At 46.5% G+C, this 243,793-nt stretch overlaps 1 protein-coding gene and 1 long non-coding RNA gene across 2 annotated transcripts; one reads left to right on the top strand and one right to left on the bottom strand.

Annotated features, from left to right (window-relative positions):
• Positions 1-13,923: 13,923 nt before the first annotated feature.
• On the top strand, positions 13,924-133,062 carry LOC142297294 (phospholipid scramblase 2-like). Its single transcript, XM_075341538.1, has 7 exons — positions 13,924-14,044; positions 44,814-44,923; positions 82,756-82,798; positions 88,487-88,704; positions 104,823-104,972; positions 123,061-123,213; positions 132,711-133,062. Exons 1-7 carry the CDS (start codon positions 13,924-13,926, stop codon positions 132,717-132,719), a joined length of 804 nt encoding a protein of 267 aa, XP_075197653.1. The 3' UTR covers positions 132,720-133,062.
• A 6,200-nt stretch (positions 133,063-139,262) lies between these two features.
• LOC142295508 (uncharacterized) lies at positions 139,263-139,642 on the bottom strand. Its single transcript, XR_012751480.1, has 3 exons — positions 139,587-139,642; positions 139,430-139,513; positions 139,263-139,341 (listed from the first exon to the last, which is right to left on the bottom strand). It is a non-coding gene; the product is annotated as an uncharacterized LOC142295508 (long non-coding RNA).
• Positions 139,643-243,793: the final 104,151 nt, after the last annotated feature.

The raw sequence follows: 243,793 nt of genomic DNA, 5'->3' as shown, positions 1-243,793 counted from the left end.
GCAACCGACATAAAGTAAATAACGATTTATTTATTAAGTGATTCAATAAAACAAAAAATAAAATGATGGGCATGACATCAGCAGGGAAGTGAAGACAAAGGACAATTGTTCCACAACAGGTCAGTATAATTGCAAAATCTACAATCAGAATATTATATGAAGCACACATGCACAAAGTGCACAAAGAATAATAAAAAATGGAATCCCTCAATGTGTTCAGCAAGATAAACTAGGGGCCAAAAAGGCCACATGTAAAAGTAAAATTCAAAAGGCAGGGAGTGCGAGCAGAAACCCCCTTAATACAGTAAATAGAAGGCAAATAAGAATTGGTAAGATAGTGAAGACCAGTGTTAGTGATCTAACATATAGAGCACAAAGGAGTATAGGTACGAGCACAAAATGCCTAGAAGAAAAAAAAAAGGCATTTTGTGCTCGTACCTATACTTCTCTATATTTTTGGTTCCAGCCGGGTACAAATAGGCAGCTGGGGGTTGGGGGCAGCCCGTAGCTGCCTGCTGTACCTGGCTAGCATACAAAAACATGGCGAAGCCCACGTCATTTTTTTTAAAAAGTTTTCAGGCAAAAACCTTTATAAAAAAAAAAAAAAAATGCTTCCCTGGATTTCTATTGCCAGTGAAAGTAACACCAAGCAGCGGGGGTTAGCAGCCAGTAGCTGATTGGGTTACCCTTAGCAATAGAAAATGCAGCGGGAGCCCACAAACAATGTGATTTTTTTTTTTTTTATTTCTAATGAATTTTTAAAAAAAAAAATCGACATGGGCTTCGCCCATCGAGCACCAGAGCATTTTACTGCTCAATTCATCCCAAGTAATCAGATGACTCCAGTGTCGGCCGATTACTTGTTCTGTGTCCCCCTGCATCCATTGCAGCGTGTACGGGCTGTGAGGTCAGCGGAGTTCATTCCAGCACTGGGGTTAGCTGATCTGAACTCAGCTGAACTCCAGCCTGCACACGCTGCGATGGATGCAGGGGACATAGAACAAGTAAGGTCTAAGCCACACTGCGAGAAAAACAGTGCGAGTGGAGTGCGACAAAACTTCGCATTCCACTCGGACCAATATTAGCCTGTGTGTCAGCACACATGAGCGATTATTTTCTCAGCCCTAATTGGACTGAGAAAACAATCGCAGCATGCTGCAACTGTAAAGCAAGACTCTCTCTTTTACCCATTCAAGTGTATGTGGTGAGAAAAAAATCGCACTGCATTTGCGGTACATCGGTGGACTACGGAGGAGAGAGGGAGAGAAATCCCTCTCACCCCTCCTCAGTGCTGGCCCACCCCTCGAGTGGCGGACCGCCCCCCGCAGCTGAGGTCTGCTCGCACAGTCGGACCTCAGTCGCAGGGACACACGCATGACACTCAGCTCTGCTGTACTGAGCGTGAGCCGAGTGTAATGCGAGGGGATCGCAGTAATCCCCGTGTGGCCCCAGCCTGATCGGCCGACACTTGAGTCAGCTGATCTGAACTCAGCTGAACACCTGTACACACAGCCCGCACACACATCCCGCACACGGTCACATGTGATCGGCAGCAGGCAGCAGTGACTACTGTTAAGGCTACATTCACATGACCGTTCCGTTTTTGCGGGCAACAAAAAACGGTCCTTTTTTTTCACGGATGCATCCTAGTGGCATCCGCGTGACATCTGCGGACCACAAAAAACGGAAGCAGCAAGAAAGATAAATAGATGAGTAGATATAGAGATGGATAGATCGATATAGAGATAGAGGGATGAATGAATGAATGAATGAATAGAGGGCTGGATAGTAGAGTTGAGCGCGGTTCGTGGTTCGAGGTTCTCCAGTTCACGGCTTGAGTGATTTTGGGGGCTGTTCTAGATCGAACTAGAACTCGAGCTTTTTGATAAAGCTCGATAGTTCTAGATACGTTCGAGAACGGTTCTAGCAGCAAAAAAAACAGCTAATTCCTAGCTGGCTTTCCGCTGTAATAGTGTAAGTCACTCTGTGACTCACACTATTATGACATTTCAGTGTATAGTGTGCGGGAACAGCGCATTCAGATCACTGCTGTATGTATAATGGCGATCGCCATTTTTTTTTTTTTTCCTTGTCTTCCTTCCCTAAGCGCGCGCGTCTTGTAGGGCAAGCCAGCATGTCAGCCAATCCCAGACACACACACAGCTAAGTGGACTTTTAGCCAGAGAAGCAACGGCATGTGTGATAGGATGTCCATGTCCATGCAAAGATATTTGCAGCACGTCTGCCTGCATTGCACCCTCAAACTCATTGTTACTAAGCCATTATACTAGCAAACACTGAGTGAACTTAGTGGCATCCTAAACGTGGCTGTTGGACTTCTGTATTGCCCCAGTAGTGCAAAGATATTTGCAGCACGTCTGCCTGCATTGCACACTCAAACTCATTGTTACTAAGCCATTATACTAGCAAACACTGAGTGAACTTAGTGGCATCCTAAACGTGGCTGTTGTACTGCTGTATTGCCCCAGTAGTGCAAAGATATTTGCAGCACGTCTGCCTACATTGCACACTCAAACTCATTGTTACTAAGCCATTATACTAGCAAACACTGAGTGAACTTAGTGGCATCCTAAACGTGGCTATTGGACTTCTGTATCATCCCACTAGTGCAAAGATATTTGCAGCACGTCTGCCTGCATTGCACACTCAAACTCATTATAACTAAGCCATTATACTAGCAAACACTGAGTGAACTTAGTGGCATCCTAAACGTGGCTATTGGACTTCTGTATCGTCCCACTAGTGCAAAGATATTTGCAGCACGTCTGCCTGCATTGCACACTCAAACTCATTATAACTAAGCTATTATACTAGCAAACACTGAGTGAACTTAGTGGCATCCTAAACGTGGCTGTTGGACTTCTGTATCGTCCCACAAGTGCAAAGATATTTGCAGCACGACTGCCTGCATTGCACACTCAAACTCATTGTTACTAAGCCATTATACTAGCAAACACTGAGTTAACTTAGTGGCATCCTAAACGTGGCTGTTGGACTGCTGTATTGCCCCAGTAGTGCAAAGATATTTGCAGCACGTCTGCCTGCATTGCACACTCAAACTCATTGTTACTAAGCCATTATACTAGCAAACACTGAGTGAACTTAGTGGCATCCTAAACGTGGCTATTGGACTTCTGTATCATCCCACTAGTGCAAAGATATTTGCAGCACCTCTGCCTCCATTGCACACTCAAACTCATTATAACTAAGCCATTATACTAGCAAACACTGAGTGAACTTAGTGGCATCCTAAACGTGGCTGTTGGACTTCTGTATCGTCCCACAAGTGCAAAGATATTTGCAGCACGTCTGCCTGCATTGCACACTCAAACTCATTGTTACTAAGCCATTATACTAGCAATTTATGCTGCCAGTTTAAGGGCCGTAGTTGCATTGTCAGGGATATTTATTCTTTATTATTCTGCTGTTAATAAAGCTAGACCACCGCTGCAATCTACACCACCTCTCAATTTTTACTACCACATTTTAAGTGCACAATCTTGTCGCAATCAACATGAGTGGCAAAATGACAGATGCTGGTGGAAAGGGGAAGAGGCGTGTTGGAAAAGGAGAAAAAGGGTTTGTCCGTGGGGAAGGTGGCAAAGCTCCATCAACATCTGCTGAAGATAGACCATCTACCAGCAAAAGTAAGATGTCTACTACTTACAATGGACAATCCGATGTGCTCCCTTTTTACGGATACGAACAACAGGAACAAAGGTAGATGATGGCCAAAAAAGGAAAATGCTTGAATGGATCTCAAGTGGTCCAACAAGTGCCCTCTCAGCCACCTCAACTACCGCATCCAAAAAACACCAGTCCTCTGAGTTGTCATCCCAATCAAACATGCTTTCTCCCAGCTCTGAAGTCTCCATCAGCCCTGCACAGTATGGTGGAAGTGAGATGGCTGAGTCTGCAGAGCTGTTCAGTCACACTATAGCCTGGGAATCAGAGGTCTGCTCCCAAGCTACAGTGAGTACAGACCAGGAAATGGTCTGCAGTGATGCCCAGAACCTTTGTGACTCTGATTCAGGCCGTGAGGACCAAGTTTCAGAGCATAATGTTGACCCTTTGTCACAAACTGTAACACCTGTGGTTATAGACAATGAGGAACATACTGATGACAATGAGACACAGATACCAGATTGGGATGACAACTTAAATATTCGGTCAGGGCAAGAAGAGGCTCGGTCTGAGGGTGAGGGGAGTGCAATCACAACAATTGATGAGGAAGTTCTAGATCCCACCTACTGTCAACCCACAGTCAGGCACTCGAGGAGGTCAACAGAGGCGGTGGAGGAGGATGCAACCGACGACGAAGTTACCTTGCGCCTTCCTGGACAGAGTCGGAGCACTGGTAGCACGTCTACAACTGCATCCTCAGCCACCACTCTGCCTCTGAGCACTAGTCGGGGGGGCTCAGCAGGTCGCATGCCCTCTAAGCCCTTGCCTAGCCTGGTCCTTTTTTGACATAGCAAAAGATCGCCCAAATTATGTGATCTGTAAAATTTGTCGTGATTCTGGTAGTAGAGGGCAAAACCTCAGCAGTTTGACAACTTCTTCCATGAATCGTCACATGAATAAATATCATATGTCCCAGTGGGAAGCTCACCGTGCTGCAATGCGGCCTAGTGGAGCGAACCATCCACCTCCTGCCCTTTCCAGTGCATCCGCGTGCTCTTCATCTTCTAGGACTGTGGGGACAGCTGTCACACCTGGTTTTCCACGCACAACTTCCACCACTGTAACCGCAACTGGCAGTTTGCTTGGTAGGTCGTCAGTTGGTTTGGAAGGGGAAACAAGTGCATGTGTACAGCTCTCTCAGACATCGATAGTACCAACGTTGGATGAAGGCAACATCATGTCTCTGACTGCACTTTCCTCACAAACCTGCATTTTTCCAGGAACACCCTACTCAACACCGTCTACACACAGCAGCCAGATCTCTGTCCCTCAGATGTGGACAAATAAAAGGCCATTTCCTGCGACCCATGACAAAGCTAAGAGGTTGACTTTATCCCTCTGTAAGCTCTTGGCTACCGAAATGCTGCCTTTCCGCCTGGTGGACACACAGGATTTTAGAGACCTTATGTCTGTCGCTGTGCCCCAGTACTAGATGCCCAGTCGCCACTACTTCTCTAAGAAAGGTGTGCCCGCGCTACACCAGCATGTCGCTGGTCGCATGTCATGTCGCAAACATTACAACATTAAAACATAAGCATTTGCATCAATCTTCTCATAACGGGAGGTACGGTACTTAAACGTTGCAAATGGTAACGGCTTCCGCTCTTCTCCCACCCAAACAACCTGGCCCTGACGCTGCCCCTAAGAAGTGGGCAGCACCCCTTGATCCCAGTCCAGAACCAAGCTGCCCGAGCGGGTACGGTCTCTTTCAGGGGACCTGTGTCCATGGGGAACCCCTGAACCCCCGGAGGATCGCCACCAGTTACGATAGTGGCGGGCCTGGGCCTTCACTTTCCTCCAGGCCCATCCTCCCAAATCAGCCTCTCCGGAGGCAGTAACGGAATAAAGCCAACACATTTTTATTTACATTCCACTAAGTTTGTGGTTGCCCTGCAAGTTCTCGGGCTTGTCCGTAAGAAGTTCCTTACGCAAGGATTGCAGACAGTCCCTACGGGGACAACAGTTGCTGGCAACGGCCGGTTCAATCAACGTGCCAATCTGGTTACTTCTTCAGGTGATTCACTCATCATTCAAAAACTTTTAAACTGGTGGTCCCAACGGGGGCAACTTCTAACAACGGTGTACTGCTGACTTACTCCAAATCCACGGTGTTGGCCTGGGGAGGGGGCTGGGCGGATACTCGGGCCTCTTGACTGCCCCTCAGCTTCGCATCCAGTGCAAACCATCCCCTCTCCCCGCAGTGCCTGGTGTATTAGACCAAGTCTCCCGGCATCAGGTTGCGGCCTGGATGGTCCTCGGGTAGGTGGGCAATGACGTCCCGATGGGCCACGAAGATCTCGGCGTCCAGGCCCGGCTCGTATATGAACCCGTACCCCCGACGGACGTCAAACCTCCTCTCTTGTCCTTCATAGAGCGGGCCCCGTACCCGGAAGGTGGCCTGGCGGAGGCTTTCTTTTTCCTTTATCATACGGGCTACCAGCTCCGCCTTCCTTCGCTCCCTCTCCGCAATCTCCTGGCCCAGCGGGGTCTGTCCTCTGTCCCAGTAAGGGGCTACTGCGGGCCCCAGCACACGGGTCGGGACCCGCGAGACCTCCTTCATGCTGCCCAGGACTGGCATTCTGTGGGGAAGGTCCCGCGGTGTCATGGCCTGGGGTGCTGCCCTGCAGCGGCAACCCGGCGCGGCCTCAGCCGAGGCGTGGGGGAAGGGCTCAGGGGTCGTTTCCCGCTGGACCTCCTGCACGGAGCGGTCTGTCTGCACCAGTTCGGGGGAAGTCTCCACAGGTGCCTCCGGTATCTCTCTTCCAACGGCCTCAGACCTCGGCACCAGTTCGGGGGAAGTCTCCACAGGTGCCTCCGTTATCTCTCTTCCAACGGCCTCAGACTTCGGCACCTTCCACGGGAGCGGCTCCGGGCGGTCACGGGCCCCGGCTGCAGGTCGGTCCACCTGGGCGGATGGGCGGGGTACCGCTACCGGTGGTGGTGGTAGCGGGCCTAGTGGCGGGGCAGCAGCAGCCAACATGGGCAGCGGGGGAGGTAGCAGGGCGAGTGGGTGTAGACCGAGCTCCTCGGCCGCGATGACTGACCAACTAGGGGTATAGGGGCGTGGGTCACTTACCCTCTCTTCCAAGACTCCCTCCACCTCGTGTCTCCGTATGGCCGCCACCACTTCCGCCATGTCGGCCTCCCACTCCTCCAAGAGGAGTTGCATCTTGATCTGCAGCCGCTGTTGGAGCTGGGCGGTCCGGACCTCCACCCACGCCGCGGTTCCAGGTGCGTGGGCTACGGTGCTTCGGGACAGTTGGTACATCGCTGCGGCGGCCTCTTCCAGGAACCACAAGATGGCCGCAGGGTCCTTGCGTCCCTGCTTTTATAGCCGCGAGCTACATGTGGCCAGACGCCATCCGTCCCCCTTAGTCTTTTTCCGGCTCCTCCTCTACAGGGGCGGAGGTTTCGGCTTTTGCGCCTCCACTGCTCGAGGAGACGCTCGAGCGGGGACTTTTCGCGCCCAAAATGGCGGCCTCTCAAAATGTTCGGCCGGACACCTCCGGCGGTCACAAGGCGCACCTCTACCAGACGGCAGAGCGGTAAGATCCTGTTCGTGACACCAAGTTGTCGCGGGCGGAGGAGGGGATGCTGCACTCACCCACTGCTCGGGTCCGGCTGCTGCTTGGTGGTGGCTCGAGCGGTGGGCCGGATCCCGGGGACTCGAGCAGCGTTCCTCGCCCGTGAGTGAAAGGGGGTGGTGTGGTTTAGGGATATTGTCCGTGACGCCACCCACGGTTGTGGTGAGGTTGTGACACCACTGCTGCTCTGGACGGGGATCCCAGGAGCGATGACAGGGAGCAGCTTGGATGTTGTTTCTCCCCTCCGTGGGTAGGGGGGTTGGTTGTCCCGGGGCCCGGTGAGGGAGGGATGGCAGGCGGGTTACGGGGCCTGGTGAGGTGCAGGGTCGCGGGGGCAGCGCTGTGCCGCACGGCACGGTTGTACTCACTCAGCCAATGATCAATGCAAAGTCTCCGGTAAAACAAACGGCTGGATGGACGGGTCCCACAGACGGCTGCGGTAGTTCTCCCGGTAGGTTGGTGGTGACTGCCTTTCCCTGCACCTGTGTTGTGTTTACGGTTCCAATGGCTTCCCACCGGTAACCCGCTCCCCAGCTTGGATGGGTGCTGAGGGAGCCCCTTTTGCCCGCAGGCTCTGGCCCTGGGAACTGTAGCCTTGGCGGCGACTGTGTTTCCCTTTACGGTTTGAGCTGTTGCCTTCAATCGGGTCTTGACTGCTGGGAAACCCCGGAGGTTCCCTTCGCTAACGGATTTGACCAGTTTTACGGCGACTCCTAGCCTGGTCGGGGTCCGTAAGCCCTGCCGAATGGTGCTGGCTTCTCTTCGCTCCCCGATCCGGTACTGGCGGGCCACCGCCTATCCCCGGTCCTTACGGTTCACTTCGATCAGCCTCTCCTGCAGACGGTCACCACCGTCTGCCAACCTTGCTGTATGTGCCCGGGCCACGCACCCGGACACGGTCAGTCTCCTCTACTGCCACTTCATTCCTCACTTCTCCAACTTCAAACTCTATCTCTCTCTCCCTTCCTTTTCCCGCCTCCAGGGCTGTGAACTCCTCGGTGGGCGGAGCCAACCGCCTGGCCCACCCCCTGGTGTGGACATCAGCCCCTGGAGGGAGGCAACAAGGATTTCTAATTGACTTCGGTGTGCCTAGCCGGGGTGTGGGGTGTGTTGTTGTAGTACCTGTGACGTCCTGGCTTGTCCAGGGCGCCACATCCACACTGACATTGGACTTAGCAAGACAATCACAGAAGCCCTTTTGTCTCCACCTTGATAATGTTTCCTGCGCCGTGATTGGCTGCTGGAACATCGGCAAATAAAGTTCAGAAAAAAACAAACAGCAGCTCGCTAAAAGCCTTTTCCCGGGGCAGAATCCCCGACTCCTGCACTCATTTTACACATTCCCACATCAAGTGTTTCAGAGAGTGTGGAACAAAAGGCGTATAGTCTTACCGATATAAAAGGGTTAATGTAGAATTAGGTACACTCACCTATAGGGGTTGTGAAAGGTCATAACTCCTAATATCGTATAGTCGTAGGTGGAGACAGCTGCAGCCCCGAAGAATTCAGGTGAAGTATCGGAAGGAAGAACGGGTATAATGTCGCACTTATCACCCAAACAAGCTTGAAGAGTGTAATCCAAGTCTTTAGTGTATGAGCTATGAACAGGTCAATGCGTTTCAGGCGTTGCAGCCCCCTTCCTCAGGACAATATAGCAGTGACAAAGATAGTATGATGTCAGGAGGGATGAGCTGGTATATAAGCATATGGGTACATACGTCATAGGACCTCCCTCAACTATAAAAGTTGGCAGGATCATTATCAGTCCAAAAAACGGAGATAACAAACAATTCATTTAAATGAAAAATATCAAAAATTTCGCATACAATAGGTTGTATTTAAATGTTAGGAAGGGAGCACCAATAAAATACAATTAAAAATAGGAAAAAAGAAAAAAGGGGAGAAAAGAAAAAAAAGAAAAAGAAGGGGGGGCTAAAACTCATATGGGTAAAAGTACCAGCCCAAATTGGACTTGCCAACTGATTAACCTATGTCTCTATTTAACTTTTCAGAAATAGAGAACTGAAAAAGAAAGAAAAAGCAAAAAGGTGTGAAAATGATTAGTGACGCATGATTAAATAAATGTACAAGTGTAGAATAAAATTAATGAAAATATAGATATACAGTTAATAAAAAATATAGTTTATTAAAAAATAAAAACTACATATTATTATATTAATTTCCGTGTGTTTGTTTCTTTTTTAGTGAAGATAAAAAAGGGTTAAATGAGAAAAAAACACTAATTAATTACTAGTAAAAAAGTGTTAAATGTAGTGAGAGAGGGACTAGATTATTATAAGTAGTGATCACAGAGCGCACAGATAAATGTGTAAAACCACTGCATCGTGTATTATTGGTTGCCGAGAAAGTTTCTCAGCAACACAACACAACACTTCATACACGGTGCAGCGGTTTTAAGCCTGCTTTACACGTTGCAATTTCGCATACGATCTAGTATCCGATTTGCAACGCCCCAATCGTATGTGTGGAGCGTTCAATTTGTTGAACGTGCCGCACAAACGATTAACCCCCGTCACACATACTTGCCTTCATACGACCTCGATGTGGGCGGCGAACGTCCACTTCCTGGAGTGGGAGGGACGTTTGGCGTCACAGCGACGTCACGCGACAGCCTCCCAATAGAAGCGGAGGGACGGAGCTGAGCGGGACGTAAACATCCCGCCCACCTCCTTCCTTCCGCATTGCTGGCCGGGAGCCGCAGGAGGCAGGTAAGATCTGTTCATCGTTCCCGGGGTGTCACACGCTGCGATGTGTGCTACCCCGGGTACGATGAACAATCTGACGTGCAATTCTAGAGAAAGGTACGATGTGTTTGCGATGAACATTTAACCGTTCAATCGCAATCGCACGTACCTGTCACACACTACAATGTACCTTACAATGCCGGATGTGCGTCACTTACGACGTGACCCCGCCGACACATTGTAAGATATATTGCAGCGTGTAAAGTGGGCTTTAGACATATATCTGTGCACTATGATATCACTACTTATATCACTAGAATTTTTCATACTATCATCATTGTTTATGGGAATAAGTTTTTCACACTGCCTCGGCAGGAAGATATAGAAGAGAATGGTAGAGAATTTTTAATTTAAGTCTGCCTGGCTGTGCGATCTCAGCCACATACAGTATGTTTGTCTCTGAAATGCTGCAGTGTTTCAGAGAAAAAAAATATTTTTAATAGTAGCCAAAGACCGAGACTGCACTGTAGACTTGTAGAACAGGTGGTTCCCCAGCGGCTCCTCCCCACCCATTGCCAGTAATTGACAGAACTCTGCCTATATGTGTATATAGGTAGCTATTATAACCCCTTCACGACCATGGACGGATCTTTCCGTCATGGTGCCCTGGGCCTTAACGACCAAGGACGGATCTTTCCGTCATGACGTAATCGCGGACACTGTGGTCCCGGGAATAGCAATCGGTGGAATTTTCCACCGTTTTCTAGAAGGAGGGGACCTCTGCTTGACCTCCCGAGGGGTGATTTCTCCAACCCGGACCTACGGTGCCTGTGATTGGCTGATTTGTGACAATGAGCCAATCAAAGGCATTGTAATGTCTCAGCTAATAAAAATAGATGAAACATTGCAATCCAGCCCTGATCGGTGTTTCTATAACACCGATCATTGGCTGACCTTTAGTTCAACCCCCCCAGCTCTGATTGGAGTGATCGTCCTCGTCATCAAACCCTCCAATAACCGTGAATCGGGGTACCGGTAAACTGCCCGTGACCGCTCACCTCGGGTTCACTTTATCCGTGGATTGAAGCTGCTGGGAGTGATCCTGCTGCCGTGATCCTGCTGCCATGATCCTCGGTGAGTATCGCTGCCCCCAACCCATCCACTGCTGTTCCCCACCCCCGCAACCCCACCCCATCGCCGCTGACCCATCGTCGCTCCGCCACTGACCCATCGCCGCTCCGCTGCTGACCCATCGCCGCCCCACCGCTGACCCATCGCCGCCACACCGCTACCCCCGCACCGCCCCACCGCTACCCATGCACTGCCCCATCGCTACCCTCGCACCGCCCCGCCGCTGCCTCCGCACCATCGCTGCTCCCGCACCGTTGCCACGCGCCGCCCCGCCGCACCATTGCTGCTCCGCCGCTGCCTCCGCACCATCGCCGCTCCGCCGCTGACCCATCGCCGCCCCGCCGTTGCCTCCGCACCATCGCCGCTGACCCATCGCTGCCCCGCACTGTCCCACCGCTGCTCCCGCACCGCTGCCACGCACCGCACCATCGCCGCTCCGCCGCTGCCACCGCACCGCACCGCCGCTTCCCCGCACGCCCCACCGCTGTCTCTGCACCGTACCATCGCTGCCCCGCACGCCCCATCGATGCACCGCACCGCCCCATCGCTGCCCCGCACCACCCCATCGCTGCCTGTAATCGCAGGCCAGTGCCTGCTTCCCCTCCCCCATCCATCTCTGCTGCCGATCCCCCGCCGATCCCCTTGCTCCCTCCACCCCCCCAATCCACCGTTGCCTCCATGTCCTGACTCACCATCAGCTGCTTGGACAATCTGCTCCAATCTCTCCTGCTGCTGAGTATTGATCCTAGCTTCTTCCTTCACCCCCCTTTCCTCCTTCACCCCCATCGAATGTGACATACATAAATGTTTTTTTTTTGTTTTTTATTATTGTAAAGGTCAGCCCAGTGCCAACATGGCAGTCTCACATCACATAACTCATCATGGCCTCCCGCTTCCCGGGCAGGAGCTTGCAGCCGTGTCCAAATACATGCTGCTGCATGATTCTTACCAAGGAGCGGGCAGCTTTGCAAGGTGATGCAATGCGAAACTCTCACACGTGTGACTCTGGGCTTAGTGTCAGTTGCAGGTGCTTGTGTATATTTTATTTTTATTTTTTTTTGCAAAATTCTTAAATTCTCCTTTTTGTTTTTGTTTTTTTAGGTTTTTCCTGTTCAAACACATACCCAAACATTTGAATAAAGTTTTTTTTTGCACACCTACACACACACCACACATACGATGTCCTGGTCTTCCCAATCTCGGAGGATGTATTCAGCCGAGGAGGCATATGCCATTGTTGCCTCCGAGACTGATAGCGAAGGAGATGACCCCACATTCCTTTGTTCCTCCCAGTCCTCTTCCTCTTCCAGTGCCGAGGAACCAGACACAAGACGTCGTAGACTGAATCGTCCAGCGCCCAGTGGAGAAGACCCGGCGCCCAGTGGAGAAGACCCGGCGCCCAGTGGAGAAGACCCGGCGCTCAGTGGAGAAGACCCGGCGCCCAGTGGAGAAGACCCGGCGCAGAGTGTGAGTGACGCCCAGCCCAGCACTAGTGCTAGTGACCCCAAACCTAGCACTAGTGACCAGGAGTGGACCCCAGCCCCCGAAAATTTTGCACCACGGATTCCTGATTTTACTCCCCACTCAGGAATCCAGTTTGATACTAACAACCTTAGAGAAATAGAATTTTTCAAAGTCTATTTCTCTGAAGTTTGTTAGTCTCATGGTGGTGCAAACAAATCTTTATGCCCAACAATTTTTGGCCAAAAACCCTCGCTCATCATTTTCTAGCTGGACCCCAACAGATTCAGTAGAAATGATGAAGTACTGGGGTCTGACTCTTCACATGGGGTTAGTGAAGAAGCCAGAACTTCGCCAATATTGGAGTGTTGATGTTTTATACAACACTCCAGTATTTGGTATGATTATGCCCCGCAGACGGTTTGAGGCTATCCACAGATTTTTGCATTTTAGGGACAATTTGGAGTGTCCTCCCCAAAATGACCCGAATTGTGACAGACTGTTCAAAATTCGTCCGGTCATCGAACACTTTACCAAAAAGTTTGCTGAAGTGTACGTTCCCCAGAGGGAAATTTGTGGGGATGAGTCCCTCATCCAATTCAAGGGGAGACTGAAGTTCCGCCAGTACTTGCCCAGTAAAAGGGCAAGGTATGGCATTAAACTCTACAAGCTGTGCGAGAGTACCTCAGGGTACACTCACAGCTTTAGTGTTTACGAAGGGAAGAACATGCAGATCCAACCCCCAGAATGCCCACCTACTCTGGGGGTGAGTGGAAAAATTGTGTGGAGTTTGATCCACCCACTGCTTGATAAAGGTTATCATCTGTATGTTGATAACTTTTATTCAAGCATCCCACTTTTCCAATCCCTCTCTTCCAGAGGTACCGCAGCTTGTGGTACGATCTGGAAGAACCAGAAGGGTCTCCCTGTGACGCTAATTGGGCAGCTGCTCCAAAAAGGTGAGAGCAGAGCCCAATGTAGCGACAACATGGTTGTAGTTAAGTTCAAGGACAAAAGGGATGTCCTTTTCTTGACCACAATACATGGTCCCGGCACCTCTGCAACCAATGTTCGAGGTACGTCAGCACAGGTTCGCAAACTGGACTGTGGCTTGGCGTACAACAAACATATGGGAGGAGTTGATCTTTCTGATCAAGTCCTCCATCCCTATAATGTCATGCGGAAGGTTAAGGTGTGGCATAAAAAACTGGCCGTGCACATCGTGCAGATGGCACTATACAATGCTTTCATGCTCTCACGACGTGCAGGCCAGACCAACACCTTCCTTCAGTTCCAGGAGGTAGTAATCAAGACCATGATTTTTGGAAGAGGAGAAGATGAAGAAGAAGCAGCAGCAGTTCCTACTACCTCTGGAACTCAAGGTTCCCGTGTGGTACCAGGGCAACATTTTCCTGGTGAGGTACCACAAACCACAGCACGAGGAAGAGCGCAGAAAAGGTTCCGGGTGTGCTATAAAAATGGGCTGAGGCGGGAAAGCAAGCATCAATGCGATACTTGTCCCGATAAACCCGGACTTTGTATGAGTGACTGCTTCAAAGTCTATCATTCGTCCGGCTACTAAATTGATATAGCCCACCTAAAATTCCTGAGGCACACGACAAAGACGGTGACCTGATGCACTACACGACAAAGACGGTGACGTGACGTGCACTACATGACAAAGACAGTGACCTGACGCACTACACGACAAAGACGGTGACCTGACGCACTACACGACAAAGATGGTGACGTGACGCACACTACACGACAAAGACAGTGACCTGATGCACTACACGACAAAGACGGTGACCTGACGCACTACACGACAAAGATGGTGACGTCACGCACACTACACGACAAAGACAGTGACTTGACAAACCCTACACAACACAAATATAAAATTGACATACCATGTCCCTGATAGAATACATCGCTCATTCTCTTTGGAGCCCTGCTGTGAGCCTATACAGTGGTTTTTCACCATATGTGAAGTATCGGCTTACTCAGGACAAATTTCCCAACAAATTTTGGGGTCCATTTTATCCTGTTCCCCCTGTAAAAATTAAAAAAAATTGAGCCCAAAATAACATTTTTGTGGAAAAAAAAGTACTTTTTTGTACTTTCGGCTCAATGTATGAAGCACAGGGTTATAAGGGTTATAAGTGCTCACGACCCATCTATATTTATGCCTTGGGGGGTCTAGTTTCCAAAATGGGGTCACATGTGGGGATTTTCTACTGTTTCGGCACATCAGGGGCTCTCCAAACACAACATGGTGCGTCTAACAATTTCATCTAATTTTCCGTTCAAAAAGTCAAATGACGCACCTTCCCTTCGGAGCCCTGCCATATGCCCAAAGAGTGGTTTTCCGCTACATATGATGTATTGGCTTACTCAGGACAAAATTCCCAACACATTTTGGGGTCCATTTTATCCTGTTCCCCCTGTAAAAATTAAACAATTGAGCCCAAAATAAAATTTTTGTGGAAAAAAAGTACTTTTTTGTTTTTTTCGGCTCAATGTATGAAGCACATAAGGGTTGTAAGTGCTCACTACCCATCTATATTTATGCCTTGGGGGGTCTAGGTTCCAAAATGGGGTCACATGTGGGGATTTTCCACTGTTTCAGCACATCAGGGGCTCTCCAAACACAACTTAGTGCGTCTAACAATTTCATCTAAGTTTTTGTTCAAAAAGTCAAATGACGCACCTTCCCTTCGGAGCCCTGCCATGCGCCCAAAGAGTGGTTTTCTGCCACATATGAGGTATCTGTGTGCTCGGAAGAAATTGCACAACAAATGTCATGGTCCATTTCATACTGCTCCCATTGTGAAAATGCAATATTTGAGTCTAAATTTTCATTTTTTCCTTTCACATTGCTTTAGTTCCTGTGAAGCACCTGAAGGGTTAATAACCTTATTGAATGTGGTTTTGAGTAGCCTGAGGGGTGCCGTTTTTGGAATGGTGTCACTTTTGGGTGTTTTCTTTCATGTAGGCCCCTCAAAATCAAATCAAATGTGATGTGATCCCTAAAAAAAGTGGCTTTGTAAATTTTGTTGTAAAAATGAGAAATTGCTCATAAATTTTGAACCCCTATAACTTCATTATGAAATTTTTTTTTTCCCAAAATTGTTCTGATGTAAAGTAGACATGTGGGAAATATTATTTATTAATTATTTTGTGTCATATGTCTCGTTGGTTTTAGAGCATAAAAATTAAAAGTTTGAAAATTACAAAATTTTCAAAATTTTTGCGAAATTTCCGTTTTTTTCACAAAGAAACGCAAAAAATAACGGCCTAAATTTACCACTAACATGAAGCCCAATATGTCACGAGAAAACAGAGTTATAACCTCATAAAGTGACACTGGTCAAAATTGCAAAAAATGGCCTGGTCTTTAGGGTCAATATAGGCTTGGGGCTGAAGGGGATAAATATGTTTTTTCTGAAACACTGCAGTGTGTCAGAGTCAAAGATTCTTGGCTGAGATGAAACATCCTACCCATGTATTCGGCAGCATGTATCAGTGGTCAAGCTTACTATAAAGTACATTAGGAAAGTGATTAAATTATTTAAATAGACATTTAGTTTGAAATTTAAATTTGCTTTTGGACCACCCCTTTAACCTCTGTATACTGTTATCACTAGACAGTTTAACACTCCCATCCCATCATACCACAGCCACTAAGAATGTACAACATTGAATTTAACCCCATTACAGTATAACACCCACTAGCACCCCAAAAGTGCAACACACAGCATAGTGTAGTATTTCTCCAGGCTATAACAGTGCACAGTCTAATTCCCCTCCCCCACAACATGCACAGTGTAAGGGTATGGTTCCATTTGCATATGACTCGCATCGGTATCACCCGGAACAGCCACAAACTCTTCTGGCAGGAGCGGGTCGGCTGCAGGTATTTCTATGCAGCTGCACGCTGGTGTCCGTATAGCCCTAGGCCATGCCAGGTGATACCGATACGAGACTCGTGCGAGTCATACGCAAGTGGAACTCCGGCCTAAAGTTAAGTGTAGTAGACCCCCCAGCACTTCATAATGTTTCTTAGTATTTCATTATGATATGTAGCTCATCACAGTATACAGTAATGCATGCCACACAATAATGCTGACACCTCACAGTAGTAATCCTTTCTCCCTCACTGTACACAATATTAGATGCTATTTGCATCTTACCCTCATCCCTGACCAGTAGCTCCTGTGCAACAGAAGGGTAGCCCAGCACAGGATGATCAGCAGGGAGGCACAGCCAGCACTGGTCATATAGCACTGAACAGGTCCTGGATAAAAAACCCTAGGAACCAGGTGAACCAGGTGAGTTGCATGATGGGAGGCGGCCAAGCACAACCTGCTGCACGGGCACATCCAGTGCATTATCATGCGGTCAAACCGCTGTACAGTAGTTAAAGGGAACCTGTCAGGTGCAATATGAACCCCAAACAGTTCTAGGTGCATATTGTTAATCCTTGCCTAACTATCACACTAAGAGGAAAAGACATGGATCGCACATCCCAAAATTTTTGCCTAGTGGCTCTAGATCAATGTATGATTTAGGGATGTACGATCCATGTCTTTTATTTTTATTGTGTCATTTTACATACTATACCCCTCTGTTTTTTGCTTGGATAAGAACTCCTCCTATTCAGCTCAGGTGATTTAAATCAGCAGGAGACTGCAAGAGGGGTCAGCCTTTTTCTGCTACCAGTTCACACATGGGAACCTGTGGAAGGTGAGTGCGCAGCTTCTTTCACATAGTGCTGATGCTGTGTGGTGGCCGCTGCTGAGGTGGTGGTTTTGCATTGGTGGGGCGGTGTGGCCTGGAGTCACGGGGCTCTGTCTTGCAGCATGGGTGTTGTGAGGCACCACGTCACCTGCCCTGCTGGTGCATTGTCACTGTTGCAGCAGTTGGCGCACGTTGCCGCACTTTAAGGCTTAGAATAAGGACCCACTCAGCGGTTCGCCGTGACGTGTCAGTGGACTTCATACAGTCTGATCAGAATGTACAACTAAGAACCTCCTTCTAGTATTTAATTTTTGCCTAGCAGCTCTAGATCATTGTATGATTTTGGGATGTGCGATCCATGTCTTTTCTTCCTAGTGTGCCTGGCTAACTATTGTGGCACCCCTGAGGCTTTCGTCGCCACAGAGGTACTGCACCTCAGCCAGAGGTGTGGTATCCCATCCTGAGTTAGAAGGGAGTCATCTACCGGTTCACAGACAAAACTTGCACACACCAATTGGTAGGTCATACACCGGGTTAGGGAATAAGGCAGGACACCATTCATGCTGATAGTGGCGGCCAGTCTACCTGGTCATGGGGCCGTAAGTCCCATTCCTTGGTCCAAGGTGGGGGGTGGGGCCTAGCCAGGGGGAGTGTGGGAGGGGTCAGAGAGGTGGTGAGAGGAAGTAAGTTCAAGTTGGAGGTCAGTCAGGGAGAGTGAAGAAAGGAAGAGGTTCCTGGTGGAGATCCTGGGGTCTTGCTAGGCCCAGGTGACACCGATAGAAGAGATTCCAAGGTGCCACGGAAGTACGAACGTCCCGTGGCCCTCTTCCACTAGAATATCGTGTGGAGGGATCCGGCTGCAGCTCAGGGACGGCCCCTAGGCTGAGAGAAGAAAGACAATACTCTTGGCAAAGCCGACGGCTTGGGAGTAGAGTTGAGCGCGGTTCGTGGTTCGTGGTTCTCCAGTTCTAGGCTCGAGAGATTTTGGGGCATGTTCTAGATCGAACTAGAACTCGAGCTTTTTGCAAAAGCTCGATAGTTCTAGAAACGTTCGAGAACGGTTCTAGCAGCCAAAAAACAGCTAAATCTTAGCTTGGTTTCTGCTGTAATAGTGTAAGTCACTCTGTGAATCAAACTATTATCACATTTCAGTGTATAGTGTGCGTGAACAGCGCCTTCAGATCACTGCTGTTTCTATAATGGCGATCGCCATTTTTTTTTTTTCCTTCCCTAAGCGCGCGCGTCTTGTGGGGCTGCCCAGCATGTCAGCCAATCACAGACACACACACACCTAAGTGGACTTTGAGGCAGAGAAGCAACGGCATGTGTGATAGGATCTGCATGTCACATGTCCCTGCATTATAAAACCGGACATTTTCTTCACGATCGCCATTATCTGCCTTCTGCGTCTTTGGTGTCAGACATCACTGTCGCAGTTCCGTCCTTTGTCCTATCGCCGATACAGCTGTATGCGCTGCATACACAGCGTTAGACAGCTTAGGGAGAGCACATTCTAGCAGTCCTTTTAAGGGCTCGTACCGGCAGGGTCAGAGAGCCATAGGTGACAGGTCCTGCAAACAGCAACAGCGTCTGTGTAGCCCAGGTCAGGGATTTCCTCCCTGCATTTCACCATTAGGAGGGAATAGAAAGGCAGGCTTCCATTCCTCTACCCAGAGCACCACAATCCTGCCACTGTACCCTCTTGTCCTCTGCACACTCCAACTCATTCTAACTAAGCCATTATACTAGCAAACACTCAGTGTACCTAGTGGCATCCTATCTGTGGCTATTGGACTTTGCTATAGTCCCACTAGTGCAAAGACATTTGCAGAGCACATCTGCCTGCATTGCACACTCCAAGTTTTTTAAACTAAGCAATTTTACTAGCAAACACTCAGTGTACCTAGTGGCATCCTATACGTGGCTATTGGACTTTGCTATAGTCCCACTAGTGCAAAGACATTAGCAGAGCACATCTGCCTGCATTGCACACTCCAAGTTTTTTAAACTCAGCCATTATACTAGCAAACACTCTGTACCTAGTGGCATCCTATACGTGGCTATTGGACTTTGCTATAGTCCCACTAGGGCCAAGACATTTGCAGAGCGCATCTGCCTGCGTTGCACACTCCAACAAATTATAACGAAGCCATTATACTAGCAAACACTCAGTGTACCTAGTGGCATCCTATACGTGGCTATTGAACTTTGCTATAGTCCCACTAGTGCCAAGACATTTGCAGAGCACATCTGCCTGCATTGCACACTCCAAGTTTTTTAAACTAAGCAATTTTACTAGCAAACACTCAGTGTACCTAGTGGCATCCTATACGTGGCTATTGGACTTTGCTATAGTCCCACTAGTGCAAAGACATTAGCAGAGCACATCTGCCTGCATTGCACACTCCAAGTTTTTTAAACTCAGCCATTATACTAGCAAACACACAGTGTACCTAGTGGCATCCTATACGTGGCTATTGGACTTTGCTATAGTCCCACTAGTGCCAAGACATTTGCAGAGCGCATCTGCCTGCGTTGCACACTCCAACTAATTATAACGAAGCCATTATACTAGCAAACACTCAGTGTACCTAGTGGCATCCTATACGTGGCTATTGGACTTTGCTATAGTCCCACTAGTGCCAAGACATTTGCAGAGCGCATCTGCCTGCGTTGCACACTCCAACTAATTATAACGAAGCCATTATACTAGCACACACTCAGTGTACCTAGTGGCATCCTATACGTGGCTATTGGACTTTGCTATAGTCCCACTAGGGCCAAGACATTTGCAGAGCACATCTGCCTGCATTGCACACTCCAAGTTTTTTAAACTAAGCAATTTTACTAGCAAACACTCAGTGTACCTAGTGGCATCCTATACGTGGCTATTGGACTTTGCTATAGTCCCACTAGTGCAAAGACATTAGCAGAGCACATCTGCCTGCATTGCACACTCCAAGTTTTTTAAACTCAGCCATTATACTAGCAAACACACAGTGTACCTAGTGGCATCCTATACGTGGCTATTGGACTTTGCTATAGTCCCACTAGTGCCAAGACATTTGCAGAGCGCATCTGCCTGCGTTGCACACTCCAACTAATTATAACGAAGCCATTATACTAGCAAACACTCAGTGTACCTAGTGGCATCCTATACGTGGCTATTAGACTTTGCTATAGTCCCACTAGTGCCAAGACATTTGCAGAGCGCATCTGCCTGCGTTGCACACTCCAACTAATTATAACGAAGCCATTATACTAGCACACACTCAGTGTACCTAGTGGCATCCTATACGTGGCTATTGGACTTTGCTATAGTCCCACTAGTGCAAAGACATTAGCAGAGCACATCTGCCTGCATTGCACACTCCAAGTTTTTTAAACTCAGCCATTATACTAGCAAACACACAGTGTACCTAGTGGCATCCTATACGTGGCTATTGGACTTTGCTATAGTCCCACTAGTGCCAAGACATTTGCAGAGCGCATCTGCCTGCGTTGCACACTCCAACTAATTATAACGAAGCCATTATACTAGCAAACACTCAGTGTACCTAGTGGCATCCTATACGTGGCTATTGGACTTTGCTATAGTCCCACTAGTGCCAAGACATTTGCAGAGCGCATCTGCCTGCGTTGCACACTCCAACTAATTATAACGAAGCCATTATACTAGCACACACTCAGTGTACCTAGTGGCATCCTATACGTGGCTATTGGACTTTGCTATAGTCCCACTAGTGCCAAGACATTTGCAGAGCGCATCTGCCTGCGTTGCACACTACAACAAATTATAACGAAGCCATTATACTAGCAAACACTCAGTGTACCTAGTGGCATCCTATACGTGGCTATTGGACTTTGCTATAGTCCCACTAGTGCCAAGACATTTGCAGAGCGCATCTGCCTGCGTTGCACACTCCAACTAATTATAACGAAGCCATTATACTAGCACACACTCAGTGTACCTAGTGGCATCCTATACGTGGCTATTGGACTTTGCTATAGTCCCACTAGGGCCAAGACATTTGCAGAGCACATCTGCCTGCATTGCACACTCCAAGTTTTTTAAACTAAGCAATTTTACTAGCAAACACTCAGTGTACCTAGTGGCATCCTATACGTGGCTATTGGACTTTGCTATAGTCCCACTAGTGCAAAGACATTAGCAGAGCACATCTGCCTGCATTGCACACTCCAAGTTTTTTAAACTCAGCCATTATACTAGCAAACACTCAGTGTACCTAGTGGCATCCTATACGTGGCTATTGGACTTTGCTATAGTCCCACTAGTGCCAAGACATTTGCAGAGCGCATCTGCCTGCGTTGCACACTCCAACAAATTATAACGAAGCCATTATACTAGCAAACACTCAGTGTACCTAGTGGCATCCTATACGTGGCTATTGGACTTTGCTATAGTCCCACTAGTGCCAAGACATTTGCAGAGCGCATCTGCCTGCGTTGCACACTCCAACTAATTATAACGAAGCCATTATACTAGCACACACTCAGTGTACCTAGTGGCATCCTATACGTGGCTATTGGACTTTGCTATAGTCCCACTAGTGCCAAGACATTTGCAGAGCGCATCTGCCTGCGTTGCACACTACAACAAATTATAACGAAGCCATTATACTAGCAAACACTCAGTGTACCTAGTGGCATCCTATACGTGGCTATTGGACTTTGCTATAGTCCCACTAGGGCCAAGACATTTGCAGAGCACATCTGCCTGCATTGCACACTCCAAGTTTTTTAAACTAAGCAATTTTACTAGCAAACACTCAGTGTACCTAGTGGCATCCTATACGTGGCTATTGGACTTTGCTATAGTCCCACTAGTGCAAAGACATTAGCAGAGCACATCTGCCTGCATTGCACACTCCAAGTTTTTTAAACTCAGCCATTATACTAGCAAACACACAGTGTACCTAGTGGCATCCTATACGTGGCTATTGGACTTTGCTATAGTCCCACTAGTGCCAAGACATTTGCAGAGCGCATCTGCCTGCGTTGCACACTCCAACTAATTATAACGAAGCCATTATACTAGCAAACACTCAGTGTACCTAGTGGCATCCTATACGTGGCTATTGGACTTTGCTATAGTCCCACTAGTGCCAAGACATTTGCAGAGCACATCTGCCTGCATTGCACACTCCAAGTTTTTTAAACTAAGCAATTTTACTAGCAAACACTCAGTGTACCTAGTGGCATCCTATACGTGGCTATTGGACTTTGCTATAGTCCCACTAGTGCAAAGACATTAGCAGAGCACATCTGCCTGCATTGCACACTCCAAGTTTTTTAAACTCAGCCATTATACTAGCAAACACACAGTGTACCTAGTGGCATCCTATACGTGGCTATTGGACTTTGCTATAGTCCCACTAGTGCCAAGACATTTGCAGAGCGCATCTGCCTGCGTTGCACACTCCAACTAATTATAACGAAGCCATTATACTAGCAAACACTCAGTGTACCTAGTGGCATCCTATACGTGGCTATTGGACTTTGCTATAGTCCCACTAGTGCCAAGACATTTGCAGAGCGCATCTGCCTGCGTTGCACACTACAACAAATGATAACGAAGCCATTATACTAGCAAACACTCAGTGTACCTAGTGGCATCCTATACGTGGCTATTGGACTTTGCTATAGTCCCACTAGTGCCAAGACATTTGCAGAGCGCATCTGCCTGCGTTGCACACTCCAACTAATTATAACAAAGCCATTATACTAGCACACACTCAGTGTACCTAGTGGCATCCTATACGTGGCTATTGGACTTTGCTATAGTCCCACTAGGGCCAAGACATTTGCAGAGCACATCTGCCTGCATTGCACACTCCAAGTTTTTTAAACTAAGCAATTTTACTAGCAAACACTCAGTGTACCTAGTGGCATCCTATACGTGGCTATTGGACTTTGCTATAGTCCCACTAGTGCAAAGACATTAGCAGAGCACATCTGCCTGCATTGCACACTCCAAGTTTTTTAAACTCAGCCATTATACTAGCAAACACACAGTGTACCTAGTGGCATCCTATACGTGGCTATTGGACTTTGCTATAGTCCCACTAGTGCCAAGACATTTGCAGAGCGCATCTGCCTGCGTTGCACACTCCAACTAATTATAACGAAGCCATTATACTAGCAAACACTCAGTGTACCTAGTGGCATCCTATACGTGGCTATTAGACTTTGCTATAGTCCCACTAGTGCCAAGACATTTGCAGAGCGCATCTGCCTGCGTTGCACACTCCAACTAATTATAACGAAGCCATTATACTAGCACACACTCAGTGTACCTAGTGGCATCCTATACGTGGCTATTGGACTTTGCTATAGTCCCACTAGTGCAAAGACATTAGCAGAGCACATCTGCCTGCATTGCACACTCCAAGTTTTTAAAACTCAGCCATTATACTAGCAAACACACAGTGTACCTAGTGGCATCCTATACGTGGCTATTGGACTTTGCTATAGTCCCACTAGTGCCAAGACATTTGCAGAGCGCATCTGCCTGCGTTGCACACTCCAACTAATTATAACGAAGCCATTATACTAGCAAACACTCAGTGTACCTAGTGGCATCCTATACGTGGCTATTGGACTTTGCTATAGTCCCATTAGTGCCAAGACATTTGCAGAGCGCATCTGCCTGCGTTGCACACTCCAACTAATTATAACGAAGCCATTATACTAGCACACACTCAGTGTACCTAGTGGCATCCTATACGTGGCTATTGGACTTTGCTATAGTCCCACTAGTGCCAAGACATTTGCAGAGCGCATCTGCCTGCGTTGCACACTACAACAAATTATAACGAAGCCATTATACTAGCACACACTCAGTGTACCTAGTGGCATCCTATACGTGGCTATTGGACTTTGCTATAGTCCCACTAGGGCCAAGACATTTGCAGAGCACATCTGCCTGCATTGCACACTCCAAGTTTTTTAAACTAAGCAATTTTACTAGCAAACACTCAGTGTACCTAGTGGCATCCTATACGTGGCTATTGGACTTTGCTATAGTCCCACTAGTGCAAAGACATTAGCAGAGCACATCTGCCTGCATTGCACACTCCAAGTTTTTTAAACTCAGCCATTATACTAGCAAACACTCAGTGTACCTAGTGGCATCCTATACGTGGCTATTGGACTTTGCTATAGTCCCACTAGTGCCAAGACATTTGCAGAGCGCATCTGCCTGCGTTGCACACTCCAACAAATTATAACGAAGCCATTATACTAGCAAACACTCAGTGTACCTAGTGGCATCCTATACGTGGCTATTGGACTTTGCTATAGTCCCACTAGTGCCAAGACATTTGCAGAGCGCATCTGCCTGCGTTGCACACTCCAACTAATTATAACGAAGCCATTATACTAGCACACACTCAGTGTACCTAGTGGCATCCTATACGTGGCTATTGCACTTTGCTATAGTCCCACTAGTGCCAAGACATTTGCAGAGCGCATCTGCCTGCGTTGCACACTACAACAAATTATAACGAAGCCATTATACTAGCAAACACTCAGTGTACCTAGTGGCATCCTATACGTGGCTATTGGACTTTGCTATAGTCCCACTAGGGCCAAGACATTTGCAGAGCACATCTGCCTGCATTGCACACTCCAAGTTTTTTAAACTAAGCAATTTTACTAGCAAACACTCAGTGTACCTAGTGGCATCCTATACGTGGCTATTGGACTTTGCTATAGTCCCACTAGTGCAAAGACATTAGCAGAGCACATCTGCCTGCATTGCACACTCCAAGTTTTTTAAACTCAGCCATTATACTAGCAAACACACAGTGTACCTAGTGGCATCCTATACGTGGCTATTGGACTTTGCTATAGTCCCACTAGTGCCAAGACATTTGCAGAGCGCATCTGCCTGCGTTGCACACTCCAACTAATTATAACGAAGCCATTATACTAGCAAACACTCAGTGTACCTAGTGGCATCCTATACGTGGCTATTGGACTTTGCTATAGTCCCACTAGTGCCAAGACATTTGCAGAGCGCATCTGCCTGCGTTGCACACTCCAACTAATTATAACGAAGCCATTATACTAGCACACACTCAGTGTACCTAGTGGCATCCTATACGTGGCTATTGGACTTTGCTATAGTCCCACTAGTGCCAAGACATTTGCAGAGCGCATCTGCCTGCGTTGCACACTACAACAAATTATAACGAAGCCATTATACTAGCAAACACTCAGTGTACCTAGTGGCATCCTATACGTGGCTATTGGACTTTGCTATAGTCCCACTAGTGCCAAGACATTTGCAGAGCGCATCTGCCTGCGTTGCACACTCCAACTAATTATAACGAAGCCATTATACTAGCAAACACTCAGTGTACCTAGTGGCATCCTATACGTGGCTATTGGACTTTGCTATAGTCCCACTAGTGCCAAGACATTTGCAGAGCGCATCTGCCTGCGTTGCACACTCCAACTAATTATAACGAAGCCATTATACTAGCACACACTCAGTGTACCTAGTGGCATCCTATACGTGGCAATTGGACTTTGCTATAGTCCCACTAGTGCCAAGACATTTGCAGAGCGCATCTGCCTGCGTTGCACACTACAACAAATTATAACGAAGCCATTATACTAGCAAACACTCAGTGTACCTAGTGGCATCCTATACGTGGCTATTGGACTTTGCTATAGTCCCACTAGGGCCAAGACATTTGCAGAGCACATCTGCCTGCATTGCACACTCCAAGTTTTTTAAACTAAGCAATTTTACTAGCAAACACTCAGTGTACCTAGTGGCATCCTATACGTGGCTATTGGACTTTGCTATAGTCCCACTAGTGCAAAGACATTAGCAGAGCACATCTGCCTGCATTGCACACTCCAAGTTTTTTAAACTCAGCCATTATACTAGCAAACACACAGTGTACCTAGTGGCATCCTATACGTGGCTATTGGACTTTGCTATAGTCCCACTAGTGCCAAGACATTTGCAGAGCGCATCTGCCTGCGTTGCACACTCCAACTAATTATAACGAAGCCATTATACTAGCAAACACTCAGTGTACCTAGTGGCATCCTATACGTGGCTATTGGACTTTGCTATAGTCCCACTAGTGCCAAGACATTTGCAGAGCACATCTGCCTGCATTGCACACTCCAAGTTTTTTAAACTAAGCAATTTTACTAGCAAACACTCAGTGTACCTAGTGGCATCCTATACGTGGCTATTGGACTTTGCTATAGTCCCACTAGTGCAAAGACATTAGCAGAGCACATCTGCCTGCATTGCACACTCCAAGTTTTTTAAACTCAGCCATTATACTAGCAAACACACAGTGTACCTAGTGGCATCCTATACGTGGCTATTGGACTTTGCTATAGTCCCACTAGTGCCAAGACATTTGCAGAGCGCATCTGCCTGCGTTGCACACTCCAACTAATTATAACGAAGCCATTATACTAGCAAACACTCAGTGTACCTAGTGGCATCCTATACGTGGCTATTGGACTTTGCTATAGTCCCACTAGTGCCAAGACATTTGCAGAGCGCATCTGCCTGCGTTGCACACTACAACAAATGATAACGAAGCCATTATACTAGCAAACACTCAGTGTACCTAGTGGCATCCTATACGTGGCTATTGGACTTTGCTATAGTCCCACTAGTGCCAAGACATTTGCAGAGCGCATCTGCCTGCGTTGCACACTCCAACTAATTATAACAAAGCCATTATACTAGCACACACTCAGTGTACCTAGTGGCATCCTATACGTGGCTATTGGACTTTGCTATAGTCCCACTAGGGCCAAGACATTTGCAGAGCACATCTGCCTGCATTGCACACTCCAAGTTTTTTAAACTAAGCAATTTTACTAGCAAACACTCAGTGTACCTAGTGGCATCCTATACGTGGCTATTGGACTTTGCTATAGTCCCACTAGTGCAAAGACATTAGCAGAGCACATCTGCCTGCATTGCACACTCCAAGTTTTTTAAACTCAGCCATTATACTAGCAAACACACAGTGTACCTAGTGGCATCCTATACGTGGCTATTGGACTTTGCTATAGTCCCACTAGTGCCAAGACATTTGCAGAGCGCATCTGCCTGCGTTGCACACTCCAACTAATTATAACGAAGCCATTATACTAGCAAACACTCAGTGTACCTAGTGGCATCCTATACGTGGCTATTAGACTTTGCTATAGTCCCACTAGTGCCAAGACATTTGCAGAGCGCATCTGCCTGCGTTGCACACTCCAACTAATTATAACGAAGCCATTATACTAGCACACACTCAGTGTACCTAGTGGCATCCTATACGTGGCTATTGGACTTTGCTATAGTCCCACTAGTGCAAAGACATTAGCAGAGCACATCTGCCTGCATTGCACACTCCAAGTTTTTAAAACTCAGCCATTATACTAGCAAACACACAGTGTACCTAGTGGCATCCTATACGTGGCTATTGGACTTTGCTATAGTCCCACTAGTGCCAAGACATTTGCAGAGCGCATCTGCCTGCGTTGCACACTCCAACTAATTATAACGAAGCCATTATACTAGCAAACACTCAGTGTACCTAGTGGCATCCTATACGTGGCTATTGGACTTTGCTATAGTCCCATTAGTGCCAAGACATTTGCAGAGCGCATCTGCCTGCGTTGCACACTCCAACTAATTATAACGAAGCCATTATACTAGCACACACTCAGTGTACCTAGTGGCATCCTATACGTGGCTATTGGACTTTGCTATAGTCCCACTAGTGCCAAGACATTTGCAGAGCGCATCTGCCTGCGTTGCACACTACAACAAATTATAACAAAGCCATTATACTAGCACACACTCAGTGTACCTAGTGGCATCCTATACGTGGCTATTGGACTTTGCTATAGTCCCACTAGGGCCAAGACATTTGCAGAGCACATCTGCCTGCATTGCACACTCCAAGTTTTTTAAACTAAGCAATTTTACTAGCAAACACTCAGTGTACCTAGTGGCATCCTATACGTGGCTATTGGACTTTGCTATAGTCCCACTAGTGCAAAGACATTAGCAGAGCACATCTGCCTGCATTGCACACTCCAAGTTTTTTAAACTCAGCCATTATACTAGCAAACACTCAGTGTACCTAGTGGCATCCTATACGTGGCTATTGGACTTTGCTATAGTCCCACTAGTGCCAAGACATTTGCAGAGCGCATCTGCCTGCGTTGCACACTCCAACAAATTATAACGAAGCCATTATACTAGCAAACACTCAGTGTACCTAGTGGCATCCTATACGTGGCTATTGGACTTTGCTATAGTCCCACTAGTGCCAAGACATTTGCAGAGCGCATCTGCCTGCGTTGCACACTCCAACTAATTATAACGAAGCCATTATACTAGCACACACTCAGTGTACCTAGTGGCATCCTATACGTGGCTATTGCACTTTGCTATAGTCCCACTAGTGCCAAGACATTTGCAGAGCGCATCTGCCTGCGTTGCACACTACAACAAATTATAACGAAGCCATTATACTAGCAAACACTCAGTGTACCTAGTGGCATCCTATACGTGGCTATTGGACTTTGCTATAGTCCCACTAGGGCCAAGACATTTGCAGAGCACATCTGCCTGCATTGCACACTCCAAGTTTTTTAAACTAAGCAATTTTACTAGCAAACACTCAGTGTACCTAGTGGCATCCTATACGTGGCTATTGGACTTTGCTATAGTCCCACTAGTGCAAAGACATTAGCAGAGCACATCTGCCTGCATTGCACACTCCAAGTTTTTTAAACTCAGCCATTATACTAGCAAACACACAGTGTACCTAGTGGCATCCTATACGTGGCTATTGGACTTTGCTATAGTCCCACTAGTGCCAAGACATTTGCAGAGCGCATCTGCCTGCGTTGCACACTCCAACTAATTATAACGAAGCCATTATACTAGCAAACACTCAGTGTACCTAGTGGCATCCTATACGTGGCTATTGGACTTTGCTATAGTCCCACTAGTGCCAAGACATTTGCAGAGCGCATCTGCCTGCGTTGCACACTCCAACTAATTATAACGAAGCCATTATACTAGCACACACTCAGTGTACCTAGTGGCATCCTATACGTGGCTATTGGACTTTGCTATAGTCCCACTAGTGCCAAGACATTTGCAGAGCGCATCTGCCTGCGTTGCACACTACAACAAATTATAACGAAGCCATTATACTAGCAAACACTCAGTGTACCTAGTGGCATCCTATACGTGGCTATTGGACTTTGCTATAGTCCCACTAGTGCCAAGACATTTGCAGAGCGCATCTGCCTGCGTTGCACACTCCAACTAATTATAACGAAGCCATTATACTAGCAAACACTCAGTGTACCTAGTGGCATCCTATACGTGGCTATTGGACTTTGCTATAGTCCCACTAGTGCCAAGACATTTGCAGAGCGCATCTGCCTGCGTTGCACACTCCAACTAATTATAACGAAGCCATTATACTAGCACACACTCAGTGTACCTAGTGGCATCCTATACGTGGCAATTGGACTTTGCTATAGTCCCACTAGTGCCAAGACATTTGCAGAGCGCATCTGCCTGCGTTGCACACTACAACAAATTATAACGAAGCCATTATACTAGCAAACACTCAGTGTACCTAGTGGCATCCTATACGTGGCTATTGGACTTTGCTATAGTCCCACTAGTGCCAAGACATTTGCAGAGCGCATCTGCCTGCGTTGCACACTCCAACTAATTATAACGAAGCCATTATACTAGCACACACTCAGTGTACCTAGTGGCATCCTATACGTGGCTATTGGACTTTGCTATAGTCCCACTAGGGCCAAGACATTTGCAGAGCACATCTGCCTGCATTGCACACTCCAAGTTTTTTAAACTAAGCAATTTTACTAGCAAACACTCAGTGTACCTAGTGGCATCCTATACGTGGCTATTGGACTTTGCTATAGTCCCACTAGTGCAAAGACATTAGCAGAGCACATCTGCCTGCATTGCACACTCCAAGTTTTTTAAACTCAGCCATTATACTAGCAAACACTCAGTGTACCTAGTGGCATCCTATACGTGGCTATTGGACTTTGCTATAGTCCCACTAGTGCAAAGACATTAGCAGAGCACATCTGCCTGCATTGCACACTCCAAGTTTTTTAAACTCAGCCATTATACTAGCAAACACTCAGTGTACCTAGTGGCATCCTATACGTGGCTATTGGACTTTGCTATAGTCCCACTAGTGCGAAGACATTTGCAGAGCGCATCTGCCTGCGTTGCACACTCCAACTAATTATAACGAAGCCATTATACTAGCAAACACTCAGTGTACCTAGTGGCATCCTATACGTGGCTATTGGACTTTGCTATAGTCCCACTAGTGCCAAGACATTTGCAGAGCGCATCTGCCTGCGTTGCACACTCCAACTAATTATAACGAAGCCATTATACTAGCACACACTCAGTGTACCTAGTGGCATCCTATACGTGGCTATTGGACTTTGCTATAGTCCCTCTAGTGCCAAGACATTTGCAGAGCGCATCTGCCTGCGTTGCACACTCCAACTAATTATAACGAAGCCATTATACTAGCAAACACTCAGTGTACCTAGTGGCATCCTATACGTGGCTATTGGACTTTGCTATAGTCCCACTAGCGCCAAGACATTTGCAGAGTGCATCTGCCTGCGTTGCACACTCCAACTAATTATAACGAAGCCATTATACTAGCAAACACTCAGTGTACCTAGTGGCATCCTATACGTGGCTATTGGACTTTGCTATAGTCCCACTAGTGCCAAGACATTTGCAGAGCACATCTGCCTGCGTTGCACACTCCAACTAATTATAACGAAGCCATTATACTAGCAAACACTCAGTGTACCTAGTGGCATCCTATACGTGGCTATTGGACTTTGCTATAGTCCCACTAGTGCCAAGACATTTGCAGCACGTCTGCCTGCGTTGCACACTCCAACGAATTATAACTAAGTTACATTGTCAGGGATATTTATTCTTTATTATTCTGCTGTTAATAAAGCTAGACCACCACTGCAATCTTCACCACCTCTCAATTTTTACTACCACATTTTCAGTCCACAATCTTGTCGCAATCAACATGAGTGGCAAAATGACAGATGCTGGTGGAAAGGGGAAGAGGCGTGGTGGAAAAGGCAAAAAATGTTTTGTCAGTGGGGAAGGTGGCAAAGCTCCATTATCATCTGCTGAAGATAGACCATCTACTAGCAAAAGTAAGATGTCTACTACTTATTGTGGACAATCCGATGTGCTCCCTTTTTTACGGACACGAACAAGAGGAACAAAGGTAGATGATGGGCAAAAAAGGAAAATGCTTGAATGGATCTCAAGTGGTCCAACAAGTGCCCTCTCAGCCACTTCAAGTACCGCATCCAAAAAACACCATTCCTCTGAGTTGTCATCCCAATCACACTTGATTTCTCCCAGCTCTGAAGTCTCCATCAGCCCTGCACAGTATGGTGGAACTGAGATGGCTGAGTCTGCAGAGCTGTTCAGTCACACTATAGCCTGGGAATCAGAGGTCTGCTCCCAAGCTACAGTGAGTACAGAACAGGAAATGGTCTGCAGTGATGCCCAGAACCTTTGTGACTCAGATTCAGGCCGTGAGGACCAAGTTTCTGAGCATAATGTTGACCCTTTGTCACAAACTGTAACACCTGTGGTTATAGACAATGAGGAACATACTGATGAAGATGAGACGCAGATACCCGATTGGGATGACAACTTAAATATTCGGTCAGGGCAAGAAGAGGCTCGGTCTGAGGGGGAGGGGAGTGCAAACACAACAATTGATGATGACGTTCTAGATCCCACCTACTGTCAACCCCCAGTCAGGCACTCGAGGAGGTCAACAGAGGCGGTGGAGGAGGATGCAACCGACGACGAAGTTACCTTGCGCCTTCCTGGACAGAGTCGGAGCACTGGTAGCACGTCTACAACTGCATCCTCAGCCACCACTCTGCCTATGAGCATTATTCGGGGTGGATCAACAGGTCGCATGGCCTCTAAGCCTTGCCTAGCCTGGGCCTTTTTTCACATCGAAAAAGATCGCCCAACTCATGTGATATGTAACATTTGTCATGATTCTGTTAGTAGAGGTCAAAACCTCAGCAGTTTGACAACTTCTTCCATGAATCGTCACATGAATAAATATCATAAGTCCCGGTGGGAAGCTCACCGTGCTGCAATGCCGGCTAGCGGAGCGAACCATCCACCGCCCGCCCCTTCCAGTGCATCCGCGCGCTCTTCATCTTCTAGGACTGTGGGGACAGCTGTCACACCTGTTTTTCCACGCAAAACTTCCACCACTGTAACCGCAACAGGCAGTTTGCTTGTAAGGTCGTCAGTTGGTTTGGAAGGGGAAACAAGTGAGTGTGTACAGCTCTCTCAGACATCGATAGCACCAACGTTGGATGAAGGCAACATCATGTCTCCGCCTGCACTTTCCTCACAAACCTGCATTTTTCCAGGGACACCCTACTCAACACCGTCTACACACAGCAGCCAGATCTCTGTCCCTCAGATGTGGTCAAATAAAAGGCCACTTCCTCCGACCCATGACAAAGCTAAGAGGTTGACTCTATCCCTCTGTAAGCTGTTGGCTACCGAAATGCTGCCTTTCCGCCTAGTGGACACACAGGATTTTAGAGACCTTATGTCTGTCGCTGTGCCCCAGTACCAGATGCCTAGTCGCCACTACTTCTCTAAGAAAGGTGTGCCCGCGCTACACCAGCATGTCGCACACAACATCACCGCTTCCTTGAGAAACTCTGTGTGTGAACGGGTGCATTTCACCACCGATACTTGGACCAGTAAGCATGGACAGGGACGTTACATGTCGCTGACTGGGCACTGGGTAACTATGGTGATAGATGGTGAAGGGTCTGCTGCACAAGTCTTGCCGTCCCCACGACTTGTGTGTCAATCCTCTGTCTGTCCAAGTTCCGCCACAGCTTCTGCATCCTCCACCTCATCTGGGTCCTCCACCTCCGCCCCAAGCCTGCCTGGTCAGGCCACCAGCGTTCTCACTGCGCAGAAGGAATCACGCACGCCTCATTACTATGCTGGCAGCCGAGCGCAACGGCATCAGGCGGTCTTTAGCTTGACATGTCTTGGTAATAAGAGTCACACAGCTGAGGAGTTGTGGTCAGCTCTGCGGTCCGAGTTTAATAAATGGTTGTCTCCACTCAACCTGCAGCCTGGTAAGGCCGTGTGCGACAATGCTGCAAACCTGGGTGCGGCCCTTCGCCTGGGCAAGGTGACACACGTACCTTGTATGGCTCACGTGTTGAACCTTGTCGTGCAGCAATTTTTAACACACTATCCCGGCCTAGATGGCCTTCTGAACAGGGCACGAAAACTGTCTGCTCACTTCCGGCGTTCAAGCGCCGCAGCTGAGCGACTTGCATCGCTCCAGAAGTCTTTCGGCCTGCCGGTTCATCGCCTGAAATGCGATGTGGCGACACGCTGGAATTCAACTCTACACATGTTACAGCGACTGTGGCAGCACCGCAGAGCCCTGGTGCAATACGTCATGACGTATAGCCTGGGCCAACGAGATGCAGAGGTGGGGCAGATCACCCTGATGGAGTGGTCTCAGATCAAGGACCTATGCACCCTTCTGCACAGTTTCGACATGGCGACGAATATGTTTAGCTCTGACAATGCCATTATCAGCATGACGATTCCAGTCATTTACATGCTGGAGCACACGCTAAACACTATTCGGAGTCAGGGGGTGGGACAACATGAAGGGGAGGAACTACAGGAGGATTCATATGTGCAAGGGACAACAACATCACCAAGATCCAGACGTTCATCATCACCAACGCAGCAGGCATGGGACCATGGGGAACAGGGATCGACAAGGGCGCATAGTAGCAGGCGAAATGTTGAGCAAGGTGCAGGAGAACATGAAGAAATGGAGGACGAACTGTCCATGGACATGGAAGACTCAGCGGATGAGGGAGACCTTGGTCAAATTTCAGTTGAAAGAGGTTGGGGGGAGATGTCAGAGGAAGAAAGAACGGTTAGCACCTCTATGCCACAAACACAGCGTGGACTTGGTCCGCATGGCTGCGCAAGACACATGAGTGCCTTCTTGTTGCACTACCTCCAACATGACAGTCGTATTGTCAAAATTAGAAGTGATGATGACTACTGGATTGCCACACTATTAGATCCCCGGTACAAGTCCAAATTTTGTGACATAATTCCAGCCATAGAAAGGGACGCACGTATGCAGGAGTATCAGCAGAAGCTGTTACTCGATCTTAGCTCGGCTTTTCCACTAAACAACCGTGCAGGTGCAGGGAGGGAATCTCCCAGTTGTAACTTGACAAACATGGGACGGTCTCGTCATCTTCACCAGTCTACCCGTACCAGTAGGACCGTATCTGGTGCCGGTAACAGCAATTTTATGGAATCTTTTCATAATTTTTTTAGACCCTCTTTTGCAAGGCCACCAGAGACAACAAGTCTGACACATACTCAACGGCTGGAGAGGATGATACAGGAGTATCTCCAAATGAACATCGATGCCATGACTGTGCAACTGGAGCCTTGCTCCTTTTGGGCTTCAAACATAGAAAAATGGCCAGAGCTCTCCAGTTACGCCTTGGAGATTTTGTCGTGTCCAGCTGCCAGCGTTGTCTCTGAACGTGTATTCAGTGCTGCTGGGTGTGTGCTGACAGATAAGCGCACGCGTCTGTCCAGTGACAATGTGGACAGACTGACGTTCATCAAAATGAACAAGTCATGGATCCAGAAGGAATTTACTACCCCTGTGTCATCCTGGGGAGAGTAAATGCTTGTGGATTTGGAATGTGCTTGATGCAAATCAAAACATCCTGTTTGCAACTAGGGCCCAAGTGCTGCCACTGATGGGGTGGGTGTCTGTGTGGCCCAATTTTTGGAAAAAAGGGAGACTCCGCTTGGAGTAACCCTTGCTTGCTGTGTTTTTAAAATAAGCCAAGATGAACAGAGCTGGGATCAGGAAAGACTTTGCTACCTACCCCGGTGTCATCCTGGGGACGGATAAGAATGGCGTATTTTTGAATGTGCTTGATGCAAATCTAGCTGTGAAGTGTACAACTGGGGCACAACTGCTGCCACTGAAGGGGTGGGTGTGTGTGGGCCCAATTTTTGGAAAAAAGGGAGACTCCGCTTGGAGTAACCCTTGCTTGCTGTGTTTTTAAAAGAAGCCAAGATGAACAGAGCTGGGATCAGGAAAGACTTTGCTACCTACCCCGGTGTCATCCTGGGGACGGATAAGAATGGCGTATTTTTGAATGTGCTTGATGCAAATCAAAACATCCTGTTTGCAACTAGGGCCCAAGTGCTGCCACTGATGGGGTGGGTGTCTGTGTGGCCCAATTTTTGGAAAAAAAGGGAGACTCCGCTTGGAGTAACCCTTGCTTACATTGTTTTTAAAAGAAGCCAAGATGAACAAGTCATGGATCAGCAAAGACTTTATCTACGTACCCCGGTGTCATCCTGGGGACGGATAAGAATGGCGTATTTTTGAATGTGCTTGATGCAAATCTAGCTGTGAAGTGTACAACTGGGGCACAACTGCTGCCACTGAAGGGGTGGGTGTGTGTGGGCCCAATTTTTGGAAAAAAGGGAGACTCCGCTTGGAGTAACCCTTGCTTGCTGTGTTTTTAAAAGAAGCCAAGATGAACAGAGCTGGGATCAGGAAAGACTTTGCTACCTACCCCGGTGTCATCCTGGGGACGGATAAGAATGGCGTATTTTTGAATGTGCTTGATGCAAATGTAGCTGTGAAGTGTACAACTGGGGCACAAGTGCTGCCACTGAAGGGGTGGGTGTGTGTGTGGCCCAATTTTTGGAAAAAAGGGAGACTCCGCTTGGAGTCACCTTGCGGTGTTTTACATGATTTTAGAAGGGCGTGCCATGCCTATATCTGTGTGTCCTCCTCTTTTTCCTTGTCCAGCTGTTTTGTTTTCGCATGAGTATATGTCCTTGTCACTTTCCAATGTGTTTGAGTTGTTTGTCACCTTTAGGACACCTTTGAGGGTGTTTTCTAGGTGTTTTTCTGTGTTTGTGATTGCCTGCCATTGTTTCCTATGCAGTTCGAGTTCGGTTCGTCGAACGTTCGACGAACCGAACTCGAACGGGAGGTCCGTTCGGCGAACCAACCTCGAGCCGAACCGCGACCGGTTCGCTCATCTCTACTTGGGAGATTGCTGCAGGCGCCCAAGGCCACAACCTGCCACAGACCACCTGCAAAGGGGAGCAAGATATGACTTAGGTCAGCCACCTTTTGGACAGGCCCTGTGATGGAGGCGCAAGACAGCCTAGAGCAGTTTGGCGCTAACGAGACAGCCAGAAAAGACACATTGAGGGGTGCACCGGTACTGACCCTTGAACTATTCGGGATCGGCGGAGGCCCATGACAGTGGATCCTGGCATACCGCGGGTAACCGGTCAGCTGCAGTGTTGAAGCTAACAGTGAGTAAACATCTTGACTGCAAGCCCTGTGTTGTCTGCTTTGTTTCGCTTCTCATCCACAAACATCATAGACTCTACCAAAGGTTGCCCCGGGGTACCTGCTCCACCTGTGGGGAGCAAGAACCACCTCAGCTGCCACAACATCAGCCCCGGAGGTCCCTTCCAGCAGCTGCGGCTTCATAGCTGCACAATTCCACAGGTTGCGTCACGAATTTCAATAAACTACAACTCCCAAGATCACCTCCCTAATCAGCCACATTTAATTGACTCCGCCAGGGTCACGGAGCCGGGTCCCGCCACCGTCGACTACCCAGGACAAGTCCGGCCGACAACGAGTAATCTAAGGCCCCTGCGTGGGCGAGTCACTATCCCTGTATACACTAGCATAGATAAAGGGATCTTTAGAAAAAGTATTTCTTAAGATCTTTTATCGTATGCTAATGAGCACAGGGACTAGTCCAAAGGGCGTTGCTTCCCTTGCTAGTCGGCTCCATTAGCATGTTAGCATGCAACTTTGGGCGTACTATCATGCTAATGAATGCGCAGGGTCACAGGATGATCTCACTCACCTCTCCACTTTCATCGCTTTTCGATGCTGGATTTCAGCTCAGTGCGCATGACCCTGGAGTTACGGTCATTTGCACTATGAAGCTGGGTGTATGCGTCTTGGCTTCAAATTGAAGTAATACGCATGGACGAAGGTCTGGGATAATGTGCACTAAGCTGAAATCCAGCGTCGAGCAGCGATGGAAGCTGAGAGGTGAATGAGATCATCCCGTAACGCTGCGTATTCATTAGCATGTTAGCATGCCCACAGGGGCGTGCTAAGATGCTAATGGAGCTGACTAGCAAGGGAAGCAACGCCCTTGGGACTAGTCTCCGGGCTCATTAGCATACCATAAAAGATATTTAGAATTACTTTTTCTAAAGATATCTTTATCTACGCTACCAGATGTAGGGACGGTTAGGCAGGGATTAGCAATATGCACTCAGAACTGCTCATGGTTCTGGGTGCATATCGTACCTGACAGGTTCCCTTTAAAGGTAGAGTGACATCTGGGAGTGGCTAAAGCAGTAGAAGGCTGGGTGGCCTTAAACAGCTGCTGGGGTATCAGACCAGGGGGCATATGCCTCTTAGGCCCTCAGCCCAGGCTGCCCTTGCAAGGAAAGATGAATGAAAAACCCTCTTCAACCAATCTTTGAGACTGGCCATGAAAAAATAGACTTGCTTGTAACTTCTTCACACATTCTGTATTTTTCTATAGAATGAAGACAATACAATAAATTGCTACATGTTGTTAATTATTTTTGGATGATCTCTTAGGGTAAGAGTATATCGTAATAAAAATATGTACTTTACATATTTATTTAACACTGCACCCTTAGATAAATGCCCTTAGGTGTGTAGTTTCCAAAAGGGGTTGTCCCTACCATCTAACAGCGGCTGGCTGTAAGTCGTTTATATAGCGGAATACCACTGCTCTGCAATACTGTTTAGTGGCCGTTCCTATTTACTGCAGGTTAGCTCTTATCAGTACTGGGTGTTTGACCTCCATGGATCTGGTATTGATAACCTATCATAAAAATAAGTAATCATTTTCATAGTATTGGAAAATCTGTTTAAATACAGTGGACATTCCCTTTAATTGTTTTGCGAGCTCTTCCCAGAAACACAGCTATTCTGACTTAACATAAATGTTGACATTAAGTATCCTAGTCTACGACCACAAGTAACAATGGAGATAAACAGTAACAATCTGCCTCCTTATAGACTTCCTTCATTCTTCTGGGTAACAAGTTATTTACCTGAATAAATAAATCTTTATTTGCAGCTGCCAATGATTTATTTCCTTGTTGTATATAATCGGGTACTGTCCCTCCTATGTGTTTATTGAGTTCTTTCAGTTGCAGTTACAACCCTATGGTGATGTTTGTTCTCTGAGCCACTTGCTAAGGTAAGTTACACTATGGAGATGTATGAATTTCTGCATCAGGTACTTTTTATTTAGTGTTATATTTATGTAATAATGTTTTGTCTTTTTCATACATTCATATAGTAACCATTTGCTCATAGAGGAAAGTCTAGAATGCATTTGACTGTACTGTTCCGTTTTTTAAGTGGGATTAAGTCTAGGACGAGTTTTCATAAATTACAATCAAATAAGAACATTTTTTATCCATATTTTGACTTAGCCTTAAAGGGGTTTTACCACCTCACAAAATGATTGTGTATCATTAGGATATGGCATCATTTTATTGGGGATCAGACATTTGAAATTGTCACTGACTCTGGAAATAAAGGGGGGTAGCATTTGTCTTAGGCTGGTTAGCTGTCTGATTTTATTCACAAGACCTGTGGGATTCCCAGAGGTCGGGTCCTCTGATCGTAAAGTGATAGTTTGTCATCATATTATACTTTAAGTAATAAAAGAATGATTTAAATCTTGCTAAAAGCATCAATGCTACAATTTGCTTTTTACCTATTCTTTATGTTATTATCCAAGTTATTATTTTCCAGAATCAACTGAGAACAACATGAAAAAGCAAGGTAATACATATTATGTAATGTATTATATAACCATACAAATGATTGAAAACTGACAACAGCTGGAAAAAAAATTCACAGCAAAGAAGCAAATTCCAATTCTTACACAATTGCATCGGATCCCAAACTTTGAAAATATCAGTTGGAAAACATCTCCTAAGTTAAAAACTTCCCTTATATTTCAAATAGAGAAAGATCAGAGATCTTAGAAGATGGAATTAGGTTTAAATAGTTAATGGAGGCATTTACTTAGTCCAATCTAGGTATTATATTCCAGGAGCATAGGAAAAGAAGCAGAAGTTTCTTACTTCTAAATGTTGGAACTTCCATCTTTTCTTAACAATATTAGGATTCAGTTCATTAAGATCTAGCCTCAGTGCTCACGTACACCCATCATGTCATTTGTACTTCTCACCATATGTTGTAAAAACTCTTTTAATCACAAACTTAAAACAATCACTTATCCACAGGATCAGGGGACGTTCAATAGCTGGGACCCCCACCAATTATGAGATTGGAGCTCTAAAATAACTCATTGAATGTGCACCACTGCTAGATTCATTTTTTTATATGACTGCTGAGAACAATGTTTGGCTATCTCCAGCATGAATACTGTGTAGTTGAACTCTATTGTGCCACAAGTTATCACTTCTACTTAGGATTGGTAAAAAAAAACTTTTGTTGGGAAAAACTGTTTAATAAACATGGTATGTACTAGTAATGGGTAAACTCTTCATGTTTGGATTATGCTTATCGAATACCGAGTACTATTCAAGTATTCGTCACGACTAGATAAATACTCAGGTTCCCCATTGCCTTGCATTAAGTTTTTTATTCATGTTGAATACTTTGGGATTACAAATAATCCGAATATGAATAGTTACTGTTAACGCATCACTAGTATTTACTTTTTGGTCATAGTGGTAATCTCCAGATAAAGGCCATTTTAAATGTGTGCAGGAGTCTAATTGGAAGTACGGCTGCAGGGAGAAAACTAAGTTCTATTCACTCTGCAGCTGATTGCTTCCAGTGATGGAGGCACTGAACAGTAAGTGCTCACTACACGCTAATAGTGCCCTAATTCCACCCATCACTGTTTGACCGACATCCTGCACTCTGCACATGCTGCAGAGAAGGATGTCAGTCAAGGTGCAGGGGGATTGATAATAGTGTACTAACTATTGTATTCTGAACACTGACTGATCACAGCCTAGTGCTGTAACAATGACTGGAAATAAGTAACTATTGGGAGAACATTTTTTTTCCCCTGCAGCCGTACTCCCCGTTAAACAATTAGACTTTTTAAATGGCATTTACCTGCAGATTACAATTATGGCTGAAGATAAAACCAATTGTTAGTTTTGATTTTGCTGATGGGTTCCCTTTAAACAAAATATACTATAAATAGGTTGTCTGTTATTGTCAGAATTATTCATACCCAAAAGTAATTCTCTTACTATTAACCATTTTACTCTTCTCCTAAATTATATAGATCTGTACGAGATTAAAATGAACCTGTCACCTGCTTCATGCTGACCAAACCGGGGGGCAGCATGAATCAGATCAGATTCCTGGCTGCATGATTGCAGCCTGGTATATTTTATCTAAATTCTCTAGCATTTCAGACAATATATAGTTACTGAGCCACCCCAGGGCTATGGGGTACTCGGTCCCAGGCGGTGTATTACTGGTATGTGTCACTAGGTGGCCGTTGCCCGGTTCCATGACCCTGGGGTTCGCTTGAAAAGGGTTATATACAGGGTAATATTTAATAAAGTTTTTATTGTGATGCCATATATACAGGTAGAGGTTACAGGGTACTTGATAATGCACAAAGCGCTGGACAAAGTTAGAACAGCAGCTCAAGAGCTGAGAGAGGGTGAGGGAGGGGAGCAGCTAACTGCTGAATAGAAATCAATGAGGAAAGAAGTGCTTTATGGTAGGAGTTAAACCCTCTCTTGAAATGTAGGAACTGCCCAGGGTTGGCCAGGGTCTGAGCAGGTTCTATTGGTCAAGCTCCATGGAAACACTGTACACTATGAACGTTAAAACCTAACATTGCAGAGAAGAATAGAAGATGGAAAAAGCAAGTCAATTGTAAACTTGCTTATTTTCATGCTGTCTACAGTGCCTACAAGTAGTATTCAACCCCCTGCAGATTTAGCAGGTTTACACATTCGGAATTAACTTGGCATTGTGACATTTGGACTGTAGATCAGCCTGGAAGTGTGAAATGCACTGCAGCAAAAAAGAATGTTATTTCTTTTTTTGTTTTTTTTAAAATTGTGAAATGTTTATTCAGAGGGTCATTTATTATTCAACCCCTCAAACCATAAGAATTCTGTTTGGTTTTCCTAAAGTATTAAGAAGTATTTCAGGCACAAAGAACAATGAACTTCACATGTTTGGATTAATTATCTCTTTTTCCAGCATTTTCTTACTAATTAAGACCCTCCCCAAACTTGTGAACAGCACTCATACTTGGTCAACATGGGAAAGACATAGGAGCATTCCAAAGCCATCAGAGACAAGATCGTTGAGGGTCACAAGGCTGGCAAGGGGTACAAAACCCATCCCAAGGAGTTGGGCCTACCTGTCTCCACTGTTGGGAGCATCATCCGAAAGTGGAAGGCTTATGGAACTACTGTTAGCCTTCCACGGCCTGGACAGCCTTTGAAAGTTTCCACCCGTGCCGAGGCCAGGCTTGTCCAAAGAGTCAAGGCTAACCCAAGGACAACAAGGAAGGAGCTCCGGGAAGATCTCATGGCAGTGGGGACATTGGTTTCAGTCAATACCATAAGTAACTTACTCCACCGCAATGGTCTCCGTTCCAGGCGAGCCCGTAAGGTACCTTTACTTTCAAAGCGTCATGTCAAGGCTCGTCTACAGTTTGCTCATGATCACTTGGAGGACTCTGAGACAGACTGGTTCAAGGTTCTCTGGTCTGATGAGACCAAGATCGAGATCTTTGGTGCCAACCACACACGTGACGTTTGGAGACTGGATGGCACTGCATACGACCCCAAGAATACTATCCCTACAGTCAAGCATGGTGGTGGCAGCATCATGCTGTGGGGCTGTTTCTCAGCCAAGGGGCCTGGCCATCTGGTCCGCATCCATGGGAAGATGGATAGCACGGCCTACCTGGAGATTTTGGCCAAGAACCTCTGCTCCTCCATCAAGGATCTTAAGATGGGTCATCATTTCATCTTCCAACAAGACAACAACCCAAAGCATACAGCCAAGATAACCAAGGCCTGGTTCAAGAGGGAAAAAATCAAGGTGTTGCAGTGGCCTAGTCAGTCTCCTGACCTTAACCCAATTGAAAACTTGTGGAAGGAGCTCAAGATTAAAGTCCACATGAGACACCCAAAGAACCTAGATAACTTGAAGAAGATCTGCATGGAGGAGTGGGCCAAGATAACTCCAGAGACCTGTGCCAGCCTGATCAGGTCTTATAAAAGACGATTATTAGCTGTAATTGCAAACAAGGGTTATTCCACAAAATATTAAACCTAGGGGTTGAATAATAATTGACCCACACTTTTATGTTGAAAATTTATTAAAATTTAACTGAGCAACATAACTTGTTGGTTTGTAAGATTTATGCATCTGTTAATAAATCCTGCTCTTGTTTGAAGTTTGCAGGCTCTAACTTATTTGCATCTTATCAAACCTGCTAAATCTGCAGGGGGTTGAATACTACTTGTAGGCACTGTAATTAACCAACTTGAGAATAACCCTTATAGGGAACCTGCCACCAGATTTTTCCCTATTAAACTAAAAGAATTACCTTCTGCAGCTCCTCGGCTGCATTGTATGAAGGTGCACCTTATTCCCTGACTCCCCTTCCAGACCCCAAAAATAACTTTATAAAACATGACCCCCACATATGGTAATTACCTGTGTTGGCCAGATGGGCAGGCTCATTTTCTGCTCCTGTCCCCCCTCCTGCCGCTGATCGCCGTCCTCCTTTCTTGATTGACGTGATGACGCCTCTATCATCATCCTCATTGCATTTTCAAATCTCGCACCGGTGCAGTTATATCGGCTCGCGCAGGCGCAGTTCGCTCTACCATATCGCGGGCAGAGCAGAAAACATAGCTGTCCTCGCTCACGCCAGTGAGCTAAATGCGCCGGCACGAGAATCTCGCGCCTGAGCATTTAGCTCACCGGCGCGAGCGAGGGCAGCTATGTTTTCTGCTCTGCCCGCGATATAGTAGAGCAAACTGCGCCTGCGCAAGCCGACATAACTGCACAGCACGAGATTTGAAAATGCAACGAGGATGATGACAGAGGCGTCAACACATCAATCAAGAAAAGGAGGACAGCGATCAGCGGCAGGAGGGGGGACTGGAGCAGAAAATGAGCCTGCCCATCTGGCCAACACAGGTAATTAGCATACGTGGGGGTCATGTTTTATAAAGTTATTTTTTGGGGTCTGGAAGGGGAGTCAGGCAACAAGGTGCACCTTCATACAATGCAGCCCAGGAGCTGCAGAAGGTGACACTTTTAGTTTAATAGGGAAAAATCTAGAGACAGGTTCCCTTTAAAGTCTTGTTATTATAAAACTTGACTAGCTCTTTGAATTCCTTCTGACAAGAAGACATCTGTACATTGCGTTACTAATTATTCTTTTTTTATTATTATCATTATTATTCTAATAATTTATATAGGACAAACTGACCAATTTTATGTTTTATCATGATTATATTATCATTATAATACGTTTGTCAATCACTAGGTGTGGTTTTCTGTGATGCTATATTCAGATGTATAGATCCTAGATAAAACACTAAGATTAGGATTGGCCAAAGGGATTAATCTCCCTTTTCTTCATACTTATCATCTGCAAGGAGATGTGGACTTTACCAATCAGATTCTTCATGAAGATGTGGATGATACAGATTCCCAGGCTGTGACTTCGGCATATTCATCAATTGAAGGCAATAGTGTTAGAGGAGCAGCAGCATAATCAAGAACTTGTCCCTAAATAGTAACTTTGGAAGCAGATCAGGAAACTTAATGGGGCGATAATGAGGACTGGAAGCATAGTCAGGAAACAGAAATGGGTTAGAAACCTGGGGAAAAAAACAGGTGTCAAACAAATATCTGAAGGATGAGGCAGTAGCAAAATGCAAGAATAAGGCTGAAGTCAGTGTCAACAGAAGTTCAAGCTCGATTACAAATACCATTCAGATACAGAACCCTAAAAAATATCAGCTGATGATGTGATGTAGATGGAGTCCATGTTAAATAGCAAGCCAAGGTGATGGCAGCAATTTGTGTAAAAATAAAATATGGACATTGGATCTCTGATCCGCAGCAGGCAGCAGAAGTTATATGTATCTCATATTAGGTCTGTATTAGATAAATACCGATCATTTTCTTTTCATCAAAATTAACAGAACAGCAAAATGAGCCGGTGCAGAGTCAGCCACAGTTTACTGCAGCTGTTTCCCCATGGACACCTGCACCAATGCCAAGTTCCTCACAAGGATTGGAGTACCTCAGTCAGGTAATTATGTCTTACACCATTGTCAAGTTTCCTGATTTAAAAATGGAAGAAGATGGGGGCTTGGACATGCTACTCATTGCTCACATAATCTATTACTGTAGTCTAATATTTCACAGTATGGATAGAAGCGTACCACAAAGGTCCCGGTCCTCACACTAACTCAGTTCCCCATATTCTGTGCTTCCTGGTACAATTCTCAACACACTGGAAACGACTCCAGTTACCCTTTTATCTTTTAAATTAATTTTAAAGGCATTATTGATTTTGCCATAACAGTTTTATAAAGCTAGAACTAATCTGCAGAATTATAATCATGACTATTTTTGTATATGGCACTAATAATTTAAAAGGCAGGTAGTTGCTAACTACCTACCTGTCTGCAATCTCTGCCAGTGATTCCTCTACTTTATTTTACTGCTGATCAACAAAGCAGCACATTCTCTTCTAGTGTGCTTTGTTGTTGGGGTGTCAATGCAGACATCATGCTAACTGACAGACTGCTCCTCACAGTTAGATACCGCAGAGTTGGCTGCCAAACAACATGACATCAGCAGAGATGAATTATCATCACCAAAGCAGAAGACAAGATGCTGCTCTATCGCTGTACAATCAACGAGAGCAGGGAAATGCCCATCAAGAGAGGTCTGTGACTGCCCTGAGCCTACAGAACTCATAATTGAGCAGAGCAGGCAGGTAGTTAACAACTGTCTGTCTGTTAGTTCTTAGCCCCATATCTAAAAATAATAAAAGTCCCAGATAAACCCTTTAAATTTCCACATGGACCACTATATAACTGTCGCGGGTGGCGGGGCGCCGCGCTCGCTAACGCTCGGGTCCGGCGCTGCTGCTGCTGCTCGGTGGCTCGAGCGGTGGGCCGGATCCGGGGACTCGAGCGGCGCTCCTCGCCCGTGAGTGAAAGGGGTAGTTTGGTTTGGGGATTTGGTCCGTGACGCCACCCACGGGTTGTGGTGAGGTTGGGCACCACCGCTGCTGGTGACGGGGATCCCAGGAGCGATGGTAGGGAGCAGCTGGGATGTTGTTTTCCCCCTCCGTGGGTAGGGGTTGGTGGTCCCGGGGCCCGGTGAGGTGACGTGCAGGCAGGGTTGGCAAGGTGCAGGGTCGCCTGGACTGCGCAGCGTGGTGCCGGATAGCACGGTTGTACTCACTGAGCCACAAATGTACGCAAGTCTCTGGTAAACCAAACGGCTAGCTGGACGGGTCCCGCAGCCGGCTGCTGTGGCTTCTCCCAGACAGTTGGTGGTTGCTGCCTTTCCCTGCACCTTTGTGTATGTTCGGCTCCGATGGTTTCCCACCGGTAACCCGCTCCCCAGCGTATATATGTGCCAGAGGAGCCCTTTTGCCCGCAGTCTCTGGCCCTTGGAACTCTAGCTGTGGCGGTAGCTGTATTTCCTTCTACTGGTCGGACGGTTGCCTTCTATCGGGACTTGGCTGCTAGGAAACCCCTGGAGTTCCGGTCACTGATGGATTTGACCTTCAACGGCGGCTCCAAGCCTGGTCGGGGTCCGCAGGCCCTGCCTGTGTGTGCTGGCTTCACTTCGCTCCCCGGTTCGGTACCGGCGGGCCACCGCCCGACCCCGGGCCTCCGGTTCCGCGTTGATTCGCCTCTCCTGCAGAGGGCCACCACCGTCTGCCAACCTTACTCTTAGTGCCCGGACCACACACCCGGACATGGTCAGTTTACTCCTCCACTACTACTTCACTCCTCACACTTGCACTTCCCTAACTGATCTGCTCTGACTTCCTTTTCCTGCCTCCAGGACTGTGAACTCCTCAGTGGGTGAAGCCAACCGCCTGGCTCCACCCCACCTGGTGTGGACATCAGCCCCATGGAGGGAGGCAACAAGGATTTTGTCTCTGGCTGATTTGCCTGTCTCGGGGTGGGGGTGTGTGTTGTAGTACCTGTGACGACCTGGCTAGTCCAGGGCGCCACATAACAGTACATCCATCAATTATAGAAACATTTGCTGTTGTTTGTATCCACAGTTGGGTATGTTAACAGTTAGGAACAACCCATCATATTTTATTTAGACAACTTAAAATTCAGATACTTATGAAGGTGGCATCAAGGCATACGCATTTCGGTCATAGTACTGTTGTAAGTCATGGCATAAGTTGTAAACAGGTACAGAAAGTAATAAAAAAGAATACAATCATTGAACTCCACCCAAAAGGTGGGAAGGGAGAAGGAGGAGAATAAAATCGATGATTGAAAACAATTGCATATAACCTAAAAAGGTTTTGGCTTTGTATTTTATTTTATTCTGAGGCAATAATTAATCATTATGCTTTATTTGTTAATTTCTTCATGTTTTCATGTCTTTAGATTAATCAGTGTGAACTTCTGACTTGTGATTATTATAAAAATCAAGCCTTTTGCTTTCATTCATCAATTTCATTTTCCACTTGCATTATAGTATATACAGTAAATATGGTACTCTCAATAAATTAACTACCTAATTATCTAATAAGTCTTTGTATTATTAAATCTGTTGAGTACAGTTAGGTCCAGAAATATTTGGACAGTGACACAATTTTCGCGAGTTGGGCTCTGCATGCCACCACATTGGATTTGAAATGAAACCTCTACAACAGAATTCAAGTGCAGATTGTAACGTTTAATTTGAAGGTTTGACCAAAAATATCTGATAGAAATTGTAGGAATTGTACACATTTCTTTACAAACACTCCACATTTTAGGAGGTCAAAAGTAATTGGACAAATAAACCAAACCCAAAAAAAATATTTTTATTTTCAATATTTTGTTGTGAATCCTTTGGAGGCAATCACTGCCTTAAGTCTGGAACCCATGGACATCACCAAACGCTGGGTTTCCTCCTTCTTAATGCTTTGCCAGTCCTTTACAGCCGCAGCCTTCAGGTCTTGCTTGTTTGTGGGTCTTTCCGTCTTAAGTCTGGATTTGAGCAAGTGAAATGCATGCTCAATTGGGTTAAGATCTGGTGATTGACTTGGCCATTGCAGAATGTTCCACTTTTTTGCACTCATGAACTCCTGGGTAGCTTTGGCTGTATGCTTGGGGTCATTGTCCATCTGTACTATGAAGCGCCGTCCCATCAACTTTGTGGCATTTGGCTGAATCTGGGCTGAAAGTATATCCCGGTACACTTCAGAATTCATCCGGCTACTCTTGTCTGCTGTTATGTCATCAATAAACACAAGTGACCCAGTGCCATTGAAAGCCATGCATGCCCATGCCATCACGTTGCCTCCACCATGTTTTACAGAGGATGTGGTGTGCCTTGGATCATGTGCCGTTCCCTTTCTTCTCCAAACTTTTTTCTTCCCATCATTCTGGTACAGGTTGATCTTGGTCTCATCTGTCCATAGAATACTTTTCCAGAACTAAGTTGGCTTCATGAGGTGTTTTTCAGCAAATTTAACTCTGGCCTGTCTATTTTTGGAATTGATGAATGGTTTGCATCTAGATGTGAACCCTTTGTATTTACTTTCATGGAGTCTTCTCTTTACTGTTGACTTAGAGACAGATACACCTACTTCACTGAGAGTGTTCTGGACTTCAGTTGATGTTGTGAACGGGTTCTTCTTCACCAAAGAAAGTATGCGGCGATCATCCACCACTGTTGTCATCCGTGGACGCCCAGGCCTTTTTGAGTTCCCAAGCTCACCAGTCAATTCCTTTTTTCTCAGAATGTACCCAACTGTTGATTTTGCTACTCCAAGCATGTCTGCTATCTCTCTGATGGATTTTTTCTTTTTTTTCAGCCTCAGGATGTTCTGCTTCACCTCAATTGAGAGTTCCTTAGACCGCATGTTGTCTGGTCACAGCAACAGCTTCTAAATGCAAAACCACACACCTGTAATCAACCCCAGACCTTTTAACTACTTCATTGATTACAGGTTAACGAGGGAGACGCCTTCAGAGTTAATTGCAGCCCTTAGAGTCCCTTGTCCAATTACTTTTGGTCCCTTGAAAAAGAGGAGGCTATGCATTACAGAGCTATGATTCCTAAACCCTTTCTCCGATTTAGATGTGAAAACTCTCATATTGAAGCTGGGAGTGTGCACTTTCAGCCCATATTATATATATAAAATTGTATTTCTGAACATGTTTTTGTAAACAGCTAAAATAACAAAACTTGTGTCACTGTCCAAATATTTCTGGACCTAACTGTATATGCTCGAAAACAGCCAAAACAGACTGCAATATGTGACATCTATTAACCTATATTTTATTTAGGAAACTTAAAATCCAGTCACACATGAAGGTGGCATCAAGACATAAACCAATGTGTTTGGCACATAACACTTTTCTTACTCATGGTATATGTTGTAAACATGCAAAGAAAGTGAATAAATAGGAAATACAATTACTGAATCCTAAGGATGAGCGAACCTTTGGAGGTTCGGTTCCCTGACCGCAATTGAACCGAACCTTCACTGGTCCAAACCTGGCCCGAGGAGGTTCGGAATCACTGATTGGCAGTTTGAGTCTCCACCAACATGCAGCCAACCATAAGCAGATCACTTCCAGGGGCGGGTAGGAGGGTATTTTAAAAAAACATTTTGTTACACTCTATATCCACTCACGCTAATGTTACACCCAGAGTGAGCTGTTCAAACACTGCAAGTGGCTGTACAGGGCTGAGCATTGAGAATTCCTGAGCACAGCGTTGCTCGTGTAAGTTAAGTTCATGCCTAAAGTATTCGAACCCTGAACCCAAGCCCTGTTTTTTCAAGCTGGTGTTCGGTTCGAAAACTGAACCTCAAGTTCGCTCATCTCTACTGAATCTTACCGAAAAATGGGAAGAAAAAAGTATTGGCATACTCACACATTACACTACAGGAGTGTTTATGATACCCCATTCTAAATCCAATCAGTTGGTCATCAAATTTGCAGCTAAAACAGTATCAGACTTTCTGGGAAGCCTTTCTACAAGAGTGTCTGTGGGAATGGTTGCCATTCATCCCAAAGAGCAGTTGTGTGGCCAGATAATGATGTTGCACAATAAATCCACAACCTTGGAAGCATGTGATTGTCCAAAATATCTTGATATGCTGAATTATTAAAATTTCCCTTCAGTAGAACTAAGGGGCCAAGCCAACCCATGTAAAACAATTCCATAGCATTATCCTCCACCTTTCTTTGAAGTTGGCAGCAAATGTTTTCCTGGCATTTGCCAAACTCAGACTCATCCATTAAACTGCCAGATAGAGAAGCGTGATTTCTTGCTGTACAGATAATATTTTCCTGTTTCTGAGTCATATAGCAAAGTTCTTTACATCACTGGATTCAAAGCTTGGCATTTTGCTTGCTTATGTAAGGTTTCTTACTAACCACGGAAAAAAATCTATTGAGTTTATATGTAAATGAGATACAGGGGAGGTAGGGAATTGGTGTTGATTGGAAGGGATGATTTAGAGGACATAACATTTGGAAATGTAGATGTGTGTCAATTCAATTTTTCTTCCATAAAAAGTTTTTAAAATCAAACCAAACACAAACCCTTCACCCCTGTCCACTAAACTCTGTTGTGCTCCACATCAGGCTTTGCAGATGGCCTGACATGATCACATGTGAGCATCCGCTTGGACCTATATGAGACTCACTAAGAAACACCCCTGTGTATTGGTATTAAGATGTCTGTGCTTTTAAGAATCTGGCTTGCTCCATACACCAATCTCCTGTCTGCTTACCTGTGGTCCCCTGGACATCTTCCACCTGTCTACCGGTGGTTTCAAGTTCGCCTGCCAGAGGTTTCCTTCAAATCCCACCTGTCTACCTGTTGTTTACTTTCCAGGAGTTATTCTACGTGTCTACTATTAGTTTCCAGTCTTCTGCCTGCCAGAGGTTTCCTGCATACTTCCTGCTTGCCTGTGGGCTCTCGGACCTCTCCCTCCTGTCATTGGTGTACAGTCTTCTGTCTGCAATTTCCAACATCCTGCATGATTGCTTGTGGTCTCCTGGATGTCTTACATCCCTCTACCTGCAGTTTCCAATGCCTCGTCTGTCCGTGTTCCACGTGCTCTGCCTAGCTGCTGCACCACCCAGCTGTCTGATTCACCTAGCTGTGTGCCCACCCAGACCTTGGACTTGGAGGATCCACCTCACCTGGTGCGTCTAAAACTTGTGGTAAATAACCTGGTCTACTTTGGTGTAACAAATTCATCAGCCACACTAAAAAAGCAAAGGAGGCAAAATGTGACTCACATTTTGTACTACTACTGATGGGATGCTTGCTGCTAGAACTACCAGTGGTGTTAGAGCAACCACATTCTTATTTGTAATATTAGATTTTTTTTCTATTGCTCTGCTACATATGTTGCACGTGTCATGCTTTTGTTTGCATACATTGTAAACAAAAGTATAATATTTGTTTTCTAAACTTTGTTAACAAGCTTAACTAGTGATGAGAGAGCAGGTTGGACACTCGGATGGGCTTGATTCGAGTAACGAATATAATGGAAGTAAATGGGAAATTTGAGCATTTTTCCAGAAGACTTCCCCAGGAGGGTTGGGTATGTGGCACCCCAGTGGTCATGGGAGCCACAGTGGCGTTGCTCTCCTCACCAGAGAGCAATGCTATGCCTGGAAGCAGCGGGGAGACCTCTATGCCAGGTACAATCATACACACAACACTTCCTAATCCAGGCCAGAAGGGGGAGCTCAAGTCCTGTTTGGGGTGAGCTTCCTTGTGCATTCTAAGCTGGGGAGGGGTTAGAGAGAGAGGAACAGGAAGAGAAAACTCAGAACTCTAGTAGCAGTGAAAGAGAACGGTTGCTGTTAGAGAGCTGTCTCAAGCTTTCCTGGACCGAGCGCTGAATCAGGACACCGGGGTCCTTAACTGTCGGGTACTAATGGCTTGGCAGTAAACCAGGAGGGCAAGAGGTTCCACACCGCCTGGCCCAACAGAGACTCCCAAGGCGCAGTAGTATAATAGAGCCCGGGGCCGCAGAAATACTGGCGGGCTCTACATCCAGCTCGCACTGCCCGCTACAAGGGACAAGGAAAATCACATCTGGGAAGAAGGACGCTGTGCTGCTCCAGGCCACAGCAATCCACAGTCAGAGTGCACTAAGGAAGGCCTCCAACGTACCTGGCAGAGAAGGGATTCCTGACTGCTTCCCGGCTCACTGGACCACTGTAACCTGGGACCATAACAACTGACCAGTAAAAGGTGAAGGAAACTACCAGCCTATCACCAGCCGTGGGGCCCACTCCACCTGTGGGGAGCTAAACCATTCCAGCTGCAACACCATCCGCCCCAGAGGACAGCACTCACAGCGGCAGCTAATCCTTGGCCGCACACCACAGGTGGCGTCACGACACGAGACAAACAACCATCATCATCCTCCCTTTTATTGTACACCTCAGAGCCATGAAGCCAGGCAAGGCCAGACGTGACATCCACAGACCCGGCATCACCAGCCCGGCGACAAGTAAAGTTAACCCCTTACCCTGTGGGTGCTACAGGTAGGCCCCTAAATTGCTGCAATGGATGGAAACAGCACTCAAATGGAAAGGGAATGGCATGGTAAAGAAGTCTGGATGCATCTCTGACTCCCAGGTCGCTGCTGGCACAACAATGTTGTTAGAATATTACGCCACTTTTATGGACTGACAATAAAACATATGTCGCGGGCGGCGGGGCGCTGCGCTCGCTAACACTCGGGTCCGGCGCTGCTGCTGCTGCTCCGTGGCTCGAGCGGTGGGCCGGATCCGGGGACTCGAGCGGCGCTCCTCGCCTGTGAGTGAAAGGGTGTAGTTTGGTTTGGGGATTTGGTCCGTGACGCCACCCACGGATTGTGGTGAGGCTGGGCACCACCGTTGCTGGTAACGGGGATCCCGGGAGCGATGACAGGGAGCAGCTGGGATGTTGTTCTCCCCCTCCGTGGGTAGGGGTTGGTGGTCCCGGGGCCCGGTGAGGTGATGGGGAGGCAGGGTCAGGAAGGTGCAGGGTCACTTGGACTGCGCAGCGCGGTGCCGGATGGCACGGTAGTACTCACTGAGCCACAAATGTACGCAAAGTCTCTGGTAAACCAAACGGCTGGATGGACGGGTCCCGCAGCTGGCTGCTGTAGTTTCTCCCGGACGGTTGTTGGTGGCTGCCTTTCCCTGCACCTGTGTGTATGTTGGGTCCTGATGGATTCCCAGCGGTAACCCGCTCCCCAGCGTTTATATGTGCCAGAGGAGCCCTTTTGCCCGCAGGCTCTGGCCCTTGGAACTCTACCTGTGGCGGTAGCTGTATTTACTTTTGCTGGTTGGACGTTTGCCTTCAATCGGGTCTTGGCTGTTAGGAAACCCCTGGGGTTCCGGTCACTGACAGATTTGACCTCTAATGGCGACTCCAAGCCTGGTCAGGGTCCACAGGCCCTGCCTGAGTGTGCTGGCTTCACTTCGCTCCCCGGTTCGGTACCGGCGGGCCACCGCCCGACCCTGGTCCTACGGTTTCGCGTTGATTCGCCTCTCCTGCAGACGGCCACCACCGTCTGCCAACCTTGCTCTTAGTGCCCGGGCCACACACCCGGACACGGTCAATTTACTCCTCCACTACGCCACTTCACTCCTCACACTTTCACTTCCCTAACTGATCAGACTTCCTTTTCCCGCCTACAGGACTGTGAACTCCTCAGTGGGTGGGGCCAACCACCTGGCTCCATCCCACCTGGTGTGGACATCAGCCCCTGAAGGGAGGCAACAAGGATTTTGTGTCTGGCTGATGTGCCTGTCTCGGGGTGGGGGTGTATGTTGTAGTACCTGTGACGACCTGGCTAGTCCAGGGCGCCACACATAAAAAACCGAAGATAAAATTGATTTTACAGGAAAACATGTTGATATTCTTTCCTGTATAATGACTTGTATATAAGGCAAAATAAAAATAAAGAAAACCCTCCAGCCCTAAGGCTATGTTCCCATGCAGTGTTCTTGCTGCATTTAAGCACTTTCTCCTTGCTTTCAATGTTGAAAAAAATGCTGCAAAAAAGCTGCAAAAAAATTGAAAGAGTTGCTTCTTTAAAAAACAAATAGTTTTCAATTTCAGTCAGGAAAAAAAAATGTGTGCATTAGGTTTATGCAATTTCTTAGGTTTTGCCTGTACTGTAAAAAAAAATATCAGCTTTTAATTTGCATAAAGTCATGAGAAAAATATGCAAAAAAAACCCCCAGAGCTAAAATGCAATATGTGAACATAGCCTTAATAGCCAGGCCATCTCTCACCATGTTTCCCTTTTGCCTATGACTATATTAGATTATATATTAGAGGGGCAAATAAATCTGTACCCATCAGTAGTCACAGGTAAATGGAATTTTAAATTTTTACTACCTTATCTGGGCATATTGTGTGCGTAGCATGGTCAGATACATCCTGTTTAATTTGTGAAGGAGGGACTCCGAGCCTAACAAAGCTTAAGCAAACAATGCAAGAATTGTCAAAAATTATAAGGGAGAGAGAGTCCAATACGCCCTCTATTAGATATAAAGGTGGGCCTCACACACATTCTGCTAAATTGTTAGGTAGTGAGACTCCTAGACTCCTAAAGCCAATGCACTGTGTGCAAAGGATGCTAAAAATTACAAGGAGGGACTCCAACACACCCTGAAAGAAACACAGAAGAGGGCCTCAGAACACAATTTTTTCCCACTTTTACGTAGTGGGACTCCTAGACTCGTATATCACATGCACTGTGTGCAAATCCTGCCAAAATTTAGGAAGAGGGAAGGAAATACACCCTCAAAAACATGTAGAGGAGGGCCTCAAAATACAATTTTTTCCCATTATTGAGTGGGACTCCTAGACGAGTAAAGACTATGCAATGTGTGCAAGGCCTGCCATTAATGAGAAGGAGAGACTAAAATACAACATGGAAGACACATAAAGGAAGGTCTCAGAATTTTTTCCCATTTTTTTAAGGAGTGGGACTTTTAGACTAGTAAATCCTATGCAATATATGAAAGAGTCTGCCAAAAATTACACTGTGTGCAGAATTATTAGGCAAATGAGTATTTTGATCACATTATAATGTTTATACATGTTGTCCTACTCCAAGCTGTATAGGCTTGAGAGCCAACTACCAATTAAGTAAATCAGGTGATGTGCATCTCTGTAATGAGGAGGGGTGTGGTGTAATGACATCAACACCCTATCCAAGGTGTGATTAATTATTAGGCAACTTCCTTTCCTTTGGCAAATTGGGTCAGAAAAGAGATTTGACAGGGTCTGAAAAGTCAAAAATTGGGAGATGTATTGCAGAGGGATGCATCAGTCTTGAAATTGTCAAACTTTTGAAGCGTGATCACCAAACAGTCAAGCGTTTCATGGCAAATAGCCAACATTGTCGCAAGAAGCGTGTTGGACAAAAAAGGCGCAAAATAACTGGCCATGAATTGAGGAAAATCAAGCGTGAAGCTGCCAACATGCCATTTGCCACAAGTTAGGTAATATTTCAGAGCTGCAACATTACTGGAGTATCAAAAAGCAAAAGGTGTGCCATATTCAGGGACATGGCCAAGGTAAGGAAAGCTGAAAAACGACCACCTTTGAACAAGAAACATAAGATCAAAACGTCAAGACTGGGCCAAGAAATATCTTAACACTGATTTTTCAAAGGTTTTATGGACTGATGAAATGAGAGTAACTCTTGATGGGCCAGATGGATGGGCCAGAAGCTGGATCCGTAAAGGGCAGAGAGCTCCACTTCGACTCAGATGCTAGCAAGGTGGAGGTGGGGTCCTGGTATGGGCTGGTATCATCAAAGATAAACTTGTGGGACCTTTTCGGGTTGAGGATGGAGTGAAGCTCAACTCCCAGACTGACTGCCAGTTTCTGGAAGACAACTGAGGGCGCTTCCACGAGTCCAGCAACATTGGATCAAGTGAGTGCTGCCAGCTCTATTCATTGATGATACTTACAATTTTCACTGTAAATCATATTAGTTGATACCATACATAAATTTCATGGACAAAACATACACACGGTATAAATAGGGACTAGAAAAGAATATATGTAGCCTTAAACAGGACTTTTGGTTTTAGGGTGCAGCAGCAAGGACTGTACAAAAATGATGCCAGCCTATGTGCCGGTAATGCTAAAACAATAGACTATCCCTACTCCCACAGCTCTCCCTACACTGTTTCTGGGGTAAAGTGTGCCAAGTATGGTGTTACTTATATTGTTCTGGTATCTGGTATCTGGTATCTGGTATTATAACATCATATTTTATTTTTATCTTAGTTAGCCATTAAAAGGTATCAGAACTACAAAATTTTATTTTTGTTTCTCTCACTGAGAGCAATCAATCATTTATATTGTTCTTATATATACAATATGAGGCAATGCTTCAGAGGCGCACTGATGCTGCCAAAATGAACTGCGTGCATGCACAATATTTCCAGGAGCTGCAATGATGCCAGCTCTTGGAAATCATGTTATCACACCCACAGGGGCATGTTAACATGGAAAGAGGTCAGACTAGTTTGGGGAAATGTGACGCCCTGGACTAATCAGGTCGTGACAGGTAGTCACACACAACACCACACCCCCCTCCCGATTAGGTGACATCAGTCAAACTAAAAACCTTGTCACCACCCTCCAGGTTTGATGTCCACACCAGGGGGGCAGAGCCAGGCAGATGGCTCCGCCCACTGAGGAGTTCACAGGCCTGGAGGCGGGAAAACACAGACAGAAAAGTCTAGTACAAGTGCAGAGTAGTCTAGAGGAGATGTAGATCAGTCGAGTTCACGGGCAGTCCTGTGTCCAGGCCTGCCAAGAGACTACCCAGTGGCTGGGTCGGAGCCCAGTCGCCTTTGGCAAGGAGGCAGACGGTGGTGGCCGCCTGCAGGAGCTGGGATTACAGCCGGTGGAACCGTAGGGACCGGGATCGGTTGGTGGCCCGCCGGTACCGAACCGAGGAGCCGATTGGAAACCGGAGCACAAGGAGGGGTACTCAGACCCAGACGAAGCCCCGAACCGACAGGGCCGAGTCAAATCAACTGATTGCGGACTGGACTTAAGGACCTATCCCACACAAGTTCCATTAGAAGACAACAGCCCAACGATACAGGGTAGAAGCCACCTCCAGGGCATAGAGACCCAAAGAGTCAGCGTCTACAGGCAAACGGGCTCCTACGGCATATAAAAGTCGGGAAGCGGACTACCGGTGTCCAGGCATAGGAGTCAAACATTGACATACAGAGGTGCAGGAGAAAGGCGGAAACCACCAACCTATTCTGGGAGAAGCTGCAGCCGGCTGTGGGCCCCGTTCATCACTCCATTTGGTTTACCAGAGACTCCAGTGTATTGTTTCAGAGTAAACCAGTGCCTTCGGGACGCACCGCACCAGCGTCCAGCACGCATCACCCACTCCCCCGCCTCAGCACCTCCCTCGGGCCCCCGGGACCATCGCTCCCCTACCCATGGAGGGGTAAACACCAAAGCTGCGCAACACCGTCCCCGCGAGGCCTAGTCAACGGCAGAGGTGGGGTCCATCCATTCACCACAACCCGTGGGTGGCGTCACGAACCTATATCCCAAACCAAACCACAGCGGCCCCCGGCCATGGAACTCCTCACCCAAGTCCCCGCGTGTAGCGCCAACTCCCTTGCAGAGAGACGTGACCCCCGGGTCCGTGAGAGGTTCAAGCCACCACCCGCAGTACGAACACGGATCCGAGCAGCTCGGCGGTCGCAGCCGATCCCGCGGGGCGGTACACATCGACTCTTCTGGAGTCTGTGAACAGGATTGAACCAGTCCACTTACCTGTGGAAGTGCGCCTTGGAAATTGTTGCTAGCGGCGTCCCGTTGAAAAATTGGGGAATCCGCCATCTTGGGCGCAAAAGGTTCCCGCCCGAGCCGTCTTCCCTGAGCAGATAGGGTGCGAAGACGAAGCCCCGCCCCCTGAGAGCAGAGTGGTGCAGAAAGCAAGCGAAGTGCCCGAAAAAGACCAAGGGGGGGGGGGGCGGGTGAAGATCCAGCCTCATGTGACTGAGGAAATAAAAGGCAGGGACGCCAGGACTCTGCTAACCATTGTGTTCCTGGATCCCGAAAGTGCAACATGTCCGCCCCGTTTGAGAAGCCCGAATTCCCGGAGCCCGCGCCCGGAACAGAGACGGGGTTGGAAGCCCGGACGACGCTGATGTGTTGCCGCCTACAAGTACAGGTGAGGTACCTGATGGAGCAGTGGGCAAGAGAGATGGGGGAGATAGCTTCGGCTGTGCGGGCGCGTGAGATGGAGGCGAATTTGGAGGAGCGGGTGGGTGACCCACGCCCCTATGTCCTGGAGGGACCAGTCGCTGCGGCTGAGGGACCCGGTTTGCCCCCGCTTCCCCTGTCGCCTCCTCCATGGCCCCTTCCAGCTGCGGCTGCCCTCCCGCTCGGTTCACCACCCCCGACACCGGCGGTGGAACCTGTCCCAACTGCCCATGAGGACCCGCCTGTAGACGCGGCTCGCGGACGGCCGTATACCCGGCCCGCACCAACCCCGTTACCATGGAAGGTGCCCGTCCCGGACATGATCCCGCCAGTCCCGGCCCCGGCAGTCCGCCTGGCCGAAGGGGAGAGCGTCACCCGGAAGAAGGCCCCGAAGGTGGGGCAGGCCGCTCCTGGGTCTGGGACCTCGGCTGAGGTTCTGAGGGGAGGCCGCTGCAAGGCAGCAGAGCCGGCCGTGATGCAGCGGGGTTCCCCCCAGAAGGTGACGGTCGTGGCCACCACCGGGGAGCTCCAGCTTGGCCAGACCGCCACCTGTAGAGACCCCGGGCACGCAGATGCCCCGTATTGGAAGCGGCGGCCAAACCAGACGGGCTGGGAGATCGAGGACTGCGAGAGTAGGAATGCAGAGATCCTTGCCCGCACGATCCGGGAGAAGGATAACCTGCGAAGTGCCACCTACCGGGTGCGGGGCCCGACCTTCGAAGGCCAAGTCCGTCGGTTTGACCCCCAGCGTGGATGGGGGTTCATCTTTGAACAGGGCCTGGAGGCCCAAGTGTTTGTCTCCCGACGGGATGTCAATTCTCACCCCCCGTTGGGTCATCCGGATCGGGATCTGGTTCCAGGGGACCTGGTGACCTATACCCGTCATTGTGGGGAGAGGGGCTGGTTTGCCCTCAGTGTCAAGAGAAGGGTGCGCCAGGATGTCCCGGAGTGCTCCCAGTCCCCTCCCCCACCGTACAGCCTTGGCGTGACCGTTGAGGCTGAATATTAGGATGAAGAACAAAGTTAAAGGCAGCGGAACCCGGCTACCAATGTGACACAGTCCCCATTGGGACCATACTGCCCGTCCCCGTTGGGACTTTGTTTTGCCCCTGTTTTACAAAGGACAAGGCCGAGAACTGGCAGGCCACCCAAAAACTATTGGGCATGTAAATAACCCTTCCCTTAACCGGCCGTCCGGTTTCACCGCCTCCGGAGAGGCAGACTGGAGGATGAGCCTGCGGGAAACAGATGGCCGAGGCCCGCCACCCCTACAACCGGTGGCCATCCTCCGAGTCAGGGATCCCCTGGACGTAGGGACTCTGAAAGGACTGTGAAATCTGCACCCATCCCGTTAAACACACCTGGCCTGTTCATGGACTGGGGAAAAGAAATGCTGCCCACTTATACAATGCAGCATCAAGGCTAGGTTGTTTGGGTGGGTGACTGGAGGACCCGGTTCCCGTGTTAATAAAAATGTTTTGTAACGTTCAAGTATGTGCCTCCCGTAAGGGAAGATTCAAACAAATGTAAAAAGTTTAGTATGCTTGTACCATGTTCCCGTTTTTCTATTTTTCAGAAACAAAAAAAAAAAAAAATAAACCGGTGATGGACGGGCAGCCCGCGGATGGTCTGCATTAAACCAAGGTGGAATGTGATGTCCTGAACTAGTCAGGTCATCCCAGGTAGTCACACACAACACCACACCCCCCTCCCGATTAGGTGACATCAGTCAAACTAAAAACCTTGTCACCACCCTCCAGGTTTGATGTCCACACCAGGGGGGCAGAGCCAGGCGGTTGGCTCCGCCCACCAAGGAATTCACAGGCCTGGAGGCGGGAAAACACAGACAGAAGAGTCAAGTGGCTGGGTCGGAGCCCAGTCGCCGTTGGCAAGGAGGCAGATGGTGGTGGCCGCCTGCAGGAGCTAGGATTACAGCCGGTGGCACCGTAGGAACCGCGGTCGGGCGGTGGCCCACCGGTACCGAACCGGGCAGCCGATTGGAAACTGAAGCACCAGGAGGGGTACTCAGACCCAGACGAAGCCCCGAACCGACAGGGCCGAGTCAAATCAACTGATTGCGGACTGGACTTAAGGACCTACCCCACACAAGTCCCGTTAGAAGACAACAGCCCAACCATACAGGGTAGAAGCCACCTCCAAGGCATAGAGACCCAAAGAGCCAGCGTCTGCGGGTAGACGGGCTCCTACGGCATATAAAAGTCGGGAAGCGGACTACCGGTCTCTAGGCATAGGAGTCAAACATTCACACACAGAGGTACAGGAGAAAGGTGGAAACCACCAACCTATTCTGGGAGAAGCTGCAGCCGGCTGTGGGCCCCGTTCATCACTCCGTTTGGTTTACCAGAGACTCCAGTGTATTGTGTCAGAGTGAGTACACCAGTGCCTTCGGGCCGTGCCGCACCGCACCAGCGTCCAGCACGCATCACCCGCTCCACCGCCTTAGCACCTCCCTCGGGCCCCCGGGACCATCGATCTCCTACCCATGGAGGGGTAAACACCAAAGCTGCGCAACACCATCCCCGTGAGGCCTAGTTAACGGCAGCGGTGGTGTCCATCCATTCACCACAACGTGTGGCTGGCGTCACGAACTTATACCCCAAACCAAACCACCGCAGCCCCCGGCCGTGGAACTCCTCACCCAAGTCCCAGCATGTAGCGCCAACTCCCTTGCAGAGCGACGTGACCCCCTGGTCCGTGAGAGGCTTGAGCTACTACCCGCAGTACGAGCACGGATCCGAGCGGCTTGGCAGTCGCAGCTGAGCCCGTGGGGCAGTACAGAAACAATGCCTTTTTGATAGTTAAAGGCATACTTAGCATATGAGCGCACACTTTGTAAATGCTTATTTGAACATCGATTTTAGTAAATAGTATTATATATGCTGGTTGGTTAGGCAGGGAATATTGGCATGCACATGTGAATGCTAGTGGGTCGGAAAGCATAAAGGACCTGACAGGTTCCCTTTAACACTGGCAAAAGCCAGGAAGAAATACCTTTGCATGGAGCTGTTAGGGGGTTTCTTGGTCAGTGGGGATGTTTGGTAGGCATTTGATTTTCAAAAGCTTAGCCAAGCAGGTAATAAGACAATTGGTAATAAGACAATTTGTATTACCTTTCAGTAGTCAGAAAAAAATCTTCAATTTAGATTTTCTAATGAGGATCTAAAAGCAAGGCTATCTACTAATTATTGTAATTCTCACCAGTGATGAGGCAGTGAGTGGGATTGGACCCACTGGACCACAGGGAGAACCCAAGCTTACCCTGAAGTTGGAGGGGCTTGACTAAGCGCATATCCAGTAGATGCCAGGTGCCACTCCCAGGGTATTACCCAGGACTGTGGCAGCTGAGCAGAGTTGGGTGACAGCAGGACAAGGGTGTAGTCACAGACACGACAGTCAGGAAGGGCACTGGCAGGAGGACAAACAGAGCAGAAACAGGAACACTGACAGGATGGGAACAGGAGCACAGATATAGGCAGGTACAGAATTTCTGGCATGGGTTATCAGGCAAAGGTTTTCCGGCACATGACATCGGGGGGGATTCTAGACATCAGGATAAGGGTCATCAGGCACGAATCACAAGGCACGGGACATCAGGCACAGAACATCCAGTTGCAGTTACAGGACATAAGGAGTGACTCCTTTCATCAAGGTCCAGGTATTTAAAAAGCCATGGAACCCATAGGGTGAAGTGGAAACATGACTAATGGGAAGGGAAGGAGTGATGGGGTTAATAGGGACAGGAATTGAAGGATTTGTAGAAGGCAGAAGGATGGGATTAGTGGAAAGGAGGAGCCCTGGGAGGAAGAGGGGGAGTATACGAGGATTGATAAGAGAAGGGGGTTTGTCATACCTTCTTTTGCACACTTCCGGAAGAAGACTGATCACTATGGCAGACCTGTGTTCCCTGAAGGAGATAATCCGAACAGCGATTACGGTGCACGGGGCCCAGGCAGTGCAGTCCCACATCCGGGCTGCTGGGGCTCCCCCATCGGCACCATCCCCTCGCCCCCCTTCCAGGTATGGGGGCGGCAGTCCAGGCCTCCATGCAGGTATTCTATGGGTGAGGAGGTGAAGCGAGAGTCCCCTAGGGACCCTCCGAAGCGGGGCGGGCATCAGCACCAGCAGCGGGCTGCTCCGGCTGCCGGGATGAATCTCCTCCGTGGCCGCCGTGGCCGAGAAAGGGGCGTGACCAGCCAAGGGACTACTTCCAGTAGTCCCCCGGAGGGGGAGAGCTCAGCATGAGGAGGCTTATGTCGGCCCCGTGGGGTAGGGGAATGTGGTGGCTCAAGGATGGAGACGGACTCGGCGGGACATGGCAGACGGGACCTCTTGCGGTCGGCGGGGGGGGACGTGCCAAAAGAGAGGACGGTCTGTAGCAACAGCCCGTGAGTCAGGACGGCCCGGCGGGGTTTTGCCTTCTAGGAAGCTGTGAGCCTTGGGAAGCAGGGCCCCCACGGCTGCTCAGGAGAGTGGCCGTGACAAGGGGTGTGCCTCAGCAGTGGCTTCTCCATCTGGTTTGGAAGAAGACGGTCCCAGTGAAGAGGAGGGAGCCCTGATTTATGGAGAAGAATCGGATGAGCAGATGGTGGAGGATGGTGCAGTTCCTATTTGGAGGTCTACCGAGTTTCAGTCGGGTGAGATACCTGGGGAGTCGGTGTTATTGGCACCGACGGCGGCGCGGAGCAATAATGTGATGGGGACGGCTGCGGGTAGTGCAGCGCCAGATGGGATGGTAGTTTTGAGTCAGTTGTTGTAGTTGGTGTGGGGTTTAGTGGCGTTAGCGCGGTTGCAGGGGAGGCGCAAGCTCTGGTGGCTGCGTGGACGGGAGCAGCGACAGAGGGCACCGGGGCGGCAAGCGCTGAGGGGGGCGCTTCAGGCTGCAGCGCCGGGTGAGACGGTGGAGGCGGCAGTAGGCGAGAAGGAGAAGGAAAAGGATGAGGTGGTGCATCTTGATAATAGGGCCTAGAGCGGGGTATATGTTTGCTTTGAGGGTCGGTTTGGGGCGCATCTTAAAAAGTAAGTAAGGAATAAGATATGGAAAGGGGAGTATGTGGAAATTATTTCATTGCTGCCTCTGGAGACGTTTAATTTGGATAAAGTTAAGCCGAGTGATTCCAAAAAGAAGAAGGAGGAGGAACAGTGCCGTTATAGGCTTATTCCTCAGACATTTGCAAATTGGCTGCAGGCATTTGCAATTCTTGCTAGTGTTATTGGGGAGAAGGAACCAGAGCATTGTTCGGCATTGTTTGGGTATATGGATGTGATTGGGGAGGCTCATAGGACCTTTGGTGGTTTAGCCTGGCTGCGGTATGATGAGCAGTTTTGGCAGAGGAAGGCTTTGTGGGCAGGCATGCAGTGGGATCATAAGGACATATCCTTATGGATGAGGGTGATGGCGACTCCTAGTCAGCCCTTTCATTCGGGAGCCAGGGGATTAGGTTTTGGGGCCTTAGTGAGTCAGAAGAAGGGGTATTGTTGGCAATTTAATGAAGGGCAATGCAAGTTTGGAGCGGCATGTCGGTTCAAGCATGAGTGTTCAGGCTGCGGAGGGGAACATAGTATGGCCAAGTGTTTCAAAAAAGGGAAAGAAAAATCTGGGGATGGGGCTGGAAAAAGGGACGACGCCAGTGAAGGTAGAGGCGAAGGTGCCTTTTATAAATAGGTACCCAGATGCGGAGGCGGCATCCCTTTTGTTTTCTGTTTTTTCCCACAGTTTTCGAATCCCCTCGGTTGTTGGTTCTTCTGTGCCGCTTTATCGGAATTTACGATCTACGAGGGAGCACCCTGAAATTGTCCATGAAAAATTGTGAAAAGAAGTAAAATTGGGCAGGATGGGCGGTCCCTTTAAGTTTCCGCCATGCTCAGGTTTGGTTGTTTCCCAGTTAGGTGTGGTGCCTAAAAAGGAGCCAAATAAATTTAGGCTTATACATCATCTGTCCTTCCCAAAGGGTTCATCAGTGAATGACGGCATTCCGCCTGAATTATTAACGGTGTATTATGTCTTGTTTGACACGGCTTTGGATTTGGTTAGGGCGGCTGGCCGGGGAGCATTGATGGCGATGGCTGATGGGGAGGCAGCGTTTAGGTTGTTGCCGGTATACCCGGATAGTCAGCATTTGTTGGGTTGTGTGTGGAATGGGGAATATTTTGTTGATTGGTGTCTGCCTATGGGTTGTTCAATTTCTTTTCGTATTTTGAAGCTTTTAGTTCGTTTGTTGAGTGGGCCGTGCGAGACATGTCTGGGTTGTTGTCTATCATTCATTATTTGGATATTTCTTCTGTGTCTACCTTATCTCCCCATAGTGATGTTTTTTAGGTTTTTTGCACCCAGTTCAGACATAGAATGGAGTTCCAAACGTTATTCCTTAATGTTAGTAGTTTTTCGTTTGTGAACCCTCCCCATACACACCTATTGCCAATCCACATTATACGCATATATAGCCTGGGTCTCAGCGTCCCATACACGGTAAGTTTTTTAACTGCATGAGAGGACACATACAAGCTAGGGACCCCAACGTAGAGAAATACTTTGGCGTAGTGTTGGGGCTCTTCTGCATTGATCAATTCAGTAGCTAAATTTCTCTTTATTCATATATTCATGGCAGTAATGCAGGTTCCATTTTTCACATTTCATTCTTACAAATAGCTATTGAATTTTTCATGTCAGTATTCACACAGCAGTTTCTGCTATTCCATGTATTCCCCTTCCATAGTCACTGGTGTGCATACCTTATCTCCCCATAGTGATGTTTTTTAGGTTTTTTGCACCCAGTTCAGACATAGAATGGAGTTCCAAACGTTATTCCTTAATGTTAGTAGTTTTTCGTTTGTGAACCCTCCCCATACACACCTATTGCCAATCCACATTATACGCATATATAGCCTGGGTCTCAGCGTCCCATACACGGTAAGTTTTTTAACTGCATGAGAGGACACATACAAGCTAGGGACCCCAACGTAGAGAAATACTTTGGCGTAGTGTTGGGGCTCTTCTGCATTGATCAATTCAGTAGCTAAATTTCTCTTTATTCATATATTCATGGCAGTAATGCAGGTTCCATTTTTCACATTTCATTCTTACAAATAGCTATTGAATTTTTCATGTCAGTATTCACACAGCAGTTTCTGCTATTCCATGTATTCCCCTTCCATAGTCACTGGTGTGCATACCTTATCTCCCCATAGTGATGTTTTTTAGGTTTTTTGCACCCAGTTCAGACATAGAATGGAGTTCCAAACGTTATTCCTTAATGTTAGTAGTTTTTCGTTTGTGAACCCTCCCCATACACACCTATTGCCAATCCACATTATACGCATATATAGCCTGGGTCTCAGCGTCCCATACACGGTAAGTTTTTTAACTGCATGAGAGGACACATACAAGCTAGGGACCCCAACGTAGAGAAATACTTTGGCGTAGTGTTGGGGCTCTTCTGCATTGATCAATTCAGTAGCTAAATTTCTCTTTATTCATATATTCATGGCAGTAATGCAGGTTCCATTTTTCACATTTCATTCTTACAAATAGCTATTGAATTTTTCATGTCAGTATTCACACAGCAGTTTCTGCTATTCCATGTATTCCCCTTCCATAGTCACTGGTGTGCATACCTTATCTCCCCATAGTGATGTTTTTTAGGTTTTTTGCACCCAGTTCAGACATAGAATGGAGTTCCAAACGTTATTCCTTAATGTTAGTAGTTTTTCGTTTGTGAACCCTCCCCATACACACCTATTGCCAATCCACATTATACGCATATATAGCCTGGGTCTCAGCGTCCCATACACGGTAAGTTTTTTAACTGCATGAGAGGACACATACAAGCTAGGGACCCCAACGTAGAGAAATACTTTGGCGTAGTGTTGGGGCTCTTCTGCATTGATCAATTCAGTAGCTAAATTTCTCTTTATTCATATATTCATGGCAGTAATGCAGGTTCCATTTTTCACATTTCATTCTTACAAATAGCTATTGAATTTTTCATGTCAGTATTCACACAGCAGTTTCTGCTATTCCATGTATTCCCCTTCCATAGTCACTGGTGTGCATACCTTATCTCCCCATAGTGATGTTTTTTAGGTTTTTTGCACCCAGTTCAGACATAGAATGGAGTTCCAAACGTTATTCCTTAATGTTAGTAGTTTTTCGTTTGTGAACCCTCCCCATACACACCTATTGCCAATCCACATTATACGCATATATAGCCTGGGTCTCAGCGTCCCATACACGGTAAGTTTTTTAACTGCATGAGAGGACACATACAAGCTAGGGACCCCAACGTAGAGAAATACTTTGGCGTAGTGTTGGGGCTCTTCTGCATTGATCAATTCAGTAGCTAAATTTCTCTTTATTCATATATTCATGGCAGTAATGCAGGTTCCATTTTTCACATTTCATTCTTACAAATAGCTATTGAATTTTTCATGTCAGTATTCACACAGCAGTTTCTGCTATTCCATGTATTCCCCTTCCATAGTCACTGGTGTGCATACCTTATCTCCCCATAGTGATGTTTTTTAGGTTTTTTGCACCCAGTTCAGACATAGAATGGAGTTCCAAACGTTATTCCTTAATGTTAGTAGTTTTTCGTTTGTGAACCCTCCCCATACACACCTATTGCCAATCCACATTATACGCATATATAGCCTGGGTCTCAGCGTCCCATACACGGTAAGTTTTTTAACTGCATGAGAGGACACATACAAGCTAGGGACCCCAACGTAGAGAAATACTTTGGCGTAGTGTTGGGGCTCTTCTGCATTGATCAATTCAGTAGCTAAATTTCTCTTTATTCATATATTCATGGCAGTAATGCAGGTTCCATTTTTCACATTTCATTCTTACAAATAGCTATTGAATTTTTCATGTCAGTATTCACACAGCAGTTTCTGCTATTCCATGTATTCCCCTTCCATAGTCACTGGTGTGCATACCTTATCTCCCCATAGTGATGTTTTTTAGGTTTTTTGCACCCAGTTCAGACATAGAATGGAGTTCCAAACGTTATTCCTTAATGTTAGTAGTTTTTCGTTTGTGAACCCTCCCCATACACACCTATTGCCAATCCACATTATACGCATATATAGCCTGGGTCTCAGCGTCCCATACACGGTAAGTTTTTTAACTGCATGAGAGGACACATACAAGCTAGGGACCCCAACGTAGAGAAATACTTTGGCGTAGTGTTGGGGCTCTTCTGCATTGATCAATTCAGTAGCTAAATTTCTCTTTATTCATATATTCATGGCAGTAATGCAGGTTCCATTTTTCACATTTCATTCTTACAAATAGCTATTGAATTTTTCATGTCAGTATTCACACAGCAGTTTCTGCTATTCCATGTATTCCCCTTCCATAGTCACTGGTGTGCATACCTTATCTCCCCATAGTGATGTTTTTTAGGTTTTTTGCACCCAGTTCAGACATAGAATGGAGTTCCAAACGTTATTCCTTAATGTTAGTAGTTTTTCGTTTGTGAACCCTCCCCATACACACCTATTGCCAATCCACATTATACGCATATATAGCCTGGGTCTCAGCGTCCCATACACGGTAAGTTTTTTAACTGCATGAGAGGACACATACAAGCTAGGGACCCCAACGTAGAGAAATACTTTGGCGTAGTGTTGGGGCTCTTCTGCATTGATCAATTCAGTAGCTAAATTTCTCTTTATTCATATATTCATGGCAGTAATGCAGGTTCCATTTTTCACATTTCATTCTTACAAATAGCTATTGAATTTTTCATGTCAGTATTCACACAGCAGTTTCTGCTATTCCATGTATTCCCCTTCCATAGTCACTGGTGTGCATACCTTATCTCCCCATAGTGATGTTTTTTAGGTTTTTTGCACCCAGTTCAGACATAGAATGGAGTTCCAAACGTTATTCCTTAATGTTAGTAGTTTTTCGTTTGTGAACCCTCCCCATACACACCTATTGCCAATCCACATTATACGCATATATAGCCTGGGTCTCAGCGTCCCATACACGGTAAGTTTTTTAACTGCATGAGAGGACACATACAAGCTAGGGACCCCAACGTAGAGAAATACTTTGGCGTAGTGTTGGGGCTCTTCTGCATTGATCAATTCAGTAGCTAAATTTCTCTTTATTCATATATTCATGGCAGTAATGCAGGTTCCATTTTTCACATTTCATTCTTACAAATAGCTATTGAATTTTTCATGTCAGTATTCACACAGCAGTTTCTGCTATTCCATGTATTCCCCTTCCATAGTCACTGGTGTGCATACCTTATCTCCCCATAGTGATGTTTTTTAGGTTTTTTGCACCCAGTTCAGACATAGAATGGAGTTCCAAACGTTATTCCTTAATGTTAGTAGTTTTTCGTTTGTGAACCCTCCCCATACACACCTATTGCCAATCCACATTATACGCATATATAGCCTGGGTCTCAGCGTCCCATACACGGTAAGTTTTTTAACTGCATGAGAGGACACATACAAGCTAGGGACCCCAACGTAGAGAAATACTTTGGCGTAGTGTTGGGGCTCTTCTGCATTGATCAATTCAGTAGCTAAATTTCTCTTTATTCATATATTCATGGCAGTAATGCAGGTTCCATTTTTCACATTTCATTCTTACAAATAGCTATTGAATTTTTCATGTCAGTATTCACACAGCAGTTTCTGCTATTCCATGTATTCCCCTTCCATAGTCACTGGTGTGCATACCTTATCTCCCCATAGTGATGTTTTTTAGGTTTTTTGCACCCAGTTCAGACATAGAATGGAGTTCCAAACGTTATTCCTTAATGTTAGTAGTTTTTCGTTTGTGAACCCTCCCCATACACACCTATTGCCAATCCACATTATACGCATATATAGCCTGGGTCTCAGCGTCCCATACACGGTAAGTTTTTTAACTGCATGAGAGGACACATACAAGCTAGGGACCCCAACGTAGAGAAATACTTTGGCGTAGTGTTGGGGCTCTTCTGCATTGATCAATTCAGTAGCTAAATTTCTCTTTATTCATATATTCATGGCAGTAATGCAGGTTCCATTTTTCACATTTCATTCTTACAAATAGCTATTGAATTTTTCATGTCAGTATTCACACAGCAGTTTCTGCTATTCCATGTATTCCCCTTCCATAGTCACTGGTGTGCATACCTTATCTCCCCATAGTGATGTTTTTTAGGTTTTTTGCACCCAGTTCAGACATAGAATGGAGTTCCAAACGTTATTCCTTAATGTTAGTAGTTTTTCGTTTGTGAACCCTCCCCATACACACCTATTGCCAATCCACATTATACGCATATATAGCCTGGGTCTCAGCGTCCCATACACGGTAAGTTTTTTAACTGCATGAGAGGACACATACAAGCTAGGGACCCCAACGTAGAGAAATACTTTGGCGTAGTGTTGGGGCTCTTCTGCATTGATCAATTCAGTAGCTAAATTTCTCTTTATTCATATATTCATGGCAGTAATGCAGGTTCCATTTTTCACATTTCATTCTTACAAATAGCTATTGAATTTTTCATGTCAGTATTCACACAGCAGTTTCTGCTATTCCATGTATTCCCCTTCCATAGTCACTGGTGTGCATACCTTATCTCCCCATAGTGATGTTTTTTAGGTTTTTTGCACCCAGTTCAGACATAGAATGGAGTTCCAAACGTTATTCCTTAATTTCTTCTGTGTCAGTCCGGCGGGCTCAATGATTTGTGCAGGTCTGTTGTTTTCATTACAGAAAGTGTCTGAATGTTTTGGTATCCCTTTGCCGCGGGACAAGACAGAGGGTCCGGCATCGGTGATGCGGTTTTTAGGTATCGAAATTGATTCCATGGTGATGGAATGTAGGCATCCAATGGAAAAGATTTTGGATTTGAGGGCTGCAGTGGCGGCGGTGAGGTCGGCAAAGAAAGTGCGTCTGAAGGTGGTGCAATCTTTAATGGGGAAGTGGAATTTTGAATGGAGAATCATGCCGATGGGTCATGTGTTTGCAAGGTGGTTGGCAACGGCTACAGTGGTCGTGAAGTCACCTGCTCACTTTGTGCGTGTTACGAGGGAGGTTTAAGGAGGATCTCTTGGTGTGGGATGTGTTTTTGCAGAAATTCAATGGTCGTGCATTATCGAAGGATAAGGTTGTGCCCAATGGGATGCATACGGATGCAGCTTGGTTGGTGGGTTTTGGTGCATTTTTCAAGGGCCATTAGTGTGCGGGTAGTTGGCCCGAAGTGTGGCATCAGGGTAGTTTAGTAAGGAATTTGGCATTGTTGGAGTTTCCGATTGTGGTGGCGGTCGAGTTGTGGGGTCGGGAGTTTTCCGGGTGAAAGGTTTGTTTTCATTATGACAATCAAGCAGTGGTACGTGCAATCAATAGTTTGACGGCAAAATCTGGGCCTGTAGTCGCTTATTTGAGGCATTTGGTGCTAAAGTGTTTACAGCTGAATATTCATGTGGTGGCTATACATGTACCGGGGGTTGAAAACGGGGTGGCTGATGCTTTGTCTCATTTTCAGTTTGACAGGTTCCGGGCTTTAGTGCTGTGGGTCGGACGAGGTTGAAGCAGTGTGTCCAGAGAGCCTATGGAGTCTGGTGAGGCTGTAATTGCGGGCCTGATTAGAAATTCGGTGGCCGAGGTGACTTGGTGCCGTTATGCCAGAGTATGGGTTGAATGGCAAGAGTTGTTGGCAGCAATGTTTGAAGAGGGGCAGGAGGATCATTTGGTGGCGTTACTGGCTTTTGTGGGTAATGATTTTGTGGCTTGTCAGTGGTGCATAGGGTGGCGGCAGTGGCTTTCTGGTTGAAGGCGAGGGGCAAGCAGGATGTATCCAAGAATTTCCGGGTGCGGCAGGCCTTGAAGGGGTTTCACAAGGGAGCACGTGACAGGGATACAAGGCGGCCGATATCTTTTGTATTGCTACAACGTTTGGTGGGTTGTTTGCAATCGCTGTGTGTGTCAGAGTACAAGCGGATTCTGTTTAAGTCGGCATTTGTGTTGGCCTTTTATGGGGCTTTTCGGATTGGGGAATTGGTTAGCCCATCTAGGTCAAAGGGTGTTGGTCTGTTGTTGGAGGATGTGGCGGTAGTGCAGGAGAGGGTTGAATGTCGCCTGCGCCGTTCTAAGATGGACCAAGGGGGTCGAGGGTGGTTGGTGGTGATGCATGCGATTTCGGGGCATGCTTTTTACCCAGTGCATGTTGTTGGTAAGTTTTTGGGTACCCGGGGGTGGCCCGGGTCCACTGTTATGTCATGGGGATGGTTCCTTTTTGTCGCGGTGCTGCGGAGTTGTTTGCGGGCAGCAGGAGAGCGGCCGGAGGAGTATGGGTCACACTCCTTTAGAATTGGGGCGGCCACTGAGGCTTCTCGGTGGGGGCTTGGGAACGAGGTGGTGAGAAGGATTGGAAGGTGGGAGTCCTTTAGTTTTCGCCTCTACGTTCGGCCTCAGCTGTTATCCCGATGAAGGATGGTGGGGGCAGTGGATTATGGGGATGTAGTTGTTGAATTTGATAAGGGTAGTTGGTTGTGAAGTTTTTAAGTCATCGTAACCTATTTTTTTTTGTTTGTAAGGGTGTGCCTAATTTGGATATTAGGACACTTGTTCATCTATTGGGGGGCCCTGCGGGCCGATGCACGTCCGGACGGTCGGCAACTGGAACTGTATAGGTCGGTGGCGTCAGTCAAATGGATCGGCGTGCGTGGAATGGCATCGAGCAGGGTATTCCCGGAATTTGAGTATTATTGCTCAGTGGACAGGCCTCCTAACGTGGTAGTGTTACATGTGGGAGGTAATGATTTAGGAGATCGGGCGTCTCGTGACCTGATACGGGACATCAAGATGGATTTGTTGCGCTTATGGAGGGCGTACCCGGGTTTAATTGTGGTATGGTACGACATTGTGGCGCGGTTGGTGTGGAGAGGAGTTCATTCTGTACATAGGATCTTTTGAGCCAGGGCAAAGATGAATAGGGTGGTGGCGCAATTTGTGATGAGAAATGGAGGTATTGCGGTGCGGCACAGGGATTTAGAGACAACGAGTTGGCAATTTCGGAGGGGTGATGGGGTGCACCTTAATGACATTGTTTCGGATTTGTGGGCGTTAGGATTGCGTGACTGTGTTGAGCAAGCTTTGGGTGTGTGGCGGGTCCAGGGCACGTAAGTGGTCACGTGCCCTGTCTTGTGGTGGGGGGCAGGTCTGGTCCAGAGGCGATTTGAAGTGAATGGTAACTGGATCGAGAGACACTGTCTTGGTATGGTGGCTCCGGGATGTTGCAGGCACAGGGTTCTGCAAAGGTTTGGGGGTATTAATCCGTGGGTGATTAATACCTCATTTCTGGGTTGGTGTGTTGCGGCCAGGAATATTAGGGTACGAAGTGGTTTCTCGACTGGGGCTACCCAGGGTTATATATACTGTATTAGTATTACTGTGTTACCTATTGTCATTTGTTGGGGTCGCCCGTTGGACGGCCTTCCCCTTGTGTTAGAATGTAAATAATAGGTAATAAAGGTTGCTGTGGCCAATTTGAACCAAGTTGCATGCAGTCCGTGTATTATTTACAGGTGATCAATGGCACATCACGACTGGAGAATCCTTCCTCAATGGTCAAGGAAGCCATGGATCCCATAGGGTGGAGGGGCGACATAACTAATGGGAAGGGAAAGAGTGATGAGGTTAATAGACACAGGAATTGGAGGATTTTTAGGAGGCAGAATTATGACATTGGTGGGAAGGAGGAGTCCTGGGAGGAAAAGGAGGAGTATATGAGGATTGATAAGAGAAGGGGGTTTATCATACTTTCTCTTGCGACTTCCGGACGAAGACTGATCCACGCCCACCCTCCCTTGAACTTGAGTACCGTGTGGTGAGATGGTTGAGTGCGGAGACAGAGGTGTCTAGTTTGTTGTGAAGTGGGAATACACGGTTAGGTTGATTTGTTTTGTCACAGCAGCGGGGGGTAGGTCTGGTCCAGAGGCGGTTTGAAGGGAATGGTAACTGGACCGGGGGACACTGTCTTGGTATGGTGGCTCCGGGTTCCGGGATGTTGCAGGCTCGGGGTTCTGCAAAAGTTTGGGGGTATTAATCCGTGGGTGATTAATACCTCATCTCTGGGTTGGTGTATTGTGGCCAGGGATATTGGGATAAGAAGTAGTTCCTGGACTGGGCCGACCTACTTTATTGGTATTACTGTATTACCTATTGTTATTTGTTGAGGCCGCCCGTTAGACGGTGCTCCCTTGTGTTAGAATGCAAATAATAGGTAATAAAGGCTGCTGTGGCCAATTTGAACCAAGTCGCATGCAGTCTGAGTATTATTTACAGGTGGTGAATGGTGGGGTAACACAGACATCATGACTGGAGAATCCTTCCTCAATGGTGAAGGCTCAGGACATCAGGTTCAGAACATCAGAGATGGGTGTAATAGACACAGTGACACACACAAGGTAGACATAGCAAATTCAGAGTGTGTCGCCCAGGGATTGGGGGTACTCAGAGCCGGGCCAATGGTGTTGCTTCTAGAGGTATCACGGTAGCGTGACCCAGTCTGCGATCCCAGGCTCCACAACAAAAGGAGAATATGTAAAGGGGGATTGTCTGTGACGCCACCCGTGGGATGCGGTGATGAGATGGTGGCACCGCCGCTGCCTCTGGGGACCATTTCCGGGACTGATGGTGTGGGGCAGCAAGGTGGGATCCCCTCCACGGGTACGGGAGTTGTAGTCCCGGGGCCCAATTGGGAGTTGTGGTGGTGGCAGGGCATGCAGGGATCAGCACACTTACAGTTCGGTTGTCCTGGTGCTGGATGAGGCTGCTTTCATGTGTAGGGTCAGGAAACACAGAGTCTGTTTTGTCAACCAACTTGCCAAATGGCCGGTCACCTTTGGCGAGTGTCTTCTGGTCCCACACCCAGATGTACAGCCAGGGCCCTTCTTTCCACACTCTCTGTCTGTCTCTTGTCTGGACTAGTCCGTTTGAACGGCCTCCGGATCAGGTCCCTCTCCCAGCACCGGCAAGCTACAACTCTGCCCCGGTCGCCCCAGGATCCCCGTGACCGGATCTCCGTAGCCTGTGGCCCTCACAGCCGCCTTGTCCGGTAGTCCAGGGCTACAAACCCGGCTACCACCTTCTCCCGGGGAGCGCCAAGCTTCCCCCTGTCAGCGTTTCACTGACTACTGCACAACTGAACTAAATTCTGCTCTGTCCCTTCCTTAATTCCTCTCGCCCCCTCCCTTTTCCTGCGGAGGGGGTGAGTAGGGCCTGATTGGCTGCTGTACATCTGTGTGGGGATGGTGTAGCTGCCAAGGAGGATTAACTCTTTCTGTGACTACCTGGTTTTACCAGGGTGTCACACTCCCCCTTAATTGAATACAGACCATCCGCAGGCTGTCCGACCACCACCGGTTTATTTTGAAAACTGCAAAAGATAAAATGGGAAAACATATTCAAATATATTAACTTTTTACATTTTAAGCAGGGTTTTTTTGGATCATCCCTTACGGGAGGCATTTGGCTTCAACGTTGCAAACATGTAAAAACAACATTTTTATTAACCGGGAACGGGACCGGGTCCTTTCAGTTGCCAACCCAAACAAACCTTAACCTTGATGCTGCCTCTAAGAACAGGTCAGCACCCCTTTTCCCCAGTCCAGGAAACAGGAACAGGTCTAGGTGTTGCCCACAACGGGCCGGGTACAAAGTTCCATACCCAGCAGTCTCTCAAAGGCCCCATGTCCAGGGGACCCCTGACCCGGAGGGTAGTCACCGGTTGCCATGGTGACAGGACCTCGGTCTCCTCTGCCACAGGCCCTTCCTCCAACAAGCCTCCCCGGCACCTGAAAGGGTGGTCCGGGATTATTCACAAGCCCTAAAGTTATTGGGTGGCCTGCAAGTTCTCAGCCTTGTTCATTTTGTTAAAACTGAGTGTAAAACAACGGAATCAAACAAAGTCCCAATGGGGACGGGCAGTATGGTAGCCGGGAACCGCTACCTCAACACTCCTCTTCATCCTCGGGACTGTATGGCAGGGGAGGGATACTGCGGCTCACCCTCCTCTTCACACCAAAGGCGAACCAGCCCCTCTCCCCGCAATGCCGGGTGTACGTAACAAGCTCACTGAGCTCCAGGTCACGGTCCGGGTGACCCATCGGAAGGTGGGGGTACACATCCCTCCGGAAGACAAAGATCTCAGCCTCAAGGCCGGGCTCGAAAATGAACCCCCATCCACAGCGGGGTTCAAATTGGCGGACTTGGCCTTCCCGGGTTGGGCCTCGCACCTGATAGGTAGCGTTGCGGAGATTGTCCTTCTTCCGGGTCGTCCGGGCCAGCAGCTCCGCCTTCTGATTTTCACGTGCCGCGATCTCCCGACCCAGCTGGCACTGCTGCCGCTCCCAATACGGAGCGTCTGTTTGCTCCCTTTGCGCTTGGGTTGGGCCCAGCCGGAGCTCCTCCATGCCGGCTATGACCAGCACCTTCTGCACTGGGGAACCCCGCTGTGTCGCGGCCTGCTGTGCTGCTTTGCAGCGGCAACCCTGCGACGCCTCAGCCGAGGCCTGGGCTCTGGAAGCGGCCAACTTTATCTGCTGGGCGGGTCTCCGGGCAACATCCACCTCTATCTTGGCCAGGCAGACTGCCGGGGCCTGGATTTCATGGGGCGCGGTCACTTCCATGACTGGCGGGTCCACACCGGGGACGGGCACCTTCCACGGGAGCGGTATTGGCTTTGGTCGGATGACTGGCCATCCGCGGGCTGCTTCCGCAGGCGGGCCCTCACGGGCAGATTGGACGGACTCCGCTACCGGTGTTGGTGGCAGCGGACCGAGCGGGGAAACGGTGGCAGCCGGTACGGGCAGTGAGGGAGGCAACATAGAGGGCAGGGGCAGACCGGGTCCCTCAGCCCCATCGGCCGGTCCCTCAGGGACATAGAGGCGTGGGTCACTCTCCTGATCCTCCAAAATTACCCCCACTTCACGTCCCCGCATGGCCGCAGCTATCTCCTCCATCTCAGCCGCCCATCAGTCCATAAGGAACCGCACCTGGGTCTGCAACTGGTGACACATTAGCGCCATCCGGGCTTCCAGCCACGTCGCTGTTCCAGGCGCGGGCTCTGGTGCTGCGGGCTTGCCAGACGGGGCGGACATGGTGCACTTTTGGAGTCCAGGAACCAAACGGGTGGCAGAGTCCTGGAGTCCCTGCCCTCCTTCTCTTTGGTCAGATGACACTGCATCTTCAACCGCCCCCCCCCCCCTTGGTCTTTTCGCGGCACTCGCTTCTCCGGCTGATCAGATTCGTTTTTCAACTGCTCACTCTTTGGCACAGCCGTGTTCCCAAGGGGCGGGGCTTCAACTCTCGCGCTCTTTTCGCAGGGAAGAAGGCTTTGGCGGGAATCTTCGCGCCAAAAGATGGCGGCAAGATGGCGGATTCTGAAATTTTTCAACGGGTCACCGCTGACTTCCACTTCAAGGCGCACTTCACCAGGTAGGTGATTAGGTAAGTATCCTGTTCGTGATGCCAAATTGTGCCACCCAGGGATAGGGGGTACTCAGAGTCGGGCCAATGGGGTCGCTTCTAGAAGTATCACGGTGGTGTGACCCGGTCTGTGATCCCAGGCTCCACAACAAAAGGGGAATATGTAAAGGGGGATTGTCTGTGATACCACCCGTGGGTTGCGGTGATGAGATGGTGGCACCGCCGCTGCCTCTGGGGATCGTGTCCGGGACTGATGGTGTGGGGCAGCAAGGTGGGATCCTCTCCGCGGGTAGGGGAGTTGTAGTCCCGGGGCCCGATTGGGAGTTGTGGTGGTGGCAGGGCTTGCAGGGATCATCACACAGTTCGGTTGTCCTGGTGCTGGATGAGGCTGCTTTCATGTGTAGGGTCAGGAAACACAGAATTTGTTTTGTCAACCAACTTGCCAAATGGCCGGTCACCTTTGGCGGGTGTCTTCGAGTCCCACACCCAGATGTACACCCAGGGCCCTTCTTTCCACACTCTCTGTCTGTCTCTTTCTTGTCTGGACTAGTCCGTTTGAACGGCCTCCGGATCGGGTCCCTCTCCCAGCACCGGCGAGCTACAACTCTGCCCCGGTTGCCTCAGAATCCCCGCGACCGGATTTCCGTTGCCTGTGGCCCTCACAGCCACCTAGTCCGGTAGTCCAGGGCTACAGCCCCGGCTACCACTTTCTCCCGGGGAGCTCCAAGCTTCCCCCTGTCAGCGTTTCACTGACTACTGCACAACTGAACTAAATTCTGCTCTGTCATTTCATTAACTCCTCTCTCCCCCTCCCTTTTCCTGGGGAGGGGGTGAGTAGGGCCTGATTGCCTGCTGTACATCTATGTGGGGATGGTGTAGCTGCCAAGGAGGATTAACTCTTTCTGTGACTACCTGGTTTTACCAGGGCGTCACAAGAGCATGTAGGATTGGTGGTAGTTACTGTAATAACAGAATAAACAGGCTAGACCAACACACAGGAAGTAGGATAAAATACTAAGGACTTGCTATAGCCCCTCCCAACAGGGGAGGGAGCCCTAAACACCTTTTGCCTCTCAGCAATAGCCTGGGCATACCTTTGCAAGGTATGCTCACTTCCTCTTAAAGGGACAAGAAGCTCTCCTGTGCCCTAGGCTGGAGACCATGTGCAGGACCTGGAGCTTAGATGGAAGCTGGAGACCGACACACATGTAGGCATCTGCAGAAATGGGGCAAGCCGGGGACTGCACTGAACGTGGGCAGCGATGCATGGGTGCAGAGGACCAAGTGACACGTGGGTGGTCATGGAGGTGAGCAAAGGACCACACAGCACAAGGATGGCAACGCAGAAGAACAGGGAACTGATACACAAATATATGGCCATGCAAGAGAGCAGAGGACCATGCAACACTTAAGTGACCCTACAGGTGAGCAGAGGACAATGCAGCATGAGGATGGACATGTGGAAGAGCAGAAGACCACGCAACACATGCATGCCTGCAGGAACAAGCGGCGGCCAAGGAGGTAATGTCATTTGTAACCCTGCTGAGTTAGTGGGAGAGGAGAGTGCTGGGAATGGGATGCTGGCACTACAGTTATCCCTTTTCTTGATGGTAACAACACATCTGCCATCCCACAATCAAAGCCACTTACAGATTTTCATTCTCACCAGAAAAACTGAAGGCCCTGTTGGTTCATTTACATCATTCCGCTGCAACAGCTCATTGTCATGGCCTGTGTCGTCACTATTTTTTACTCTATCAGCCTGGCTACCTACCTGTGCTAAATTAAAGTCCACCTCTATATCCCCTTGGTGCTACTCTTACTCTAGTTCATGTACAGTGCCTACAAGTAGTATTCAACCCCCTGCAGATTTAGCAGGTTTGAAAAGATGCAAATAAGTTAGAGCCTGCAAACTTCAAACAAGAGCAGGATTTATTAACAGATGCATATATCTTACAAACCAACAAGTTATGTTGCTCAGTTAAATTTTAATAAATTTTCAACATAAAAGTGTGGGTCAATTATTATTCAACCCCTAGGTTTAATATTTTGTGGAATAACCCTTGTTTGCAATTACAGCTTATAATCATCTTTTATAAGACCTGATCAGGCCAGCACAGGTCTTTGGAGTTATCTTGGCCCACTCCTCCATGCAGATCTTCTCCAAGTTATCTAGGTTCTTTGGGTGTCTCTTGTGGACTTTAATCTTGAGCTCCTTCCACAAGTTTTCAATTGGGTTAAGGTCAGGAGACTGACTAGGCCACTGCAACACCTTGATTTTTTCCCTCTTGAACCAGGCCTTGGTTTTCTTGGCTGTGTGCTTTGGGTCGTTGTCTTGTTGGAAGATGAAATGACGACCCATCTTAAGATCCTTGATGGAGGAGCGGAGGTTCTTGGCCAAAATCTCCAGGAAGGCCGTGCTATCCATCTTCCCATGGATGCGGACCAGATGGCCTGGCCCCTTGGCTGAGACACAGCCCCACAGCATGATGCTGCCACCACCATGCTTGACTGTAGGGATGGTATTCTTGGGGTCCTATGCAGTGCCATCCAGTCTCCAAACGTCACGTGTGTGGTTGGCACCAAAGATCTCGATCTTGGTCTCATCAGACCAGAGAACCTTGAACCAGTCTGTCTCAGAGTCCTCCAAGTGATCATGAGCAAAATGTAGACGAGCCTTGACATGACGCTTTGAAAGTAAAGGTACCTTACGGGCTCGTCTGGAATGGAGACCATTGCGGTGGAGTACGTTACTTATGGTATTGACTGAAACCAATGTCCCCACTGCCATGAGATCTTCCCGGAGCTCCTTCCTTGTTGTCCTTGGGTTAGTCTTGACTCTTCGGACAAGCCTGGCCTCGGCACGGGTGGAAACTTTTAAAGGCTGTCCAGGCCGTGGAAGGCTAACAGTAGTTCCATAAGCCTTCCACTTTCGGATGATGCTTCCAACAGTGGAGACAGGTAGGCCCAACTCCTTGGGATGGGTTTTGTACCCCTTGCCAGCCTTGTGACCCTCCACGATCTGGTCTCTGATGGCCTTGGAATGCTCCTTTGTCTTTCCCATGTTGACCAAGTATGAGTGCTGTTCACAAAGTATGGGGAGGGTCTTAATTAGTAAGAAAATGCTGGAAAAAGAGATAATTAATCCAAACATGCTGAAGCTCATTGTTCTTTGTGCCTGACATACTTCTTAATACTTTAGGGGAACCAAACAGAATTCTGGTGGTTTGAGGGGTTGAATAATAAATGACACTCTGAATAAACTTTTCACAATTTAAAAAAAAAAATAAAAAAAGAAATAACATTCTTTTTTGCTGCAGTGCATTTCACACTTCCAGGCTGATCTACAGTCCAAATGTCACAATGCCAAGTTAATTCCGAATGTGTAAACCTGCTAAATCTGCAGGGGGTTGAATACTACTTGTAGGCACTGTATATAGATGAGTGAACTGGCCAAGGCTCGGTTTCACAGAGTTCACCTGTGTTCGGCAAATAGCTTGCCAAATATTTTGACAAACCTAGCCGAACACATTGAATTCAATGAGAGACATAAGAAAAAGCATAGACAACACCTTTAGGGGACCAAAAGCTACCAAACCAACTCAAACCATTTTGTAGTGTAGCTACACTTTTGCAGCATAGCCATTACCTTCCTAGACTATTAACATAAGAAATATTGGATAAGTGACAGGAGTATTCCTGTTGCTCTGAAAACCCTGCCATTACAGACAAGATACAACTTGGAGATCCATCTTGGAGTTTCCATATTTCCAAAAATTAGAGGCCGACCGCAGGAGAGTGGCATCAATTGGCTCACAATACCTATAGTGTATTAGCGCTGCAGTCAAGTATGGGCCATGCACCACACAGGGCCTGGCCCAGCATTTACAGCTTTCAAATCAAGAGGTAGATGAGTGACAGGTGTAGGCCTCTTGCTTTTATACTGCTGCCACCATAGACAATACACAACTTGAAGACCAAACTAGGAGTTTCCACACTTCTAAAAATTATGGGATTATGGGCAGACAGTAGGACAGTGGCATCAATTGCCTGCACAAACCGCAATCTCCCTACGCAAGTGTGAGATTTTGTCCGGCTGTGTAGAGGATGCAGAATGCGTCATCCACATTAATCACATCAGGTCATGAGGACGGCAATTACCAGCGGAGAGGAGGGACAGTAGCCACTGCAATGACGCTCATTAAACTGGACCGGTCACATATTCATACAGTGCAAAAGCTTTTTGAGGGGGAATATAGAAGGGGGGTCAGAACAGATACCAATTTTTAGAATGCAGCACAGACTAGGGTGGTGATATTAGCTCATACACTAAAAAACTAGTGACAGGTTCCCTTTAAAATTTGCCAGGACCAACCTGTTTTAGAAAATGTGTCTTGTTGTCATGAACTCGGATGAGCCTCTGAGGTCAGCGCCAGGACACAGGCCGTACTGCGGGGTCCGCAGCAGTGACTTCAGAGCTTCACCCCAGTTCATCACGCTGCTCTGTCTCTGTGTTGCGGCCTGATTTGCGGTCACTGATGAAGGACTCACCTGTGACCGCAAATCACCTGAGTGAGGGCACCACTGATAGTGCGGCTTACTTCAGTCACTTTGGCGGCTTACTTCAGTCACTTTGGCGACTTGCTGTAACAGGTGGAGGACTCCAGCTGTGGCCGCAGGTAACCTGAGTGACATCACCGCTGATAGCGCAAGTCACTTCAGACGCTGCGTGGAGCTCACAGAGAGCGGTCATGCTCTATGGCCGCTCACTGTCAGCTTACGATGTAGTAGAGCTGAAAGCGTCATGGGACTTCGTGTGGACTACGTTGGACCTGGAGGGGTGTTTGGGGATTAATGAAGTGGTGAAAGAGAGTGGGGTTTTTTTGTCTTTTATTCCAAATAAAGGATTTTTTGGGTGTATGTGTTTTTTACTTTCATTTACAGGTTAATCATGGAGGGTGTCTCGTAAACGCCTGCCATGATTAACCTAGGATTTAGTGGCAGCTATGAACTGCCATTAACTCCTTATTACTCTGATTGCCACCTCACCAGGGTAATTCGGGAAGAGCCAGGTAAAGTCCCGGGATTGTCGCATTTAATGGATGCGGCAATTCCAGGCTGCTGCTGGCTGATATTTTTAGGCAGGGGGGCAGCCTAAAAACTATAGGCCTCCCCAGTCTGAGAATACCAGTCCTCAGCTGTGTGGCTTTATCTTGGCTGTGTATCAATTGGGGGGGACCGCACATCTTTTTTTTTTAAATTATGTATTTATTCATTTTACTGCAAGACATAGTCCCGCCCACCGGCGGCTGTGGTTGGTTGCAGTGAGACAGCTGTCACTAAGCATGGGGGCTTGTCTGACTGCAACCAATCAAAGACGCTGGTGGGTGGGGGAAGCAGTGAATATGAGATGAGCCTAATGAGCAGCCGGCACTTTCAGAAGCAGGAGAAGCCGCAGGAGCAGTATGACAGCCATGCTGTGCTGGTGATCGGCGGGTATGAAGAAGGGAGAGAGGGGTAGAGATCGAGAGGAGAGACCGACCGACAGAGAGAGAGGGAGAGACAAACCGACCAACCGACAGAGAGAGACCGACAGAGACCAAGACCAAGAGAGACGAGACGGATAGAGAAAGAGAGAGAGATCGACACCGACAGAGAGAGACAGAGACCGAAAGACCTGCATTTTTGTTGACAAGAACACATCCAAAATGCAACCAAAGTGCAGTGCAAACGCACAGCTAAACATTTTGGTTGCATTTTGACACAGCTTATTTATTTCAATGGGTGGAAAATGCAACCAAATCGCAGTGAAGAAGTAACATGCTGCTTTTTTTTACGCAACAATTTTGACAAATATTTGACAAACAAAATGCTGGCTAAAAAAAAGCAACGTGCGCATGGAATTTTTTGACTTCTCAAAGACTTTGCTGGGGAAGCACAACGCATGCATTTTGTCAATGACACAGTGCAATTTAAAAAAACAGAGAAAATGCAGGCAAAAAGCACACGTGCGCACATGGCCTTACAGTTGATTCATGATGATTCAGTCTATTTTTCTCTAGCTATTCATTTAGTTTATATGCATATTTGCATTTATACTGTAAAATAAAAAAATATATATTTTATACTAAACATTTTCTCTATGAGTCTACAAAATCTTAAAACTACATATCAACCTTGCTTTGCAGGTAACTCAAATGCAGGTGCAACTAAGAACTACATTTTTACCAGGTGAGTATTTTATGTTCTGAAGCTTATAATTCTGTTTTAATTATCAATTTAACTCTTTTCTCTACATATTTTCTTTAGTCTTGTGTGTCTCCATTCTTACAGGAGACAAACAACACTTTTATAGATTGATTCTGAAGGACCAAATTTATATATTGTCAGTGTTCAGTTGGTGTTTAGTTTGGTGCAGCTTTAAATAAAAGAAAAAAGTATCAAGAATTAGAGTAACTGTTGTTTATATTTTTATTTCATAATGCAATATGATATATATTTAAGAAACTGTTGAATATATATTGTTATAGAAATCTGCTTCTTTATCCTCTTGGATTTAAGAAGTTATCTACTAGCCTAAAGGACGCTTTACACGCAACGATATTGCTAACAAGATATTACTGGGGTCACGGAATTCGTGACGCACATCCGGCGTCGTTAGCGACGTCGTTGCGTGTGACATCTACGAGCGACCGCTAACTATTGCAAAATGGTGAAAAAATCGTTGATCGTTGATCGTTCATTTCCCCACCTCCCCCTGATGAAATGATCCTACAACTGAGATTGTGAAACGTATACGTTGGGGCTCTCTCCGGGGGGTCCACTCTGCTGCTTTTCAGGCCTGCATTGTGCACTTTTATGGGTATGTTTACCTAACTGGCTGGGCTTTTTATTTATGTATTTATGTCTTTATATTCAATCTGTTCATTGGCATCCATTTAGCACCCTTTTTGGTGGCTAAACCTGTATATTTCACTACAAGCTTTGACTTTGTTTGACTATGTTACTCTGTCATTGCAGAGTTTGCTTCTTACCAGCACCTGTATTAAGCAATGTTTACTAGTGATATTTGGATCCTATTTTAGTTCTATATACTAAATGTATCTCTGTTACCTCAGAGTACACATTCTTATCATAGTACTTATCTAGTGCTGGTTCTTATGATCTGTCTATGTTTAACAATTGTCAAAACTTCACATCATGCTTTATGTGTGTAGGATGCCTTGTCAATTTTATATGTACTAATTTCTGACCCAGCCTGTCAGCCATTTTTTCTATTTGTGCCCCATATGTATTTGTATCTTGTACATTCATCTTTTACCTGCCGGCCTGTTTTGCTGCTGATCTTTTTGTGCCAGTTGCTCTCTATTAAACATATATTTGCACTTTACTCTTTGTCCTCCAGTTTTTGTTCGATGTTCAGAGTGTGCTAAGACAGGTGCCATGCTTTGGCTATCCTGTTTTCTTCAGCGCTCTATTGGGAGACCCAGACGATTGGGGTATAGCTACTGCCCTCTGGAGGCCACACAAAGCACTACATCAAAAGTGCAAGGCCCCTCCCCCTCTGGCTATACCCCCCCCGTGGTATCACGGGTTCTCCAGTTTTAGCTTTGTGTGCGAAGGAGGGGCTTCTAAAGCCACCCTGGCTCGATGGATCAAAGAACCAATTCTAGAGGCCTACCGTTCTGCGGGGCTTCCGGTTCCTTCAGGGCTAAAAGCCCACTCAACCAGAGCCGTGGGTGCGTCCTGGGCATTACGTCACCAGGCTTCGGCTCAACAGGTGTGCCAGGCAGCTACCTGGTCCAGTCTGCACACTTTCACCAAGCATTATCAGGTGCATACCTATGCTTCGGCGGATGCCAGCTTAGGTAGAAGAGTCCTGCAGGCGGCAGTGACACCCCCGTAGGGGAGGGCTGTTTTGCAGCTCTAACATGAGGTATTTCTTTACCCACCCAGGGACAGCTTTTGGACGTCCCAATCGTCTGGGTCTCCCAATAGAGCGCTGAAGAAGAAGGGAATTTTGTTACTTACCGTAAATTCCTTTTCTTCTAGCTCTTATTGGGAGACCCAGCACCCGCCCTGTTGTCCTTCGGGATGTTTCTTTGTTGTTTGCGGGTACACATGTTGTTCATGTTGAACGGTTTTTCAGTTCTCCGATGTTATTCGGAGTTAATTTGTTTAAACCAGTTATTGGCTTCCTCCTTCTTGCTTTGGCACTAAAACTGGAGAACCCGTGATACCACGGGGGGGGTATAGCCAGAGGGGGAGGGGCCTTGCACTTTTGATGTAGTGCTTTGTGTGGCCTCCAGAGGGCAGTAGCTATACCCCAATCGTCTGGGTCTCCCAATAAGAGCTAGAAGAAAAGGAATTTACGGTAAGTAACAAAATTCCCTTCTTTCTCTCATTTTTTGGTCATCTTGTATACTATTTCCCAAATATTGTTGCTCATTTTGGATGCAGATTGTTTGTCGTTCCTGAGTCAGCACACATCACTACGTGTGACACCCCGGGAACGACGAACAACAGCGTTCCTGCGTCCTCCGGCAATGAGGTTGGAGTGACGTTAATGCGGCTGCTCTCCGCCCCTCCGCTTCTATTGGTGGGCCGCTGTGTGACGTTGCTGTGACGGCGCACGAACCTCCCCCTCCCTTAAAAAAGAGGTTATTCGCCGCCCACAGTGACGTAGCTAGGAAGGTAAGTACGTGTGACGCATACTAGCTACATTGTTCGCCACGGGCAGCGATTTGCCCATGACGCATGCACGACGGGGTCGGGTGCGATCGCTAGTGACATTGCTAGCGATGTTGCAGCATGTAAAACGGCCTTAACTTATTTCATTTTTTAATCAATCGTGCTATTATGTGCCACTAAATGCTTCCATATTCTTATGATAGTAAAATATCCATTTTATCATGCAGATAGCATCACTTGGTGTCTACCCGGAGCAGCTGTGATGTTTACATCCAGCAGTTTCTCTCCCCAGGCTTACTGTGCTCTATTACCACAATTTTCATCATGCATTGCTGTAGCCTATGGCCAGCACTTAGTATGCCACTTCCATTGTCCATCCTGTGCTGTTGAAGATAATGGGAGATACTAAGTGTCAGAGCAGCCCAGGGTAGGTACTAGCCCATCTGGTCATTGCAAGATGACCAGTACAGCTCTGTCAGTGTGTTTGTTATGAAAATTGTCACTTTTCAGCTGTCCATGTCAGTCATTGGATTACGTAAACCCTTTGCTTTTGAAATGCAGATGGCATTTCACTGGCAAAGGGGATGGCCCCTGCTGTTATTGCCAAATGAAACTGTCAGATCAACTTATGAGGCTGACTCATATCTTCAGGACAGATGCTCAGGCAAGCTGTCATTAACTCTAAAACATCTACACCACCATCAGGGGCGCAGTAACCACTTCCTTTCATTTGGTCGTATTTCTTTGCTGGAAAAAGAAGTGTCAGAGGAGGAAAAATAATCTGTATAACAATCCAGGATTTTGTGATCCCAGCTGAGATGAGCTCATAGATGCTACACATCTAATAAAAGTATATTACAAAAGGTATTGTTCGGAAGATCTATGATATATGATAAGGGGTGAAAAAGTAGTGGAAAACCCCTTTAATCCTTCATTCTACATTCATGGATAAAGTTTGTATAATCTGTATTTACTGAAGACAGATTTTGGCATTTCTGAAGCAATGACAGTTGTTCATTGTACAGAGGTAGACAGAGACAATCTACTTTTAACTCCTGCACCACCTGGCAAGTTCCTGTTCTTTTGTCTTCCTATTTTACTCCCTTTGTTCCAAGAGCCATTTTTATTTTTTTGTCAATGAGAGCTTGTTGTTTTTTGTGAGATGAGTTGTACTTTTGAGTGCACTATTTATTTTGCCACATATTAAACTGTAAAATGGGCACAGAGTGCAGTGAAAAGGCAAAAAAGAGTGCAATTCCACGTTTTTGCTTTTTTTTTAATTTACCATATTCACTCTCTGGTAAAACTTACTGGGTCATCCATGATTTCATAGATACATTTTTTTTTAATTTAAGTGGTGAAAAAAAAATTAGAAATTTGTATAAAATAAAACTGAAACAAAAACACCATTGCGCTTTCGTCACCATTTTCCGATAACCATATTGATTTATTTTATCAATATCTGAGGCTATATGAGGGCTTATTTTTTACATGCTGAGTAGATATATTAATGAAATTATTATTGGGTAGATGCAATGTTTTGATCACATCTTATTTTATTGCATTTGATTTTTTTTCTCGTTACGCTCTTTACTAATCAGATAAATGTATTTTTTATTTTGATAGATTGGGCATTTCTGAAAGCAGCAATACCAAATATGTCTATATTCTTTAATTGTTTTAAATATTTTTTAAAACTTTTTTACATTTGTATTGTTTTTACTAGTCCTCTTAGGGGACTTGAAGCTGATATAATCCAATCACTTCTGCTGTACAAAGCGGTGTTTCAGCATCGCTCTGTACAGCATTAATGCTGATCTCCTGTGAATGCTGGCAAACAGCTGGCTTTCATAGGAACTACATCATGATAGTGACAGAGGTCATCAGCTGACCCCTGGTTATTATGACAACCTATCAGCACCCCATGACCACATCACATGGCCGCTGATGGGGACGGGAAATGATGCTCTCCATGCCAGCCCCCGTTAATTACCACTGTCAGAGATACTAGTATGTCCAAGGTCTTGTAATTAAAGTAACATTCCATAAAAGAAAAATGTCACTGCTTGAATGGTGCTTTAAACCTAAGTCTCACCCTCTGGCATCTTCACCTTTATTTGGCATCACTGTGGTTCTGTGTTGCCATCTTGAGACTAACTTCTGACCTGTTTGGAAGTAAAAACTTACATGACAATGACAAGCTATCAATGCAAGTCTTTGAGTGCCAGAACAAGCTCTCATAGCCTGGCATTGAGTTGTGACCTCCGGTACCCTCTTTGAAACACTGGAGCATCTGGCAGGTCACAAACTGGAAAAGACCAAGCTCTGATAACAAATGAAGACAACAGAGGGTATAAGAGTAGGAGCAGGGAATTTAGATTTGAAGCGCTACTTCGGCCGTGAAATAAAACAGTGGAAAGGTGCTTTGAGGGTAATTATCTTTTCCACTAAATTTCCAGTCAAATAGGCAATCAATACTGGCAGCTGAACACTAGCCATCACCACTGGTGGCAGCAGAGAAGTGTAGAGGATAGAGAATGCACCAGCAGATGGTATGGCTAATTTATTCATTGGCTTCCATTGTGCTGTAGTTGAATGAAAGTAAAAATTGTTTCAATTTGACAAATGTTAGGTTTTCCAGTCTTGTAGCAGATAACCTGGTCCACTTTGGTGTGATAAATCCAATGGCTGCTCTGAATACCCTTTCTGACAAAACACTGGAGGATGGACATAACAATACTCCCATAACAAATTAGCCCATCCCACAAGCATTGTAGAGTACAACTTTCCATGTTTGCTGGTATGACTGAGGCCCTGTTTGTTCTCATTACAATGGTTGATTGTCATGGTGAGCATCTTGGGTCATCATTTTCACTCTACGGACCACTATGCACAAACTAGTCAGGGTCTCCTGACTTGAATCCTCACTCCCCTCTCCCCACATTTAATACTCACATACTCACCACTCGGGATTTAGTTTTACACAATCACAAGCTCTTTACAGGCCGCTGCAGCAGAGAGCAATGAATAACTGGGTGAAACACCCTATGTGCACCCAATCTGTGTATAAGGGTGATGTTAACATGTCTGTACAGGTCAGGTGCATGCTGTGTCCAAGCAGAATGCACTGCGGTTGGCACTCCACCACCACTTAGTTACATTTTATTTCTGCCCATTTACTTTTCTATAAATGTATTTTATATAATATATATTAATATTTCTATTCAGTCTGTAGGAATATCATATTTGATATAAAAAACAGCATGGGCCAAGATGTGTACAACGTCACAGAAGACTTTAATTGCCTCTCCCAATACATCTGTTTTACAAATAGATCCCTCAGGAGGAGAATTTCTGACAATACAGGAGGTCTTGTTATGGAACTCTACAAACCTTTTGAATGGCCAATATTTCCTTGTTGTCAGACAACCAAGGTATGTATTACTGTATACATCTTGATATCCTGCATATTTAATAACCTGCATATAAAATTTCACTTTTTTTTAAGATACCAAATTAGTGAATTGTTGGGTATTGGTGTGCCACCCAGCCAGACAGTGTGTGTCTCTACTGAACAGCCTATTTGGGGGCTGATCATCAGTTGGGATCAGTATTTTTCTGTGACCAATAGGGCAGCACCATGCCATTTTATTGCCTTCATCCTCGGGCTGGGCCATTTTTTAAGTTTTTGACCAGTGTCACTTTGACAGGTTATAACTTCGGGACTCTTCAATGGATCCCAGTCATTCTGACATTGTTTTTTCATGACATATTGTGCTTCATGTTAGTGGTAAATTTTGGCTAATATTTTTTGCATTTATTTGTGAAAATTTCAGAAATTTGGCAAAAATTTCACAGTTTTCAAACTTTGAAATTTTATGGCCATAAATCTGAGAGTAATGTCACACAAAATAGCTACTAAATAATATTTCCCACATGTCTACTTTACACCAGCGCAATTTTTGAAATAAATGTCAAAGTTCATCAGCAATTTCTAATTTTTCCAACAAAGTTTACAAAACCATTTTTTTTATGGACTACATCACATTTGAAGTGATTTTGATAGGCCAAGGTGACAGAAAGATCCCAAAAATGACACCGTTATAAAAACTGCACCCCTCACTCTGCTCAAAACCCCATCCAAGATGTTTATTAACCCTTTAGGTTTTTCACAGGAACCAAAGCAATGTGGAAGGAAAAAAGGAAAAAATTATTTTTTCCCACAACAATGTTAATTTAGCCATAAAATTTTGCATTTCCACAAAAGTATCAGGCAAAATGCACAAAAAAATTAATTGTGAAATTTCTCCTGAGTACGCTGATACCTCATATGTGGTGGAAATCAATTGTTTGGGTACATGGCAGAGCTTGGAAGGAAAGGAGCGCCATTCAAATTTTTGAAAGCAAAAATAGCTGCAATCATTAGCAGACGCCATGTCACGTTTGGAGACCCCTGAGGAAACTAATAATAGAGATCCCCCACAAGTGATCCCGTTTTTTCAAACTAGACCCCTCAAGGAATTTATCTAGATATTTGATGAGCCCCTTAAACCCCAGGCGGCTTCACAGACGTTTATAATGTCCAACCATAAAAATGAAATAAAAATTTTACCACAAAATTGTTGCTTCAACCGACTTCAGAGAAGTTTGTAATGTTAAGCCATAAAAATAAAAACTTTTTTTTTTTTACCACAAAATTGTTACTTCAGCCAGGTTACTTTTTTTCATAAGGGTATCAGGAAAAAATGCACCATAAAATTTATTGAGCAATTTCTCCTGAGTATGCAGATACTTTATATGTGGTGGAAATCAACTGTTTGGGTGCACGGCAGAACTCAGGAGGGAAGGAGCGCCATTTGAACTTCTGAAAGCAAAATTAGCTGGAATCATTTGTGGACATCATGTTGCATTAGGAGACCCCCTGAGGTGCCTAAACAGTGCAGCTGCTCCACAAGTGACCCCATTTTGGAAATTAGACCCCTCAAGTAATTTATCTGGATAGTTGGTAAGCACTTGGAACTACAGGGAGCGTCACAGAACTTTATAACGTTGAGCTGTGAAAACGAAAAAAAATATTTTTAACAATAAAAATGTTTTGTTTTTTTTCTTCCTTTGGTATTGCATGTCAGGCAGGACTCCTAGCCCCATGAGTTAAATGGACATATTCCTTATTTTGTATATGACGGTGCTTTATAAATATAAATTGTGGCAATACATATGATGAACCCCAGGGCTTTGGGGTACTCGGTCCCAGGCAGTATGTTTACTGGGACAGTTCACTGGGTGGCCATTGCCCAGTTCCGTGATGTTGGGGCGTCGCTTAAAGGGGTTATGTACAGGGGATTAATAATAAAGTTTTTGTCGTGACACCACCTGTGGTGTGCGGCCAGGTAGGGGGCCGCCGCTGCAGGGTTCTTCTCACCTGGGGTCGATGTTGATTGCAGCAAAGATGCAGTCACTCTCCATTAGGCGGAGTGGTTGCCCCACGAGGATGGCCGGCTGGCTGACAGTGGGCTGTGGGCATAAGAGCGCGGGACGGCGGCGTCGTTAAATAATGGAAATGAGGCAAGAGCTCCAGTTCAGGTGTTTTACTCACTGGTGAGGAGATTGCCCGAGAACGTACTGGTTCACCGCTGGTAATTCTCTGGTTATCCGGTGCAAGTTCCAAGTGAGGACTGGTGTCAGTGTAAATGTCCTGTTTGTCCTCGCTATCCAGCGACTGGCAGAAGGAACCTGGGCTGAGCTCCGGCTCACAAACCCCAGGCTCCACAACGGAAAGTTAAGCTGTGTGTCTGCACTGCACAAGGATGGAGGGACCATTGCTACACGGCACAAAAAGACGGGGGGGCCATTGGTACACGGCACAAGGATGGGGGGGCCCCTTGGTACACTGCAAAAGGATGGTGGGGCCATTCATACACTACACAAGGATGGGGGGGCCCGTTGCTACACAGCACATGGATGGTGGACCCGTTGCTACACGGCACAGGGACAGGGGGGCCCGTTACCTATATACAGATCTCCTGTTTATAAAGTCATCTGTATCTGTAATCACTGTATTACCTGTACAGTGACACTATATACAGAGCACTGATGGTAATATTAATGTTATTAGTATTGTGGTTTTTATTCATGATCATTTATTGTAGTATTTGTCACTGTGTAGTAGTAATATGTGGTCTTGTCATGGTTTGGTGGTATTTGTCTCTTGTAGGTAGTATTATTTGGTAGTCTGGCCATAGTGTCATGGTATTTATCCCTTGTATGTGGAAATATTTGGTTACTATGTGGTCTAATTATAGTGTGGCAGTATTACTATCTTGTATGTGGTTGTGTTTGATCACTATGTATTGGTAATATGTTATCTGGTCATGGTGTGGCGGTATTTCTCTCTTGTATGTGATTGTATTCGGTCACTACAGTATGTGATGGTAATATGTTGTCTGGTCACGGTGTGGTGGTATTTCCCCCTTGTATGTGGTATTATTGGTCTTGGTGTAGTGGATTGTGTTCTGTTTGGAGGTCACTTTTTCTCTCTGATATCAATAAGGGGAACATTCTTTATTTCCAATAGTTTAAATATTTGAATGTTTAACCCCTAGCTGTCCTGTGACTATTGCACTATAGCAAATATGCACTTACAGAGGTTCTCCAGTGAAAACAAGTAATCTTGTTTACTAAGGCCACATGCACACAGTATTTGGTGAGTTTTTTACCTCAGTATTTGAAGACAAAACCAGGAATTCTAAAATCAGTAAAATGAGAAAAAAAGTATAATAGAAAGACAGGCACCGCATCTGCATTTTTCACCCACTCCTGATTTTGGCTACAAATACTGATATAAGATACTGACCAAATACTGAAAGTGTGAACGTGGCCTAAGGATGAGTGATAACGTTTTCATCAGTGGAGTCTGATTGCTGGGACCCGAACTGATCGGCAAAATGTACAACTTTTATCCCCATTACACTGGAGCTCATGTCCGAGTCGACCCCTGACCCATTCATTCCCTCAGTGGCTGTGAGCGCTGCGCTTGTTTTTATCTGACTGCTCCACAGAGGATGAATGGAGCTGCGGTCACACATCCCACCTGCCGCTGCATTGTATAATGGACATATAAGTGCCTTGTCAGGGATAAAAGTTCCTCATTCTCCCAATCGGTGCGGTTTCTACTTGTCTGGTTCCACCAGTCAATAAGTTATCACCTACCAAACCTGTGGATCGGTGATAACTTGTCACCAAAAATCCCATTACTGCAAACTACTGTAATTGTACAGAGTTATTGTGTGTGCACAGGAGATGTGCAGGAGCTGCTTGTGCTTTACAGTCAGCGCTAAACTATAACGGGCATAGCAGCTAATAGATATTTGCATGACTTAATGATTTACAAAACTCCTGAGTCCTTGGAGGCTGCCATGTCCTTGGCTACACGTGTGGACAGAGACTTGTTACACCATTCTCCCTGGAGACCCTCTCATAGGGTGGTACTTCATTGTCAGGGGGTGATCTGGGGTTAACCCATCACTCATGGGTTTGGAGGAGCCTTTCTAAGATTTTCCCAATTTTTATTGGAAATTTATTCAGAACTATTCGGTAATTGTAAAGCCTGTCATTGACATGACAAAAAAGGGACAGATTTCTCTAAATTGTCAGACTCTGCCCAGCAGGCTTTTTTCAGTTAAAAAAAAATGTTTTTCCACAGCACCTATACTCAGTCAGCCTCATGTTTTGTTGCCTTTTATCGTGGCGGTTGATGCATCTGAGATGGGGGTGGGGACTGTGTTGTCAAAAGGTCAATCTCCTGGTTAATGGCGTCTCTGTGCTTTCTTTTCTAAGAAATTGTCCTCAGCCAAGAGAAACTATGGTGTATGATGTTGGTAACAGGGAACTCTCAGCAATTAAGTTGGCTTTCAAGGAATGGCACTATTGACTGGCGGGGTCAGTTCATCCCAGTATGGTAAACACAGGCCATAAAGCCATAAAAACCTGTCATATCTCAAGTCTGCAAAACATCTCAATCCCAGGCAGGCTAGATGGTCTTTGATTTTTACCAGATTTGGTTTTACTGTCACTTACTGTCCAGAGATTAGGAACATCAAAGCAGATGCATTATCCTGGAGCTTCCCTGGTGGTAGTGATCATATGAACCTTGTACCTATTTTGCAGAAGGGGTGGTTTTCTTGGCCTTATGCCCAGATCTGGAGGGGGAGGTATTGGAAGCTTAGGTGATGCCCAGTCCTCTTGCACTTCAAGGAAGTTGTTTTTCCCAGCCAATTTGCACCGTAGACTAATTTGGAAAACATCACAATTTTGTACTCTACAGCAACCTCGAATCTCATGTCTCATCGCTTTTGGTGGCCGAGGTAGCATCAGGATATGATTAATTATGTGTCTGCTTGCAGTATTTGCGCACTCTCAAAGGTAATGCATACCCATCCATCGGGGTCTCTCCTGCTATTGGCTATCCTGAATAGCATTTATCCATGGATTTCATAACTGACCTACCTTTGTTTTCAGGAAAGATTGTGGTTTTGGTGGTTGTGGATAGGTTCAGAAAAATGATGCATTTCATTGCATTGCTGACACTTCTGGTGTTCATCAATGAAACTGTGAAGCTTCACAGGGTTCCTTCTGATGTGGTCTCAGATCAGGGAACCCAGTTTGTTTTCAAATTTTAGAAAGCATTTTGTGCTCGACTTGGCGTGCAATTGTCTCTCTCTTCTGTCTTCCATACACAGTCAAATGGGCAGACAGAACATTAATCAATATTTGGAAACTTGCCTTAGGTGCTTTGCATCCAAGAACCAGGAGGATTGGGCATCTTATTTACCATTGTCCAAATTTGCTTCAGATAATCGTCACCACGAGTTTACTGGCAAGTCACCATTCTTCAGTGCATAAGGTTTTCATCCACAATTTGGTACCTTTAGTGTTAGGGGTTCTTTGGGAGTTCCTAAGCAGGAGTGTTTTGCCTCATCACTCTCTTCAGTATGGCAAGGGGTTCAGAGTAATTTGAAGATCATGGGAGACAGATACAAATGTATAAATACAAAATGGATACAGCCGCACACTAAATGCCATCAATGTATACGGGAATCCATTTTGTATTTGCTAGGTTTTTTCAGCTGGCACCTATACACACTTGTAGGATGTGCAGGTCAGTCTTTTGAAATATTTGCAGTGATTTTTTTTTCTGACTGAGCACTCCGCCCTATAAACCAGGCTGTGTTCACAATCCTTATACCAGGAGTCCTAGCTGCCCAGACATGGAGGTTAGTCCAGAGAGTGGCATTTCAAGTTAGATTTTTAGTCTAGCTGCCCAGACAAGGATGTTATTAACCTAGATAGTGGCATTTTAGTTAGGGACCCGGAATATTGAGATTTACCTTGCCGTTTGGTTTCCAGGCTTACATGCATTGGCCAATTCATAAACTTAAAATCTCATTTTTTCATATAGCAGTAATGCAGTATTAGAGTTCCCTTATACATTGATGGCATTTAGTGTGCGGCTGTATCCATTTTGTATTTGCTAGGTTTTTTCAGCTGGCACCTATACACACTTGTAGGATGTGCAGGTCAGTCTTTTGAAATAGATACAAATGTATGACTGACAAAAAACGCTTGCCTGGTCCAGACCTGAGTGTGAATGACTGTGTTGTTCTTTACCAGGAACATAAAATGGAAAATCCCTTCCTGGAAGGTGGGGCCTAGGTTTATTAATCCTTATAAGATAACCGCTGTCATTAACCCAGTAGCATTTCCTCTGTAGATGCATCATGCTCTTAGGATACACAATGTATTCCAGAAGGCACTGCTCAAAAAGTATGTGGAACCTTTATAGCCATTTCCCTTGCCGCCTGCCCCAATCACGGTTGATGGTAATTTGGAGTTTCAAGTAGCTAAAATTGTTGACTCTCATTTTCTACGTCGTTCCATTCAATACTTGGTGCACTGGAGGGGTTTCGGACTAGAGGAAAGTATGTGGGTCCCAGTATTGAATGGGAATGCCACAAGATTGGTTCATTCATTTCATGCTGCCAGCCAGATAGGACTGGTCCTGTGTGTCCGGAGATCACTCATAGAAGGGGGGTAGTGTCACGGGTGTGTCATTTGTAACAGACAGTCATGTGGTTTCTGTCTATAGAAGGCTCCAGCATCTGGCTGCGCAGAATGATCCCTGACTTTCCATTGTTTCTGCTTTCAGTAGAGGTACTGTGACGCCCTGGATCAGCCAGGTAGTCACAGACACAACACCACACACACCCCTTCCCCGGAGAGGTGACAACAGTCCCACTAAAACCCTTGTTGCCACCCTCCAGGGTCTGATGGCCACACCAGGTGGGGTGGAGCCAGGCGGTTGACTCCGCCCACCGAGGAGTTCACAGGCCTGGAGGCGGGAAGACACATCAGTACAGTTCAGACCACAGCAGACAAGCAGTGGTAGTAGAGGAGAGTGGAAGGAGTGAGGAGAGATGTCAAAGGCAGACCTGGGACCAGGCCTGCCACGGACTGTGTTGGTGTCTGGGTCGGAGCCCAGTCACCTCCAGCAAGGTCGGCAGAAGGTGGTGGCCGTCTGCAGGAGTTGGTGAATGGTCAGTGGAACCGTAGGACCGGGGTCGGGCGGTGGCCCGCCGGTACCGAACCGGGGAGCCGATTGGAGCCAAGCACCAGGCAGGGTACTCAGACCCCAACTAGGCTAGAAGCCGCCCTGATAGTCGAATTTGCTGATTGCGGTCTGGACCTCAGGGATCCATTCCCACCCAAGCCCCGATTGATAGCAACAGCCCAACCATCTCGGATAAGTGCCACCGCCAAAAGGCAAGAGATCCAAAGGGCCAGCGCCTGCGGGAAAATGGGCTCCTACGACACTTACACGCCGGGAGCGGACTATCGGTGTCCAGGCACGGGAGTCAAAAACTACATAACACAGGTGCAGGGAAACGACAGCCATCACCAGCCTGTCCAGGGAGAACACCGCAGCTGGCTGTGGGCCCCGTCCATTCTACCATTTGGTTTACCAGAGACTCCATTATCTTGTGTCAGAGTGAGTACACCAGTGCCATCAGGCACCGCACCACGCGGTACCGCTACCCTGCACCCTGCACCCCAGCCTTCATCCTTCCCGTGGGCCCCTGGGACCATCGCCCCCCCTTAACACTGTGCTGCACAACACCATCCCCAGGAGGCCTACGGCAGCGGTGGTGTCCATCCTACAATCACCACAACCCGTGGGTGGCGTCACGAACTTTTCCAAACAACCACCCCAAACCCCTGCATGCACCGCCACTACACCCTTCCAGAGCGACGTGACCCCCGGGGTCCGGAGGCGCTCGAGCCACTGACACACGAGCCCGGACCCGAGTGGCTCGGCGGCCGCAGCCGAGGCTGCGGGGCGGTACAGTACCTTTCCTGCTAGATTCACCTTTCTTCCTGTTAGACCTAGCAGGAGCTCAACTTCCAACCAGCTGTTGATTATCAGTATTCCCTTGGTGTTTAAATACACCTTCCTTCCTTTGGACTGTGCTGGTGATATTTTTAGTTCCTTCAAGCCTAGGGTGCAAGCAGGTGGTTTCTACTCCTCTGTGGCATCGTTGGTGAAACCTCTGCTGAACTTCTATGTGAGTCATCTAATAAGTAGTTCATGCTTTTCTCCCCTGTGTGTCCACCTTGTGTCTTCTTTAGTTTTTTAGTGGGGTTGATGAAGAGCTCATCCCATCCATTCCCTATTTAGTACTAGGGATACCTAGGGTCAGGTGTCCGGTTTGACGCATAGGTGCGAAACCTATCTAGGATGGTGAGGGACCCCAGGGACCAGCAGTAGGTTTGGTCAGGGGTCACCATCTTCCCTTTCCTTAGATACAAGGTTTCCCTTCCTTTTCACCGTGCGCTTAATATTTCCCTGTACCTAGCGTGACAGTGCTGTTTTGGACTCATTCCTGACCCTACTTGTATAGTTCTATGAATATGGATATCCCTTGGTTTGACCTGTTTTGATCCTGGATAGTTAATCATTCCTCTCTGCCTTCTGATTCTGCATCTGGATTAGTCTGTGCTGGTTTTGAGCCTGACTTCTCTCTTGTTTTGTCTCCTGACTCTGTCCCTGGTGCTGTTTCTCCAGTCCGTGACCTGAATAGTTTGGCTACTCTTGCATCAACCTCACTCCTCAGGCTAGCAGCTACCCCATGAACATAACTCTATTGTAAGCACAAATCTTAGTAAAGGCTTTAAAGTGCAACAACCATGGTGCCTCTGAGATACGGTACTTTTTTGAGCGATTTGCACAGTCTAAAAAGGGGTAGTCTTTTTGAGTTTGCAAAGTCTGTCTGATCTTTACTGTAGTGAAAAGATGCTGGTGTTAGCATGCCATTTTTTTGTGGTTTATAAACTGCAGGAATTACTCTGCCATCAGTGAAGAGGAGAATCTACTACACACAGGCGTGGGTATTTTTTTCAATAATACTAACTTAACAACATAATGAAAATTGATTTGTGCAAAGCTGCTACACAACTGTCTGCCCAAAGTAGAGGAATTCAAAGACTAGGACTAACTAGAAAAAATCCCCTATTAAACATAAAAAATTTATTAGACATGCATTAAAACTGAAAAAAATAGAAAAATGGGAACAAATTGATCAAAAATAGTTACAAGTGGTGTATATAAGCATGTCATTGATCAGGCTTGGAGTTTGTACTTAACAAAGGACAGTAGAGGTGATCATACAATTACAATGTATACAGTATATGATGCATATAATGGTCCCTAAGAAAGACGCTAGTGGAGAGCCCTACCTATCCGTGGAAGTTGACACAGTAACAAACAATAATAATGATGCTCCCGCACACTGTAGGCTGGCTCTAGTAAATTCATAGAAACCCCTAGGTCATAAGTTCACCAATATACTCACACCGTTAAAAAACCACAGCAATGATTACAAAATAAAAGAGCAAGGGCAAAAAATTATGACACATGTGCATAGATACTAGTACTAGGATACAACAAGCAACTATCCCAAGCACTATAATTATCCAAATATTAGATGCCAATTTAGATTAAAACAGTGGTGTATGCATAGTCGGTTTTCCAAGTCACCAGAACGGAAATTGCAGCCCAAAAAGGTGGATTAAAGAAAAAAAAGACACTTCCCTTTTGTTGTTGCATTATGCTATGGCCCCCAATGTTTTTCCCCTCCCTGACAAGTGTTATCTGTAGGCCAGGAGACATGTGGCAAGATGCCAAGATAGCATTAGAAAAGTGCTGCTAAATGCAATATCCACTTTAAATAGCAACTGTAGGTCCACATCAAATGATAGAATTGAAGATTATAGTGTACTAGCTGTAGTACCCGGGCTTTACCCGGGATAGTAACTGTCTCCCTGTCTCTCTCCCAGTTTCTGTCTGTGTGTCGCTGTCTGCCTGTCTCTCTGTCTGTCTCTTTCCTTGTCTGTCTGTGTCTATGTCTCTGTCTATTTCTATCTCTGTCTGTATTTGTATCAGTCTATCGGTCTCCATCTCTGTGTCTGTCTGTGTCTCTCTCTACCTCTGTCTTTGTCTCTATGTGTGTGTCACTCTGTCTCTTTTCCGTCTGTCTTGGTCTGTCTCTTTCCAGGGCTGTCTCTTTCCAGGGCTGTCTCTTTCCAGGGCTGTCTCTTTCCAGGGCTGTCTCTTTCCAGGGCTGTCTCTTTCCAGGGCTGTCTCTTTCCAGGGCTGTCTCTTTCCAGGGCTGTCTCTTTCCAGGGCTGTCTCTTTCCCCATCTGTCTCTGTCTGTGTCTTTGTCTGTGTCTTTGTCTGTCTGTCTTTTTCTGTCTCTCTATCCATCTCTCCACTGATATCATATAACCTTACGCATAAGCTTCAACCAACAGTTTATTCTGTTCCTATAGCAACCACTGACAGTTGCTATTAATAACCTATAGCTCCCACCTCCATTCAGTTTAATGGCAGCAGGATTTTAGAGACTAACTGTAAACCATGGGGTTACATTTTTCTGTCAAAACAGTCCATGACGTTCCCTGGGTCACATGGGGCGTCTATGCAAAATTTCGTGATTGTAAATGCAACGGAGCAGATTCCTTTAGCGGACATACACTCAGCTTTATATATTAGATATCGTCTAAGAAGCCAGTATCCAAGATACTAAGTGTGCATGTCCAAACTAGGTAAACACTAGAGCATCAAACACATTTGATTAACAGCCATCTGTGCAGTGTAGGTATGTGCCTTAATGATCCATCTACTAGGTCCACAAGATGACATGCCCCAACTGTGATGCAAGTCATGGGAAAAAAAAAACCCCAAAGGGTCACCAGTGGGGCATGTAGCAGACGTAGCACCCTGTGTTCCTGAAGATCACATGACTATGGGAAAGGTGCACGTCAGGTAACCAATTCACAAGGGTGACCCATCAAAGATTACAGACCCAACCCCCCTTGTGCATTAAGGATCAAATTATCGAGATCCAGGGGGAGCAAGTCATCATGTCCAGATGCATCAGAGGTACCATGACCACAGGTTAATTCATGGGCAGCTGCTTCTCAGCATCCGGGCTAATCAGAGTTTACTTAATCAGGGGTGAACACCCCTAGCAACTGATTGTCATGGATGGAGACAAGGATCAAAAGTAGGGGCCATTCCTAAAGCAAAAAGGTGACACCCAATAATATAGGAGGGGCAAAAAGATTCTATATAAATGGTAATGAAGAATGAGAGTTGATGGACCAGAAATTCAAGGCCCTCTTTTGTGATAGCATTGCAGATCCACTTTTTTGTTCAACCAACCACAGTCTCAGATAAGGTCAAAGTATATCCTACAACCACTAGAACCCCTGTAATAAATCCCAACACACCTAATGAAATATACACAAAAAACACCTAGGGATTGTTCACAATAAATACAAGATGGCTTTGTTAGTAATAAGGACCCAGGAGAGGGAGTAATAGTTGGTATACAATCCTCCTGGACAGTGCACCCTTACACCATGTACATGTAGACTAATCCAGATCAATTTATTTACCATATGCCCATATAAATTATATTTCCCCACCAAGTGGTCCAGCTTCAAACATTAATGCAAAACACTGTGGTTTGGTTAAAACCAATTCCCAAACCAAAAGAAGCTATAGAAATCAATAAATCATTAAAATAATTTTTATTTCAAATATCAAAAAAATTTTTTACATACAATAATAAAATTTCCAAAGGAGTTCCACTTTAATACAACAAGGGACACGAGGGGTTAATAAGAAATATATATTACAAATATAAATAGATTTTAATAAATTATTTAATAATATATATATCCTTGTCAGTGATCGATCTGTTCTGTGATAAATAATTTAGTGTGCACACAGTTTATTAATATATATATATATATATATATATATATATATATATATATATAAACACAAATATTTCTGGTTAGACTCAATTTAATTGTATGAACCAATTAGTTTAAATAAATAAATAGATAGAAAAAATATTAAAGGTGTTTATAAATAAATAAATAAACATCACTACTTGTAGAGTGCTTAGTTTTAATACATATATTCACCAAGTTTATAAAGCAAGTGCAAAAAAATTTGGTTCATATCATCAAGGAATTCCCAGAAACATTCATGCTCAATAGTTCTATATGGTCACTATACATATATTCTAGCAGAACAGCAACTGCGGTATCTAGATCACCCAGAGTTATAAGCTTATTGCTGATAAGCAATCCAGATCAATGAATAAGTTCAATCCAAAATCATTAACAGATAAACAGTTGGGCAAAATCCTCCACATATAATATATAACAGTAAAGTTACATATTTCTGGAATGATGCAAAATAGAGACCCAACAGAGAACCTCCAACAGCTTTGCAGTTTACAACAGAAACCAGTAACACTGTGGACAGGGTCCCCTAAAGAAACAGGCAAAAAGAGGGACGTCAATTAATGAAAAAATGTGACGCCCCTGCACTAGTCAGGGTGTCACAGGGAACTGCACTCCTGTCCTGATAGTGCAGAACCCACCCTCCTTGGTACCAGGTTCCACCTAGTGGTATTGCTACCAACCGCATTCAAAACCCCAATCCACACTCACACCAGTACAGGACAGAGAAGCCAGTGGGTAGGTCTAGCAGGAGAGTGCCGCCCACCTTGAGGGTCAGACAGACTGGTGGGAGGTGACAAGTCAGTGAGCTCCAGGGGAGCAAAGGGAGAGGAAGTGTAGTAGATACTCTCAAAGGGAGAGGGAACTGGGCTGAGGAGCCGAAGCTCCCGAGAGGTCGGACTAAATTGGGACATAGCAAAAGCAATACTATTGGGAGCGGATATGTGACGCCCTGGTACCGCCAGGTGGTCACAGAAGAATACTACACCCCACACAACATCTTCCCACACTAGGTCCCATTAGCCCAAAATCCTAGCCACCCCCCTCAGGGTAGGAAGGGCACACCAGTGGGCAGGACCAGGCGGTTTGGGAGCGCCCACCTAGGGGTCTTGAGGATCCGGGGGAGGGAACCAGTTAGTTGAAGTTGAAGTCAGAGTTTAGAGTCAAGTGGAAGTTGGAGGTTGGAGTGGAGTCGGTCAGTGACAGTGACAGGCTGTGCAGAGAGCTCGAGACTGTGTCTAGTGCAGGTAGCCAGGGTAGTGGCTCTGGTCTACTGGCTAGGTGGCAAGCAGTGGACCGTGTCCAAAGGCGACGAGAGTCCTGTCGCGGGAGATCTCAGAGTGGACCGGGACAGGGTTGGAGCCCGCCGGTACCGACAGTGGAGATTCGGTCCGGAAAATGTGCACAGGTGGGGTACCTGGACCCTAGTTAGAAGACAGTTGCAAGCCACTTCTCTAATTCACCAGACCGGGAGCAAGGTTTCAGACATTGCTCCAGAAGTGTTAGCCCAGATAGAGTGAAACGGCAGCCCACCGCAGGGGATAGGGTATCCGCAAACACCCACTGAAATCCCAAGGGTCAGTTTTCGCGGGCATATCTCCCAAGCAGAATATACCGGGAGCGGACTTCCCCGTTCCATACGGAGTTGTCCAGAAGTGAGGAAAATTACAAAGTGCCGGAGGAAGGGACATCGGTACGCCAGCCGGGTGTGAGACCCGAGTACACCCACCCGGATGCAGCAGCCGGCCACTGACACCTTGGTTTACCAACAGACTTGTGTGCAATTATTCAACAGTGAGTACACTAACATTTCCTGGTCCGGCCCAGCGCGCCACCTCCGGCCTACATCACTCCCCGTGTCCTGGACACTGAGCCCCGGGGCATCCACCCCTACCGACGGAGGGGTTAAACAACTAGCTGCCATTCCATCACCCCCGGGTGCCTCCCAACAGCAGCGGTGGGTGGCGTCACAAAGTATCTACAGCAATCCCCGTACTTATACGTCCCTTTTTATTTGAGTGTCCGCGTGACCCCCTGGGTCCGGAAACCCCTCGAGCCACTGCGGATCCGGATCCGAGCAGCCCGACTGCTGACGTGGGTGCGGCACAGATACCTGGACGTACTCTCCTTCCCAAGCAGCAGTGGTGCACTGGGACTTTTGGTTCATCTGCAGCATGTTTGTGTAATGACTTTACAAAACATCATCCAGCACTACGATAACCGGCCTGAGTGAGTAAATGGTCATCCCCTGCTTCCTGCAAGCCTACGCTTCCCTGCACCCCACCATCCAGAGCCCCGGGGCCTTCCCTACCCGTGGAGGGAAACGTCATCTGGCTGCCCCCATTCCATCTCTCCCGGGTGCTCCCATCGGCAGCGGCGGTAATCCCAGTTACCGCACACCACGGGTGGCGTCACAAACTATTATCCCCTGTAAATAGCCTATTTTACATTTGAGAGTGGCCGCACACCCCCGGGTCCGGAGACCCTCGAGCCACAGTAGCAACACCCCCGAATCCAATCGGTTTGACCACTGCAGGGGCGGCACAAAAACATGCCAAGACAATGTAAAGCAGGCTATGTGGGAGCTAATCACGTGCATACAAGAAGACAAGTCACTAAGGAAATCACTAATGTGACAATCTGTGAAGGGTATTTTAAATTAACTTATGGAGTAATATGGGGAGAGCTAGGGGGGAATGGGGAAAAATAAAATAGGACTTCAAAGACCCTTAAAACTGATAGCAAAATATATGGAATTAAAAGTGATTTCCCAGGTTCACACTATTCATTGATAGTCCATTAATATGAGCCACAGGGAGGGCTTCATAAGTGTAAAAATATAGAGGCAACAAGGCCCTTAACAGACTACTAGCCGCAATGGTAAAACATCAACACCCCAAGAATCACAGATGGACAGCAGCATTTAAGTGATTAAACAGCTTTAAAGAAAACTAGTTCTTCTAGGCATCGGCTGCATAACAAACTCATCATTCACCCTTAATGGTGCAGGCTACGCTCCTGAACCAGTTTTATACGTGTAGAGTTGAGCAAACATCAGGCTCAAGGTTCGGGCTTGGAAAAAGACTTGAGCCCGGTGAGTATCGCGCTGTGCTCGTATCTGAGTGATTACCTGCATTGTGCGCACTGTGGAATGTGTTTATTCGGCTCAAATTTGGCTTTCATTCAGAGTTCTAAGCTGTTTTGTTCATGGAGATTTTAAAAAACAAACAAAAAAAAAAAGCATACAAAAGAAAACACCGCCCCCCCCCACCTCCAGAAGTGTTTTACAATGTCCCATAGCAAAACACTTCTGGAGGTGGGTGGGCAGTGTTTGTAAAGTTTTTTTTTTTACCTCTGCTTGAACAAAACAACTTAGAAGTCTGAATGAAAGCCAAATTTGAGCCGAAGAAAAACATCCCGCAGTGCGCACAATGCAGGTAATCACTCAGATACGAGCACAGCGCTATACTCACCAGGCTGAGTTTCATGTCTTTTTCCAAACTCGAACCCCGAGCCTGAGGTTTGCTCAGCTCTACATACATGCACACCCGACATCTGAAAGAAGGTTTGTTCTGCCAATTGAATGTAATTTAAAGGCTGCAAGCGATCAGGAGATGCTACTTGGCTGCAGTGGTCACATTACATTTTTCAAATGTCAGAAAACTGCCAGGGTTCAAAGAACTGAGAATGGAAGCGCCGCACCAGTCAGGTAGGTATGCTATGACTAAGAAAAGAGAGTGTGTTTCAAAAGCGACAGAGGAACTTTCCTTGTTCGTGTATCTGGAAGATTTTATCTTAAAGAATAAAATATAAATTTTTACTCACATGAGTGCTGGACATAGCTTACTACACTTCCCTTGATGCCGTTGTCGAGTCCGTGCACCTGACATCAATTGCATCTGGTGTGTTCCTTGTCTTCAGTCTGGTAGGTAAGTATAGAATTTTGTGTTCATTAATAGTGGATTGTCCAGATGTGGACAGCTCCTTTAATGTTCCTGGTTACAAGATAAAAAATCCTAACACACTGGGGAATTCAACCATAAGCTATTACTGATGATAGTCAGTGATGTTACACTAACTTATCTTCTTAATTGATTTTATCTATTTTGGCTTCATCAGGGTAAAATTGAAGGGACATTTCTAAAAATTGATATTGACTCTTCATGTACACATTTCTTATGTTTTCTGAAGGCTGAATTGAAGACAGCATCTGGGCAAACAATGGCCTATATTGTTAAAGGAAACAACCTATGCAAGGTGTCATTTCAAATTCTGAATGAAAATAGTGAGGAGGTGCTGAAAATATGTTCAATTTTCAGCTTTGGTTCAGCGCAGTTTAAGGTAATATTTATTTTTCATTAAATATACAGTCTGTATAATAACAATACAACCCACGGTATATCAATTAAAGGGGCAGTAGACACACCTTTTGTTGAAGAAGATCTGTTCACTATTTGGATTGCTTTAACAAATACATTTGTATTCTTCAAGACAAAACACTGCATTTTACCATTTTCACTGTGATAGTCTGCCATTACATATCCCCGCATTGTCAGTATTGATTAGACTGTGTTATACTTGTAATACACCCCAATATCTCTATACACATGAGCAATATGCTGCCATGCTGATCATTACAGAAGAACAAACATATTTTCCAATGTGCATAATAACCTATATGTGTGTGTATATACAGATCTGGCAAAGATTAAGAGACCACTGCAAAATTGGCAGTTTTTCTCATTTTTCTCTTTATAGGTATATTTTTGAGTAAAATGTTTTTGTTTTTTTTTATTCTATAAACTACTGACAACATGTCTCCGAATTTCCAAGCAATACATTTTGTATTTATTTTCTGATAATGAGAAATGGTCAAAACAACAAAACAATGCATTACTTTCAGACCTCAAATAATGCAAAGAAAACAAGTTCATAATCATTTAGAAACAACAATACTAATGGTTTAACTCGGGAAGAGTTCAGAAATCAATATTTTGTGGAATAATCATCATTTTTAATCACAGCTTTCATGTATCTTGGCATGCTTTCCACCAGTCTTTCCCACTGCTTTTGGGTGACCTTATGCCACTTCTAGTGCAAAAATGTAAGTAGTTGTTCTTTGTTTGATGGCTTGTGACTATCCATCTTCCTCTTGATTGCATTCCAAAGGTTTTCAATGGGGTTCAAGTCTGGAGATTGGGCTGGCCACGACAGGGTTTTGATGTGGTGGTCCTTCATCCACACATTGATTGACCTAGCTATGTGGAATGGCGCAATGTCCTGCTGGAGAATCCAGTTCTAAGAGTTGGGGAACATTGCCTGAGCAGAAGGAAGCAACTGTTTTTCCAGAATAACCTTGTATGCGGCTTGATTCATACGTCCTTCACAAAGTTTATTCTGACCAATTTCTAGAGTAAGGTAATCTTCTCTGATGAGTCTAATTTTCAGCTTTGCCCAACACCAGGTCGTCTAATGACTAGACGGAGACCTGGAGATGTGTACAAGCCACAGTGTCTTGCACCCACTGTGAAATTTGGTGGAGGATTGGTGATTATCTGGGAATGCTTCACCAAGGCTGCAATTGGGTAGATTAAACTTTGCGAAGGATTTAAAAATCAAGTTTATAGAATAAAAGAACAATTTACACTTTACTCAAAAATATACCTGTAAAGAGAAAAATCAGAAAAACTGATAATTTTGTAATGGTCTCTTAATTTTTACCAAATGGTGTATATACAGTATTTTATATGTTTTTGTAATATATATATATATATATATATACATACACACACATATATTTATATTGGAATGTTGTTTACTGTAACCTGGGGGTTTCACTTGCTTTCAGCGATGCTAGGTGGCTTAGGCAACACAGGTATCACCGTCTCTAATAAAACCCAGCAGTTTATTTAATAGACTCAGGATAAACTGCTAAACAAAATGTAACAAAGCCTCTCCCGGCTTAAAGGAAAATATAACACATCCGCATACCGTGGGTTTCCAGTCCAATTAACTGTCCATAGTGGAGGTATGGCTGTCTCTACACTCTGGCTCCTGCCAGTGAACACCACTCACTGTGGTTGCTTCAACAGCCTCCAGCCCTCTCCAGCCAGGCTGCAGTCTTTTCCCCTGTACTCACCTGGACTGATTCCCAGAAGTCTCTCTCTCTCTCAAGTCTTCACACACACTGAGACCTCCAGCACACAATTCTCATGGGCAGCACACTCTCAGACTTCTGTCTGTCTCTAAAACTAACCCCGGACACTTCCCACAGGTGGAGCTATGTGATTCTCCACACCCATCTATTGTTAAAGGAAACCTGACCCATAAATACTATACCAAAGTCTTGTGGAACTACAGGTCCCATAGCAACAACTTTAGTTTAACATCGTAGGGGACCTTCTCCACTATGACACATAGCGACCATTCACAGCATTGGGGTCATTACCTCACATACCCTCCCCCTCTGTTCAAACTTGTAGGGTTGGACACTTGACAACCTACAGGGGCCCTGAGACAGGACATTAGTGTTACCTTGCCCTACCAGTCGAGAGGGTCCTCCCTGATAAATATGCGCTTCAGCTCCTACTAGAGTTTGGCCATTGTCACCAGACCCGTCTCAGTTAACCCCCTTCCCAGATATGCCCCCCAGTCAGACCTATCTCTCCATGACTGTCTACAACAGCCAGTGCGGTAGGGAGCCTCTTTTCTAGTCGAAACTACTGTCTGGTCTGACTCAGAGCTATCTAGTCGACTAGACGGGCTACTGTCTGGGTACTTTAGCACAGAGCTGATAGACGATCTGCTATATGTAGACCCTCCTCATTCTCTTTTTGCAGATCTATTTTGGGCACTTCTTCTAGGACAGAGGTTTCAAACACGCGGCCCGCGGGCTGCATGCGGCCTCTCAGGCTGCTTCGTGCAGCCCCAAACCCCGTGCCTCTATTAACTATCGTGGCTGCTTCAAGGGCCACAGCCACTGTTTGCGCTTTATGTCAGATGAATGTTTTGCCGGCGCTGCGCTCTCAGAGTCCTTGACTCTGCACGTTCAGTGCCAGCAAAACAATCATCTGCCCCTGCACCGGCTGCGATAGTTAATAGGAGCACGGACCTGGGGGCCGCACGAAGCAGAGATGAGGCAGCCGAGGGAATGCCGGACAAGTGAGAAGAATGGTAGGGTTTTTTTGTGTGTCTGTGTGTGTGTGTGTGTGTGTGTGTGTGTATGTGAAGGACGGCACATTAACCCCCCATACTGGGTACATCATGGCTCCCTGGTAGTTAAGGACTCATCATGACATACCCAGTACGTCATGGCAAAATCACGGCCCCGGAGCCCCGGTGGCTGCGATGGCTTTGCAAATACCTTAGATTCGGGGAGGAGGGGACCTCTGCCTGACCTCATTAGGGGTGTTGTCTCCTACCCGGACCTACGGAGGCTTTGATTGGCTGACGAACGCCGCTCAACCACTGTAATGTTTCAACCATTGAAAATGGTTCAAACATGGAAATCCAGCCATGATCAGTGCAGCTATAGTACTGGTCATTGGCTGGAGCTGGGTGACCTCTGTTTCACCCGCCCCCAGCTCTGACTGGAGAGACCAGCCTTGTGACTAATCTCTCTAATTACTGGCGATCTGTGGCCGGAGACCGCTCCCCTCAGCTTCACTCCAGCATCTGTGGAAGCTGAGGAGAGCGATCGGTAAGTTATAGCGCCATCCTTTCATCCGCCCCCATTACTGCATCTGATCCGCTATCTCCACTGCCCCCTCTCAGCCGCTGCCGCCACCATTTCCTCCCACCCATTACTACAGGATGGGGACAAGGTGGGCACATGACTATAGGATGGGGACAAGGCTGGGAACATTACTATAGGATTGGGATATTACTAAAGGATGGGGACATTACAAGGATGGGCACAATACTAAAGGATGGGGACATTACTATAAGATGGGGACAAGATGGGGACATTACTATAGGATGGGGACAAGATGGGGACATTACTATAGGATGGGGACAAGGTTGGCGACATTACTATAGGATGGGGACAAGGTTGGCACATTACTATATGATGGGGACATTACTGTAGGATGGGCACATTACTATAGAATGGGGATAGTACTACAGGATAGGGAGATTGCTACAAGGGGACAAGGATGGTGAGCATTACTATAAGATGGGGACAAGGATGAACACATTACTACAGGATGGGTACATTACTATAGGTTGGGGACAAGGATGGACACATTACTACAGGATGGGCACATTACGATAAGATGGGGACATTACTATAGGATCGGGACAAGGATGAACACATTTCTACAGGATGGGGACATTATAAGATGGAGACAAGGATGGGACACATTACTATGGGATGGGCACGTTACGATAAGATGGGGACATTACTATAGGATGGGGACAAGGATGAACACATTTCTACAGGATGGGGACATTACGATAAGATGGGGACAAGGATGGGGCACATTACTAAATGATGGGCACATTACGATAATTTGGGGACAAGGATGGGCACAATACTACAAGGGGACAAGGATGGGCACATTACAACAAGATAGGGCACATTACTAAAAGATGTTGGCCAAAATTTCTATATAGTGCTAATTGTAACACTATTAGTTACAAGAAAGGGATAAAATGTAAAAATAAACTCAAAATAAGGCATGACATTTTTTTTTCACCATCAGATTTTTTTTATATATATTTAAACAAAGAATGTGCACATTTGTTATAATAAACAGGGGAAAAATGTTTAAAATCAGTGATCCAAAAGGTGTGTAAAAAAAAAATATATATGGTACCAATAAAAATGTCACTTTGTCCTGCAAAGAATGCGGCCCCCCAAATTATTTTTTTCCTCTGTACGGCCCATACACCCAGCCAAGTTTGAGACCCCTGTTCTAGGACATCTTTGATAGTCTCTCTGATTTTTCCCTTTGCCAACACCATCTTTGGCTAGAGATTGGTCAAAAGCTCCATTCTTTTCTTTGGCCGTTGTCTTAGAGCCTTCAGAGTCTGTGCTAAAGCCCGATGTATAACTAGGTCCTCTATGACCTTCGCTCCTTTCACTACAGGACTTGCTTCTATTCCCATTCAAGGCAACATGTTCATTAGATGGACCGCACTTCTTCCCTGGGCCCTGGCTCGAAAGTGGTCGCCACCTCAACTTGACAAAGTTTCTCTGTAATCTTCTGTCTTTCAAGACTCAATTGCTTTGGCTCTTCCAGGTATCCCAGACGGCATTCTAGGAGAACTCGTACATTTTTAACACACTCCTTTGTTCCCACAATGACACATGGAAGCATACCGACTAGAGATGAGCGAACCGGTCCCGGTTCGGCTCGAGGTCGGCTCGCCGAACGGGGGACCCGTTCGAGTTCGGTTCGTCGAACGTTCGACGAACCGAACTCGAACGTATAGGCTATAATGGGAGGCAATCACAAACACATAATAATGCATTATAAATGTACACAAACAGTTAATAAACATTGCCATAACACTTACCGGTCCTCGCGATCCCTCCTGCACTCTGTCTCCTGCCGCTATTCCATCCGATGATCGCTGAATCCTCCCGGTGACCTGCACTGCCAGCAGAGATGCAGGACCTATCGTGACGTCAAAATAGCCATGTGACCAGTCACGTGGCTATTATCTCATTGGCTACAGACTGGTCACATGACTATGACACGTCATGTAGGACCTGCGAGTGCATCTCTCCGGTACACGGTGCACATATGTGTATCGCCGTGTACCGGCGACATGCTCTAGCACACGGTCGACTCCCCGTTCCGTTAGGGACCGGCTGACACAGCCGGTCATTAACGGAGATCACCGTTGCCATAGCAACGCAGTTAGCGGTGACGTCACCGCTAACCGCGGCTCCGAGAGCACCGTTGCTATGGTAACGTTACCGCTGACAGCCAGCACTGATCACTCACGGAGTGAAGGCTGCACGCTGCTTCCCGATTGTAGTGAGGATTGTACTGAGGATGAGGTTCCCCAGCCCATGATGGGCTGGTGACCCTCATCCTCACTACAATCGTCACTACTACACTAGAAAGAAAGAAGACAGAAGAGCAGGATCGTGGAGGGCTGACAGGGGGTAATAAAGATGGAGTCTCTAATGGGTCTGTGTATTTATTTCTATTAAAGTATTTTTTCTCTGTGTGGTGTTTTTTTTAACCCCTTATTGGAGATTCTTAATGGCCGGGTCAAACGTGCCTGACATTAAGAATCTCTGGCTTAATACTGGCTAGTAAAACAAAGCCAGTATTAACTCATGATTACCCAACAAGCCACCCGGCTCCAGGGCTGTTGGAAGAGTTGGATACAGCGCCAGATGATGGCGCTTCTATGAGAGCGCCATTTTCTGGGACGGCTGCGGACTGAAATCCGCAGCAGAGGCGCCCAGAAACCTCGGGCTAACCTGTGCTGCGGATTCCAATCCCCAGCTGCCTAGTTGTACCCGGCTGGACACAAAAATGGGGCGAAGCCCACGTCATTTGTTTTTTAATTATTTCATGAAATAAGTGAAATAATTAAAAAAAACGGGCTTCCCTATATTTTTGGTTGCCAGCCGGGTACAAATAGGCAACTGGGGGTTGGAGGCAGCTCGTGGCTGCCTGCTGTACCTGGCTAGCATATAAAAATATGGCGAAGCCCACGTCATTTTTTTGGTGGGCAAAAAAATTCTGCATACAGTCCTGGATGGAGTATGCTGAGCCTTGTAGTTCTGCAGCTGCTGTCTGCTCTTCTCCATATAGATAGACAGCAGCTGCAGAACTACAAGGCTCAGCATACTCCATCCAGGACTGTATGCAGAAGTTTTTTGCCCCCTGAAAAAATTATGTGGGCTTCGCCATATTTTTGTATGCTAGCCAGGTACAGCAGGCAAGTACGGCTGCCCCCAACACCCAGTTGCCTATTTGTACCCAGCTGGGAACCAAAAATAAAGGGAAGCCCTTTTTTTATTATTTCATGAATTTCATGAAAAAATTAGAAAACAAATGACGTAGGCTTCGCCCCATTTTTGTGTCCAGCCAGGTACAACTAGGCAGCTGGGGATTGGAATCCGCAGCACAGGTTGGCCTGAGCTTTCTGGGCCCCACTGCTGCGAATTGCAGTCTGCAGCCGCCTCAGAAAATGGCATTTTGATAGAAGCGCCATATTCTGGCGCTGTATCCAACTCTTCCAGCACCTGCCTGCTATACCTGGCTAGCATACAAAAATATGGCGAAGCTCACGTCCTTTTTTTGTAGTTTTTTGGCAAAAAAAATAAAAAATGCTTCCCTGGATTTTCCATTGCCAGTGAAGGTAACACCAAGCAGTGGGGGTTAGCAGCCAGTAGCTGCTTGGATTACCCTTAGCTAGCAATACAAAAAATGCAGCGGGAGCCCATATATATTTTTTTTAATTATTTAGTTAAATAACTAAAAATAAAATGGGCTTCCCTGTATTTTGATTGCTGGACATCACAGTGCTGTAAAAATAAATCTTTAAAAAAATGACGTAGCGCTCCACGGTATTTTTGATTCTCAGCGCAGATAAAGCAGACAGCTATGGGTTGCCACCTCCATCTGCCTGCCGTTACCTTGGTTGGCAATCAAAATACAGGGAAGCCCATTAATTTTTTCTATTTAAAAAATAGTTAAAAAAAAAAAAATGACGTTGGGTCCCCCCATTTTTGATAGCCAGCTAGGGTAAAGCAGACGGCTGTAGCCTGAAAACCACAGCTGGCAGCTTTACCGTGGTTGGGGATCCAATGTGGAGGTCCCCTCAGGCTCTTTTTTATAATTATTGTATAAAAATTAATAATTACACAATAAAAGTAGGGTCCCCCCAAATTGGATCACCAGCCAAGGTAAAGCGGACAGCTGTGGTCTGGTATTCTCAGGGTGGGAAGGTCCATAGTTATTGGGCCTTCACAGCCTAAAAATAGCAGGCCGCAGGCACCCCAGACGTGGCGCATCCACTAGATGCGCCAATCCTGGAGCTTCACCCCAGCTCATCCTGTGCCCTGGTGCAGTGGCAAACGGGGTAATAAATCGGGTTGATACTAGCTGTAAAGTAACCTGAGATCAAGCCCAGCAGTTTGTGATGTCATGGCGTCTATTAGATACTCAACATCATAAACTGTCAGTACTAACAAAAACAAAAAAAATCGACAAAAGAAATTTATTTGAAAAAACAGTCCCCAAAACATTTCCTCTTTCACCAATTTATTGTAAGAAAAAAAATAAAAGGGGTCCCACGACGACTCTGGACCATCTAGAATATGGGGGGGGAGACACTCAGGGAACGTATCCCCCATTTTCTAGGAGTGCGGACCCTTCATGTGAGGAGTGTGGGTGCAATGAATCTGCACTCACTCTTCTCGGGTCCACAGCAGCAGAGTCCATGTCGTAATGGTTGCTACCAAAGCTGCAATGCCCTGCTCATGAGGTAAGGGCATGCCTAATCAGGAGAACTACTGTAGAGGAAGCTCTGCTCACTGGTATATAGGTGCTCAGAGGTAATAATAGATAAAATTAGTGAGTAACCTCGGCACTCTATATCTCCCAGACTAAGTCAGTAAGTCACAACGGATAGTAATGCAAAATCACTCTTTATTGGTCCGTATTAAGAAAAAAAAATTTCATAAGCATATATGTTTTTGTCCAAAACAAGTTACAAATGACGTTTCGGCCTGAGCCTTCGTCAGATTGGACTTATCTGCATGTAATCATGAAAAATGACAATAATCAGTATCACATAAGAGTGAGAGAACAATAACATAAACTCGAACAATGTAGAGGTACAATTGGGATGCAGCAAAAAAATTGCAACACAGCAAGAAATGAAACACATGATACAAATGTCATAATACAGTACAAGGACAATATAGTAATGACAAATATGGGGTCAGAGTAGACTTAGACAGCTCTGGTACGAAAGAGATGTCAATCATAAAGTAACATGTGCAGTAGGTGTAGAGCTACAGTGTGCATGGCAGAGCTAATGGGTAGACCGACCATAGAAAAAGAATGGAGAAAAAGTGGAGAAAAAGTGGAGAAAAAGTGGAGAAAAAGTGGAGAAAAAGTGGAGAAAAAAAATTCTCCACTTTTTCTCCACTTTTTCTCCACTTTTTCTCCACTTTTTCTCCACTTTTTCTCCACTTTTTCTCCACTTTTTCTCCACTTTTTCTCCACTTTTTCTCCACTTTTTCTCCACAAGTGGAGAAAAAGTGGAGAAAAAGTGGAGAAAAAGTGGAGAAAAAGTGGAGAAAAAGTGGAGAAAAAAAATGGAGAAAAAGTGGAGAAAAAGTGGAGAAAAAGTGGAGAAAAAAATGGAAAAAAAAGTGGAGAAAAAGTGGAGAAAAAAATGGAGAAAAAAAGGAGAAAAAGTGGAGAAAAAGTGGAGAAAAAAAATGGAGAAGAAGTGAAGAAAAAGTGGAGAAAAAGTGGAGAAAAAGTGGAGAAAAAGTGGAGAAAAAGTGGAGAAAAAGTGGAGAAAAAGTGGAGAAAAAGTGGAGAAAAAAAATGGAGAAAAAGTGGAGAAAAAGTGGAGAAAAAAATGGAAAAAAAAGTGGAGAAAAAGTGGAGAAAAAGTGGAGAAAAAAAATGGAGAAGAAGTGAAGAAAAAGTGGAGAAAAAGTGGAGAAAAAGTGGAGAAAAAGTGGAGCACCCTTTGGTGCCTTTCATGTGGCACTAAGGGGTGCTTAGCTTTGTATTTAGCCAAAAAAATGAAAAAAAAATGACGTAGGGTTCCCCCTAGTTTTGTAGCCAGCTAGGGTAAAGCAGACGGCTGCAGCCTGCAGACCACAGCTGGCAACCTCACCTTGGTTGGTAATCCAAAACTGAGGGCACCCCACGCTGTTATTTTAAATTAAATAAATAATTTTTAAAAAAAACACGTAGGGGTCCCCCAAAATTGGATCACCAGCCAAGGTAAAGCAGACAGCTGGGGCCTGATATTCTCAGACTAGGGAGGTCCATGGTTATTGGACTCTCCCCAGCCTAAAAATAGCAGGCCGCAGCCGCCCCAGAAGTGGCGCATCCATTAGATGCGCCAATCCTGGTGCTTCGCCCCAGCTCATCCCGCGCCCTGGTGCGGTGGCAAACGGGGTAATATATGGGGTTAATACCAGATGTGTAATGTCACCTGGCATCAAGCCCTGGGGTTGGTGAGGTCAGGCGTCTATCAGATACCCGACATCACCAACCCAGTCAGTAATAAAAAAAAATAGACGACAAACATTTTTATTTGAAAAAACACTCCCCAAAACATTCCCTCTTTAACCAATTTATTAGAATGAAAAACAAATCCAGGTCTGGTGTAATCCAAGGGGTTGCCATGACGATCCACACTGTCCCAGTCAATGAAGAGCAGGATGTTCCCCATTGGCTGGGAGAGCAGTGCAGTGACCTGAGCTAACATCAATGGGTCAGCCCAGGTCACTGCAGGGCATGACAAGTGCTGCTGTCAGCGAGGTACATTACCTGCGCTGATCTCCAGCACTGCCGACAGCCCCTGTCACTGAGTTTAATGACCGGCGCCTTCCCTTCAAGTATCGCGAGAGGTCCGTGACGTCACCGCTAGTCAGTCTCGGGTCGGAAGCGAGAGGTGATGTGACAAGCGGCGGCCATGGAGGACAGTGACAGCGCTGAGGTCGGGATGGCGGGACATCATCACCGCAGGTAAGCCGAGCGGGGGGGGGGTGTTTTGTGTGTGTGTGTGTGTGTATGTGTATGTATGTGTACATGCCGCGGGCAGGAGGGGGTGGAGCGAGCTGAGCGGGGAAGTGTGGGCTTCCTGCACGTAACTAAGATAAACATCGGGTTACTAACTAAAGCGCTTTGCTTGGATACCCGATGTTTATCTTGGTTACCAGCTTCTGGCAGGCTGCCAGGGACGGCTCCTGCTCACTGTAGCTGTAAAAAGCCCTGCTTTTTGCTGCTAGAACCGTTCTCGAACGTATCTAGAACTATCGAGCTTTTGCAAAAAGCTCGAGTTCTAGTTCGATCTCGAACAGCCCCAAAAATCACTCGAGCTTAGAACTGGAGAACCTCGAACCGCGCTCAACTCTAATACCGACGTCACGGGGTATCCTGGCTTCACTATGAATATCAAGTCTTAAGGGTACTTTACAAGCTGCGATATCAGTACCGATATCGCTAGCGAGCATACCCGCCCCCGTTGGTTGTTGTGAGTCACGGGCAAATCGATGCCCGTGGCGCACAACATTCGCTAACACCCGTCACACGGACTTACCTTCCCTGCGACGTCGCTGTGGCCGGCGAACCGCCTCCTTTCTAAGGGGGTGGTTCGTGCGGCGTCACAGCAATGTCACACGACAGCTGTCCAATAGCAGAGGAGGGGCGGAGATGAGCGGCTGGAACATGCCGCCCACCTCCTTCCTTCCTCATTGCCAGTGGACGGAGGTAAGGAGATGTTCGTCGCTCCTGCAGTGTCACACATATCGATGTGTGCTGCCGCAGGAACGACAAACAACATCGTTACTGCACATACAACGATTTTTGGCAATTAAACGACCTCTCCAAAATCAACGATTTTTACCTCTTTTGCGATCGTTGAAGGTCGCTCGTACGTGTCACACGCTGCGATGTCGTTAACGATGCCAGATGTGCGTCACTAACGACGTGACCCCGACAATATATCGTTAGCAATGTGTCAGCATGTAAAGTACCCTTCACTTTCGTCACATCCGACTTATCTACCATCTCCTGCATGACTCTTCCATTTCTGCCAATCATCTTCTTAACAAGTTCTCTGGACACTTGTGTGACCTCTTCTACAAACTCCAACAGCCTCCGAGCTGTCTTCATGGCTTCTGCCGTTTTCCTGTAGATTCGGAATGTTTCACTGTGTTCTTCGAATTCAACAGCTGTAATACCTCGAATCTACCTAGCTTGCTGAATGTTACTTCTCAGCGCTATTATTATTGCAAGCCCAATTAATGGTTTCTTCACAACCACCACTTCCTGAAATGTTGCGGTGAGCTACTTCATATCCTCCAAACATCTGGTATCTTCTTCCATCTTTGCAGAGATAAGCCACTTCATGCGAAGACACTGTAGGTGCATGTCACTCAGGATATCTACCCGCTTGTTTCTGACATCACTTATAGAGCACACCGCCAACCAAGTCTCTGGGGCAAAGTACACTTCATAGGCCCTTATGGCCTTCTTAAACGCCTCATGCACCGACTTTTTAGCACAGGCTTCTCTTCAGTCTTCGGACACATATACCATGCTCTTAAAGAATGGACCGGTTCTTTTACTTTGAAGGACACTAGACCACTCCTTGGGTCTCTTGCATCCATCTTTTTTTCTTACCAAAGGCTCTCGATCTTGAGTTACATACTCCTCAGGTTCAGCCCCAGCCTCTGAGCCTTTGGGTTTCTCTTTGCCTTTGATCTCAGGTTTCTCCTTCTTAGTGGAGTCAATCTCTATGTGTTCTATCTTTGTCTTTCCAGCTGAGTCAGTCAAGCTCTCAGCTCCTGGTGAGACCTCTGGTTCAGATTTCACCTTTTCAGAGGCTCTTTCCATTTCAGCACCAGCTGTTTCTGGAGTCTTCACTGCATTACCTTCAACTTCCTCTTGGGGCTCCGCAGTGTCCCCTTCAGCTTTCTCTTTGGTCTCTGCAGCATCAGATTCTGCCAGGGCGTCACACCCTTCAGGGTGGCATTTTGTTCCTATTAGAGCTTTACCACTGTAATCACTCTTAACCACCCCAGTACTGGGTGGTTCACTGGTCTGCTTACCATGATCTTCGTGGTTTTTCTCTCCATTACCACTCTCTAAGATGTCATCTCCTACAGTGATTTCCAGGATTTCATATCCTATAGTGCTCACACTCGAGGGACCATCAGCTTCACACTTGGAAATCATAAGGGACACCACCAGTCCTTCCTTGGTCAGCTCCTTTTCTGCAATTTCAGCCCGTTGATATCTGTCGTTACAATGTGTCAGCTCAGATTACTCTTTCTGTTGCAGGACCTCGCTGTCTGACTCTACACTAGCAGTTGTTACTGGCAATGTGCCTTCCTCAACCTTCTCTGTTCCCTCAGACACTATACATTGCAGTACCTCTTAGCGCTTATTACGTCTTTGTTGTCGGGAAGAGGATTTGCCCTTCTCACTTATCTGTACCTCACTGTACTCGTTCGTCATCTTTATTGAGTCAGTGTCTTTACTGGAGCCATCGTCACTCCCCTGGTGTCCTAGACTAACACGAACCCGCTTAACCAGGTTTCATCCCCCTTTTCTGGAGCTCCCCCATTACTATCGGTCATATTGTCATTTATTTCCTTATCCATCATGTCACTAAGTTGGGCATGTCCACCATTTTCTTTACTCCCCACTAACTTAGGACAGTTAATTTTAGGAGGTGCTATCTTCTCCTTATCACACATAACCACACAACAAGGACCCTTTTAGCCTCCCACTGTGGTGGGGCTTCCTTTGGACCATTCTGGCTTTTGTACAAGCAACCCGACACTCCTGCTTCCACAAGTCCACAAATAATTTAGAGTCCCAACCTATAATAATTGGGTGCAGTAAATCTAAAACTACACCAACATTATGAGAACCAATGTCCCTGGCTGTCTTAATGACCACGCTAGCCACCAGATATTCTTTATCATTATTGTGGGTGCAGCTGGAATGGATCTTCCTTCCAGGAATCAGGTAGACATCACGTGTGGCCCTCACCAGGGTCAACAAGTCCAGTTAGAGATTCCCCATCCACTTCCACGGTACACAGACGTGGCTTCTCGTCAGATGGGTGGTCTATAGTGCAGACCGGACACTTGCAGCATAAATACCTTTGTCCTTGGCTACTGTCCATATGCGCTACTGCGCCCTTGTCTATGAGGTGCTTCACCCCTTTTTTGGGCAAAAACCCCTTTATGGGACTCCACTCACTTTTGGGCAGTCATCCCTTTATGGGATTCCACCCCTTTTTGGGCAACCACCCCTTTATGGGACTCCACCCCATTTTGGGCAACCCAGTCCACAGAGGGTACATTCCATGACCTTTCCAGGGAAAACTCATGTCCCAAACACACAGTACCTCGGTGCCCCAGGTGTCCTCCTGGGCACCCTGTGTCTGCACTGGCCCCGCAAGGGACTATACCAACTTGTCCAGCGCCACCAGGTCCAGACGCTCTGCCATTGACTCCTGTCGCCACTGCAGCTCCTGCTGCTGTTTCTTTACCTCCTGGTGGCCGGTCTTCTGCATTCGCTGCTCACCAACACGCACCAGGTACTTTAACAGTATCTCATCCACACAAGCTACTCCAGTCATGGCCGCTTAGCTCTCACAGACTTTCGTGGACCTGCCGATCCACCGCAAACCGTTTTGAAATTTTTTTTGTGGACCCGCCGATCCTCCGGCAACACTTCCTTGCAGTGTGTAGACAGCAGAAAAAAGAAAACCTTCGTGGACCCAGCTGTTCCTCAGGAACAACACCTTTGCAGTGTCTAGCTTGCAGTGGTGCTAGGTAGCTTAGGCAAAACAGGTATCACCATCTCTTATCAAACCCAGCAGTTTATTTAATAGACTCAGCATAAACTGCTAAACAAAATGTAACAAAGCCTCTACCGGCTTAAAGGAAAATATAACACATTCACATACCGTGGCCTTCCAGTCCAATTAAATGTCCATAGTGGAAGTAAGGCTGTCTCCACACTGTCTTCTGCCAGTGAACACCACTCACTGTGGTTGCTTCCTGCAGCCTCCAGCCCTCTCCAGCCAGGCTGCAGTCTTTTCCCCAGTCCTCACCTGGACTGATTCCCAGAAGTCTCTCTCTCTCCAGTCTTCACACACACTGAGACCTCCAGCACACAATTCTCATGGGCAGCACACTCTCAGACTTCTGTCTGTCTCTAAAACTAACCCCGGACACTTCCCACAGGTGGAGCTATGTGATTCTCCACACCCATCTATTGTTAAAGGAAACCTGACCCATAAATACTATACCAAAGTCTTGTGGAACTACAGGCCCCATAGCAACACCTTTAGTTTAACGTCACAGTGGACCTTCTCCACTGCAACACATAGTGACCATTCACAACATTGGTGGTCCCTACCTCAGATATATATAATCAGTCAAGTCAATGCAAAAAAAAAACACATGGAATTTCAAGGCAAAAACACAATACTTGACTGGTCATTAAAGTGTACCCGTTATTTCCGGTGACATTTTAGAATGAGCTGTCATGTATGGGTACATGAAAAATAAAACTATTTGTGACCATTGTAGCTAGGGATGAGCAAAACCGTGGAAATTCGGGTACCCCCAAAATGTAGTTGAAAGTTTGGTTCGGGATTTCAACTTGACCCGAAACCCAGACAAGTCAATGAGGACCCGAACTTCTATGCTGGAAAATGACTGTAAAATGTATGGTGTAGGTGGCTATGAAAGGAAGCAAAACAGAGGAATTTGCCGTGCAAACATATGGACATGGAATACATAAAAAAAACTTGAGTGGGCTCTCAGCTATTTTTGAAAACCAGGGTAGGTAAAACAGACAGCTACGGGGACAATCCTCAGCTGTCTGCTTTATTTTGACTGGTTATGAAAAATAGAGGGGATACCACTCCGTTTTATTCTTAATTATTTTAATTTTTCATAACCAGCCAAGGTAAGGCTGACAGCTGGTTGTTATTATCAGGCTTCAAAGGCACATGGTTATTTGGCCTTGCACAGCTTAAAAATAGCAGACCACAGACCCCCCCCCCCACCCTCCCCCCAGAATTGGTGCATCCATTAGATGCCCATTTTACCTGCACTGGTTATCCAAAATAGACGGGAGCCCACAATGCTTTTATTTTTCAATCTCTGTTCTTCCCAGCAGTGTACAGTCATCTTCTGCATGTAATAAACCTTTTTGATTGGCTTTCAACAAACATTAATTTCAACAAAATTTGTTAAGAAACAAGCAGTACCCAAACTCCAAACTCAGACACAGATTTCTTTTTTTGTCCGGTATGAAGCCTGAACTGTACCGTTCGTGTCCGCTAATCCCTAATCATAACGTGTCTTCCGTCGGCATGCTATAATTTTTAGTGACTGCTGTGCTCACAGTATAATGCTCAGTGATTTTAATTACCCCCTACCTCACCCAGATGACTGAAAATGAGCAGCTGCAGAGAGAATAAAGCATAAAGGGTATATCCATTACTCAAAAAAAAGCTTAAACTAACAGGCAAATGGTTTTTAATTGCCTGCCTGTTGTGCCCGGCACCCCTCTTTGCCAGCACAGAGCATTTACAGACCACTCCTGTCGGCAATACGGTGGCTTTGTCAACAGAATGGAGGCTTCTATTCCATTCTGCCCTGTAGATGTGGCGGGACTGCTGACGTCATGCTTATTTTCAGCTCCCAGCTTCCTATCTGAGGGAGCTTGCTGTCAATCATCTTGACATTGACTGTCCCACCCCATCTACAGAGAAGAGCAGATGAGAAGCTGCTACTCTGTTGACATGGCATCAGCGGAAGTAGCTGAATCGATGGCAGCAGTGGTCTTTGACCTGCCTGATAGTGTTTTAATTTTTTCCTCGTAGTCTCAGCACCAGTAAGTCAACCAGGCATGGTTTAAATGCTATTTACTTACTAGTATATATGCAGGATAATCACATTTCTGAAGGCAACAGTTTCCCTTTAAGTCTCTCCCGACATTTGATGTAAATGTACATCATAATTGGGAAAATATTCCTGCATTATCACAAAGTTAAATGGAATCTGTAGGCAGATTTTTATTATGCAATCTGACAACAACATAAGGTAGACACAGGGACCCCAATTTCAGGAATTTATCATATAGTTTCTTGGGTGCAGCAGTTATGATAGAGTCACAGTTTTCTCTGTAACTGATCTAGCAGAATGATTGAGCTATATATAACCTCACCCACCCCACAGCTTTCTGTATACATTTTATAGTGACAGAAAGCTGCTGATCAGTGATGGGGATGTGGTTGGACTAAGATGCATGAGGCAAGTTGCCCACTAGTAAAATTCTGAATTTAAACAGAAAAACGCTATCAAGTAACTGATACATCCCTGTAATCAGGCCCTTTTCCACTACATTATGGCGTTCTAAGATTCCATAGCAAAAACCTGCAGACAAATTCCCTTGGCTTAATTACAACAACAGAGAGTGCTGATGCCAGCACTTACCCTGACTGTTTGTCTAAGGGGTACTTTGCACACTACGACAACGCAGCTGCGATGTCGGTGGGGTCAAATCGAAAGTGACGCACATCCGGCGTCGCTGTCGATATCGGAGTGTGTAAATCGTTTTTGATACGATTAACGAGCACAAAAGTGTTGAAATCATATCATTGGTGTAGCGTTGGTCATTTCCATAATTTCAGAAGGACCGATGTTGTTTCTTGTTCCTGCGGCAGCACACATCGCTGTGTGTGAAGCCGCAGGAGCGAGGAACATCTCCTACCTGCGTCCTGCGGCTCACGCCGGCTATTTGGAAGGAAGGGGGTGGGCAGGATGTTTACATTCCGCTCATCTCCGCCCCTCCGCTTCTATTGGCTGCCTGCCGTGTGACGTCGCTGTGACGCCACACGACCCGCCCCCTTAGGAAGGAGGCGGGTCGCCAGCCAGTGTGACATCACAGGGCAGGTAAGTCCATGTGAAGTTGCCGTAGCGTAGCGGTAATGTTCACTACGGCAGCTATCACAAAAGATCGCAGCTGCGACGGGGGCGGGGACTATCGCGCTCGGCATCGCAAGCATCATCTTGCGATATCGTAGTGTGCAAAGTACCCCTAAATGCTGCAAACAATAGCGGCATTTAGTGGGTTCTGAGAGGTTGTTCCCTCTCTCACCTCATCGTTCCCTGCAATTACATTGTGGGGAGATGATGGTTGTTAAGATATCCTGAAGTCATCAAAGAACCTCTTAGTTTGCTTGGTATAGTGGTCTGTTTTATCTCAACATAAGCATGGTCTAACAGGCATCTAGTACCCTGCAATACAAAAGTGTTGAGTGGTACTAGCCCAGAGATCATTCTATTAAATAGTCAAGTTCCACAGCCCACAGAGGAGCTAAAAAAAGGAAACAAGAAAGTTAAGACAAAAAAAATAGAAAAATAGAAATCTCATAGACTTTGCTGGGGGAAGGAAATGCATGCATTTTGGCTCATCTTTGTGACCTAAAAAATGCACAAAAAATGCAGTAACAGTTGTTGTGTGTGAACATAACCTTAAAGATCTTTATTAGTTCAAAGATCTGTTTAAGATTGAGCTTTCAATTACACTTGACTTATCTTTCCTTGGTGAATTTTTAAGAGCTTGGTGTTGCTTGTACTATAGGAATTTTACTGGATAAAACCTGTGACTACCGTTACTTAAATGTTTTGTTTTTCTTTCATTTCATATTAACATCTCATTTACAGATAACGTCTATTCAGGATAAAACTGAGATTGGAAGGATTTCTGTGAGGAACTTTTTATTTCCATGTTTAATCCAATTTATATGTGATGTTAATTTTTCCTTGGATCTTGATGTGAAGATGAAGGCAGCTATACTAGCAACCTGCTTACTTTTTGTAAGTTGATATATATATATATATATAGTTGATCATTCAAATAGCTTCAAGGCATTGTATTTTATTTGTTTCTTCTTAGTCTGTATGGCAAAATTGTGTGTGCTTTTGTAGTAAATTATTGAGGTTAATCAATCAATTATCCCAGGTGCTCGAGCGCCATGCTCGGCTCCCCGCCACGCATGTTTCGCTGCTGTTTTTCAGCCACTAAACATACAGGATTTGCCTGCCAATCACAGTAATGCCATAGCCATGTTGGGTACTGGCGTTATTGTGATTGGACGGCTGCAAAGCATCATTGGATCTATGTAAGACCTGGTGACACGATGCTCTACCTTGGAAATATATTTATTATATTCCATATTAATATCATTGTTAGCTGCGTTTACTGTAGAGAGAGCTGCTGGAGTAGGAATTGGTTTGGATTTTAGACATATAGGCAGGGATTACAGCAGTAAAGTCCTTGCTACTGCAACCTAAAACCAAAAGTTCCTTGTCTGGGCTACATCTATTCTATTCCCTATTAATACCATTATTTGCTGCATTCTCTGTAGGGATACCTGCTGGAGGAGTCCCACTGCTTAATAATGGAAAAAAATCTTATTATTGGGCCCTCCTCTAAGTGTTTTCTATGGTCTACTGGAGTCCCTCCTTCTAATTATTGAAAGCACTAGCAAATTGTGCATAGGTTCTGATAAGGGAGACATAATTTAGGGTGATGCAATCCAAGTTATGCATCCACGTCTTAAATCTGTTTGCATTCCAAATCATGAGTCATTTGTAAGCATGCATGCTATTCGTCCACACAGACAACTGATGTACAGATCAGGGTAGAAAATATGACTTAAATATTGGTTATATGATTTAAAGAAATCAGTTGGCTAGGAACCAAGAATACGTAACACTTCTCCTATTGGGTAAATGGTAAAAAGAGCTTATTCTGAAATATATATGTATATGTGTTTCATCATTTTATATTAAGCTAAGTCAGCATGAATCACTTATGACGAGAAAGTCCCGTTTCTGAGTACAGTTCAAACGCCATTTTGAGTCCAGTTTTGGATATCTTCATATAATTCTTAATACTGATCATAACAGTCCATAACCCTGTCCATAACAGTTCTACTAGTTTAGGAGTGCCACTTCTTAAAAATGGGAAAAAAAATGTTTTCTTATGCCCGCCTCTACTTGTCTTCCAGGGTGTATTGGAGTCCCTAATTCTAATTTTGGCAGCCCTTGCACATGGTCCATAGGCTATGCTTTAGTAGTCTAGGAGTCCCACTCCTTAATAATTGGAAAAATTGTGTTATCAGGCCATCCTCCTAATTTTTGGCAGCTCTTGCATACAGTGCATAGACTTTATTAAGGAGTGAGAATCCTAGACTAGTAATGTGAAAAATAGTTTTATGTGGCTTTCCGCTACGTGTCTTCCAGGGTTTTGGAGTCCCTTCTTTGAATTGTTGACAGCCCTTGCACATGGTGCATAGGCTTTACTAGTCTAGGATTCCCACTCCTTAATAATGGAAAAAATGTTTTTTTGAGTCAATCCTAATCGTGTCTTCCAGGGTTTATTGGAATCCCTCCTTCTAATTTTTGACAGCCCTTGCACATAATGCATAGCTTTTACTAATCTAATTTAGGAGTCTCACTCAATAATGGTAAAAATAAAATTTTGAGGCCCTCCTCTACTTGTCTTCCATGGTATACTGGAGTCCCTCCTAATTTTCGGCAGCCTTTGTATATAGTACATATGCTTTACTAGTGTAGGAGTCCCACTTCTTAATAATGGGAAAATATGTTTTCTGAGTCCCTACTATTTCTGTCTATCACGATGTATTACAATCCCTTCTAATTTTTGGCAGCTCTTACACTTAGTGCAGAGGTTTTAGTAGTCTAGGAGTCCCACTACCTAGCAATTTTAACAGAATGTGTATAAGGTGATTCTTTATGTTTTATAAAGGGTGAATCGAAGTCCCTCTTACTTCTAATTTTTGTCAGTTCCTGCTTCGTCCACAAAGGCTTTGTGAGCTTCAAAGTCCCTCCTTCACAATTTAAACAAGATAGGTTTGACCATGTCACACACACTACAAGCCTAGATAAGGCAGTAAAATGTTAAAATTACAATTACCGGTGACTACCGGCGGATGTAGTTTTATTTACCAATCTATTGTGAGAGAGGGAGGGTCTGGCTATTAAGGCTATGATAACAAGTTGCATTTTTGCTGCTTTTTTTTTGCTGTTTTTTTTTTTCATAAGTTTTATGCAAATTAAAAGCAGATTTTTACCGAACCAGCAAAAGTTAGGAGATTTCATAAATCTTATGCACACGATTTTTTTTCCTGACTGAAAAAAAAAACTGCTGCATTTTTGAAAAGTAGCATGCCAACTCTTTCAGCATTTTTGCAGCTGTTTCACAGCATTTTTTTCAACTTTGAAAGTAATGAGAAAGTGAGAAAATTACTTTTATATTGCCTTTTATAAAAGTAATTATACAAGAAAGAATGTTTCTTAGGCCGGGGCCACACTGGTACTACTGTGATCCTCACATGACACGTGGCTCACGCTGGCAGCCCAGCAGGAGCCGAGTGTCACTGTGGGGGACAGGACGGCACTAAGGAGGGGTGGGCCAGTGCTGAGGAGGGGAGGGCCGGCATGGATGAGGAGAGGGGGGAATTATCTCCCTCTCTCCTCCGTTGCCGGTGTACCTCGAGTGCAGTGCGATCTTTCTATTGCCCCATAGACTTGAATGGGTGCGAGAGAAGAAGTCTCACATTACAATCGCAGCATGCTGCAATTGTTTTCTCGGTCCGATTGGGGCCGAGAAAATAATCGCTCGTGGGTGCTGACACATATGCCAATATTGTTCCGAGTGGAATTCGATGTTTTATCGCACTCCATTCAGTCCGATTTTCATGCCGTGTGTCTAATGCGGGCGGCACACGAGACAATTTATCGTGCGATATGTTGTCGGGGTCACGGTTTTCGTGACGCACATCCGGCATCGTTCACGATGTCGTCTCGTGTGACACCTATGTGTGACTCCAAATCAGTTATAAATCGTGGATCATGTACTCGTCGCTCTTTTTTAAAAATCGTTTAATCTTATTTGCGCTGGTTGTTCATCTTTCCCAGGGCAGTACACGTTGCTCCGTTTGACACCCCGGGAACGACGAACACAGCTTACCTGCGGTGCGCGGCACCCTGCGGCTATGCGGAAGGAAGGAGGTGGGCGGGATGTTTACGTCCCGCTCATCTCCACCCCTCCGCTTCTATTGGCCGGCGGCTGTGTGACGTCGCTGTGACGCCGAACGTCCCTCCCCCTTCAGGAAGAGGATGTTCGCCGCCCACAGCGAGGTCGCTCATCAGGTAAGTACGTGTGATGGTGGTTTAACGACTTTGTGCGACACGGGCAGCGATTTGCCCGTGACTCACAAACGACGGAGCGGGAATGATCGCTCATGCGATCGCACGATAGATCGTACAGTGTGACGCCCGCATTAGGCCTTAACCTTTTTTTCCCTTAAAATCCATTTCATCTTTGGTTTTGTATGTTTTATTGTCAGTCCATAAAAGTGGTGTAATACTCTGACAACATTGTTCCCAGCAGAGATCTGGGAGTCAGAGATGTATCCAGGCATCTTCCTCATGTTGTTTTTATTCCATTTGAGCGCTGTTTCAATCCAGTTTAATTATTTTACTGCCCCTTCAGGCCTCCTGAAGGGTGTCTTATGGAAAAATGCTCGAGTTTCCCATTGACTTCCAGTCTGAGCATCTGATCTGCTCAATTAGAGTATTGCGCACTTAGTGCTCGCTCATCACTAGAGGTCTCCATTGAAATCTAATATATAAAGCTCAGTGTATGTGTGTATGTGTGTATGTATGTATGTCCGCTAAAGGAATTTGCACCGTCCCATTTACAATCACGAAATTTTGCACAGACGCTCCATGTGACCCAGGGAATGTCATAGACCAGTCATGGCGAACCTTTTACAGGCCGAGTGCCCAAACTGTAGCCCTAAACCCAATTTTTTTTCCGAAGTGCCAACCAATCCTATCATGTAAATAATTGATTGTAACCTTACCTTTGCCATCTTCTCTTCTCTTCAGCAGGGGGCATCACGCTCATGCTTACCACACATTGAAGATGAGCCCTTTCCAGACACAGCAGTTGGATTGATCTTTCTGGAAAAAATTGCAGCATATTAGACAGAGATTTTAGCATGGAATGCAATCAGATTTCACCCTGTAATCCACATCTACATTTCAAAGTCTGAACATCTTGAAATCCCATAAAGACGTACGAGTTGCTCCCCTCCCCTTTCATTGTGTAGTTATGTCCCCCTTCCTGGGCCACTTCTTGGTAAACATGTCCCCCATCCTGATATATATTTCCTACATTCTGGTATATTTGTCCCCATCATGGCCCCATCCTGGTAAATGTCCCCCATTCTGACATATACCTCATCCTGGTAAATGTCCTCCATCCTGGTAAATGTACCCCATTCTGGCATGTTCCCCCATGCTGGCAAATGTACCCCATCCTGACATATTGCCCATCCTTGTAAATGTTCCCCCATCCCGGCATGTACCCCATTCCTGGTAAATGTCCTCCATCCTGGTAAATGTTCTCAATCCTGGTTAATGTATCCCCATCCAGGTAAATGTCCCCCTTCCTAGCATGTACACCCATCCTGGTAAATGTCCACCTTCCTGGCATGTTCCCCTTCCTGGTAAATGTTCCCCATCCTGGTAAATATTCCCCATCTTAACATGTTCCCCATCCTGGTAAATGTTCCCCATCCTGGCATGCATGTTTCCTCCATCCTCGCATGTATGTTTCCTTCATCCTGGCATGTATGTTTCCTCCATCCTGGCATGCATGTTTCCCCCCATCCTGGCATGCATGTTTTCCCCATCCTGGCATGTATGTTTTCCCCATGCTGGCATGCATGTTTCCTACATCCTAGCATGCATGTTTTCCCCATGCTGGCATGCATGTTTCCCACCCCTCCATGCTGGCATGTATGTTCCCCTCCATGCTGGCATGCATGTTTTCTCCCCCCCATGCTAGCATGTATGTTCCCCCCATGCTGGCATGTGTGTCCCCCCCCCCATGCTGGCATGTATGTTCTCCCCCCCCATGCTGGCATGTGTGTTCTCCCCCCCATGCTGGCATGTGTGTCCCCCCCCCATTCTGGCATGTAACACACAACTCACCTTCCTGAACACGCTCCCCCGCTGCGCGCCGCTGGGTCCTCAGTTCCCACGTGGCCAGAAGACGTCATTACGCCGGTGCCGCTCACTGACGCTCCTCCGTCTCCTAGGCAACAGACCTGCAGCCTGGGGGAGGAGGAGTGTCAGAGCGAGGAGAAATGTCTCCTCCGCTCCAACACAGCTTTGATCTGCCAGCACGACCACGCCAGCAGATCAAAGCGGCAGGATCAGGCGACAGCACGCGTGCCAGCAGAATGGGCTCTGCGTGCCCCTGGTGGCACGCGTGCCATAGGTTCACCATCACTGTCATAGACTATATTTTGACGGGAAAATTTAACCCCACGCTTTACAGTTAAGGCCGCTTTACACGCAACGACATCGCTAACGAGATGTCGTTGGGGTCAAGGAATTCGTGACGCACATCTGGCCTCGTTAGCGACGTCGTTGCATGTGAAACGCAGGATCGACCGTTAACGATCAAAATTACTCACATTATCGTTGATCGTTGACGCGTCGTTCCTTTTCCGAATATCGTTGCTGTTGAAGGATGCAGGTTGTTTGTCGTTCCTGTGGCAGCACACATCGCTATGTGTGACACCACAGGAACGAGGAACTACATCGTACCTACGGTCGCCGGCAATTAAGAAGGAAGGAGGTGGGCGGGATATTCCGCCCGCTCATCTCCGCACCTCCGCTTGTATTGGACGGCTGCCGTGTGATGTCGCTCTGACACCGCACAAACCGCCCGCTTAGAAAGGAGGTGGTTCGCTGGCCACAGCAACGTCGCAGGGAAGGTAAGTCTGTGTGATGGGTGTAAGAGATGTTGTGCGCCACGGGCAGCGATTTTCCCGTGACGCACAACTGATGGGGCCGGGTACGCTCGCTATCGATATCGATACCGATATTGCAGTGTGTAAAATGGAGTGAGGATTTTGAGACTAAAGGCCATTATACTGAATGGAGGTGGGAGCTGCTGGCTATTAATAGCAACTGTCAGTGGTTGCTATAGGAACAAAATAAACTGTTAGTATAAGAGGCTTATGTGTGAGGTAATAAGATGTTGGTGGTGAAACGAATAAAGAGAGACAGACAGAGACACAGACAGACGTGGAAAGAGACAGACAGAGAAAGCCGGGCAAAGAGACAGCCGGGCAAAGAGACAGCCGGGCAAAGAGACAGGCAGGCAAAGAGACAGACGGGTAAAGAGACAAATGGGCAAAAGACAGAAAGGGAAAGAGACAGATGGGGAAAGAGACAGACGAGGAAAGAGACAGACGGGGAAAGAGACAGGCCTGGAAAGAGACAGACGGGGAAAGAGAGAGACAGACAGACACACATAGAGACAGACACAGATAGAGACAGAGAGGTGTACTGCCCTTGTAGCAGCAGCTGAGCCTCTCGGATCCAGAACCGCATGGCTCGAGGGGTCTCCGGACCCGGGGGTTCGCGTGGACACTCGAGTTTAGAAAAGGGGAGTATGTACAGAGGATTAGGAAGTTTGTGACGCCACCCACGGTGCATGGTAAGGTGGATTACCACCGCTGCTTTTGGGGAGCCCAGTGGTGGTGGTATGGCAACAATTTGTTTAACCTCTCCGTGGGTAGGGGGTTGTACCAAGGGGCCCAGTGATGGTAGTGAAGGGGTGCCGTGGAGAGAAAAGGGTTTTCTGCGTACTCACTCAGTCCAACAATACTGACACCGACAGCTTGTAAACCAAAATTCTGAGCACGCTTGGATCCGTGTCCTTGGTGTTACTTGTTAGCTTGTTACCTTTTCCGTGGCACCTTGTTCACTGTTCAGACCCTATAGTAGAACTAATCGGGTCCCGCTCACCCGTATGGCTAACGGGGTAAGCTTGCTCTCAGGGTTCACGCTTGGGATTTGATAGACTGTACTTGTGCGAAAGTCCTATCCCATCGGTGCACTAGTACCCTGATTTTGGAGCGGGTGAGGGATGAATCTTGAAGACTTCACCCCCGTCGGGTACATTACCAGGACGCTTGAAGCTACTTCCCGGCCTGTGGTCCATGTACCCCGTCGTTCCCTGGCCCCTGCCCGGAGATGGCTCAAGGCCGCTGGCTGCCCTCTTTGGCAGATCCCTGCCCCTTGACACGATCTCCTGTGACCGGGGTAACCGGCTCCTACCAGGCCCAGACCAACGTCTACCACCTAGGACTCAGGAGCCCAGCTCCCACCTGTGACCTCTCCTCACAAGAGTCACTTCACAACTCTCCTTCTGTCTCCTGTCTGACACCTCTCACCTCCCCTTACCAACCCCCCAAGTGGGTGGCCCTATTCCCGTCAGGCCCCCCAATGGTGTGTCTGGTGGGTGTGGTGCAAAGTTTTCCTATGGTTTTGACTGGCTCTGATCTCAGTAACACCAAAGTATAGGGATCCGTAGCCAAGAAGGACTTGGATACCGTGCTGAAGGGCAGGTTGCACGATACCCTGTGACGACCTGATAGGCCAGGGCATCACACAGACACAGAGCTGGAGATAGATAGACTGATACAAATACAGACAGAGAGATAGAAACAGACAGACAGAGACATAGACACAGACAGACAAGGAAAGAGACAGCCAGAAAGACAGACAGACAGCAACTATGAGAGAGACAGCGAGACAGTTACTATCCCGGGCAACGCCCGGGTACTACAGCTAGTGTACTGCCCCGGGGCTCGGCCGCCTGCCGAGCCACTCGGATCCGTGCTCGTAGGTGGGTCGCTTGAGCTCTTCCATGGACCCGGGGGTCACATTGCTCTGAAAGGGGATTGGCGCTACACATAGGGACTTCGGTGGGGAGGTCCACGGCCGGAGCCGCGGTGGTTTGCAGGGGGATTTAAGTTCGTGACACCACCCACGGGTTGTAGTGAATGGATGGACACCACCGCTGCCGTTGACTAGGCTCCCGGGAATGGTGTTGCGCAGCTTGGTGTTGACCCCCTCCATCGGTAGGGAAGATGATAGTTCCGGGGGCCCGAGGGAGGTGCCGAAGGCGAGGGGATGGATGCGTGCTGGTGTCCGGTGCGGTGCGGCGTTGTGCGCAGCCCAAAGGCACTGGTGTACTTACTATGATAAAACATGCTGGAGTCTCTGGTAAACCAAACAAGCTGATGAATGGTGCCCGCAGCTGGCTGCAGCTTCCCCTTAACAGGTTCGTGGTTTCCGCCTTTTTCCTGCACCTTTTTAGTGTAAACGTTGTGACTCTTATGCCTAAGCAATGGTAGTCCACTCCCCGGATTGCTATGTGTCGGGAGAGCCCTGTTTGCCCGCAGACGCTGGCCCCTTGGGTCTCTATGCCTTTGCGGTGGCTTTACCCTAATGGTTGGGCTGTTGTCTTCAGTTGGGTCTTGTGTGGGAAAGGTCCTAAAGTCCAGTCCTCAATCAGTTGATTTGACTTAGCCTAGTTGTTTCTGGGCCTCGTACTGGGTCTGAGTACCCCTCCTAGTGCTCCGGTTTCCAATCGGTTCCCCGGTTTGGTACCAGCGGGCCACTGCCCGTCCCCGGTCCCTACGGTTCCACCGGCTGTAATCCCAGCTCCTGCAGGCGACCACCACCGTCTGCCTCTTTGCCAAAGGTGACTGGGCTCCAACCCAGACACCTAATGTAGACTTTGGCAGGCCGGAGCACAGGTCTGCCCTTGACCCTGACTCTCCTCACTCCATTGTCAAGACTAATCTAGACTTTTTTCCCGGCTCCGGGCCTGTGAACTCCTCGGTGGGCAGAGCCAACCACCTGGCTCTGCCCCCCTGGTGTGAACATCAAACCCGGAGGGTGGTAACAAAGGTTTGTAGTTTGGCTGCTGTCATAAGGGGAGGTGGTGTGTGTGCATGGGACTACCTGGGACGACCTGACTAATCCAGGGCGTCACACTAGTACTATATATTTGTAAGTCCATGATGCACACACTGGTGTGCTTTTGCACAAAAGTACCCCCATTAATATATATTTTTATATATAACATTTCCAATCTTGCTATTTTATTTTTCATTGATTGTATATATTTATTACTTTGTATTACAAATATAGTTTGGTACTTTCATATTTGATGTTTAGCACATGGGTCGATGAGATATGGTTTATTGAGAAAGTTCAAACAGTGCAGGAGATGTTTGTTGTACAAAGTTTAGTTTATAAACTTAAAGATTCCTCTAAAGAACCAAGTAGTGCCCCTCCAGAAAGCTATACTTGCTGTGATTTCACATAAAACTGGTCCAATGTTTTTTGGATAATCCTGAATCATCTATCTAACCTTACTAAAATTTGTTTCATGTTCTCGTTCACAGGGTAATTAACCACCGGGCAAGACAGAAGACTGATTTGAAAGACTGGAGTAGGCATCTAATAAAACTAAATATTATTTTTAATATTTATCTATCTTGACATTTCATGGAAATATCAATAATCAGCATCTGAGAAAAACATCATTGGAGTGCCTGCAAACAGGAAACCTGTAGATCTATAGATTGAAGGGCCTGCAGCAATACCCGCCTAAACATTGTGGACCCTTTCCTCATAACTCAGACTTAAGAAATCCAAACATTGTAGAAACAGTTCATGATGTCTTCTGATCTATATAAATGATAACGCAGAAATGCCGTGAGCCCCAATGGGGACAGTGTTGCCAATGTATGTAAATCGCTGTGGAATTAATAGCGCTATATAAATAAATAAAATTATTATTATTATTATTATTATAAGTGCTGGGCTTCACAATCCCTACAAGTCCCAAACAGTTGTATTCCTTGTTATGCTCTAGACTGCGCTGCAAATTCTAATCATCATACCAGTTTGTAGAACAAGTATTAGTTGCCTATGGAGGGATCTACCACTATGTACATGCTAATCAGTGGTGAAAATTTACACTAAAGCCCTGATCTAGTTAATCAACTACTAAATAAAATATGAATGAATTGTGCACTATTAGTACATCTAATAAAGTTCCAAAGGCTTGTGGATTACTTAAAAAAACCAAAACTATAATGTTATATTGTAGGGTGGAGATATGGTGTATCATTATTATGAAACTATTTATAAGACGGTTTATGTCAAATTGATATAGGCTGTCCAAAAAAATTGCAAGTGAGCAGATGAGTGGGGAACAGTTTATCCCAATGTGGTTTCTCCAGCATATTGTGTTCAATTCTACACTAAAAAAAATATTTATATACCTGTTAGGCTAAGTTCACACATCCTGTGTTTTCAATCCGTCAGGTCCGTCAGCAACGGATCCGTTGTTTTTTAGATGTCAACTGATGCAACTGATGGGTTTTTCACAGGATTCCGTTCACAGGAATCCTGTGAAAAAACGGATCAGTTGCGTCCGTTACATCCGTTATGCATCCGTTAGCGTCCGTTTCCAACGGATCCGTCGCGATCCGTTTTTTTTTATTTTTTTTTTTTTTACTTTTTTTTTTTATTTTTTTCCTCTTCTTTTGGACAGCCCAATGGGAGTGGCTGAACTTTTGGAGATGTATATAATAATGTGTTTGCACAGCCCATCTACAGGTTGGAGAAGAAGAATCAACATGGATGCAGTTACTTCTAAAATTCAGTTGGCTTTCATGGAATACTCTCATCAAGCCAACATGTTGGCATATAGGGTTGCAGAGGAGCAGCATGAACGCCGTCGTTTGCGTCGGCGTTTTTGGATCCACCCAATCAACTCAGTGAGGATGTCCCTTGGGGTTTTTAATACCCTGTGTTTGGAAATGAGAAGCCACCCAGAAAAATTCCACAGTTACGTACGGATGTCTGGCCAAATGTTTGACGTTTTGGTTGAGAAGGTGGACCCATTCATACGACGCATGGATACATTTTGTCGCATGGCAATCCCTCCAGCCGAGCGTCTAATGATAACACTCCGGTAAGCCAATTGTATTGTACCTTCTGTTCTACACATACTGTAATGTAATTTATTGCCTGTCTTGTTGCTGATTGTTGATTATTTTTCCTTTTTTTTTTTTTACAGCTTTTTGGCAACAGGGGAGTCTTTTGCCTCTCTGCACTTCCAATTCCGTATTGGAAAATCAACAATTGCTGGAATTGTGATAACAACATGCCAAGCATTGTGGGATAGTCTCCATTCGGAATATATCCCACATCCCACTGAACAAGATTGGTTGGCAATTGCATCAAAATATCAGGAAATATGTCAGTTCCCAAACTGTATTGGGGCTGTAGACGGAAAGCATATTAGGATCATCAAGCCTGCTCGCTCTGGCTCTGAATACTTTAATTACAAAAAGTACTTTTCAATTGTGTTGATGGCGATAGCTGACGCAGAGTATAAGTTTATAGCTGTTGATATAGGAGCATATGGCAAAAGTAACGACTCTCAAGTTTTCAAACTATCAGCAATGGGACGAAATTTGTACGGAAACAGTTTCTCCTTCCCTGCAGCAACACCGCTTCCAAACACTGATGGACCACCGATGCCTTTCGTTTGTGTGGGAGATGAAGCATTCCAACTAGACAAACATTTGATGAAACCGTTTTCTAGCCGTGCTCTAACACACACCAGGAAAATATTCAATTATCGGTTAAGTCGAGCTCGCCGCATGGTTGAATGCGCCTTTGGCATACTAACTGCTAAATGGCGAGTTTTGACAAGTGCAATAAATTTGAAAGTTGATAATGTTGACCATGTAGTGAAAGCGTGTGTGGTTTTACATAATTATCTTTTATCAAATGGTGACCTTGCTACTGAGGAACAAGTTTCGAATCCATTGCCAGAGTACCGAAACATCACCTTTCGAAGCAGTCAAGATGTTCTGCAAGTCCGTGAACAGTTCGCCGCTTACTTTGTTTCTCCAGTTGGCAGACTGGACTGGCAGGATCAAATGGTGTGATATTTGTTCATTTTAATGTATATTATTTCAACCATCTTATTATACTACTGTAATTTTATGTTTACATAATATGTGCGAAGCTACTGTAATGCCTGCTTTACACGCTTCAATAAATCTTTCAATCCGTCGTCGGGGTCAAGTTGTAAGTGACGCACATCCGGCATCGTTCGTGACGTGTTTGCGTGTGAAACCTACGTGCGATCAATATTGACCGAAAATACGGTGATCGCATACACGTCGTTTATTCCTCATACATTGGACGTTTTGTTGTATGAACCTAGTGAATTGTAACGTGTGACATCCCTCATACGATTTTGGTGTCTGATGCTATGTGCGCAGGTGTGCGCTCTGCACCGCAGCTTAAAAAAGCTCTGCTTCAGAGCGCAGCTGAAAAGCTGCATTCTTTTGCGCCTCACAATGTCTGTCATTCACTAATCTCTGTCAGTCCGTCACTATCTCTGTCCCTCACTCTCTGTCCATGTCAGTCTATCCCTCTTACCCCCTCTCTCATACTTACCATTCCCCGATCTCCGGCGCGGCGCTGCACTGCTGTTATAAAAACTCCGGCGGCTTTTACTGTTTTGAAAAAGCCGGCCGCCCATTAAACAATCTCGTATTCCCTGCTTTCCCCGCCCAACGCGCCTAGGATTGGTTACAGTGAGACACGCCCCCACGCTGAGTGACAGGTGTCACACTGAACCCAATCACAGCAGCCGGTGGGCGTGTCTATACTGTGTAGTGAAATAAATAATTAAATAATTAAAAAAAACGGCGTGCGGTCCCCCCCAATTTTAAAACCAGCCAGATAAAGCCATACGGCTGAAGGCTGGTATTCTCAGGATGGGGAGCTCCACGTTATGGGGAGCCCCCCAGCCTAACAATATCAGCCAACAGCCGCCCAGAATTGCCGCATACATTATATGCGACAGTTCTGGGACTGTACCCGGCTCTTCCCGATTTGCCCTGGTGCGTTGGCAAATCGGGGTAATAAGGAGTTATTGGCAGCCCATAGCTGCCAATAAGTCCTAGATTAATCATGTCAGGCGTCTATGAGACACCATCCATGATTAATCTGTAAATTACAGTAAATAAACACACACACGCCCGCCCGAAAAAATCCTTTAATAAAAAACACAAACATATACCCTGGTTCACCACTTTAATCAGCCCCAAAAAGCCCTCCATGTCCGGCGTAATCCAGGATGCTCCAGCGTCGCATCCAGCGCTGCTGCATGGAGGTGACCGGAGCTGCAGAAGACACAGCCGCTCCGGTCAGCTTCACACAGCTAATGAACACAGCCGCGCGATCAGCTGCTGTCACTGAGGTTACCCGCTGTCACTGGATCCAGCGGTGGATGCAGCGGTGGCCGCGGGTAACCTCAGTTACAGCTCAGCTGATCGTGCTACTCACCGCTGCTCCTCTCACCTCCACGCAGCAACTGAGGTGAGAAGCGCGATCAGTGCGGCTCTTTCTGTGTCTGCGGTCAGCGGCCATTCAGCTCTGCTACATGGCTGTCTGTGTCTGCTGTCAGCGGCCATGTAGCAGAGCTGAATGGCAGATGACATAGTAAAAACGCATCCCTACACATTACACACGCTTGGCAAGTCAATAAATAAAGAAAAAAAAAGGTGCCCAATGCATACGTCACAGAACACATGATCTAAAGGATCGCACACAAAATTTATCAATTTAACATAGGCTACTAACGCACGTGTGACAGCAAATGAACGACCTACATGCAATCTCATTCAATCGCATATGCGACCTGGGCGTATCACATCGCATACGACATCGCATACGTAATTGTAAGGTGTAAAGCTGGCTTAAGATTGAGGAATATTGCAAATTTTTTTCGACAATCTGTGTTTGTAATGTATTCTTTTTTTGGACACTTGATGTTGTAAATCACTTCTAAAATTTAAATAAAAATGTATTTGGAAACTGTGTGACGTTATATAATCAAAGACACAAGAGTAAATTTTATGCATGTTTTATTTGAAAGTTAACAATTCTGAAAAATATGTTATAAATTCTCGTAAGTTCGTGGGGTGGAGATAACACTGGTGAGGCTCGCAGGGCTGCCCCCTTCAACAGATGGGGTATGTAAAGAGGAGAGGGAAGGGGAAGGTTGGGCAGAGGGTAATACAGAATGGGAAGGTGTGGCAAAGGTAAGAGAATTGTTGGGAAGAAAAGGGTTTGGAGAGACAGAATATTGATGAGGGCTGGGAGAAGGCTGAGGGATGGGAGAAGGCTGAGGGCTGGGATATGGTGGATTTTGTGGTAAGAGGGGCACAGACACAGAATGACGGTTTGGGAAATGTGGTGTTGGTGGAGCGGACATTGAGGATGGGGATGGAGTTGGGGCTGACATTTGTTGGCTAGAAAGTGGGGATGGAGAAGGAACATAACTTTGTATAGAGTGTTGATGATATGCAGGCATTGATGTAGGGTTTTGCATTGCAGAATGGTACTGGACAGATGATGGGTAATGTCCAGAGGGCTGAAACTGTGCAGAAGTTTGGTGAGTAGGGGCTGCTGGCTGAGGTGGTTGAGTAGTGGAGGCTGGGTGAGGTGTTGTCAGAGGGGCTGTTTGAGGTGGTACAGTAGGGGCTGGTGGTAGAGTAGGTGCTGGAGGCTGAGGAGGAACAGTATAGGCTGGAGGGTGAGGTGGTAGAGTAGTGGGTAAATTAAGAGAAGAAAGGTAACGTACTCTGCAAAGAGCATCCTGGCAGGCCTGCATCACATACAGTTGCTGCTCAGAGGTTAGGTTTTCCAGCTGTCCGACTATGGATTGGAAATAGTGTTGTGTGGGTCTTAACTCTGAACGCATCAGATCCATCTTGCTGGACAACTCATGTAAGCTATGGCTTATCAGTTGGAAGCCAGCAATTATTTGCTCTGATAACACCTTCATTAAGCTATGGATGGATGCGTTTAGAGCTAAGATTTCGGGGCTGCCCCTATCCAGTCCCCTTGGGCGCTGTCGCACCGAACCAAAAGTTGTTCGCGTGTCAGAAGCGTCCAAGGGGTTGGTTAAGGGAACACCTACTCACTGCTGAGCAGCAGCTGCATGCACTGAGGTCTGCCAGTAAGCTGTTGGGAAAGATGGTATGGAAGGTAAAGATGTAGAAGAAGTAGAGGTGGAAGGGAAAGAAGTAGAGGTGGAAGGGAGGGAGGGATCAGCGGTAGAGGTGGAAGGGAGGGAGGAATCAGAGGTAGAGGTGGAAGGGAGGGATGGATCACAGGGACTGTTGGAGGGGGCACCAGTGACGGTCTCTTCTGTCATCGTTTCAGGAGGGGGCTGGACTGCTGCAGGCTCCGTCGTGCTACAGAATGTTCTGTGGGATTAAACAAAAAACAAAATTTAAATTACTTTCAAATTTTAATAAGCATTCTGTTCTCCAAAAAAAAAAGCATAAATAATTTACAAAGCAACTCAAAGTCGGTGCAATTACCTTCTAGAAATCATAGACGATCGCAGGAACGCAAGGGCTTCGGCATACTTGTACTTGGAGCCCTTGCGTTTCCCCGAACCACTTGGAGCCTGCATTTCCACATTTAACTCCCTCCTGAAACGATCGCGTAGGGACCGCCACCGGGTGATCAGCCTTGTACCTGAAAATAGATAATACAAAAGATTCAGAGAATTACAGTGTAAAGCCGACAAGTACATTCAATGAATTATCTATACTTACGTGCTTTGTTTTGGGCCCTTGTGTCTAATCTATCCCATCCATCTAGCATGATTCCAGCGATTTGGTCCCAGAGTCGTCGGGTGACAACTGCATCAGCATGGCGGTGGTCTTGCATGGACCACAACGGCTGCCTTTCATGGACGAGGTCGATGAGGAGGTCGACATCAAATCCCGCTTCCTCCCCATCTGATTCCCCGTCCGGCCGCCGCTGTGAACCCTGTGTAATCAGAAACATATTGAACATTAAAACCATTAATGTGATACATCCTTTCAGAATAAATGAAAACACACTCACACGCTGTCGACCACCGCCGCGCACACGACCCCGGGCATCGCTGGGAGGGACTCTAGGACGGGCACCACCTTGCACCTAAAAATAGAATTAAAACATTCGAACCAACAACATTTTTATTTTGTGTTGTAATGTTTGTGATATAAGTTATATGATATATACTTACATGTTGCGAGCCTTCACCAGACATCTCGCCACCCCGTTCGCCTTCTTCTGGGCTCCCCTGTGATTCATCTTCCGCCTGCTCTTCCTGTATGCAAGTTTGTAAAATTTTTGTTATATTTCATCTCAGATCACAAAGTCAATCGGTTAATAATAATTACCTCCAATCGCTGTTGCCTTGAAGGGGGGCTCCCAGAAGAAGACATGATATAAGAGCTATAAAAATGTAAAACAACACGTTAGTAAAACAAAGTTGCCGCTAATCACCGGTACAGTGGCCTGCAAACATACATACTTACATGTGTTGGCAACTGTTGTGGTACTAAAGGACACGTCACAGAACACTCAAGACCACTTTAGTTGGTGGATGTCAACCACCGAGCAAAAAGCTGTGGAGAGACAAAAAACAACACGTTAGTAAAACAAAGTTGCCGCTAATCACCGGTACAGTGGCCTGCAAACATACATACTTACATGTGTTGGCAACTGTTGTGGTACTAAAGGACACGTCGCAGAACACTCAAGACCACTTTAGTTGGTGGATGTCAACCACCGAGCAAAAAGCTGTGGAGAGACAAAAAACAACACGTTAGTAAAACAAAGTTGCCGCTAATCACCGGTACAGTGGCCTGCAAACATACATACTTACATTTGTTGGCAACTGTTGTGGCACTAAAGGACACGTCGCAGAACCCTCAAGACCACTTTAGTTGGTGGATGTCAACCACCGAGCAAAAAGCTGTGGAGAGACAAAAAACAACACGTTAGTAAAACAAAGTTGCCGCTAATCACCGGTACAGTGGCCTGCAAACATACATACTTACATTTTTTGGCAACTGTTGTGGCACTAAAGGACACGTCGCAGAACCCTCAAGACCACTTTAGTTGGTGGATGTCAACCACCGAGCAAAAAGCTGTGGAGAGACAAAAAACAACACGTTAGTAAAACAAAGTTGCCGCTAATCACCGGTACAGTGGCCTGCAAACATACATACTTACATTTGTTGGCAACTGTTGTGGCACTAAAGGACACGTCGCAGAACCCTCAAGACCACTTTAGTTGGTGGATGTCAACCACCGAGCAAAAAGCTGTGGAGAGACAAAAAACAACACGTTAGTAAAACAAAGTTGCCGCTAATCACCGGTACAGTGGCCTGCAAACATACATACTTACATTTGTTGGCAACTGTTGTGGCACTAAAGGACACGTCGCAGAACCCTCAAGACCACTTTAGTTGGTGGATGTCAACCACCGAGCAAAAAGCTGTGGAGAGACAAAAAACAACACGTTAGTAAAACAAAGTTGCCGCTAATCACCGGTACAGTGGCCTGCAAACATACATACTTACATTTGTTGGCAACTGTTGTGGCACTAAAGGACACGTCGCAGAACCCTCAAGACCACTTTAGTTGGTGGATGTCAACCACCGAGCAAAAAGCTGTGGAGAGACAAAAAACAACACGTTAGTAAAACAAAGTTGCCGCTAATCACCGGTACAGTGGCCTGCAAACATACATACTTACATTTGTTGGCAACTGTTGTGGCACTAAAGGACACGTCGCAGAACCCTCAAGACCACTTTAGTTGGTGGATGTCAACCACCGAGCAAAAAGCTGTGGAGAGACAAAAAACAACACGTTAGTAAAACAAAGTTGCCGCTAATCACCGGTACAGTGGCCTGCAAACATACATACTTACATTTGTTGGCAACTGTTGTGGCACTAAAGGACACGTCGCAGAACCCTCAAGACCACTTTAGTTGGTGGATGTCAACCACCGAGCAAAAAGCTGTGGAGAGACAAAAAACAACACGTTAGTAAAACAAAGTTGCCGCTAATCACCGGTACAGTGGCCTGCAAACAGATGCTTTTTAATATATATATATATATATATTAAAATATATATATATATATATATATATATATATATATATATATATATATATATATGATAATACATCAATATCCCCACCCACAATAATACCATTAATAACCCAATCCACCAAGGTAAAATAATCCCATAAACTAAAGAAATCTATACCCTCATAGCACAATTTTTTTTCCAAAACTTTAACTCCCTCTGCAATTCTATTTTTAAAACCTAATAAAAAACACCATTAAAATTACACACACACACACACACACACACACACACACACACACGTGTAACCGTTAAACATAGATCCCTATACAACAAAGTACATTAATGTTTTTGTGTGACCATTGCAAAATACAACCCCAAAAATATCGATGATAACCAAAATTTTAAACCATATAAAAACACTAAACAGGCGCAAAAATAGGCAAAATGACCAGATTGGGAATATTTTTATTTTTAATTTTTTTTTTACTTTTTTTCGATTTTTCTAAACCAAAAAAAAAAAAAAAAAAGAGCATAAACTCTTTATTGAAAAATTTAACAGTACAAATAAATACAGAACGAAGAAAAAAAAAATAAAAAATGGAACCACAAAAAAAATACAAAATAAATATACTAATTAAACATACAAAAAAGTAAAAAAATATAGAACAGAAAAATAAAAATGGAATAAAACCTCTAACCAAAAAAAAAAAAAGGAATATACTAAAAAAAAAAAATACAAAATAAAAAAAAAAAATACAAAATAAAACTCTAATAAAGTAATAAAATGAAAAAAAACCCCATGACAAATAAAAAAAAAAAAAAAAAAGATACAAAAAAAAGGGGGACAACAGATCACAGAAATACACCTCACCCTGGCAATGGCTGTTCCTCCTTGGATCTAGCTGGTCTCTGGAAGGTCTTCTCTGCATGTGCTCTGGGTCTGCTCTGGCTGGTTTGTTGGTCAGGTAGCATTGTCTGATTGTTGATAACAGCTTCTTTATATACCTTTCTAAATTTAGCAACTTCCTGGGCATGCTCAGTAGAGCATGACGGAATCCTGCGCTGGATTCCGTTGTAAGACTGATTACGACGGAATCCTGCACCATAGACATGCATTACAAGCTTGGCGGATCGCGACGGATTCCTGCGCGGTGCGTTGTTTTCAACGGCCCGAAAAACGTTACATTCTGCGTTGCTCCCCGCTCGGCGGTCAGTCAAAAACGACGGACCGCGACGCAGCGGATGCAACGCAGGGTCATCAGTCGCAATCCGTCACTAATAGAAGTCTATGGGGAAATACAGGATTCCTGCAAAATATTTTGCAGGATTCCGTTATTCCTCAAGGCTACGGATTGTGACTGATGCAAAACACAGGATGTGTGAACTTAGCCTTACTTATGCAACATGATCATAAGCTGGAGTCCTGAATTCAAATCTCACCAAGAAGAATGTTCTCCCCATATTTGCAGGGGTTTCCTTTCATACTCTAGTTTCCTCTCACACTCTACAGAAATACTGATAGTAAGTGTAGCTTGTGAGTAGAGATGAGCGAACCAGTCGCGGTTCGGCTCGAGGTCGGTTCGCCGAACGGACGTCCCGTTCGAGTTCGGCTCGTCGAACGTTCGACAAACCGAACTCGAACTGCATAGGAAACAATGGCAGGCAATCACAAACACATAAAAACACCTAGAAAACACCCTCAAAGGTGTCCAAAAGGTGACAAACAACTCACAACACAACACAAACACATGGGAAAGTGACAAGGATATATACTCATGCGAAAACAAAAGAGCTGGACAAGGAAAAAGAGGAGGACATACAGATATATGAGTATATGCAAGGAAACATCGATGCCATTACTGTGCAACTTGAGCCCTGCTCATTTTAGGCTTCCAATCTGGATAAATTGCCTGAGCTTGCCACGTACGCCTTGGGGATCTTGTCGTGTCCTGCAGCCAGCGTTCTCTCGGAACCTGTCTTCAGTGCTGCTGGGGGTCTGATGGCAGATAAGCACACGCGTCTGTCCACTGACAATGTGGACATGGCTCTCAGAGGACTTTTCCTCCCCTGGGTCATCCAGGGGAGGCGAAAGGCACGCGTATTTTTGAGAGTGCTTCATGCAAAGCATCTGTTTCATTTTGAAAAGGGGGATCAAGTGATGCCAGTCAAGTGGGGTGTGTGTGGCCCAATTAGTGGAAATGAGGGAGACTGTGGTTGGAGTCCCCTCGCTGTGTTTCTAAAAGAACCAAGATGAACAAGTCATGGCTCTCAGAGGACTTGTCTTCCCCTGGGTCAGCCAGGGGACGGGAAAGGCACGCGTATTTTTGAGAGTGCTTCATGCAAAGCATCTTTTTCTTTTTCAAAAGGGGGGTCAACTGATGCCAATCAAGTGGGGTGTGTGTGGCCCAATTAGTGGAAATGAGGGAGACTGTGGTTGGAGTCCCCTCGCTGTGTTTTACATGATTTTCGAAGGGCATGACATGCCTAAGAGGTTGAGTTTCATCATCTGCAACTTGTTGGCAACAGAAAGGCTGCCTTTACACCCTTTTGAGACCGAGGATTTTTGAGACCTTATGCCCATTGCAGAGCCCCAAGAGCCGATGGCCAGTCGTCACTCCTTCTCCAAGAAAGGCGTGCCCGCGCTACCACAGTAGGTCGCACACAACCTCACCGATTCCTTGAGAAACTCTGTGTGTGACAGGGTGCATTTCAACACAGATACTTGGACCAGTAAGCATGGACAGGGGAGTTACATGTTGCTGACTGGGCACTGGGTAACTATGGTGAGAGATGGAGAAGGGTTTGCTGTACAAGTCTTGCCATCCCCACGACTTGTGTGTCAATCCTTCCTCTGTATGTACAAGTTCCTCCACTGCTTCTGCCTCCTCAACCTCGTGTGGGTCCTCCACCTCGGCCCAAACCCTGTGTGGTCAGGCCACCCTTCCTTGTAACTGCGCCCAAGGAATCCCACACACCTCCTTACTATGCTGGAAGCAGAGCTCAAGGCCATCAGGCGGTCAAATGTTTACTTTGAAATATAGGGGAAATGTGAGACACTGCTGAGAAATTGTGGACGATTAGCTCTGGAGAGTGGGACCGAGTTTCATCAATGGTTGTCTCCACTCAACCAGCAGTCAGGGAAGGTCGGGTGCAACAATGATGCAAACTAGTCTGCGACCCTTCTTCAGGGCAATGTGACACACGTGCCTTGTATGGCTCACGTGTTGAACCTGGTTGTCCAGCAATTTTTAAAACACTATCCCGGCCTACATGGCCTTCTGCAGAGGGCACGGTGTAACGCCTGCCTGGATCGACACACTCAGATGGGCTGTAAAGGATAGGCTAGAGGCAAGCCACTCACCAAGCTGGACACCCAGAACCCTGAAACCCTTTAACCCCTATACAGTGATTTGGAATTACACAGGGCCCAAGTTGATCAATACCTGTGGAAGGCTGCAGTTCCAGAGAATAGTAGTCATGCAGGGTCAAAAACATTAATTGAGGAAGAGGAACAGAATGGGATGGCCAGAACTTAATCAGAAAACAAGCAGAGGTGAAATGCGGATCGGCCAACGAGGTACATAAACAGCAAGCAGGAAACGTAGTCAGGTAACAAGCACACAAACTCATAAAACTGAACTGGGGATAACAGTAAGGCTATGTGCGCACGTTGCGTACTAGCCCTGCAGAAATTTCTGCAGCGATCTGAAGAGCACATGTGCGCTTTAGATCGCTGCAGAAATGTCCGTAGTGAGCGCCGATTCCATGCGCTCTGCCTGCAGCTCCTGCCATAGACAGAGCAGGAGCTGCCGGCAAAGCGCAGGAAAGAAGTGACATGTCACTTCTTTTTGCGCAGCGCTTCGGCAGTAGCCGAAGCGCTGCGCTCTGAGACGCCACGTGCGCACGGCCCCTGCACAATCTCCATAGACTGTGCAGGGGACGCAGGACGCATGCAGTTACGCTGCGCTGCAAAGCGCAGCGTAACTGCATGAATTTACGCAACGTGCGCACATAGCCTAACAAGAGGTTCATAGCTTTGTCTTGCAGTGGTCTGCAGACAGGAGGGGCCTAAAATAGGGTGTGGTGTCTTCCCATTGGGACCAGAGTACAAATTGATTGAGTGGACTACGTTGGTGACAAAACAGCCGTGTGCGGCAATGATGCAAACCTGTCTGCGGCCCTTCGTCAGGGCTATGTGACACACGGGCCTTGTATGGCTCACGTGTTGAATCTGATTCTCCAGCAATTTTTAAAATACCATCCCGTCCTACATGGCCTTGTGCAGCGGGCACGCTGCTATGTGCTCACTTTCATCCTTCGCACCCAGCAGCTCAACAACTTTCATCGCTCCGGAAGTCTTAGGGTCTGGCAGTTAAACGCCGGAAATGCGATGTTCCGACACGCAGGAATTGGAATCTGCACATGTTGCAGCGTGTGTGGCAGCACCACAGAGCCCTGCTGAAATACGGTATGACGTATACCCTGGGCTAACTTGATCCAGAGGTGGTGCAAATCACGCTACTGGAGTGGTGTCAGATCAAGGACCTATGCACCCTTCTACACAGTTTACAAATGTCGACGAAGATGTTTAGCAATGGTGATGCCATTCTCAGCGTGACAATTTTGGTCATCTACAAGATGGAGCACACTGTAAGCATTATTCGGAGTCAGGTGTTGGTCCAAGAGTAAGGGGAGGAAGTACAGGAGGAGTCATATGCAGAAGGGATAATAAGATCTACAAGGTCCAGACGGTGAGCGGCACCTAGGCAGCAGTCATGGTGGGGGAGAGGGATTAACAAGGGCGCATAGTATCAGCAAAAATTGTTGAGGAAGGTGCAGGAGCCCATGAAGAAATGGAGGAGGACCTGGCGATGGGCATGGAAGACTCAGCAGATGAGTGAGAGCTTGCTCACATTTCGGTTGTGCGAGGTTGGGGGGAGAGGGCAGAGGAAGGAGGCACGATTCTCACCTCTCTGCCACCAACACACCAAGGACTTGGTCCTCCTGGATGCACAAGACACATGAGCGTCTTCTTGCTGCACTACCTACAACATGACCCTCGGATTGTACGAATTCCAAGTCATGCTGACTACTGGGTTGCCACACTGTTAGATCCCTGGTACAACACCAAATTTTGCGAAATAACTCCTGCCATAGAAAGGGACGCACGTATGCTGGAGTATCAGCAGAAGGTGTTACGCAATCTTACATCTGCTTTTCCACTAAACACCAGGGTGCAAAGAGTGAATCTCAATGCTTTTTCATCGATAGGAGGAAATGGTCTTACTTGTCCACATCTGATTCCCGAGGGCTGGCTGCTGTGCTGAGACGGCGTTGAGTGCGGTGTCTCTGCAGAGTTGCATTTTTGGTCATATACAAACTGAGTTGAAAAAGGACAGATGCTGGTGGGGAACAGGTGTGTTGGAAAGGGTAAAAAAGTTTGTGTCCGTGGGTTTGGTGGTTAAGCAAAAGTAACATTTGATGAAGAAACACCATATGTTATGGTGGGACTGGCAGATTTGGATAAGGTGGTATATACTATGTTACCGCTATATAACGAAAATTAATAAGAAAAGAAAGAGAAAGGTATATATCCCCATCAGCAGTCAGTGTCCACCGTGCTCCCAGATGGAAAAGGAGAGGTTGGCAACTGGAAGGTTCGGTGGAGGATACAGAGCTGTGTGGCTATGAAACTAATAGTAGCCTGAACCAAGTTAGACGCCACTCGGATCTTAAGACTGGGAGCCCTGTTAGCGTCACAGGGTCCACACGCCCACCCAGCCCAGGAACTCCCTGTTAACATCACAGGGGCCATTCAGTATGCTGACCGTGTGCATTGGGGCCACACCTGTAGACAGCAGGCGCATCAGCAGCAGCAGGCCTGTTAATGCCACTGGGCTGCACAAGCAGGACTTGTAGGACAGGAGCTGGTCTTAACTGTTCTGCGTTACCAACTGTGGTGGCGGCCTGCATCGACGCCCTATCCCTGCCTACCTCTGGCCTAAAGCCGCAATGGGTTCAACACATGGAGGTGTGCTCTTTCGGAGCATAATAGAAGACTGCGCACCTCCTTGTTGTCTCCAGCCCCTTTTATAACCTGGGTCCGCCCCAAACCAGGGTGGACCACAATGCACCTCCTGGAGACAAAAGCAGAGTGATACGTCATGAGTGGCATAACTAGCATCCTATTTGGAACCGCAACTTCAATGATGACCTCATGGCTGTCATGACCCAAACACCTCACCAGTCATCGTCTGACCATCAATAATGAGGTGACAAGTCATAGGGGCGGGCCTCTGCAAGCCATTTGGGAGTGGCCTGGCCACATCGTCAGGACACCTGATGCCCTGTGGTCTAAATGGGCCCCCCACATCAGGGGCAGTGGCAAAGAGTTCATTACCGGACCTAGTCTCTGATGCAGTAAGTGCCTAACCATGGTCAGTTGCATGAAATACAGTCTCTGAAAAAAGACTATCAGCTTTAGCATGGTGTCTAGGCACAACACAGGACTTGAACCCGGCACGGAGTGCAAGTACCTGTGAAAAGAGGCTTTTCGCACTAAGTGTGGGAGCATGTGCTGTAGCCCAAAATGAAGACTTAGCCTCAGGAATGGCACAGTCAGGCTGAGCATACTTACTAGGCGAAACACTGGAGTTAGGCTGCGGCTGGGGTAAATCGGCACACGCATGCGCACTAGCTGCCTCTCCACACTTAGACGTGGAGGAGAAAGCAGCCAGCTGTACAACCCGAGGCACAGGCCTAAATGGCAGCTGATGCCTGGGCGCAACTGAAACCGCAGCAGGCTGCTTGCGTTTAAGGCGTCACCGTTTTGTAACAACAAATACCATCCAAAAGAACAGGTGTACTTCTTCCCATGGATAATCTGATATGATCCCTTTTTTCATGGACACGACCATCGCTAACAAATGTAGATGAGGCCAAAACAGCAGCTGCTTCAATGGATCTGAAGTGCTCCATAAAGTGGCCTCTCCTCCACCCCAATTTCAAGATCCCAAATACTCCATTCCTCTGTGGTGTCAATCCAATCGCACTTGCTTCCTAACAGCTCTCAAGTTTCCCCCAGCCCTGCTGAGTATGGGGTGACAGAGATGGTTGAGTTTGCATAGCTGTTCAGTCGCACTATAGCCTGGGAATCAGAGGTCTGCTCCAAAGCTGAAATGAGTACAGACAAGGAAGTTATTATTATTTTTATTATTATTGATTTATAGAGCACCATTGATTCCATGGTGCTGTACATGAGAAGGGGGTTACATACAGAATACATATACAAGTAACTATAGACAGACTGGTACAGAGGGAAGAGGGCCCTGCCCTTGCGGGATTACATTCTAAAGGATTTTTGGGAGGAGACAGTAGGAGTGGTTTAGGTTGAGCGTCAAGTATGTATGGTGGTGGTGTCATTGAAGGTTATAGTCATTTCTGAACAGATGAGTTTTCAGATTCAGTTTGAAGCTTGCGTGTGTAGCATATAATCTGACGTGTTGAGGTAGCGAGTTCCATGAGACAGGGGAAATGATCTGCGCAGATGGCCAGAAGCTTTGTGAGTGGGATCCAGGCCCCGATGAAGAAGGTGCTGAGTCTAATCTACACCCTCATTTCCAAAAAGTAAATCCTCCTGGTGGAGACAATGGGGAACATGATGAGGAGCACAGATACCTGATTGGAATGACAACTTTACTATTCGGTCAGGGCAGGAAGAGGTTGTCTCGGAGGACTCAGGACGAGGGGAATGAAAACACACAGGGTTATTGATGAGGTTGGAGACCACACTTACTGTCAAACCAAAGTCAGCCAGTCGATGAGGTCAGCAGAGGAGGTGGAGGAGGATGCTACTGACGACGAGGTTACGTTGCGTCTTCCTGGCCAGAGACAAAGTACTGGAAGCACGTCAACAACTGAATCCTGGACAACAACTTTGACTCTGAGCAGAAGTCGTGTTGGCTATGCAGGTCGCATGGGCTGTAAGCCTTGCCTAGCCTGTGAATTTTTGGACATCGCAAAGGATCACCCAAGTCATGGAATCTCTAAGATTTGTCAACAATCTGTAAGTAGAAGACAAAAACTCACACTTTTGAGTACTTCCTCCATGAAGTATCACATGGATATGAATTGACAGCGTGAAGGTGTATTGCTCAGCTTTAGCAACTGTCAACGCATTATGCTTATTTGCCGTTCATTGCATTCATTGTTGCAGACTACACACAAGGGGCTGCTGTTTTTTTGGATCTGCCTTTAGCAATATAAAATTGCTCTTCGGGTGTGTACTTGGAGATGCTGTCTATGAACAGAAGGAAAAGCTAAAGGTGTGTGTTACAGCAAGGAGCCACCGCGGAAACACTTCGTTCAATTTGGAGGGGAGTTGTGTTGTACTTTGATGATGAGCACTGTAACGTCAGTGAGCAGCATCCTGTGCCACAGAGCAACATTCTTACGGTGCTGTCTATACTGTTTACCGTGAGATGAGCGTAAAGTCTGTATTTCTGGCAACTGGACATCACAGTACACGGGTACGGTAGGCTGTGCCCAGACAATAATGCGGGCACGCAACACTTTGTTTTATTAGCAAAACACATATCTGTTCTGGGTAGGCCGACTATATAGACAATAAGACTTGCTGCCTCTGCACTGTCAAATTGTCACGTACAGTTTAAATCATAGAGGGACAGCAACACATGTTTGCATTGACTGTTGCTTTTCAAGATTTCCATGACTGTGTTGCAGAGCTGTGTGGTTTGCATTCACACTGTTATCATCTGCATTATCTGTGAGGCTTCAGCTAACAAGGGTATTCAGGGGGGGTAATGTGTTTTGTCTATGTTTAGGTAGATAACTTGGAAGCTCTTGTGATGCGCCACTGGTAAGTCGTGTTCGCGCACACACACACACACACACACACACACACACGCACAAACACACAATTACTGCTACACAGAGGGATTAGCAGGTAGTAGGCAACAGAATAGATTGTTCAATTATTTAAATTGTATGCATGGTTCTTATTGTTTGTTTTGGTAAAGTTAAACAATCATTTATCAACCCAACTGCCTAGAGTCCTTTTCCTGTTGCCTGGTTTTGCTGCATACTGGGGAGCCCACCCTGTACATGACTTAAAATGAAGCATAAGTCGCAATGTGAATTTCACTGTGCTACAATGCAGCCTAGCATGCCTGTGCAACCACCGCCTGCCCCATCAAGTGCATCTGCGTGCTCTTCATCCTCTGTGATTGTGGGGACAGCAGTCACACATGGTTTTTCACTCTGAACTTCCACTCCTTTACCCGCAACAGGGAGTGTGATTGGCAGGTCATCACTTGTTTTGGAAGTGGAAACAGAAGGTATTGTTGAGCTGTCAGACATCGAGAGAACCATCATTGGATGCAGGCTACATTATATCCACGCCTGCACCTTCGTCACAGATTGGCTGGACTACCTGCAGTTAATAATTGCATTCCAGAAATGGAAAGGAGTGTAGAATGCACATGTGTTGTACCTTGCTTGGCAGCAAAGGAACACTAACTTAGTATTCCAGACAATTTTAGGATGGCAGAAAGAGTCAGCTCTTTAGGCAAATTAAATAGCGTGGCAAAAGTGGACAGATGGGTACAGTGGCCGTGTTCTGTGGGTACCAGGACAGTAAAAGAAGCCTCACTTTCTATCCCTCCTAATGATCAAATGCAGCAAGGAATTCCCTGAGTTTGCTATAAAATTAGCATAGCTAAATGTGCATGAGGGTAGAATGCAGAGGTGCTTGAGATTGCTTGGCACAAGTGGCACAATAAAGGAGTCCAACAGCCACTTTTTGTATGCCACTAAATGGCAGTATTTTTTGCTATCATTATAGCTTATTAAAAACAGAGCAGGAGGGTGTCATGCAGAGATGCTAGAAATAGCTTGGCACCAGTGGGACAATAATGAAATACAACAGACAGTTCTTGTATGCCACTAAATGGCAGCATTTTTTTGCTATTATTATAGCTTATTAAAAACAGAGCAGGAGGGTGTCATGCAGAGGTGCTAGAAATAGCTTGGCACCAGTGGGGCACTAATGGAATACAACAGACAGTTCTATGATGCCACTAAATGGCATTATTTTTTGCTATCATTATAGCTTATTAAAAACAGAGCAGGAGGGTGTCATGCAGAGGTGCTAGAAATAGATTGGCACCAGTGGGGCACTAATGGAATACAACAGACAGTTCTATGATGCCACTAAATGGCAGTATTTTTTGCTATCATTATAGCTTATTAAAAACAGAGCAGGAGGGTGTCATGCAGAGGTGCTAGAAATAGCTTGGCACCAGTGGGGCACTAATGGAATACAACAGACAGTTCTATGATGCCGCTAAATGGCAGTATTTTTTGCTATCATTATAGCTTATTAAAAACAGAGCAGGAGGGTGTCATGCAGAGGTGCTAGAAATAGCTTGGCACCAGTGGGACAATAATGAAATACAACAGCCAGTTTTTGTATGCCACTAAATGGCAGCATTTTTTTGCTATTATTATAGCTTATTAAAAACAGAGCAGAAGGGTGTCATGCAGAGGTGCTGCACATAGCTTGGCACCAGTGGGGCACTAATGGAGTACAACAGCCACTTCTTGTATGCCACTAAGTTTACTCAATTTTTGGTATTATAATGTATTAGTAACAATGAGTTTGAGTGTGCAATGCAGGCAGACGTGCTGCTAATATCTTTGCACTAGTGGGACAATACAGAAGTCCAACAGCCACTTTTTGTATGCCACTAAATGACAGCATTTTTTGCTATCATTATAGCTTATTACAAACAGAGCAGGAGGGTGTCATGCAGAGGTGCTATAAATAGCTTGGCACCAGTGGGGCACTAATGGAATACAACAGACAGTTCTATGATGCCACTAAATGGCTGTATTTTTTGATATCATTATAGCTTATTAAAAACAGAGCAGGAGGGTGTCATGCAGAGGTGCTAGAAATAGCTTGGCACCAGTGGGGCACTAATGGAATACAACAGACAGTTCTATGATGCCACTAAATGGCAGTATTTTTTGCTATCATTATAGCTTATTAAAAACAGAGCAGGAGGGTGTCATGCAGAGGTGCTAGAAATAGCTTGACACCAGTGGGACAATAATGAAATACAACAGCCAGTTCTTGTATGCCACTAAATGACAGCATTTTTTTGCTATTATGATAGCTTATTAAAAACAGAGCAGGAGGGTGTCATGCAGAGGTGCTGCACATAGCTTGGCACCAGTGGGGCACTAATGGAGTACAACAGCCACTTCTTGTATGCCACTAAGTTTACTCAATTTTTGGTATTATAATGTATTAGTAACAATAAGTTTGAGTGTGCAATGCAGTCAGACGTGCTGCAAATATCTTTGCACTAGTGGGACGATACAGAAGTCCAACAGCCACGTTTAGGATGCCACTAGGTTCACTGAGTGTTTGCTAGTATAATGGCTTAGTAACAATGAGTTTGAGTGTGCAATGCAGGCAGACGTGCTGCAAATATCTGTGCACTACTGGGACTATGCAGAAGTCCAACAGCCACGTTTAGGATGCCACTAGGTTCACTGAGTGTTTGTTAGTATAATAGCTTAGTAACAATGAGTTTAAGTGTGCAATGCAGGCAGACGTGCTGCAAATATCTTTGCACTAGTGGGACGATACAGAAGTCCAACAGCCACGTTTAGGATGCCACTAGGTTCACTGAGTGTTTGCTAGTATAATGGCTTAGTAACAATGAGTTTGAGTGTGCAATGCAGGCAGACGTGCTGCAAATATCTTTGCACTAGTGGGACGATACAGAAGTCCAACAGCCACGTTTAAGATGCCACTAGGTTCACTGAGTGTTTGCTAGTATAATGGCTTAGTAACAATGAGTTTGAGTGTGCAATGCAGGCAGACATGCTGCAATTATCTGTGCACTACTGGTACTATACAGAAGTCCAACAGCCACGTTTAGGATGACACTAGGTACACTCAGTGTTTGCTAGTATAATGGCTTAGTTATAATGAGTTTGAGTGTGCAATGCAGACAGACGTGCTGCAAATATCTGTGCACTACTGGGACTATACAGAAGTCCAACAGCCACGTTTAAGATGCCACTAGGTTCACTGAGTGTTTGCTAGTATAATGGCTTAGTAACAATGAGTTTGAGTGTGCAATGCAGGCAGACGTGCTGCAAATATCTTTGCACTAGTGGGACGATACAGAAGTCCAACAGCCACGTTTAAGATGCCACTAGGTTCACTGAGTGTTTGCTAGTATAATGGCTTAGTAACAATGAGTTTGAGTGTGCATTGCAGGCAGACATGCTGCAAATATCTGTGCACTACTGGGACTATACAGAAGTCCAACAGCCACGTTTAGGATGACACTAGGTACACTCAGTGTTTGCTAGTATAATGGCTAAGTTATAATGAGTTTGAGTGTGCAATGCAGGCAGACGTGCTGCAAATATCTGTGCACTACTGGGACTATACAGAAGTCCAACAGCCACGTTTAGGATGACACTAGGTACACTCAGTGTTTGCTAGTATAATGACTTAGTTATAATGAGTTCGAGTGTGCAGAGGACAGGAGGGTACAGTGCCAGGATTGTGGGGCTCTGGGTAGAGGAATGGAAGCCTGCCTTTCTATTCCCTCCTAATGGGGAAATGCAGCGAGGAAATCCCTGACCTTAGCTACACAGACGCTGTCTCTGTTTTCAGGACCTGTCACCTATGGCTCTGACCCTGCCGGTACGAGCCCTTAAAAGGACTGATAGAAAGTGCTCTCCCTAAGCTGTCCAGCGCTGTGTATGGAGCGCATACAGCTGTATTGGCGATAGGACTCAGGACGGAGCTGCGCCAGTGATGTCTGACACCAAGGACGCAGAAGGCAGATAATGGCGTGCTGGAGGAAAATGTCCATTTTTATAATGCAGGGACATGTGACATGGACATCCTATCACACATGCCGTTGCTTCTCTGGCTAAAAGTCCACTTAGCTGTGTGTGTGTCTGGGATTGGCTGACATGCTGGCCCTCCCCACTACACGCGCGCGCTTAGGGAAGGAAGACAAGGAAAAAAAAAAATAAAATGGCCATTATACAAACAGCAGTGATCTGAAGGCGCTGTTCCCGCACACTATACACTGAAATTTCATAATAGTGTGAGTCACGGAGTGACTTACACTATTACAGCGGAAAGCCAGCTAGGAATTAGCTGTTTTTTTGCTGCTAGAACCGTTCTCGAACTTTTCTAGAACTATCGAGCTTTTGCAAAAAGCTCGAGTTCTAGTTCGATCTAGAACAGGCCCCAAAATCACTCGAGCCTAGAACTGGAGAACCTCGAACCGCGAACCGCGCTCAACTCTACTTGTGAGCCCCAGCGGGAACAGTAGTGATGATTAATGATGAGCTTGTTTTCAATCTCTTCAGGTAGAGAATGACTAAGCCCCAGCGATGAAGTGCGGTGATTCAGGTTATTTGCCATCATATCTGGAGGTTCCCACTGTCTTCTACTTAAGATTGCAAGTAACCTGACCTCATTAAACTCAGTGACCTCACCTGGCACCTCAGCTGCATGTCCTGGCAAAAAAACAGCGTTTCTCTGACGCCTCATTGGGGGACACAGGACCATGGGTGTTATGATGCCTATCCATAGGAGGACACTAAGTAGATGCAAAGATGTTAGCTTCTCCCCTGCAGTATACACTCCCTGGCCCAGCCAGGCTACTTCAGTTATAGCTTAGTGTCTATAGGAGGCACATCTCTGCAGACTACTGCAGCAAGAATTTTTTTTTTTTAGAGGGCGACAGTTCCTTTGGGGACCGATTTCCCAAAACCATCAACAGACGGGAACGCGGAGTGTCGCCTCCCCGTATCACCTCCTGTGATGCTGGATCCTGGGCTGTTACTCACTGGACGATAGGTCTCTTGGCACTGATTTTCCAGAGCCTAGAGCAGATGAAAACTTCCTCAGTCCCTCTTGCAGGCTCTGAGTTGATATACGCTTCGCACCAGCGTGACCAGACTGCCATCTCCACAGGAGTTGAGGTGAGATCCTTCTGATTTTTCCAGAGCCCCAGAGCAGATGAAAAACTTCCTCACTCCCTCTGGCAGGGTCTGAGTTGATACACGTTCTGTGACCGGGCACAGTAAGCGTCAGAATCTGCACACTGGTTCCCTGACAGGAAACTGGAGCAAAGGTCACACTGACTGGATGCACATGGGCTGTGATTTGGCTCCCTGACAGGAAACTGGAGCAAAGTTCACACTGACTGGATGCACATGGGCTGTGATTTGGCTCCCTGACAGGAAACTGGAGCAAAGGTCACACTGACTGGATGCACATGGGATGTGATTTGGCTACCTGACAGGAAATTGGAGGAAAGGTCACACTGACTGGATGCACATGAGCTGTGATTGCAGACTCCTGCATAGCATTCCACCTGTGGCGGGGGGAGGGGACAACTCCCTGGACTAAGTGCACCTGTAGCTGCGGTACACTTATAGAGGTTTTTATGTCCACCATTGTTGTGCAGGGCTGGAGGGGGGAAGGGGAGTCCCTTCCCACCATTTTTTTGTTTATTATTATATTTTCTCATGCCTTCTTTTCAGAGCTAAGCCCTGCCCCCTACAACACTCGATAAGCCACGCCCCCCTCACACAGGATCTGCAGAGCATTGCTCCCTCTTGTTGTGATCAGAGCCTGTGGGCGTCTCTCAGAGCTGGCTTCCTTCTTCCCACAGGAACTGTGACGCAGGAGGGGGAAGGGGTCATCAGGGTTCTGGATGAGTTATAGCCTCACTTGCATATTAACTCTGCAGAGCATTGCTCCCTCATTACAATCAGAGTTTGTGGCTCATCAGCCAGGGGCTGCAGTCACATGTTTTATGCCCTGCACAACTACAGCAACAACTATAAGACTATTAATGTATCCTGCCACGCTGAGCTACTAGGGGATGATAGCACCTCTTCCTTCTGTGAGTCCTGTCCCTGTAGCTCCCCCCCCGCCACCACCGCAGCAACCACTGCCAGCCCAGAGCCTACGGCTCCCAGTCTCCCGGAATGGGCACAGTTCCAAGAACCTGGTGCTGGCTATGCAACATCGTCCTACACCCCTCGGGGCCCCTGGGCAGAACGCAGCCTGATGACACCTCTATAGAGGGTCCTTCTGATGAGAATCAGTCCTCTGCTTCACCGGCTGCTGATCAGAAAAAGGGCATGACCCCCATGGTTCTCCCTCGGGGGTACACAGATGGGGTTCTCCCACATGTTCCGCGGTCTCTGAGGAGCCGGAGGAAGGGGAATGATGTTTGTACCGGGATGATTCCTTGGTTTCAGCCTCCCCAAGCGATCAAGCTGCGATGGACTCCCTTATTACAGCAATCTATCAAAACTCTGCATGTGGCAGATCTCCCATCCACTACTACTGACCCTGCGGTCTCCTTTAAAAGGGTGAAGAAACCTCCTGTCTTTTACTTGATGGATCCTCCTTCAAGGACCCGACAGACAAGTGGAGCAGCTCGATCACTCTGCCTCGAGGCCGCGGGTCCCTCTCCCCTTCCGTGTGGGTCGCACAGGCACCAGGACTACCAGTTTCCCTCAGACCCTCACAGATGTAACCGTTCCCATTGCTGCGGCGGCAGAGTACCTCATACAGGCCTCCCTCGGCGCTGCTACCTGCACAGTTATTGCCGCCTCAAATACCATATCCATCCGTAGGGCCCTCTGGTTCCGATAATGCAGAGTGGACTCGGTCTCTAAGAAGCCTCTCACAGTACTCCTTTCCAGACCGATGGTTTGCCGATCGTCTGGACAGGCTTTTTTTTTGTCTGACGCCACGGGAGGAAAAGAGTACCTCCCTCCCCCAACTCTAGCCCAGGATGTTTTTTACTAGACACGCAGGGCCCGACCTTCTCAGCCCTCCCCGAGTCCAACTCGTCCTGGCAGTCTAGACAAAGACCGAGGAGTCTCGTCCTTCTCCATCTGGGCCGCCGCCTCAGACCACAAATGGGTCTTCCGGTTACCACATTGAATTCTGGGCCCGATCCCCTCGTCAGTCTTTTCTCTCAAACCCCCCCAAAGGCTCCAAAACACCATGAGGCCTTCTCCTCAGCAATCCACTCCCTCCAAACGGCGGGGGTGATGGTACCTGTTCCGGACGGCAAGAGGTTCAAGGCTATTCCAACCTATCGTGGTAGCCCAAAAAAAAAAAAAATACGGGTCAGTTCGTCCCTTCCTGGACCTCTAACACCTGAGCAAACATGTGAACGTAAGGAGATTCAGAATGGACTTCCTAGGGTCCATTATTACCTTTATGGTCGAAGGAGAATTCCTTGCCTCCCTAGCTATCAGGGACACGTACCTACACATACCCATCGCTCCAGCTCACCAAAGTTCCTCCGCTTCGCGGTTCAGGACTTTTTTTTTTTTTTTTTCATTTGTGGCCCTACCCTCAGCTCTGCCACAGCACCAAGGGTCTTAACTAAGGTCATGGCGGCCGCCATGAGTGCCCTTCACGCCAGGAGAGTGGCTGTTCTGCCTTGCTTGGATGACCTCCTCATCAATGGCTCAACCAGCGTGCAGATCTCTGTGGGCACCCTATCCCACTTAGGGCGGCTTCTGACTCCAGTCAAATCATCCCCGGTCACGTCAAAATCCGTCACCTCCCTGGGCATGTCCTTGGACACTCTTCGGGGCTTGATATTTCTCCCTCATGACAAGGCGACCGCTCTACAACAAGCGGTACACTGCCCTCTACGTACTCCTATCACTTAATACGATTCAGTATGAGAGTGCTAGGTAGGATAGTGGCGGCTATAGAAGCAGTGCTGCTCACTTAGCCACACCACCGCCTACTGCAGCTTGCGCTTCTAGCTGCCTGGGCCAAGAGCCCCTTTTCCTTGGACGAACCTTTTCACCTGACACCTTCAGTCAGGTATGCGCTTTACTGGTGACTTCAGTCCTCTTCCATATTGAGAAGGAGTTTTCTCCCCCAAGTGGACTGGCTACTCCTGACCATGGACGCCAGCCTCTTAGTCTGGGGAGCAGTGTACTGGCTCCACACTGCTTCGGGACGTTGAACACCCCAGGAGTCTTCCCTTCCCAGAAATCATCCTGAAAATCAGCGCGATCTTCTCGCGCTCAGGTCATTCCCCCCTTCTGCTAGCAGGTCGTTTGATTTGGGTCCAATTGGACAATGCAACAGTGGTGGCCTATGTCGATCAGCAGGGAGGTACCAGCAGCAAGACAGCTTATCTCGAGGTCCTCAGGATCCTCACCTGGACCGAATCAACGGGGGTCTGTGTTTTCAGCGTTACACATACCGGGAGTAGAGAACTGGGTGGCGGACCTTCTAAGTCGCCAAGGCCTGGCCGCCGAAGAGTGGTTTCTCCACCCAGAAGTGTTCCCACACACAGGGCCGGATTATAGGCGGGGCAGGCGGGGCTGGAGCCCAGGGGCCCCCACCAAAAGAGCTTCTAAGGGGGCCCCCACCATACTTGGCACTAGGCACCTGTCAGCATTTTTTTTTTCACACCCTCTCCCCCTCCGTAAAGACAGTCTAATAAATCAGCTGTGTTTTCGGGGGGGGGGGGCACCGCTATTTATTTGCATCTGCGTCTTTAAGACGCAGAAACAAACTGCGGGCACAGGACGCTGATTGACCTCGGAAGTACCAGCGGCCGCTTGAACTTCCGGGGTCAGAGGTGTGCTAATGCTCCCTGCTATGTGCTGCGGCCGTACCTAGAAGCAGGGGCACGGTGTGGTGGGCCGCTGTCTGCTGTCCCCGCTGCGCTCCTTACATGCCAGGCACACTAGCAGGAGCAGGAGGCAGCGCGCTGTGCCGGCTCTGCTGTGTGCTGGCTCTGCTGTGTGCCGGCTCTGCTGTGTGCCGGCTCTGCTGTGTGCCGGCTCTGCTGTGCGCCGGCTCTGCTGTGTGCCGGCATGTACACTGCAGAGGAGCGCAGCAGAGCCGATGACCGCAGCTTCCTGTTTCCGTACCTATTCAAATGTATTTGCGTCTTTCAGACGTAAATACATTTGAACAGCGCGCCGGGACCCGGCCCCGCCCCCGACGTGCAGCAACGTGATGAGATCAGCACCTTGCTGACGTCATCACAGTGCTGCCGGCGCCACACTGGGAACATGAGGAAGCGAGCGCTCCATGAACAAGACACAAGTGCAATTAATGGGGATGAGTGAGGAGGGGCAGAGGACACAACGGGGAACATTTGTGAAGGAACACAGCTCTGTGACAGGCAGAGGAGGAGCACTGTATTCCGAGGGAGGGGGGGAGGGAGGCAGGAGTGTGTAGGGATGGAGCAGTGTAATTTGTGTGTGTAGGGGGTGATGAGGGTTGTATTGTGTGTGGGGGGAGGGGTAATGGAGGGTGCATTGTATTGTGTGTGGGGGGAGGGGTAATGGAGGGTGCATTGTATTGTGTGTGGAGGGAGGGGTAATGGAGGGTGCACTGTATTGTGTGTGGGGGGGAGGGGTAATGGAGGGTGTATTGTATTGTGTGTGGGGGGGAGGGGTAATGGAGGGTGTATTGTGTGTGGGGGGAGAGGTCATGAGGGGTGCATTGTATTGTGTGTGTGTGTGGGGAGAGGGGTAATGGGTGCATTGTATTGTGTGTGGGGAGAGGGGTAATGGGGGGTGCATTGTATTGTGTGTGGGGAGAGGGGTAATGGGGGGTGCATTGTATTGTGTGTGGGGAGAGGGGTAATGGGGGGTGCATTGTATTGTGTGTGTGGGGAGAGGGGTAATGGGGGGTGCATTGTATTGTGTGTGTGTGGGGAGAGGGGTAATGGGGGGTGCATTGTATTGTGTGTGGGGAGAGGGGTAATGTGTGTGGGGGGAGGGGTAATGGGGGTGCATTGTAATTGTGTGTGTAGGGGGAGGGGTAATGGGGGTGTATTGTAGTGTGTGTGTGTGTGTGTGTGTGTGTGTGGGGAGGGGTAATGGGGGGTGCATTGTATTGTGTGTGGGGAGGGGTAATGGGGGGTGCATTGTATTGTGTGTGGGGAGGGGTAATGGGGGGTGCATTGTATTGTGTGTGTGGGGAGGGGTAATGGGGGGTGCATTGTATTGTGTGTGTGGGGAGGGGTAATGGGGGGTGCATTGTATTGTGTGTGGGGAGGGGTAATGGGGGGTGCATTGTATTGTGTGTGGGGAGGGGTAATGGGGGGTGCATTGTATTGTGTGTGTGTGTGTGTGTGTGTGTGTGTGGGGGTAATGGAGGGTGCATTGTATTATGTGTGTGTAGGGGTAATGGGGGGTGTATTGTGTGTGTGTGTGTGTGTGTGTGTGTGTAGGGGTAATGGGGGGTGTATTGTGTGTGTGTGTAGGGGTAATGGGGGGTGTATTGTGTGTGTGTGTGTGTGTAGGGGTAATGGGGGTTGTATTGTGTGTGCGTGTGTGCGTAGGGGTAATGGGGGGTGCATTGTATTGTGTGCGCGTGTGTGTGTAGGGGTAATGGGGGGTGCATTGTATTGTGTGCGCGTGTGTGTGTAGGGGTAATGGGGGGTGCATTGTATTGTGTGTGGGGAGAGGGGTAATGGGGGGTGCATTGTGTGTGGGGGGAGGGGTAATGGGGGGTGCATTGTGTGTGGGGGGAGGGGTAATGGGGGTGCATTGTATTGTGTGTGTGTGTGTAGGGGGAGGGGTAATGGGGGGTGCATTGTATTGTGTGTGTGTGTGTGGGGGGGTGCATTGTATTGTGTGTGGGGAGGGGTAATGGGGGGTGCATTGTATTGTGTGTGGGGAGGGGTAATGGGGGGTGCATTGTATTGTGTGTGGGGAGGGGTAATGGGGGGTGCATTGTATTGTGTGTGTGTGTGTGTGTGGGTAATGGGGGGTGCATTGTATTGTGTGTGTGTGTGTGTGTGTGTGTGTGGGGGTAATGGGGGGTGCATTGTATTGTGTGTGTGTGTGGGGGTAATGGGGGGTGCATTGTATTGTGTGTGTGTGTGGGGGTAATGGGGGGTGCATTGTATTGTGTGTGTGTGGGGGTAATGGGGGGTGCATTGTATTGTGTGTGTGTGGGGGTAATGGGGGGTGCATTGTATTGTGTGTGTGTGTGTAGGGGTAATGGGGGGTGCATTGTATGTGTGTGTGTGTGTGTGTAGGGGTAGTGGGGGTTGTATTGTGTGTGTGTGTGTGTGTGTGTAGGGGTAATGGGGGGTGCATTGTATTGTGTGTGTGTGTGTGTGTGTAGGGGTAATGGGGGGTGCATTGTATTGTGTGTGTGTGTGTAGGGGTAATGGGGGGTGCATTGTATTGTGTGTGTGTGTGTGTGTGTAAGGGTAATGGGGGGGTGCATTGTATTGTGTGTGCGTGTGTGTGTAGGGGTAATGGGGGGTGCATTGTATTGTGTGTGCGTGTGTGTGTAGGGGTAATGGGGGGGTGCATTGTATTGTGTGTGCGTGTGTGTGTGTAGGGGTAATGGGGGGTGCATTGTATTGTGTGTGTGTGTGTGTGTGTGTAGGGGGTGATGGGGGTTGCATTGTAGTGTGTGTGTGTGTGTGTGTGTCAGAGATGTGTGTAAGAAGCAGTACTGTGTGTGTATATATGAATTAGAGCAGTCTGTGCGCCCCCCCCCCAGAACTATATGGGTTCCCCAGAGCGCTATGTCACCCATCGCAGTGATGAGTACACCACCAGAGCTGTTTGCCACTCCAGTAACGTCTATGCCCCCTGCCCCTCCTGTAATGTATATATTGTAGCCCCCAGCCCCTCTTGTGATGTATATACAGCAGTGCTGTCAGTGTGCAGTCATGTGTGTTAGTGACAGCCATCGTGAAACAGCCACATGTCCTGAAGGAGTTGGACGGAAACAAGCGGGAGAGGTGAGTGAGGCTGCTGGCGACTTTCCCATATTAATACCTGTAAGGGCTCATGCGCACGTAACTGCTGAATATTCTGCAGCGATTTGACAGCACATGTGCGCGTCAAATCGCTGCAGAAACACTGCATAATGGATGCAGTTTTTCTGTACAAAAAAAGCCGATTTCCTGCGCTCTGGCTGCTGCCCCCACCATAGACAGAGCGGGAGCTGCATCCAGAACGCACGGAATAATTGACATGCTCATTTTATGAACGCACGGATTTGGGTCAACATTTTAGCATCCAAATCGCTGCGTTCATAAAAGCAATGGGTGCACGTATCATGCACAATCTACATAGATTGTATAGGGGACGCAGGACGCATGCATTTACACTGCAGTGCTATACGCAGCGTAAATGCATGTAATTACGCAACGTGCGCACGAGCCCTAATGCGTCTGTGTCTGCATGTATGTCAGTGTATATAACTGTGCATATATTTGTCTGTTTATATGTATTTTTCTGAATTTGTCTTCAAATATGTATATACGCATGCCTGTATGTGTGTGTGCGTGTCTGTGTGTGGATGGGGCCCACTGAGACTCACCCGGAGGCCACAAAACCCTGGAGCTGGCCCTGGCTGCCTTAACATTGGGATCAATAAAAAATATGTGACAAAAGCGGGCTTTACACGCTACAATATATCTAACGATGTCTCGGCGGGGTCACGTCGTAAGTGACGCACATCCGGCATCGTTAGTGATATTGTAGTGTGTGACAGCTACGTGCGACCCTGATTGTGCGTTAAAACGTTGATTGCTGACACGTCGTTCATTTTCTAAAAATTGAACGTCTTTGTTCATCGTTCTTGAGGCAGCACACATCGCTCCATGTGACACCCCGGGAATGATGAACACAGCTTACCTGTGTCCCGCCGGCAATGTGGAAGGAAGGAGGTGGGCGGGATGTTTACGTCCCGCTCATCTCCGCCCCTCCGCTTCTATTGGCCGGCCGCTGTGTGACGTCCCTTTCACTTCAGGAAGTGGATGTTCGCCGCCCACAGCGAGGTCATTTGGAAGGTAAGTACGTGTGACGGGGGTTAATCGTTTATGCGACACGGGCAACAAATTGCCTGTTCCGCACATACGATGGGGGCGTGTGCGATCGCATACGAGATCGAAATGTGTAAAGCAGCCTTAACTCTACTTTCTGTGTGTAAGTGGACAGCTGTGATTTATCCTGGACTGTGTCTGTATTGTAGTACTGTAAATCTGAATGTGGCAGAACAGGATAAGATAAATGTTCATTGCATTTATATCTAAATGCTACGGTTCGTGCTCTACTGTTATGGCTAAAAATGTTAACGTTATGGGGCCCCCACCAGATTTTCTGCCCAGGGGCCCCCACCAACCTTAATCTGGCCCTGCCCACACATCTGCACTCACTGGAGTACACCAGACGTGGAATTAATGGTGCTCTATAAATAAATAATAATAAATAATAATAATCTAATGGCCTCAAGGTTGAACGCAAAGGTACCCGCGTTCTTAGCCAGGTCACGTGACCCACAGTCCATTGGCGCGGATGCTCTAGTCTCCTGAAGTCGTTTCCGTCTAACTTACATGTTTTTCGCCTCTGCCCCTGCTGCCGCGAGTAATCAGGAAGATCAAGGCAGGAGGAGTCCCGGTGATACTAATAGCACCGGACTAGCCCTGGTGCACCTGGTATGCTGAATTAGTACAATTGGTCATGGCGCCTCGTAAGCATCCCAGACTTTCTGGCCCAAGGGCCCATTTCCCATCAGAACTCCAGAGCCCTGAATCTGACGGCCTGGCCATTGAGACCTGGACTCTAAAAAGAGGGAGATTCTCTCCTGCGGTCATCTCCACCATATACAGTGCCCGAAAGCCGGCCTTCATCCTATATTTACCACCATACGTGGAAAACTTTCCTTTCCCAGTGCAAGGAATCTAATGTCCAACCTATGCCTCTGGTGATCCCCAGAATTCTTGATTTTTTTTTTGCAGTCAGGTTGCAAAAGGGGTTGGCCCTCAGCTCCCTTAAGGAGCAGGTTTCATCTCTCTCAATATTCTATCAATACCGCCTAGCTTGCAATCCGCAAGTCAAGACTTTCCTCAAGGGTGTTTCCCATCTAGTTTCCCTGTATAAACGGTCGCTGGACCCATGGGACCTCAATCTCATTTTGGATGGTCTCCAGAGGTCCCCTTTTGAACCTCCTTAAAGGGAAGGTATCGTCAAAAAAAAAAAAAATCCAATAACTGAAAAAATGTAAAGTAATAATGTTTTAATGTTTTGTTTAAATATTATTTGTTTTTAATTGAGCAAAATATAAAAAAAAAATTAAAAAGTTTGATAGTTTCCACTGTTAAACACTAGGGGGAGCAGCTGCTGAAATCCTACAGAAATTCCACTGTATAAAAAGCTCAGATTACAGCCTGCAGTAAAAGTGGGCGGAGTCTGCTCTCCTGTGTGTGGTGGCACGCCTCCCCTTCCCAATCTGAGTGTTTACAATAGATAACAGAGAATGACCTGTAGGGACATAATGCACAGCCATTTTGTTGATGACCACAAATATCCAAAGTGTCACCAAGGACAGCAGGAGTATCACACAGGACAGGATTAGATACACAGCTGTGCAGACAGTATCACACAGGATAGGATTAGATACACAGCTCAGCAGACAGTATCACACAGGATAGGATTAGATACACAGCTCAGCCGACAGTATCACACAGGGGAGGATTAGATACACAGCTCAGCAGACCGTATCACACAGGAGAGGATTAGATACACGGCTCAGCAGACAGTATCACACAGGATAGGATTAGATACACGGCTCAGCAGACAGTATCACACAGGAGAGGATTAGATGCACAGCTCAGCAGACAGTATCACACAGGAGAGGATTAGATACACGGCTCAGCAGACAGTATCACACAGGAGAGAATTAGATACACAGCTCAGCAGACCGTATCACACAGGAGAGAATTAGATACACAGCTCAGCAGACAGTATCACACAGGATAGGATTAGATACACAGATCAGCCGACAGTATCACACAGGGGAGGATTAGATACACAGCTCAGCAGACAGTATCACACAGGAGAGGATTAGATACACGGCTCAGCAGACAGTATTACACAGAAGATTAGATACACAGCTCAGCAGACAGTATCACACGATATGATTAGATACACAGCCCTGCAGACAGTATCACACAGGAGAGGATTAGATACACAGCTCAGCAGACAGTATCACACAGGAGAGGATTAGATACACAGCTCAGCAGACAGTATCACACAGGATAGGATTAGATACACAGCCGTGCAGACAGTATCACACAGGATAGGATTAGATACACAGCTGTGCAGACAGTGTCACACAAGATAGGATTAGATACACAGCCGTGCAGACAGTATCACACAGGATAGGATTAGATACACAGCTCAGCAGACAGTTTCACACAACATAGGATTAGATACACAGCTCAGCAGACAGTATCACACAGGATAGGATTAGATACACGGCTCAGCAGACAGTATCACACAGATTAGATACACAGCTCAGCAGACAGTATCACACAGGAGAGGATTAGATACACAACCCTGCAGGCAGTATCACCGGTACACACACAGGTACTCACATGCAGTGGCGCGCGTGCGCGCGCGCACACACACACACACACACACACACACACACACCACCCCTGATGGGGACCTTGTGCCACACACACACACACACACACACTGCGGCGGGCAGAGCTGCGGGAGCTGCGGCGGCGGGCAGAGCTGGGGGAGCTGCGGAGGTGGGCAGAGCTGCGGGGTCGGGCAGAGCTGGCGGAGCAGCGGCGTAGGGCAGAGCTGGGGGAGCTGCGGCGGCGGGAAGAGCTGGGGGAGCTGCGGCGGTGGGCAGAGCTGCGGGAGCTGTAGCGGGGGGCTTGGGAGAACGGAGGGAGGGGGGTATCATTGGAGACGAAATGGCAGGGGGAGGGCCGACTTCTGTAGCGGGGGCAGAGCAGGGGCTAGGGAGAATGGAGGGATGGGATGTCACCGGAGACTGTAACAGGGGAGGGGAGGGGGCCCGTACTCACACATCCCGGCGGTTGACAGGGGTAAAGTGGAGTAAACAGCACATGCTCTGAGCTCCACAATAATGGCGCTGGTCTCCTCCCTCTGCTGTGAACTGGACAGCCCAGGGGGCACGTCCAGGTCACAGCAGACGCCCACTTTAATGTACGGCATGGGGTCGGAGCCCGACTATCAGAGTCTATGCACAGGGGCTGCCATAAAGGAAGGAGTTAAGCGGGCTTTACATGCTACGACATCGCTAATGCGGAGTCGTTGGGGTCACGGATTTTGTGACGCACATCCGGCCGCATTAGCGATGCCGTTGCGTGTGACATCGATAAGCGATTTTGCATCGATGCAAAACCGTGCAAAATCGCTAATCGGCGACACGGGGGTCCATTCCCAATTATCGTTACTGCAGCAGTAACGAGGTTGTTCGTCGCTCCTGCGGCAGCACACATCGCTGCGTGTGACGCCGCAGGAGCGAGGACGCTCTCCCTACCAGCCTCCCGGCCGCTATGAGGAAGGAAGGAGGTGGGCAGGATGTTACGTCCCACTCATCTCCGCCCCTCCGCTGCTATTGGGCGGCGGTTCAGTGACGTTTCAGTGACGTTGCTGTGACGCCGCACGGACCGCCCCCTTAGAAAGGAGGCGGTTCGCCGGTCACAGCGACGTCGCCGGACAGGTAAGTATGTGTGACGGCTCTGGGCGATGTTGTGTGGCACGGGCAGCGATATGCCCGTGTCGCGCAACAGATGGGGGCGGGTACCCACACTAGCGATATCGGGACCGATATCGCAGTGTGTAAAGTAGCCTTTACTGTCGTTACACACACGGCAAATCCAGCATGGCAGCCCCCAGTGCCTCCAGTAAAATAAGAATTAAATAAAAACTAAATAAGCTGCGATTTTCATTTTGTATTAGAAATACTTGATTTCATAATCACTATTTTTAATACAAAAATAAAAAACCGCGATACCTTCCCTTTAAGGAATCTTCTCTTGCTCTTCTCTCCTGGAAGGTAACATTCTTAGTGGCGATTACGTCCATCAGACAAGTTTCGGAACTGGCAGCACTCTCTTGCCGCGAACCCTTTCTGATCTTTCATCAGGACAAGGTGGTTCTACGCCCCCTTCCGGATATTCTTCCGATGGTTACTTTCCCGTTTCATATGAACGAGGACATTGTTATGCCTTCCTTTTGGCCACACCCAGTCCATATGGTGGAAAGGTTTCTACATTCGCTAGATCTTGTGAGGGCTCTCAGATATTACGTACCCAGGACAGCCCCTTTAGGAACATAGACTCCTTGTTCGTCATTCCTGAAAGGCCTAAGAAAGGACAGGCAGCTTCATAGGCAACGCTGGGTCGCTGGATTCGCTCTGCGATCCAGGAAGCCTACCGCTTGCAACTTAAGCCCATTCCTAGTGGGCTGCGGACTCATTCCACGCGAGCAGTTGGCGCCTCTTGGGCCATTAGGCATCAGCCTTCAGTGGAACAGAGGTGTAAGGCTGCGACCTGGTCTTGCCTACATACTGTTTCAAAGCATTACTGAATCCATACCCAGGCTGAGGCGAACCTAGGTAGGAAAATTCTGCAAACGATAGTGGAGTACCTATCTCAGTAGGTGCTCCCAGCTATCTGGGACTGGTTCCTAGTCCTTGGGTTGCGTTGTTTATTGTTTACCCACCCATGGACTGCTTTAGGACGTCCCATGGTCCTGTGTCCCCCAATGAGGCGTCAGAGAAAAACGGATTTTTGTGTACTCACCGTAAAATCGTTTTCTCTTAGCCATCATTGGGGGACACAGCACCCTCCCTTTTGCCCTGTTGGGCCTTAGCTTTTTTCTGTCTCAGTACTTTTTTGTTATGAATATTCACTCACGTTTTTTGTTACTTGCTTTCCTACTGCTTGTGTACTAAAACTGAAGTAGCCTGGCTGGGCCAGGGGGTCTATACTGCAGGGGAAGAGCTAACATATTTGCATCTACTTAGTGTCCTCCTATGGATAGGCAGCATAACACCCATGGTCCTGTGTCCCCCAATGATGGCTAAGAGAAAACGATTTTACGGTGAGTACACAAAAATCCATTTTTTTATTATTATACCGTTTAGGTGCACTGTTCTGCCAGGAGGTGCAAATTTGGTGCTGAAATGTCTGCACCAGATTTTAGCAGGAAATTTGCACCTCATAGCAGAAAACCGCACCAAAACAGAGTCAAAACCATTTTTGTGCATTTTTTGGTCAAGATATGCAAATTTGGTGATGAAATTTATACACCATATTCATGCACTCAATCTACACCTCCTGACTAGGGCTGATCGAATCCTCCAAAATTCGGGACCGGCGGATCCCTGATGGATTGAAAAAAAAAATGGATCCGCGGTGTACTCACCTGAGGTTGTATCATGGCAGCAAACTCCTTCCGGGTCATGCTTTTCCCTTCCAGAGCCGACAATTCAATAATCATTGTTTTTCCCGCCCACTGGCGCATGTAATTGGTTGCAGCTAGACGCGCCCTCACCCTGAGTGTCAGCGTGTCAGCTGACTGCAACCAATCACAGACGGCAGGATAGCTGATGGGTGGGGAAAGCAGTGCACGTGTCTGCAGGTCAGTATGGTGAATGTGTATGTATTCCTGTCAGAAGTGTGTGGCTGTGCCTGTGATGACTCGTACATGTCTGACATGACATCAGCCAGCACAGCCTGCGCTCTCTGAGCATGAGCGTGCATGTGTTTCTGTGTACATGCACACTCCTGTCAGAAGTGTGTGGCTGTGCCGGTGATGCGCTGTCAGACTCGTACAAGTCTGACATGACATCAGCCGGCACAGCCTGCCTCTCTCAGAACAGGAGCATGCATATACACAGAAACACATGCACGTTCCTGTCAGAAGTGTGCGGATTTTTTATTATTATTGAAATAAATAATTAAAAAAAAATACGACATGCGGTCCTCCCTAATTTTCATCCCCAGCCATGGTAATACCGACTGGAGGCTGGTAGTTTCAGCCCGCAGCCGCCCAGTATTGCCGCATCTATTAGATGTGACAACCCCGGTGCAATACCGGCTATGCTCAATTGCCCTGGAGTGGTGACAATCGGGGTAATAAGGGGTTAATAGCAGTGCACAGCTGCTACTAAGCCCTAGGTTAGTGTGATAGCACAGGCGTCTATGAGATACCTGCATCACAATAACCTGTAAATTACAGTAAATAAACACAAACATAGAGAAAAATCCTTTATTTAGAATAAAGTACAAAACACACCACCCTCCTTCACTCCAACACCCTGCAGCTCCGGCGTAATCCACACGAGGTACCACGCCCCTTTAGCTCTGCTACATAGCCAGCGGCCATAGAGCACAACCGCTGGATGTGCAGACAATGACTGAGCCGCGATGACTGCATGGCAGGCAGATACTGTCACAGGCTAGGGGAGCGTCAACCTTCAACCAGTCACAGACAGGAAGACGGCCAGTGGGCGGGGAAAAGTCAGAAAGCTGTGTGCATAGATGCACAGTACAGGAAGTGAATGAACGACCTGGAAGCAGTATGAAGCCATGACACCAAGTCTCGGTAAGTATGAAACACTGTTTTTTTCTCTTTTTCTTTATTTTTCAATTATTTTCCCCAGTGCCAGATCCAGATCGTGCACCCGGAATTCCGGATTCAGATCCTGCACCCGGAAATCTTTGAAAACGCGCATATCCGGACTTTTACAGTTCGGATCTACTCAGCCCTACTCCTGACAAAAAAAATCACATTACTATCGCATAAAAATCGGAAGGTTCAATGAGATCACCTGAGGTCAGGTTACCTGCAGTCACAGGTTGAGGACCATGGGAATCTCCAACTGTGACTGCAAATAAACTAGTGACGTCACTGCTCATCGCTGTAGCTTATGTCACACCGTACTAAGGGCTGGTGAGAATTGGTACAGCGTATTCCCCACTAGGTGGCAGTAGTGTAGTGAAGGAGAGTCAAAGTAACGATGTAACAGAAGTGAGGCTGAAGTACAGCAGAGTTACTTCAGCAGGCAGTTCACAGGCAAACCAACAGGAGGCAACAGAGTAGTCAAGCAGTCAGGGTCTAGCCGGCAAGTCAAGTCAGTGCAGAGGGAGGATCAAGATCAGGTCAGAAAACAGAACTGAGGTCGGATTCTGGAAGATCAGGTATGCAGAGGGGAACACAAAAGGCTCAGGGAACAGAAGACAAGACCAGAGAGTGAGGAGACACAAACATGGGAGCAGGATGAACCAGGATGGGTAAACAACTGACAGGAGCGGGAAGTCTGGGACTGGGACAGATGAATGAACGGGGGAGTGTAGAGGTCAGGGCACCGTAACTAGGAGTCAGATCAAACAGGAAGTCTCACCAGAGCCAGTCACAGGCTGCAGACAAAACTATAACCAGTGCTGGAAGGCTGGTGCAGCGCTCAGATATAGTGTCTAAAGAAACTGGAACGAGGCCGATGGGAGTTAACCCCTGACATGAATAGGCCAGGTCTGGGAAACTCTGGAGCGGGGAATACCAGTCCTGGATCATGACAGCTCAGTCATTCTCTGCCTGAAGCCCATAGTGGTCAGTCATGTTCTATGCCCGCTCACTGTTACTTCAGATGTAGTAGAGCTCGAATCATCATGGGACCTTGTGTGGATTATATCAGAACTTGGTGTTTTGGTGGTTAATAAAGGGGTTCAAATATAGTGTGGTTTTTCATATTTTATTTCAAATAAAGGATTTTTTCGGTCTGTATGTTTATTCTTTTTCACTTACAGATTAGTAATGGGGGGGTCTCATAGATACCTTCCATTACTAATCTAGGGCTTAGGGGAAGCTGTGAGCTGTCATTAACCCCTTATTACCCTGATTGCCACTGCACCAGGGCAATCAGGATGAGCCAGGTAAAGTTCTAAGATTGTCACATCTAATGAATGCAACAATCCTGGGTGGCTGCAGGCTGCTATCTTTAGGCTGGGGGGCTCAATAAGCATGGGTCTCCCCAGCCTGAGAATACCAGCTTCCAGCTGTTGGCTTTATCATGGCTGGGTATTAAAATTGAGGGAGATCCCATGCCAATTTTTAAAATAATTTTTTTAATTATTTTATTTAAAAAAAAAGCTAAATGTGATCCCTCTAATTTAGACACACATTCAAGATAAGCACATGTCTGGGGGCTGCTACCTGTAGCCATATGCTTTATCTGTGCTTGGTATCATAATATGGGGAGACCCTAAGCCAAATAAATTTTTTATTTATTTTTACACCAATATGGACACAGACAGCATTTCTGAAAGCATCTGCCTATCACGAATTACCATCTAATTTGAACATGGTGGATCATAGGTTACAAGCTAAGCTTTTTTTGAGATGGATGTTAAATAGGGCTAAAAAAATCATTGATATTACGGATAGGCCAAAAAAGTTTACTGAAAAAGATAAACAAGATACCAGTTATAGTAGTAACAGCAAACATATCTCCTTTGTTACCCCCAATATATCAGAATTAAATCAAATTATGAAAATAATACAAACACATTTACCAGCATCAGGATAAGAATTTGAGAAACATTTTATCTAATCCAGTAATATTTACAGCAAAGAGGGCTCTAATGACACAAAATATATTGTCCCCTAGTTGGATTCTTTGGGTTTCAACAACTGTGATCATTCTGTATGCATATGTTGTCGTCATGCGATTAAATCTAGTATATGCACATCTAGTGTAACATCACAAAGGTTTAAAATTGAAAGTTACATTAACTGTGATACTACATTTGTGGTGTATTTAATAACATGTTTAGGATGTAATATACAATACAATATGTTGGCTTGGCCCATTGAAGAACCGCATCTACAAACATCTATCAGATGCTACGAATAAATTGATGTCCAAATGCTCAGCTGCCACAAAACACTTTACAGAAAAAACATTATGCAGATGTTTCAGGTGCAGAATTCAAGGGACTGAGTGGTTTAAAGCGAACCTGTCAGGTGCAATATGCACCCAGAACAAAAGGCACTGTTAGTTTTATAGGGATATATACATTATATAATCTATATGTTCCTCCAGGAGTGCATGTAGATATACCATGTTATCTACCCTCCTCATCTGCATATGCATTTGATACTTGGTGTTGTAGATTTTCGTGTACTAATCTTAAATCTCCTGCTCTCTTACCCACTGATGATGAGCAGTATACCCCTCCAACCCACATCTTTCTCTTTCTCTAGAAATCAGTTTGTTCAACATGAGTCTCTTGTAAGAATATCACATCTGTATTGAGGCATTTAAGATGTCATAGAACTTTAAGGTATTTTTGTGGGGATCGTAATCACTTAACATTCCAAACGATCACACGCAAAGTGTAATCATGTGAGGAGGAAACATCACAGAGTAATCATAAATATCAAATATTACATGTATCTTATCGTAAGTTATATCTGCCTGGTAGAAATCCTAGAGAGAGATGTCCTTTGAAAAGTGCTATAAATCTGTCTTAATGCTAACCATCAAACAGTCTCCTCAATATTTTATAATCCACTTCTTCCTGATCAGTGAGTTAATCAGGTTCCCATTCTCATTCATATACAATATCCTTTATCTGTCATTAAGTGGATACTACGACATTTGTAAACAGTGACTATTTTTGTGGGTTATTTGAGAGCAAGTGAAAATGGGTTGACAAAGAAGAAAAAAAGGGGGAGAGGCCACTCCACGCAGCCACCATACCCAATGACTTGTAGGAAGGTCTCCATGAGGTATCGCTTCACGTCCGCAGCCTTGTGAGGTTTACACGTTCTAATCATAGCATTTCTGTATGCAAGGTGTCGATTCCGATTGAATTGATGATGCCCTACAACTTTGTAATTCACTTTTTTTCTCTATATTGTTCCGTTTTTGAGATAAAAATGACAACTCCATTGTTTTCCACTAGGTGGCGCTATAGGTGTATTCATTGCATAGCGCATGGCTACTTTACTATACCTAGACACTACTTCTATGCCTATAGCTGCCACCGTTCTCATGTTAATGGCGGTGGACAGGACATGGGTGGATACATTGTATAATATCTCCCCACATACTGCCGCTCAGTATAATATCCCCCCCACACACTTCCCCTCTGCATATTGCCCCCCACACACTACCCCTCTGTATACTATCCCTCAAACACACTGCCCCTCTGTATAATATTTTCCTGGTATATATGTCCCCATCCTGGTATATATGTCCTCATCTTGGACCTATCCTGGTTTATTTGTACACTTCTTAGCATATATGTCCTCCTCCTGGTATATATGTTCCCTTCCTGGGCTGCTCCTGGTATATGTGTCCTCATCCTGGTTTATTTGTCCCCACCCTGATATATATGGCCCATCCTGGAGTCTTCCTGGTAAATATATTCCCCTCCTGGGCACAATCTGGTATATATGTACCATCCTAATTTCTGTCCCCTTCCTGGTATATATGTCCTTCTCCTGGCATATATATGCCTTTCTTGGCTCCTCCTGGCATATTTGCCTCAAAAAGAAAAAAAATACAAACATTTTACTCACCCTCCTGGGCTTCCAGGTCGCGCGGCATCCTCTCTGAGTCGTAATGCATTTCAGCTGGATATGTGCCTTCCGGTGTGCAACCAGCTGAAGCCTGGGGCTTAATAAAGCTAATCAATTACCCCAGACTTGGCCGGCTCCCCCTCTTCATTGAGCCCCATACACCAGTCACGGTTGTATTGCCCTGATGGTGGCCCTGCAAACACCTCTGCCTAATATGCTCTTAGCTATCTTTGAGGCTGCTCTCACACTGGCATGCACAAATCTGGTCTGATTCCACTCCTGAAAAGTTGGATGAGTGGAATCCATGTGGAAAACTTTTTGTCATTCGAGTGCAATGCGAGTGTTTAGCTTTTTTCTTGCCTAGTATCTGTATGACATTCATATGCAATTTCTTTTTTTCTAAGCATCTTTTATTCCACAATCATTTATAGGACCATTAACAGTGTTCTTTGCTACAGAATGGTAATGCATCTGTAAAAAAACGGATTACATAAGCATGGTCATTGTGACATCCATTTTTTTCTCACACCCATGAATTTCAATAGATGAGTGCAGATGCAGCTTGCTGCGATTTTCTTCACTAGACCGATCAAATTTTTATGTAAAATTTGCAGATCTGCTCTACCTCAATGGCTCATTGGTCCTAGTTCAATGCGATTTTTTTTTTCTCACATTGCACATGTCCAATTTATGTCATTGTCATTTATGTTGAATACGTCATGAGAGAAGTCTAAGATAGTAATAGTTCTAATTTGGTGTCATAGGGTTGTTCCCTAGAGCACTGTGCACATTGTCCAGCAGGTGGCAATGTTTTCCATAGTATAAAACATCTGCAAAAGGCAACAACTGTTGGAAGATATCACAAATATTTATTATATATTATATATTTCCGTAACTGATTTATTTTCAGGAATATAAGATCATTAGTTCAATAGTTGAAATATCTCAGCTTTACAGTTTGTTTTAATAACAACCACAGGGGACCTTGTGAAGATTTAAATAGCCTTTTTTCAGTAGCATACAATATACATCCAAATTATTAAGAATATTGAAAACATATGTAATCTTATCCATTTTTTTTTAAAGTTGTAATTTTACACTTTTTCACCTGCAACTGTTATGCATGCTTCTCTGCCATTCTGCCGCTGCTATGCTCTTACTAATATATACAGTATATGCTGTATTCAGAATAAATGAGTACACTCCTTTGAAAAGTAAGACTAGACTAAGGGGGGTGGTCCAAAGGCTAAACAAACTTTCAACGGAGCAGCCCCTTGGCAGAGACTGTGTCAGTGCCCCTAATGACGCTTTGTTTAAGATTCTCAAATGAAGCGTCATAGACAGGAAGTAGGGAAAAAAATCAATAATAGTGTAGTTAGTGAGCAGTAGGACATTTTTAATGCAATCATATTAGAAATTTGTTTAGATTACCCCATTAAATAATTAAATAGATAGGGATTTGGTTGAAATTTGTTTAGCCTCCAGACCACCCCTTTAATCATTATTTCACTGAACACAAGAACAAATTTACAAAAGTTTGACAGGACTGAGTTTAATCAAATATTTTTTTTTTAACCCATAATATGAAAGTAAAATAACAATATATAATAGTACAGCCTCCATCATTTTTACAAACAGCTCCAAGTATTTTAGGCAGGATTGATCAAGTTGGTGACATATTGCAACAGTTTTCTATTTCCATTCAACCTCTTAGAGCCTGGATGTTGTATGCAGAGTAATGCACAACTTTTCTATTCAGAATGCTCCATAGGCGAGAGGTGGAAAAACTCTGGCCCAAGGGCTTTTTGCAGCCTGTGATGACCTTCCCATCATCGGCCCTCGAGCAGATTCTCAGGGACCACAGTGTTCAGGCCAGCAACTGCATTTTGCCACTTGCCGACACCTTAAACCCTTCTTGCATTGTGAAAACGGGCATGCCATTAAAGAATTATGTACTGATGCTAGAGTTACAATGTTCTGTGGCAATAGCACGCAATGTGCTCCCATCTCAGAGATAAACATTGCAGCAGCCTCAGCATCTCTTTTCTTGTGATATGTGCTTCAGCGAGCTGTCTCCTGTGATATGTGCTCCAGCTTGCTATCTCCTGTGATATGTGCTTCAGCGAGCTGTCTCCTGTGATATGTGCTCCAGCTTGCTATCTCCTGTGATATGTGCTTCAGCGAGCTGTCTCCTGTGATATGTGCTCCAGCGACCTGTCTCCTGTGATATGTGCTCCAGCTTGCTATCTCCTGTGATATGTGCTTCAGCGAGCTGTCTCCTGTGATATGTGCTCCAGCGAGCTGTCTCCTGTGATATGTGCTTCAGGGAGCTGTCTCCTGTGATATGTGCTTCAGGGAGCTGTCTCCTGTGATATGTGCTTCAGCGAGCTGTCTCCTGTGATATGTGCTCCAGCGAGCTATCTCCTGTGATATGTGCTCCAGCGAGCTGTCTCCTCTGATATGTGCTCCAGCTTGCTATCTCCTGTAATGTGTGCTCCAGCGAGCTGTCTCCTGTGATATGTGCTCCAGCTTGCTATCTCCTGTGATATGTGCTCCAGCTTGCTATCTCCTGTGATGTGTGCTCCAGCGAGCTGTCTCCTGTGATATGTGCTCCAGCTTGCTATCTCCTGTGATATGTGCTCCAGCTTGCTATCTCCTGTGATATGTGCTCCAGCGAGCTGTCTCCTGTGATATGTGCTCCAGCGAGCTGTCTCCTGTGATATGTGCTCCAGCGAGCTGTCTCCTGTGATATGTGCTCCAGCTTGCTATCTCCTGTGATATGTGCTCCAGCTTGCTATCTCCTGTGATGTGTGCTCCAGCGAGCTGTCTCCTGTGATATGTGCTCCAGCTTGCTATCTCCTGTGATATGTGCTCCAGCTTGCTATCTCCTGTGATATGTGCTCCAGCGAGCTGTCTCCTGTGATATGTGCTCCAGCGAGCTGTCTCCTGTGATATGTGCTCCAGCGAGCTGTCTCCTGTGATATGTGCTCCAGCTTGCTGTCTCCTGTGATATGTGCTCCAGCTTGCTATCTCCTGTGATATGTGCTTCAGCGAGCTGTCTCCTGTGATATGTGCTCCAGCTTGCTATCTCCTGTGATATGTGCTCCAGCTTGCTATCTCCTGTGATATGTGCTCCAGCTTGCTATCTCCTGTGATATGTGCTCCAGCGAGCTGTCTCCTGTGATATGTGCTCCAGCTTGCTGTCTCCTGTGATATGTGCTCCAGCTTGCTATCTCCTGTGATATGTGCTCCAGCGAGCTGTCTCCTGTGATATGTGCTCCAGCTTGCTGTCTCCTGTGATATGTGCTCCAGCTTGCTATCTCCTGTGATATGTGCTCCAGCGAGCTGTCTCCTGTGATATGTGCTTCAGCGAGCTGTCTCCTGTGATATGTGCTCCAACGAGCTGTCTCCTGTGATATGTGCTTCAGGGAGCTGTCTCCTGTGATATGTGCTTCAGGGAGCTGTCTCCTGTGATATGTGCTTCAGCGAGCTGTCTCCTGTGATATGTGCTCCAGCGAGCTATCTCCTGTGATATGTGCTTCAGCGAGCTGTCTCCTGTGATATGTGCTCCAGCTTGCTATCTCCTGTAATGTGTGCTCCAGCGAGCTGTCTCCTGTGATATGTGCTCCAGCTTGCTATCTCCTGTGATATGTGCTCCAGCTTGCTATCTCCTGTGATGTGTGCTCCAGCGAGCTGTCTCCTGTGATATGTGCTCCAGCTTGCTATCTCCTGTGATATGTGCTCCAGCTTGCTATCTCCTGTGATATGTGCTCCAGCGAGCTGTCTCCTGTGATATGTGCTCCAGCGAGCTGTCTCCTGTGATATGTGCTCCAGCTTGCTGTCTCCTGTGATATGTGCTCCAGCTTGCTATCTCCTGTGATATGTGCTCCAGCGAGCTGTCTCCTGTGATATGTGCTCCAGCGAGCTGTCTCCTGTGATATGTGCTCCAGCTTGCTATCTCCTGTGATATGTGCTCCAGCTTGCTATCTCCTGTGATATGTGCTCCAGCTTGCAATCTCCTGTGATATGTGCTCCAGCTTGCTATCTCCTGTGATATGTTCTCCAGCGAGCTGTCTCCTGTGATATGTGCTCCAGCTTGCTATCTCCTGTGATATGTGCTCCAGCTTGCTATCTCCTGTGATATGTGCTCCAGCTTGCTATCTCCTGTGATATGTGCTCCAGCTTGCTATCTCCTGTGATATGTGCTCCAGCGAGCTGTCTCCTGTGATATGTGCTCCAGCGAGCTGTCTCCTGTGATATGTGCTCCAGCGAGCTGTCTCCTGTGATATGTGCTCCAGCGAGCTGTCTCCTGTGATATGTGCTCCAGCTTGCTTTCTCCTGTGATATGTGCTCCAGTGAGCTATCTCCTGTGATATGTGCTCCAGCGAGCTGTCTCCTGTGATATGTGCTCCAGCGAGCTGTCTCCTGTGATATGTGCTCCAGCGAGCTGTCTCCTGTGATATGTGCTCCAGCGAGCTGTCTCCTGTGATATGTGCTCCAGCGAGCTGTCTCCTGTGATATGTGCTCCAGCGAGCTGTCTCCTGTGATATGTGCTCCAGCGAGCTGTCTCCTGTGATATGTGCTCCAGCGAGCTGTCTCCTGTGATATGTGCTCCAGCGAGCTGTCTCCTGTGATATGTGCTCCAGCTTGCTATCTCCTGTGATATGTGCTCCAGCTTGCTATCTCCTGTGATATGTGCTCCAGCTTGCTATCTCCTGTGATATGTGCTCCAGCTTGCTATCTCCTGTGATATGTGCTCCAGCTTGCTATCTCCTGTGATATGTGCTCCAGCGAGCTATCTCCTGTGATATTTGCTCCAGCGAGCTGTCTCCTGTGATATGTGCTCCAGCGAGCTGTCTCCTGTGATATGTGCTCCAGCGAGCTGTCTCCTGTGATATGTGCTCCAGCGAGCTGTCTCCTGTGATATGTGCTCCAGCGAGCTGTCTCCTGTGATATGTGCTCCAGCGAGCTGTCTCCTGTGATATGTGCTCCAGCGAGCTGTCTCCTGTGATATGTGCTCCAGCGAGCTGTCTCCTGTGATATGTGCTCTAGCTTGCTATCTCCTGTGATATGTGCTCCAGCTTGCTATCTCCTGTGATATGTGCTCTAGCGAGCTGTCTCCTGTGATATGTGCTCCAGCGAGCTGTCTCCTGTGATATGTGCTCCAGCTTGCTATCTCCTGTGATATGTGCTCCAGCTTGCTATCTCCTGTGATATGTGCTCCAGCGAGCTGTCTCCTGTGATATGTGCTCCAGCGAGCTGTCTCCTGTGATATGTGCTCCAGCTTGCTATCTCCTGTGATATGTGCTCCAGCTTGCTATCTCCTGTGATATGTGCTCCAGCTTGCTATCTCCTGTGATATGTGCTCCAGCTTGCTATCTCCTGTGATATGTGCTCTAGCTTGCTGTCTCCTGTCATATGTGCTCCAGCGAGCTGTCTCCTGTGATATGTGCTCCAGCTTGCTATCTCCTGTGATATGTGCTCCAGCGAGCTGTCTCCTGTGATATGTGCTCCAGCGAGCTGTCTCCTGTGATATGTGCTCCAGCGAGCTGTCTCCTGTGATATGTGCTCCAGCGAGCTGTCTCCTGTGATATGTGCTCCAGCGAGCTGTCTCCTGTGATATGTGCTCCAGCTTGCTATCTCCTGTGATATGTGCTCCAGCTTGCTATCTCCTGTGATATGTGCTCCAGCTTGCTATCTCCTGTGATATGTGCTCCAGCTTGCTATCTCCTGTGATATGTGCTCCAGCTTGCTATCTCCTGTGATATGTGCTCCAGCTTGCTATCTCCTGTGATATGTGCTCTAGCTTGCTGTCTCCTGTCATATGTGCTCCAGCGAGCTGTCTCCTGTGATATGTGCTCCAGCGAGCTGTCTCCTGTGATATGTGCTCCAGCGAGCTGTCTCCTGTGATATGTGCTCCAGCGAGCTGTCTCCTGTGATATGTGCTCCAGCGAGCTGTCTCCTGTGATATGTGCTCCAGCTTGCTGTCTCCTGTGATATGTGCTCCAGCTTGCTATCTCCTGTGATATGTGCTCCAGCGAGCTGTCTCCTGTGATATGTGCTTCAGCGAGCTGTCTCCTGTGATATGTGCTCCAACGAGCTGTCTCCTGTGATATGTGCTTCAGGGAGCTGTCTCCTGTGATATGTGCTTCAGGGAGCTGTCTCCTGTGATATGTGCTTCAGCGAGCTGTCTCCTGTGATATGTGCTCCAGCGAGCTATCTCCTGTGATATGTGCTTCAGCGAGCTGTCTCCTGTGATATGTGCTCCAGCTTGCTATCTCCTGTAATGTGTGCTCCAGCGAGCTGTCTCCTGTGATATGTGCTCCAGCGAGCTGTCTCCTGTGATATGTGCTCCAGCGAGCTGTCTCCTGTGATATGTGCTCCAGCGAGCTGTCTCCTGTGATATGTGCTCCAGCTTGCTATCTCCTGTGATATGTGCTCCAGCTTGCTATCTCCTGTGATATGTGCTCCAGCTTGCTATCTCCTGTGATATGTGCTCCAGCTTGCTATCTCCTGTGATATGTGCTCTAGCTTGCTGTCTCCTGTCATATGTGCTCCAGCGAGCTGTCTCCTGTGATATGTGCTCCAGCGAGCTGTCTCCTGTGATATGTGCTCCAGCGAGCTGTCTCCTGTGATATGTGCTCCAGCGAGCTGTCTCCTGTGATATGTGCTCCAGCGAGCTGTCTCCTGTGATATGTGCTCCAGCTTGCTGTCTCCTGTGATATGTGCTCCAGTTTGCTATCTCCTGTGATATGTGCTCCAGCGAGCTGTCTCCTATGATATGTGCTTCAGCGAGCTGTCTCCTGTGATATGTGCTCCAATGAGCTGTCTCCTGTGATATGTGCTTCAGGGAGCTGTCTCCTGTGATATGTGCTTCAGGGAGCTGTCTCCTGTGATATGTGCTTCAGTGAGCTGTCTCCTGTGATATGTGCTCCAGCGAGCTATCTCCTGTGATATGTGCTTCAGCGAGCTGTCTCCTGTGATATGTGCTCCAGCTTGCTATCTCCTGTAATGTGTGCTCCAGCGAGCTGTCTCCTGTGATATGTGCTCCAGCTTGCTATCTCCTGTGATATGTGCTCCAGCTTGCTATCTCCTGTGATGTGTGCTCCAGCGAGCTGTCTCCTGTGATATGTGCTCCAGCTTGCTATCTCCTGTGATATGTGCTCCAGCTTGCTATCTCCTGTGATATGTGCTCCAGCGAGCTGTCTCCTGTGATATGTGCTCCAGCGAGCTGTCTCCTGTGATATGTGCTCCAGCTTGCTGTCTCCTGTGATATGTGCTCCAGCTTGCTATCTCCTGTGATATGTGCTCCAGCGAGCTGTCTCCTGTGATATGTGCTCCAGCGAGCTGTCTCCTGTGATATGTGCTCCAGCTTGCTATCTCCTGTGATATGTGCTCCAGCTTGCTATCTCCTGTGATATGTGCTCCAGCTTGCAATCTCCTGTGATATGTGCTCCAGCTTGCTATCTCCTGTGATATGTTCTCCAGCGAGCTGTCTCCTGTGATATGTGCTCCAGCTTGCTATCTCCTGTGATATGTGCTCCAGCTTGCTATCTCCTGTGATATGTGCTCCAGCTTGCTATCTCCTGTGATATGTGCTCCAGCTTGCTATCTCCTGTGATATGTGCTCCAGCGAGCTGTCTCCTGTGATATGTGCTCCAGCGAGCTGTCTCCTGTGATATGTGCTCCAGCGAGCTGTCTCCTGTGATATGTGCTCCAGCGAGCTGTCTCCTGTGATATGTGCTCCAGCTTGCTTTCTCCTGTGATATGTGCTCCAGTGAGCTATCTCCTGTGATATGTGCTCCAGCGAGCTGTCTCCTGTGATATGTGCTCCAGCGAGCTGTCTCCTGTGATATGTGCTCCAGTGAGCTGTCTCCTGTGATATGTGCTCCAGCGAGCTGTCTCCTGTGATATGTGCTCCAGCGAGCTGTCTCCTGTGATATGTGCTCCAGCGAGCTGTCTCCTGTGATATGTGCTCCAGCGAGCTGTCTCCTGTGATATGTGCTCCAGCGAGCTGTCTCCTGTGATATGTGCTCCAGCGAGCTGTCTCCTGTGATATGTGCTCCAGCTTGCTATCTCCTGTGATATGTGCTCCAGCTTGCTATCTCCTGTGATATGTGCTCCAGCTTGCTATCTCCTGTGATATGTGCTCCAGCTTGCTATCTCCTGTGATATGTGCTCCAGCTTGCTATCTCCTGTGATATGTGCTCCAGCGAGCTATCTCCTGTGATATTTGCTCCAGCGAGCTGTCTCCTGTGATATGTGCTCCAGCGAGCTGTCTCCTGTGATATGTGCTCCAGCGAGCTGTCTCCTGTGATATGTGCTCCAGCGAGCTGTCTCCTGTGATATGTGCTCCAGCGAGCTGTCTCCTGTGATATGTGCTCCAGCGAGCTGTCTCCTGTGATATGTGCTCCAGCGAGCTGTCTCCTGTGATATGTGCTCCAGCGAGCTGTCTCCTGTGATATGTGCTCTAGCTTGCTATCTCCTGTGATATGTGCTCCAGCTTGCTATCTCCTGTGATATGTGCTCTAGCGAGCTGTCTCCTGTGATATGTGCTCCAGCGAGCTGTCTCCTGTGATATGTGCTCCAGCTTGCTATCTCCTGTGATATGTGCTCCAGCTTGCTATCTCCTGTGATATGTGCTCCAGCGAGCTGTCTCCTGTGATATGTGCTCCAGCGAGCTGTCTCCTGTGATATGTGCTCCAGCTTGCTATCTCCTGTGATATGTGCTCCAGCTTGCTATCTCCTGTGATATGTGCTCCAGCTTGCTATCTCCTGTGATATGTGCTCCAGCTTGCTATCTCCTGTGATATGTGCTCTAGCTTGCTGTCTCCTGTCATATGTGCTCCAGCGAGCTGTCTCCTGTGATATGTGCTCCAGCGAGCTGTCTCCTGTGATATGTGCTCCAGCGAGCTGTCTCCTGTGATATGTGCTCCAGCGAGCTGTCTCCTGTGATATGTGCTCCAGCTTGCTATCTCCTGTGATATGTGCTCCAGCTTGCTATCTCCTGTGATATGTGCTCCAGCTTGCTATCTCCTGTGATATGTGCTCCAGCTTGCTATCTCCTGTGATATGTGCTCCAGCTTGCTGTCTCCTGTCATATGTGCTCCAGCGAGCTGTCTCCTGTGATATGTGCTCCAGCTTGCTATCTCCTGTGATATGTGCTCCAGCGAGCTGTCTCCTGTGATATGTGCTCCAGCGAGCTGTCTCCTGTGATATGTGCTCTAGCTTGCTATCTCCTGTGATATGTGCCCCAACCATCTGTCTCCTGTGAAATACATGATCCAGCTCAATGTTTTTGTAGCGCCCCTGAGACTGGGTGCTACAGGGTATTGTATTTTATATATGTATTCTTATGTATCTTATAATATCCGTCCAGACAGGCAGAGGTTAACTTCGTAAGTTTTGTTTTGGCTCAAACAGCCTCACACACACTGGCAGGAAGGAGTTAAAAAGCTTTTCAGCATGTAGTTGAGCCTGCATGACTCATCTCCTAAGGAGCAGGTGCTTCACATAGGCCAGTTCACATGACAACCTGATGGGAGGGGGGACCTGAATGTGAAGTGCAGAGCAGACTGAGGTTTTAGTCAGAACGCCTTGGGACAGCAGAGAGAGTGGAAGCACACTTTTGCAGCTCCCCGTGAGGGCTCTCCCTCTCAGGGAGGCAGACAGAGGAACCACCAAGTCCAGACCGGTTCATACACACTTTCCTTACCTGGGTCTGGGCGAGTGGATGGCTGAGGACCCCTAAGCTGAGAGAGCGGACAGCACCAGTTAGGAGGCTCCAGGTCCATTAGCTGGCAGAGCCCTGGAATGGGAGAGGTGGCTAGCCGGGATGAAGTACAGAGCCCTGCAGCTTCGGGTGGCAGAGTAATGGGTTCCAAGAGTTCCAGTCAGAGGAGGGGACCACCATATGAGCGCACAGGGGGAGAAGGCCCACAGGCTGCTCTGCAGGACTTAACCTTTGCCCTGCCTGGGAACGAACGGAGTCATTGCAGAATATGAAAGAACTGTGAGTAAACAAGATCTGAAACCCGCAACCCAGTGACTCTGACTCTGTTTTTCGTCGCCTTGTGATCTGGCGATTCCCAGTTCCCCGTTCTCCCTCCCGGGGGCTGCTCCACCTGTGGGGAGTGATATCATCCTGGCTGCACCCCAACATCTCCCCCGGCGAGGTACCCTGCATCGGCGGCCTTATCCTTGGCTGCACTCCACAGGTGGCGTAGTCGACATCATCCATTCCACTCCTGGAGGAGGAAAGGTTGCAGGAAGTGTCCGAAGCAGAGGAGGCCAGGGCCCCAGTCACCACCGTAACCGGTGACTACCTCTCCAGGACAATCCTTGCAAGCCCCCCCTTTTACTGTGCACCACGGGACCGATCAGGCCACGACTTCTACAAACCACTGGCCCGACAACGAGTAAACAAGGTACGGAGGTAAGCTGCTATCTTGAGCTCCGTGGGGTGTCACATTTTCTCTTACATACATGCTCCAGCTCACTTACTTCTGGGATGTATATACTCTAGCCCAAATGTCTTTTGTGATGTGTATACTCCAGCCCCAATGTCTCCTGTCATGTACATCCTCCAGCCCCAATGTCTCCTGTGACATACATAATCTAGCCCAATGTCTCCTTTGGTTTATGAGCTCTAACCCCAGCGTCTCCTAAGTGATGTATGTGTACCACCCCCGTGTCAGTGGCCGAGCCACTCGGATCCGGAGCCACGGTGACCCAAGGAGTCTCCGGACCCGGGAGGAGGAGTCGTGCGCACACTCGAAGTGAAAAGGCAGTATGTACAGGGGATTTGGAAGTTTGTGACGCCACCCATGGTGCGTGGTAAGATGGAGTACTACTGCTGCTGTTGGGGCACTCGGTGGCGGTGTTATGGCAGCGAGGTGTTTAACCCCTCCGTGGGTAGGGGGTTTGCGCCCCGGGGCCCGGTGACTGGGGCAAAGGAGTGCCATTGGGGAGGAAAGGGTTTCTGCGTACTCAGTCCAAGAATACTGACATCGACAGGTTGTAAACCAGAATTCTGAGCACCGCTGCAGCAAGGAGGGAGCACGCTTGGATCCGTTCCCTTGGTGTTGCTTGTTAGCCTGTGACCTTTTCCGTGGCACCTTACTCACTGTTTGGACCCTGTAGTGTGGAACTAGTCGGGTCCCGCTCACCCGTATGGCTAACGGAGTGAGTTTGCTCTCAGGGTTCACGCTTGGGATTTGATGGACTGTGTTTTTGGGAAAAGTCCTATACCCTCATTGCGCTAGTACCCCGATTTTGGAGCGGGTGAGGGATGAATCTTGAAGACTTCACCCCGTCTGGTAAATTACCAGGACACTTGAAGCTACTTCCCGACCTAGGATCCGCGTACCCCGTCGTACCCTGGCCCTTGCCCGGAGATGGCTCAAGGCTGCCGGCTGCCCTCCTCGGCAGATCAGTGCCCCTTGACACGATCCCCTGCGACCGGGGTACCAACGTCTGCCACCTAGTAGTCTAAAGGAGCCCTGCTCCAACACGGTGACCTCTCCCTCTGAGAGTCAACACTCCACACCTTCTCCTACCACTCCTCTTTCACTTCTCCTCTCTTCTACACTTTTCACTTTCCCCTACAAACCCCCCAAGTGGGCGGTCCTATTACCTTCAGGTCCCCCAATGGTGTGTCTGGTGGGTGTGGTGCAAAGTGTTTTCTAGGATTTTGACTGGCTCTGATCTTTGCAACACCAAAGAACAGGGATCCGTAACCAAGGATGATTTGGAGACTGTGCAGAAGAGCAGATTGCACAATACGCTATGACGACCTGATACGCCAGGGCGTCACATATGTGTAGCACCCCAATGGGACGGGGGAAAATACTCATCACCGGGCCTGTGAGGATCAGGGGATGTCACGGGTGGATCTGCCCAGTTTTGTGACCCCCGAGGTGTACACGGAGGGACAGGGGGAATAAGGATGATGGTGGAGGTTGATTTCGTGACGCCACCTGCGGTATGCGGCCAGGGAATTAGCCACCGCTGCTGTTGCTGTCCTCTGGGGCGAATGGTGGTAGCAGCTGAGGTTTTTCTGCTCCCCACAGGTGGAGCGGGCCCCACGGAGGATGATGAGGTGAGTAGTAATGGCCGGCTCCGAGGCGCGGGGCGGTGGCACTGGGAATGACAGGCGGACACAGTCTTTGCGGGTTCCAGGTATTTTACTCACAGTTCTTTAAGTAATCCGGTTGCCGCTCCTGAGGCACTGGTCACCACTGTGATGGACCTCAGCAGATCCCAAGCAATTTGAGGTCACCGCCAGTGTTCCCACTGTGAGTCCTTTCTGGTCGGGGTCCCTCCAATCCCAGTGTATGTGGAATGTGGATCAGGTCGTGGGTGTTTCCTGCACTCACCGCAAACCCGGGAATCCCGTGTAGCTGTAGAGAACCCGGGCTGAGCTGGATGCTCCAAGCTACGAGCCCTATGGCGCTCCCAGAAGTGTGAGGTAGAAGAGAGTGGACCGAGGTCCCAATGTGCATCTGACCCCAAGCTGTGCCCGGGGCTAACTGACCATGTGTGAAGATGCTCCTTTCCTTTTCTCCAAGTGATGCCCGCCCCCCAGGTGGCTGGCTCATTGACCGGGAAAGTCCCATGCTTTGTGATGGTCACCCCCCTAAATACCCCAGGCCATTCCCCGAGTGGGAAGGCACCTAACTGTTTGTGATGTGTGTGTGTGCCGCCCCGGCGCAGACTGAGGTGCTCGGATCCGGGGTGGTCGAGACTCGAGGGGTCTGGACTCGGGCTCGGCTAACACTCCAATCCTTGAAAGCGTATATTTACAGAGAAGTTCGTGATGCCACCTGCGGGTTGCGGTAATGGGAGTACCACCACTGCTGGAGGGAGTACCGGGGCAGATGGTGTGGGGCAGCAAGGTTTCAGTCCCTCCGCAGGTAGGGAAGGCCCCGGCCTCTGAGGGTATTTGGTGGATATTTGGGAGCGCAGGGTGCAGGGAACCAGGGTACTCACTGTGGGTAGTCGTGGTGCTGGATGAGGATTATAAAGTAGACACACTGAAGATAAACCAAAGTCTCTGTGCATCACAGTCGCTACGGGGAGCCCATCCACGTGTCCGCTCCCTCCAGTGTCACTTGATAGTCTGGACCCTGCCTCTGTGCACAATTTTATTTGTCTGTTGTGGCCCCTTGGCATGAAGCTGTTGGGGCCCCGTTACCTGTGTGTAGGGCAGCTGTGCTCTTGATGGCTGGCACTTGGGATTTCAGTTGGACTGCTTTATATGGAGAACCCTATCCCCCGCATTGTGCTGATGTCTTCAATCTCTGAGCTCTTAGGGAAGCTCATGAAGATACTCTCCCTCCCAGGTTAATTATCAGGACGTATGAACCTGCTCCTGACCTAGGGTCCTGTACCCCACCATGCTCGGTACCGGTCAGTTTATTTGTGGTTCTGATGCCGTCAGTCCTATTACACTATGTCCGTCGCACCCTTTCCAATGCCGCTGCCACCGGTCCCCGACTCCTCTGGTCCCGGACCACCATCTGCGACCCAACAAAGGTCTCGCCTCCCGGGAGCTACTACTCCCAGCTACTCACTCTTTGAGGGCTCTCACTGAACTGCTCTACTCTCCACTTCCTCCCTCCCACCAGTCTGCCTGACCCCTAGGTGGATAGCCCTACTCCAGGTTGACCATCCCACTGGTGTGTCTGACAGGTTTGATGTGAGGTGTGGTTAGAATTTGTGGTGCTGATGGAGTGACATCGGTTATTGGGAACTTGGAACTATGGGGGGTAGGCCCTGCACCCTGGGTAAGGATTGCAGTACCCCATGGCACCTTGATATACTCAGGGGCGCCACACGTGAATGTGAGAATCACCAGCGATTAACCTCTCCTTACCCGGCATGAGTATTACATCTTAAAAGAGATTCAGTACCCTGTGGTGACTGAATCCTCAGGGGCGCCACATATGTGCACCAGCCCCAACATCTCTTCTGTAAAGTATATACTCCAGACCCAGCGTCTCTTATGTGATGTATATGCTGCAGCCCAAGAGTCAATTGTCTGATATATAGGCTGCAGCTCAAGCGTCTCCTATATTTTATATATACAGCTGTCCCAGAGTCCAATGAGATGTTACTGTACCAGCCCCAGCATCTCCTATGTAATGTTTATACTCAAGACCCAGGATATACCATTTGATGTATATCCTTCGGCCTCAGTGTCTCGTATTTATATGCTTCAGCCCCACTGTCTCCTATGTGATGTATACAGCAGTCTCATTGTCTCATTTGTCATGTTTATGCTCCTGCTCCAGCATCTTTTATGTTTTGTGTATACAACAAGACACTCATTGATTGAATTCTATAAATTAAACGTGAGCAGTGGTTAATTCCTCCTGTGAGGAGACAAGTAGTGTAATATACATCTGTGTTCGAAACAACTTACTCCTGCAAGTTCCTTACAAGATTTATCAGCACAAAAAGTGGAATACGCTCCAGACCAACTGTTATGAACAAAAACACTCTCAGGCCTGCAACACACATCCGTGCCGCCGGTACGTGTTTGGGACTTTTTGACACTTACCAGCGGCACGAGCACACGTGCACCAATGTTACCCTATGGTAACAGGCACACACACGTAAAGCCACACGGAACGTGTGTCCGTGTTGTTTGTACGTGTGTGCGTTTTTCTACACGGATGACATGTCCGCGTTTCACCGGCATCACGCAGACACAGACCCACTAAAGTCAATGGGTCCATGTCTGCACGTACGTGACACGAACCATGTACGTGTGCTGTCCGTACGGTCCGTGTGCGTTTTTTTTTTTAAAGGTGAAATGGCTCAAGACACACAGACTGCACACGGACTGCAAACGGACATGACACGTACGTTTCTCACGCATACACGGACATTCAACACGCACGCACGGCAAGCATACACCATCACACTGATGTCATACGTACCGGAGACACGGACATCAAAAACTGAACACGTAACCGAAAAACGGATCGCGAGAAACGCACGTCTTTTTTGCGGACGGGTGTTTCAGGCCTCACACAGGGTAATGGAAAAGGGTAAGACCTACTACAGGGAGACGATGCGCCCTTAACCAACTGGTTCTTGTACAGACTAGAAAGACCCTAGCCACACAACTAAAAACACCACCTTTGACCTGACCCCTTAAAAGGCCATGAAGGAGTTTTTTGTACCTCGTGAAGGACCACAACACACTGCCTACAAGGGGAGAGGAAGGTGTACAGTAAGACACAAAAACCCAGAGTGAGTAAACTAAAAGAATGTTCATATAAGATGGAAGGAATAAGTACTGTGAAAGAATACAACCAGACTCAAAGCATGAACTAATTAACCAATAAATTTAGTCTGCATGAAGATAAATAAATATCCAAAAACCTTCATAGTTATGAAAATTCATTATTTTTATTTCATCATATAAATATTGCAAAAAATTAAATTAGTGCTGGTACCCACAAGTAAAAAACCCTACCCCATAAAAATATACAAAGAACAAACTGGTGCAGTATGGTCAATATGAATATTGAAAAAGCGGATTTTATACAGAGTTTGAACTCCTGGGTTGGAAAAAAATTATGAGATTCTTTCCAGTTTGATAATTAATAAATCTCACTAGCTGGCCAAAAATTAGAAAATATAAAGTGCAAGTGCAACATACACAGGGAACTGACATATACATAAAGCCCTAATCAGAAAATTACCTGTGTAAAACTGCATATATGCATATAAGATAATGGCCCAAGAACTGTAGGGAAATAACCATGAAAAATGAATTACACATCAGATGACAACATATATGGCATATATAAATAACCCACACCACTTGATATAATGAAATAGAGCCAATATGCATGAATCCAGTATAACAGAGGGCAAACAAATATGGCAGCACCCGTGGGGCCAGGAGAGAAACCAGGGGATACAAACCAGGAGTTAGACCACACTGCCCAGCACCTCGACGTGCGTTTCGCACTCGCTTCGTCAGGAGGTCAAAGCAGGAACTCAACTGGCGTTTACCCAAAAATAAACACCCTTGCTGAAGTGCTAGATTTCCTAGATACAAATCTATCTAGAGGTAAATCCAGCAATGAAGTGCAATGAAAGGAGAACATACACTGACAAGCAAAAGGATGTCAATAATTCAAACTTTGGACTTTCAGGCTCCATATCTCACCATCCACTACAGCTTTGAGCATGAGATTACCTTGATTTCCTAGAAAATGCTCTTGGCTATTTCATACATAGATTTGACTGGCAATTATTTTGCATATGATAAGTTATGCAGATTTTTGTCATGTCAATGCATTGTTACTGTTTTGATCCTGGTGGTGGAAAAATCTATTTATTTCTGTATACTGCAAACTACAACCTGTACTCACATCCCCTAATACCTCAGTGTGTTCTTAAGTTAACTCCTAAGCATAAGGTTATAGGTTTGAATCGAGGACCAGCCTTGAAGATTTCCCAAGAAAAGAGAGACCGCATCATCCAGCTCATCAATAGTGGTCTCTCAGTCAAGAAAAATGCCAAACTGCATTATGTGAGTGTCCAGACAGGTAGAAGAATACGAAATGAAGTCAGTCCATCCAAAAGCCAAAAGGTAGACGTCGATACAAAATATCATAGTAAACAAGTTGGCTCATCACAACGTCTAAAGGGGGCTTTACACGCTACGATATCGTTAATGTTTGGTCGCCGGGGTCAAGTTGTTAGTGACGCACATCCGGCGTCATTAACGATATCGCTGCGTGTAATACTTACCGGCGACCTTAGGCGACCTCAAAAATGGTGAAAATCGTTCACCATGGAGAGGTCGTCCCAAAGTCAAAAATCGGTAAGGGTTGTTTAGCGTTGTGGTTCATCGCTCATGCGGCAGCACACATCGCTATGTGTGACACCGCATGAGCGAGGAACGTCTCCTTACCTGCCGCCAGCCACAATGCGGAAGGAAGGAGGTGGGCGGGATGTTACGTCCTGCTCATCTCCGCCCCTCTGCTTTGATTGGCCGGCCGCTTAGTGACTTTGCGGTGACGTCGCTGTGATGCCGAACGTCCCTTCACCTTGAAGAAGGGATTGTTCGGCAGTCACAGCGACGACGCTGACCAGGTAAGTATGTGTGACACTGCATAGCGATAATGTTCGCTACGGCAGCGATCACAAACAATCGCAAGCGCGACGGGGGCGGTTACTTACACGCTTGCTATCGCTAGAAATTGCTAGCAATATCGATACCGTGTAAAGCCCCCTTAACAGTTCTGGTGTGATGAAGACGGTGGTGGAGATGGCTCATATTCTTCATAATAGTGTGATCAGAGATATCTATGAAGGTGAACCCCTCCATATACATTATGTTGATTGTTTTGGATTCTATGTATGTGTGATATAACAATGTGAATTATTAAATTAAATTAAATGTACTAGTTTTGATAGGTTTTAGCACAGAGGTAAGTAAGGTTGCCATCTAGTGCTTAATTTTGGGAAGTACAGACACGTATAAAAGATCATTTTAAATTCGGTTTTAGATAGGATGGGGTTACAAAGGTTAGTGGAGGAGTAAGGAGGAAAGTAGAGTAGCCATTTCAGGGAAGGGAGTAGTAGTAGGGGTCTCGCAGAAGAAAAAAATGACTTGGGCCTAGGGTCAAAAGCTGGCTCTGAGATTTGAGGCCACCTCTGTAAGTCCAGAGCCTATAGGGCACTTTATACGCTGCGATATCGCTAGCGAGCGCACCCGCCCCCGTCGGTTGTGCATCACGGGCAAATCGCTGCCCGTGGCGCACAACGCTAGGACCCGTCACACGGACTTACCTTCCCTGCGATGTCGCTGTGGCCGGCAAACAGCCTCCTTTTAAATGGGGCGGTTTGTGCGGCGTCACAGCGGCGTCACACGGCAGCCGTCCAATAGAAGCGGAGGGGCGGAAATGAGCGGGCGGAATAGCCCGCCCACCTCCTTCCTTCCTCATTGCCGGTGGACGCAGGTAAGGAGATGTTCGTCGTTCCTACGATGTCACACACAGCGGCATGCACCACCAATGATATTATGAAAAAAAGCGAAGTATCAACGATTTTTGACGTTTTTGCGATCGTTGATCATCGCTCCTTGCTGTCACACGCTGCAATGTCACTAACAATGCCGGATGTGCGGCACAAACACCGTGACCCCGACGATATATCGTTAGCGATGTCGCATCGTGTAAAGCACCCTTATGGCTCATCCCCGCAGGCTTAGTTAAGTCATCAGTGGTGAAACAGACAAGGTGTAGGAGACTATGTCAGGACAGTGAAGGGGATTGACAGAGAAATCAGGCAGCCTTCGCTATACACATATTGGGAGATTTAGGTGAATAGAGATAGAGTACCCCAGCTAAGAAGAGAGGATACCAAATGTCATGTCTGTCATGAAAATGTTAAGAGAAAGTAAAGAAAGTTTGGTTAAGAAAACCCTGGTGGGGAGTGTTTCCTTTGCAACAGCTTCTGCATCCGAGAATGGGACGGTGAATGGACTGCAAGGGAAACAAGTGCATGCCAAGCACCCTCACAGAGAAATACATACACATGTGATGCCCTGGTCTATCAGGTCATCACAGGGTATTGTGCAATCTGCCCTTCAGTATCCACCCTCCTTGGTTATGGATCCTTGTCCTTTGGTGTTGCTAACAGCTTGGCCAATCAAAATCCTAGGAACACTTCCCACTTTAACCTACCAGACATGCTATTGGGGGAGCCTGAAGGGAATAGGGCCGCCCACATGGGGGTTGGTGAGGGGAAAGTGAGGAAAGTGACAGTTGAGCTTAGGGAGTTGAGCAGTGGAGAGTGAAAGAAAAGGAGGTGTAGTGGTGGCTCTCGTGAGGAGAGGCCACGGACGAGAGCTCCTGTGTACTAGGTGGCAGACGTTGGTCTGGGCCTGGTAGGAGCTGGAACCCCGGTCGCAGGGGAGAGTGTCAAGGGGCACGGACTGCCAAGGAGGGCGGCCGGCGGCCTTGAGCTATCACCGGGCAGGGGCCAGGGCACGAGGGGTACATGAACCCTACGCCGGAAAGTAGCTTCAGACGTTCTGGTAATTTACCCGACGGGGGTGAAGACTTCAAGTGTCATCCCCAACCTGCTCTAAAATCGAGGTACTAGCACACCAATGGGATAGGACTTTCCCAATACAGTCCAAAGAAATCCTACGTGTGAACCCTGAGAGCAAGCTCACTCCACTAGCCATACGAGTGAGCGGGACCCGAAGAGTTTTATACCCACGGGTTCAAAAGAGACAGAGGTGCCAAGGTCAGGGCCACAGGCCAACAGCAACACTAAGGGCACGGACCCAAGCGTGCCCCCTGCAAGCTGCATTGGTGCTCAGAATTCTGGTTTACAAGCTATCGGTGTGGTTATTCCTGGACTGAGGGAGTACACTGAGTTACCCCTGTTCCTACCCCAGCAGCACACATTCACCAACCGTCCAACGTGCCCCGAGACACAAACCCCCTACCCACGGAGGGGTTAAAACATCAGGCTGCCACACCATCGTCACCGGGCTCCCCAACCGCAGCGGTGGTCCCTTACATTACCGCGCACCGTGGGTGGTGTCATGAACTTTCCAACCCCCCCGTATATAGTTCCCCCTTTCATCGAGTGGCCGTGCGACCCCTGGGTCCGGAGACGCCCTCAAGCCACCGCAGATCTGGATCCGAGCAGCAGCAGCCCGGCTGCTGGCACGGGGGCAGCACACACACAGGGATCGCTTAATAGATGAGTGCAACGCCAGTGCAGCCTGTCGCCATCATCCTACAAGTGGCGCTGTGGGCAGGTTCATTCCTACATGTCAAAACAGATGCGGATGTGAGGAAGAGGCCTGAGTCTGGAAAATCAGTGACAGATATGGAAATGAAGATGGCAGATGATGTCACTGTTTGGAAAAGAAGTCCTGCCCCTCGTGGGCGTCAGTATGAGAAAAGAGTGAGACAACAGACTTTGCCTGTACAGAGGATGATGGCTAAAAGACGCACTGTCGTCAGTGGTGCCCTTTTCCATTGGGCATGCCAAAGTGAGAGGCCCCTCATGTCCCAGCAGGCTAATGAGGAACAGACGGTGGCATTGAAGAAAAGGGTGGAGAAGCTGGAAAAGGCCTGACCCTGGGGGGGGTGAGACCCAGAAGAAGGAGACTCCCCCCCCACACAGACCTGCACCATTTCTGAAACAGGAGGTGAGACAGCTTGAGCAACAACAGGACATGGAGCAGTTCTTATTACACGATGGCTGCTGGTACAGGCTGCATGCCCATGGAGATGACCACTCAAGCAGAGGATGTGCGGCCCGAAGGCCTGCGGTTCTGGAAGATCAGGCCCTGCAGCTCAAACGAGTGTCAGGGTCCGATCAAAAAGCATAGATGATTTTTGTGTTTTAACCCCTACAGCATGCTGTCCTCAGATTATATAGCAAAAATCTCCTGGCCGATTTCAATTAAGTGATGTCTTTCTGTCTAAACGGGTGTGACGCCCCTGACTTTTTCAGGGTGTCACAGGGAACTGCACTCCTTTTATTTATGGTGCAGAATTCACTCTCCATGGTTCTGGGATCCTAACTATTAGTATTGCTTCCATCAGCATTCAAATCCTAGCCACACCTCACACCACACCATGTCAGGCACACCAGTGGGTGGTCTAGCTGGAAAAGGGCCACCCGCCTAGGGGTCGGGCAGACTGGTGGGAGGGACTTGGTCAGTTTGGAAGTAGCCCTCAGAGAGTGAGGAGCTGAGGGAGTTGTAGCTCCCTGGGAGACGTTGGTTAGGTCGCAGACGGTGGTCTGGGACCGAAGGAGTCGGAGACCTGGTCACAGGGTATTGGAGAAGGGTGCCCAGAATTAGTTTTGGAGAATGGTCGGCACTGAAAAATCTAGTAACTGGACTGGTACCGAGCACGGCATGGTACTGGACCCTAGATCAGGGAGTAGCTTTACGCAGCCTGATAATTAACCTTTGAAGGATAATCTCTTTATGAACTTTCCCCAAGAGCTCAGAGATCGAAGGCACCAACACAATGAGGGGGATAGGGCTTTCCAGCTTATGTGGCCCACTGAAATCCCAAGTGTCAGCCATCGAGAGCTCAGCTCCCTTATTTAACCAGAAGGAGTTAGACTCCGACCGCTTCAGGCTGAGGGGTCACTCAGAAACGTCTAAACACCACTGCATTGAGGCAGGCTCCAGACCGCCAGCAATACCAACGGGGACGAATTCTTCGACGAGCTCCCCAGAGTGCTAGCGGCACCCAGAGACATGGTTTACTTCTGGGTCAGAGTCTGGTTAATGGTCGCACCAACATCCACACGGTCTAAGTGAGTACGCTGCTCTCCCCTGAGTCTGCCCCCCTGGTCTGCACCACACTTCCCTACACCTCCACCATCCAGAGTCACTGGGCCTCCCCTACCTGTGGAGGGAACGTCATCTGGCTGCCCCACTCCATCTTCCCCGGTTACTCCCATCGGCAGTGGCGGTACTCCCCTTACCGCGAACCACGGGTGGCATCACGAACACTAATCCCCTGTAAGTAATCCCCTTTCATTTTCGAGTGGCCGCAAGCCCCCGGGTCCGGAGACCCTCAAGCCACAGCAATCCCGAGTGCTGCAGGGGCGGTAAACAGGCTCTTCAAATCAAAAAGGTCCGTGGAGCCTCTCTTAGGAGTCTCGACACAGAAAATAGCCAGATATCCCTAGGTCCTTCCCGGAGGGATATCTGGCTATTTTTCCGTGTCGAGACTCCTAACAGAGGCTCCACGGACCTTTTTGAATTGCATGCTTCCCAGGGGGCAATGCACCTAGGATTTCACTGTGTTGAGCACCTTCGCTGGCTGCCGGCAGTGTTTTCTCTGCTGGTCTCCTCGAGATCAGTGATTGTTTTGTCTAAACAGGCTATTAAAATACCACTGATCGTAGTTTTATGCCATTAACCCGTTAATGTACATGGACTCTTAGGTAATTATGATAGCTGCAGTGCATATGATTGACTATAGCTCCATTCAGACAGGACACTGCGCCACACCAATCACAGGATCGGTAGAAGTTCAAGGAGTTGGATTCCCAGAAATCAGTAAATTATCATCTTTTCTGTGGATAGGCGATTACTCACTAGCTTGCTAAATGCCGTAGAAGCAGATCCATTCAATGTACACTGTAGCTGGCTCAGACCAGCCCAGAACGGAACAGATGTGTTGCTCAGTGGGCTCTCATCCATCTACATGTGCAGTAGCTGGTACAATACTATACTTAGGATACACTGTGTGTGATGGCGGGTAATGCAATATTTGCTTGAGTTGACCAGTTGCCCCCAAGGTCATTGTTCCTTTTGGGCCTTTGGCACCCCGACTCTGTACTTGTACGCACAGTAGCTACATAGTAAAGCCAGTAACAGATTATTAGGATAGAGGCTCAACAGTTACATATATTGGACTTCCAATCTTATGACTAGTCTACAACACAGGGATGTATAACTAAAACTCCTAAGCAGCTGGTTGGCATAGATGGTGTTCTATTCACATGACGGCCAAACTTTCCACCCTTAGGCTGCTATTCATAAGTAAACCTTCCTAAATGTACTGTAAGTAATAAATATTAGTAAAACACCTGTAGTCCCCTATTAGTTTTTGTATATGAAATTTACTTTTCCATAGTTCTGTCCAGCGCATGAGGTTTTACACTACAGAGACCAAAAGAAATATATTGACCTGGCAAATCCATGAATGATGAAAAGTCACATAACTTCTATTCCTTGAAAACGGTGCAGGGGGAACATGGACATTTATTTTTCTGATTTATTTTAATATGAATTAATGAGGATATCAAGCACTTGCCAATATTATTTTTACATACTGTATGTCTTATTCCTATATTGTCCTCATCCTAAAAGGTGGAATATACTGGAAGTTGTGTTTTGCTAAATCCAGCTGGTCTTTCTCACTTTAATGATCCATTCCAGAAACTTCCCTAAACGTGTGTGGACGAGGGGATACAACACATCACTGTGCACAATTTTGGCAGTGATCCCAGTATCATGACTACTGCTATGATTTCCCCATAGTATATTACTGCTGCGGTGTCTACAGGGAGACCTGGGTGCACAATGGGAGCCTTATATCCTAGTAACGCTCCTATTCATAGATCACCAGAGCACACATTGTTCACCTCTCTACCAAATTCCTCACGTACACAGAAACCGTCATGGGGGTCAGCCTATGTTCTTAAGACCTTCCCAAAAGACCTAAGTGAGCAAACAACAGATGGGGTTTTAATTTGTTGATAATTAGGACCCTTATATCAACAATGTAGAGCCACATGTGCGAGAAAGAAAAAATAAAATGCATAAAACATAGAGGCACAAAATAATGTAAAAAACTAAGTCAAGCAATCACATAAAATGAAAATGAAATAACATTTATTAATACTTCATTGTATTATTTATTTATTGTGCTTACTTGTATAGTGTCATAATATTGCCCAACACTCCACAGACACTGTCACCACTGCGCCCATTGAGGATCACAATCTCAATTCCCTACCCATATGTCTTTGGAGTGTGGGCGAAAACTGGAGAACCCGGAGGAAACCCACACAAACATGGGGAGAACATACAGACTCCCTGCAAATGTTATCTTTTGTGAGATTTTAACCCAGGACTTCTCTGCTGCAAATCAATTGTGCTAAACACTGAGACACTTTTTTTTTTTTTAAATAAAATCTAAAAATGGGATTACAAAGGTAAATGCATCAGAATTCTGCCACAGTTTGTACCGAAAATTGATGTAAAAGCCTTTTATTTATTGTGTGTTGTAGACACCTTCCAACAAAGAAAACCAGTACAAAATCCCCTTTTTTCAACATATTTACATACAACTCATGTGGGTCAATGCACTAATATGGTGCTAGGCAGCCTGCCTGATCTAATAGTATGGGCGTCATCAATAGGCTGTAAGCCAGACACTGTGCATCACATGTACCTGTGTGACTGGCGCCCTATACAAGCCTGTGTGCATGTCTAATACCAGCAGCCAACTCCTTCATGACTTGATAGGTAGTGGTCATCTCATCAGTATTTTGTACCTGTGCTGCCTCTATCTTTGTCATGGGGCCCTGCTGCATACTGCAAGTGCATTGGTAACCTCTCCTTGTTTTCATAATGAAAGCAGGTTTGGCCGATATGGAATGATGTAGCAGCAGAAGCTGGGACTACGAGGTGTAACTAACCCAGCAGCAGTACACAGGTAAGGGACCTACACAACTAGCAATGCGTCTTTTAGGATTAGAACATGTTGTCTAGGCACCTCCCATAAGAGGAGGGTGACTAAGGTACCTGATACCACCCAACTTGGAGGATGACTGTGCCAGCGCCCCCACCAGGGAAGGGGGGCAGGATAGTGTGAGGATGCTAGTAAGGGCATTACATATTCCCTTTAAGTTGCAAAAATAGTTCAGATCTGTGCAAATTTAGATGCAGTTATATATTTTTGCTTGTTAGCACAGGACATCTTGAAAGCTTATTTGATAATCTTCTTAAAGTAAGCATCAGATATGTGTCGCCCCAGCGATGTTGCTCCAGCTTCAGGGATGCCACAGGACCTTCTTCTTAATATTTGGCAACAGGTAGGTTAGTTTTTATTATCATGACGCCACTCACGGTTTGCGGTCAGGGATTTGGATGACCGCCACTGCAGTTTTAATGAGCATCTGGGGCTGATGGAGTCTGCAGTCGGATGGTGTGGCCTCCCGTTAGTGAGGCTGGCCCCAGGGGCTCGGGTGTGTAGCACAAGAGGTCCCAGAATAACTCAGGCAGAGTCCAAAAGTCTTTCAACTGCTCTTTACTCACTTTTAGATGTTTCTGTGAGCTGACCCGGGCAATGCTGCAATAAACCAGTTGAAACCAGGTATCCTTTGGGCTAGTCTAAGGGTAACAGGTAGCTCGCCGTCCTAGCACTTCTGTTTTCGGATAACCCCCTGACTTGAAGTACCGTGGGGGTCTATCCAGGGAGTCGCAACTGTCTTTTCTCCCCTGCGTTCAGCCCGTTTGCCGGCAGCATGGACCAAGGAAAATGGCTTCAGGCTCTGCCTCCTTTATGGGTCCCTGCGTTGCTGCTGAGGCTTGGACCTGTGAGGATGGTGAGGTACTTGTAGTTCCCCTCACCGGCAGGTTTAGCAGATAGTTAAACTAGAGTCTGCTCTAGGGACCTGTAACCCCGTGCGTGCCTAGTCACCAGGAGCACCTCTTTCTGCATCCTCATGAGACTGCTCTCCCCCGCCAACTGTCACTACACCACGCAGGGTCTGACTAGTGTGAGCGCGCGCGTCTCCTAGCAACCGCCATGCTCCACTACCAGACTGGCTCTCCTCACTTCCTGACAACCTCTGAACTTTAGCTCCCAGCCCCTCTGCTTCACCTCTTGAAAAGAATTGAAGGCTAGCCCTCCTCTGGAGACTACCCAATGGTCCCCTCTAAAGGTGTGGGAGACCTGGTTGCAATGTGTCTGTGCGTGCACACCTCTTTCTGGCCTTTAGGATTACCTCGAAGTACTGTCCCAGCATGGGTGCAGTACTCAGTGGTGCCTGGCCTTGTCAGGGGCGCCACAGATACACTCTCATAAGGTATATCAAAATTGTTCATAATTATTCAGTCCAGGACCCCTTTTTTCATTCACTGTTCAGCTCAGATGCTCACATAACCATTATATGCACTTTCATAAATAGCTAGTCATGGTGCATTCATCAATTTTTTTCTTAGTAGCTCTTCGGTGGAATGAGACCAGATGAGCTAGCCTTTCCTTTTTCTTTGCTTAACCAGTTTTGTTTCCTTTAACCACTTTTGATATATACTGACCACCACATTCCGGGAGTATTGCATATGACCTGTCATTTTGGACATGGTCTGATCCAGTTGCCTGATCATCAAAGCATTCCTCATGTTTCCTGCTTTTGTAAGATGGTTGTGTACATCCCTTTGGATATCATTGGTTTTATTGCAATGGTGTGATATATGACCTTTATATGCTAAGTGGTTGTATGTTTTAATCCCCGAGTACGCAGTACTGTCAATGGTCACCGGAGGTCAGTGTTCTCCTCTTCACTCCAGTAAAGTACTGTGTGAGGGTTTAGATCTGTTTAGCAAGCAGCAGGTAAGGAGGAACAGATATGGTAGGGTAGCACAGTAGGCCAACAGTGGGGTGGAGTAAGGAAAGAAGTAGATTCCTGTTTGTTGGCTACTGTGTAGAGGAAGCCAGAGAGAAGATGTAGTAAGGAAGGTGTGAGAAGACCAGACTCAGCTTGAGAAAAGGAGGACTCCTACGAGGCAATCTTTGTGAAAAAGTACCGATATATTGTCAGACCAGCGGAACAAGGGAACCTTAGCCAAGAAGGGATGCCATGCTGAAGGACAGTGGTACGGGGACAACGACTGTAAGAGCAGTACTTGGAAAGTGGTATAGAAGTGACAGGGGAGTAATATCTGCTGTAAAACACGTGTCCAATCTCCCACTTACTATCATGTAGCCTCTATTGAAGAAAATATCTTTTCTATAACCCTCCTGGAAGAACCAGTTAACTGGAAAGAGGAAACTGTAAAATGTATAACTTGTTCCATGTAGGTGCATTAACCCGAGCTTGAAAGAGGTGTTGTTTTTAAAGACAAGGACTATTTTCTTTATTGTGGGTTTGAAAAGAAATGGTATGGCACTATGTGCAAATGCGGAGAATATAAAGACCGCAGATCCAGAGGTACTGATGGATCAATCTCACACCACCACTCAACACAGTTTTCTGTAGCGTGCCAGGGCTCAAAAAATGCAGTGCTCACTCATGGCTACTGACCCTGGCACGTCTACATTTGGCATACAAAGCTGGATGCAAGTATTTCCCAAGAAATTGGGGGAAAAAGGACCCATGGCGCAGAGGATGCATCTCCTGAAGTTGGGTGGCATGAGATGATGCCCTGGATGGACTTCATGTTAGTGAGAGGACACATAAAGAAAATGGTGTCTGAAACTGTGCAACTCAAGATGGGTGGCCTGTAGCATGGATTCCAAGATGGCAGTGATATATGGACTGAGGCATGGGACTCCATCCCATCATGGGCATGAATGGGTCCCGAGAGCGCAAAATGTATCTAGCCCATGGGAGTGTTGGCCTGATCGAAAGGATGGGCTTAAGTCACTGTCCAACCTAAGTAGGAGAGTGAGCACTGGAGAACGGCACGGCGTAAAATGTAGAACTGTCCCAGGATGGGAAGAGTTGTCTTGAAGAAAGCTCGGTTCAAAATGAAGTGCAGGCTGATCAGTGGAGACCACCGAGTGAAGGGAGCTCAGCTGGGGCATAGTGGATGACAGTGAGTGGCACCACATCAGCAGCACATCAGCAGATGGGCCCTAGAAGGGGGGGAGCTACGCACGTAGGAAGTGTGCATCACATGACTGGCAAGCACCATCTTCTCTGAAGATGATGCACCAGGTAACAAAAATAGCTGCCGCTCTTCTAAGTGCTCCTGTTAAGGCCGATGTTGTTTTGTGACCCATGAAAAGGTCGGATGGCGATGATGAGAAGGCAGTGAGATAATTAACACCTCCTACTGACCCTATCCTGGCAGAGGAAGTTGGAGAGCCCCCGGCATTAGAAGAGATATGTGGGGACCAAGAAAAAGGTGAGGGAGATGTCCATTTCAAGGCTGGGGAACAGACAGTATTTCAGATGGACAGTGACTTTTATGCAGGAGAAAGTCCTGAGGAGGCCTTAAGGTGATTTGTAGTGTAAAGTTGTTCCGAAGGCTATGTTGAATATGGGGGTGTAGTTCCTCGGTGCCCCTAGTCATAAAGGAAGTGGACAGCAATCTGGTCAATTTGACTGCAGTTGATGGCAGAAGAGCATTGGTTTTAGGACTGTATTGTAAATATGTTGTCCAGAACAGGCCTGTATGGAGACTATTTTATTGCCCTTTTGGCTCTTCGGTCCTGGACTGAGCCTTATAGGCTGAACTTTATTTGTCTGCTGATTTCAAAGGCACAGGCATAATATGGAAGAGGCTAAAGGTCCAGTCACACATAACGAGATCGTGAACGAGATCGCTACTACGTCACAGTTTCCGGATCGTTGCTGAGTCATTGGTGAAATCGTATATGAGGTGTCACACACATCGACTTTAGGAACGAGCATGCGATCTTGTAAATCGTCGGGACCCTGTCACACAATGGGGACGCAACTACACGCCACTCATCTAGGTCGTTAACGAAATCGTTGGCTAGGTGTCAAACATACAGATCCATCCTGCCCAGCAGGACTCAAACAAGCCAAAAATGGCCCAGGCTGTTCAGCATCGAGCAACGATTTCACAGCAGGGAGCGGATCGTTGGTACATGTCAAACACGACGAGATCGCTAGTGAAGTCGTTGTTGCGTCACAGAAACTATGACGGAGCAACGATCTCGTTCACGATCTCGTTATGTGTGAAGTGGCCTTTATCCCTCAGGCATAGACTATGCCTAAAGCCCCTTCATGGATGTTGCCACAAATGTCCATGGACTTTGTCCAAAAATCCCTATGGATTTTATCCCTGAGAGACTGTGTTCTACTCCTAAGGACTGTTGTTGGAGGGGGAGGGGAGGTGGACAACCCAAAGGTCTGGCTGGGTCAGGAGCCTTAAGGGCGAATGTTGTGTTAGTCTTTTGGCTCCTGTAAAATATGGACATGGACACTTGTTCCTGTGTCTCAACCTAGTGGAACCATGGTCATAATGATCTGAAGAAAAAAAACATCAGTGTCCCGGAGAAGCAAAGAGTTTATGCTCCTTTTATATATATGCTTGTATGTCTGATGACGTCCAGATTGCCACATGTTTAGGGATGACCATGTTTAAAGAGAGCAGCTATGTAAAACCTATGGTTGTGTACACCCCCTGTAGACATCAATGGTTGTATTGCTAAGGTATGATATATGACTTTTATATGCTAAGTGGTTGAAACATGTTTTAATTCTGTGGCCAAAGTACTGCCAATTGTCACCAAAGGTCAGTGTTTCCTGCTCACTCAAATATAGTACTGAGTTTGAGTTAGGTGTATTCAGCATAAAGCAGGGAAGGATTAGTTATGGCAGGGTTAACTTCAGAGCCAGCCCTCAGTGGGGTGGAGTAAGGAGATATGTGAAGCCCCACAGGTGTTGTAGCGGTGCATTACCTTCAGGGACTCCACGTGGAGGGACAGTCTGGACACAGGTAGGTTGTCTTTTTAGGATTCGTGACGCCACTGTCGGTATTGCGGTCAGAGTGACCGCCACCGCAGATTAGGGGACACCTGGGGCTAATGGTAGGTGCAGTCAGTTGTAATGGCCTCCCGAGAGTGAGGCTAGCCCCAGGGCCCAGTTTATGTGTGTGGAACCACAGGTCGCAGAATGACTCATGCACACAGCAAGGTTGTCTTTCAGGGTATTTACTCACATCAGGTGGCAGGGTGAGTAACCTGGACGTAGCTGAGATGCACCAAGTAGGAAACCAGGCTCCTTCAGGCTGACTTTTGAGGGTGGCTACCGACTCGTCTTCTCTAGCCCTTGTGTTTTTGAGGTGACCCTGACTTGAAGTCCCTACAGGGGTCACCCAGGGAAGTTGCTGATGCCTGTTCTCCCCTTTTTTGGCCCGTCTGCTTGAAACCTGGACCAGGTCACTCCGGCTGCTTGCCTCTTGTGAGATATGGGCCCTCTCGTTGCTATGTGGCTCCGGACTCTGTGATGTTATGGTGAGGGTCTGAAGTGCCCCCACCGGCAGGTTGAGCAGGCCAACTGAATGGGCCCCTGCTTTGGGAACATGTAACCCGTATGGGCCTGGTACCTCCCTGGCAGTCCCCGTACTCAGCCACCGCTTTGCCTCCAGTCTCGGGTGGTTTTCAGGTGGCACTACCTGGTGACCGTTCTCCCCTGTCAGTAGTCACTGCACATGCGTTGTCAGGTCGTGACAGGCTCCAGGGTCTGCTTCTTGCGACTGCTCTCCCTGAGCTGCACTCACTAACTGGCTCACTACTTCCTCCCCTCTGTGCCTGCCTCCGCAACCTAGCAACCAGGCTCTCTACCACACCCCTTGAGTGGAGATGGAGGCCTCGCCCCCTCCTGGATTCCCCAGGGGTCCCTTCAAAGGTCCATGTGGGAGACCTGATTACTATGCGCCTGTGTAACCACACCTCGGTCAGCCTTCTGGATTACCTGGGTTGTACTGCCCCCAGCATGGGTGCAGTACTCAGTGGTGCCTGACCAGGTCAGGGGCGCCACAGAGTGGTACGAGGACAATCCCTCTAAGAGCAGTCCTTGGAAAGTGGCATAGCGTGCCAGGGATATAATAGCCACAGTGAAGCACATGGACCTATGTGATTTTATATTGGTGGGATGTGGCTAGTCCATCCTCCCTCTTACTATCCTGCAGCCTCTGTAACCCTCCTGAAAGTGCCAGTTAACTGTAAAGAGGAAACTAAAGAATGTGTAACTTGTTATTCCATGTGTGTGAATCTACCCAAACATAAAAGAGAAGTTGTTTTTAAAACATGGACTGGTTCCTTAATTGTACGCATGAAGAGAGAGTATGGCACAATGTGCAAGCCCGGAGAAGGTGAAAACCCCAGACCCAGAGGTACCGATGCAGCAATCTGACACCACCCCTCACTCGACACAACTTTCTATAGCATGTTGGAGTATGAAAAACGCAACACTAGCCCATGGCAACAGCCCTGTGCACATTTACACTTTCACCACCAACTTCAAGAAGAAATGCATCACTTGTTGGTTAATACATTCTACATCTGGACCGATGCTGCTCAGTTCTGCCATGTGTGATTTAAATAAAAAGAAAACATAAAAATAAATAGTGTACAAAAAGGGTTTTTCCTGACTTGCACTCCTTCCCCACAACAGAACTAAAAAGGCTTGATTAAATAAAAATGCCATAAAGAACAAAACAATGAAGTAATTAATTTACTATGCTGGACTTTTATTGCTTCTTTTCACAATAAGTGCCAATAAGTCAAGGCAAAGGACATCATAACTTCTATAAGAAGAAATAAACCACTTCAGAGATAATAATAAATTATTTTTTATTATTTTGGATGATGCTCATATTGGATATCCCATCTTCTAGCAGTTTACCAGATAATGTAAGATCTGCACGAACTGGCTTATGATTTTTAGTTCTTGCAATATAATAACCACTTCATGACCGACGTGATTTTTCAATTTTTTGCGTTCATTATTTTGTCTGCCTTTCCCAAGGCCTTGATTCAGCGAAGTGTTTTAATCAGAAAACTGTCATAAAAACTTTGATAAGATGCCAAATTTTTACACAAACTCATGGTTTTTGTGATTTCGGATGTTTCAAAGCAGTTTCTATCAGCTCAATCAAAATGGGTGGAACTGCGGCATGACGGGGGTGGAAAAGCGTTGTAAGCCCACAGCTAGTCCAAATAATATGATGTTCCCCAAGTAGCCCTCTAAATAGTATGATGATCCCCACATAGTTCTCCAAATAGTATGATGATCCCCACATAGTACTCCAAATAGTATGATGGCCTCCCACAAAACTCTTCAGATAGTATGATTGTCCCCACATAGCTCTCCAAATGGTATGATGGCACTAACAAAGTACTCATTGATGAAAAAAAAAATACTTCTCCCTGTTTCCCGGCTGCTCTGGTGTCTGTAGCGTGTGGCCTGAAGCTAGGCACTGCTTGGCTCAGAGGTTGCAATATAGTGACATCAAATAAACAAGCAAAAGGTAGAGCAGGTATGGCAGGCAAGGCTGGTATGGATAGGTACAGCAGAAACGGCAGGTGTAGCAGATGCAGCAGCAACGAAAGGTACTGGTGGGTATAGCTGGTTCAGCTAATACAGCAGACATGGATGGTACAGCAGGTGCAGCAGGTTCAATGGGTATGGCAGTAACAACAGGTACAGCGGACGCGGCTGGTGCAGTAGGTACAGCAAGTGCTAGAGTATATATAAGTGTTAGAACATGCAGAAGGAAACTTCATCAAATAGGAAGAGACCTAAAAACTAGCAACACATCTCTAAGGTTGCATCTCGAAGACCATGTTGTTGCCCAGGCACCTCCCATATTGGGAGGATCCTTGAAATTCCAAGTGCCTTTCAGCAATAGGCTAAGAGGCTCTTCAAGTTTTCGGTGTGCTGACCCTTTAAGAAAAGGTGCATGCACGCTCTTAGTGCCTTCTCAGGAGACCTGCTTGGCAGGCACTGGGAGCTGACGTCAGAGACAGGGGATGTAGGAGCTACCGTTGAGCAGCCGTGAGGATGAGTGTGCTGGCGTATTGCCAGGAGAAGGGGGTAGGACCATGCAAGGATGCCGGTAACAGCATAACAGATTATACAGTCTTTTTGGCCCAGAAAATCAGGCTATGAAAGGTTATATTATTGAAATCCTTGCTAAAGGACATATTAGACCCTTCTCTTCTCTCATATCTGCAGGGTGCTTCTTTATTAAGAAGAAAGATGGGGTTCTGCGTCCTTGTTTAGACTATCTTGATTTAATTTGGATTACCATCCAGGACCCTTAACTTCTTCTGATTATTCCTAATTGATTTATACAGATTATTGATGCTAAATGGTTCTCTAATTTGGATCTTAGGGGGCTTATAATCTGATCAGAATCAAGGAGGAAAATGGATGGAAAATGCCTTTTTATACTCATGAAAGGTTTATGAAATTGTGGTCATGCCATTTGGTCTGACCAATGTTACCGCCGCTTTGCACCACTGATTCACCATTTATTGGGCAGGCCTGCACTCCCACTAAAGCCCTTCCCACTAAAGGGTAAGCCTGAGTCCCCCGTGGTCCAGTGGGTACACTGCTGCTCACCGCCTCAGCATGGCAACCATCAATTTCTAGTAAACAGTAAAAAAAAAAGAACACAAAACAGAGAATTTTTTTTTGTTAGAAATAAAACAAAAAAAAAATTAGAGACTCCATCTTTACTATAAAAAAATCCTTAGGCTGACATAATCTACAGGGACAGCAATGTCAGCTTCATCACTCTGTATAGACACAGTCTATACAAAGTGAGAAGCAGAGAGAGCCATGTCAGCTCTGCTACATTGCTCTGTACAGAGAAAGCAGCAGCCTGACAATGAGGGGATGATTGCACTTGCATCTCGTATTGCATCACCCCGCAAAGTCTGACACTCTCAGGACAGGAGCGTCTCACCTGCATGGAAATACATGCAGCTAACTGCTCCTGTCGAGAGATTCTGCGCCATAATGTGATGTGACACTCGCACAGTGACAATCAGGTAAAAGAACCTTTGATGACGTCATAGTCATGTGACCAGTCTGTAAGCTAATGTCTGTACAACATTCACATCAGACTGGTCACATGGCTATGAAATCATGGAAGGTCCTTTAGGCAGTGGTGCTTACCGGGGGGCACAGCAATGATCGGAAGCGGAAGCAGCGGCCAGGACACAAAGTCTGCTGGATGCATAATGGGACCTTTAAGTATGATCATAATATTTTTTAATAATGTGCTTTTTTTTTTTACAGACCCAGGACCTAAACTAGACCCGATCTGTAACATGAGCTTCCCAGGAAAGCTTGTGATCGAAATCATGTACACGATCACTATGTGATCGGTATGATCCCCGATCTTTACCGTTTCAGGATCGCCTATCACTAATTATTTGCAAAAGCCACTAGTAATGTATGAATGAGGCTGATGTGGACAGAAACACAAGTCAGGCTGTGAAACCCTAAATTTTGTGGAAACAGGAACAGTGCTTTACTGTATCAAGCAGCAGTGATTGCCAGAGTACTGCTTTTTAATTATTTGCAAAAACCACTAGCAACGTATTAATGTGGATGATCTGGATGCCACAAGTTAGACTGTGAACCCCTAAATATTGTGTAAACAGGTCCAGATTCCTTATCTAATCCACAATAACTCCCTCCCTGCTGTGACTTTGTTCAGTACTATCAGCTCTTAAAAGAGCTATTGTATTCTGGTTTCTGGATGGTACCATGGAGATAGTGACACACACTGCTTTAAACACTGTCTCTGCTCAGATCTCTATCCCTCTGATTGCTACACTGTCCTACGCTGCAGGCAGCCCTGAAAAGGACTTTTTGTGTTATTAACAGGCCTACACTCTCCCTAGCAGCTGCTCACTCTGTCCCTACACTGATAGAATGCAGGCTTCGGACATAATGTGCGCAAAATGGCGGCGGAAGGTCTTTCATAAACCCTATGATGCTGAGCGGCTAGCTAGTCACAGTAATGCCACAACCAAGATGGATGCAGCATTACTGTGGTTGGTTAAGAAGCCCAGCATGTTTATTGGCTGCAAATCAGGCGCCAAAATGGCTGGGCGGGACATCCGAATAAAGTGAGGCGAATACACTATTACTTGCAATATAACGAATAGCCCAAATACCATACTATTCTGCGAATATCGAATAGTAACGAATACATTCACTCATCCCTATTTATATCCCTACATATTCTTGGTACATTGCAGTAAACCTTCCAACATGAGAACGAATAACAGGTTTTCAGCCAATGAGAAATAGTAAATTTGAGAAATGAGGAAACATTAACAATCGTAATAAGGAATAGTAAAAAGGACATTATATTTTTTATATACAAGGATTAAGATATATTTCCTGACATAAATGTGTCTAGCCGCGCTACTGTGTAAATAATTGGTGGCTGGAATACTGCATTAGTGTGACTCATCAGACCATTTCAGTAATGACATCGCGAGTATTCACTAATGTCATTTCCATATAAACTTTGATGGTGGATATGTTGAATATCATTCTTTTTGTCTTTAACTTGCTCTGAGGTAAGTTTCCTTGGTAAATGGAAACTAATACCATGGCTAAATGTAATGTGCGCATCTGGAAAAAGTAACAGATAAATGGCTGTTTCCAGACCGCGGTGGATCTGTGACAGGAATTTCCCACATTATACATGTACTGAACTTTGGCATGTAGCATATAAAAATAAGTTGTGTCATATAACTAGTAATGTCTGATAGATAAAGAGACAGACTACAAGTAAAAAATAGGTAGACAGATGAAAAGGCAGCACTTGGATCAAATGAGGATAAAGGTAAAAACTTTTTATCTCATACATGTTTATGTGATGTTTCAGCTATACATGGAACTAGTGATGTACCTACATTCCGATGGGCTGCGGTGGAAAATTTGAATCTGGACTCCCACCTTCATATTGGTCAGATTTATGGGCCCTTGTAGCCTTCTAAATACTATAAAGACATTGGTTTCGTCCCCCCATAATTAAAAAGCATAACTCAGACTCTACTAATGCCACACATCCTGTGCCCCTTCCTGAAATATTGTCCTTCATCCAAGGCTCCTGCTGGTAATAATGCCCACCATCCTGTGCCTCTTCAAGTAATAATGTCCCCCATTCTGGAAACATGGAAGTCCCAATATCCATCATTCTGTGCCACTTACTGGTTTAATGTCCCCCACCCTTGCCCCTTCATTCAATAATGGTCAAAACCTGCCCCCTTCCTGCTATAGTGTCCTCCATCCCTGGTCACATTTAGTAATAATGTCCCCCATCTTGGTGTAATGTCCCCACCCAGGCCCCTTCTAGTAATATACAGTATGTCTCCCATCCAGGGCCCTTTCCAGTAATAATGTTCTGTTCTGCCACTGCCACTGTTCTCTAACTCATGAAAAAAAAAAAGATTCTTCTCATATCTCTTCCATGATGCATGTCGTCCTCTTGTATACCTGGCATGGATGATGGCAGCTGATTCCAGCGTTCCTGCTATGAACAACATCATTGCTGCACGCCACCTGGGACTTAGCAGAAAATAATAGAGATGGGTTTTCAGCACCGCGCCAATGGCCAAAAAGGATTGAAGATAGGATTAATGTTACTTTATTTTCATGCACAGGTCAATGCGTTTCAGGAGTCTCAGCTCCCTTCATCAGGACAAACAGGCAAAAGAACATCAAATCTGCTGTAACAGAGAGCGAGTCAGCTTATATCCCACTGCATTGACGTCACAGAACCACCCACATTGAAAAAAACTTGGCGGGATCCTATACATTTAAAAGTAAACATGACGTATAACATCCAATTCATTGATTCTTAGAAAATGTCTCCATTGTATTACTTTTCTATACCCAATGTGAACAATAAAGAATTGTAAAATATATTATGAAAAGAAAAAAAAGAATATATTTATATATATGTGTGTGTGTGTGTCAAAATCCAAAAATATAAATAAGTGCGTTAAAACCACCTAGAACTTCATTCTTGTGTCAGAGAATGTGGAAGGAGTGTGTGAAAGGTGTGTTAACCACTGTCAACCTGTGTTAAAATTATTAGATAAATACTTCTATTATTCGCCACCTGGGACTGGCACGCCAACGTCAGCTACCTGCCTCTGATTATATGACAATATCTATTGCAGGCCGAGGACCCTGCGCATCTCTGCATTGCAATACTTTTGAGCTGAATGTGCATCCTTAGTCCATGATCCACGCAAAATCACAGAAATGTGTCTGATTTTAATGTGAGTAGCAGATCCAAATCGAAAATGGAACTCTATGGATCCATGACAAAAGAGGACAGCACTCTGATGCCATTTAAGTGCAGAACAATATTCAAGGACTGTAAGTTTGTAAATGAATAGAAAATCTTTTTTTTGGTGTTGTTCACGTATGAGAAAACTAAATGAAACTCGGACCAAACTGTGAAAAACTGAGATGAAACTGTGTTCAAAATTACTGATGAAACTTGTCTGAATTTGGCCAAACTAGTATAGCTCCTGCCATTTTACTCTAGATTCAAACTTACGTTTTTTTAATGTACAAGAAAAACTGACCAGGTTTGGTCCCAGTTTGGTCCGAGTTTCATCACTTTTCCTCGCACATGGTACAAAAAAGGTTCTCTACTCTTTTGTGAGATTTTACTCTAAGGGCGGCTTTGCACGTTGCGACATCGCAAGCCGATGCTGCGATGTCGCACACGATAGTCCCCGTCGCAGGTACGATATCGTGTGATAGCTGGCGTAGCGAAAACTATCGCTACGCCAGCTTCACATGCACTCACCTGCCCTGCGACCGTCGCTTTGGACGGCGACCTGCCTCCTTCCTAAGGGGGCGGGTCAGGCGGTATCATAGCGACGTCACACGGCAGGCGGCCAATAGCGGCGGAGGGGCGGAGATGAGCAGGATGTAAACATCCCGCCCACCTCCTTCCTTCCGCATATCCTACGGAAGCCGCGGTGACGCCGGTAGGAGATGTTCCTCGCTCCTGCGACTTCACACACAGCGATGTGTGCTGCCGCAGGAGCGAGGAACAACATCGGATCGTCGCGTCAGCGTAATTATGAATTACGCCGACGCTGCACCGATGATACGATTACGATGATTTTGCGCTCGTTAATCATATCATCTAGGCTTTACACACTACGATGTCGCATGCGATGCCGGATGTGCGTCACTTTCAATTTGACCCCACCGACATCGCACCTGCGATGTCGTAGTGTGCAAAGCCCGCCTAAGACAACTCGGTTTGCGGAAAATGACAGATATGTGATAACCCCATTCACTATTATACATCTGTACGATTGTTATTCATGGAAAAAACTCATAAAGGACTGACATCTGAATGAGCCCTAATTAAAGGGAACCTGTCACCAGGTTTTTCCCATATAAACTGCGGCCAGCACCAGTGAGCCCTTAAATACAACATTCTAGAATACTGTATATCAATCCCCATGCATGCTGCTCTCTATAACATAAAACATACCTTATATGCAGTTGTGTATATGGACTTTTTAAAAGCTTTTGATACGGTGCCACACAAAAGGTTGGTACATAAAATGAGAATAATGGGGATAGGGGGAAATATGTGTAACTGGGTTAAAAACTGGCTCAGTGATAGGAAACAAAGGGTGGTTATTAATGGTACGTACTCGGACAGGGTCTCAGTTCATAGTGGGGTACCACAGGGGTCAGTATTGGGCCCGCTTCTTTTCAACATATTTATTAATGACCTTGTTGGGGGCATGCAGAGTAGAATTTCAATATTTGCAGATGATACTAAACTCTGCAGGGTAATCAATACAGAGGAGGATAATTTTATATTACAGGGAGATTTATGTAAATTGGAGGATTGGGCTGAGAAGTGGCAATTGAAGTTTAATGTAGATAAATGTAAGGTCATGCACTTGGGTAGAGGAAATAACATTTATAATTATGTACTTCATTGTAGAACACTGGGTAAAACAGACACAGAAAAAGACTTGGGTGTATGGGTGGATGGTAAACTTAACTTTATTGGACAGTGTCAGGCAACTGCTGCCAGGGCTAATAAAATAATGGGATGTATTAAAAGAGGTATAAGTGTTCATGAAAAAAATATAGTTCTACCTCTGTACAAGTCACTAGTGCGACCGCACTTAGAATACTGTGTACAATTCTGGTCACCGATATATAAGAAGGACATAGCTGAACTGGAGAGGGTGCAGAGAAGAGCCACCAAGATTATTAGAGGAATGGGTGGGCTGCAAAACCAAGACAGGTTATTAAACTTGGGGTTATTTAGTTTGGAAAAACGAAGGCTTAGAGGGGATCTAATCACAATGTATAAATATATGAGGGGACAGTACAGAGACCTTTCCAAAGATCTTTTTACACCTAGGCCTGCGACTGGAACACGGTGGCATCCGCTACGTCTTGAGGAAAGAAGGTTTAATCATAATCACAGACGAGGATTCTTTACTGTACGAGCAGTGAGACTATGGAACTCTCTGCCGCATGATGTTGTAATGAGTGATTCACTACTAACATTTAAGCAGAGCCTGGACGCCTTTCTTGAAAAATGTAATATTACCAGTTATGTATATTAGATTTTATGACAGGGTGTTGATCCAGGGAACTAGTCTGATTGCCGTATGTGGAGTCAGGAAGGATTTTTTTTCCCCGTTGGAACTTGATTGCCACATTGGGTTTTTTTTGCCTTCTTCTGGATCAACATGTTAGGCTACGGGTTGAACTAGATGGACTTAGAGTCTCCCTTCAACCGTAAAAACTATGATACTATGATATTATACTCCCCTATGGGGCAGTCCGGTCCCTTCGGTGTTGCTCGTCTTGATCAGGCACCTTTGTGGGGATGATGCATCTAACATCTTAGCCTAAATTCCCACTATAAGCTTTGGGTGAGTTTTTGATGTAGCAGAATGTTTGCATCATTCTGCACCTTTTTGCTCAGGAAAAACATGCAGAACTTAAAAATAGTTATTGTGGGAACTTAAAGGGAATCTGTCAGCAAGTTTTTGCTACCTCACCTGAGAGCACCATGATGTAGGCAAGGAGATTTTGAATCCAACAGTGTATCACTTAGATTACTAGAGAAACAATTCTGATGTAATCTGAATTTTTAGGTTTAGTCCACAGAGCTGTCCCCACCCACACCATGCTCTCAATACAGATTGTGCATTGACAGTGAGGTGTCAATCATAGCAGGGGTGTGTGGGACATCATTGTAGGAGCCAGCTAGACTTAACAATGTTAATCACATGTTAATAAAGCCAGTAGTTTAAGTAAACAACAGCATGGATCCTGAGAAAAAAAGCATAGTTGATTTTTTACTTTATATAAATCATACATATTATACTTCATGATAGTGGTAAATATTGACCGATATTTTTTGCATCTATTTGTGAAAATATCAGAAATTTGTCACAAATGTAGAAAATTTTCGTAATTTTCAAAATTTTAATTTTTATGCTCTTAAACCAGAGAGTTATGTCACACAAAATAGTTACTGAGTAACATTTCTCACATGTCCAATTTACATCAGCACAATTTTTGAAAAATCATTTTTTTGTTAATTAGTTAGGAGGGTTCAAAGGTTCAAAGTTTATCAGCAGTTTCTAATTTTTCCAACAAAATTTACAAAACCATTTTTTTAGAGACCACATCTCATTTGAAGTGACTTTGAGAGGCCTAAGTGACAGAAAATACCAAAAAATTCTAAAAACCGCACCCCTCAAACTGCTCAAAACCACATCCGAGAAGTTTATTAAAGGGAACCTGTCAGGTCCAATATGCACCCAGAACCACAAGCAGTTCTGGGTGCATATTACTAATCCCTGCCTAATTGTCCCTGTATACACTAGCATAGATAAAGAGCTCTTTAGAAAAAGTATTTCTAAAGATCTTTTACCGTATGCTAATGAGCGAGGGACTAGTCCCCTAGATGCTTGTTCCCTTGCCAGTCGCCTCCATTAGCATGTTAGTATGCTCCTGTGGAAGTGTGATCATTCTAATGAATACACAACGTCAGAGGATGATCTCACTCACCTCTCTGCTACCATTTCAACCAATGGGTGATTTCGTCTCAGTGCGCATAACCCTGGAGTTCGGGTCATGCGCACTATGAAGCCGGGTAAACGCGCCCTGGCTTCAAACTGAAGTAGTGCGGGATCATGCACACTGAGCCGAAATCCAGCATCGGACGCAATGGCGGCGGAGAGGTGAGTGAAATCATCCTGTGATACTGCGTATTCATTAGCATGATAGCAACACCCACAGGGATGTACTAACATGCTAATGGGGGCGACTGGCAATGGGAACTAGCGCCCAGTGGACTAGTCCCCTCGCTCTTTAGCATACAGTAAAAGATCTTCAGAAATACTTTTTCCAAAGATCTCTTTATATATGCTAGTGCATACAGGGACAGTTAGGCAGGGATTAGCAATATGCACCCACAACTGCTCATGGTTCTGGGTGCAAATTGGACCTGACAGGTTCCCTTTAATCCTTTACGTGCTTCACAGAAACTAAAGCAATGTGGAAGGAAACAACTAAAATTTTACTTTTCTGTACAAAATGTTACTTTAGCAAGAAAAATTTGCATTTTCACAAGGGGAATAATTGAAAATGCACCATGATATATGTGCGATTTCCCCTGAGTAAATTGATACCTCACATGTGGTGGAAATCTACTGTTTTTGCACACAGCAGGGCTTGAAAGGGAATGAGTGCCATTTGAAGTTTAGAAAGCAAAATTAACTGGAATCACTAGCGGACACAATGTCGTGTTTGGAGAGCCGCTGAGGTGTCTAAACAGTGGAGCTTCCCCACAACAGACCCAATTTTGGAACTAGACCCCTCAAGGAATTTATCTAGATGCTTGGTGAGCACCTTGAATTCCCAGGTGTTTCATAGAATTTTATCAATAAAGATAACGTTTGGAACACCATTCTAAGTCTGAACTGGGTGCAAAAACCTAAAAAAACATCACTATGGGGAGATAAGGTATGCACACCAGTGACTATGTAAGGGGAATACATGGAATAGCAGAAACTGCTGTGTGAGGAGAGGACACACACAAGCTAGGGACCCCAACGTAGAGAAATACTTTGGCGTAGTGTTGGGGCTCTTTTGCATTGATCAATTCAGTAGCTAAATTTCTTTTGATTCATATGTTCATGGCAGTAATGCAGATTCCATTTTTCACATTTTCACTTTACATATAGCTATTGGATTTTTCAAGTCAGTATTCACACAGCAGTTTCTGCTATTCCATGTATTCCCCTTACATAGTCACTGGTGTGCATACCTTATCTCCCCATAGTGATGTTTTTTTAGGTTTTTGCACCCAGTTCAGACTTAGAATGGTGTTCCAAACGTTATCCTTATTGTTAGCATTTTTTCGTTTGTGAACCCTCCCCAACCACACCTATTGCCAATCCATATCATACGCATATATAGCCTGGGTCTCAGCTTCCCATACATGGTAAGTTTTTTAACTGCATGAGAGGACACACACAAGCTAGGGACCCCAACGTAGAGAAATACTTTGGCGTAGTGTTGGGGCTCTATTGCATTGATCAATTCAGTAGCTAAATTTCTCTTGATTCATATGTTCATGGCAGTAATGCAGATTCCATTTTTCACATTTTCACTTTACATATAGCTATTGGATTTTTCAAGTCAGTATTCACACAGCAGTTTCTGCTATTCCATGTATTCCCCTTACATAGTCACTGGTGTGCATACCTTATCTCCCCATAGTGATGTTTTTTTAGGTTTTTGCACCCAGTTCAGACTTAGAATGGTGTTCCAAACGTTATCCTTATTGTTAGTATTTTTTCGTTTGTGAACCCTCCCCAACCACACCTATTGCCAATCCATATCATACGCATATATAGCCTGGGTCTCAGCTTCCCATACACGGTAAGTTTTTTAACTGCATGAGAGGACACACACAAGCTAGGGACCCCAACGTAGAGAAATACTTTGGCGTAGTGTTGGGGCTCTATTGCATTGATCAATTCAGTAGCTAAATTTCTCTTGATTCATATGTTCATGGCAGTAATGCAGATTCCATTTTTCACATTTTCACTTTACATATAGCTATTGGATTTTTCAAGTCAGTATTCACACAGCAGTTTCTGCTATTCCATGTATTCCCCTTACATAGTCACTGGTGTGCATACCTTATCTCCCCATAGTCATAGAATTTTATAACACTGGGCTATGAAAATGAAAAAAAAAAAAAGATATTTTTGCCACAAAATTGTTACTCAACCTCAACCAGATAGCTTTTTTTCCAAGGGTATCAGGAAAAAGTAGTCCGTACAATTTATTGTCCAATTTCTCCTGAGTATGCTGATATCTCATATTTGGTGGAAATCTACTGTTTGAGCACACAGGAAGGGCTTAGAAGGGAAGGAGCGCTATTTAATTTTTGAATGCTAAAGTAGTTGCAATTGTTAGCAGATGCCATGTTGCATTTCGAGAGCCCCTGATGTGCCTAAACAGTGGAGCTTCCCACAAGTGACCACATTTTGGAAACTAGACCCCTAAAGGAATTTATCTAGATGTTTGGTAAGCACTTTGATTGCCCAGGTGCTTTACAGATTTTAAAACGTTGAGCAGTGAAAATAAAAAAATATTTATTTTTTCCTCAAAATTGTTACTTCAAACAGATAACGTTTTCCCCACAAGGGTAACAGGAAGAAATGCACCATACAATTTATTATTGAACCTAAATATCTCCTTTCCAAGAAAATAAAATGGCTTACCATATTTATTTGATAAAATATTATATATATGATGAATATATAATATATAAGCTTTATTAAATGTCAAATACACAAAAAAAACAATCAAAAAACACAAAATGCCTCCAGTGCAAAAAAAAAAAATGAGGCAGTTGATAGCAGTTATTATGCCCTTGCTTATTGTTGCAGGGTCACTGCCATGTAAACAAACATCCTAATAGTTCTTAAATAGTATACATTTGTTAGTTCCGCCTTACCGTAGTATATTAGAAGGAGAATGGGTAAGGTAGTCCTGTATTAAATATATGCACCTCAAATTATTCAATAGTAGTCCATACCATTTGTTTGGAGTGTGTGTTCAATGTCCTTCCTGGTCCTGACGTGAATTTGAACGTCACTGCCACAGGGGGCGTCATGGGAGGAAGCTAAATTGCCTGTTTCTACAGTGTGTCCACCCATATCCTGTCCACCACCATTAACTTGAGAATGGCGGCAGCTATAGGCATAGAAGTGGTGTCTAGGTATAGTAAAGTAGCCATGCGCTATGCAATAAAACCACCGATAGCGCCACCTGGTGGAAAACAATGGGGTTAGCATTTTTATCTTCGAAATGGAACGAGATAGAGAAAAAAAGGGAATTACAAAGTTGTAGGGCATCATCAATTCAATACGAATCGACACCTTGCATACAGAAATGCTATGATTAGAACGTGTAAAACTCACAAGGCTGCGGACTTGAAGCGATACCTCATGGAGACCTTCCTACAAGTCATTGGGTATGGTGGCTGCGTGGAGTGGCCTCCATGCTCACCTGACCTGACCCTATGGGACTTCTGTGAGGTCACATCAAACAGCAGGAGTATGCGACCCCTTCACCAACATTGCAGGACCTATGACGACGTATCACAGATGCTTGTGAAAACGTGTCACCTACCATATTGTACAACATGCAGAAAGATACAGTATGCTGTCTACAGTCCAGATGTGCATTTCAGCTCATGGTGGCCACTTTCAGCATCAAAGTTAATTGAGCGCCATATGTGTGACCAGCATTCAATATTTTGGGGGGCTCATGGGTTTCATATCATAGCATTTCTGTATGCAAGGTGTCGATTCGTATTGAATGGATAATGCTCTGCAATTTTTAATTCAATTTTTTTCTCTATCTTGTTCCATTTTCGAGATAAAAATGCTAACTCTGTAGTTTTCCACTAGGTGGTGTTATAGGTGGATTCATTGCGTAGCGCATGGCTACTTTACTATACCTAAACACTACTTCTATTCCTATAGCTGCCGCCATTCTCAAGTTAATGGCGGTGGACAGGATATGGGTGGACACACTGCATAGTGCTGTGATGTTGCGGCCTGTGGTGGTAATTGTATGTTAAGTGCACATGCACATTACTCGGTTTTATGAAAATAACAGGATATATACAGTAGGTGGCAATTCAAAGGGCTCCTTAAAAAAACATTATGGATTAAAAGGTGGATCAATAACATTTGAGTCTTCAACTAGTGAGAGTGTAACTTCAATAAATTGGCCAAGCCATGACAGACAAAATGGACTCATAACAAGGTATGCTGAAAAGAGAAAACCATATAACTGACCTGGGAAGAGAATGGTAGGAATAAGGAAGCTAAAGACTGGAACAAGGTAATTACTTACCTTTCACAACACATGCTGAAAACTGTACAAGTGAGTGTTCTTAACAAAGGGTTAACTTTTTCCCCCTCCTGTTCCCTTGACCCATTTTTGCCTATTAAAGACATCCAGCTTTTCTTGAGAAACGTGATTCTGAAAATAATACACCATAAAACAGATAAGAATGAAAGCTTGACTACTAAGGAGTAATTAGAGGACTTGTCAGTGCTTCAATCACTCCTGGGGGAAAACGATTCAACAATTGAAGTAAGTAAATTTCTTAAGAAGATATTTAATAAATCTAAATATATCCCTGCTCTTAGCATATGACAAGCAGTGGCCATATTCACAAAATAAGTATCTACAGAAATTGAACAATTGGCACAAGAAAAAAAAATGGACATATCCCAATATAGATGAGCAGAGAGCATTAAAAGAACTTCAAAATTGGGAAGATGTATTGTAGCCCGTGGATAAGGCAGGCAATTTGATCGTCTAGCCAAAAGATATGTATGTCAAACAGGCCAACAAATTACTGAAGAATACTAATTGCTGTAAAAAACTGAGATGCAACTTAATGACTAAAGGCCGCTTTACACGCTGCGATCTCGCTAGCGAGATCGCTAGCGTGCATACCCGCCCCCATCGTTTGTGCGTCACGGGTAAATCGCTGCCCATGGCGCACAAAATCATGCGGATCCGTCATACTACTTACCTGCCTAGCGACGTCGCTGTGACCGGTGAATCGCCTCCTTTCTAAGGGGGTGGTTCGTTCGGCGTCACAGCAACGTCACTAAGCGGCCACCCAATCAAAGGGGAGGGGTGGAGATGAGTGGGACGACCATCCCGCCCACCTCCTTCCTTCTTCATTTGCCGGCGGCCGCAGGTAAGGTGAGGTTCCTCGTTCCTGCGATGTCACACATAGCGATGTGTGCTGCCGCAGTAACGACGAACTACATCGTACCTGCAGCAGCAACGATAATTGGGAATAGGGGAGCATGTCAATGATTAGTTATTTTGCACGTGTTTGCGACGATTCTCGATTGCACGTATGTGTCACATGCAATGAAACCGCTATCGCGGCCGGATGTGCTTCATGAATTCCGTGACCTCAACGACCGCTTTAGCGATGTCACAGCATGTAAAGCGGCCTTAAAAGTTTCAGGCAACATTGGTGGACATTAGTGATGAGCGAGCATGCTTGTTACTACTCGGTACTCGCACGAGTATCACTGTACTCGGGCTACTCGGCGGAGACCGAGTAATCTCGCGATACTCGTGCTGTACTCGTGGTCTTCATCCCTGCATGTTGGCGCTATTTTGAGAGCCAGCCCTCATGCAGGGATTGGCTGGCAGACCACTGCAATGCCACAGCCCTGTTAGTTGTGGAATTGCAGTGATTGGCCGGCCCGCACAGCGTGACCGAGCCTTTATACCGGCGGGCGCGCTGTGCTCTGCTCACAGCCATCCAGACAGTCAGTGCAGGGAGAGTGTCGCTGCTTCAGGGAAAGGTTTGCGGCCCTTTATAGCTATTTCCGTAGCAGGGCTGCAAACAGTGTGACCAGAAGTCCTTCTCAGGACTATTCTAGTTGTATACAGGCAGGCAGGGTATAGCCAGGTCGGAGTACAGTAGCAGAGTCCTTCTCAGGACTATTGTTGCTGTATACAGGCAGGGTATAGCCAGGTCGGAATACAGGCTAGTGACCAGAAGAGTCCTTGTCAGGACTATTGTAGCAGTATACAGGCAGGCAGGCAGGCAGGCAGGCAGGGTATATAGCCATTCCTAGTGGTGACCGTATACCAGCCTTCATCATATCTGGGGCTGGTGTACACAGTCTAAAACAGTCCAGATAGTGTCAGACTTCTCAGTAATTTTTTCTCCTAAAAACCTGTTAGGTTCTTAGTGCGTCCGTGCTTGCATTCAAAAACCGCACGTGTGTGCCTGTCGGTGGCAGAGTACAGGTGCACTTGTGTGCGTTTTTCACAAACTATCTATTATATAACGCACAAGTGTAGTGTATAATACACGTCAGTCAGCAGCGGCTGATAGTGTCAGACTTCTCAGTAATTGTCGCTCCTAAAAACCTGTTAGGTTCTTAGTGCGTCCGTGCTTGCATTTAAAAACCGCACGTGTGTGCCTGTCGGTGGCAGCGTACAGGTGCACTTGTGTGCGTTTTTCACAAACTATCTATTATATAACGCACAAGTGTAGTGTATAATACACGTCAGTCAGCAGCGGCTGATAGTGTCAGACTTCTCAGTAATTTTTTCTCCTAAAAACCTGTTAGGTTCTTAGTGCGTCCGTGCTTGCATTTAAAAACCGCACGTGTGTGCCTGTCGGTGGCAGCGTACAGGTGCACTTGTGTCCGTTTTTCACAAACTATCTATTATATAACGCACAAGTGTAGTGTATAATACACGTCAGTCAGCAGTGGCTGATAGTGTCAGACTTCTCAGTAATTTTTTCTCCTAAAAACCTGTTAGGTTCTTAGTGCGTCCGTGCTTGCATTTAAAAACCGCACGTGTGTGCCTGTCGGTGGCAGCGTACAGGTGCACGGTTTGCACAAACTTGGATTTAACGCACAAGTCTAGTGAATACACGTCAGCACAGCATTGCAAAATGCGCAAGGGCGTTGGCAAGGAACAAGGAAGTGGACGTGATGGTGGTGCAGGCAGAGGCCGAGGTCGTGGGCAAGCTCTAATTTCGCCACAACAAAGGGCCACATCTAGTCGCTCGCACGTCTTGTCCCAAATTCTTGGGGACCGCAGCAGTACACCGCTCTTGAACCAAGACCAGTGTCAACAGGTTGTTAGTTGGATAGCGGATAATGCTTCCAGTCAGATTGGCACCACCACAAACACTCTGTCTTCCACACGGTCAAGTGTCAGTAGCCATGATACTGCACCGCACATTTCAGAACCTGATCCTCCTTCCTACGACAAGGCTGAGTACACGTCCTCGGACATTACTGATCCCACACTTGGACACTCGGAAGAGCTGTTCACGTTTCCATTCGCACATTCTGGCCTCTCGCCAGCTCATGTTGAAGTGGGTCATGAGGAGATCGTATGTACAGATGCCCAAATATTTGAGCAGCCACGTTCTCACGAAGTTGGCAACGTGTCTCAACAAGGGGTGGACGATGATGAGACACAATTGTCAGGAAGTCAGGAGGAGGAGCAGGGTGCGGAAGAGGAAGACGACGTGGTGGATGATCCAGTAACTGACCCAACCTGGCAGGAGGATATGCAGAGCGAGGACAGCAGTGCACAGGGGGAGGGAGGCGTAGCATCCCAACAGGCAGTAAGAAGCAGGGTGGTGGCTCCAGGCAGAAGTCAGGCAACCGTTCCCCGGAACAACAACACGACACAAGGTGCCTGTACAAATGTTAGGTCTTCCCGAGTCTGGCAGTTTTTTAAGTTGGCTCCAGATGATTCTAAAAAGGCCATATGCAACACCTGCCGTGCCAGCATCAGCAGGGGTACCAAAACTAGCAGCCTGACCACCACCAGCATGATCAGGCACATGTCAGCCAAGCACCCGACTTTGTGGGAAGTACAACAGAGTCGAGGAGCAGTGCTTGCTGATGTCACTGCTACGTCTTCGCTGGTTGTGCATGCGAGCCAATCCCCTGTCCATGCTGCCTGCGAACAAGCCTCCTCCGGTCCTGCACCTGCAGTTGCCTACGCAGAAATAACACCATCATCAAGCACGTCCTTGTCCCAGCGCAGCGTTCAGTTATCCATTCAGCAAACCTTTGAACGCAGGCGCAAATACACTGCCAACGCCCCACATGCCACAGTTCTAAATGCTAACATTTCGCGACTGCTTGCGCTGGAAATGTTGCCTTTTAGGCTGGTGGAGACAGAAGCATTCCGCGACCTGATGGCGGCAGCTGTCCCACGTTACTCGGTCCCCAGCCGCCACTATTTCTCCCGGTGTGCCGTCCCCGCGTTGCATAACCACGTGTCACAAAACATCACACGTGCCCTGAACAACGCTGTTTCACCCAAAGTCCACCTAACCACAGACACGTGGACAAGTGCTTGTGGGCAAGGCTGCTACATCTCGTTGACGGCACACTGGGTTAATATTGTGGAAGCTGGGACCCAGTCTGAGCGAGGGACGGAACACGTCCTTCCCACACCAAGGTTTGCAGGCCCTACCTCAGTCAGGGTTTCACCCACACTCTACAGCTCCGGAATATCATGCTCTTCAGCCTCCTCCTCCTCCTGCGCATCCTCATCCACTTTACCCTCCACACCAGTCCCAAGCTGGAAGCACTGCAGCACTGCCTCGGCGAAGTGGCAACAGGCTGTGCTGAAGCTAATCTGCATAGGTGACAAACCCCACAATGCAGAAGAGGTGTGGACAGCTCTGAAACAGCAGGCAGATCACTGGCTCACACCTCTGAACCTAAAGCCAGGAAAGGTCGTGTGTGATAATGGCCGGAACCTGGTGGCGGCTTTGAGGCGAGGCCAGCTGACACATGTTCCATGCGTGGCCCATGTGTTCAACCTCGTGGTTCAGCGGTTTCTAAAGTCATACCCAGAGCTGTCTGATCTGCTGGTAAAAGTTTGCCGCCTGTCTGCACATTTTCGAAAGTCACCTACTGCTTCAGCCTACCTTGCCGGCTTTCAGCGCCGTTTGCATCTTCCGGCTCACAGACTGGTGTGTGATGTCCCCACGCGTTGGAATTCAACTCTGCACATGTTGGTCAGGATATGTGAGCAGAAGAGGGCAGTTGTTGAGTACCTGCATCACCTAAGCAGTCGGGAAATGGGTCAAACGCCACACATAACACCTGAGGAGTGGAGATGTATGTCCGACCTATGTACCATCCTCCAAAACTTTGAGGACTCCACCAAGATGGTGAGTGGTGATGACGCTATTATTAGCGTCACCATACCGCTACTCTGCCTTCTAAAACAGTCTCTGCTCAAAAACAAACATGATGCATTGCAGGCGGAGCGCGATGAGTTGCAGCAAGAAACAGTAGTGTGTGTGGGTAATAACACACAGCCCAGCCTCGTCTCATCACAACGTGCAGTGGAGGACTATGACGAGGAGGAGGATGAAGACATGGAGCAACTCTCCGGCCAAATTGAGGAAATGACATGCACACCAGTCATATCCTTGGTTCAGCGTGGCTGGCCAGAGGACAGGGTAGATGAGGAGGAGGAGGACGAGGAGGAGGAGGAGGACAGCATGTTCAGTCTTCGTGTTGGTCAGGCTACTGAAGTCCTGGCTGTTAAGAGTCTGGCGCACATGGCTGACTTTATGGTAAGCTGCCTGTCTCGTGACCCTCGCGTTAAGAACATCTTGGCCGACAATCATTACTGGTTGGTAACCACGCTACAAGGAGAACTTTATGTCTCTTATTCCCGAGGCGGAGAGGTCAACCAAAATGCAGCAGTTCCGGAAGGCCATAGTCACGGAAGTAGGCAAAGCATTCCCCTCACAAAACGCTAGCGGCATAGGTCATGAATCAGTGGACAACCAAGGCGTACAGCCGAGAGAGGCACAAGTCCAATCCGCCAGAGGTAGGGGAACAGTCTTTAAGATGTGGGACAGTTTTCTCAGCCCCTCACGTACCACAGCCCCTGAGGTGCGGGGTAGTGCCACAAAAAATCCTAAGTTTGCCCAGATGCTCAAGGAGTACCTTGCAGATCGAACAACTGTACTCCGACATTCCTCTGTGCCTTACAATTATTGGGTATCCAAGGTGGACACGTGGCATGAATTGGCTCTCTACACCTTGGAAGTCCTGGCCTGCCCTGCCGCTAGCATTTTGTCAGAGCGTGTTTTTAGTGCCGCAGGTGGAATCATTACAGATAAACGCACCCGCCTGTCAACTGAAAATGCTGACAGGCTGACTCTAATCAAGATGAACAAGGGTTGGATTGGGCCAGACTTCACCACACCACCAGCAAATGAGAGCGGAATTTAAAGTTCGTAACGGGAATTTGCCATGTACCTCCACTCACCCATGGGTACACACTTCTGGACTTTGGATAATCGCTGGACTGCTCCTCCTTCTCCTCATGCGCCACCATGATGACCATTACAATAGTTAGGCCTTTGTTTCAGGTATACCCCCAGTGGTAAATTTTTTCGCCCATTCTTTGCAGAATGGACATTACAACGACAGGAGACCCACTCCTTTGCAATGGGAACAATGTTTTGAGGCCCTCATGCACGTCTCTATCCAGGGACAACGTGGAGCCTCCCAATTTTTGGCTGCCTTGCCTAAGGGCTATACTATAATACACCCACTTCCTGACAATGGACACTTAATGTTTTGAGGCCCTCATGCACGTCTCTATCCAGGGACAACGTGGAGCCTCCCAATTTTTGGCTGCCCTGCCTAAGGGCTATACTATAATACACCCACTTCCTGACAATGGACACTTAATGTTTTGAGGCCCTCATGCACGTCTCTATTCAGGGACAACGTGGAGCCTCCCAATTTTTGGCTGCCCTGCCTAAGGGCTATACTATAATACACCCACTTCCTGACAATGGACACTTAATGTTTACAGGCCCTCATGCACGTCTCTATCCAGGGACAACGTGGAGCCTCCCAATTTTTGGCTGCCCTGCCTAAGGGCTATACTACAATAGACCCACTTCCTTACAATGGGCACTTCACGTTTACAGGCCCTCATGCTCGTCTCTATCCAGGGACAACGTGGAGCCTCCCAATTTTTGGCTGCCCTGCCTAAGGGCTATACTACAATAGACCCACTTCCTTACAATGGGCACTTCAGGTTTACAGGCCCTCATGCACGTCTCTATCCAGGGACAACGTGGAGCCTCCCAATTTTTGGCTGCCCTGCCTAAGGGCTATACTACAATAGACCCACTTCCTTACAATGGGCACTTCAGGTTTACAGGCCCTCATGCACGTCTCTATCCAGGGACAACGTGGAGCCTCCCAATTTTTGGCTGCCCTGCCTAAGGGCTATACTACAATAGACCCACTTCCTTACAATGGGCACTTCAGGTTTACAGGCCCTCATGCATGTCTCTATCCAAGGACAACGTGGAGCCTCCCAATTTTTGGCTGCCCTGCCTAAGGGCTATACTACAATAGACCCACTTCCTTACAATGGGCACTTCAGGTTTACAGGCCCTCATGCACGTCTCTATCCAGGGACAACGTGGAGCCTCCCAATTTTTGGCTGCCCTGCCTAAGGGCTATACTACAATAGACCCACTTCCTTACAATGGGCACTTCAGGTTTACAGGCCCTCATGCACGTCTCTATCCAGGGACAACGTGGAGCCTCCCAATTTTTGGCTGCCCTGCCTAAGGGCTATACTACAATAGACCCATTTCCTTACAATGGGCACTTCAGGTTTACAGGCCCTCATGCACGTCTCTATCCAGGGACAACGTGGAGCCTCCCAATTTTTGGCTGCCCTGCCTAAGGGCTATACTACAATAGACCCACTTCCTTACAATGGGCACTTCAGGTTTACAGGCCCTCATGCACGTCTCTATCCAGGGACAACGTGGAGCCTCCCAATTTTTGGCTGCCCTGCCTAAGGGCTATACTACAATAGACCCACTTCCTTACAATGGGCACTTCAGGTTTACAGGCCCTCATGCACGTCTCTATCCAGGGACAACGTGGAGCCTCCCAATTTTTGGCTGCCCTGCCTATGGGCTATACTACAATAGACCCACTTCCTTACAATGGGCACTTCAGGTTTACAGGCCCTCATGCACGTCTCTATCCAGGGACAACGTGGAGCCTCCCAATTTTTGGCTGCCCTGCCTAAGGGCTATACTACAATAGACCCACTTCCTTACAATGGGCACTTCAGGTTTACAGGCCCTCATGCACGTCTCTATCCAGGGACAACGTGGAGCCTCCCAATTTTTGGCTGCCCTGCCTAAGGGCTATACTACAATAGACCCACTTCCTTACAATGGGCACTTCAGGTTTACAGGCCCTCATGCACGTCTCTATCCAGGGACAACGTGGAGCCTCCCAATTTTTGGCTGCCCTGCCTAAGGGCTATACTACAATAGACCCACTTCCTTACAATGGGCACTTCAGGTTTACAGGCCCTCATGCACGTCTCTATCCAGGGACAACGTGGAGCCTCCCAATTTTTGGCTGCCCTGCCTAAGGGCTATACTACAATAGACCCACTTCCTTACAATGGGCACTTCAGGTTTACAGGCCCTCATGCACGTCTGTATGCAGGGGCATTGGTGAACCTCACAATTTTGGACTGCCCTGGCAAAGGAAAATACTACAAAGACTCACTTCCTCAAAATGGGCACATTAGACTCAGAGGCCTTTATGTACGTCTCTTCTCAGGGACATCGGAGTGCCACACAATGTTTTACGTAAAATCTTTCATGTATTAATCTCAAAAAGTAACATACATTAGCTCTATCTCACTATTGGGTATGTGCCCTTAACATTTCCGCCATGAAAATTCATTTTGGTGTCATTTTGGAAGGTTTTCTGGTGAGTTGGTAAAAATGGCGTAAAACGCGGACAAAATTGTTCACAACTGTGACTTTTCAGTGATAAATGCTTCAAGGGGTCTTCCCCATGCTGTTGCCATGTCATTTGAGCACTCTTCTGAGACTTTTGTGCCATTTTTAGGGTTTCTACATGCTGCTGGGGGTCATTTCACAAAAATACTCGGGTCTCCCATAGGATAACATTGGGCTCGGTGCTCGGGCCGAGTACACGAGTATCTTGGGATGCTCGGCCCGAGCCTCGAGCACCCGAGCTTTTTAGTACTCGCTCATCACTAGTGGACATACTCGAGTGAGCCTGTGAGGAAGACATAATTTCTAATGAAATAGTCAAGACCATCAATGGTTTGAATCCACAGTTGCCAACTTTGTATAGCATCCCTAAGATTCATAAAACTATTGGGGATCTTCCAGACAGACAGATCGTGTCTGGCAATGAAGGCTTACCTGAAATGATCTGCCAAACAGTTGACTACTTTTTGAAGCCTTTGGTGGCCACATTGCCATCTTTTGTAAAATACACGTTGGAAGCATTACAGAGGCTGGATCATGTGCAACTCACTGAAGAGTCTATTATGATAACAGCGGACATCGAAGCCCTATATACGTCAATAAAGTACAGTGATGGGTTAAAAACAACTGCCTGGTTCTTACAATCTAGTAATTTGGATCCGAGGATGGCTGAGTTAATATTGACACTACTTGAATTTGCGTTAACACACAATTGCTTTGTTTTTTGCAAAATGTTTATTTTACAAGCAATTGTCAGGCTTTTCAGTTTTGAAATCCATACATTATTTGTCGCAAATCAAATTTTGGGGGAAAATTTGGTGAATTGGATTTTTAAAAGATCTGCTTATCTCTAATGCCAAAGCATGTAAGTGCATGAATGTGCCACTCATACTCAATACATAGAGATGTTTTGAAAATTCAGTTTCCATTTGTCAGAATTTGCATATCATTAATGTGTTTAGCGAACCTAAGGTTTGCATAATTCCATGACTTTTCCTTTTTGATGCTGCAATTTTAATGCTGAAGAGTGTAACTATAAAATAGAACCTTAGAGATTAGGACACGTCCACAGAAACAGTTTTACAGACGGATACTTTTCTTTTTGTTTGATCCTTTAAGACCAGTTATATACAATGTTAATTAAAAAGTGAAAAAAGAGCAAAAACCTAAATATAGTGCCGATTATCCTAATTACAGATCTGAAACTGAGCTACAACTGCATATTAGGGTAATGATAATGCCACGTTTAGATGATGCTGCCTAGAAATACCTTTGCTTTAACTTTTCTTTTTCTTTTTTACATTATATATTCAATAGAGTAACACAACAATTAAAACATTAAGATTTAAACTATGTGGTTGCATTTTTTCGGCGTTTAATTTTTTAAATTTTGTATATTTAAACTGAATAAGTTGACTTCTTGGTAATAGCTGAGTCTTTCATCATACCAGGAAAGTTGCTAGCAGTGTCAGACTGGAGAACTTTGAGCAGACCAGATGATTTGATTCTCATTGCCAACCTTCCATTTATACAAAACCAATGCATTACAATTAAAAGGTTTTTCGGACTAGAGCAAATGTTTGTCAGGTACTGCAACTTGTGTCATTGCTAAAAGATATAAGTAAGGATTCAGTTCTCCTTGCCGGTTCAATTGATCATCATGTGATTTCTATACTTGTGGTCACGTGCCGACAAGTTAATAATTCTGCATATCTGAATACTACTAATAAAGCACTTAGAGAAGTATGGAGATAAGTTAGTGGGAATATGACTGCAACTATGCAAATCCACCATGAACAATCACATGACTAGTCAAACTGACACACAGAACAGAATCCTAACAATGAGTATACTACACATTAGGATTAGGATTTGGGATGATACACTGCGAGAAGTTGATTAGCATTGGCCTAGAAAACCCTTTTAATCAAAATGCAGAACAACATGCAGCAAAGCTCCATAATGGTTTACATCCAGCTGCTGCCAGAAGCCATTACATCTAATTGGAAGGATGATGGGATCTCCACCAATTTCATTGACCCATTTGAGCGATAAGTCCTAAATCTAATATGACTAGAGAAGTTTCCTTATGTTTTCACCAAATGTGTTACCAATTTCACAGTACCCTTTGAATATTATTCCCCCTCAAATGCCTCCCCCAATTCACATAGACTGTGATACCCACACAATAATTACAAAATGACCCCGCACACAGTATGCTATCCCTACAGTTCTCTATATCGAGTATGACATTTCACAAATTCATATACACAGCAAGATGTCGCCCACAGCCCCTATTCATAGTATGATGACCTTCAGCTGCATAGCAAGAGTTCAATGGGCTCAGTGCAAAATATGGACCTGCGACCCCCCTCATGTTGGTCAGATGTTAGGCCCTTGTAGATTTCTAAATCGTATACTGATATACGAGTTGCCCTCCCCCATCCTGGTATATATGTCCCCATCATGGTATATATGTCCTCATCCTGGTATATATATCCCCATCGTGGTATATATATCCCCATCATGGTAACTATGTCTTCATCCTGGTAAATATGTCCTCATCCTAATATATAGGTCTCCATCTTGATATATGTCCCTTGTATATATGTGCGCAATCTGGGCCCAATCATGGTATATATGTCCCCATCCTGGTAAATATGTCCACTTCCTGGTATATATGTCCACTTCCTGGTATATATGTCCTCTTTCAGGTGTATATGCCCCCATCCTCGTAAATATGTTCTCTTCTGGTATATATGTCCCCTTTCTTGTATATATGTTCCCTTACTGGTATATATGTCCCCATGCCAGTATGTATGTACCCATTCTAGTATATATGTCTTCCATCCTGGTATATATGTTCCCATCCTGGTATATATATGTCTCCATCCTGGTAAATGTGTCTCCTTCCTGGTATATATGTCGACATCTTAGGTCTCACCTTGGTATATACACTACAATTCAAACGTTTAGCGTCACTTAGATATTTCCTTATTTTTGAAAGCAAGGCAGATTTTTTTTCAATGAAGCTAATATTAAATTAAACAGAAATACACTTATACGTTGCTAATATGTTATATGACTATTCTAGCTGCAAACCTCTGGTTTTTAATGCAATATCTATATAGGTGTACAAAGACCCATTTCCAACAACCACCACTCCAGTGGTCTAATGGTACATTGTGTTTGCTAACTGTGTTATAAGGCTAATTAATGTTTAGAAATCCCTTGAAAACCCTTGTGCAAGTAAGTTAGCACAGCTGAAAACAGTTTTGCTGATTAGAGAAGCTATAAAACTGACCTTCCTTTGAGCTAGTTGAGAATCTGGAGCATTACATTTGTTGGTTTCATTAAACTCTCAAAATGGCCAGAAAATTTCTTATAATGGTGTGCACTACTCCCTTCAGAGGAGAGCAAAAACAGGTTCTAACCAGAGTAGAAAGAGAAATGGGAGGCCTCGCTGCACAACTGAGCAACAAGACAAGTACATTAGAGTCTCTAGTTTGAGAAATCAACGCCTGACAGGTCCTCAACTGGTAGCTTCATTAAATAGTACCCACAAAACGCCAGTGTCAACGTCTACAGTGAAGAGGCGACTCTTGGATGCTGGTCTTCAGGGCAGAGTGGCAAAGAAAAAGCCATACTTGAGGCTGGCTAATAAAAGGAAAAGATTAATATGGGCAAAAGAACACAGACATTGAACAGCGGAAGATTGGAAAAAGGTGTTATGGACAGACAAAACGAAGTTTGAGTTGTTTGGATCATATCGAAGAACATTTGTGAGACGCAGAAAAACTGAAAAGATACTGGAAGAGTGCCTGATGCTCTCTGTCAAGCATGGAGAAGGTAATGTGATGGTCTGGGGTTGCTTTGGTGCTGGAAAAGTGGGACATTTCTACAAGGAAAAAGGGATTTTGAATAAGGAAGGCTATCATTCCATTTTGCAACACCATACCCTGTGGACAGCCAATTTCATCCTACAACAGGACAATGACCAAAAGCACACCTCCAAATTATGCATGAACTATTTAGGAAAGAAGCAGGCAGCTGGTATTCTATCTGTAATAGATTGCCCAGCCCAGTCACCAGATCTCAACCCTATTGAGCTGTTGTGGGAGCAGCGTGACCGTATGGTACGCAAAAAGTGCCCATCAAGCCAATCAACCTTGTGGGAGGGGCTTCTGGAAGCATGGGGTGAAAAATCTCCAGATTACCTTAGCAAATTAACACTTAGAATGTCAAAGGTCTGCAAAGTTGTAATTTCTGCAAAGGGACCATTCTTTGACAAAAGCAAAGTTTGAAGCAAAAAATTTTATTTTTCAAGTAAAAATCATTATTTCTAACCTAGTCAATGTCTGGACTATATTTTCTATTCATTATGCAACTCATTTGATAAATAAAAGTATGATTTTTCATGGAAAAGACAAAATTGTTTGGGTGACCCCAAACTATTGAACTGTAGTTTATATCTCTATCCTGGGCCCCATCCTGGTAAATATGTCTCTGACCTGGTAAATATGTCCCCCTTCCTGGTATATTTGTCTCCATCCTGGGCCCCATCCTAGTATATATGTACTCATCCTGGTAAATATTTCACTTTCCTTCTATATATGTCACCATCCTTGGCCCAATGACGTACCTCCAATAGTGGCAGGCTACACAACTGCTATGGGGCCCTTGAGCTAGAGGCTGACCTCAACACCTGCTTCAGCAGGATGTGCATCCGAGGGCAAGTCCAGCTTAAATACATTATAGCACAAGACCTATTGGGCCCTGTGCTGCAAAAGTGCCCTCCATTTAAGGAAATTAATATTCCTTGCTTTCCACTCAAATAATCCTGCCCACTTCTTGGCACCAAAGCCGGTGCTGAGAGGAGGGCTGGATTATGGGTCTGGGGAGCAGTGAATATTTATTCTCTTTAATAGCAGCACACGTGGTCACCAAGCTGCTGGCTTAGTGCAGCTGCTGGATAATCACCTGTGTCTGCTGTGGAGACACAAGTGTCAGTGTGTGCTCTCATCTGCTGGCCTTGCTGTCTTTATAAAGATTGCATGGACCAGAGCTCATACCACTGAACACTCCTTCTGCTTCCCCATGGCAAAATACTACTCAGACAACACAGGGTGAGTGAACCACACATTGTTAAAACTTTATTGGTTCACCAAGAAGCAAAAGCATATTGCACGTTCCCAGCACACTGTGGAGAAGGGGGATGTATATATGTTGAAGCAGTATGGGGAGGAAGGGTGGGGAAGGTGGATGTTTATAGGCCACTAGATATGAGCGATCCTGCCTTGGATCAGATTGGGACGGGATCACCAAATCCACCTGGGTTCACCGATCAGATCAAAGATCCTAGCCAAACCCATTGAATTCAATGGGAGGAAAAACTTATGTGTTATAAAATGGTGTCAGAGAGCTGCAAATGGTGTAGGAGGGCTGCAAAAGAAAGCAAATAAGGAAGGAATTAAGCAGGACATACTTAATGAGCCACCTCGTGGCTCTAACGCTACTTCCGGGGCCACTAGTTATCTCTCATACACATTCACTGCTTTCACTGCCCACCGGCATCTCTGATTGGCTGCAGTAAGACCATGCCCCCACACTCTCTGACAGAGTTATACTGATGTAAAATAAATAAATAAATTTAAAAATGACATGTGGTCCGCCTATACATTGATACCTACACCTATAAAGCCCACAGCTACAGGCTGTAGACCCCAGCTGTGCATTTATCTTGCCTGTGTATCAAAATAAGAGAAACTGCTTGTGGCTTTTTTTTTTTTTTTAAAAAGACTGTCAGACCACACTTGGAGTATTGTGTGCAATTTTGGGCGCCGGTGCTGAAGAAAGACATTACTGAACTTGAAAGGGTTCAGAGGCGGGCTACTAAAATAATAAATGGAGTGGGTGCATTACAATACACGGAAAGGTTATCAAAATTAGGTCTATTTACTCTAGAAAAGAGAAGACTTAGGGGAGACCTAATAAATATGTACAAATATATCAGAGGGCCATATAGAGATCTCTCCCATGATCTGTTTGTACCAAGGACTATGACAAGAACAAGGGGGCATTCTTTTCGATTGGAGGAAAGAAAATTCCTACATCAGCATAGAAGAGGGTTCTTCACGGTAAGAGCAGTGAGGCTCTGGAACTCTCTTCCTGAGGAAGTGGTGATGGCCAACTCACTGAATGAATTTAAGAGAGGAATGGATGCATTTCTTGTTAGCAAAAGTATAGAAGGTTATAAATAGCATAATCTTACAGGTAGATAGAAGAGCGACCTAGATTATTAGAGGAATGGGGGGGGCTGCAATACCAAGACAGGTTATTAAACTTGGGGTTAGTTAGTTAGGAAAAACAAAGGCTTAGGGGGATCTAATCACAATGTATAAACATATGAGGGGACAGTACAGAGACCTTTCCAAAGATCTCTTTACACCTAGGCCTGCGACTGGAACAGGGGGCATCCGCTAAGTCTTGAGGAAAGAATGTTTAATCATAATCACAGATGAGGATTCTTTACTGTACGAGCAGTGAGACTATGGAGCTCTCTGCCGTATGATGTTGTAATGAGGGATTCACTAGTAAAATTTAAGCAGAGCCTGAACGCATTTCTTGAAAAATATAATATTACCAGTTATGTATATTAGATTTTATGACAGGGTGTTGATCCAGGGAACTAGTCTGATTGCCGTATGTGGAGTCAGGAAGGAATTTTTTTCCCCATTGGAGCTTATTTGACACATTGGGGTTTTTTTGCCTTCCTCTGGATCAACATGTTAGGCTACAGGTTGAACTAGATAGACTTAGAGTCTCCCTTCAACCTTAAAAACTATGAAACTATGAAACTTATTTAAATAAAAAAAAATAAAAAACAGTGCTCAGTCCCCCCAATTTTGATACACAGCCAAGATAAAGCCCAACAGCTGGGGGCTAGTATTCTCAGACTGGGGATACCCATGGTTATTGCCTGCTCTCAGCCTAAAAATAGCAGCCTGCAGCCGCCCAGGATTGCCGCATCCATTATATGTGATAGCCCAAGAACTTTACTCGGCTCTTCTCGATTTCCCTAGTGCGGCGGCAATCTGGATAATAAGGGGTTAATGGCAGTCAACAGTTGCCACAAAGTCCTAGATTTGTAATGGGAGGTGTCCATGAGACCCCCATTACTAATCTATAACTGAAAGTAAATAAACACAAACACCAAAAAAATGCTTTATTTAAATTAAAATACAAAAAACACCCTCTTTCAGCCCTTTTTTAACCCCCAAAAAACTGAGGTCTGACGTAATCCACACGAGGTCCCTCGATGATTCCAGCTCTGCTACATCTGAACTGACAGCGAGCGGCCATAGAACTTGTCTGCCTGCTGTTACTTAAGGCAGACACCGAGCCCACCAATTAGTGGTAATGTCACTCAGGTTAGTTGCCTCCACAGCTAGTGGTTCCCATGTCCCTCACCCTGTGACCGCAGGCAACCTGACCTCAGTGGAACTCAGTTAACTTTCACTGAGTTCACAGATCTGCATCTCCTGGCAGAAAACTCTGGTTTCTTTGCCAAGACATGCAGATTTGGTGCTGAAATTTCTACATCATATTCCTGCACTCAATATACACCTCCTGGAAAAAAACCCCCACATCACTACCGCATGTGGTATGATGTGGTAGTGATGCGATTTTTTTATTTTTTTTTGCCAGGTGTAGATTGGATGCAGAAATATGGTATGAAAATTTCAGCACCAAATCTGCATATCTTGGCAAAAAAATGCATAAAAACGGTTTTGATGCCGATTCGCTGCAGTTTTCTTCCAGGAGGTACAAATGGGTTGCTAAAATCTGGTGCAGACCTTTCAGCACCCAAATTTGCACCTCTAGGAAGAAAACTACACCGAAACAGCGTTAAAACCATTTTTGTGCATTTTTTTTGCCAAAAATGCAGATTTCATGCTGTAATTTTTACATCATATTCCTGCATCCAATCTACACATCCTGCCAAACAAATCACATCACTACTGCATCATACTGCATGCAGTAGTGATGCCTTTTTTGCCAGGGGATGTAGATTGGGTGCAGGAATATGTTGTAAAAAGTTTAGCACCAAATTTACATCTCTTGTGAAAAAAAAATCTACAGTTTTTTTTCCACTTTACACTTACTGGGTTTGTAATGGGGGTATATAATGGTATATAATAGATGCCTCCCCATTACTAATCCATGAACTTGATGTCAGCAGACTTTACACAGCTGAAATAAACCACAATAACTTATTATCCAAATTGCCAATGCACCATGGCAATCGGCAAGAGGTGGGGAAAATCGCCAGAATTGGCACATCCAAAGTGATACACCCATTCTGGTAGGGCTGCGGGCTGCTATTTTTTAATGGGAAGGGTGCAAAAACTGTTCGCCTTCCCAGCCTGGCAATATCAGTCCACAGCTGTCTGCTTTTTCTTGGTTGGTTATCAAAAATGGAGGGGGATCTCAAGCAGATTTTCTTTTAATTATTTATAAATAATTTAAAAAAAATGGCATGGGGTCCCCTCTATTTTTTATAACGAGCCAAGCTAAAGCAACAATTCTGCTTTACCTCGGCTGGTTGCCAAAAATGGGGTGAAACTCATGGATTTAAAAAAAAAAAAAAAAATAATAATTTTGAACCTTCAGCAGGACTTAAGGAGTCAGAGACGTGTCCAGCCATCTTCTGCATGTATTTTTTTTAACCTCCCCTGCCCTTTATCTGGGTTTGCAGGAAAATTTCTCGAGTTCCCAATACACTTCCATTATACTCGTTACTCTAATTGAGTGAGTCCGAGCTTCGTACTTGCTCAATCCGAGTAATAAGCAGTCAAACACTTTAGTGCTCGCTCATCACTAGTTGCAACAAGTTTCTTTATCCATTCTACAAGAACAACTTCTTTAGAGCCTGGATGCTGCATGGAGAGTGATACACATCATGTGAGTTCAGAATTTCTCATAGGTGTCCAATTGGGTTCTGATCAGGAGACCTACGTGGCCACTCAAACCCTTTCACCCTGTTCTTCTTAAAAAATGCAACAGTGGCTTTAGATGTGTGTTCTGAATCATTGTCATATTGAAAAAGTACACATCTTCCAAAGGCTCAGGGCACCTTCTCTTTCAATACAGAGCAGTATATGTGTGAATTCATGACACAGTCAATGAAATGTAGCTCCCCGACACCAGCAGCACTCATGCAGCCTCACATAAGGACACTGCTACCACCATGTTTCCCTGTAGGCACCATTCATTTTTCTAAATTCAGTTTTCTGAATGCATGGTACCTACATTGGACATAGTGGTGACAGTGTTCTTATGAGGGGCTGCATGAGTGCTCATGGTTATGCAAGGGAGAATCTTTCTCCTTCTGGAGAGTACCAAGCTGGAGAAGACAGACTTATAGGCCATGCAAAGCTACATTGGGAAATTCAATATGCAAAGTTCATCTTCAGAGAAGAAGAGGACTAGAGCTATTGTGGGCAGCAATCCTAAAAATCAATATGGTCCCTTTAATGATCCTTGCCATATAGCTTAGGATAATAATGTCTAGTTTGGTTTTTCATCCTTTGTCATGTGGCAATTTGGAATTACTACCCCCAATAGGTGGCACTAGAGTTGTAGTTCTCTTTCTGTCTGAAGGAGATATTTGCACATTAAATTATGCCTCTCACTTTACTGAAAGCCTGGGATTTCTCTGAACATTTTTTTTTACCGATGTAGTTCATGATCAGGGATGACTAGTAAAGTTTGCTTGCCAATATTTTGCTAAACAATAACAAGTTTTGGACTTCGTATCTCCCTAGAGATATTACTAAAATTGTGACATGAAAAAAATCCAGAGATAATATAGATTGAAATTTCAGATGCTTGTTATATTAATGTTCAGCACCATGATATTTCTTCTTTTGGAGAAAATATTTGTCTTTAAAGTGTAGTATAAGAAAAGAAAAACATAGTTGCCTTTTCCAGAAAATATCGCTCTTGTCCATGGGCTATATCGGTATCTCCTATTTTCTTGATTGGGGCTAAACTGTACATACAAACACATTTCATGTCCTTTAATCGTAACTAATTGTAGCCAAAAAGGATACCTTTCAAATATATATATATATATATATATATATATATATATATATATGTAAAAGGTTTACTACAGTACAAGGTGTCTTCTTTTCTTCACCCTCAATCCCTACCCTCCCCAACACCCAAGTCATACATCGGTCATAGGCCCAAGGATATTTCTCAGACAGCTGGAACAGCTGGACTTAATATATAGCAAGTTCTGAGTCAGTAGCAGGCATGCAAATGGAAGGTCCAAGATTGTTAACGGATGATAGGGTCAAAAGGTCAAGCTAGGGGGCAATATATGGCATGTCGGGTCAAGCAAAAGCAGAGAAGCTGAGTTAAAAACAAGGATTGAGAAATGAATGAAATGTAAGCAAGAACAATTGCTCTTTCAAGGATGCACAAGAATGATGTCACACAACCAGAAAGATTCAAATGCTGTAGGGGAATACTCAAAGCAGGGAGGGCTGGAGAAGAATAAAAGTTATCTTGCCCCATCATTATTATTATTATTATTATTATTTATTTATAGAGCACCATTAGTTCCATGGTGCTGTACATGAGAAGGGGGTTACATACAAAATACATATACAAGTTACAGTAGACAGACTAGTACAGAGGGAAGAGGGCCCTGCCCTTGCGGGCTTACATTCTGTTAGGGCCAGGTGGACGGGCAGACCCAGGAGGTGGATCCACTTAGTTGAACACCTCACCGAAGGCAAGATGTCCGGTAGCCGGAGCACTACAGGTAGCAGGACAGTCCGTTCAAAGGAGTGGAGTGTAGAAGTCCCTGGGACCACGGAGTCACAGAAGGTAGTCCGGGTGACGGAGCTCAGGTTCGGAGGTCGAGATGTTGTCAGGCAGAGTCCGGAACCGACGGAGCGAGAAGACGGGTCACCACAGGGATCAGAGATGGTATGGACTGATGGGATGGCAGACAGTCACCGTTCGGGGTTCGGGAATCGTCAGGACCGGATGGCGAGGCGGGAGCGGCTCTAGGAGAGAGATAGGTAAGTATATCACCAGACATAAGGAGACCTGACTCCTAGCTAGCAAAACACGAAGAACAGGCCCCGCCCACTTGGAAAGGATTCCCCTATATACCCAGTACCTGATCCTTCAATATCCTGTTGGAGGACCCTGGCCCTTTAAGAAAGGGTCAATGACCGTGCGCGCGCCCTAATGCGCATGCGCGAGGCCCGGGTGCCAGAAGCCAGGGCAGGGAGCGGTGAACAGGAGGCAGGAGAGCCGGCCTGGAGTAAAGCTGTCGACGGGCGCCGGGAGCGGGGACCGGGCCGCCTGGGGACCGCAGGTGATGGGGCCTGGAGGCTGTGGAGCGGGGGACGCCTGACAGAGGAGCCGGGGAGCGAGGCAGGGAAGCCGGGGAGCGTGGCAGGAGAGCCGGGGAGCGAGGCAGGGGAGCCGGAGAGCGTGGCAGGGGAGCCAGGGAGCGAGGCAGGGGACCCGGGGAGCGTGACACATTCTATAGGATTATGGGGAGGAGACAGTAGGTGGGGTGTAGATGGGGCGGCAGCTCCGCATGGTGGTGGGGCGGCAGCTCCGCACGGTGGTGGGGCGGCAGCTCCGCACGGTGGTGGGGCAGTGAGGTCATTCAAGGTTATAGGCATTTCTGAACAGATGAGTCTTTAGGTTCCGTTTGAAGTTTGCAAGTGTAGTAGATAATCTGACGTGTTGAGGCAGTGAGTTCCAGGAGACTGGGGATGTTCGGGAGAAGTCTTGGAGGCGGTTGCATGAGGAGCGAATGAGAGAGGAGGAGAGAAGGAGATCTTGGGAGGACCGGAGATTACGTTTTGGAGTGTAGCGAGAGATTAGTTCAGAGATATATGGAGGAGACAATTTGTGGATGGCTTTGTAAGTCAGTATTAGTAGTTTGAATTGGATACGATGGAAGATTGGGAGCCAGTGAAGGGACATGCAGAGAGGAGAAGCGGGGTGGCAGTGAGGAGAGAGGTGGATCAATCGGGCAGCAGAATTAAGGATGGACTGGAGAGGGGCGAGCGTGTTAGCAGGGAGACCACATAGGAGGATGTTGCAGTAGTCGAGGCGGGAGATTATGAGAGCATGCACTAGCATTTTTGTAGATTGAGAATTGATGAAGGGACGGATTCTGGAAATATTTTTGAGTTGAAGACGGCAGGAGGTGGTGAGGGATTGAATGTGTGGTATGAAGGACAAGGCAGAGTCAAAGGTCACTCCGAGGCACCGAACTTTGGGTGCTGGGGAGAGCGTGATGTTATTTATTGTAATAGATAGATCAGGTGGAGAGTGTAGGTGAGATGGAGGAAAGATGATCAGTTCAGTTTTGGCCACATTGAGCTTTAGGAAGCGAGAGGAGAAGAAGGAAGATATAGCAGATAGGCACTCTGGGATTCTGGACAGCAGAGATATGACATCTGGGCCAGAGAGGTAGATCTGAGTGTCATTGGCATATAGGTGGTACTGGAGGCCATGGGACTTTATGAGTTGTCCCAGGCCAAATGTATAGATAGAAAAAAGTAATGGTCCCAGGACAGAGCCTTGAGGGACACCAACAGAGAGAGGACGGGATGAAGAGGTTGTGTGGGAGTGGGAGACACTAAAAGTGCGGTTGGAGAGGTATGAAGAGATCCAAGAGAGGGCGAGGTCTCTGACACCAAGGGAAGAGAGGATCTGTAGTAGGAGGGAGTGGTCAACAGTGTCAAAAGCTGAGGAAAGGTCTAGAAGTAGGAGTATAGAGAAGTGGTTGTTAGCTTTGGCAGTAAGTAAGTCATTTGTGAATTTTGTCAGGGCAGTTTCGGTGGAATGATGTGGACAGAAGCCGGACTGTAGGTTGTCAAAGTGAGAGTGAGAGGAGAGGTGGGAGGAAATTTCAGCATGGACGTGCTGTTCCAGGAGTGTTGAGGCGAATGGGAGTAGCGATATGGGGCGATAGTTGGCAGCAGAGGTTGGGTCGAGGGAAGGTTTCTTTAGGATGGGTGTGACTGTTGCATGTTTAAAGGCAGAAGAGAAGGTACCAGTTGTTAAAGATAGGTTGAAGAGATGGGTTAAGGCTGGAATTAGGATAGTGGTGAGGTTGGGGAGGAGGTGGGTTGGGATGGGATCACGTGCACAGGTGGTGAGGTGCGCTTTTGAGAGAAGATGTGCAAGCTCTTCTTCGGTGATAGTGGAGAGGATGTTTATGGGGGAGGAGCAGTGGTCTGTTATATGAAGGGGTTGTGGTGGTTGAGCAGAAAAGACTTGTCTGGTTTGGTCGATCTTTTCTTTGAAATATGTGGCAAATTCTTCTGCGGAAATGAGGGAGGTTGGAGGGGGCAGTGGTGAGCGAAGGAGGGAGTTGAAAGTATTGAATAACTGTTTGGGGTTGTGTGTTAAAGAGGATATGAGGTTTCTGAAGTATTCCTGTTTAGCCGAGGTAAGGGCCAAGCGAAATGTGTGAATTGCATTTTTGAATGTGGTGAAGTCTTCCTGGGAGTGCGTTTTCTTCCAGCGCCGCTCTGCAGCCCTAGACACTTGCCGCAGTTTTTTAGTGAGGCTGTTGTGCCAGGGTTGTCTATTGATTCGTCTCACTCTGCCATGCACAAGAGGAGCAACTGAATCAATAGCTGATGTGAGAGTGGCGTTGTAGAAAGTGGTGGCACTGTTTGTGTCGTGCACTGAAGATATGGAGGACAGTGGTAGGATAGAGTCAGAAAGGGTGTGTATGTTGACGTGTGCGAGGTTTCTGCGAGGGTGTGATATGTGCTGGACAGGAGGGGCAGGTGAGGAGGACTGAATAGAGAAGGTCAATAGATGGTGGTCAGATAAGGGGAGAGGGGAGGTAGTGAGGTTAGATAGAGAGCAGAGACGGGTGAAGATAAGGTCTCATGTGTGTCCATCTTAATGGGTGGCAGTGGTGGACCACTGAGATAGACCAAAAGATGAAGCAAGGGAGAGTAGTTTGGAGGCTGCTGACTGACGGGTGTCAGTGGGGATGTTGAAGTCACCCATGATGATAGTGGGAATGTCAGCAGAGAGAAAGTGTAGAAGCCAGGCAGAGAACTGGTCGATAAAGGAAGTGGTAGGGCCTGGGGGTCTGTATATGATGGCCACTTGGAGGTTGGAAGGAGAATAGATGCGGACAGAGTGCACTTCAAAGGAAGGCAGGACAAGGGAGGGTAAGGGTGGGATTGGATTAAAGCTGCAGTTGTTAGAAAGAAGGAGGCCCACTCCTCCACCTTGTCTATTGCCAGGGCGAGGCGTATGGGTGAAGTGAAGGCCACCGTAGCATAGCGCAGCAGGGGAGGCAGTGTTGGATGGTGTCAGCCATGTTTCAGTGATGCCAAGAAAGGATAGGTTGCTAGAGGTAAAGAGGTCGTGAATGATGTGCAGTTTGTTACAGACCGAACGGGCATTACAGAGCGCTCCAGAGAGAGTGGGCGGTGGAGTGGGTGAGAGGGGGATGGGTTTTATATTGGAGAGGTTGCGGTAGTTACTAGTAAGGGTGGAGCGATATGGGGGTGGTAGAGAGCAGTGTCCCATCTGGGGGGGTCCAGGATTGGGAGATATGCCACCAGCAGTGAGGAGAAGTAGAGAAAGGGAGAGCAGGTGGGAGAAGGAGAGTGGACGGCATGATCTGCGTGTTATTAAGAGAGACCTGAGATTTAGGAGCAGGTCAGCAGATGAGGACAGGTGGGGAGGTAAAAGGGAAGGGGAAATGAATATTTGTTTGGCGAGTGCTGGCGTTGGGGGATAGCGAAGGAGAGTGAGGAGGAGTGGAACAAAAACTGTGAGGGCATAGGTGAACATGGTGAGTTTAAGGTTTACATATGGGAATATGAAAAAGTGTAGGGGAAAAAATGCAAGTGACAAACAGTTAAGGAGGTAACGCTCACCTTCTGGTCAATTCTGGGACATTTCTGGAATATTTCTGATTGCCCACTTAGAAAATCCCACTTAACAAATCACACAGACCATGGTCAGAACAGACCTGTGCCAACAAATTTATACAACTCTAGAGGCCTAGAAAATGACTCAGGTGTGAGCAGAAGGGAGTGGGATAGAGGAAGATAGCTCTGAGAAACACACCAGGGGTGAATTAGTAAGTACAAACTAAGAGAAACATTTGGACTACTTCACAGCTAGAAAACGAACTACTTAAGATGCAGAAGAAATAGACAGGTGTGAACCAAGAACAAAGAGTTAGAAGAATATGAAATTCAGATGGCAATGGCAGTGGTTGGAGCAGTATCACATACCAATAGAAATAACATACAGGAAAGGATAGACTTCAATGGGAATGGCAGTGGTTGGAGCAGTATCACATACCTGTGGATGAAACAGATGAATTGTCAGGTCAAAAGAGGTGGCAGCATTCAGGAGGATATATTATGAATTACATTTCTGGAATATTTCTGATTGCCCACTTAGAAAATCCCACTTAACAAATCACACAGACCATGGTCAGAACAGACCTGTGCCAACAAATTTATACAACTCTAGAGGCCTAGAAAATGACTCAGGTGTGAGCAGAAGGGAGGGGGATAGAGGAAGATAGCTCTGAGAAACACACCAGGGGTGAATTAGTAAGTACAAACTAATCATCATGGTGATTCCACACCTTCAAAATAATCAACAGACAGACAGTCATATCACCCTGTAGTTTAAATCCCCCTGATAGATTCTAAACTGAAAATGTTGTTCAGAGTTGGGATTGTCAGCTGCTTATGTATATACCAAGACTTCATGCTGGTTGACTAACAAGGTAAGGTTTTTATGTCAACTATTGTAAGACACCTAGCAAGTGTGGTCGCACAACTGTAGTGATAGATTCCCTTTAAAACCATGTTTCAATATCATATAGTTTTATTGGACACCAATGTTACTATTCATGAACTCCTTTAGTATAGCCATCAGGGACCATCCTTAAGGGCCCACTTATAGTGCCTTGCAAAAGTATTCGGCCCCCTTGAATTTTTCAACCTTTACCAACAATTCAGGCTTCAAACATAAAGATAAAAATTTTAAAATTAATGGTGAAGAATCAACTACAAGTGGGACACAATTGTGCAGTTGAATGAAATTTATTGCTTATTTTAAACATTTTAAAAAATAAATAACTGAAAAGTGGGGCGTACAATATTATTTGTCCCGTTTACTTTCAGTGCAGCAAACTCACTCCAGAAGTTCATTGAGGATCTCTGAATGATTTAAAGTTGTCCTAAATGACTGATGATGATAAATATAAGCCACCTGTGTGTAATCAAGTCTACATATAAATGCACCTGCTCTGTGATAGTCTCAGTGTTCTGTTTAAAGTGCAGATAGCATCATGAAGAAAAAGGAACACAACAGGCAGGTCCATGATCCTGTTGTGGAGAAATTTAAAGCCGGATTTGGTTACAAAAAGATTTCCAAAACATTAAACATCCCAAGAAGCACTGTGCAAGTGATCATATTGAAATGGAAGGAGTATCATACCACTGCAAATCTACCAAAACCCAGCCGTCCATCCAAACTTTCATCTCAAACAAGGAGAAGACTGATCAGAGATGTAGCCAAGAGGCCCATGATCACTTTGGATGAACTGCAGAGATCTACATCTGAGGTGGCAGAATCTGTCCATAGGACAACAATCAGTCGTACACTGCACAAATCTGTCCTTTATGGAAGAGTGGCAAGAAGAAATCCATTTCTCAAAGATATTCATAAAAAGTGTTATTTACAGTTTGCCACAAGCCACCTGG

This window comes from Anomaloglossus baeobatrachus, chromosome 3 (assembly GCF_048569485.1).
Source record: "Anomaloglossus baeobatrachus isolate aAnoBae1 chromosome 3, aAnoBae1.hap1, whole genome shotgun sequence".
NCBI lineage: Eukaryota > Metazoa > Chordata > Amphibia > Anura > Aromobatidae > Anomaloglossus > Anomaloglossus baeobatrachus.
The sequence above is the reverse complement of the archived record's forward strand: the minus strand, read 5'-3'. Positions and strand labels throughout refer to the sequence as shown.

Bases quoted from the DNA above. Each gene is read 5' to 3' on its own strand.
- LOC142297294 (XM_075341538.1), top strand. From the start codon at position 13,924: ATGAAGAAGAAGCAGCAGCAGTTCCTACTACCTCTGGAACTCAAGGTT. The intron at 44,924-82,755 runs GTAATTATGTCT...CTTGCTTTGCAG, and splicing joins GATTGGAGTACCTCAGTCAG to GTAACTCAAATGCAGGTGCA. The intron at 104,973-123,060 runs GTAATATTTATT...TCTCATTTACAG, and splicing joins TTGGTTCAGCGCAGTTTAAG to ATAACGTCTATTCAGGATAA.